The 288358-nt window shown below is 47.2% G+C and overlaps 1 protein-coding gene across 1 annotated transcript; it reads left to right on the top strand.

Annotated features, from left to right (window-relative positions):
• The first annotated feature begins 56305 nt into the window (after positions 1-56305).
• On the top strand, positions 56306-171961 carry LOC143934384 (indolethylamine N-methyltransferase-like). The gene is made up of 3 exons (XM_077457953.1): positions 56306-56456; positions 57021-57228; positions 171538-171961. Exons 1-3 carry the CDS (start codon positions 56306-56308, stop codon positions 171959-171961), a joined length of 783 nt encoding a protein of 260 aa, XP_077314079.1.
• Positions 171962-288358: the final 116397 nt, after the last annotated feature.

Here is a 288358-nt window from a genome sequence, read left to right as displayed (position 1 = left end):
ATTTTTCTGTTTCTTAAAAAAAACTTGTCACTTGCGTCTGAATTGGAAATCTACCACCTGTTACTGTCCAACTGTAAGGCATCATGCACAGTTGAACGCTGCAACTCAAAGCAACTTCTCCACCTGGCATTTGAGTGTTTTTTTTTTTTAAGTTTCCTCTGCTTGTTAACTCCCCTCCATGTTGGCCTTTAAAAAAAAAAATGTTGCCTTTTTAACTCCATGCCACAAACTTTTTGCTTAAGTAAAAAAGTAAATCACCTATGGTGTGCACATTGTACACTATAGGTGATTCAACATGCAATGCATAGGGGACACATAGCCTAATATGGAGCAGCATAGAGTTAACACTACAGGCAAACGAAAGGCTCAAAAACAGGGAGCTCAAACACCTGTAGGAGCAGCGACTTTGAACTTTATTGTGCATGTGGCCTTACTGCTGCTAAGTTCTTGGCTCCTTGGCCTTGCCATCCTGGAATGAACCTAATTTTGGTCTGTGAAAAGTGTTTTTTCACGAGTTTCATAAGAAGTTGAACTAGAAGTTAGCACTTTTTTTTGATTTAAAAAATGTTTACAAAATAATGTTAGCTTTGAGGTACTGTTCAGTTGCTCCTCCTCAGGTCTAACATTATTTAACTGTATTGAACTTGAGTTGGTTGATGTAATGACGTGAACTTGTGATGTTTGATTTATACGTGGCATCATCAACAATGATGATATTTCATGTTCTGGGTGACATTTGAGCTTTTCATTTTGAAGGCATAATGCCTGTACAATGCAGTTAAAAAATCTGCTCCTCAAGGAGTTTGAGATTTTTTCCTGCCTGTTAATGCCTCCCCTCCATGTCAGCCCATTGCACACAACCGTAGTTTCAGGAGTTTAGTGGCAGGAAAGTTTACAGGCAAAAAAAAATCCAAAGATTTCCATTTCCAATTTCTTTGAATTTGTTTTTTTCTGCCTGCTTGCCTATAAGCTGCCCTGCCACTAAACTTCTGAAACCACATAGTGTTCCTTGGTCAATGGCCATGAATGAACACATAGACTAACATGGGGGGGGGGGGGGGGGGAGAGGTAACAAGTAGAGAAAACAAAAGCTCAAAAGAGCTAAACACCTGGAGAAGCAGCTGCTTTGAGCTATGCATGAGGCCTTACTGCAGCCTACATGCCAACCTAACACACATCCTTCCTTGCCATCCTGGAATGTTCTGTCTGTGAAAGATGTTTCTCTTAGCCCCCGTACACACAGTCGGACATTCCGACAACCAAATCCGCCGGATAAATTCCGACGAATTTAGTCCGGAGGTGGTCCGGAAGTAGTGTTGCATACACATGGTCGGACTAAGTTGTCGGAATTTCCGGTTGCCAAGGACGCGGTGACGTAAGCCACATATGACGGGACTAGAAAAGGGAAGTTCAGCACCACGTCCGGCACCCTTTGGGCTCCTTCTGCTGATCTCGTGTTTATCGCGTGTTAGTAGAAGTTTGGTTAGAGACGATTCACGCTTTTCAGATTTGTGCTTCAGTTCTTTACTGCTCTTCAGTTTGTGCTTGTCGGTGCGTATCTGCTTATCAGTGCATGTAGTCAGTTAGCATTTGTTGCTCATTGTGGACTATACCTTGGTATAATATGCTTTGATTTTCATTGCTTATTGTCTGCTCGTTTTCTGATTTTCAGGTCGTTCTTTCAGGCATTGCTGTTTATCGGGGGTTTCTGTTGCCCGTTCTGACCAGCCAACCGCTTTCAAGCCATGTTTCGTATACGTACTCGTCGTAGAGTTTGTGCTGTGCAGAGGCTTAGTGTTGGGCTTTTAGCTTTGACACAAGCCCGGTCACATGAACAGGGCGAGGAGGAGTTTGTGGACCAAGAATTGGTTGCGCCAGCGTGACCAGTTCTCACACATGCCTTTGCTTCATGAGATCCGGAAGAATAATCCTGATGATTTCAGGAATTATCTCCGGATGACGGACTCAGTTTTTCACCGTCTGCTGGCTTTGCTGTCCCCTTATATCAGCAGGCAGGATACCTGCATGCAGCAAGCCATCACTCCGGAGCAGAGGCTCATCGCCACGTTGCGCTACTTGGTGACAGGGAGAAGTCTTCAGGACCTCAAGTTCTCGACAGGCATCTCCCCCCAGGCTCTGGGAATCATTACTCCAGAAACCTGTTCTGCCATCATTCGGGTCCTGCAGAAGGGCTATATGAAGGTACGTTTTCTCCTTTAACATCACATTCTATGTATTTAATGATTGCTAATGTATTGGATTTCTTTCCTCATTCCCTAATTACCATGATTGGAATATGCTCTAATTGATATGCTGTGCCCCTTTGTCATCATGCATGCTGGAAGCTTTTCAAGTTCCTTTTTTGTCCTTCATGCATATTTGCCTTCACTAACTTCCCCAGCATGCTCTTCTGGGCCCATAAACCTATAGTCTAGTCACTTAGCAATGTATGTTGTCAGCTCCATAGTATTACTTTCCCCCTAAACACCCCCTAAAATGTGTACAAATGTTATGTGTGTGCTTAAATTCATGCAGAGTGCCAGATTTTTTTTTTTTGGTTGGGCCAAACTCATTAGGAATCCCCCTCCCCCCAACTGCTAGGTCAGCTGATAGCAATCCTCTATCTGCTGACTTTGCCAAACCCAATACACACTATACCTACCTTTTTTCTGGTCAGATTTATGGATGAATTCACCAAAGCATGTAGTGCAAGGGCCTGCCTTAATACTTTCAAATGCTACAGTTTAAAGTATTTTTCTCCTATTATTATCTTGATAGGTAATAGCAGAATGTCAAAATGTGCTTCCATTTGTTCCTTTTTTTTGGTATTATGGCACTTCTTACCTGTCCGGTGGGCTGCCAATAGTGTAAGTAAGGAGGGGCTGGCCAAAGTATCACACATTATTTATGCATTCAGCTCTCAATGAAGTGGAGAGGGTTACCTGTCCAAAACACCCCCCCCCCCCCCATTTTTTGCCATGACCCATCAGATGGGGGGGTGATGACTCTGATAAGAGGACCTTATACTCTAGGCTTTAAATACTAATTTCCCAAAGTGTTATACTGATATTGTCCAAAAATTGGGGAGGGATGGGGGGGGGGGCGATGACTCTGATAAGGGGACCTTATACTTTAGGCTTTAGACTTTAGGCTTTAAATACTAATTTCCCAAAATGTTATACTGATATTGTCCAGATTGTGTCTAATCTGCTTGCAATGTTGATGTGCAAAATTACTAATTTGTTTTCTTGTTTCACTCCACAGTTTTTTCAACGCCACAGGAATGGCAGACTGTGGCCTCCCACTTTGCCAGCCATTGGGACTTTCCCAATTGTGGAGGTGCAATTGATGGGAAGCACTTCCGCATCATCCCACCCCCCAACTCGGGTCGTACTATTATAATTACAAGAGGTTTAATAGTATCGTGATGTCCTTTATGTGGACGTGGGGCAAAATGGCCAGATGTCGGATGGTGGAGTGTTCTCATGGACGGAATATTACTGGCGTCTCCAGAGTGGCAGTCTGGGCTTGCCACCTCCAGAGGAGAATGTAGAAGAACTCCCATTCGTTTTGGGTGCGGATGAGGCGTTTGCTCTGGAAAACCACCTGATGCGGCCTTTCCCGATGAGGACCCTCACCCAAGATCAGAGGATCTTTAATGTGCGGCCGGCCAGAGGAGACATGGAGAACACTTTCAGAATAATGGCCAGCCGGTTCCGCCCATTTTTGACGCCAATACACATGGCGGAATATAAACTAAATCACATTGTGCTTGCCTGCTGTGTTCTGCACAATTTTTTGAAACAACATTCATCAAACTATGTGGTCTCAGTTGGCCCAGATGCAGACTTGCTGGAAAATGACAACCTCACGGCCCTTGAAGCTGCTCGTCCTGGCTTGCCCCCCCAAAGTGCCTGCGATGTCAGAAACCAATACATGTAATACTTTGTGGGTAGGGGAGCCATTGATATGCCAGACAATGTCTGAGAGGCATTATTTTAATACATTTTTCTTTGAAACTCCAATAATCTTTGTTTTCATTTACTGCTTGGCTTTGTTTTAGGTGTCTCATAGGTATTTTTGCTGTTTTTTTGGGCTCTTTATTATCAACAGTACAAACCCAAGTTCTGAGCAAGATGAAGTGACAGTCTCCTCTTCAGATAATCGTATTATGTTGTGGGTCTGCTACACACAAACCTTGTTTTTGTTGATAATGTATGTAGTGCATTACTGACAAAAATATTGCTCATTTTCAGCCATGGCATGGCAGAAATATGTGGGGTCATGAAAATGTCGTGGTTGGGGAAATTTAAACATCACTGTGGGTGTTATTTACTAAAGACACATCCACTATGCACTACAAGTGCACTGCAAAAGTGCACAGTGAATTTGCCTTTAGTAAATAACACCCATTGCCACAGAAAACAACAACTTTACTACAAATACTGCTTTTGCACATTGAAAAAAGGAAGCCACACATTGTTGATAATTTAACTTTTTACTCAAAGCAAATTCACATGTGCGTTTAGAAAAGGGTTTTACAACAAACTAACATATTTGGTATATAGAAAACATTATTTTGGGTAACATTTTTATAACTTGGAGTTTTTGTGTAAACAGGCATGTATCAAAGCATAACATACAGAAGACAGGAACTTACAAAGTTCAACTTTGAAAAGTGAAGACAATATCAGACATGAGTATGTACAAACTGTGCTGATATTGCCTTCATCAGATGGGGTGTCACCCCTGGAAAATCCAAATTTGGAAGATGCACACAAATTGAGAATCAAAAAGTGTCCAGTTTCCTCCTGATCCCATGCCTAATGTCAACATGTGCTATCTCCCATCATGGGGTATCAATGTACATGTTTTGGGGGTGCAACCCCTTCATCTCAGCCACTTTAGTAGCAAGGAAGGGCTTGCATGTGCAAAACACGTACATTGATCCCCCATGATGGGAGATAGTACATGTTGACACACTGTGTGCATCTTCCAAATTTGGCTTTTTTTTAAATATAAAAGTGTTTTTGTAAATTTAAAAACTATGCTAGCTAGTTTGGGGTGTTTCAGACTCTCTGTCGGGTCACCTTGAGGCCAGGTGACAGATTCACACCATAGGGATTAGGAGTGCACCGCAAGGTTGTGGACCCTACGGCTGACTGCTGCGGACGGGGGTCAAGGTGATAGGAATGCAGGGCCGCCAGAACACCAAGATGGATCCCACCGAGGTTAGAGCGCAAGATTCCCTGGGGCGCGGATTCTAAGAGCCAGCAGGTGTTCACCAGAGCCTCGAGTGGTGAGGATGGACTTGGCTGCAACTGGCTCCAGGTCGCGACCCCCACGGTCCCCCAGCTCACACCCACAGTAGGCAACTGGAGGATAGGGATGGTGAGGGACAAAGCCAAGGTCGGGGCAACAAGCAGACAGGAAAAGTCGGGGACACGCCAAAAGGTCAGGATCACAGGCAAACAGGGATAGTCAAGGACACGCCAAAGTCGGTAACGGAAAACAATAGAAGAGCACACGGCAGGTAACAGCAAGCTAACACACAAAGGTTGATCAGCAGGGTTGGCTAGCAGTACACAGGTTAATATAGAGTTCTCTGATAGGAGCTAGGGTGGAGCCATGCCAGAGGATGGATTATAAAAGCAGTCAGGTGAAGATCGGCTGGTCTCTAGGAATGAACACATGGAGACAGGTAAGCAGACGAACTCTATTGCATAACCATGACACTCTCCTCAAAACATTAATGATATTCTTCATTTTTTGTTGAACATCATTGATGTTTTTCTGTATATTGTCTAAATCGCGATTGCACCCCATTATCTCCCCAATGAGGATCTGGGCACTTTCACTGGTAAAATGTGATTCTTCTTCCACATCACCTAAAAAAAAACACATCATGTATTATAAATATGCAAACATACATTGATTATTTTACCAGAAGCTGTGGTCTCTGACACTCACCTGTTGTTGTGACAATTTGGCCAACTTCAACAATCTCTCCTTCCTCCTCCTCCGCTTCTGGTGTTGGTATTTCCCCTTCTTTGGGAGGTGTGGGGTCCCTGGTGTCCTCCGCTCCCCCCCCCCCCGAGTCTTCTCTCCCCTGTGAGAATGTAAAAATTGAATACTTAGCATACAGAGGGCAGAAATAGGAATATGAAACATAGCTTGGAAGTGTCCTACAATTGTGTTTTTTGGCAGAGTTCAAAGGTGAAAACATTATTTTTGACACTTTCGAAAGCTGCAATACTTACCTGTAGTGTGAACAAATGTAGTCAAGTGCAATTTGGCAAAACATTGTTTTTGGAGTGGGCTAACGAACGATGTTTATTACGAACGATTGAACACATGAACTTGAAAGTGGCCATTTTAAACTGTACAACATTAAATCAAAGCACATGGAGCAGTATGCAAGCAATAATAATAATATGAACACACGACAACTACTTACTTTTTTGAAGAACACACTTGATCGTTCTGTACTGATCGTGCTCCCTCAGTTTCAGGTCTGACCAGCATTTTCTCAGTTGATCCTTGGATCGTCGTACCCCAAAAATTTTCTGAAGACTCTTCATAACTTTAGTCATGATCTTGGCCTTTCTGATATTTGGGTTTGGGTAAGGTCCATACTTGCCATCATAGTCGTTCCTCTTCAATATTGTCACCATCTCCAACATCTCTCCAAAAGATATATTTGAGGCCTTAAATCTTCTCCTCTAGGATCCTCGTTAGTGGAACTATTAATGCGCACCTGCTGTGTCTCCGCCATGTGCTCTCCCCACTGTGCCGAAAGAAAGAGGGCGGGGAATAGTCTAGAAAGAATGTCAGGGGCGGGTGGAGTTTCACGCATGCGCACTGTATATAAAAACGCAACATGCGTGTGTCATACGTACGATCGGTGAGCAGAGTGAGGAACTGACACACCGATCGTGCAAACGAAGGTACAATTTTTAACTTGGTACATCACTAGCCTATACTGCTTCTATATAGGCCTATGTTGGGACAAGATTAGGAGAGTTTAGCATGGCATTATTATTTGGGTTTGTCTTGTGTTGTGCCTTGCAGACAAGATGGATCTCTTCAAGGAATCAAATTTTATGGGGCTATTCATTGATCTGCTCAGGTAGGTGCCCTGCCTGTGGCAGAAGAACAACCCCTTTTATAAGGATATAAGAAAGAGGAAGGCAGCGCTGGAGAAACTGCTTGCTTTGGTGAAGATCATGGTCCCCGCGGCAGACATGACCTATGTGAAGGGCAAAGTTGGTGCCCTGAGGAGTATATATCTCAGGGAGCGAAAGAAGCACAAGAATTCCCTGAGATCAGGAGATCCAGATGACATTTATTACCCCAGCATGGTGTACTACGAGAGGCTGCATTTTCTGGCAGACCAGGGGGAACCCACGCCACCACTCTACAGTCTTCCTTCAAGGCTTCCTTCGCCCCCAGCTGAGGCTTCCGATGACCAACCTGGGCCTTCCAGGCAGCAGCATGTGGAGGGGCCCAGCTTGAGACAGGTATAGCATTGTTGAACATATTTCTTGTTGTACATTTAATGATGTTAACTAGATGTTATTATTGATCAGTAAGTTGTGATTTAACAAAGTGGTTTACATATCAATAGACAGTAGTGACCAAAAATGTTTGGGACAAGAATGAAAAATGCTGGGCTCAGAATGATAGTCTGTTCTATTTGGTAACATTCAATTTGCAACAGTCATGAGCACAAAATTGTGTGATTGATGACCAAAAAAACTAAAACGATGTCCCATTTTCATACACAGTTAGACCTCAGCCAGGAGGAGGCTGTGGCAAGTGGCAGCCGGGAGGTCGACCATCGCCCTCCTCCTCCTCCTCCTCCTACCACAACTACAGGAGCCGAGCCACAGCCTGGAAGGAAGCCTGGAAGAAAGTGCCCAAGGAAGACCAGAGAGTGATGGCCTGGGTTCAGTCTGGTCTGACAGAAGATGCACCCTGGGGACATAGATGTCATCTGCTCTTTCTGATCTCTTGGACTTCTGGACCAGACTGCTCTCCCTGAGATATGTACTCCTCAGGCCACCAATTTTGCATTTTCAAATTAGTTCATGTCTGCCCTGGGGGCCAAAGGCTTCGCCAAATTGACCAGTTTCTCCAGCGTTGCCTTCTTGTTTATTTGTTACTGACACCTAAGTAAAGGTTTTTTTTTGGTTGAAGAAATACTTGCCTTTGTGTTTTATTTGTGAGTAGGCAGGTATATTTCAAAACTACAAAGTCAAATGAATAACAAGGGGCACCAACACCAAACAACCTCCTCTAGATTAAAAAAGAAAACAGTAAATTAAAAAGATAATAATGGTGTTGTGGTAAGTTGACACACAAAACACACCAAAAAAAATGCAAAGATGAGCAAACTGTCAAAAAAGTAGATGTTGATTAAAAAATCAACCACAAAACAATAAAAAAAAAGATTGGGGAGATGTGACGAATTAAAATATTGTATTGATGAAATGAGTAAAAAGAATACAGAAATAAGTTTGGGAGAAGTGTGTGTGAATATGAGCAGCAAAACAACTTCATTCTTGTAGCATTGTAAAGAAAAAGAGAATGTGCTGCATGAAAGAATTTTTAACATTGCAGCGTGATGAATGTGCTATATCGATTACGAGCGGTAGTTTTACCTGACCGAGTGCTTCCGTCTCAGAATTTTATTGTGAGCATGCGTGGCACCTTGTCCGTCGGACTAGGCTACACACGATCGGAACTGACGTGATCGGATCATGTTGTCGGAAATTTTTTATATCCAAGCTCTCAAACTTGGTCCGTCGGATATTCTGACGGAAACAGTCCGATGGAGCCCACACACTGTCGGATTATCCAACAACACGGTCCTATCGGACATTGTCCATCGGAATTAGAGATGGACGAACTTCTGACGGGACGTTTCGCAAACGCGAACAATGAACGCGGCCGAAAGTTGGGCCCCATTGACTTCAATGGCAGGCGAACTTTAAAAACCTACAGGTCATATTTCCAGCCACAAAATAATTACTAGCTGTGCACACATAGTCCCACCACATGGCCACTGACATAACACATGTATGAAGTGAATCTGAGATCGACAACTACAAGCATTCTTTTTTTTATCTGTGAAATTTTGACAATTCAGGACTCAGGAGCGCATGAAGGCAATGGAGAAGAGGAAAGGTCAGGGTAGGCTATGAAGAGGGTGCAGGAGATGATCACCAGCACCGTGATATAGAGCACTGACACCAGCACCATGATACAGAGCACTGACACCAGCACCGTGATATAGAGCACTGACACCAGCACCGTGATAGAGAGCACTGACACCAGCACTGAGATAGAGTGCACTGACACCAGCAACGTGATATAGAGCACTGACACCAGCACCGTGATAGAGTGCACTGACACCAGCACCATGATATAGAGCACTGACACCAGCACCGTGAGAGTGCACTGACACCAGCACCGTGATATAGAGCACTGACACCTATATACTGCACACCAAATAGTACACCTATACCAGTCCTTACAAGGACCTTTGTGGACCAAGTAGCTAGTAATTTGCAGACTGTACCTCAGCCCCTACACTGATAAAGGACTGCTGTAGAATAGGGCAACAATATGCAGCAGTGCACCACAACCCTCCAAATAGTACACCTATACCAGTCCTTACAAGGACCTTTGTGGACCAAGTAGCTAGTGATTTGTAGACTGTACCTCAGTCCCTACACTGATAAAGGACTGCTGCAGAATAAGGCAGCAATCTGCAGCAGTGCACCACAACCCTCCAAATAGTACACCTATACCAGTCCTTACAAGGACCTTTGTGGACCAAGTAGCTAGTGATTTGCAGACTGTACCTCAGTCCCTACACTGATAAAGGACTGCTGCAGAATAGGGCAGCAATCTGCAGCAGTGCACCACAACCCTCCAAATAGTACACCTATACCAGTCCTTACAAGGACCTTTGTGGACCAAGTAGCTAGTGATTTGCAGACTGTACCTCAGTCCCTACACTGATAAAGGACTGCTGCAGAATAGGGCAGCAATCTGCAGCAGTGCACCACAACCCTCCAAATAGTACACCTATACCAGTCCTTACAAGGACCTTTGTGGACCAAGTAGCTACTGATTTGCAGACTGTACTTCAGTCCCTACACTGATAAAGGACTGCTGCAGAATAGGGCAGCAGTCAAGTATAAAATTCTTTCTATATTTGGAAGAAAGTATATTATACGTGTACAACCCTATATACTGTACACCTATACCAGTCCTTAAAAGGACCTTTGTGGACCTAATAGTAATAGCTAGTGATTAAACTGACTGTCCCTACTGTACACAGCGTTCTGTCCCTCCCTGCACTGACAAACGACAGGCTGCTGCATTCACCAGCACAGCAGTGTACTCAACCCTATCTACTGTACTACACCTATACCATATCAGTCCTTAAAAGGACTTTTGTGGACCTAATAGCTAGCGATTTGTGTCACTACAGTCTCTCCCTGCTCCACACAGCGTCCTGTCCCTACACTGAAATAAGACAGAATGTAAAATGGCCGCCAGATCAGGTCTATTTATAAGGTAGGGGGAATGTCCAATTGTCCATGTGCTAAATTGTCTCAATTGGCTGTCCTGTACCCCGTGATGGATGTGTCATCATGGGTCAAAGTTCTTTCACACTGTAAACACATATGTGCGCCGGGTGAACAGTGGCAATAGTCCGCCGATCGCGCGAATCGCAAACACGCAAAATTTGCCGCAAATGACCGCTGGGCGAACAGTTCGGCCATACCTAGTCGGAATATCCGACCGTGTGTACAAGGGCTAACACATGTGTAAGAAGTTGAACTGGAAACAAACACATGTTGTGTTTTTTGTTTTTTTTGGGGGTTTTTGAAATTTTAGAATGTCTTGTGTTGTGAGTTGACTGATGTACTGTTCTTGCTTCTCCTCATGTCTAAACATTGTGAACTTGTCATCAATGACATGTACATTGCATTATTTTTTTATATAACATGTTCTGTGCAATTGGCGCTTTAACAGCTTTGTGACCAGCAAATAAACATGTTTTCTTTCATGTGTCTTTTAACTGCGTTTACATTTTTCATATTATGGTGAAAATGTGTAATTTTTCATAATTTTTTTTTAAAATGGTCACATGACCAAACTCAGGTATCAGTAATTGGTATCGGCGAGTACATGATGTCAAGTATCGGTACTCTTACTCTGTGTCAAAAAAGTGGAATCGGTGCATCCCTAGGTTGAGGTCAGAACTCTATGCAGGCCAGTCAAGTTCCTCCAACCCAAACTCGCTCATCCATGTCTTTATGGACTTTGCTTTTTGCACTGGTCCAAATCCTTGGGTGGAGAGGGGATTATGGTGTGGGGTTGCTTTTCAGGGGTCGGGCTTGGCCCTTTAGTTCCAGTGAGGAGAACTCTTGAGATGTCAGCATACCAAGACATTTTGCACAATTTCATGCTCCCAACTTTGAGGGAACAGTTTGGGGGTGGTCCCTTCCTGTTCCAACATGGCCACACATCAATGCACAAAGCAAGGCTCAAAGACATGAATGAGCAAATTAGGGGTGGAAGAACTTGACTGACCTGCACAGAGTCCTGACCTCAACCCAATAGAACACATTTGGGATGAATTAGAGCAGTGATTTCGAACCAGGCCTCCTTGTCCAACATCTGTGCCTGACTTAACAAATGCACTTCTGGAAGAATGGTTAAACATTCCCATAGACACACTCCTAAACCTTGTGGACAGCCTTCCTAGAAGAGTTGAAGCTGTTATAGCTGCAAAGGGTGGGCCAACTCAATATTGAACCCTACGAACTAAGACAGGGATGCCATTAAAGTTCATGCACATGTAAAGGCAGATGTCCTGATACTTTTGCTAATATAGTGTGAATACCCAGGTACATATGCACAATTCCTTTTGCTGATATACCTTTGTGTACATTGGATGTATGTACTGTTAATAACCTTTTCTTATATAAACCTTGTATTATTTGCATACGGGTGTACATCTTTATACTTATGCAAGAGGAAAAGGAAAAAAAACATCAAGCAGGCACCATGAAGCACAATTTGTTAAAGGATAAAAAATGATATAAACATCAATGGCACTCACAAGCGGGTGTGGTGGGGGATGAGGTTTGCAGTGGATCGGAAGTCCAAATGTGAACCGGGAGCTATGGTCTTTATCCATTATAGGAAGAAGACAAGCTGTATAGAGGGAGCGAGATCAGCCTGAGATCTGTCCAGAGGGAGCCGGCATCAAGCTGCCCTGTATAGCCGGGATGTGTTCGGATAGGAGGAGGAGCTGCCATTTTGCCTGCCATGAGAACAAATGGTAATGCATTTCAGAAGCAAGCCACGCTACCTTCAACAGACTCTTTTTTTTTTCCCAAAATTTTTTATTGTGGTAAGCAGGGTAGCATACATACAAAGTCATATATATTGCAAACTGTGAATATAAACCAACGTTTCATTCCATTGTACAGAGATTCAACAAGCAACAGCATTAATAACGTATTATGATTGGTCATCATAAAGTTACACATATACAGATAAGTGTAATTTCTTAATACAATAGAGACTACGTGTGTGACATAGGCTCAATATGGATTGAGATCTTGATCTATTGACCACGTACAGAGCAGATATCTTAAAGTGAGCTTTTATCATGGCAGTGTGACATAAATCTATATTATCTTTTAGTGTAAACAAGTAGGAAAAGAAGGGTAAGGGAGAAGGCTAATTCTGCTATGTGAGTTCTAAAGTCTCCAATAATCAGGAGTTCTTTATGATATATACAGTGGTGTGAAAAAGTGTTTGCCCCCTTCCTCATTTCCTGTTCCTTTGCATGTTTGTCTCACTTAAGTGTTTCGGAACATCAAACCAATTTAAACAATAGTCAAGGACAACACAAGTAAACACAAAATGCAATTTGTAAATGAAGGTGTTTATTATTAACCACTTGGGATCCGCGCTATTGCAAAATGACGGCAATAGCGCGGACCCACATTTTCGGGACTACGTCTATTGACGTAGTCCCGGTTACGAGCGGCCTGCGCGCCCCCTGAGGGGCGCGCGCGGCGCGCTCTGTGATCGGCGAGTCCGTGAGACTCGCCTGATCACCGATCCGTGTAAGGGGTCGATCCCGACCCCTTATCACGTGATCAGCTGTCAGCCAATGACAGCTGATCATGTGATAAAACGGAGCCGGTAATCGGCTAGTATTCCTCCTCGCGCTGACAGCGCGAGGAGAAAAAAAAAAAGCCGATCGCCGGCGGCCGTGTTCGGGACATCAGTCCCGATCACGGCCAGCAATTAAAAAGGACACCTGCCCCCTGCCAGTGCCCACCTGCCACCCGCAGTGCCATCCTGAAATAAAGTAAGTGCCCCCCTGTCAGTGCCACCCAGCAGTGCCCATAGTGCCCACAGTGCCACCCAGCAGTGCCCACAGTGCCACCCAGCAGTGCCCACAGTGCCACCCACAGTGCCGCCCAGCAGTGCCACCCACAGTGCCACCCAAAATCTGCCTCAGGTGCTGCACCCCAGTGCCGCCCATCAGTGCCCAGCAGTGCCGCCCATCAGTGCCCAGCAGTGCCGCCCATCAGTGCCCAGCAGTGCCACCTATCAGAGCCACCTATCAGTGCCACCTATCAGTGCCCATCAGTCCCATCTATCTGTGGTACCTATCAGTGCCCATCCGTGCCACCCATCCGTGCCACTTATCCGTGCCACCCATCCGTGCCATCTTATCTGTGCCCATCTTTGCCCATCAGTGCCGCCTTATCTGTGCCCATCGGTGCCGCCTTATCTGTGCCTATTAGTGCCGCCTTAACTATGCCTATCAGTGCCCACCAGTGCAGCCTATCAGTGCCCACCAATGCAGCCCATCAGTGCCCACCAATGCAGCCCATCAGTGCCCACCAATGCAGCCCATCAGTGCCGCCTAATCAGCGCACTTCAATGAAGGAGAAAAATGACCCGTTTGCAAAATTTTATAACAAACTATTAAAACATGATTTTTTTTTTTTTTTTTTTGCATCTTTTTTTGTTTGTTTAGCAAAAAATAAAACTCCGAGCTGTAACTAAATACCACCAAAAGAAAGCTCTATTTGTGGGAAAAAAATGATAAAAAATTCATTTGGGTACAGTGTTGTATGACCGCGTAATTGTCACTCAAAGTGCATCAGCGCTGAAAGCTGAAAATTGGTCTGGGACTGAGGGGGGTTTAAGTGCCCAGTAAGCAAGTGGTTAAAGGTGAAAAAAAATCCAAACCATCATGGCCCTGTGTGAAGAAGTGATTGCCCCCCTTGTTAAAACATACTATAACTGTGGTTGTCCACACCTGAGTTCAATTTCTCTAGCCACACCCAGGCCTGATTATTGCCACACCTGTTCACAATCAAGGCATCACTTAAATAGAAGCTGCTTGACACAGTAAGGTCCACCAGAAGATCCTTAAAAGCTACACATCATGCCGAGACCCAAAGAAATTCAGGAACAATTGAGAAAGAAAGTAATTGAGATCTATCAGTCTGGAAAGGGTTATAAAGCTATTTCCAAAGCTTTGGGAATCCAGCGAACCACAGTGAGAGCCATTATCCACAAATGGCGAAGACATGGAACAGTGGTGAACCTTCCCAGGAGTAGCCGGCCGCCCAAAATTACCCCAAGAGCGCAGCGATGACTCATCCAAGAGGTCACAAAAGACCCCACAACAACGTCCAAGGAACTGCAGGCCTCACTTGCCTCAGTTAAGGTCAGCGTTCATGCCTCCACCATCAGGAAAAGACTGGGCAAAAATGGCCTGCATGGCAGAGTTCCAAGGAGAAAACCACTGCTGAGCAAAAAGAACATCAAAGCTCGTCTCAATTTCTCCACAACACATCTTGATGATCCCCAAGACTTTTGGGACAACATTCTGTGGACCGATGAGACAAAAGTGGAACTCTTTGGAAGGTGTGTGTCCAAGTATATCTGGCGTAGAAGGAACACTGCATTTCATAAAAAGAACATTATACCAACAGTAAAATATGGTGGTGGTAGTGTGATGGTCTGGGGCTGTTTTGCTGCTTCAGGACCTGGAAGACTTGCCGTGATAAAAGGAACTATGAATTCTGCTGTCTACCAAGAGATCCTGAAGGAGAATGTCCGACCATCTGTTACCATCTGTTCGTGTACTCAAGCTGAAACGAACTTGGGTTCTGCAGCAGGACAATGATCCTAAACACACCAGCAAGTCCACCACCGAATGGCTGAAGAAAAACAAAATGAAGACTTTGGAGTGGCCTAGCCAAAGTTCTGACCTGAATCCTATTGAGATGTTGTGGTATGACCTTAAAAAGGCCGTTCATGCTCGAAAACCCTCTAATGTAACTGAATTAGGACAAGATGAGTGGGCCAAAATTCCTCCAAGACGCTGTAAAAGCCTCATTGCATGTTATCGCAAACGCTTGGTTGCAGTTGTTGCTGCTAAGGGTGGCCCAACCAGTTATTAGGTTTAGGGGGCAATCACTTTTTCACACAGGGCCATGATGGTTTGGATTTTTTTTCACCTTTAATAATAAACCCCCTTCATTTACAAATTGCATTTTGTGTTTACTTGTGTTGTCCTTGACTATTGTTTAAATTGGTTTGATGTTCCGAAACACTTAAGTGTGACAAACATGCAAAGGAACAGGAAATGAGGAAGGGGGCAAACACTTTTTCACACCACTGTATATCTAGACAAGCTATCAAGCATCCCTCTGGGAACCCAGCGCTACTGTATCTATACAGTACGTTGGTTATAGCCATGAATAATATTAAATTTCCTTAGAAAGTACCCTTATGCATTAATCAGGTAGGGAAGGAGGGGGGAGGGATAAGGCATCAGGTAGGTTACTGAAGTGGAAAGATGAAAGGAAGGAGTGGGAGGGGAAGGAAGGTAGGGGAGGGGAGAGAAGAATAAGGAGGGAACACAAATATTATCAGTTTAAAATCGCTCAACCATTGCAGACTCTTTTTTATTATTGACATTTATTCCTATACCTCTGGGAGCTTTTTTTTTTTGGCTGTTTATTTTGATCAGTTACTTAATTATATCATATGACCATGGGATTGGCACAGAGACAGCACTGTAGCGCTGTTTATCAAGTACCAGAATTGTAGGCAGTTGTTTGTACTATTAATCTTTATCCACAGCGCTGTCCTTCTCATGCTAATATTATCACATCAATATTACCGTACATGATCTCATCATATATGCATTTGCACATTAATTACAAAATTTATGAAATTGGTATAATAATTTCATATTTCTTGTTATATCAGTTTCATTAGTTTTGTATTTAATGCACAAATGCATACAGTATATGATGAGATCATGTACAGTACTTTTGCTGTGATAATATTAGCATGAGAAGGACAGTGCTGTGGATAGAGATTTATAATGGTATATGCTGGTTGCAGTAGTTCCTCTGCTCCCAATTACTTTGTTTAGATTTCTGTATAATTTCTGAGGAAGAGAGTCCCCACTGTTCAGAGGCCCTGCCTTGGGTGGAGGCACTGCCAACTTTATTATCAAATCCACACTTCAACTTACCAACGCAATATCCTGCTTGGGATTGCTATTTCCCATACCCTCCCCCCCCCCCCCCCCAAAAAAAAAAAAGTGAACTACACTCCTTAAACTTTTAGTTGGATAAATATGAAATATTGCATACACATACTTAATATTTACCAATAATATTTCTAGCCACATATAGAGCTCTCAGCTCCTTTATATAGCTCAGTAGCTCAAGCAGAAATTTACTGCAGAACTGAATGAGTCAGGAGACAAGCATTTCCAACTTTCAAATTTGTCTGTCTATAAAGCCTGGTACACACTGTTTATTTTTGCAGGCTGAACAAAAAAATGAATAGCTTGGGAGGAGTCGCTTTCCTAACTATCTGATGTTAGTGATCTCCCCGGCTGATCTATTGTATTCTGACAGGGGTCCCTGCCAGAACTCACTGGTCAGTGCTCTCAGCCATTAGCTGAGAACACTGATGAGGTGGTGATCAGCAGATCTTTTTCAGTCATACCCCTTCAACAGAAGGTCCGATTGTCAGCCAATTTCTATTGAATCGGTCTATGCCACCTGACATGCGGTCCATGTATGTGGCCCTTAACCACTTAAGGACCGCCGTATTGCCATTATACGTCATCGCAATGGCACAGGCAGGCACAAGCACGTAGATGTACGTGCCTGCCTTCCAGCGGGTGGGGGGTCCGATCGGACCCCCTCCCGCTGGATACGGCGGTCCGTTTCCCTCCAGGAGCGATCCGTGATGAGGGGATGGCCGTTGGTTTCTGGCCACCCCCTCTGGATCGCTCCTGGCCAATGACGAGCTTCCTCCCACTGTGTATTGTTTACACAGGAAGGAGGAAGTGATGTCATTCTCCTCGGGGCGGTCTTTTTGACTGGACTACGAGGAGAAGACTAAAAGTAAGTGCACCAAAACACTACACTGACACATGGGTACACATAGGTACACAAACCCCCCCCCCCCCGATTTTTTAGGTTCACCGCCAGGTTTTTATAGCGCTAGGTATCCCGATATACTACCCAATAATGGTTTTAACCCCCTGATTGCCCGTAGTTAACCCTTTCACCCCCTTTTGCCACTGTCACTAAGCGATCATTTTTCTGATCGCTGCATTAGTGTCGCTAGTGTCGCTAGGTAGCTAGTTTTTTTTTAGGTTCACCGCCAGGTTTTTATAGCGCTAGGTACCCCAATATACTGCCCAATAATGGTTTTAACCCCCTGATTGCCCCTAGTTAACCCTTTCACCCCCTTTTGCCACTGTCACTAAGCGATCATTTTTCTGATCGCTGCATTAGTGTCGCTAGTGTCGCTAGGTAGCTAGTTTTTTTTTAGGTTCACCGCCAGGTTTTTATAGCGCTAGGTACCCCGATATACTACCCAATAATGGTTTTAACCCCCTGATTGCCCCTAGTTAACCCTTTCACCCCCTTTTGCCAGTGTCACTAAGCAATCGTTTTTCTGATCGCTGCATTAGTGTCACTAGTGTCGTTAGGTAGCTAGTTATTTTTTTAGGTTCACCGCCAGGTTTTTATAGCGTTAGGTACCCCCATATACTACCCAATAATGGTTTTAACCCCCTGATTGCCCCTAGTTAACCCTTTCACCAGCGATCACAGTATAAGTGTCACTGGTGACGCTGGTTAGCCAGTTAGTTATTTAGGTTCCCCGTCAGGTTTTTATATAGTGCCAGGGACCCCCATATACTACCTAATAAAAATTTGAACCCCCTGATTGCCCCTAGTTAACCCTTTCACCACTGATCACCGTATAAGTGTTACGGGCACCCACCATTTATTACCTAATAAAGGTTTAACCCCCTGATCACCCGGCGGGTGATATCAATTAGGTTTTAGGGTCAGGGTCTGCGTCGCCCTAGGCAGCGCTAGGTTAGTGCTAGTACCGCTAACACCCACACGCAAAGCATAAACCTCCTGTAGTGGTATAGAATCTGAACAGATCAATATCTGATCTGATCAGATCTATACTAGCGTCCCCAGCAGTTCAGGGTTCCAAAAAAACGCATTGTTAGCGGGATCAGCCCAGATACCTGCTAGCACCTGCGTTTTGCCCCTCTGCCCAGCTCACCCAAGTGCAGTATCGATCGATCACTGTCACTTACAAAACACTAAACACATAACTGCAGCGATTGTAGAGTCAGGCCTGATCCCTGCGATCGCTAACAGTTTTTTTGGTAGCATTTTATATTTAAATCCGGAAGGCAGTGCTTGGTTTTTGGGGTCCAGTACGTGGCTAGGCTCCCAAAAAGTCCCCCACATGTGGTATCCCCGTACTTGGGAGAAGCAGCAGAATTTATTTTGGGGTGTAATTTGACTTATGCCCATAGCATGTGTGAGCAATATATCATTTAGTGACAACTTTGTGCAAAAAAAAAAGAAGTTTGTAATATTCCCGCAACTTGTGGCAAAATATAAAATATTCCATGGACTCAACATGCCTCTCAGTAAATAGCTTGGGGTGTCTACTTTCCAAAATGGGGTCATTTTGGGGGGTTTTGTGCTATTTTGGCATTTTATGGCCTTCGAAACTGTGATAGGTAGTGAGATCAAAATCAAAATCAAAAATTTGCACCCTTAGAAATCCTGAAGGTGGTGATTGGTTTTCGGGGTGCCGTGCGCGACTAGACTCCCAAAAAGTCCCACACATGTGGTATCCCCATACTCGGGAGAAGTAGCGGAATATATTTTGGGGTGCAATTCCACATATAACCATGGCATGTGTGAGCAATATATCATTTAGTGACAACTTTTTGTAAAAAAAAATTTTTTTTTTCTTTTTTGTCATTATTCAATCCCTTGGGACAAAAAAAAATATTCAATGGTCTCAACATGGCCCTCAGCAAATAGCTTGGGGTATCTACTTTCCAAAATGCGGTCATTTGGGGGGGTTTTGTGCCATCTTGGCATTTTATGGCCTTCAAAACTGTGATAGGTAGTGATAGGTAGTGAGGAGTAAAATAAAAAATGTATGCCCTAAGAAATCCTGAAGGCGGTGCTTGGATTTCGGGGTCCCGTACGCGGCTAGGCTCCCAAAAAGTCCCACACATGTGGTATCCCTGTACTCAGGAGAAGCAGCAGAATGTATTTTGGGGTGTCATTTCACATTTGCCCATAGCATGTGTGAGCAATATATCATTTAGTGACAACTTTGTGCAAAAAAAAAAGTTTGTAATATTCCCGCAACTTGTGGCAAAATATAAAATATTCCATGGACTCAACATGCCTCTCAGTAAATAGCTTGGGGTGTCTACTTTCCAAAATGGGGTCATTTTGGGGGGTTTTGTGCTATTTTGGCATTTTATGGCCTTCGAAACTGTGATAGGTAGTGAGATCAAAATCAAAATCAAAAATTTATACCCTTAGAAATCCTAAAGGTGGTGATTGGTTTTCGGGGTGCCGTGCGCGACTAGACTCCCAAAAAGTCCCACACATGTGGTATCCCCATACTCGGGAGAAGTAGCGAAATATATTTTGGGGTGCAATTCCACATATAACCATGGCATGTGTGAGCAATATATCATTTAGTGACAACTTTTTGTAAAAAATTTTTTTTTTTTTTTTGTCATTATTCAATCCCTTAGGACAAAAAAAATAAATATTCAATGGGCTCAACATACCCATCAGCAATTTCCTTGGGGTGTCTACTTTCCAAAATTGGGTCATTTGGGGGGGGGGGTTTGTACTGCCCTGCCATTTTAGCACCTCAAGAAATGAGGCAGTCATAAATTAAAAGCTGTGTAAATTCCAGAAAATGTACTCTAGTTTGTAGACGCTATAACTTTTGCGCAAACCAAAAAATATACGCTTATTGACCTTTTTTTACTAAAGACATGTGGCTGAATAAATTTTGCCTTCAGTGTATGACTAAAATTTAGTTTATTCGATTTTTCTTATAACAAAAAGAAGAAAATATCTTTTTTTTTCAAAATTTTTGCTCTTTTTCCATTTATATCGCAAAAAATAAAAATCGCAGAGGCAATCAAATACCATCAAAAGAAAGCTCTACTTGTGGGAAGAAAAGGACGCAAATTTTGTTTGGGTGCAATATTGCATGACTGCGCAATTACCAGTTAAAGCAGCGCAGTGCGAAATTGGAAAAAGACCTCTGGTCCTTAAGGTGTTTATTGGTCTGGGGATGAAGTGGTTAAAGGAGTTGTAAAGTCAGAAGGTTTTTGTTATCTTAATGCATTCTTTTATTTATTTTTTTATTTTTTTTTTACAATTTAAAAGAGTTTATTAAGCCAATAAACAGATACAGTAGAAAACAAGGGTTACATCATATTACCGTATACAGCAAAATATCCAACAAGTAAAGAGTAAGTCTGAGCTTGTCTTCAAAAGAAAAGAAGAAATAAATTTGTCACCTGAGCAGCAACTCCGTTACAAGAACGGTTTCAAAACGTAATCCAGGTGTATACACAGACACATTGAAATCATGCTAATAAATCTAATTGCACATAAGGATCAGTAGTCAGGTATCTGTAGTTTTTGGCTATGAGTTCCAAAGAGGGAGATAGATATAAGGAAATAAAGAAAGGAATAAAAAGGGAAAAGAAAATGCAGGTATGAACCAAGGTAGAGAAGAGTAAGAGAGAGCCAGGCGACAACGGAGAGCGATCCCCTCTCAACGGAGGGGGTCCGTCAGCTCCTCCCCTCCGGGCCCGGAGGGGAGGGGGAAACGGAGGGCCCCAATCCACCCAATGGAAGTGAATCACAATCAAGCCTTGGTGAGTCTAGAAAAAGCATCCGAATACCTGAAAAGTACCCACGGGGACCAGGTTGTGTGAAATCTGTCAGCCGTTTCATCGGCAATAGCGAGCGTCTCCTCCATTGTATAAATAAGGTTAACCAGACCCAACCATTCTTTCACCGACGGTGTTAGTTGGGATTTCCAATATTTAGGGATCAATGATTTTGCTGCCATTAGAAGGTGTTTGGTCAGGGATCTTTTATATCGCCCCAGAGAGAGGTCAGAGATGTGAAGCAAGCAGCAGGCCGGGGAGAGAGTCATCTTGGTTTCTGTTATCTGTCTAACTAGCCCCAACACTTGATCCCAATAGCTACTTATCTTGGGGCAGTTCCACCAGATATGTAGCATATCGCCTTTAGCCTCGCCGCATCTCCAACACAAGTCTGAGGACAGTGGGTACCATCTCTTCACTTTGTCCGGGGTGGCATACCAATGAGAGAGAAGTTTATATGAATTCTCCTGCAATCTAGTGCTAATAGAGCACTTATGCGCTAGTATACAAGCATTTTGCCATTGCATGTCCGTAAACTGTGTTTGGAGAGCCGACTCCCACTGAACCCTGAATCTGGGTGCTTCCTGGTCCCCAAGGTCGTGTAAGAATGCGTATAAGACGGATGTGGTTCTCGCCACCGGTTCGCCCTTGTGACATAAGGATTCGAAGGTGGTGAGGTCCCCCAACATGGTCTGTTTTCTCGTGGGCGTCAGTATGTAGTGGCAAGCTTGTCTATAGCTCCAAAAGGGTAGCGCTCGAAGGGAAACGTCGTCCCGTAAATCGGTGTACGAACGTGCCTGACCCGCCGATATAAAGTGAGAGGTGAGAATAGGAGAAGAATCTGCAAGTAAGAAAGAACCCGGCTCTAGGCCCGGGGGGAAGTCTGGGTTTTGGGTCAAAGGGGACATAGGGCCTGGAACTGTCGCTATCCGGTGTGAGGCAGCAAGTTTATGGAAAATTTTTAGAGTGGCCTGATTAGGGGGTGTTGTGCAAAACCCACTGGGCATTTGTTTCAAGGTATCCAGGGCGAGAATTTAAGAGGCGTTCGGGAGAAACTGTCCTCTACGGAGACCCAGTCCTTTCTGTTGGCGTGGCAGTGCCAGTCGATAATGCGCGCGAGACGCGTCGCATAATAGTAGAATTTAAAATCGGGGAACCCCAGTCCTCCCTTTGTCTTAGGGCATGTTAGGGTGCGTAAACAAATACGAGGTTTCTTATCGGCCCATAGAAATTTCCGCAAAATAGATTGTAGGTGTTTAACAAAATTAGCTGGGAGTTCGACAGGTAAAGTGTGAAGTAAATACAATACCCTGGGTAGTGTCACCATTTTAATGACGGCTGCCCTGCCAAACCAGGAAAAGTATTTAAGTGACCACTTGGTAAAGTCTGTTTCTAACCGGCGTAACAAGGGCACAAAATTTTTGGCGTAAATGGCGGGGAGCTGTGGAGTGAGCTGGATCCCTAGGTAAGTCAATGAATCCGTAACCCATTTGAAGGAGCTATTCTGTTGGGCCAAATGAAGTGAAGCTGGGGGCAACGAAAGATTCATCGCCTCAGATTTAGTGTAATTAATTTTGAGATTTGATATGTAACCGAAGATAGAAAAGGCCTTAAGTAGATTGGGGATTGAGGTGTGGGGCTGTACCAGGAAAAACAATAAATCATCTGCATACGCAGCTACCTTGTAGGTCTTCGGACCAACCTGGAAGCCTTCAATGGAGGGGGAGTTATTGATGGTGCGAATAAAGGGCTCTAGGGATAGAATAAATAGGAGGGGGGATAAAGGACACCCTTGCCTCGTGCCATTGTGAAGGAGTACCCGTTCCGAAAAGGTACCGTTAATTTTGAGTTGGGCGGTGGGGTTCTGATAAAGGGAGGAGATCCAGGAAAACATGTGAGGTCTCAGGCCAATGTGGCTACAGGTCTGGAATAAGTAATCCCAGGCAACCCTGTCGAAGGCCTTCTCCGCATCCGTAGACAGGAGAAGGCCCTCGACGTTAGTGGTGCGACAATGGTGTATTAAATTTAGGGCTTTAGTCACATTGTCCCTGGATTCCCTCCCCGGCATGAACCCCCTCTGCTCAGCACCTATCAAATGTGGTAAGAAGATCCGCAGACGGTTCGCCACTATCTTCGACATCATTTTTAAGTCTAAATTTAAGAGATAAATGGGGCGATAGCTAGAGCAAGCAGCGGGATCCTTCCCGGGTTTAGGTAGTACTGTAATATGCGCGCCCAAAAAAGTGTCTGGTAGGTTACGTGGTTCATTGAGAGAATTAAAAACCTTCAAAAGAGGGTCTTCTAGAAGGTTAAAAAAGACTTTGTAGTAGTGGGCCGTGAGCCCATCCGGACCGGGGTTTTTTCCTGTTTTAAGGCCCTTGACCACTGCCAAGAGCTCCTCGGATGAGATGGGGAGTTCTAATGATTCAGCATCTTCTGGGGAAAGTGTCGGCATGCCACTCTGAGCCAGATAGTCCTTTATAATGTGGCTCCTATCCCCCAGTTGCCCCTCCGGGGTATGTTGGGAAGGGACACTATAGAGGCGGGAGTAGAACTTGTGAAAGCTCTCTGCAATTTTGTCAATTCGGTTTGTCAAAGTTCCGTCTGTTGTCCGAATGGCTAAGATGTTATTAGCTAAGGAGGCGTCTTTCAATGCCCTGGCTAGCAGTTTCCCTCCCTTGTCGCCCTTTTCATAGTAAATTAAGAAGAGGGTGCGTTTGCTCTTTGTCTCCAACAGATCCCTGAGTTCCTGACGTGTTTGCAGCAGCTCCTGAACCTGTAGGGAATCCAAAGTCGCCTTGTGACGGGATTCCAAGAACGCTATTTTATCCGTTAACATTTGAAGGCGGCCAGCCTTTTACGGGTCGCCCCTGCTCGAATGAGCTCCCCCCGCATGACACATTTATGGGCTTCCCAAATAGTCAAGGGAGAGAGGTCTTCGGAAGCATTGTCAATGAAATAGTGTCTTAAGGCGTCAGTCAACTTGGGGAGTAGTTCTGGGTCCGTCAGCAAAGCTGAATTCAACCTCCACATGCACGTCTTAGGTCTGTCCCCTGGATGGTCAAGGGAAAGGGAAATGGGAGCATGGTCCGAGAGGGTTTGTATGCCTATCTGGGCGGCCCTCAAACTCTGAAGATCTCTTTGGGTAACAAAAATGTAGTCAATACGTGAGTATTTGTCATGGGGAGCTGAATAACAGGTGAAATCCCTGCCAAGGGGGTTTAACGTGCGCCATGCATCTATCAAGGTTAAAGAGTGCAAGAGATTTTTAATGTACTTCAGGGTGCTGTAAGGAATGCTCGATCTACCTGAGGAGGTATCCTGGGACGGATCGAGGGGGAGATTAAAGTCACCTCCGAGGAGGATACAGCCAGTGGCAAAACCCTTTAGCTCCTCAATCAGGTGTCTGCAAAAAGATTTGTGTGCACTATTGGGAAAGTAGACATTAGCTAAGGTCAGCGGGATGTTGCCCCATGTCCCCTTGACGAATATATATCTGCCTTCAGGGTCTGCCAGCTGTTGTGTGACCTCAAACCCCACTGCCTTATGAATTAAAATAGCGACTCCTTTAGCCTTTGCCTGGGAGCTCGAGGCATAAAATGCCCGAGGGTAGTTTTTGTGCCAAAGTTTAGGGTGCGAGTTACTCAGGAAATGTGTCTCCTGCAGATAGACAAATAGGGGTCCTACCTTATTTAGTTCCCTGAGGACCGAGGTGTGTTTCTCCGGAATGTTCAAGCCGCGGACATTGTGGGAGACCAATGTTGGTCTAGGACCCAACGATGCGTAAGCCATAAGGTCCTGTGCGTCTGCTCTCCCCAGCCACCCGCTCTGTAGAAAGGAGAGAAAGAGAAGAGTGGAAAGGGGGCAGAGCCTCAAAGGAAAATAAAGGGAAAAGAAGCCCAGAGACCGAAGAGAGAGAAGGAAAGCCCCCCGTAGGGGAAATATCACAAATTAGCAAGGTTCGGCCTGCGCGCACTGAGGCTACAGGCAAAAATAATGTGCGGACAATACGCAAGGTGTCACCAAAACACCCTGCAGACCGCTTGTGGGGTACGTGGGAGGAACTCCACAAGAGGAATGTATATTTCAGCACGAACGTAACAAATAAATCACTGAAGGAAACTGAAATTTGAGATAACAAAATAACAGGTATTTAAGCAACCAATACGGAGACCCGGTGCCCTATGTAGCATCAACCAAGTGTGCGAAGTAAACTTTGCCAAAAAAAAAAGGGGGGGAGAGGGGGAGGGGGGGTTGACGGGGACTGTTAGGGCCAATGTCTGTGAGCCAGGCACAAGAGTAACAGGGGAACAACAAGTGTTTTCCCCCTGGGGCACGTGAACATAACAGCTACTCAACCCCATGAGGAAGCGCCATCCAGGGGGAGGGGGGATAAACAGGGAGAGACAGTATTCAGGGTGGGGACCCCCGAAACAATGCAGAGAAGTACAAAAAACACAACAGAATAAAAAGGGGGGTCAAAATTCTTCCACCATACAGTCAGTATATCTTTCAGGTGCGATCACGGTTCCTGGAATGCCTGGAGGGCTGAGGTGCGCGGGATCCCTCCCTGGAGGAACGCTGCCCAACTTTGCTCTTCTTCTGCGGTGGCTTAACCGGTGAGGACAAAGGGGTGCCAGGAGGACTGAGCTCGGGTTGGGGGAGCTTAAACTCAACGTACCATTCCGGTAAGTCCACACAAGGGATGTTGAGACCAGCACAAAAGTCCGGGAGATCTTCTGGCAACCGAAGCAAAAGTTGTCTCCCATCCAGTGTGGCTTGTAAAGCGAAGGGAAAGCGCCATTTATAAACGATGCCTTTCTCTCGAAGTGCTTCCAGTAACGGTCGTAGAGCCCGTCTATTTTGTAAGGTTATGGGCGACAAGTCTTGAAACAACGAGATCTCCGCCTCATTGAACATAATCCGGTCCTTTTTCCTGGCCTGACTTAGGATTTCCTCCTTCAGCTGAAAGCTCTGGAGGCAGCAAATAACATCCTGGGGAGGAGCTGAGTCCAGGGGCCTAGCTCTCAAAGCCCTGTGTGCTCTCACAAAGTCAATGGGAGAATCAATGGGGTTCTCCAGCAAGTTATTAAAAACTGACCGCAAAGCTGAAGTGATCTGGTCAGGGCCTACAGTCTCCGGGATCCCCCTCACCCTGATATTACACCTCCTCCCTCTATTATCAAGGTCTTCCAAGTGCCTATTGATATTGATTAAATGCACCGCGTGTGAGGCAGCTGTGGCCTCCAGTCTGCGTACGGTCCTGTCCCTCTTGCTCTCCGCTTTCTCTAAGGTGGACATCTTCTCAGTGAGAGACAGTAAGTCAGCCTTAAGGTCAGTAATTGCAGAGAAAAGCGTGTTCTTTATGTCTAATGCAATCAATGTCATATCTCCCAGCGTGAGTGGATGATTGGGGTTCCCCAGCCCGCTTACCGGGTCCTCCACTGTAGATAGGGAGCCATCGCTGAGCTCGTCTTCCTCGCCTCGTGTCAGCGCCATCTTTGAAGGGGTGCTGCCGCCTGCTCGGGCCTGTGAGGGGAAGATGTCCTGGATGCTACGGGTGTGAGGGGTCCCGGACTGACGGCGAGCCCCCGTCCCGGTGTGGTGGTGTGCTGATTTAAGCATGATGCGGCGTGAAATAAGCCGAAGGGAGAGCTGTTGGGCTGTGGGTCTCCTGGAGCTCTTGTCTCAAGCGGCCATTCCCGATGCGTGCCAAGCCACACCCCCCAATGCATTCTATACATTAATATAAAAAGCCTTCTGTGTGCAGCAGCCCCTTCAGCACCCCAAATACTTATTTGAGCCCCATCTCTGTCCAGCAATGTCCACGAGTGTCTCAGCTGTCCGAGACTCTCCCTCCTGGTTGGATGAGACTCAGCTGAGCTGCTGTCAATCAAAGTCAGTCAGCCAATCAGGAGAGAGAGAGGGGACGGAGCCTGGTCACAGTTGTGTCTGAATGGACAAAGGAATCTGTGACTTGGCTCGGGTGCCCACATAGCATGCTGCTTGCTGTGGGGGCACTCAACAGGAGGGAGGGGCCAGTAGAGCCAAAGAGGGACCTGAGAAGAGCAGGATCCGGGCTGCTCTGTGCAAATCCACTGCACAGAGGCAGTAAGTATGACATGTGTTATTTTAATAGAAAAAAAAATAGACTTAACAATCAATTCTGAATATAACTTGTGATGTTGCTGATAAATTCATTGCGGAACCAAAATTTACATTCTTCACTTGCAAAATATTGGAAACTTTCCCTGTAATGCCCATTTAATATTTTATACAGAGAGGAAATTCAGGAGAAAGAAATGCACCTAAATTAATTTATCAAGCAGGGTTTTAAATGTGATTCTAAACATGAAAACATAACCTCTCCGGAGGTGTTACCACTTGCTGACTGCATTATTAATGCACGGATACTGGATTTCATCAGGAGAAATGACAATTATTATTTCATAAATTTGATTTAAAAAATGAAGTGGCTAAAATGCCAGTGTACAAGCAAATGTGAAGCATAAATGCCTAATAAAACACGGCAACATAAAAAACGTTATGAGAACCGCACACTAGATTCAGATGGACAGTAGCTCCTCCACCGTGTGCACGTTACGTCCAGAATAGACTTTGTCAGCGGTGGGTCACCGGCATTTTAACCACTTCATTTTTTAAATAAAATACGATCCATGCAGTCTGCACTGAGATCGTTCCTTCTTTTTTATTTTTTTATTTGTATGATCGATCCCTGGTTGTCATTTTGCCAGATTGGAGCACCATCTTCACCCCATATGTGGGAACTTGTGCTTCTGACCATTTGTTCATTCAGTGGTCCAACACACCTGATAAGAGTATCCATTTCTTATGGTGGAGGACCTGTCACTGAGATGATTTAGTACAAGATTGCATTTATCACCGGGTGTTCATCTACAACATCATCCTGCATTTCAACCAGCTTATGAACTTTATTTATTGCGCTGCACCTTTCTATTGTTTTATTTTCTTTACCAAGTACTAAGTCGTATTTTGCATGGGGATCAAATAATTATTTTACTCACTGAACTGCAACTCAATTTATAGCATTTGTTTTATGTGTTTTTTTTCTGGATTTTTGGTAGATATTCTGTCTCTATCATTTAAAATACATCTGTGATAAAAAATTATAGACCCTTCATTACTTTGTAAATGGGCAAAATTTTAAAATCTGCAGGGGATCAAATAATTATTTCCCCACTGTATAATATTTGGGTGTTCTAAGTAATTTTCTAATAAAAAAATTCAGATTTTTACTTGAGAACAACAAATGTAAAAAAAAGTCTGGTCTTAACCACTTCAATACCGGGCACTTATACACCTTCCTGCCCAGACAAATTGTGAGCTTTCAGTGCTGGCGAACTTTGAATGACAATTGCGCGGTCATGCTACACCGTACCCAAGCTAAATTTTTATAATTTTGTTCCCACAAATAGAGCTTTCTTCTGGGGGTATTTTATCACCTCTGGGATTTTTATTTTCTGCTAAACAAATAAAAAAACGCTGAAAATTTTGAAAAAAACATTTTTTTTGTTTCAGTTACAAAACTTTGTAAATAAGTACGTTTTCTCCTTTACTGATGGGCACTGACGGGGCCGCAGTGACTGGCACTGATACGGCGACACTGATGGGCACCAATGATGTGGCATCAATGAAGTGGCACTGATAGGCGGCACTGATATGCGACACAGATAGACACTGATAGGTGGCACAAATAGGCACTGATAGGTGGCACGGATTGTCATGGATAGGTGGCACGGATTGGCATGGATGGGTGGCATGGACAGGTGGCATGGATGGGCATAGAAAGGTGGCACTGATGGGCATGGATGGGCACTGATAGGCAGCATGAATGGCACTGATAGGCGGCATGGATGGGCACTGATAGGCGGTATGGATGGGCACTGATAGGCGGCATAGATGGGCACTGATAGATGGCATGGATGGGCATTGTAGTGTACAGTACTGCATAGGGATGGATGCCAATCAGTGCCAAACAATAATGCATGCCAATCAGTGATGCCCATTGTGGGCACTGATTGACATCCATTATGGGCATTGATTGGCATCCATTGTGGGCACTGAATTGCATCCCTGGTGGTCTAGGGGGGCATACCTGTTGCTGGGCATCCCTGGTGGTCTGGTGGCGTCCCTGGTGGTCCAGTGAGGGCATCCTCGGGGGGGCTGTGCTGATGATCGATCAGCACAGACCCCCCTCTCAGAGGAGCAGCCGATCGGCTCTCCTCTACTCGTGTCTGACAGACGCCAGTGAGGAAAAGCCGATCACCGGCTCTTCCTATTTACACTATGATCAGCCGCGATTGGACACGGCTGATCACATGGTAAAGAGTGTCCGTCGGAGACTCTTTACTGAGATCGTAGTTGCGGGGTGTCAGACTGACACCCCGCAACAACGATTGCCGCGATGCGCGCCCCCGGGGGCGCGCAGCAGCTTAATATCCTGATCACGTCATATGACGTCCGGTCAGGATATTACAACCACTTTTACACCGTCATTTTGCTATATGGCGGGCGGCAAGTGGTTAAACCTTTGTAAACTCAGATGGCAATCATACCTCAGTCAGCACTATCCACATACTGCTTTGTAAATATATTTATGATTATATTACAATAAAATGTAACCACCTTATTTCAAAAGAATATAAATAGAACTCAAACATTAAAGCTTAACCTCCCTAGCGGTAATCCCGAGTCTGGCTCGGGTTGGGATTTTCATTACAATAGCGGTAACCCCGAGCCAGACTCGGGTTTGCACCGCTCGATGCAGGGGAGGACACAGGGATCGTTACTTACCTTGTCCCCTGGATCCAGCGATGTCCGCCGTGCTGTGTGATCGAGCTGTCCTGCGCTCGATTCACAGTGCCGAATGCCGCCGAGCTCCGTTCCCTGCGACGTTACGACGCACGGGAGCGGAGAACGGCGGCAAATTCAAAAAAGTAAAAACACGCAAAACACACACAGCACTGTAATCTTACAGATTACAGTGCTGTAGTAAAAAATACACACCCCCTTTGTCCCTAGTGGTTTGTGCAATGCCCTGCATGCACTTTTATATTATAAATACTGTTTTTTACTGCTTGGAATTTGGAGATTGTCCATAGCAACCAAAACATGTCCCTTTTTCAGTTTTTTTTGGATTTGATTACATTATTGAATAATTTTTATTATTCTTTATTATATTATAAACTTTATCATACCCGGGATGTCCGCTAGACTCTGGTTTGAAGAGATTTCAGAGCGTTATTCCTAAGAATTACAGGACTACAAAATAAAAGCCAGATTTCTATGCAAAATAATTGTACCGCTTTCAGCACCTTATTCCAGACTGAATCATACCGCCAGGGAGGTTAATTGAAAGCAGAAATAAAAGAGGTGAAGTTCATCATTGCAGGACAATGGATTCCACAACACATAACTTCTGGAATCCATTCCGTACATGATAGAGTTTATCTTCATATGTATTTCTCTAATAAGGAGGATATGGTCTTTGCAGAGGATGCTTTAAAATTTCCAATGGTGATGATTCACTATCAGTTCAGCACTGGTATGCACAGTATAGATTGATATTTTTAACAAAAAAGACTAATGTTGGTAATAAACCTAAGAGTGTCACTCACATAAGTGGCAGTCCCCATAGCTCTGACCTCACAGCTTCCTATTTCTGATAGAGGAGGAATGCTTTATTCCTTACTCAAAAATCAAGCTTTTTGTATAGAAAAATAGGATTTTTATATACAGCTTACCTGTAAAATCCTTTTCTTGAGAGTACATCACGGGACACAAGAGCTCATTACATAGTGGGTTATATAGGCACCTCTGGTGATTAGACAATGGTTAACCCCAATTAAGGAGAATTCCTCCCCTATATAACCCCTTCCATATGAGAGGCACCTCAGTTTTGTAGCAAAGCAATAGGAAACCACGTAAAAACCCAAGAGGGGCGGGAGCCCTGTGTCCCGTGATGTACTCTCAAGAAAAGGATTTTACAGGTAAGCTGTATATAAAAATCCTATTTTCTTGATCATACATCACGGGACACAGGAGCTCATTACATAGTGGTATGTCCCAAAGCAATGCTCAGATTGAGGGGAGGGAGACACAGATCATAATTATAGACCGCCATGGACCGGAGGACCTAAACTGCAGCCTGCAGTACACTGCGCCCAAAGGCGATATTCTCTTGCCCTCTGACATCCACCTGATAGAATCTGGTGAATGTGTGGACTGATGACCAAGTTGCAGCCTTACAGATCTGAGCCAGGGAGGCCTGGTGATGCACTGCCCAAGGAGCACTTACAGCCCTAGTAGAGTGGGCTTTCACTTGAAAAGGAGGGATTTTCTCTTTAACACTATAGGCCTGAGAAATAATCTGTCTAATTCACCTTGAGAGAGTGGATTTTGATGCCGCCTGGCCCTTCCTAGGGCCTTCCGGCAAAATAAATAAGCAATCAGTTTTCCTTATCTGAGCAGTTGCTTGAAAATAGATACTGATTGCCCTAACCACATCCAAAGTGTGCAAAGATTCTTCTTCTGTGGAGCTGCTAGTTCTGACACTCTTCTAGCCATGGATATGGCTACCAAGAAAACCAATTTTTTGGTCAAAAGAACTAATGAAGCCAGATGCAAAGGTTCAAAAGGTTGCCCCTGCAAAGCCGAGAGAACCGAATTCAGATCCCATGGGCATACCGGAGGTTTGACTGGCGGTCTTATCCGCATAGCCCCCTGGATGAAAGCCCGCACCAGGGAATGCGATGCAAGTGGCTTCTGAAAAAACTCTGACAAGGCCGAAATCTGCACCTTGATAGTGCTTACGGCCAAATTAATTTCTAGGCCTGACTGGAGGAAGGCCAAGATCCTGCTAATGACGTACTTTCTAGGATGCCATTCCCTGAGTTCACACCAGGAAACCTATGCCCTCCAGATTTTGTAGTAAATAAGCCTGGAGGCCGGGTTTCTGGCATTAACCAGAGTAGAAAGGACTAGCCCCGAAAGCCCACGGTCTCTCAGAATGTGGGTCTCAGCAGCCAAATCGTCAAATTCAGACTGTGTAAAGCAGGATGGTAAATTGGACCCTGTGAGAGCAGATCTGGCCAGAGAGGGAGGATCCACGGCCTGCCTACTGCCAACTTCATGATCTCTGCGTACCACAGTCACCTGGGCCAAGCCGGGCTACCAAAAGAACCGATTTGTGTCTCCCTCTTGACTCCCAGGAACCGCGACAGAAGCGGGCACGGGGGGAAGGCATAAGTCAGATTGTACTGATCCCAGGGAACTGTCAGAGCATCTGACCCCTGAGCAAGTGTATCTCTAATTCTTGACACAAATTTGTCCAGTTTTCTGTTGAACCTGGACGCAAACAGATCTACGTCTGGAGTACCCCACCTGCGACATATGTCCCAAAACACGTCGGGGTGCAGAGCCCATTCTCCTGGGCACAACTGCTGGCGGCTCAGAAAATCCGCCTGCCAATTTTCCACTCCTGGAATGAAGACTACAGAAAGGCATGGAACATGCTTTTCTGCCCAGACAAGTATGCGATTCTCCTCTTTTTGCGCAACCAGACTCCTAGTACCGCCCTGGTGATTGATATAGGCCACTGCTGTGACATTGCCGGACTGAACCAGAACAGGGAGACCCCGTAGTCTGGAAGACCAGTTTATGAGAGCCATATAAACTGCCCGGATCTCCAAGACATTTATGGGCAATAGCTTCTCGATCGCAGACCATTTCCCCTGCGAGCACGTCTCCTGTAACACTGCTCCCCAGCCTGTTAGGCTGGCATCTGTCGTAATAACCTTCCATGGAAGAGGAAGAAAAGTTTTGCCTTTCAGCAAATTCTCGGTTTGTAACCACCAGACGAGACTCTTGCGTGCCCCTGGGGATAGACGCATAGGAAGATCCAAGGATTGGGGCTTCCTGTTCCAAGCCGCAAGGATGCATCTTTGCAGAGGCCTTGAGTGGAACTGGGCGAATGGAATGGCCTCAAAGGAGGCGACCATTTTCCCTAACAGTCTCATGCACAACCGAATGGGGGAAGATCTCCTGCCCAGAATTAGGCACACCAGATCCCCAATGACCAAGGCTTTTGGCCTTGGAAGAAACACCTTGCCCTGAGCGGTGTCGATAAACATACCCAGGTATTCTAACCTGGTAGCAGGCTGTAGGGACGACTTTTCTAGGTTTATAATCCAACCTAGGCGTTCCAGGTGTTCTAGCGTTCTGGTAACACTGTGGTTCAGGAACGCTACTGTTTTCTCCATGAGAAGCAAGTCGTCTAGATAAGCCATGACGGCTATACCCTGAGCTCTTAGGTTTGCCAAGAGAGGGTCCAGAATCTTTGTGAAGACTCAAAGGGCCGTAGCGAGCCCGAACGGCAAGGCCACAAATTGAAAATGGTGCCGCTCTACCGCAAACCTTAGATACTTTTGGTGTGCAGGAAAAATTGGCACATGGAGATATGCATCCTTGATGTCTATTGATGCCATAAACTCTCCCCCTTGCAGGGAGGAGACCACAGTGCAAATTGACTGCATCCGGAAGGACCGGATGCATAAAAAATGGTTCAGATCCTTCAGATCCAGGATAGGTCTGACACTTCCATTTGGCTTCGGAACGGTGAAAAGATTAGAGTAAAACCCTGAACCCTGTTCTTTTGGGTCCACTTCTACTATCACCCCCTGGGATAGTAAGTGATCTAAGGCTAGAAATAGCGGTTTTTGCTTTACTGGGTCCCTGGGGATCCCTGACCTTAGAAAGCGAGAAGGTGGAATCTCCTGAAACTCTAGCTTGTAGCCCAGAGATACAGAAGAGATCACCCACTTGTCCCAGATCTCTTCCCGCCAGGCTTCCGCAAACTGCAGGAGCCCCTTCATAAGGAAGCTTTTGGGCTCTGCTTGGCAGGCTTTCGCCCCCAAGTCTTTTTCTGCCCCTGGGCCCGGCCCTGAGCCTCTCCTGTAGAGGAGGATTGAGAAGGCCATCACCACTGCTTAGAGCTTGATGCTACGGGAGAGAGAGAACGCCTAAATGATGGACGTTTGCTCCTTTTGACTGGAAGGAAAGTAGATTTACCCCCTGAAATTTTTTGGACGAATTTGTCTAATTCTTCTCCAAACAAACGTTCCCCTTTAAACGGGAACCTAATCAAATGCTTCTTGCATGATAGCTCAGCTGCCCAATTCTTTAGCCATAGGGCCCTTCGCATGTGTACCAACAGGAGAGACAAACGGGATGCTTGTTGGACAGAATCCAAAATCGCATCAATCATGAAACACAGAATTTGAGGTATTTCTGCATAATTCTCCACTTCCTCGCTGGGAAGGAGGCCAAGCATCCGCTTAACCTGTTCCATGAGGAACTGACACAACCCCACGGCTGCGACTGTAGGTTGCACTACAGCGCCAGTCATGGAAAAGGAGGCTTTTAATAATGTTTCCAACTTCTTATCAGTTGGATCTTTAGATACCTGAGCATTATCCAACGGACAGTTCAGGGTTTTATTCACGCAAGAAACAGCCGCATCGACAGATGGGACCCCCCATTTCTTGGTGAAACTTTCCTCCAGAGGATAATGCATAGAAAACCTTTTAGGAGGAGCAAACAGTTTATCGGAATGTCCCCAATCCTCATATAACAATTTATCCATTAATGGATGAATTGGAAAGGAAAAAGCAGTCTGTGGGACTTTCCGGACTCCCAGGAAAGAAACAGAGGACGTAGCGACTTTAGCAGCAGGCATTCTGAATGTGGTACACACCAATTCAGTATAATACTGCACCTGTTTTCTGAGCGCCTGGGAGGAGGGGACTCTCTCCTCTTCCTGATTCCTCCGACTGTCCCAAGATAGGGATCTCTCCTCATTGTCAGAAGAATCATCTGAAAGAGGAATCTCAGCAGAGGGAGGGGATCTACCCCTTTTCCTGCTATCTTTCAGGGAAGCAGAAATAAAATTCATGATTCTCCCTTCAAAACCCTCCAATGTAGCCCTAAGGGAGTCCTCAGTGACGTATACCGGGGCTGAGACATTAGGAGAGGCTGCAAAACCTGACAGGGGCACTGACTCATCCTGTGAGGCTGGCTCCAGTCTTGCAGGGGGGGGGGATGGTAACTTACAGGCATTTTTAGAACCCCTGGACCTAGGCGGTGATTTACCAGTGCCCTTGTTACCTCCCCCTGAGACCCTCTTATGAGGAGACATAGTCCTAAGCTACAAAGCAGAGGTACTAGTACAAAGTGCAATCACTGTTGTGCTTAAAGTCTCACAATAAATATATATGCTTAAACTGCACAACCTGATGCTGAGTAGGTGTCTAAGGTTTGCCTGGATCCAATCCCTTGGGATGCTTACTGCCCACAGCTCCTGTGTCTCACACTTACAGCCCCCTGACGCTCTGGGCTTTTTAAAACTGCCGCCTGGCGCCTGCACAGTACAGCGCCGTGCACACCAATGTGCACGGCTCACAACCACACTCCCCCTCCTCCATTAGCCCGGGAGCGCGCTCGACGCGCGTGCTCGAGGACCGCCAAAATCCAGGGGGGAAAGGGAATCTCCATCAGAGCTGCGTGGGACCCCCAGACTACGTGGGACCCCTGTATTACCTTTATTGTGGCAGGGATTGCAGTGGAGACGTGAGACCTCTGGAGAACCAGGCTTCACTGAGCGTGTGTACTGAAAGGCATGTAAGTATGCATCAGGCTGCTCTTACTCCCTCTAGTGGTGGAAACCAGGTAAGACATACTACTACTCAAATGAAGAAATCCATAATATAATTATATATAGGATTAACTTCCCTTACCTGTCCTCGCCGCAGGAATTGCTGAAAACAGACAGATTCCAGCCTTCACCCATCACGGCGGGCAGAGTTGTGCCAACCTTCAGGTTTTTTTGGGGTTCTTTCTCAGAAGAACCTCCTACCTGGACCTTGTAAAAGACTCTGCCAGAAACTTTCGTGCCGCTATGTAAATAGTACACCAAGTCTGGTTTTCCCAGAGCCCAGTCTTCCAATAGGAGAGGTCTTAATGCAAAACCTAGTTTCTTCGGATGATGAGGCCCGGGTACCATACCATCTTGGGAGTCAAAATATCGGCCCAAGATATGGATCCGGTTTGTTGTAGCCCTTAGGCCTCCGCAGGGACCTGCACAGAGCTTTCTTCATAGCACATGTTTTACGTGACCAACCACCATAGACACTGGCGAAAAAACTGAGGTGCCTCCCATATAAAAATATATATATACCTCACTATGGGCTCTTCCACATTTTGTTGTTTTACAAACTGCAATTGAAGTTGATTTGATTGATATTGTATAACACCGAGGTACATGAAATTCAATTTAATTTGTAAATAAATATTAAAAATCAACACAAAAAATTGGGTTTCCTCTGGAGCAACCAATCGCCGTATGATTTTGTATAATTGGTTGAATGAAGTCTACCTTTGGGTAATTAATGTTCTTGGAGTAAGCAAGTCCAGGATAAGGCTTTAGACCAGTACCAATCAAGGTTGGGTTCCAGAAATAATTTTTAGAAACTTCTCCAGTGGGTTTTAAAAAACATTTTATTGTGTAAATTAGTTTTCAGGTAAGATAACATCTGAATCTCTAATATTCCTCCAGGTCGAGCTGAGGGTACATTTTTGATTGACATCAGCCTTGGTTCCATCATTCACCATCTTTATTCCGCCTCTAAGTTTTTCAAAAAATAGTCCTATTAAGATTTCAAGAGAAATGTATCATGGAACTGAACAGATGGCTACATGACCGTACCAGAGCATATGATTGGTCGCATACATCATCAGCCGCAGCTGAGTTAGAAGGAACGATTGTCCACTTTCTGATTTTTGCATGTTAGGTTGCAGAAGATTGTTTCTTTAAAGGCAACTTCTATAGTTTTTGAGTATATTTCATTTATTAAGTTGTTTAAAATACAAACTTTTTTTCATGTTTTTAGTCAGGTAACTTTGAAAATATTGTATTTCAAAAGTTTAAATCTATGTTATCATCCAGCAGATGGAGCTCTCATCTCTTTATAATGTTTTTATTCTGGCTCTCCTTATCTACTGTGCTGAAAAAGCACATTCACATTGTTTAAAGTAGAAGTCTCCTTTATTGATGTGCGTTGATGAGGCTGCACTGGTGGGCACTGATAGGCTGCACTGATGGGCACTAATAGGTGGCACTGATGAGGCGGCACTGGCGGGCTCTAATCCGGAGGCACTGATGAGGCTGCACTGATGGCCACTGATAGGTGGCACTGAAGGGCACTGATAAGTGGCACTAATAAGTGACACTGATAGGCACTGGTAGGTGACACTGATAGGCAGCACTGATAGGTGGCACTGATGATGCAAAACCGGTGGGTACTGATTGGCAGCACTGGTGGGCACTGATGAGGCAGCAGTGCCTCTCTGTGTGAGTGACCAATGTCCTATTTACAGAAGCCAGTGTTCAGCTTTTTTTTTTTCCTCACACTGTCAACGCGAGGAAAAAAAACGTATTACTTGCTTCTGTTTACATCACGTGATCAGCTGTCATTGGCTGACAGCTGATCACATGGTAAGGGATCTGTAATCAGCTGAGTCTCATTGACTGGATGAATAAGGTGAATATTTATGTATATGAAAAAAGAAAGCTAATCATTTTCTATAACAAGATATAGTTTATATACATATTAAACCTGAATTCTAGGCGGATATAAAAGACTCAGATTAACGTAACTCTGTAATCATTTTAAATTTAAACAGTGTAAGTAACTGAATCCAACCTGTTATCCACCCCTTGCAGTCTCTGTACTACAGGACTGGAGTGTGAGAGGAAAAAGCAGCACATGTTCATGTGGTGATAGAAGGAAGGAGTAGAGTGACAGAGAGACAAGACCATCACTGTGCTGCTTCTCATATCACTGTCCAGTCACAGAGTGGGTAGGGTCCAGGACAACCTGGGCTTAGAGGAAGTGGGTTCAATGATCCCGGTCATCAGACTGAGGACATCAAGTGGCATAAAAATTGTACTTTGGGGATATATCTGGACTAAAGGTGAATATTGCATAAAAATCTGGTTGTGTTATTTAATTTTTTAACATACTAGTCATCTTCTTATTTGTATCTTGAGTTCTGTTTTTTTAAAACAAAATCCTAAAATTGTTAGATATAGTATAGAGTAGATCTAAAATAAAAGCCAGGGACCCAGCAGGGATAGTGGGGGGGGGGTGACGCTTGAGGAAGATGCTAAAGTAAGAAGATTAGTAGAGCTCTTGGGATTGATTGACAGTGAATCAAGAAGTCTAGTGAGAGAGAATGAGAGCACAATGGGCTGAGAATCTACAAAAATTGATTATATAAAAGTAAAGGAGTTTGTTGCAATCTGTGTTAGGAACTGTTTTAAGACTGTTGCCAAAGGAGACAGCGCTCCTACACATGCAGATGTGGTATCTTGCTGGATGCCTTTCCCTGCATGGCTGTCTACCTGTACAAGTCTCGGAGTCTGCCAATTGACATTGAAACTACCTAAGGGTGTCCTGGCTCTAAACTTTCTCTCCTGCCATTCTGTTCAAGAGAAAATGAATCTCCTTGTATTCAAGAAGTGTCTGAAGCCCATTAATCTACCTTACATTACACCTACTATGTCTTGCAACCCACTTTATACATAAGCATGTCAGCTGTCCCTGGCTCTGGAAGTTCTCATTAGACTAAAGGAGGCCTGGGACCTTGCTACACCAGATATGCTGGAGCAGCTAGTGGGTATTAGAGTGGTGTATTATGCTGCCCATAGGCTGAATGAAAAAAAACTGATCGGATCCCCCTATCCATACATTCAAGGTGGATGAATGAATCCTCCCTGTTGTGTCATTGTCTTCCTGCAGCACTGATCAAGCGTGGAGAATTCAACAGGGTGGTTGTACAGAAGTCAATCAGTAGATCGACTTCTGTATAACTACAGTGCCCATACAAAGTCCCTGCTGAACCGGTCTAATTTTGATCCATGTATGGCCAGCTTTAGATAGTAGATACTGAAATATAAAATATTGAAAGACACATACAAATCAGAAACTGTATACTTACCTGTGCTCATTTTCCTTTATTAACACGTACAATATGTATGGCATCATAGTGATAGTATATAACAATCTAGAAACAGGGTAAAAATGACCAATAAAGTTTAAAGAAGAAGTCCAGCCAAAGCTTGTTTGGCTGGGCTTCTCCTATGGATCACAGGAGTGCAATTTGCTTTGCACTCCTATGATCTATTTTCAGCAATGAGTGGACTGAAGTCCGCTCTCTGCTGATGTCATGGATATCAGTCCAGGCACTGTGTCATCCCGACAATGGGAGTTGGGATTCACCTGGTGCCTGGACTGATACCGTCTCAGCCTCTCAGCGAGCCGCCCCTCTACAGCTTCAATGAGCACTGAGGGAGATGACAGACAGTCTACAGCTCTCTGCTTACGGAAGTGGGGAAAAATCGGCCGTGTTCGATCGCTCTCTTTTCAGTGCAGAGGCACCAGGAGACAGATGCAGCATCAGACTGATGCTGCATCCACTGAGGTAAATATAAATCTAAAAGAAAAAATCCCTTACTTCTCTTTTAATTATTAATATTGGAAGTAGAAGAGCAAACTACAGATCTTCCAAAGTCCACCGTGGTAAGAGCAATAGGATTCACTAAAAATTAATTTATTTGCTCACAAACACAATATAATACCCAATTTTGGTAAAATATACAAAAGATGATGTTACGCCAAGTAAATAGATACCTAACATGTCACACTTTAAAATTGCGTACGCCCGTGGTATGGTGCCTAACTATGGTACTTACAATGCTCCATAGGCAACACTTTAAACACTTTTACAGGTTACCCGTTTAGAGTTACACAGATTTACCTTTTACCTGTTAACCACTTGGGCTGGGTGAGGAGTGCGTCGGCTGGACTATCTCTTCCTATTTCTGCAGTATGCTTTGGGTCTGGGTGGACTTCTCCTCAACCTGTACCCTCACTAGTGAGCAGCATCCATCTGATGGGACCTTGACAACATGAGCGGGCATTTATCATTGGTCACAGTGAGTATGTCCGGGTTCCCTACTCTTGGCTTTGGTCCATTGTGTACTTATTGAAGCTGTGCACTTTAGAGCCTGATTTATAAACAGGATCTTGCTGTTTGGTCCATTTATATTTTTTATTATTATCTTCACTGCTTATGATTTATGCCTCACCTGAAGGGAAGGCACTAATCTGGTGAATGAGTTGTCAGCTGGGGCACATCCCAGCATGTACACAGGTCTAAGCAATCTCAACATTGAGGCTAATGCCACATACATATGATCGGACTTTCTGATGGGAAATGTTGGATGTGAGCTGTTGGATGGGAAAGTCCGACCAGGTTCTTGAATTTTCCACCATCAAAACTTTGTTGTCGGACTTTCTGATTGTGTGTGCAGGAAGTGCTCGATCTTGTAAAATTAGCGTTCATAATGGAGATATCACATGACTATTGAACTTCTTTTTTTATCAGCTTATTGTACTTCTTGTATGCCACCCTGTTCCCACGTTCGTAATTGTTGGGCAACATTTGTGTGACCGTGTGTATGCAAGACCAGTTGGAGCCAACAACCTTCGAACAAAAATCCACGGTTTTGTTGTCGGAAAGTCTGGTTTTGTGTGTACGGGGCATAAGTTCTTGTCTCTGACCAGATCATATGGACTGTTGTGAACAGTTGGACAAATTACCTTTTTTGAGACTTTTTGATGGTTTATCTGCAAGTATAATAGCTCATTGGATGTCTCAATCTGACACTTTGCTGACTGTGTGAGCAGTGGCTGATTACACAGCTGGAGCACTTTTTCTTAACCCTTTAGATGCACTTTCCTGCACAATTGACCTTTGTTTAGACCCCTAAACAAATCAGATTAATTTATGTTTCATTTGTATATTCACTTTTTACTGGAGGAGAAAATGGACAGCGGGGCTGCATTAGTAAGGGAGGAACAAGGTCAGGGAACAGTCAGCTAGGTCAGTGTGTTTGGTGGTGGTGTAGCCCTTACCTGATTGGGGGCAGAGGTCAAAGTGGCAGGGTTAAGATTAGAGAGTCTTTGTGGTGAGGTAGTTCTCTCACATTCCAATGAGTCAGGAGGAATGGCAGCTGCGGTCACCCCCCTCTGCTGGAAGAGAGAGACAGAATGAGTGAAGTGGAGGCCTTGTTGGGCCAGGTCAGGGCCACAATGGAGGATCGGGGCCCACAGTGGCTGCAGCAGCAGCGGCTATCAGGCATGCTGGGGGGGTTGGGAGTGTCACAGATCAGCTGTAGACTCACCTTTACTGCTGTAGGTTTGCTGGCACCTGTTGTTCTACTAGCTGGTGTTCAGCTCTGTGCACTCTGCAGCTATGGGTGTCACCGACCCTCAACTGTTGCCTAATATATGATTCCTTCCTGCTACTTCCTGTCCAGCCCCTCATGTGCTTCTCTATTTAAATCCCTTTCAAACCAGCTACTGATTGCTTGAGCAACATTTGTTTCTGAGCTCCCTTCGTGTAACCTGTTTTACCTGACCTCTCGTCAACTGATCTCTTGTGTTCCAACCCGGCTTGTTCTGATAACATTGTCTGCAGCCCACCCTGACCTTGGCTCACTATCCGGCTCTCCTTTGCTTCATCCATCCATCCTTATCCAACAGTGTCTTCTGCTACTTCCCTAGCGAGCAGGGTGAACCCGGGGGTCCTGACCTGGGGTCAGCACGCAGCTAAGCCCAAACCCTCGTGAGGAGGTCCCTGGTGGAATATCGGCTGGCCCTTAGACTCCACACCCTGGGGGATCCCGTGTCACCTGCTCAACTGTGGGTTCACTGTAAGTAGTGCTGTGACAGGGAGGGGCTCCCCCACCTGCTACTTCCCCATCTACTTGGAAACAGGCTAGGAGGGTTCCCCCTCCTTAGTGTCTGAGTCCTTCACCTATCCCCCAGGTCCAGTATCCATGCAGGAGCCCCTGTTTCAGGGACCCTCCAGGGCCTGCTGCTGGGCTTGAAGGTAAGATGAAGGTAAGAAATGTAAAACTGATTAGTTGGGAAAGGGGGTTACTGTGTCCTTGTTTTGGGTGCTGTCACCCTCAGTTTTCCCAGTCTCCTCTGTTCAGCAGTTTGTCGAGGTGAGGGGGTTGGCACTTGGCAAGAGTCAGTGCCTTTTTTGCTGCATGAGCATGAATTGTCCTTGTTGCGATTTCAGTTTTTGGCTGTTTTTCCCCTTTGCTTGGCTGGGGCAGGCAGCAGGGTTTTTCCCAGTTCAATACTTATTCCTTTTATGTGGGGGCAGCTACGGAGGTGGCCAGGTGGGGTTTCAACCCTCAGGTTGTGAGATGCATAGGGAGGAGGGAGTCCGATCGTTTTAAGATTTATGTTTGCCCTCATTTGCTCTGAAGTTTTCAGCTGTTCTTTACATAGTGGGTTTTCGTGTGACTCTGTTTTCTTTTGTTTTCTTTCAGATTTTCCTCCTAGGCTTGTCTGGATCTTGGGGATTCCTATGTTTTTGGGGGCTGTGAGGGCTGATGCTCATCCTTCGGGAGACAACTTGGCAGTCTATGGAGTGAGAATATTCTGAAATGGCTGAGGATTTGGGGCATGATGTGGGGCTGGATTCTCCCTGCAATTTATTACTCTTCTAGAGTCAACAGGCCCCCGGATGCTTTAGTGCTGCAGGTTGGTGGTACTGAGTTTGGGGTCCAGCCTGCCAGGGACCTGATGAGGGATGTCAAATTTGACGTTTGCACTTGATGCATGATTTTGCCGGATGTGTCATTGTATGGTCAGATATGGTGGCTAAAAACATTTAGCATTTTGCTCACTCCATTGGTCATCTGAACAAGGTGAGAATTAAGTTAAACAGGGAGGTAGGTGGGTTTGTGGCCAAGCTCTGGGGCATAGCGGTTCACCACTGGGAGCTGCAGGATCAGTCTGTCTGCTGTTGGAGAGATAATGGTGTTCACCTGAATGCAGTAGGGACAGATATTTGGTCTTTGGGCCTACAGGAGGGGTTGCCGAGGGCACTGCAAGTGTGGAAACGTCCTGATGGTCTTTCCCCTCTTTAAGAATTAAAGTGATATTAGCCTCCGACATTGAAGTAGGAAGCTTGCCCACATCCAATGCCCATTTAAATGTTTCCAGAAGTTCTGGCAGGAGTACTTCCCCATAGTGCTTATAAATTTCTATTGGTAACCCGTCTGGGCCTGGGCCTGGGTGCGTCGAGGCTCGTTCTATCTTGTTCTGTTAGAGCTGGGATTGCTGTTTGATGCAAAAAATCAATTTCAATTCTGTCTCGACCCTTTATGGCTGATTTATATAGATTTTCATAGTAGTCAGCAAGTACATTCATGATCTCTGGTGGGATGGAGACAAGATCCCCGTTCGGTGCTTTTATTACCTGAATCGAACCAGGAGAATTATTTGATTGGAACAAAAAAGAGAGGGCACGTCCCACCCTCTCCCCTTTGCCAAAGTAATGTTGGCGTTGAAATATTCGCCTGTTCTCGGCCCTTTTCATAAGCATCATTTTATGCACCTGCTGACTATCTAGCCATTTCTTCTGTTTTTCGGGCGTCGGATCTTCAATGTATGCTTTTTCTGCTTGGGCAACTCCTTTTCCTATTTCCCTATCCTGTTCCCAAGATACCCTCTTAATTTTTGCCACTTGCTGGATTAATATCCCTCTGAGATAAGCCTTTAATGAGTCCCAAACCACCCCTGGTATTGCTGAGCCCCCGTTAATTTGGAGGAATTCCCTGATCCTATCTATCATAATGCTTGGGGTACCAATCAGTTCCAACCAACTAAGATTTATCCTCCATTCCCCCCAGGCAATTCCATCACCTGCTCTTACAGACGTAATCAAGGGGGAATGGTCTGAGATCCCTCTTACCCCATACTCTATATCCTGCACCAGCCCCGACACCTCTCTATTCCCCAAGACCATATCTATCATCAAGAGGGTATGGTACATACTTGAAAAACAAGAGTACTGTCTTTCCTGTGGATGTCGTATACGCCATAAATCGCTTAATCCTGTTTCTGTTAGGAATTGTTGCAGGCAACCACCCCTTTCGGCCCTGTTCCCGTCAAATATAGGGAATCTGTCCAGTTTCCTATCGAATGTTTCGTTGAAATCTCCCAGTATTATTATTGGGGTCCCTGGTTTGTCCAGGCTAAACGCAAAAAGCCTATACATCACCTCCAGCTTAACAGGAAGGGGTATATAAATATTTGCCAGGATATAGTTTTGTTTACCAATCGAGCAATACAAGAAGACAGACCTACCCTCTAGATCGATGGAGGACTCCCTACAAAAAAAAATCCGTCCCCCTTTTTACTAGGATACTCACTCCCCTTGAATACGAGGAGTGGAAAGAATGATAGTAGGTTTGAAATTTACGGCTGGTTAATTGAGAAGCTGTGCTAGGAGTCAGATGTGTCTCCTGTAAAAATAATAAGCCGGCCCCCTGCCCTCCAACTCGGCCAGGACCACGCTTCTTTTATTTAAATTACCCAGTCCCCTCAAATTCCACAAAATAATATCTACCTTATTTATTTGCATGAGTAATGCCTAAATCAAGAAAAAAACAAAAAGAAAAAAAAAGCTGGGGAGAGGGAGAGCAGCACCACCACTCATGGCGGTGTGACCCATCCCCCCACCCTCCCAGGTCCCGCCACATCCCCAACCCTCCTGGCGCGAGCAGTGTGCGCTATCTTTCCTGCCCAACCCCCCTACCCTCCCAACCCACCCAACCCTACCCAATTGGGCCTCCCTTAGGGGTCCCTGCTGTGGGCCTCTCATTCAGTACCCACCCAATTTCCAAGGCACCCAATCCTGCCCACCCTCCCCCCTTCAACTATACACCCCGCCTTCCCAGTCTATCTATTAGGCATCAAATATTCCTGGCCCTGTCCTGGCCCGCTTAGGTTTTGAGCCCTCAAGGGGGAGAAAGAGAAAAAAAAAGAAGAGGAAAGAAGGGGGGGAGCAAAAAGAGAGAAAGGCCTGGGGAAGGGGAAAGGGCCCCACCCCCACCCCCAGTGAACGTATGTATTTATAAAGTATACTTATTGTAAATAAAGTTCCTCCCATTTCAAATCCCCCCTCCCCCCACGTGATATATTTGCAATTTATAACATAACACCCTTCGCCCATCTAAATTCAATGCAATTAATGTGAGCAATATTATTAATTAATAAATTCTTCTAGACACCACATTCCTTCTCATCACGTAAAAAAGATGTATTTCTTACTCCGTGCCAATACAAGATGAAAAAAAAAATGTGGTAGGCATTATTACCCGTTGAAAAAATTCCTCGTATATGTGTCCCCCACCCCCACCCACCCCCCCGCCCTCCTCATGATCGCTATCTATCTAGCGCTAAGCACCCTTCAACTAATATATTTCACATCTACTAGTGAATCATACTACATTTACCACGTCTCATGTCTATTATTCCCTAAAAAAAAAAAAAAAAAAAAGGGAGAAAAAGGGAGAAAAAAAAAAGGGGGGGAGGGAGGTAAGAAAAAGGATTTTTAATGTCTTAATGTCTTAAACATAACAGTCTTAAAGGTCCCCTTTGTGTTCTTCCAACCACCTCTCAACCTCTATTGGAGTATTGAAGAGTAAGGTTGAGCCCAGGGCAGTCAGCCGTAGTCGAGCCGGGTACAGCAAAGCGTAAATTATCTTATGTTTTTGAAGAATACGCTTGACAGGGATAAACTTTGCCCGCTTCTTCTGTAAATCCGGTGAAAAATCCGAATAGAACGACACTCTAGTCGCCTTATAGAAAATGTCCCTCATTTCTCTAGTCTTTCGCAGCAGAATCATCCGGTCATTGTAGTTCACCAATTTAAATAGCAACGGTCTGGTGCGTTCATCTGGCTGCCGGGACCTAGCAGGGACTCTATGTGCCCTTTCTATAGCAAAGAGTGGAGAAAAAGGGGTATCCCCTAGAAGCTCTTTAAGCCAGCTTTCCAGGAAGGCTATAGGGTTAGAGCCTTCACTGCCTTCTGGCAGACCTACCAGTCGCACATTGTTACTGCGATTTCTATTGTCCATTTCGTCTATTTTAGATGCCTGCATAGATATTTGGTTCTGTAATGCCATAATTTTCTGTTGTAGCGGGGATAGCTCGTCCTCGACCGTACTTAATCTTCCTTCAAGTATGGTAGTTCTTTCTATGGTATTGCTCAGCAATTGGCTCACGTGTGTAATTCGTTCTTGATGCTACTCAACTGGTTGTTAAGACCAGAAATAGAGTCTTTAAATTCATTGATTGCCTGGAATATATCCCGTAATGTGGGTTTGCCTTTCTCAATCTCAGGGTGTTCTGCAGGATCTACTACGCTGTGAGCTGCCTTACCATCCCCTAGACCCGAGTTGCTAGCACTTTTTCTGGTACTTGGGGTAGCGGAGCTTAGTGCTAATTGACTAGTACTTCTCCTATCAGAAGTTACACCCGTCAAATTTGTTTGCCCTGCTAGCTGATGGTGGCCTCCCTTTGGTGGCAAAGTCGCATGAGCAAAGCGTTCAAGTTTTGCGGCTGCTGCCGCCGCAGAGACCAAGTTCGCTTTCTCTTTAGCAGCCCGAGTTTTCTGGCTCCCCTCACCATGCGGCATATCTTCGGTGGACCTCTTGCTTAGCATAATCGCAGAGTAGTATTGCTGGATAATAGGGCCCAAAGGAAAGATCAGCCAGCGGAGAGACTAGCTAATAGCAGGACTAATACCCAGTTCCTCAATAAAAAGAGAAGAGGAGAGGGAAAAAAGGAACACAACAACCGCCTTGTCTCCAAAATCCCAGCTTCCCATCTGTCCGCTCTACCGGTAGTGTTTAAGTTAAATATCCTTAGTCCACCAAGCTAGTTGTCCATAGAGGAGCGAGCTTTAATAGTACTGTAAGTAGGGGGGAGGGAAGGGGACAGACCACTTCACCGCTCTCAAGCCAGCTGCTACTACTGTGTTGTTAGCATCGCTATCGGCAACCCCTTTACCCTCTCTTTTTTCTCCTCTCTTTCCTTGTACTTCCCCCCTACCTCCTCTCACCCCCCCTCCGCTCACTCCTTGTTTTTGTGCCAGACCTTTACCATCAGCCTAGGCTGTTGCCACAGGCTGTTTTGAGGCTCCTTCACTCGTTCCAGTGCGGGCTCTTCAGCTAAGCGGTAGTAGGGTCAGGTCCTCCACAGCGCGTCGTTCCTCCCCAGTTGACTGTAACACACCAAGGTCCCGCGGTAACTCAGCCGGCGGCGAGACTTCCCCGACTTCTACCGAGCGGTGCGTTCCACTGTGCTGCTCGGGAATCTGCTTGGGAATCTCGCGAGAACCCGGGCAGCGGCAAGATCTCCTTCGGATCACTTCGGGAGCACGAACGCTCCTCCGAGTCGACTCACAGTACTCAGAGTCCAACTCAGCAAGGAAGGGGCAGGAAAGCACCATGAACAGCAAGTCCTATCAGGCGGTAAGCACTTCTCGTCATGCACTCAAGATTGCCATCGGGGAGAGCGACGGGAGGCAGGGACGGTGCACCTGGACTCACTCACTCACTCACACACCTCCATCCGGCCACGCCCCATCCCCCCATGAGCTAATTATCTAATCAACACTCAGACTAGTTTGACTGAAGGGATAAGACTTTTCGGCTCCTAGCTCACAATTCAATAACCATTACTATAAACATAAACTAAGGGTCAATTAGCAAAACCAACAATGTTTGGAATGTCCTTACAAGCCAGACTAGACTCATTTACACAAGAAACAGGTGGCTGGAGTTAATGACTAGTGATGGACGAACTTCCGACGGGACGTTTCGCGAACGCGGACCGCGAACACGGCCGATAGTTCGCGAACCGTAACGTTCGCGGCAGGCCCCATTGACTTCAATGGGAGGCGAACTTTGCAAACCTACAGGTCAAATTTGCAGCCACAAAATAATTACTAGCTGTGCAAACATAGTCCCACCACATGGCCAATGACATAACACATGTATGAGGTGAATCTGGGATCGACAACTACAAGCATTCTTTTTTTATATGTGAAATTGTGACAGTTCAGGACTGTGGAGCGCATGAAGGCAATGGAGGAGAGGGAAGGTCAGGGTAGGCAAAGAAGAGGGTGTAGGAGATGATCACCAGCAGCGTGACATACAGCAATGACACCAGCACTGTGATATACAGCACTGACACCAGCACCGTGATATACAGCACTGACATCAGCAGCGTGACATACAGCAATGACACCTGCACCGTGATAGAGTGATCTGACACCAGCTGCGTGATAGAGAGCACTGACATCAGCAGCGTGACATAAAGCACTGACACCAGCACCGTGATACACAGCACTGACAGCAGCACCGTCATAGAGAGCACTGACATCAGCAGCGTGACATAAAGCACTGACACCAGCACTGTGATATACAGCACTGACACCAGCACCGTGATATACAGCACTGACATCAGCAGCGTGACATACAGCAATGACACCTGCACCGTGATAGAGTGATCTGACACCAGCACCGTGATAGAGAGCACTGACATCAGCAGCGTGACATAAAGCACTGACACCAGCATCGTGATATACAGCACTGACACCAGCACCGTGATATACAGCACTGACACCTGCACCGTAAGCAGCCCCAGGAGGAAGTCAGCATAGCACAGGGATGGTGGGAGCCCCTCATAATGAGCATAGCACAGGGATGGTGGGAGTCCCTCATAATGAGCATAGCACAGGGATGTTGGGAGCCACTCATAATATGCACAGCAGAGGTACAGTCCCAGGAGTAAATCAGCACAGCACAGGGATGGTGGGAGCCCCTCATAATAAGCAGCCCCAGGAGGAAGTCAGCACAGCACAGGGATGGTGGGAGCCCCTCATAATAAGCAGCCCCAGTAGAAATATGACACCGCTCAACCTCTTCAAACAGGAAGGTACGGGCATATAGTACGGTGTGCTTTTTTTGGACAAGGAAGTGAGCCAAATGAAGAAAGAAGGTCTGTGTGCTCGATTAAAAAAATTGTTTAGAGACATATACATGGTCTACTGGTCACATGTGTTGAATTCCTCCGAGATCCATGCCTCATTCATTTTTAGAAATGTGAGGTAGTTAACACTGTCATGAGCTAGGCGAGTACGCTTATCGGTCACGATCCCCCCTGCTGCGCTGAACGTCCGTTCGGACAGGACACTGGACGAGGGGCAAGCCAACAGTTCGATTTCAAATTGGGCAAGCTCTGGCCAGAGGTCATGCCTGCCCACCCAGTAGTCCAGGGGTTCATCACTCCTCAGAGTGTCCACATCGGCCGTTAACCCGATGTAGTCGGACACCTGACGGTCTAGGCGTTCCCTGATGCTGGATCCGGATGACACCTGTCGATGGGTCGGCTGAAAGAATGACCTCATATCCGAAGTCACCAACACATCTTCAAACCGGCCTCTTCTTGCAGGCGCTGTTGGATTGGCACCCGCAACTCCTTCTCTGGGAGTGGGAATTGCTCCTCTGCCAGCGCACGCAAAAGCAGAATGCAGCATTTCTCGAAGCAAGGCCTGGAAGTGCTGCATTCTGACAGCCCTCTGTGACGGTGGTAACATTTCCGCCATTTTGTGTTTGTACCGGGGGTCTAAGTACGTTGCCACCCAGTACTGGTCCTTGACCCTTATGCTTTTTATACGGGGGTCCCTATTAAAACACTGGAGCATGAAGGCCCCCATTTGCACTAAACTGGAAGCGGTGTGGTGGCCTGGCTCCTGCTCATCATCCAGGATAATGTCGTCCTCTTCATTCTCCTCTCCCCATCCACGCACAACAACAGGGATCCCAGAAAGGTTTAAAGCATGCTCTTCTTGCTCCTCCTCATCCGCCCCGCCACCATCCTCCTCTGACTCCTCTTCAGATTCCTGTTGTTCACTTGTCTCAGATAGAGTATCCCCCCCTGGGAATTCATCCAGCATTGTGACTTCCTCATCTTCCCGCTCCTGCTCCTCCACAGCTTGATCAATGACACGACGCAATGCACGCTCCATAAAGAAGGCATAAGGTACCATGTCACTGATGGCGCCATGGCTGCGACTGACCAGTTTGGTGATCTCCTCAAATGGGCGCAGAAGTCTGCATGCGTCGCGCATGAGCAGCCACTGGCGCAGTGAAAAAAAACCCAGCTCCCCAGAACCTGTTCTGCCGCAGAGTTCATACAGGTAGACGTTAACTGCACGTTTCTGCTGGAGCAGCCTATCAAGCATATAGAAGGTTGAGTTCCATCGCGTCGGGCAATCGCAAATAAGACGTTTGACCGGCAGATTGTGTCGCCGCTGAATGTCAGCAAGGCGAGCCATGGCCGTGTAAGATCTTCTGAAATGGGCCGAGATTTTCCTTGCCTGCCGCAAGATGTCCTGGGCCCCAGGGTATTTGACAACGAATCGTTGCACGACCAAGTTTAAGACGTGTGCCATGCGTAATTTTGCCCTGTTTCAATGCGCTAAGCAGATTGGCACCGTTGTCACACACCACTTTACTAACTGTCAAATTGAGCGGTGTTAGCCACTGATCTGCCTGGGAATGCAAAGCTGAAAGGAATGCCGGGCCAGTTTGGCTCTTGGCTTCCAGGCACAACAGACGCAGCACGGCATGGCAACGTCTCACCTGGCATGTCGAATAGGTTCTGGGGAGCTTGGGCGGCGCAGCGGAAGAGGCGCTAGCAGCGGAAAAGGAGGAGTCAGCCGAGGAGGAGAGGGAGGAGGATGGAGTAGGAGGAGGAGGAGAAGAAGAGCCAGGCCTGCATGCAATCCGTGGCGGTAAAACCAAATCTACACGGGTGCCATGGGTAACATGCTTGACGGCCGTCAGAAGGTTCACTCAGTGGGCAGTAAAAGTGATATACCTTCCCTGCCCGTGTTTGCTAGACCACGTGTCTGTGGTCAGATGTATCTTGGCACCGACACTGTGGGCCAGAGATACATTCACTTGCCGCTGACCATGGCCATATAGCTCTGGGATGCCCTTCTCTGAGAAATACTTCCTTCCTGGGACCTTCCATTGTGGTGTTCCAATGGCCACAAATTTTCGAAAGGCCTCCGAGTCCACCAGTTTATTTGGCAGTAGTTGGCGGGCTATCAGTTCTGACAAGCCAGCCGTCAACCGTTGGGCAAGAAGGTTATCCGGCGTCATCATTTTTTTTACGCTCGAACATTGGGCCCACGGAAGCCTGCCTTTTTGCCGAAAAACGTGAGCTTGGCGTGATGCAAGGTGGAGTGGAGGACAATTGTGAGGAGAGAGGAGAAGGAGAAGTAGAAGACGAGGCTGGACGGTGAGAGCCTGGAGTGTGGCTTTGTGTGTTCCGTTGCTCCCACTGGGCTCGGTGATGGCTGCTCATGTGCCTTCTTAAGGCGGTCGTCCCTAGGTGAGTGTTGGGCTTACCGCGACTAATGCGTTGACTGCAAAGATTGCAGATGGCAACGCTATTGTCAGCAGCGGACACGTTAAAAAAAGGCCACACTGCGGAGCCATGTGCCGGCGTCCTGGGAGCGCCAGATGTGACCGTACATGGTTGATGACTCGCTCCTGATACATTAGCAGTCTGCTTTGTCCCTCCTGTGCAATGTAAGTTATTCCTGCTTCTCCTCCCTATCTGCTGGTCCATATCTCCCTCTGAACTTCCCTCCTCTTCCTCTCTTGTGGGCACCCACGTGACATCACTAGACACATCATCATCGACGTCACCTTCCCCACTGATATAAGTAGAGATCTCAGAGTAGGCAGCAACACCAGGGACCAACCTCCTCCTTGGGCTGATCTGGAAACTGTCGTCAGACTGCTGAGTGGCGGTTGTTACTACCTCCTCTTCCTGATCCAATACCAAGAGTGGCTGCGCATCAGAAATGTCTTGATATGGATCGGAAAATAATTCCTGTGACTCAAGAGGAAGGTATGTGGTGGTGGTGGTGGTGTTGGTGGTAGTGTCTTTGGGGGTGCACATAGCAGAGAGTGAAGAAGAGGGTGCAGATCGAGAGGATGAGGAGGGTGCAGAAGAGTAAGGCTGAGTGAGCCACTCAACCAAGTCTGGTGCGTCCTTTAAAGTAATTGAACGCACCTTCTGTAACCTCCCACTTTGGCTCAAGCCTGTTGCTCCTGCCCTACCCCTACCACCCCTGCGTAAGGGCCTGCCTCTTCCTCTGCCTGTCATTTTTTGAATGACCCTGTGACAAAACTCTCAGTCCCTATACTGATAAAGGACTGCTGCAGTATAGGGCAGCAGTCAGCAGTAGTGCACCTCAGCCCTATGTATTGTGGACCTATCCCAATCCTTAAGGAATAGCAGACTGTACCTCACTCAACCCTATGTACTGTAGTACCCTATACCTTACCAGTCCTTATAAGGACCTTTGTGGAACAAGTAGGTTGTGAATGATTAGCAGACTGTACCTCAGTCCCTATACTGATAAAGGACTGCTGCAGTATAGGGCAGCAGTCAGCAGTAGTGCACCTCAACCCTATGTATTGTGGACCTATACCAGTCCTTAAGGAATAGCAGAATGTACCTCACCCAACCCTATATACTGTAGTACCCTATACCTTACCAGTCCTTATAAGGACCTTTGTGGAACAAGTAGGTTGTGAATGATTAGCAGACTGTACCTCAGTCCCTATACTGATAAAGGACTGCTGCAGTATAGGGCAGCAGTCAGCAGTAGTGCACCTCAACCCTATGTATTGTGGACCTATACCAGTCCTTAAGGAATAGCAGACTGTACCTCTCCCAACCCTATGTACTGTAGTACCCTATACCTTACCAGTCCTTATAAGGACCTTTGTGGAACAAGTAGGTTGTGAATGATTAGCAGACTGTACCTCAGTCCCTATACTGATAAATGACTACTGCAGCAGAAGGGCAGCAGTCAGCAGTAGTGCACCTCAACCCTATGCATTGTGGACCTATACCAGTTCTTAAGGAATAGCAGACTGTACCTCACCCAACCTTATGTACTGTAGTACCCTATACCTTAACAGTCCTTATAAGGACCTTTGTGGAACTAGTAGGTTGTGAATGATTAGCAGACTGTACCTCAGTCCCTATACTCATAAAGGACCACTGCAACAGAAGGGCAGCAGTCAAGTATAATATTCTTTCTATATTTGGAAGAAAGAATATTATACGTGTACAAGCCTATTACCATACCAGTCTTGAAAAGAACCTTTGTGGACCTAATAGTAACAGCTACTGATTAAACTGACTGTCCCTCACTGCCTCACACACAGATTCCTGCCTGTCCCTATTTAAACTGACAAAACAGAGGCTGCTGGAACAATAACTTGAATAGCACTTTTGTGGACCTAATAGTAACAGCTAATGATTAAACTGACTGTCCCTGCAGCACACAGCGTCCTGTACCTTTCTCTATACTGACAAAAGACACTCAGGCTTCTGCAACAATCACTAGCACAGCACTGCCTCAAACCTATATCCTGAACTACACCTAACACCTATACCATGATACCAGTCCTTAAAAGAACTTTTGTGGACCTATAAGATAGCGATTTGGGTCACTGAAGTCTCTCCCTGCTCCACACAGCAACCTCTCCCTATAGTGACATACAAAAGAATGTAAAATGGCCGTCGGATCGGGTCTATTTATAAGTTAGGGGGAATGTCCAAGTGTCCATGTGCTGTAATGTCTCAATTGGCGGTCCTGTAGACCATGATGGATGTGTCATCATAGGTCAAAGTTCTTTTACACAGTAAACACGGAAGTCCGCAGGGCAATGGCGGCAATAGTCCGCCGATCGGGCAAACGGCGAACAGCCGAAATTCGCTGCGAAACGACCGCCGGGCGAACCGTTCGGCCATCCCTATTAATGACATTAGCATCTGACAGTGTGTGTCCCAACAGCCTGAGACAACACACATCATATATATAGCATTGAATCTGACTAGCACAGATTATAGTGGGGTTCTCATTCACCCTGTGCCCCTTAAAATCCAGGACCCATAATCGATCGGCAAGAGGCTCGCACTCAGTCCTCTCAAAAAGCCTGTGTCCCGGCTAGGTCTGTCACTAGGGATGAGCTACGAGTTTGAGTCAAACTCATGTTCGACTCGAACATTGCTTGTTCGCCTGTTCAGCGAACAGTGAACAATTTGGGCTGTTCGCAGCAAATTCGAAAAGCCGGAACACCCTGTACAAGTCTATGGGAGAAATCTAAAATGCTAATTTTAAAGGCTAATATGCAAGTTACTGTCCTAAAAAGTGTTTGGGGACCCGGGTCCTTCCCCAGGGGACATGGATCAATGCAAAAAAAAGTTTTAAAAACTGACGTTTTTTCAGGAGCAGTGATTTTAATAATGATTAAAGTGAAACAATAAAAGTATAATATTCCTTTAAATTTCGTACCTGGGGGGTGTCTATAGTATGCCTGTGAAGGGGAGCATGTTTCCCGTGCTTAGAACTGTCCCTGCACAAAGTGTCATTTTGCAAGGAAAAAAGTCTTTTAAAATCACTTTCCATTGTCGGATCCCGTAATACAGAGAACACTCAATGAGTGTTCTCTGTATTAGCCGACAATTCATTCATTGATAAAAAATATATATATTTTTTTAAAAGTGTGGGGGTTCCCCTAAATTCTATTACCAGGCCCTTCAGGTCTGGTATGGATATTAAGGGGAACCCCGCATCAAATAAAAAAAAATAATTGACGTAGGGGTCCCCCTAAAAATCCATACCAGACCCTTTATCCGAGCACGCAACCTGGCAGGCCGCAGGAAAAGAGGGGGGGACGAGAGAGCGCCCCCACTCCTGAACCGTACCAGGCCACATGCCCTCAACATTGGGAGGATGCTTTGGGGGTCTGTGACCCCTCAAAGCACCATGTCCACATGTTGATGTGGAGAAGGGCCTCATCCCCACAACCCTGGCCAGTGGTTGTGGGGGTCTGCGGGCGTGGGGCTTATCAGAATCTGGAAGCCCCCTTTAACAAGGTGACCCCCAGATCCCGCCCCCCCGTTTGAAATGGTAAGGGGGTACAAAAGTACCCCTACCATTTCACAAAGAAAGTGTAAAAATGGTTAAATAAGACAAACACATTTTTGAAAAATTCCTTTATTAAAAATAAAAAAAATAAAAAAAAGATTCCAGTGGTGGCAATCCACTCTTGCTATCCAGCGATGGATGATCATCTCTCCGGGGTCCAGCGATGGCTGATCTGATCCAGCGACGGGTGATTTTCAGTACAGGGCTGTCCATACATCCGTCTTCTGTCTCCACTGCGGAGACACTGCGGGGATCCCAGTGCTGACGTTTCTTATATTAGGAGGGCAGGGCCACCCGTCACCTGACCCCGCCCCCTCTGACGCTGATGAGGGAAGCCATGGGGTTCCCCAGTGACGTATGGGTGACCCCGCCCCCCTCTGATGTAACGCACCTGGGTATCAAATATTTATTTTACTCACTGAACTGCAACTCAATTTATAGCATTTGTTTTATGTGTTTTTTTCTGGATTTTTGGTAGATATTCTGTCTCTATCATTTAAAATACATCTATGATAAAAAAATTATAGACCCTTCATTACTTTGTAATTGGGCAAACTTTTAAAATCTGCAGGGGATCAAATAATTATTTCCCCACTGTATAATATTTGGGTGTTCTAAGTAATTTTCTAGTAAAAAATACAGATTTTTACTTGAAAACAACAAATGTAAAAATAAATCTGGTCTTAAAGTGGTTAAACCTTTGCAAACTCAGCTGGCAGTCATACCTCAGTCAGCACTATCCACATGACTGCTTTGTAAATATATTTATGATTATATTACAATAAAATGTAACCACCTTATTTTAAAAGAATATAAATAGAACTCAAACATTAAAGCTTAATTGAAAGCAGAAATAAAAGAGGTGAAGTTCATCACTGCAGGACGATGGATTCCACAACACATAAACTCTATCATGTACACGGAATGGATTCCAGAAGTTATCTTGATATGTATTTCTCTAATAAGGAAGACATGGTCTTTGCAGAGGATGCTTTAAAATTTCCAATGGTGATGATTCACTATCAGTTCAGCACCGGTATGTACAGCATAGATTGATATTTTTAACAAAAAAGACTAATGTTGGTAATAAACCTAATAGTGTCACTCACATAAGTGGCAGTCTCCAAAGCTCTGACCTCACAGCTTCCTATTTCTGGTAGAGGGAGAATGCTTTATTCCTTACTCAAAAATCAAGCTTTTTCTATAGAAAAAAAATATATACCTCACTATGGGCTCTTCCACATTTTGTTGTTATACAAACTGCAATTGAAGTTGGTTTGATTGATATTGTATAACACAGAGGTACATGAAATTCAATTTAATTTGTAAATAAATATTAAAAATCAACACAAAAAATTGGGTTTCCTCTGGAGCAACCAATCCCTGTCTGATTTAGTATAATTGGTTGAATGAAGTCTACCTTTGGGTAATTAATGTTCTTGGAGTAAGCAAGTCCAGGATAAGGCTTTAGACCAGTACCAATCAAGGTTGGGTTCTAGAATTTTTTTTTAGAAACTTCTCCAGTGGGTTTTAAAAACCATTTTATTGTGTAAATTATTTTTCGGGTAAGATAACATCTGAATCTCTAATATTCCTCCAGGTCGAACTGAGGGTACATTTTTGATTGACATCAGCCTTGGTTCCATCATTCACCATCTTTATTCCGGCTCTAAGTTTTTCAAAAAAATAGTCCTATTAAGATTCCAAGAGAAATGTATCATGGAACTGAACAGATGGCTGCATGACCGTACCGGAGCATATGATTGGTCGCATAGATCATCAGCCGCAGCTGAGTTAGAAGGAACGAGGTGACTTATCCCCTTTCTGATTTTTGCATTTTAGGTTGCAGAAGATTGTTTCTTTAAAGGCAACTTCTATAGTTTTTGAGTATATTTAATTTATTAAGTTGTTTAAAATACAAACTTTTTTTTCATGTTTTTAGTCAGGTAACTTTGAAATATTGTATTTCAAAAGTTCAAATCTATGTTTTCATCCAGCAGATGGAGCTCTCACCTCTTTATAATGTTTTTATTCTGGCTCTCCTCATCTACTGTGCTGAAAAAGCACATTCACATTGTTTAAAGTAGAAGTCTCCTTTATTAATGTGCGTTGATGAGGCTGCACTGATGGGCACTGATAGGCTGCACTGATGGGCACTGATAGGTGGCACTGATGAGGCGGCACTGGTGGGCTCTGATCTGGAGGCACTGATGAGGCTGCACTGATGGCCACTGATAGGTGGCACTGAAGGGCACTGATAAGTGGCACTAATAAGTGGCACTGATAGGCACTGGTAGGTGACACTGATAGGCAGCACTGATAGGTGGCACTGATGATGCAAAACCGGTGGGTACTGATTGGAAGCACTGGTGGGCACTGATGAGGCAGCAGTGCCTCTCTGTGTGAGTGACCAATGTCCTATTTACAGAAGCCAGTGATCAGCTTTTTTTTTCTCCTCACACTGTCAGCGTTTTCTATAACAAGATATAGTTTATATACATATTAAACCTGAATTCTAGGCAGATATTAGAGACTCATATTAACGGAACTCTGTAATCATTTTAAATGTAAATAGTGTAAGTACCTGAATCCAACCTGTTATCCGCCCCTTGCAGGCTCTGTACTACAGGACTAGAGTGTGAGAGGAAAAAGCAGCACATGTTCATGTGGTGATAGAAGGAAGGAGTAGAGTGACAGAGAGACAAGACCATCACTGGGCTGCTTCTCATATCACTGTCCAGTCACAGAGTGGGGAGGGTCCAGGACAACCTGGGCTTAGAGGAAGTGGGTTTAATGATCCCGGTCATCAGACTGAGGACATCAAGTGGCATAAAAATTGTACTTTGGGGATATCTCTGGACTGAAGGTGAATATTGCATAAAAATCTGGTTGTGTTATTTCATTTTTTAACATACTAGTCATCTTCTTATTTGTATCTTGAGTTCTGTTTTTTTTATTTCAAAGTATTTTATTGAATTTATAGAATAGCATACAGTAGCATAGATATAACAAATAGACATCAGTATGAGAAGTTACTCAAGAACAGCCCATCCCTGACTGAGCAGATGGCTAAAAAGGGAAAAGATACTAGACATGTGCATTCGTTTTCCTCCGAATGCATTTTCGTCCGAATTTCAGGTATTTTCGTTTTCGTTTTGACAAACGATAACGAAAGTGCAGATTCCGAAAAATGAAAGATCCGACATAAATAAATGCTTTTTTTCGTTTTCGTTGTTACAACAGTTCGATATAGAATAGGAGATTCGAAGTGACCGTTCGATATAGAACAGGAGATTCGACGTGACTCCATATGTCTATTGAACCTGTGGTCGAATGTGCCTAAGTTTCGTTTACCTCTATTACCTTAGGAGATTCGACGTGACTCCATATGTCTATTGAACCTGTGGTCGAATGTGCCTAAGTTTCGTTTACCTCTATTACCTTAGGAGATTCGACGTGACTCCATATGTTGTCTATTGAACCTGTGGTCGAATGTGCCTAAGTTTCGTTTACCTCTATTAGTCCTATCATATAGAAAAGCTTCGACAGAGAGTAAATATTCGACATAGAGAGAACAGAATCGACAGAGAGAAACGATACTGGAATTGGGTGGGGGAAGTAAAATAAAAAAAAAATAATGATGATGATGAATGTTATTGGCTGATTGTAACCAGAGAGGAGGAGCAGTAAACTAACAGAACACGTGTACAGCCAACTTACATTCACTTACGATTTGCTAGCAGAGAGAGACAGACACACTGAATTATTTCAGAAGACAGTCAATCTTAGCTAGTCCGTTTGTGTTCCTGAATCATTCAGCAATCAAGCATAAGCACAGCAGCAGAACAATAGTGAAGCAAGCTACAGTTGAACTTAGCTTTTTCCTAAAAATCTGATGCTATAATGTTAGTGTGAGAAGCTTAGTGATTCTAGTGTTGCTGCTATAGCCTCAGAGGCTGCCTGTGTTGTGTGGGGATCTATTAGACTTGTGTTACCTGTCTGATCATCACTGTGATCGCTATCACCAGTCCACCAGTTTCTGTTCGAACGAGTACTAGTATATAATATATATACAGAAACAGCAATGTACCGTTCTGGAAACGCGAAGGCAGGTAGAGGTAGTGGTCGTGGACGCGGTCGCGGTGGACGCCTTGCTAAAAGAAGTGGCAAGGTCTCTGCTACTAGTGTCTCTGACACTTCTGCCACCACAAACATGCTGTCCACAACAGTGGGTGCCACCACCACCAGTTCTACTATGAGTTTTCCTGCCAGACCACCATCTGCTGCAGCTTCCACTGCCAGTGCAGTGCTTCCTTCTGCTTCTACAGGTGTCATGGCTTCTTATTTTTATGGGATAGGCAAGAAACCTAGTGTAAAACAAGTGGCGTTGCCTGTACACTCACAACCACCAATCACACAGCCAGTGACACTGCCCAGCTCCCCAAACAAGCAATTGAGGAAGACAGCAGCAGAGACAGAGTGCGAGACTTTTATATCATTGTCCCAAGAGAATGATTCTGAATGTGATGCTCCTCTTTCCCCAACCACTGCAGACGTTTTATACACTCTTACCCCACAAGAGTTGCAGCATGACGTAGAGCACGTGCAAGAGGAATATTCTGTGAGGAGTAGGACAGGTAGCAGTCCACTTTTTTCATCTGCTGCTAACTCCCCTTCTCCCTCTGTTATTATAGAGGAAGAATCCTGTGATGATAACACCGACCTCCCCAGCACCCCTGCAACAGCTTCCACCACTGGTGTGCTACCTGCTGCAGCTATATCAGCCCATACTACTACTAGTGATCAGGGTAAAGGGGCTGCATCCCGCCGCAGCAATGTGTGGAAATACTTCCAAACAGTGGAAGGCGGGTTCTTTGCAAAGTGCAAGTTGTGTGGGAAGCAAGTCAGCAGGGGTAAAAAGTTGGGACATTTAACCAACGCTGGTATGAACCTGCATCTCAGAAATCACCACAGTTCTACTTTACTGCGGGCAGAGGCAGAAAAAGATGGTAGAGCAGGAAGCAGCATAACAGACTCTGACTGTACTGGTGGTACCTCCTCAGCCACACCACAGACTCAGAGCACAGCCCATAGAGAGGGTTCAATTAGGACAAACCGTCCACATGCAGTAGTTCCACTGCAGGCCCAATCAGGCTCCTCATCCTCCCAAGGACATTATCAGCCCACCCTAGATAGTTTTGTTGGCTTTAGCTCCAAGGGCATGTCAAAACAGCAGGCCAACAAGATCACCCGCCTCATTGGCCAATTCATTGCTGTTGGAGGAGCCTCTTTTCGCATGATTGAAGGGGAGCCATTTAAACAGCTGATGCATGCCGTTGCTCCACGATACGTTATTCCTGCACGAACAACTTTCAGCAGAAAGATTGTTCCAGCACTGTACCATTCGTGTGCTGCATTATTAAAGGAAAAAATGGCCAAAGCTGAGGGTCAGACAATACATTTGACCACTGATTTGTGGACAGCTCCCAGCGGTCAACATGCTTTCCTGTCTTTGACTGCACACTGGTGGCAGGCCACTGTGCCTGTTGGTGGTGGCACTACTGCAAGAGCTCAAACTTCATCAGGAAGCAGGTCTGCAGCTCAAGACCAGCAGGGTTATCAAGCTTTCCTGCTGCACACAGAAGTCCGCGATGATAGACACAGCTCTGCCAACATATTGCGGGCAATTAGAGCGATGTTGGCCAATTGGTTTGGAGAGCAGGCAGACACCAATGTTTCTGTTGGGTTCATAGTGACAGACGGAGGTTCAAACATGGTCAAAGCACTCCAAGATGGATCTTTTGTCGGTGTGCGCTGTTCTGCACACATACTGCATTTAGTGGTCAAGGGTGCAATCCCAGTGGAGAAAAACAACAAGATTGCTCACATTTTGGACCTTTGCAGGAAAATTGCAGGGCATTTCCACCGCAGTGTAGTTGCTAGTCAACTGTTGAGGGAGGAGCAAGAACAATCAGGGCTCCCCATACATCGCCTGAAACAAGATGTCAGCACCCGGTGGAACTATACCCTGGAAATGCTGGAACGCATTTTGGAGCAAAAGACAGCCATCCACAATATATCATCTCACCATAGCATTGGGATTGATTCCACACTGGGACGTGATGACTGGTGTATAATTGGCCAGCTTGTTTCTGTCTTAAAACCTTTTCGCAATGTGACGGAAAACTTGAGTCAGAGCAATGCCAGCCTAGGACAGGTCATACCCTTGTTTACCTATCTCATTGATAAGATGCGATCATTCCTAGAAAGCAGTGAGCCGGTTTGTGGCAGCTCAATTCATGCCGATGTAGCGTCTTTCATCAGAAAGCTACAAGACAATTTAAAAGATCGGCTAAATGACCGTGTCCGCAAAAGCCCTGAACTCATGCTGGCTACCCTGTGTGATCCCAGGATCAAAGGTAAACTGGCACTCAGAGACAACAGCCTTTCCTACTGGAAAGAAAAACTCATTGAAAGAGTCCATAATTTGCAGCAACAAAGAGGTATGCTGAATGAGGCCGATTTGGAACATTCACCTGCAATGACTGCTATTTCAAGGCCTGACACCATCACTCAAAAACAACTGAGTGGAGCATGTGCATGTTGGGTAGAGGCACTTGACAATCTGGTGGATGCAGGTCAAGCAGCAGGTAATCGAGAGGAGAGCAGTGCCTCTGAAATGGTCAGGGCCTACCTATATGAAGCCCCTTTGCTTCCTACAGAGGACCCTTTGACCTATTGGGATGGTAAGAAAAGTGTGTGGCCTGGTCTTTGCCTGGTTGCCCAGAAACTACTATCCTGTCCTCCAACCAGTGTGCAAAGTGAGAGAGTTTTCTTTATTACTGGGAACATCCCTAATCCACACCGTGCACAACTAACACCCCATTTGATGGAACAAATAACTTTCCTCAAATTTAACCTCCCCAAGCTGGGTTACCCTACCTTTAACTTGTGAGACCCAAATTATTGCCACCATGTGAAGAAGATACATGGGGCTCAGAGGAACCATCCAAATGTTGAGGAAAAGCATTTTTTTTTATTTTCTTACCACTTGAAGTTGACATTCACAATAGCAGTTCTCTTCGGTGTGACCCCAAGATTTAAATAGAATTTGTTTTTGTCAAGCAATCCAATTAATGAATGTGTAATTGTGTATGTGTAGAGTGACTAGAGTGTGTGTGATTGCATGAATGAATGTTGTGTGAATGGACAGTAGCAAGGGTTGAAGCCTTGACGTGGCGCTACTGCTCACGTGTTGCTGTCTTTGTACATACAAATAGCAACCTGTGCTAATTTAACCATTTTTTTGTATGATGGTCTGGAAATAAGAGACAATGATTATTATTGATGGAGCGACTGTCAACTCAAGGATCAGAATATGTTACCAACACAACATAGAACAAAGAAACATACAGCTGGAAACGTGATTCTATGCAAGATAGATTAGTTGGTCACTGCTGAGCTGCACCCAGATGCCCATGACCCCTCATATTTGCCATCTCTGACCCAGGGGACACCAGGGCCCTCTCTTATCCTCTGCCTGTAAGGTCTCCTGAGACCAGGTGACAGATGCACTCCATAGAAGTTAGAAGTGCACTGCTAGGTACAGGTAGCTGATCTTAGGACTGACTGCTGCGGATTGTACCCAGGGAGATTCAGGACACAGGTCTACAGGATCACTAACACAGATCCCAATGGGAGCTGGAGCATAGATTCCCCCTGGGCGCGGAGTCTAAGAGCCAGCAGGTGTTCACCAGAGCCTCCAGTGGTGAGGATGGACTTCGCAGCAGTCTGGCTCCAGGTCGCGGCCCCTAGGGTCTCACAGCTCACACTCTCAGTAGACTACAAGAGAAGGAAGCAGCAGGCTGGGACAACAATGATAGTAAGGGTATAAGGCAGAGTTCAGGGCAACTAGCAGACTGGAACAGAGTACACGCCAAAGGTTCCGGGTCACAGGCAGACAGGGATGGTTGTGGACATGCCAAAAAGTGAAGGGCACAAGCAGACAGGAATCGCTGAGAACACACCAATGTCAGTAACCGAGACAAACATAGAGCACACAGCAAGCAGGAACCCAACCACACCTTGGATACTTTAGTGGTTTCTAATCACTACTAGCTTGCGGTGCACAGGTTAATATAAGGTTCCCTGATAGGGCCTGGGGTGGAGCCATGCTAGAGGAGAGGTTATAAAAACCACCAGGTGGAAGTGTCTGGCCTCTTAGTCTGAACACATGAGGGGAGGTATTGGTAAGCAGACAGAGGAAGATCACTGCATAACAAATAACAATTACACCGCCTGTTTCATGACCATCTGCAATTGTCTGAAGTCACTGGTGTGAGTAATCTATCCTGCTGCCATGTTACTCAAGCCCTGGAAATTATGCCTGCCCTTTGAGCTGTTTCCCCTTGTGATTGAGCTAGCCTCAGCCTGTGAACCTCTGTCCAGTTAACTGTTGCCCTCATGATTGCAAGCCTTCAACCTATGCCCTGTAAACTGTCGAGGGCTGTATGGTTAACCCCTGCTGTAACTATCTGCTGTGTATTCTGGTGGAGGGAAAGCTGAAAGGCGTGACTGGACACCAGAGGCGTAACTAGAAACCTCAGGGCCCCGGTGCAAGAAATCAGGAAGGCCCCCCCAAAAAGCATTATTTTGATACTTTTTTTTTTTTTACAATGTATAACAAAAGTAAAACATTTCTGTTTCTGATTTAAAGTTACCATAACTGTCAAGAGGAAGCTTCTATGAACAACTTTATCCATGCCCAAAAAATGCAGCCTGCCCATGTCCCCCAATGCAGCGCGTGTCCCCCAATGCAGCGCGTGTCCCCCGTGCAGCCTGTGTCCACCAATGCAGCGTGTGTCCACCAGTGCAGCATGTGTCCCCCAATGCAGCCTGTGACACTAGTTCAGTGTGTGTCCCCCAGTGCAGCGTGTGACCCCCCATGCAGCTTGTGTCACCAGTGCAGTGTGTCCACCAGTGCAGCCTGTGTCCCCCAGTGCAGCGTGTGACACCAATGCAGCCTGTGTCCACCAATGCAGCGTGTGACACCAATGCAGCGTGTGTCCCCCAATGCAGCCTGTGACACCAGTTCAGTGTGTGTCCCCCAGTGCAGCGTGTGGACACCAGTGCAGTGTGTGACCCCCCATGCAGCTTGTGTCACCAGTGCAGTGTGTCCCCCAGTGCAGCGTGTGGACACCAGTGCAGTGTGTGTCCACCAGTGCAGCGTGCCGTGTATCCCCCAGTGCAGTGTGTGTCCCCCATGCAGCCTGTGTCCCCCGTGCAGTGTGTGTCCACCAGTGCAGTGTGTGACCCCCAATGCAGCCTGTGTCCCCCAGTGCAGCCTGTGTCCCCCAGTGCAGCGTGTGGACACTGGACACCAGTGCAGCGTGTGGACACCAGTACAGTGTGTGACCCCCCATGCAGCGTGTGGAGCCCAGTGCAGCCTGTGTCCCCCAGTGCAGCGTGTGACACCAATGCAGCCTGTGTCCCCCAGTGCAGCCTGGGACACCAATGCAGCCTGTGACACCAATGCAGCCTGTGTCCCCCAGTGCAGCCTGTGTCCACCAATGCAGCGTGTGTCCACCAGTGCAGCGTGTGACCCCCCATGCAGCCTGTGTCCCCATTGCGGCCTGTGTCCCCAATGCAGCGTGTGACACCAGTGCAGTGTGTGACCCCCCAGTGCAGCGTGTGACACCAATGCAGCCTGTGTCCCCCAGTGCAGCCTGTCTCCACCAGTGCAGTGTGTGACCCCCCCATGCAGCCTGTGTCCCCAGTGCAGCATGTATCCACCAGTGCAGTGTGTCCCCCAGTGCAGCCTGTGTCCCCCAGTGCAGCCTGTGTCCCCCAATGCAGCGTGTGGACACCAGTGCAGCGGTGGTACTGCAGGGGGGCAATGGTGGTACTGGAGGGGGACTTCTTACTGATCCCATCCCCCCACCGATCTCATCCTTAAACACTGTGCAATCGCAGAGGGGAGAGCTCCTCCGTCGCCTTCAATGAATTGGTCAGCCCAGTTTTTTAAGTGTCTGCTCCACATCCCTTACAGTATCTCTGCCTATGGATAGGCGGGGCGGAGCGCTTCTCTCTCACGGTCTCTCCCCTCACAGTTGATGAAAGCCCCCCTCCCCGCGGCATGAACCCAACAGACACAAACCCCCGACAGGCAGGTGGGCCCTTCACGCGTCGGGCGGGCGGCCAGTGGGCCCCCTGAAGTGGTGAACTACAGGGCCCTATCTCCCGGTAGAGGAAGACACCTAAGGGGCTCAAAGGTCCCCCTCTGAACCCTGAAGCTATTGAGACAAGCTCGCCTACATTTTACCTTGTTGGAGAAGATACAGGAATTGGCTAACTGAATTTAAGAGAGTATGGTGCAAAATCACCTCCCGTTGATGCCTTATACCATAAATATCTGAAGCCCTTATGCCAACCACAGGCTCCTATACATATAAAAGTGTGATGTCGATGTGAAAATCGCTCTATCTGCCTAGAGAAATACTTTCTTGTGGTTCTCCTTTTTCTTCCTGCATATTTCTCTTGGGGTGCCCCCATGAAGAAATTTAAAAAATTGATAAAGCTCCTAAGGAAGCGTTGACCAAAACACGAAACATGTAGAGCGCCAGAATATATTTAAGATCGGTTCTGTAATTAATACCCTGTCTAGCGTAATCCTTTCTTATATTGAATATTAATGTACAATTTTTCATTCTTCGGACATATACTATATATATAACTAATAGATAGATATGGTTAGGTTATTGCCTAAAATGTACTAATTTAGACAGGATATAAAGCAGTACTTGATATGCTTTTACTCTTCTATATTTTATACAAATAAATATTTTTTTCTATATTCCTTTTCTTTTCTTGTTTTTTCCCTTTTGTGTACTTAAATATAATATTATGCCTAAAAAGTCCAACATAACCAACAGTTTTTTGAGGTTTTTTGCTGTGTGGGTTTTTCTCCCCTTTCCCTGTTTTTTTCCCCCTCATTTTGCTTTATTTCAAGCTATTTAAAGGATGTGGCAATTGGATTTTTTAACTTGGAGTGTATCCACAGAAACCACCCTGTGATAGATACACACTACTTTTATTGTTAACTACAGGGCCCAGTCACGCTTGCGACTGTTGCGACTCTGATAATTTCGCCACTGCTGGACACAATATACATGGGATTACCCTCTGCACAGTGAAATAGTGTAGAGAGAAATCTCTTAAATTTTCTAAGTTCAGCCTGATGGTTAAATGTAGGAAAAGCACAATTATAAGGCCTCTACTAAGTTTATAACTATAAATGGAGTAGTTAATTTAGAGAAACAACATCACATACATATCATAATGAATCGAACTAGGAAAGCAAAACTCAAGAAAACAAGTAGTTTTAAACAACAATTTTTTTTAATGTAGCAAAATATAAAAACATACAAAAATATATACAAATAAACTAAAAAAAACTAATTACATATCCTGATCCTCCCCCAACCTGGTGAGCAGACGCTGTAGGGACATATTCATCCCAGCCATCTGCTCACCAAGGTGCCGAAGGCTCCTTCGGCACCTCTCCAGAGCCACATACTGACGGCGATTGTGGAGGCCCAAGGAACGCCCTAGCCTCCTGGAATAGGCGTACTGCCTTTCTTGGACCTCCAAAATGCGCCGCAGGTAATCTATATGTGGCTCTGGAGGGGGGGGGGGGAGGGGGGGGAAACCGCGGCTTGAGGCACGGAGGAGGAGGAGGCAGCACCCATGGCTGTATCCAGGTGGGGGGAGGATACTGGAGGATGGAAGGGCCCTGGAGAAGCTGCTGAGGAAGGACGGTCAGGCCAACCAGACGCGGGCAGGTTGGACTCATCCACGGGGTGAAGTTCAAGGATAAAGACTTCACCTGTGAGGAAAAGCAAATACATTAGATAGATAATACAATACATACATTACACATGGCTTTTGCACTCTAACCATACATAACATGGTAACATGGGGACGGTTACTTTGATTTAGTTCATCGGCGCAGAGCACTAGCCTATTGTCAGATTAGCTCAGTGTCATGAATTTTGGTGATACGCAAACAACTGTGTTAGGCTGGGTTCACACTTGTGCGATGCGGGAACCCTGCGATTCCACTACGGGTTCCTCCATCGCACCCGACTCGCACAACAGTTCACAACGACATATGCGAACTGCTGGGGAGTGTCATACAGTGTTAATGACACCCCCATTTCAGTTAGCATGTCGCACTGCAAAGTGTCAGTTTGGACATGAATCAGATCGCATGGGTGCCATGCGATCCGATTCTGGTGCGGAAACAAAAAAGGTTCCAGTGCGAGTTTAGTCCGAATGCGATACGATTTCAGTCATACTATCTGTATGGCTGAAATCTCATTGCACGGACATCGCCTGCAATTTGCACTGCAGTGCAAATCGCATGCGATTTTGCACTATGCAGCAGTGTGAACTGGCCCTGAGCCTAGGTTTCCACAAATTTGATGGATAGCAATGTTAGCTGTGAAGTTGACTCAGAATGCAGTTCACATGCACACTAACCCCGCTTTTCATTTAGGCCATTTTAATGTGACTTGAGGTCCATATACCTCCAGAATACACAGGCATGGCTTCAAGTTACGGCAGAATCGTGCAACTTTCAGGCTTTTCAGGCCAACACAGCCTGAAATTTGTACAATTCTGCCGCAATTTTGATGCGACTTTAAAGCAATGCCTGTGTATTCCAGAGGTCTATGGATCTCAAGTTGCATCAAAGTGGGACCAAAGTAGTGCAGGGACTACTTTGAAGTCGCACAGATACGAATAATACTCATTGGAAATCATAGAGTACAAAGTCGCAGGACAAGTTGCACAAGTGGAAATGGAGCCTAAATGAAAAGTGGGTTTTTGTGCATGTGAACTGCATTCTGATGGGCCAACTTTCCAGTTAACATTGCTAGCCATCAGATTTGCCCGTAGCCTTTACAGCGCATGCGCAGGAATGATGATCAGATTTTACTACCACTACCATGAGCTAGTTTCACACTTGTGCGACTTGAAAGTCAAATGCTTTTGCCATGATTTTTGCCATGACTTGAAGCAATGTTTGTGTAATCTTGATGTCTCTGCCACAAGTCGCATCAAAGTCAGACAAAAGTAGTACAAAAACTACTTTGAAGTCGCACAGATATGAACTGAACTCGTTGGTAATCATGGTGTGTGGCTTGTCATGCGACTTTGCAGTCTCAAGTCGCAGGACTAGTCGCACAAGTGTGAAAGGGCCTGAGGCTGTCCGTACCACCTGATCACTGTATTTTTTTACTGGTGGTGACTCGTGATTCTTTCAGTGTACTGGGTTCTAAAAACTGATATGACTCTTTAACTCGGTAACAACTTGTATGATTCTTTATTTAACCACTTGCCGCCCGCCCTATAGGCAATTGACGGCGGCAAAGTGGTTTCATAATCCTGACCGGACGTATTATGACGTGATCAGGATTATGAGCCGCTGCGCGCCCCCGGGGGCGCGCATCGCGGCGATCGTTGTTGCGGGGTGTCAGTCTGACACCCGGCAACTACGATCTCGGTAAAGAGTCGTAGTCGTACTCGTAGACGGAGACTCTTTACCACGTGATCAGCCGTGTCCAATCACGGCTGATCACAGTGTAAATGGGAAGAGCCGGTGATCGGCTTTCCCTCACTCGCAGCTGTCAGACGCGAGTAGAGGAGAGCCGATCGGCTGCTCCTCTGACAGGGGGGGGTCTGTGCTGATCGATTATCAGCACAGCCCCCCCGAGGATGACCACACTGGACCACCAGGGACACCACCAGACCACCAGGGAAAAGGTAATCCTCCCTAGACCACCAGGGATGCCAGTTAGCACAATGGGTGCCAATCAGTGCCCATAATGGATGCCAATCAGTGCCCACAATGGGCATCACTGATTGGCATGCATTATTGTTTGGCACTGATTGGCATCCATTACTATAGCATAACACCAATGCCGCCTATGAGTGCCCACCTGTGCCACCTATGAGTGCCCACCTGTGCCACCTATGAGTGCCCACCTGTGCCGCCTATCCATGCCCATCTGTGCCGCCTATCCATGCCCATCTGTGCCGCCTATCCATGCCGCCCATCCGTGCCGACCATCTGTGCCGCCCATCCGTGCCAATTTGTGCCACCTATCAGTGTCCGTCCGTGTCGCCCATCAGTGCCGCCTATCAGTGCCACTTCATTGGTGCCCAACAGTGCCGCCTTATCAGTGCCCATCAGTGTAGCCCCATCAGTGCCCATCAGTGAAGGAGAAAACGTACTTATTTAAAAAGTTTTGAAACTGAAACAAAAAAATATTATTTTTTTCCAAATTTTCGGTATTTTTTTATTTGTAGCGCAAAAAATAAAAACCGTAGAGGTGATCAAATACCACCAAAAGAAAGCTCTATTTGTGGGAAAAAATGATAAACATTTCATTTGGGTACAGTGTAACATGACCGCGCAAATGGTCATTCAAAGTGCGACAGCGCTGAAAGCTCAAAATTGGTCTGGGCAGGAAGGTGTTTAAAGCGGGAGTCCGCCGGGACTCCGCGTTTTTTTTTTTTTTAAAAGCCAGCAGCTACAAGGTCCTGCCGCCGCCATCTTGGGTATGGGAATCAGGAAATGGAGCCTTTCGGCTTCATTTCCAGGTTCCCTACTGCGCATGCGCGAGCCGCGCGGCGCAATCCGGACGGTCCCCGCTGCCTCTGGGAGCTGTGTGTTTCCCAGCAGGCAGCGGGGCACTTGCTGAAGGGGGCGGGCGCTTGCGGAAAGGGGCGTAACGTACGCCCCTTTCCGCAGAGAGCTAGCCCGGAAGTGGGTGCAGTTACCTGGATTATCCAGGTAACTGCACCCCCCTCCCCCCTGAAAGGTGCCGATTGTGGCGCCGGAGGGGGGGGGGATTCCGATGAGCAGAGGTCCATTTTAGGGTGGACCTCCGCTTTAAGTGCCCAGTATTGAAGTGGTTAACTCGGTGTACTGTGAACTCCTGACTCTTGTTTTAAGTTTGTATCCAGTTCCTGAGTGTCACTGTGCTTATAGTCAGCTGATCTCACTCAAGGATCATATTACCAGGCCTGCTCTGCTATGTAGTGTACTGAGTGCACAGAGTGAAGTGTTTCAAACGAATCAGTTCACTCAGATAAATCGATTCATCCAGTTCACTGAAAATAATCGATTCAAAAGAACGAATCATTCATGAACTGGACATCACTAAATCAGACATCATGAGGAAAGAGTTTTTTAACACCCTAGGGCCTAGGCGAAACCTAATTTTGCCGCCCCTTTGGCCCCACCACTGACTCCACCCCTTTTGCCCTGCCCATGTATACCCCACCTTTTTATAGATTGCTAACATTTTGGGGGTGGAGTCCGTCACTGAGCCTGGAGGTGGTGGGTGGGGGCATCGGTAAGGCACCCAGGATTGATGTGTGCTCTAGGCCAGCACCTACCTTGTCTATAGGTAGCACTGGCCCTGTACAGGGGATATGTACACAGATAATTTAAGGCACTGATAATCAGTGCAGGCCTTTCAGTACCACCTATCAGTGCCCATGGGCACTGAGTGATACCTATATGCAGTGTCACCTCCATCACTGCAGCCTATCTGTGGGAACCCGTCATAATGGGCACAACAGGTGTACAGACCTGGGAACTCAGCACAGGGATGGTGAGAACCCCTCATAATGGGCACAGCGGGTGTACAGACCTGGGAACTCAGCACAGGGATGGTGGGAACCCCTCATAATGGGCACAGCGGGTGTACAGACCTGGGAACTCAGCACAGGGATGGTGAGAACCCCTCATAATGGACACAGTGGGTGTACAGACCCGGGAACTCAGCACAGGGATGGTGAGAACCCCTCATAATGGACACAGCAGTTGTAAAGACCCCAGAAATTAGCACAGGGATGGTGGGAACCCCTCATAATGGGCACAGCGGGTGTGCAGACCTCGGGGGGGTGGGCAGCATTTTAGAAATTATTGCCTATATTTTTTTCCTGCAGCTGCTGGTGGAAGGGAGAGGAGAAAAAGACAATTTCAGATGCTGCAAGTGAGGGAAAATACAGCCCAGTTCTAGTAAATGCTGCACTAGCATCAGCAGCAGTAACCTGGAGAATCCCTATGGACTAGTAGTGGGCAGCAGCCTGGTCGCCAGCAGAAGAAAGAAACAAACAGAGCCAACACACTGACTGCCCTGCACAGCACTGATATCAGTAATAGCATTGTGTGTGTAGCTGGACACTGATCATCACTCACACACATCCTCTGCTTCCAACCTGCTGTGCAGTGATCAGGGGAGGGGGGACATTCCAGGGAGCTCAGGGGTTATCAGGAAGAGCTGAACTGAACGCTGATATCATATCATCCTGTCCTTAAAGTTGCAGACAGCGAAGGAACGATTTACTGTGCCATGTAATGGGCGGGCTGAGTGTGTACAGAGCAGTCAGTGTATGCCACCAGCATTTCATATTTAAAATACTATTTCCCTGGAAAATACTAAAAAAGTTGTACTTACTCCCTGCATCTGCCGCGTCTGGCTGGTCACCTTCCGGCGCATCCCCAGCAGCCTCTCCAGGGCAGGTCTCCTCCACCTCCTGCTCAGCAGCTGTTGATCAATTTAATATAGAAAAGACAATTACAATCTGCAGTGTACAACAATCTCACACACATTAGTACAAAAACATTGAAACATGTATGATCACTCAGCAGCAGATATACCAGCAAGATTATACTAACTTACATGTGGGTGTTGCCGCCTCAGCCTCCTCCTCCTCCTCAGTCTCCCCTTCAGACTGCACGATGACGAGACCTACTTAATAATAAAGGAGAAATGATGAACTTTACAATGTTCAAGCTTTAAAGATATTACTATAAATAAATACTGTATAAAGATAAAATTAAATAATTATCCATTAGCATGGCAATCCAAAAATAAATTACAAAAACAGTAAAAAAAACAGGGAGGCACTTACCTGTCCTGGTTCCAGCGGCGAGTGCTAGGTGCACGACACTGATCAGGCGCCTCAGTTCAGAGCGGCGACGTTCTGTCAGATTACGTAAGTTACACAAGCGCTTGCGTTACCTGACAGAACGTCGTAGAGGCTCCACCTGTCACTGCTTGAGTGAGAAGCAATGACATTGGAATCGACAATGGAAGGCTGGATAAATGGAAAAGGATCCACTGTATTAGTGTCACTACTACAGTACTACTGTACTTACTGGGTGTTGATGCAGAGGATGATGAGGACTCCTCCTCCGGCCTCGGCTTCCGGCGGCGCTCCTGGATACGATCTTTAAATAAAATCAAACACAACATGGTGAATGCCCGATGCTTGCCAATCAAAAAACCGTCCTGCACAATGTAATGCTGACACCAACCTTGATGAGCCAGGAGCTGGCTGATCTCCTCCTCCCCTATGCCCTCTAACAGCTCCGCCTCATGGGGGAGGAGAGGCACCCGCTTCCCTCTGCGACCCGACTGCCTGCGTTTACGTGCAATGGAGCTGCAAAACAAAAAGAGAAGAGAAACGGGTTCCATAATTAATCGACAATTGTAATCTGAAAATGACATCAACACAGGAACCAATTGTAGAATGAACCAGTAGTATGAAATGCAAATGGAATTTTTGGATTAGGCACTTTTTTTCATTTAGCCCAAGATTTTCAAATTTTTTTTATTAACCAAATTCATTTTAAGAAAAAGGTATGCTTTTTTGGTCCATAATAAAATATAAAAGACACGATTGGGATTGTGCCGAGTAAATAAATATTCATATAAATGTCCACTGTCCAGTCCACCTTTCTAATTAGGCACTTGTGTGAACTGTGTATGGTGTAAATTTCCTTTCTTGTGTCTTTTGCATTAACCACTTGTGGATTTGGACCCCTCCACATATGGTGGCAGGTCCGCAAGCTGGTTAAGTCCAGCCACCATAACAAAATATTTTTTTTTTTTATACTTTAGGGCCGGTTCACACTGCGGGCGATGCGAGGCGACACGACTCGCCTCGCCGCTATCTTACAAGTCGCCCCCGTTCTGTACAATGGAACCGTTCTGAGAGGAGCGACTCGAGTCGCTCCGACTCAGAAAAAAGGTTCCTGTACTACTTCTGGGCGACCTCGGGGCGACTTGCATTGACTTCTATACAGAAGTCATTTGCAAATCGCCGCTGAGGTCGCGGCAGGTCGCGGGGAGGCAAGTCGGTGTCGCCTCGCATCGCCCGCAGTGTGAACCGGCCCTAACTCTTTTTTTCAATAACAAAATATGTAAAACCCAGTGTGGTGATCTAATGCCACCAATAAAAGCTCTATATGTGGCGGGAAAAGGGCATACATTTAATTTGGGTAGTACATCGCAGGAGTGTCCAATTGTCAGTTAACCACTTCCTGACCGGCGCACGACAATGTACGTCGGCAGAATGCCACGGGCAGGCATATTGGCGTACAGGTATAGGCATTTCTATATGCCACCCTGCCATCGCGTGCGTGCCGCCAGTCGGGACCCCCATGAGTCCGGTCGGGGGTCCCGCGGGCTCCATCGCTGTGGGGATACCCGCGATCGTCTCGCTGGGCGGATGAACGGAGAGATGCCATTGTAAACAGCATCTCCCCATTCTGCCTAGCAACAAGTGACTGATCTCTGCTACATGTGATTGGAGCAGAGATCAGTGTTCAGTCACTAACACACAGCCACGCCACGCAAAGTTAAGGCCCATACACATGGTGGGACTTTTTGACAACAAACATGCAAATTAGCTGTTTTGGAGCAACATCCGACTGTGTGTACGCTCCATCGGACAAACTTTTTCTGTTTTCATCTGACTTTTGTTGGCTGTGCGAACGGACAAACTTTCTGGCAACAAAAGTCCGATGGAGCAAAGTCCGAACCGTGTGTACGCAAAAGAATAACCAATGCAAAAAAAAAAACAATGCAAAAGATCACACAACAATACAGAAGTTCACCAAAGGTAGCGCTGGAGTCACTGAACGTCCTCTTTTGAAGCAGCGTCACTACGTTGTGACATCATTACGTTCGTGTTTGTTATGAAAAAGTCCGACCGTGTGTATACAATACAAACTTGTGGACCACGCCCTTTGTATAAAAGTCCACGGAAAAGTTTGTACAAAGTCCGACCGTGTGTATGAGGCTTTAGTAACACTCCCCTAGGACAGACTTAACCCCTACACTGCCACCCCCTGGTTAACCCCTTCACTGCCAGTGTCATTTACACAGGAATCACTGCATTTATATAGCAGTGATTGCTGTATAAATGACAATGGTCCCAAAAATGTCCGATGTGTCCGCCATATTGTCGCAGTCACAATAAAAATCGCCGATCGCCTCCATTACTTGTAAAAAAAAAATAATAAAAAAAATGCCATAAAACTACACCCTATTTTGTACACGTTATAACTTTTGCGCAAACCAATCAATAATCCCTAATTGGGATTTTTTTTTTTTTTACCAAAAATATGTAGAAGAATACGTATCGGCCTAAGCTGAAGGAAAAACATTTTTATAAATAATTGTTTTTTATTGCAAAAAGACAAAAAAAATAAAAATAAGAGAGCTTTATTTGAGGGGAAAAAAAGGCCAATTTTATTTGGGAGCCACGTCGCACGACCACGCAATTTTCAGTTAAAGCGACACAGTGCAGAATCGCAAAAATTGGCACTGTAATTTGGCAGCCAAATCCTCTGGGGCTGAAGTGGTTAAAATGTAAATACATTTTTTTTAAAATAAATCAGAAACGTTACTTATCGTTTTAGGTCGCTGAATTTTTTGCGACAGGCAGTCGGGTCATGCTGGTGGTGGTACAGCTCCTCCACCTTCCGGGCAATCTCCTCCCACTTCTGCCTCTTCCACTCTGGCGTGGTCTCTCTAGAGCGGGGGGCCACACAGCTGCATCCAGCAAGGAAGAGTTTCTCTTATGAGGACCTGGGACTCTATATGAGTCCATGTGATATTCCTCTTCCTGCTGGATGCAGCCTGTTTCCCCCTCTTGCCCTGTGATCTCCTCACTGGCACTGGCACTGGCACATCTGCTGCCACAGTAGATGGCCCTGCCAGTGCTTCCTCCGATGCCTCCGAGGCCGAGCGCATGGTGTTGGTGTTGGTGTTGCTGCTGCTGCTGCTCGCCGCCATTTTCGATCTCCTCTCCAGTCTCACTCTCCACTGACTGCCTGGACGGCGGACGCTGGGGCGGAGACGCACAGAAATGAACGACGCAGATTCGACATGAGCGACGCAGTTTCGACATAGCAACTTAAAACATACACGTATAATAATATTCGACGGGATCGTTGCACGTTTATAATAATATTCGACGGGATCGTCGCAACTATACGACACTGCAATCGTACATTTCGGCAATCGAATGCTCCGCCTATAGGCTATATAGTTTAGCAGCTCCATTGAATCTTCTTTATCCATTTGACAGATACCATAAGCCTTCCAAGACAGATTCGACCGTAATTCATGTGGATTTTCGGACGAATGCAATTTTTGCACGAAAAACGAAATAAATAAAAATGAATTTCGGGAGTAACTAAATAAATAAAATTTACAGACGAAAACGAAAAAACGAAACAAAATATTCTAGTCTGCACATGTCTAAAAGATACAGGCTGAAAATCGAAGCTAACAAGGGATACATAACATTAGACCAACAAATCTGTGGTCCTTCAGGAGGACATCCCCCCATTGGGCCCCCCAACTGGGATCACACTGTGCCCAAAAGGAAGAACCCCCTCTACCCACCAAAATACTCTTATTAGCAGTATTCTGCAAAAAACCTTTCCCTATGGGAAACTACAAATCAGGAAGGCTTCCATAAATATAAGCCAACCATTTTCCCAAAAATTATGAGTAGAGTAAAAGAAGCATAGGAAGAGAAGAGGCAAGAAACAGGAAAGGGGAAAAGAGTGGGGTTGGAGTAGAATCAGGGAAAGAGAAAGAGGAGAAAGATGGTGGAACACCAACTGAAGAGAGCGGTAGAACTCAGGGAGGCATCGAGTTTGTGATCCAAGGAGTACCTACATAAATAGCCCAGGGCTCCCAGGTCGATTCAAATCTGTTTGCCATGTCTAGGAGTATGCTGGCTAGATTTTCCTGGGACATTATCCAGGAGGCTTTTCTAACGGCTGCTAGAAAGGAAATCTTGGGATTTTTCCAGGCTTTAGCAACTGTGAGTTTGGCCCCCAGAAGTATGAAACGGATCAGTCTCCTGGACACTTTGGAGATGTTTGGGATATGATCATTGAGAAGGGCTACTAAAGGGGACCTGGGGATCCGGCTGCCCACAAGCCTCTCAATCAAATTGAATACCTTTCTCCAGAAGGAGCGTATTCTGGGGCACTCCCACCAGATGTGCGACATAATTCCAGTTAGTTTACATCCCCTAAAACATAGGGGGTTAGCCCCCGAGTACATTGAGGCAAGACGTGAGGGGGTGTAGTACCATCTCGAGATGATTTTGAGGCTAGCCTCTATTAGAGTGGTGTTGAAGGAGATGAAACTTGCTTTCTGCCAGACCCCCAGATCCCAATGGAACCGGAAATCCGACTCCCATTGCAACATATGAGGAGATTTCTGAGAAGGAGAGGTAAGTGACGAGTAAACCAAAGAGACACCTCTCCTTTGGTCCATGGCTTGACCACACCATAGTTCGTATTCTGTAAATCTTGGTGGGAGAGGCTTGTCTTTCCAGAGTGTTTGAAGAAAGTGAGAGATCTGGCCGAATCTGAATTTTTCAGTGCTTGGCATATCCAGCTTCTTGGCACAAAAGGCAGGGGTGATCGGGCCAGTTGCTGTGAAAAAATGTCCGATTCGGTATAGCCCCTTATCCAACCCCCATTTAAATGCTTGGATATTTTGTCCTGGGGGAAAGTCCAGGTTGTGGAATAGATGAGTCAAAGGTTTGTATGCTGAGAGTAAGGTTGCATGTGAATGCCACTTGTCCCAGAGGGCGAACATGTGGGAGAGGGTAGGGGCTAAGATCGAGGGGCGAGTTTTAGGTTTTGACCAGAGGAGATAGTCAAGGGTGAAGTGAGGGACTGCCTGCCTTTTTATGTGGACCCAGTCCGGTTTTTCAAATCTCGAATAAATTACAGAAAGTTGTGCTATTCTAGCAGCCACGTAATATTTGTGAAGGTGGGGAAGCCCTAGACCCCCTTTCTTTCTGTGTAGGTAAAGGGTTTGTTGCGGAATCCTGTAGCCCGCCACACCCCAAGTAAACTTGAGGATTTTACTTTGGAATGACTTAATGTGAGCTAGCTTAATAGGGATTGGTAGAGATTGGAACAGGTAAAGGATTCTGGGGAGCAGCGTCATCTTTTTCTAATTGATTCTCCCAAGCCATGATAAATTGAATTTGGACCATGTGAGAAGATCCAACTCCAGTTTCCTATACATTGGAGGATAATTGCAATTGTAAAGGTTTTCGGTTTTTGCTGTGAGATTGATTTCTAGATATTTGATGAAGGAAGGGCACCAGTGCAATTTAAAATCCTTCATCAAGGTGTCAAGGGTGTCAGGAGGAAGGGAGATGTTAAGAGCTTGAGACTTAGCATAATTTACCTGTAGACCCGAAATCCTGGAAAAGGCATCAAGGGAATGACAAAGGTTAGGGAGGGAAGTAATCGGAGAGGTGAGGAAAAGGAGAATGTCATACGCAAATAGACCACATTTATGGACCTGCGACCCACATTTAACACCCTGAATACTGGGGTTCTGTCTAATGGAAATGGCGAGGGTATCGATAGCAATTGCGAATATGAGGGGGGATAAGGGACAGCCCTGCCTGGTACCTTTAGCTACGGAAATTGGTTTCGAGTAAAATCCTTGGAGTTTAATATAGGCTCTTGGATTGGAATAGAGGGAGCGCATCAGGCCCATAAACTTGGCTCCAAAACCCCATCGTTCCAAAATTGTAAAGATATATGGCCAAGAGACCGAATCAAAGGCCTTATGAAGGTCCAGAGATAGTAACATGCCTGCTTGTTTAGGGCCCCCATCCCATCCCGTTTGGAGAATGGAGACTATGTCAACTGCTCTCCTGATCTGATCAGGGCCCTGTCTGCCCGAAATGAACCCCACTTGATCCTTATGAATATATTGGTTGATGAACGAAGCCAAACCATTCGCCAGGATTTTGGTAAGGATTTTAAGGTCGCTATTGATGAGAGAGATAGGTCTGTAGTTACACACTTCTTCCGGATTTTTGTCCGGTTTCGGTATAACTGCTATAAAGGCAGTATTTAGATGAGGATCAAGTGGGGTTCCCTGTGTCATTTTGTTGAGAAATTTTGTCAGATGAGGGGAAAGTATAGCAGAGAACGTTTTATAATAGGGATTAGAAAGCCCATCTGGGCCTGGAGCTGAGTTCGACTTCAGGGCCTTTATAACATCCTGAACCTCTTCTTCAGAGAAGGGGGCTTCCAGGATATCCCTATGGTCATTGGATAGAGAGGGGATAGGGAGCGTATCAAGAAACTCAGAGATAAGCGTGGTGTCGTCGTTGTCATTTGAACTATAAAGCTTGGAATAAAAGTCATGAAAGGCCGCAAGGATTTAGGTTGGGTTAGCCGAAGTGCCTTGCCCTGGGATTCTAATTTTGGGTAAGGTGTATGAGTGAAGTTTTGGAGACAACCTATGGGCCAGCATGGAACCCAATCTATCACCCTGGGTATAGAATTTGTTTTTGCTCCGTCTAATCTGTTTTTCGGCCTTAGCCGTGAGGGCAAGATTGAGCTCCAGCCTGGTCTTGTCAAGGAGAAGTCTCAAGGATGGAGAGGGATGTCGTTTGTGCTGTGAACGCAGGGAAGAGTATTCGTCATCAAGTCTCTTAATATCAGCTTCTCTTTCCCGTTTTAATCGAGAGGTCATTTTGATAATTTCCCCTCTTATGAACGTTTTGTGCGCAGCGCACAGGGTTTCGTCTGAAATCCCCTCCGTCTTGTTAAGGGTAAAATACTCATTAAGGGATTGTTCTAACATCCGTACCCTTACCGGGTCTGATAGGATGGAATCATTTAATCTCCAGTGACCCATGCTGGGTTTCAGATATCGCCTATGCAGAGTCATAGATACCAATGAATGGTCGGATAAAACCATGTCCTGGATTCTTGATGAAATGACAAGGGGAATAAAGCGGGTCTGGACCAAAAGGTGGTCAATCCTAGCGTATAAGTTATGTGGACTGAGGCAGAGTTGGAGTCCCCCCCCCAAAGATGACTGTGCCCTCCAGGCTTGGGGAGAGGGATTCAAGCAGATGTTTGAAGAAGGTGGCCTGGCCTTTATTAGGTGCATAGTAGGAAATGAGGGAGTAAAGGTTTCCCTCGATCGTACCTTTAACCATGATGAACCTACCCTCTGGGTCCCTCACTTCCGAGACTAAGGAAAAATCACAAGATTTGGCAAAGGCAATGGCCACCCCCTTAGTCTTATTTTCAGCATTTGCTAGAAAGAAGTTGGGGAAGTGAGCATGGAGGAATTTGGGGCTATACCGAATCGGGAGGTGAGTTTCTTGCAGCATGATAATATCAAGCTTAGAGGCCTTGTAAAGGTTAAAAAGCTTCCTTCTTTTAACTGGGGAGTTCATCTCCTGGACATTGTGGGTGGCTATCTTTAAAACATTTTGACTGTGGTCAGCCATGGGGCCCAGTGAGAGGCGCTGATGAGTGTACCCCGTCACTTACCTGCAGAAGAACTTCGTCAAGAAAACTGGGGAGTGTCGTTGTCGGAGTGCGGTGTTGCAGTGTCCCTGAGATTGGGGAGCCTCTGGATGTCCTCTCTGAAAGGTAAAGAAGAGTCAGTTGATGTTCCGGGGAGGGAAGGAAAGTAGATAGAATGAGAGAAAGTAGTAGAGGGAGGCCTGACATTCTCTCCCTGGGTAGAAAGGGGCCCAGAGCAGAGAAAGCAGACCTAGAGAACCACAAGCACTTAAAAGTGCAGATGGGAAAAACAAAAAACTCCATGCCAAAAAAGGCCTGGAGGTCCTATCCCCCCGAGTCCCGAGGAGTCAAGAGGATAGGAGGAGGCGCATGAGTACCACCTCAGACCGGGGCACCCCGGGTAAAAAAAAGAACAAAACTGATGAAACCGAAGCACATTAACTTCAAAACAGTCCCGAACTGTAGAGAGCAGGTAGGCAGGGGCGAAGCAACAAAACGGCCAGAACCGGTAACAAGTGATGATAGTTGCAAGGGGACTGAGAAGCCTCTAGAGACACATATCTGTTTTAAGTCCCACTCCACACCCTGAAGGGGAAGGCTAGGGGGAAGAGCTGAAAAAGGCACCAAGGCAAATGTTCAGCCAGAGCCAACCGGAGTCAAAAAGAAAGGGCTCTGCAAAGGAACTGCTAGTGTGTCCTCCAAGATCTTGATTGAAGCTTTCCTCCTAGCAGTCTGGTTTTGATGTTCGCCTGAGGCCCACTAGTGTTTGTAAAAGTAGAGGACCCACCGGTAGAGCGGGAAACATCATCTGGGGAAAAATTACGAGGCCTGGTCAGTCCATAGAAGAAACTGTCAACTTATGTAGTCATCTAATTCCAATAAGAAGAAAGGATCAGCGAATGCTTTATGTTCAGGGAGGACCGTTTGGAGTCGATCGGCGTGTTTTGGGTTTGTTCCACAGCAGATTTTGAGGGCTAACTGGTGGCGGTCATTTGTGAGAACTTGCGGGGGGAGCCGAGGTTTCCATGTCTGCTTCCTGGGAGATGATTTTCAACTTGAGAAGCAGCTGTTCCCCCGTGGTGAACGCGGAGAAGGAATAATCCTGTCCTTTCAGAGAAAATTTCACTGCGAACGGGAAGGCCCATCTGTATTTAATGTCCTTCTGTGCAAGAGCTTGTAGGAGGGGTCTCAGGGTTCTTCTGCATTGTATAGTAGTAGGAGCAAGGTCAGCAAAGATTTGCACCGGGTGACCCTGGCATGTCACCTGAGGTGAAGCGCGTGCCTGCCGCATTATCGCTTCTTTCACTGTGTAGAAATGAGGTTTGGCAATGACATCCCTGGGTGCACCATCCTTCCTAGGGGGCCCCGGAGACCTGTGAACTCTATCCAGTTCCAGACGATGGGAAGGTATATTGGGGATCAGTGTTTTTATAAGATCTTGAGTGGCTGAGGTAACATTTTGGATAGACTCAGGTAGGCCTCTGATCCTGAAGTTATACCTTCAGGATCTGTTCTCTAAGTCGTCAATACGGGACATAGCGGTGTCCAATTGATCGTGAAGGGTGGAGATGAGATCAGAGTTTTGATGTGCGGTTGTCGCAGTCTGATCCACTTTGGTTTCAATAGCGTCCATCCTGGCCCCAATGTTCTGGAGGTCTGCCTTGATCTCCTCAGTAATTTTGGCAGCAGTGGAGGCCAGACCCCTATCAAGGAGGGTCGAAAATCTAAGGTAAAGGTCTTCCATGTTAAACGGATGATCTCTGGCAGGATTGTCATACTGTAGAGAGTCAGTGAGAGCTGCTAAAGCAGGCCCTGTGGGGGAGAAGGGCTGATCCCCAAATGAATGGTTCAGAAGCGACTCCGTGGAGGCTGGGGAGGGCATCAGCTCCTGTTGGCAGAGAGCCTGAGTCCCAGGGGCATAGAGTAGGTGAGCTGGGAATACAACTTGCCTGTGATCCGGCTGAGCCTCAGTGAGCGCATAGAATCTGCCGCGGCGGCCATCTTGGCACACCCCAGCCGGGTGGAGGCTGTGAAGGCTCGCTCCAGATTACGTCTGGGGGCCTGATTCGGCATACGGGGGTGTTCCCTATGGGATCCGGTAGCTGGATACCGCTAAAGCGCGGTGAAGTTTCGGTCCAGGCAGGTATGAAGGGTGGCGTTCGGTCTGAGGTGGCGCGGAGCTCCGTGACTAAGCCGCCATCACGGCCCCCTCGCGCATGCGCACTCCTCAAGTTCTGTTTTTTTAAAAACAAAATCCTAAAATTGTTGGATATAGTATAGAGTAGATCTAAAATGAAAGCCAGGGACCCAGCAGGGAAGTGAGGGGGGGGGGGGGGGGGGGGGTGACGCTTGAGGAAGATGCTAAAGTAAGAAGATTAGTAGAGCTCTTGGGATTGATTGGCAGTGAATCAAGAAGTCTAGTGAGAGAGAATGAGAGCACAATGGGCTGAGAATCTACAAAAATTGATTATATAAAAGTAAAGGAGTTTGTTGCAATCTGTGTTAGGAACTGTTTTAAGACTGTTGCCAAAGGAGACAGCGCTCCTACACATGCAGATGTGGTATCTTGCTGGATGCCTTTCCCTGCAGGGCTGTCTACCTGTACAAGTCTCGGAGTCTGCCAATTGACATTGAAACTACCTAAGGGTGTCCTGGTTCTAAACTCTCTCTCCTACCATTCTATTCAAGAGAAAATTAATCTCTTTGCATTCAAGAAGTGTCTGAAGCCCATTAATCTACCTTACATTACACCTACTATGTCTTGCAACCCACTCTATACAGAAGCATGTCAGCTGTCCCTGGCTCTGGAAGTTCTCATTAGACTAAAGGAGGCCTGGGACCTTGATACACCAGATATGCTGGAGCAGCTAGTGGGTATTAAAGTGGTGTATTATGCTGCCCATAGGCTGAATGAAAAAAAACTGATCAGATCCCCCTATCCACACATTCAAGGTGGATGAATGAATCCTCCCTGTTGTGTCATTGTCTTCCTGCAGCACTGATCAAGCGTGGAGAATTCAACAGGGTGGTTGTACAGAAGTCAATCAGTAGATCGACTTCTGTATAACTACAGTGCCCATACAAAGTCCCTGCTGAACCGGTCTAATTTTGATCCATGTATGGCCAGCTTTAGATAGTAGATACTGAAATATAAAATATTGAAAGTCATGGGTAAGGCTGCTCCTGTGTTTGTAGGAGGAGTCAGGCTGCTTAAAGCCTGCCCTCCTTTTCCTCTCTCCCTTCGTCGTCACTGCATCTTGTGACGTCATTTCCAGGTCTACACCGCTAGTCGGCAGCAGGCGGGGTGGCGGTTCCTCTCTCGGGCTCATGCTGGGTGTCTCCGGGGGACCGCCTGCCCACCCATCAGGTCATCGGGTACTGGGGGGCCGTCCATCCGCCTACCCGACGCTTCTCCCGATGCTGGGGGGGTGCTTTGTGGCCGCCCACCCGCCAGCTCCCCTCTCTTTTTTGTGTTGGTACTGGGTTGGTGGGCTGTCCACCCACCTCTCCCGGCGTTCGGGGGGGGGGGGGTGGGTCCGGCTGCCTGTTCTGGGTGCTCACGCTGGGTGGGGGGGTGTGCTCGGCCGCTGCCTCCTCCGATGCCGCCTGTCACCTTGGGACGTGCCGTCGGCATCTCGGGGGGGGGGGTTGGCCATGCTCACGCCGGGGGCTACAGGGGGGCCTCCATCCTCCCTCTCAAATTAGAATTCAGCTCTAGCCTGATATTTGTCACAGTTATCAACTACTTATTTAATTTTCACTTGCATAGAATTGTATATCCTCATTGGCTCTTGTGAATGAAGTCGGCTGCAATCCCTTGTGTCAGGGGAACATATTCAAGTGGACCTGTCATTTAGCATTAAATGCTCTCTTATTAAATCTACAAAGGAAAGGTTCGTGTCACTTGTGGGCTCATGTTCAATATTCTGCATTCAAATCCTCAATTTATACAGATCTGAACGCAGCAGAATTGTATGCTATGGGCCCATTCACGCTGCTCCACTTTTAGCGGCATTAACCAAAACAAGGAAATTCTGTGTCCGTGGTCTGATTTTGACAGTATTTTACGATGACTGATTGTTAAACATGCGTGCAAATATGTAAATGCGTAAATGGACCATATGTGCTATTTTAAAATGACTCAGTGGACTGTTTAGATATCCTCCATGTATTGCATTTGTCCCAGATGTGGCATCCGCTGCCATGGCGGTACCTCTGTCCACTGTTTTCAGCACAGGGGACCCACCAGAAGGATTGGGTCTGACAGTGGACCACAGTTCATTCATGTGCATAGGGAATCTTCGGTCAGTGTGAGGAGCGTATGGGGGAGGGCATTGTGGGCTGGGTTTGTTTTGTTTCGTCACTCCCAGGGGTTGTCCGGGGCAGGTTTTGGATGTGTGGTGAGCTGGGCTGGAGTCTCCTGCTGGGGCCCATTGGTGGCAGGTGTGTTTCTTTACACTCTTGGGCTGCAGTCAGTCAGCCATGGGTGTCTGGGACAGATTCCTGTTGTTCACATATGACCATGCATTTAATAGTTACTTGCAGGTTGGGGTTTGGTCAGGGAATCATTCAGAGGATACATGTGTTTGGTGTCTTGGCGCATTTTCCATGGGGGAGGGTTCCAGGTAGGTATGGTCTCATTCGGTAAAATTTCTCATGTAATTTACGCTTCCAAGGCAATTCATCATTTCTCATGCGACTTATGGTTTCTCATGCGATTTGCGGTTTCTCATTTTTTTTGTTTTTTTCGGTTTGTCATGCAATTTTTACGGTTCCTCATGCAATTTGCGGTTTCAGGCAGTTTATGGTTTCTCATGCAATTATGTTCCTTATGCTTTTGTTTCTATGCCAACTCACGTTTTCATGTTTCTCTCGTTTTTCCAGGTCCTCTTGTTGTCCCAGGGTTTTCTCTTGTGGGTCCCGGGTTTCTCTTGTGCTCTCTCTGTGCTTAGGTCTGTACTTGTAGGTCAAGCCTCGGTTGCAGATGCCGGTGGCATGCCTTCTGTTTAGTTCCAGTGTGTATGAGGCTTTTGGGTTCCCATGTTGGCGGACGCAGCTGCCTTGATTAGTTTGTTTTCATTGTGTATACCAGGTAGGCTCGCGATACTCCTTGGGTTGTTTTCCAGGATTTCCGGGCTAGGTTTTCCAAGTCTTGATGGGTCATCCAGTCCCTATTTGTTTTTGTTTTTTTGTTTTTGTTTTTTGGCCCCTTCCATATCATATCGGCCCATAGTTTTCAGGGAGCATCTGGCGGGGACTCAGCATCTTACGCTTGTTGAAGGCCTCTGTCAGGCTTTCCGTTATTTTCTATGTTCTCTTGCAGGCCATCCTCAGGTGATCCAGAAGAGTAGCCCTCCTGCCGTTCTCACCTTTGTGGGTCATTTTCTTTGTGACATTTCTTTCTTGGTCAGGTCTCCTTGAGCGTTGGTTTTCAGCCTGGAGCTCAGGCAGCAATAGCTGGTAGGGGAGTTGCTTTCTTGCCCAGGATTTTGTTTATTTCTGGTCAATCAACTGGTTTGGCCCTCCGGCCTTTTCCATTACATTTGGCATGCTCGCATGACGCAGCTGTGGGGGGTCGGCACTGTCATCGGGTTCTCGGAGCCAGGCAAGGTGGGGGCCCGACGTCAGTTTAAACCAGCTTGTCGCTACTCCTTTCGGCAAACCCTGGGATGCTCTTTTGTTGCGTTTCTTGATGTTCCCTTCTCCGCAGCCACATGCATTTTTCATTGCCGCCCCCTTGTTCGCCGTACAGGGTCTGGACTTTAAGCATATTTTGGAATATCTCATTCAGGACAGGAGTAGTTTTGTGACTTTGCACCAGGGGGCCACAGCCCTCATTATTTGGGAGTTAAGTAGGTGTGGGTCATCTTGCTTTCCCTGGGCATAGCACAGGGCCACTTTTGTGATACCGCTAGTGTTGGCAATTTTGTCAGGTCATGCGGTTATTTAATGTGTTTAAGTCTGGTTGGTAGCTTTCATCCTACTATGGTTATTTTTTGCCCCCTTTTAGGCATACTGACCACGTGACCCCGGCACACTTCAGGTCTATGTTCCTTGTTGCCCTTTGTTCCTTTCCTTCACTATCCACAGATTGACTCCGAGTACAAGTGTAAGGCTGACCGCAAGTCAGCCTGTGTTTGTAGGAGGAGTCAGGCTGCTTAAAGCCTGCCTTCCTTTTCCTCTCTCCCTTCGTCGTCAATGGATCTTGTGTCCCACCCACCCATTACCCTTTTTTCTTTCATTTCATTCATTATAGCTCATTCTTGGGTGTGCCCCCTTTTAGGCATACTGACCACGTGACCCCGGCACACTTCAGGTCTATGTTCCTTGTTGCCCTTTGTTCCTTTCCTTCACTATCCACAGATTGTGAAAAACAGTGCAGCGCTTACTATAAATAAATGTAACATGTGACTGAATACAATAAAGCAATTGATCAAAAAAATTTCAGAACTGGTGATTCCAAAAATTGAACATCAATAGTAAAAACTATATATATGTATATTGTGCAATGAACAAAAGATTAAAAATCAATTGGTTGTTAAACCAAAAAGGATGTTACTCAAAATTGGTGTGAAAGCAAAAAAATTGTTTAAACCACAACTTGTTGCTGAAAAACTCAAAAGTGAAAAATGTGAGACACAAAAATATGATTATGTGAAACAAATCAAAAAAATCAAAAAAACAAATCAGAACAAGTCCCATGCCTTGAATACGTGAAGTGATTTACAAGGCCCCAAACGCATGGAGATAAATGTTCATTAGGTAAAACATGAAAACGTTAAAGTTGATCACAGGTGTCTCTGGTGCAGGTGCTTGACCACGTAAATTCTTTCACTACAGCAACTAAAGTGAGTAATAAAGGCTTACCAGAGCAACCATTAGTGTGCGCGGATACGAACTCCCAAACGATTAGGATCGGACAAGATCGCTCCTCCGACACTCCTCATACAAACGGATGATTCGAATCGCCTTGGGGGGCGGGAAGGTAAAACCTAACCCACACCTTCGGATGTTCCTTGAACGTCGTCCGTTCCGGTCAGTTCGGAAATTTCAAATTGGCGTGTCACCGAATGGATGAAAAAGGGAAAAAAACGCCCAATCGTGTGATAAAGTCTAAAACACGTGGATTTTATTTTGCAACCAGATAAACGTTGGAAGCTACAAATGACTCGATCGAGTCGCATAAAATTGATCGTAGAAAAGAAATGCTAGCAAAAGTATATAAGTAAATAAAAACAAGCGGATAAAATAGCACGAGGTGTAGACGTATCTACCCTACGTCTACACCTCGTGCTATTTTATCCGCTTGTTTTTATTTACTTATATACTTTTGCTAGCATTTCTTTTCTACGATCAATTTTATGCGACTCGATCGAGTCATTTGTAGCTTCCAACGTTTATCTGGTTGCAAAATAAAATCCACGTGTTTTAGACTTTATCACACGATTGGGCGTTTTTTTCCCTTTTTCATCCATTCGGTGACACGCCAATTTGAAATTTCCGAACTGACCGGAACGGACGACGTTCAAGGAACATCCGAAGGTGTGGGTTAGGTTTTACCTTCCCGCCCCCCAAGGCGATTCGAATCATCCGTTTGTATGAGGAGTGTCGGAGGAGCGATCTTGTCCGATCCTAATCGTTTGGGAGTTCGTATCCGCGCACACTAATGGTTGCTCTGGTAAGCCTTTATTACTCACTTTAGTTGCTGTAGTGAAAGAATTTACGTGGTCAAGCACCTGCACCAGAGACACCTGTGATCAACTTTAACGTTTTCATGTTTTACCTAATGAACATTTATCTCCATGCGTTTGGGGCCTTGTAAATCACTTCACGTATTCAAGGCATGGGACTTGTTCTGATTTGTTTTTTTGATTTTTTTGATTTGTTTCACATAATCATATTTTTGTGTCTCACATTTTTCACTTTTGAGTTTTTCAGCAACAAGTTGTGGTTTAAAAATTTTTTTGCTTTCACACCAATTTTGAGTAACATCCTTTTTGGTTTAACAACCAATTGATTTTTAATCTTTTGTTCATTGCACAATATACATATATATAGTTTTTACTATTGATGTTCAATTTTTGGAATCACCAGTTCTGAAATTTTTTTGATTAATTGCTTTATTGTATTCAGTCACATGTTACATTTATTCATAGTAAGCGCTGCACTGTTTTTCACATTTTTGTTACTTAGACCTAGTATCTATTTTTTTGTGTTCAGCTGCTGTTTTTCTTATCAATTAATTTATCACCAAGCGCAAGTTTTACATTTTGTTTAACTATCCACAGATTGACTCAGAGTACAAATACAAATCAGAAACTGTATACTTACCTGTGCTCATTTTCCTTTATTAACACGTACAATATGTATGGCATCATAGTGATAGTATATAACAATCTAAAACCAGGGTAAAAATTACCTATAAAGTTTAAAGGAGAAGTCCAGCCAAAGCTTGTTTGGCTGGGCTTCTCCTATGGATCACAGGTGTGCAATTTGCTTTGCACTCCTATGATCCATTTTCAGCAATGAGTGGACTGAAGTCCGCTCTCTGCTGATGTCATGGATATCAGTCCAGGCACTGTGTCATCCCGACAATGGGAGTCGGGATTCACATGGTGCCTGGACTGACACCGTCTCAGCCTCTCAGCGAGCCGCCCTTCTACAGCTCAGTGCTCCAATGAGCACTGAGGGAGATGAGCAGAGAGCTGTGACAGACAGTCTACAGCTCTCTGCTTACGGAAGTGGGGAAAAATTGGCGGTGTTCGATCGCTCTCTTTTCAGTGCAGAGGCACCAGGAGACAGATGCAGCATCGGACTGATGCTGCATCCACTGAGGTAAATATAAATCTAAAAGAAAAAAATCCCTTACTTCTCTTTTAATTATTATTATTGGAAGTAGAAGAGCAAACTACAGATCTTCCAAAGTCCACCATGGTAAAAGCAATAGGATTCACTAAAAATGAATTTATTTGCACACAAACACAATATAATACCCAATTTTTGGTAAAATATAAAAAGATGATGTTACGCCAAGTAAATAGATACCTAACATGTCACACTTTAAAATTGCGTAGGCCCGTGGTATGGTGCCTAACTATGGTACTTACAATGCTCCATAGGCAACACTTTAAAAACTTTTACAGGTTACACATTTAGAGTTACACAGATTTACCTTTTACCTGTTAACCACTTGGGCTGGGTGAGGAGTGCGTCGGCTGGACTATCTCTTCCTATTTCTGCAGTATGCTTTGGGTCTGGGTGGACTTCTCCTCAACCTGTACCCTCACTAGTGAGCAGCATCCATCTGATGGGACCTTGACAACATGAGCAGGCATTTATCATTGGTCACAGTGAGTATGTCCGGGTTCCCTACTCTTGGCTTTGGTCCATTGTGTACTTATTGAAGCTGTGCACTTTAGAGCCTGATTTATAAACAGGATCTTGCTGTTTGGTCCATTTATATTTTTTATTATTATCTTCACTACTTATGATTTATGCCTCACCTGAAGGGAAGGCACTAATCTGGGGAATGAGTTGTCAGCTGGGGCACATCCCAGTATGTACACAGGTCTAAGCAATCTCAACATTGAGGCTAATGCCACATACATATGATGGGACTTTCTGATGGGAAATGTTGGATGTGAGCTTGTTGGCTGAAAGTCCGACCACGCGTATGCTCCATCGAACATTTGTTGTCAGACTTTCAGCCAACTAATGTTGGCTAGCAGGTTCTTGAATTTTCCACCATCAAAACTTTGTTGTCGGACTTTCTGATCATGTGTGCAGGAAGTGCTCGATCTTGTAAAATTAGCGTTCATAATGGAGATATCACATGACTATTGAACTTCTTTTTTTATCAGCTCGTTGTACTTCTTGTACGCCGCCCTGTTCCCACGTTCGTAATTGTTGGGCAACATTTGTGTGACCGTGTGTATGCAAGACCAGTTGGAGCCAACAACCTTCGAACAAAAATTCACGATTTTGTTGGCGGAAAGTGTGGTCTTGTGTACGGGGCATAAGTTCTTGTCTCTGACCGGATCATATGGACTGTTGTGAACAGTTGGCCAAATGACCTTTTTTGAGACTTTTTGATGGTTTATCTGCAAGTATAATAGCTCATTGGATGTCTCAATCTGACACTTTGCTGACTGTGAGCAGTGGCTGATATTATTAAGTTACACAGCTGGAGCACTTTTTTTTTTCTTTTTTTTAACCCTTAAGATGCACTTTCCTGCACAATTGACCTTTGTTTAGACCCCTAAACAAATCAGATTATTTTATGTTTCATTTGTATATTCACATTTTACTGGAGGAGAAAATGGACAGCGGGGCTGCATTGCTAAGGGAGGAACAAGGTCAGGGAACAGTCAGCTAGGTCAGTGTGTTTGGTGGGGGTGTAGCCCTTACCTGATTGGAGGCAGAGGTCAAAGGGGCAGGGTTCAGATTAGAGAGTCTTTGTGGTGAGGTAGTTCTCTCACATTCCAATGAGTCAGGAGGAATGGCAGCTGCGGTCACCCCCCTCTGCTGGAAGAGGGAGACAGAATGAGTGAAGTGGAGGCCTTGTTGGGCCAGGTCAGGGCCACAATGGAGGATCGGGACCCACAGTGGCTGCAGCAGCAGCGGCTATCAGGCATGCTGGGGGGGTTGGGAGTGTCACAGATCAGCTGCAGAGCTGATCTGTGTCTCGCCTTTACTGCTGTAAGTTAGCTGGCACCTGTTGTTCTACTAGCTGGTGTTCAGCTCTGTGCACTCTGCAGCTATGAGTGTCACCGCCCCTCACCTGTTGCCTAATATATCCTGCTACTTCCTGTCCAGCCCCTCATGTGCTTCTCTATTTAAATCCCTTTCAAACCAGCTACTGGTTGCTTGAGCAACATTTGTTTCTGAGCTCCCTTCATGTAACCTGTTTTACTTGACCTCTCGTCAACTGATCTCTTGTGTTCCAACCCGGCTTGTTCTGATAATGGTGTCTGCAGCCCACCCTGACCTTGGCTCACTATCCGGCTCTCCTTTGCTTCATCCATCCATCCTTATCTAACAGTGTCTTCTGGTACTTTCCTAGCGAGCAGGGTGAACCCGAGGGTCCTGACCTGGGGTCAGCACGCAGCTAAGCCCAAACCCTCGTGAGGAGGTCCCTGGTGGAATACCGGCTGGCCCTTAGACTCCACACTGTGGGGGATCCCGTGGCACCTGCTCGAGTGTGGGTTCACTGTAAGTAGTACTGTGACAGGGAGGGGCTCCCCCACCTGCTACTTCCCCATCTGCTCGGAAACAGGCTAGGAGGGTTCCCCCTCCTTAGTGTCTGAGTCCTTCACCTGTCCCCCAGTTCCAGTATCCATGCAGGAGCCCCTGTTTCAGGGACCCTCCAGGGCCTGCTGCTGGGCTTGAAGGTAAAATGAAGGTAAGAAATGTAAAACTGATTAGTTGGGAAAGGGGGTTACTGTGTCCTTGTTTTGGGTGCTGCCACCCTCAGTTTTCTCAGTCTCCTCTGTTCAGCAGTTTGTCGAGGTGAGGGGGTTGGCACTTGGCAAAAGAGTCAGTGCCTTTTTTGCTGCATGAGCATGAATTGTCCTTGTCGTGATTTCAGTTTTTGGCTGTTTTTCCCCTTTGTTTGGCTGGGGCAGGCAGCAGGGTTTTTCCCAGTTCAATACTCATTCCTTTTATACCTCAGGTTGTGAGATGCATAGGGAGGAGGGAGTCCGATCGTTTTAAGATTTATGTTTGCCCTCATTTGCTCTGAAGTTGTCAGCTGTCCTTTACATAGTGGGTTTTCGTGTGTGACTCTGTTTTCTTTTGTTTTCTTTCAGATCTTCCTCCTAGGCTTGTCTGGATCTTGGGGATTCCTATGTTTTTGGGGGCTGTGAGGGCTGATGCTCATCCTGCGGGAGGCAACTTGGCAGTCTATGGAGTGAGAATATTCCGAAATGGCTGAGGATTTGGGGCATGATGGGGGGCTGGATTCTCCCTGCAATTTATTACTATTCTAGAGTCAACAGGCCCCCGGATGCTTTAGTGCTGCGGGTTGGTGGTACTGAGTTTGGGGTCCAGGCTGCCAGGGACCTGATGAGGGATGTCAAATTTGACGTTTGCACTTGATGCATGATTTTGCCGGATGCGTCATTGTATGGTCAGATATGGTGGCTAAAAACGTTTGGCATTTTGCTCACTCCATTGGTCGTCTGAACAAGGTGAGAATTAAGTTAAACAGGGAGGTAGGTGGGTTTGTGGCCAAGCTCGGGGGCATGGTGTTTTAGCTGCAGGATCAGTCTGTCTGCTGTTGGAGAGATAATGGTGTTCACCTGAATGCAGTAGGGACAGATATTTGGTCTTTGGGCCTATAGGAGGGGTTGCCAAGGGCACTGCAAGTGTGGAGGGATTCACTTGAATGAGGTGTCACTCAAGCTCATGTGGTGGGTCAAGGGGTCTTTGGGAGGTCAGTAATTACATGGTTACAAAATTGCAGGGCTCATCTAAGGTATGGCACTTCCATTTCCACCAGCGAGGTCTCCAGGGGGAGGGGAAGATGGAATTATGTGTGATGTCAGAATGTCTTTGAAGCGGTTGGGAGCGCGCCTGAGGACGATTCCAGTTAAAATTGTGCCTTAAGGACACCCAAAGACCTCTTGTTGTTGGGCATTACATTGTTGAATTTGCACTTATTGGTATTTTTGAATATAATGTTATTTTATTCTTTGGTTAACAAAATTGGATGCTGTGGCTGTATGAAACCCATGTCACTTAGTCTGAGTCTTTATTCTAAACTTGTAAGGATCTAGGTTGACAAATCCTTTAGTAATGTTTTACACATTTATTTGGCAGAGGTTTCAATACTTCGGCATGCCCTTACAGGGATTATCATATTATATTTTATATACCAAACACTTAGCTTATCGTCTATGTATAGTAGTGCCACGCAATGTATAGGGAGAGAGAATAGGGGAAGGAAATAAATAGAAAAACGAGGGAGGGAGGTGAGAAGAGGGGTAACTTAGAGTAAGGAGAAAAGAGAAATTAGTGAAAATAATTGCGAATACAGTATACTAGTAACCACCTCTTCAATCCAGCATACACACTAAATATCAATATAAAATATGTGTAATTAAACAAAGTTGTGCCAAACAATGATCAAAATAAAACTAGGAGCTAGGGCAGTGGAGGCCCGTCCATAGGGGGCGCCCGGGCGCCCCCCCTCCCCCCCCCCCATGTAGTAAAAAAAAATAAAATTTTTTTTTTTTTTAAATATGTCCCTTTAAGATTTTTTTTTTTTTAAATTTCCCTCCCTATGTGCACTGGCGCCGGGCGCAGTGCGCAGTGCAATATAGGAAGCACCACGTCTATGCAATCACAAGATTGCAGATGAGGCGCTTCATTTGCCCAAAAAAAGAGCGCTCTGTGGCGCAGCCGATCGCGCCACAGCTTCCGGCGCGTAAGACTGGCCGAGCAAGTGCATAGACTTGCACTTGAGTGAGCGGTGGGCGGTGCTTCCGACGTCACTCAAGGAAGTGACGTTGGCACGGCACTTCTCTCTTCTGCCCACCTGAGATGATCAGGTAAGGGGCTGCCGAATGGCAGCTTACAGAATCTTGATCATTTATTCCTCCCAGCCGCCGGTACCCCCTCCACATCGATGTAACTTATGGTGGTCGCACTCGACAGCATACCCCAACCCCCCCCACCCCCTGCTAAACAAGATTTAAAGAAAAAGTGTTATCAGTGACCGGCAGCATACCCCCCCCCAAAAAAGCTTTAAGAAAAAAAAGGGTTATTAATAACACTTTTTTTTTTTTTTAATCTTGTCTGGGGGGGTATGCTGCCGACCACCGATAATAACCCTTTAATTTTAAAATCTTGTTTAGCGGGGTGGGGGGTTAATGCTGCCGACCACCGATATTAACCCTTTTTTTAAATCTTGTTTGGGGGGGTAGGTATGGGGGTTAATGCTGCCGACCACCAATAATAACCCTTTTTTTAAAAATCTTGTTTGGGGGGGTATGCTGCCGACCATCGATAATAACTTATTATCGGTGTTTGGCAGCATACCCCCCCAAACAAGATAAAAAAAAAGGGTTATTATTGGTGGTCGGCAGCATTAACCCCCATACCTGCCCCCCCAAACAAGATTTACAGGTTGTAGATATGTGCGATTTGCATGTTGTAGATATGTGCAATTTACAGGTTGTAGATATGTGCGAGTTGCATGTTGTAGATATGTGCGATTTGCATGTTGTAGATATGTGCAATTTACAGGTTGTAGATATATGCAATTTACAGAATGCGATTTACAGAATGCAGATATGTGCTATGTACAGGTTGTAGATATGTGCACTTTACAGAATGCAGATGTGTGATTTACAGAATGCAGATATGTGCGATTTACAGAATGCGATTTACAGAATGCAGATATGTGCGATTTGCTTTCAAAATTTTTTATTATCAGTTTACAGACAGAGTACACAGTACATTGCTAACAGGGTTTGGGTATAGCAAAATATATAAAACATTGGAACAAACAACTTGCGACATCATACACAATAATGCGGTTACAAACAAGCAAAAGGGTATGCCGCATAGGACTGCTAGGAGAGTGTTTGCTTAAGCATATAGTCAAAAAATGAGACACTCCGGTAATATCGGAGTCAAAGAATTAAGCTACTCTCAACCTCTAAATAAGTAGCGAGTAAAAGAATAATGGTACTGCGTGGACAAAATTTTTCAAATAGAGGAAAAAGAGAAGAAAGAAAGAACAGCTAGAACACAACAGAAATAAAAGCAGTAGAGTTAGAAAGAAGGGAGAGGAGAGATGGAGAATAAGAGGAAAGGAAGGAAGAAGAGTCGGTCAATCGGTCCGCACAGACCCAGGCCTTCATTAGCTGGAGACCACCCCAATTTAGTGAGTAGTTTAGGGCTCAAGTAAATAGGGGTCAAAATCCGGGGGTAAAAAGTGTTGTATCCAGGGTTGCCAAACTTTGTAGAATTGGGGCATACGGTCCAAGCGTTTCGCCTCCAATTTGGAGTGAATCATAGCCCTCGTAACCCTATTCTTCATTTCTGCCACCGGGAGCGTGGAGGTTTTCCAAGCCTTGGCTATAGTTTGCTTAGCTGCTGTGGTTAGTTGCAGAAACAGGGCCAATTGACTACGAGTGTAGTTATGGGGAGTAAAGTTGAGTAGGGCCAACGAAGGGTCCGGTGTAATAGAGTTTCCCGTAAGGGTCGATGCTATCTGAAAGGCAGTTATCCAAAAACGCTGCGCTATTGGACAAGACCACCATATGTGGATATGTGTGCCTGCAGTGCTACAGCCCCTGAAGCATGTGGCGGGATATCCCGGAACAAACTTGGCTATCCTGGCTGAGACCAAGTACCAGCGCATGAGAACCTTATAGTTAGCTTCAGAGGCGATAACATTCTGCGTTGCTTTACTGGTGTTAGTCCAGATTGTGTTCCATGCATCTACATCGAGGTCTAAATTGAGGTCTGTAGACCAGCCACTGGTATAGGATGGGAGAGATGTAGGGGGAGAGGAGAAATGGGTGTACAGTTGGGAGATAATGCCTGGAGCATGAGGGTCTGTTTCGCATATTTGTTCATAAAAAGAGTTACAGTCATGTGGACTAATAGGTTTAGGCATCGAATTGAGGAAATGGGCAATTTGTAGGTAACGAAAACACTCGCCGTTAGGTATGTGGAATTTGGCCTGGAGTGTAGGGAAAGGCCTGATGCGACCATTGTGTATTAGGGTGCAGATTCGATCAAGCCCTGCCCTAGACCAAGCCGCAAATAAGCCAGGCTCAGAAAAGGCAGGGACAAACGATGGGTGGCCGATGATGGAGAGTAAAGGTAGATGACGAGATTTAAGCCGGAAAGACTTGTGAGTCTCATCCCAGATTCTGAGGGAATGAACAGTGACTGGGTTGCTAAGTCTGTTTCTCTGCGTGGGGGAGAGCCACAGGAGATTAGATACATTTATCGGGGAGGTGTCTATAGCCTCGAGGCTGACCCATATCGGTACCTCCGTTTTAGCATGGTATAGGGTGAGTTGTGCAATCTGGGCTGCACAGTAATAATATCTAAAATTTGGTACTCCTAGTCCTCCTAGTGATTTGTGGCGGTACATGGTGGATTTAGTGACTCTAGGTCTAATAGCTCCCCAAATGTATTTGAATACTTTACCTTGAACCAGGCGATGATAATATAGTGGGACTCGAATCGGGAGGACTCGGTATAGATAAAGTAATTTAGGTAACAGTGACATTTTGACTGCCACTATTCGACCTAGCCACGATACACACAGCGGCTGCCAGGAGGAAAGGAGACCAGTCAGTTTCCTAAATAACGGGAGATAATTATATTGGAACAAATGTAACGGGTCTTTCGTAATATGGACACCAAGATATGGGATAGAGGATGAGGACCATTGGAAAGGGAAATTGCTGCGAAGAAGATTAAGCTCATCACTCGGCAGAGATACGTCTAGAGCTCTAGACTTGGCCTGATTGACCTCTAGGCCAGAAATAACAGCGAATTTCTCCAGTAACTTATATAAATTAGGTAAAGTCGTATGAGGAGTTGTGACAAACAGCAATGCATCATCTGCAAACAGGCATAACTTATGCGTTGTGTTTGCTATCTCCAATCCCCGGATGTTCGGGTCTGCCCTAATTAGTGCAGCCAAGGGTTCGATAGCTAACGCGAACAACAAGGGGGAGAGGGGACAACCTTGTCTCGTTCCTCGCTGTATAGGGAAATATTCAGACTTAAAGCCAGCGTAGCGTACATAAGCACAAGGTTGGGTGTATAGGGCTCCTATCCACTTGAGAAAGTGGGGACCAAATCCCCAATATTGAAGTATATATTGTAGATACGGCCAAGACACTGTATCAAATGCCTTGCGTATATCCAGTGAGAGCAAGTGCATGGGAATCTTACGAGTTTTAGCAATATGCTGCAGTAAAATGACCCTTCGGACATTATCACTGGCTTGTCTCTTGGGGATGAACCCAACCTGGTCCTTATGTATCAGCTTCCCTATAACTGGATTAAGTCATAGAGCTAAGACTTTGGCCAGAATTTTGATGTCAATATTAAGTAATGATATCTGCCTAAAGTTGGACCATAAAGTAGAATCAGTGTTCGGTTTAGGAATCATTGAAATAATAGCCGTTAATGCATCTCTGCCGAAGGATTGTTGCCGGAGAAGAGAGTTAAAAGATCTAGTTAGAAGGGGGGAGAGGGAGTGGGCAAATTTTTTGTAATAAGATGCCGGTAAACCGTCTGGGCCGGGCCTCTTATTGGGTTTGAGGGACTTAATAGCCGCAAGGATTTCTACATTGGATATAGGTGCTTCTATTGTAGCGCGGTCAGTATCTGAAAGGTTTGGGAGAGATATTGTATGGAGAAGGGAATTCGCCTGAGCGCTAGAGAAGGGAGTACCGGGTTCATACAATTTAGACAGTCGAGTACTAAATTCTGTTAAGATTTTAACAGGGTTATTGGTCATGCCACCTTGTGCCAGCCGAAGCTTAATAGGTTTAAAGGACCTATCAGGTTGCCGTAGGCGCAGTGCTAAGAAGGTACTTGGCTTGTTCGCCTTTGTATAAAGTGTATGCGCCGATTTGTGAATTGACTTATCCGCTTCTTCAGCAAGCACAAGATCCAGGGCCAACTTGGCTTTATCTAGAGCAAGCCTATTAGTCTCAGTGGGGTCAGACTGAAAGAGAAGAAAGGAACGCTGATGGTCATCTTCTAGCTGTTGTAGATGAGCTTGTCTAAATCTCTTAGGGTCCTTTCACACGGAGCGGATCAGTTCTGATCCGCCCGTGGATATCCGTTTGCTCAGCGGGGATCACTCCGCCGATCCCCGCTGAGCAGGGAAATGACAGCTCCGTCTCTGCACACTGCGCAGGGACGGACCTGTCACAGCGCCGCTCTCCCCTATGGGAGATCGGATGACGATGGACCGCAGTGCCCGTCGTCACCCGATCCGATCCGCAGACGGATGGAAAAATAGCTTTTTCCTCCGTTACACTTTTTCGGATCGGAGCGGGTCGGATGTCAGCGGACATGTCACCACTGACATCCGACGCTCCATAGAGCTCTATGGAGCACCCGTTCAGGTCCGCCTGAAAAACTGACAGGGGGGCCTGAACGGGACGTCAGTGTGAAAGAGGCCTTAAGGTGAGAAGATACCGAAATGCATGTACCCCGGATAACTGGTTTATGGGCTTCCCAGAGAAGGGTAGGAGATATTCCTGGGGTGTCATTGAGAGAAATATAGTCATTTAAAGCCGTTTGAATGTCTAGGCAATAAGATGGGTTGGAAAGCTGAAGTTCATTCAAAGACCATGTTCTGTCTGAGTTCTGCGGAATTATTGACGAAACTGTCGTGATCACCGCGCTATGGTCAGTCCAGGATATCGGGTGAATGCGGGAGTGCAAAAGAGTGGGTGTAGCAGCTAGCGGGATAAAGATGTGATCAATCCTCGAGAAGGATTTATGTGGGTTTGAGTAAAAAGTGTAGTTCTCCTTAAGGGGGTTGCATTCACGCCATGTATCAATGAGTGTCGCATGAGCGAGTTGCTTGCTAAGTCGTTTAGAGAGAGAAAAATTTTCCGACGTGTATGGGGACTTATCTAGGTGCGGATGTAGGACTAAGTTAGAATCGCCGCATACATACAGCGCTCCTCTAGCATGTGTCTGAATTATCTGCAATAGATGTGAGAAAAAAGGGTTAGGGTTTGTAAGGGTAGGGAGAGTCACCCTTTAAGTTTAAACTCGTCTTATTACATTTAGCTGCTTGAACAGATATTTAGTGAAACACCATGCTTTGCAAGTTACTTCTGAAGTCTGCAAGAAACAGGATGCATTTGTGGTCAGAGCTAGCTGTTAGAATTTATAGGAAGTAGGAAATATTCATAAGGTGAAATGACGCTATGTGGTTTAATTATAGATGATTTCTTAAGGTCATTTATATAAATATATGTCTGTATGTCTGGAGACCTTTGATCAGAATTCCCCTAAAAAACTCCACTTATTGTATGACGCACTAGATGTTAATGTTTCATGATTGGTCAAATGTCTTGAATGTCTTGTCTAAACCTGATTGGCTGACAATGCAATTTGAAGCACATAAAAAGTAGTATACAGGAAATAAAGAACTCGTAGTCATGATAATCCTCAACTCGTGTGATTGTCTGATTTTACCCAATCGATTGAAAGGGCTTTCCAGTGGTCACTAAAGTCCAGCTCGAGCTAATCAAGGAGAGGGGCGCTCCTTACAGATGGTACCAGAAGTGGGGTGCAGTCATTTGAACAGGTAAGATTTCTTTGAAATTACTTTTTATAAGTCTTTTTGAGAAACTTGCCTGTTTTAATGCTGTACCTAGAACACTTGATGTACTTGATTGTGGTTTTCAAAACAGTGATATAATCTGTCTCTGTCTTTGAAAAAAAGAAGCTCGCTAAGTTAAAGAGTTATAAGAGTTGAGACCCTCGCTAGGCGGGTCAGGGTCAGGAATAAGATAAAGAAAAAATCCTCGCTAGGATGGCCGGGATGAAGCATAAGAATATAGACAAATAATTGAAAATTTAAGTTTTCAATTACAAAGGACTGGTCACTGGAAACCTCTAGAATTAATGTCAGGACATTTTCCTGGGTATTTGTTGGCAGGACGCTGCCCTGAGTGTTTAACAGGCTTATTATTTGTATACAAATAATCTCAAACCTATTTGGTTGCTAGTGTTGATGATGGTTATTATCACAAGGTGGGAAAAGGGTCTTATGTTCCCTGAAGGTGCACCACGGATACAAACATTAAGGTTTAATATATATAATAATTTTGTGTTTCAAGAAGGTTTAACTGTTAAAGGTGTCAGGAGTATTATTGAATTCAGAACAAGTGAACAATTTATAGTCTGTCCAAAATCATTAAGAGTGTGTTCTGCAACTAATGTATATAAATAGAAGTCATATTATAAGTTAAAGTATAAGAATTGAACATGGGAAATCAGCTGGGTAAGGGAGGTCCAGGAGGTAAGCTGGAACAGCCTACCCCATTTGATTTCGTGTTGGGAAATTATGGAAAACATTGTACTGAACCCTTTTTGGGCAAACATACTATCCAGAGCTCATATTCTTCAAGTTTCAGGTTTAACTACTGACGGCCCTTGTTGCCAAGAGGATTGGGAGGAGGTTACTAAATTTTGTGAGCAACACAAACAGTACAATTATCCACCATTTCCCCATAATAATGATTATGTGATTGAATGCTATAAAGTATGGTCTAAAACATTGAAGGGATATAGAAAACGGTTCCCTCATCCCCTAGATGCATGCCCACTGTCCCTTACGTAATGACCCCCAATTTATCACTGAGAACTATACCGAGGGCTGCTCTATGGGAATAAATGGGACAGATGTTACAGAAATACATACATACATAGTTCTAGAAGTCGTTCTCGCTCTCTTGTCAGAGAGCAAGGAAGAAGAAATAGAGGAGTCACAAGATGATGACCTCTCTTTAAAAATGAGTCACCTTAAAATACCTCTCCAAAAGTCTGTAAATGAAACAGAATTAGTGTCAGAAGATGTAACAGGGGAAGATTTTTATTCCTTTGTGTCACAGTTGTTTAAAATTTACACATCCTGTGAAATTGGTAGCCCACTATTGTTTGTCAGTACAGCCATGAATAATGGAGACCCTAAAGTCACACAAATTATAAAATTTGTTAATTCTGATTGGGCTACACAGAGTCCTTAATATTTTATGGAGGACGTTAAAAAACGAGCATCCTCCGGGGTTTTTCATACAAAAGGGGGATTATTCACACAAACCACACTTGAAATCTCCCCTGGTATTTCTGCCATGTTTCCTACTCTCAATGACTGACCACGAGGGTCATATCCTCAGCCCTATGACAATCAAGGGTGTTTTAACTGTGGGTATTCTTCCCACTGGAAATCTGATTGTCCTCAAAGGAAGGGCTATAGACCACGGTGAGGTGTCCAAGGAGAGCTGATTTCAGAGGCAGATATCAGGGAAGGGGTCAACAACACCAACAGGGATATCCGCAAGAACAGGATCCTCCTCACATACAAAGTGAAAGTAGAACTCCCGGTCGTTCTCCAAATCAACCTAATGACAAACACCCCGTAGAACCACTTCAGGTGTCAGACTTGCAGGATAGACCCTTAATCAAGCAAAGTTTTGCCATCCTCACTGATTTCCCTTTATGTCTAATGGGACGGGACCTTATGTCCTCATTGAGGATTGCGATAGCCATTAAATTTGACTTACAAGGGGGTATGACAGCTAAAGCAGTTAACTGTGACTTAACTATGCCTAAGCAAAGGGACCTGACATTTTACTTCATGTCCATACCAGCCCCCCCCCCCCCCCCCGGAGACTCACCCAATTTGGGCGAAGTCCAAGACAGATGTAGGACATATCAAATGCACTTCATATGCCCCTACTTTCAAGCCCGGCACCTCTTGCATCTTTCAGAAACAATACACACTACACACTAAAAACTACAGAGTATACAGCCACAAATTGTATTTACAAAGGGGAATCCTTAAACCCATCATTAGTCCCTGGAATACCCCCATAAATCCTGTCAGAAAGGCCAGTGGGGAGTGGAGGATGGTGCAGGACCTGCAGGGATTAAACAAATAGTTTCAGACATTACCGGGATCTTAAAAATTTCTGCCACATCAACCACTTACACGGTACTAGACTTATCCAATGTTTTTTCTTTAGCATTGATGTACATGAGGATTTTCAGGAAATCTTCCCTTTTTACCTGGGGCCCCTGGCCAACAACTGACCTGGACACGTTGTCTCCCTCAGGGATGTGTGGACAGTCTGGCAGCCTTTTCAATGGTTTTGAAAGTCACCTTGGATGGGTATCACCCCAGGGATCTGTCCTACTACAATATGTAGATGACCTACTGTTGTGTAGTGAGAGCGGGACGCAGTGTGCAGCAGACTTTGAAAAGCCTGATGAATCACCTGTTTCTCAAGGACCACTTGGCGTCTTGGAAAAAGATCCAGTGGTGCAGGGACAAGGTGGAATACCTAGGATGTATTATCTCAGGCGGGACACAAGTGTCCCCTGAACAAGTCACAACCCTGACCTGTCTCGGTCCCCTGAAGGATAAGGCAGCGTTCTTTTCCTTCTTCAGCTTTATCATCTACTGTAGGCAATGGATCCCAGACTGTTCTTTTTATGACTCAGTGCTACGCCCTGCCACTGCATTGACTGCTCCAAAACAGGTCACATATACTGAGGAAATGACACAAGCTTTTAACTCTTTGTTTCAGTCCTTGGCCAGTGCCCCAGCACTGGGCTTGCCAGATTACAGAAAATCCTTTGTAGTCAGGGAAACTGCATTCGCTGCGGTTCTAGCGCAAATGCACGGTACTCACTACCGCCCCGTGGCCTACCTTTCAAAAAAAAAAAAAAACTACCAATTCAAGTCCAGGGCCTGCCTGCCTGTCTACAAGCTGTGGCTGCTTTGCAATGACTGTAAAGGAGGCATGTAAAATTACTCTCGGCACTGACACCACTCTGTATACCACACACACTGTAGTGCATCTTCTACAAAAACATGTCAACTCAACACATGACAGCTCAGAGATCCAGTGCAATCACTCCCACCCATGACTGTTCTAAAGAATTGACTAATACAACTTCACCAAGACTGACACTCTCAACCCTGAATTTTAAGACATTTTTGTTGACGGAAGTTGTTCCAGGCCCTCAGATAGCACGTACAAAACAGGGTATGCAGTAGTTACTTTGCCTGACCAGTTAAAGCACAACAAGCTGAGCTACATGCCTTAACTAGAGCATGTCAGTTATTTCAGGGACAGGAAGTGAACATTTACACATTTACACTGACAGCAAATACGCTTTCAACGTGGCCCATGATTATGGAATGATCTGGACTAATCGGGGGTTTAAAACTGCAGACAACAGACAAATTGCCAACTAAAAATGGGTGGAAAACCTCCTGCAAGCACTCCATTTACCATCCAAAGTTAATATTATAAGAGCCCATTCACACAGGGGCAACACGACTTGTAGGCGACTTGAGTCAGGCAACTTGGACACGACTTGAGTTAAGATCACAGCGCGACTTGGGACGACTTCAAAACGACTTGTGATGACTTCAAGCCCGACTTGGGACGACTTACAAGTCGCCCCAGGCCAGGCGACTTTTGCCGAGGCCAAGCAGAGAATGAGCTCAAGGGGGAACTCCACGGCAAATTTCTGAAAAAAATTTGGCGTGGGTTCCCCCTCCGAGAGCATACCAGGCCCTTAGGTCTGGTATGGATTCCAAGGGGAACCCCCTACGCCGAAAAAACGGCGTGGGGGTCCCCCCCAGATCCACACCAGACCCTTATCCGAGCACGCTACCCGGCCGGCCAGGAAAGGGGGTGGGGACGAGCGGGCGCCCCCCCCCCCTCCTGAGCCGTACCAGGCCGCGTGCCCTCAACATGGGGGGGTGCCTTGGGGGAGGGGGGGCGTGCGGCCCCCCCACCCCAAAGCACCTTGTCCCCATGTCGATGAGGACAAGGGCCTCTTCCCGACAACCCTGGCCGTTGGTTGTCGGGGTCTGCGGGCGGGGGGCTTATCGGAATCCGGGAGCCCCCTTTAATAAGGGGGCCCCCGGATACCGGCCCCCCACCCTATGTGAATGAGTATGGGGTACAATGTACCCCTACCCATTCACCTGTGGAAAAAAAGTACAAAAAAAAAACACAACACAGGGAAAAAATATTTTATTGCACAGCTCCGGGGGTCTTCCGTCTTCGGGGGTCTTCTCGCCGGACTCCTCCGCTATCTTCTTGTAGCTCTTTTACTAGCGGAGGAGTCCGGCTTTCTTCCTCCCCGCCGCCGGCCTCTTCTCCCGACTTCGGGGGTCTTGTCCCCCTCTTCGGTTCTTCTGCCGGGCCACCGCGCCTTCTTATAGCTCTTTTGCAGGCGGTGGCCCGGTCTTCTGTCGTCGCCGCCGCCGCCGCCGCCGCCGCCTTCCGTTCTTCTTCTTCTTCTTCTCCAGGAGATGTTGACACGACGCTCTCTCCGGCCGGAATGCCAGAGCCGCCCTGCGCTGCCACTTATATAGGGACAATGGGGCGGTGTCACATGGGTTGATGTCACATGGGTTGGTCACATGGGTTGATGTCACATGGTAAGGGGGCGGGGTCACCATGTGACATCAACCCATGTGACCAACCCATGTGACATCAACCCATGTGACACCGCCCCATTGTCCCTATATAAGTGGCAGCGCAGGGCGGCTCTGGCATTCCGGCCGGAGAGAGCGTCGTGTCAACATCTCCTGGAGAAGAAGAAGAAGAAGAACGGAAGGCGGCGGCGGCGGCGACGACAGAAGACCGGGCCACCGCCTGCAAAAGAGCTATAAGAAGGCGCGGTGGCCCGGCAGAAGAACCGAAGAGGGGGACAAGACCCCCGAAGTCGGGAGAAGAGGCCGGCGGCGGGGAGGAAGAAAGCCGGACTCCTCCGCTAGTAAAAGAGCTACAAGAAGATAGCGGAGGAGTCCGGCGAGAAGACCCCCGAAGACGGAAGACCCCCGGAGCTGTGCAATAAAATATTTTTTCCCTGTGTTGTGTTTTTTTTTTGTACTTTTTTTCCACAGGTGAATGGGTAGGGGTACATTGTACCCCATACTCATTCACATAGGGTGGGGGGCCGGTATCCGGGGGCCCCCTTATTAAAGGGGGCTCCCGGATTCCGATAAGCCCCCCGCCCGCAGACCCCGACAACCAACGGCCAGGGTTGTCGGGAAGAGGCCCTTGTCCTCATCGACATGGGGACAAGGTGCTTTGGGGTGGGGGGGCCGCACGCCCCCCCTCCCCCAAGGCACCCCCCCATGTTGAGGGCACGCGGCCTGGTACGGCTCAGGAGGGGGGGGGGGGCCCGCTCGTCCCCACCCCCTTTCCTGGCCGGCCGGGTAGCGTGCTCGGATAAGGGTCTGGTGTGGATCTGGGGGGGACCCCCACGCCGTTTTTTCGGCGTAGGAGGTTCCCCTTGGAATCCATACCAGACCTAAGGGCCTGGTATGCTCTCGGAGGGGGAACCCACGCCAAATTTTTTTCAGAAATTTGCCGTGGAGTTCCCTCTTGAGAGCTAATAATTCTGTCAAAGTCGCCTCCGTATAAACGGAGATCCGACTTGGAGGCGATCTCCATTGAAATCAATGGGTACCAGTCGCCTACAAGTCGGATAGAAGTAGTACAGGAACCTTTTCTGAAGTCGGAGCGACTTCAGTAGTGTGCATTAAGACGGCTCTCATTCACTTACATTGCTTTTTAAATGTTGTCCGACCTGAGGCGACCTGAGGCGACTAGGGGCGACCTGAAGTCGGATCAGGAGTTGCCCCTGTGTGAATGGGCTCTAAGAGTGAAAGGCAATTCTTTTGACAAAACAGAAACTACTAAAGGTAACAATTTAGCTGACAGAGCAGCCAACAAGATACCTTGTACAAAGAAAAGCACAACCCAAAGACATGGATTGCTGGGTTCATGCAGGTTTGACACGCAATCCGGATGGATTGTGGTCAAACAAGGAGGGAGTCATAGGGATCCCAGAAGATCATTGGATCAGTAGGTTTGGTTTACCTGCTACCATATACTCTGACCAGGGGCCCGCTTTCACAGCAAAACTCACCCAACAGTTAGTGAAATTTTGGGGATATGGAAGTTCCACATTCCTTACCATTCACAGAGTGCAGGAGTAGTGGAAAGGATGAACAGGAACATTAAGGACAAGCTAAGGAAGGCCACACAGGGTACTATGAAGAACTGGCTTCATTTCTTGCCAGGGGTACTCTTCCAGATAAGGACCACCCCTCATGCCAGGACAGGTCTCTCTCCCTTTGAAAACCTAATGGGTAGGCCAGCACAAAAGCCCTAAAATAGGTGAGGAGTCTAACTTATTTTCCTTACAGGAAGAGCACGTGAAACATTTGGTAGGTAGCCTTACTGAAAACTATGATAAGGTTGCTGGCACTTTCTCTCCTCTTTTCACAGAGCTCAAGCATCCCTTCATACCAGGAGACAAAGTGTTGATCAAACAACTTGCAGTCCGCAAGCAACCGGGTCCTGTCTTCCAAGGTCCATTTGAAGTCCTCAAGGTCTCCAGGACAGCAATTATGACCGAGCAAAGCCCGCAATGGATCCACGCATCAAGGATAAAGAAAGTGCCACAGCAGCAAGAACCAGAGATGGACCCAAAGCCAGGACCAAACGGATCCGAAGAGACTTTGACACAACCACTCCCTGCCACCCCCCCCCCTCCATTCGGATCCGAAGAGACTCTGATCCCATCACTCCCTGCCCCTCTCCCCTCCAGCTCCACAGACCCCCTTTGTCCCACAGCCAAGCTGCCTTCCTTCTAGGGTCCCCCAAGCCCCAATTCACAAAGCCCAGAAGGTGCAATGTTTATCTTATTTTGTCAATTGCATTAACCATGAAGGTATTCTTATTAACTGTTTTTGGGTGTTGGCTTACATCTTCATGCGGAATGAGTAGGAATAACAGTATAGGGGTCAGGGGTAGGGCAACATTTACAGGAATGAGTTATAATTATCCCTGCTGTATACAGACAGGAGATATAATGTCAAAAGCACAAATTGCAGCAACAACTGAGTATCACATCCAGAGGAGGGATGGGACATGTAATATAACAGCAATCATATTGTTAGCAACATATAAAGGGACACAATGATGAAAGGGCGAAATTGCAGGACCGAATGAGACGTCTGGGAGACTCCTGGAATCCATTCTCTGGTGTGGGAGGTTGGTTTGGTTCATTCTGGGATAGTATCATGAATTTCTTTAAGAAAGTAGGAATGATCCTCATCATCATACTTATCCTGGGAATTGCAATTTATGCCACCATTAAGATTGTATTTTGTCTAAATGGGTAGAATTGCCAAAATCAAACCTTCCACTTCAGACTCAGACACAGCCATGGCTAGATTCTACACAGAACATAGGTGGTTCTGAGAATGATCAAGAAAGGACTTCGTCCTTCATGATCAAAGGAGGGATTGTAAGGGTAGGGAGAGTCACCCTTTAAGTTTAAACTCGTCTTATTACATTTAGCTGCTTGAACAGATATTTAGTGAAACACCATGCTTTGCAAGTTACTTCTGAAGTCTGCAAGAAACAGGATGCATTTGTGGTCAGAGCTAGCTGTTAGAATTTATAGGAAGTAGGAAATATTCATAAGGTGAAATGACGCTATGTGGTTTAATTATAGATGATTTCTTAAGGTCATTTATATAAATATATGTCTGTATGTCTGGAGACCTTTGATCAGAATTCCCCTAAAAAACTCCACTTATTGTATGACGCACTAGATGTTAATGTTTCATGATTGGTCAAATGTCTTGAATGTCTTGTCTAAACCTGATTGGCTGACAATGCAATTTGAAGCACATAAAAAGTAGTATACAGGAAATAAAGAACTCGTAGTCATGATAATCCTCAACTCGTGTGATTGTCTGATTTTACCCAATCGATTGAAAGGGCTTTCCAGTGGTCACTAAAGTCCAGCTCGAGCTAATCAAGGAGAGGGGCGCTCCTTACAGGGTTAGTGTTGGGGGCGTAATACGACACAAAGGTAACTTCCGTGTCTTGTATATGCCCCAAGACTAATAGGTAGCGGCCTTCTGGATCTCTTACTTCAGACGAGAAAGAGAATAGAAGGGAATGATGAAAGGCTAAAAGGACTCCTCTGTGCTTCGTGGAGGAGGAAGCTGTGTAAACTTGGGGAAATTTGGCGTTGAAAAACTTAGGTGTGGTATGGGCCGCAAAATGCGTTTCTTGAAGAGCGACTACTTGGGCTTTCAAGGAGATAAAGGTTCTGAAGGCCTTAACTCGTTTATTGGGGGAATTGAGTCCCTTCACACTAAGTGATAAAATATTCAAGGGGGCCATGAGATTTGGTAGAAAGAGGCGAACGTTAGCCTACCCAGGGCTGCACGGACCGATCGACCATAGGAGTGAAGAGGAAACGATAGAAAAAGATATGGGAGAACAAGGGATAGAATAGAAAATAGAGGATAGAAAAAGTGAAAAGAGAAAAAGAGCGTTGCATGGAACGGTACCAACCGAACCAAACAACTAGGGGGAACGACAATCAACCCGCCGACTCGCCAGTCAACAGGGGGTCGCACCATCAAGTGGGGGAGCAGTGACAATTCACCGCTGCGAACCGGTAAAATAAACACATACATTTGCAATTAGAAAACATTGTCAATAACAGAATACGATTCAAACATAAAGTAGGCGGATACATCCAGGGAAACGAACAGTGAAACATGGAGGTTATCAAGTAGTATTGTACATTTTAACCTTATTATTGATATGTTAAGTTTTGAGGGGTAGTAATAGCTCAAATAATAAGGAGGGAAGGAGGGGATGGGGAACAGAAACAGAGAAATGGGCGGAGAGAAAGGAGGAAAAGGGAGACGGAATGAGATTAAGGGTGGAATCCAGGAGGATATGTGTAAGCATAGACAATAGAAGCATCGTGTGACACTTCCATTCTGAAAATAGTTAAAAATAATTAACTCACGAGGAGACGACCAGGCCTACGAGTCAATGACTCGCCAATCCTGGCCAGATCATCGGCACGCGAGAAAGTATCTAGGATGGTCAGAGGGTATGTTTACCTCCGGTCTAGCTAGGCTGCTATCTGTCATATAGAACAAGTATGAAGCATTACAAATTTAGCGTATATTGTGGCAGAACAATATGAAAGGAAAGGTTATGGGCATCAAAACAAGAAGGTCATGTAAGGTACATCTTAGCAAACAGCGTTAACAAATGAGTCCTGGCAGGGAAGAAAAAAAAAAAAAAAAAAAAAGGGGGGGGGGGGGGGGGGACAAACGGTTTGAGAGGTAAAAATGTGGTTAAAGTACTTTGAAGAAAGTGGAAGCGTCTTGGAAGGGATAACCTCGGCCTCCAGCCGGGACCATTAAATGCGTGCAAGCCTGTGTTCAGTCAACGTGGATCTTGCGATAAATTCAGGTTACGGCATTAAAAATAGGGGGAACAAAAAACAAGTAACTAAATAAAAGGGATCAGCGAGGTACGAATACCTTTGGGCTAGGAAAGCCCAATCCAGATGAGCGCTTGGGAGTGCCTCGCCGAGGCACAGATAAGCCAGAGAGATCCTGCTGATTCCTCCTCGGGGTAGCCATGTAAGGATGGGGTGCAGATCGTGCCGGGGTTCGAGGCACCGCATCTCCCGCTGGAAGAGGTGGGGCTGACGGAGCCAGTTGGAGGCTCTCTAAGAGGGTTTGAAGAATCGCTGGCGTGGAACAGGTATGTTGTTGCCCCTGATATGAGAAGTAGAGAGCAAATGGGAACCGCCAGGCATATTTAATTTGATGCTGTTGGAGGATTAGCAACTGTGGCTTCATAGCACGTCTTTTCGCAATTGTCAACGGGGCTAAATCTGTGAATAACTGGTAGGAATGGCCCTGGAATTGAAGGTTATTCTTTTCACGAGCAATAGACATAAGTTGCTCCTTCGTTCGGAAGTAATGCAATTTAACGATGATATCCCGAGGTGGGCCATCCGCTTGACGTCTAGTGAGTGCTCTATGAATACGATCGAATTCCAATTGTTCGATCGGAATAGAGGGGGATAACTCTTGAAACAAAGCCGTCGTAAAGGACTGGAGATCATCCACTGATTCGGGTATACCTCTCAAACGAAGGTTCGACCTGCGCGAATGATTCTCAGCGTCTTCCAGTCGGGATAGCAGAGCGGCGTTTTCCTCTCGGAGAGCCTCCTGTTCTTGTGCCAGTTCACGTAAATTGAGCTCGGTGTCATCAGCCCTGGTTTCCAAGTCCGCCGTGCGTTGGCCCAGCTCACAAATTTCTCTGGAAAGTCTGTCTGTTATCTGATCCGACGTTGTTTTCAGCGCTTTCTTGAGCATTAGGTCCATGTGTGCCAGAAAATCGGCCTGAGACATGCCGGAAACTGGTAGCGTTGGGGAGGCCGGTGGTTCAGGTCTCTCACCTTCCTCCTCGCTACTGCTATCGTGGTCTCGGGGGAGGCTTTGTTGCTGCGCGGCAGCGAGGGCCTTCGCCGCCATTTTAGTGGAAGCGCGCGCCAAGGCCTCTTTAATGGGTTTCTGCTTCTGTTTCCCTCTTTGACCCGTGAGAACCATCCCGGGTGAGGCGCAGCGGGGTGACCGAGGATCGGAGCAGGTTCGGGAATCGATTGCGGCGGAATAAAGCTTTATATGTCCCGGTTCAGCAGCGGTGAGTGCGGAGCTCTAACGGCTTGCATCCGCCATGGTGAGCTCCGCGCATGCGCCCCCAGATATGTGCGATTTACATGTTGCAGAATGCAGATATGGGCAACATAGTTTGCAGAATGCAGATATGTGCGATTTACAGGTTGCAGATATGTGCGATTTACAGAATGCGATTTACAGAATGCAGATATGTGCTATTTACAGGTTGTAGATATGTGCAATTTACAGAATGCAGATGTGTGATTTACAGAATGCAGATATGTGCGATTTACAAAATGCGATTTACAGAATGCAGATATGTGCGATTTACATGTTGCAGAATGCAGATATGGGCAACATAGTTTGCAGAATGCAGATATGTGCGATTTACAGGTTGCAGATATGTGTGATTTACAGAATGCGATTTACAGAATGCAGATATGTGCTATTCACAGGTTGTAGATATATGTGATTTGCAGGTTGTAGATATGTGCGATTTGCATGTTGTAGATATGTGCAATTTACAGGTTGTAGATATGTGCGATTTACAGGTTGTAGATATGTGCAATTTACAGGTTGTAGATATGTGCCATTTGCATGTTGTAGATATGTGCAATTTACAGGTTGTAGATATGTGCGATTTGCATGTTATAGATATGTGCAATTTACAGGTTGTAGATATGTGCAATTTACAGGTTGTAGATATGTGCCATTTGCATGTTATAGATATGTGCAATTTACAGGTTGTAGATATGTGCAATTTGCATGTTATAGATATGTGCAATTTACAGGTTGTAGATATGTGCGATTTGCATGTTGTAGATATGTGCGATTTGCATGTTGTAGATATGTGCAATTTACATGTTTTAGATATGTGCGATTTGCATGTTGTAGATATGTGCAATTTACAGGTTGTAGATATGTGCAATTTGCATGTTGTAGATATGTGCGATTTGCATGTTGTAGATATGTGCGATTTACAGGTTGTAGATATGTGCGAGTTGCATGTTGTAGATATGTGCGATTTGCATGTTGTAGATATGTGCAATTTACAGGTTGTAGATGTATGCAATTTACAGAATGCGATTTACAGAATGCAGATATGTGCTATTTACAGGTTGTAGATATGTGCAATTTACAGAATGCAGATGTGTGATTTACAGAATGCAGATATGTGCGATTTACAGAATGCGATTTACAGAATGCAGATATGTGCGATTTACATGTTGCAGAATGCAGATATGGGCAACATAGTTTGCAGAATGCAGATATGTGCGTTTTACAGGTTGCAGATATGTGCGATTTACAGAATGCGATTTACAGAATGCAGATATGTGCTATTTACAGGTTGTAGATATGTGCAATTTACAGAATGCGATTTACAGAATGCAGATATGTGCTATTTACAGGTTGTAGATATATACGATTTGCAGGCTGTAGATATGTGCGATTTACAGAATGTGATTTACAGAATGCAAATATGTGCTATTTACAGGTTGTAGATATATACGATTTGCAGGCTGTAGATATGTGCGATTTACAGAATGTGATTTACAGAATGCAGATATGTGCTATTTACAGGTTGTAGATATGTGCAATTTACAGGTTGTAGATATGTGCGATTTGCATGTTGTAGATATGTGCAATTTACAGAATGCAGATGTGTGATCTACAGAATGCAGATATGTGTGATTTACAGGTTGCAGATATGTGCGATTTACAGGTTGTAGATATGTGCAATTTACAGAATGCAGATATGTGCTATTCACATGTTGTAGATATATGCGATTTGCAGGTTGTAGATATGTGCGATTTGCATGTTGTAGATATGTGCGATTTGCATGTTGTAGATATGTGCAATTTACAGGTTGTAGATATGTGCGATTTGCATGTTGTAGATATGTGCAATTTACAGAATGCGATTTACAGAATGCAGATATGTGCTATTCACAGGTTGTAGATATATGCGATTTGCAGGTTGTAGATATGTGCGATTTGCATGTTGTAAATATGTGCGATTTATAGGTTGTAGATATGTGCCATTTGCATGTTGTAGATATGTGCAATTTACAGTTTGTATATATGTGCAATTTACAGGTTGTAGATATGTGCGATTTGCATGTTGTAGATATGTGTGATTTGCATGTTGTAGATATGTGCAATTTACAGGTTGTAGATATGTGCAATTTACAGAATGCGATTTACAGAATGCAGATATGTATGATTTACATGTTGCAGAATGCAGGTTGTAGATATGTGCGATTTGCATGTTGTAGATATGTGCAATTTACAGAATGCGATTTACAGAATGCAGATATGTGCTATTTACAGGTTGTAGATATATACGATTTGCAGGCTGTAGATGTGTGCGATTTACAGAATGTGATTTACAGAATGTAGATATGTGCAATTTACAGGTTGTAGATATGTGCGATTTGCATGTTGTAGATATGTGCAATTTACAGAATGCAGATGTGTGATCTACAGAATGCAGATATGTGCGATTTACAGAATGTAGATATGTGCGATTTACATGTTGCAGAATGCAGATATGGGCAATATACAGTTTGCAGAATGCAGATATGTGCGATTTACAGGTTGTAGATATGTGCTATTTACAGGTTGCAGATATGTGCGATTTACAGGTTGTAGATATGTGCAATTTACAGAATGCGATTTACAGAATGCAGATATGTGCTATTCACAGGTTGTAGATATATGCGATTTGCATGTTGTAGATATGTGCAATTTACAGAGTGTAGATATGTGGGAATTGCATGTTGTAGATATGTGCGATTTACAGGTTGTAGATATGTGCGATTTGCAGGTTGTAGATATGTGCGATTTGCAGGTTGTAGATATGTGCAATTTACAGAATGCGATTTACAGAATGCAGATATGTGCTATTTACAGGTTGTAGATATATACGATTTGCAGGCTGTAGATGTGTGCGATTTACAGAATGTGATTTACAGAATGTAGATATGTGCAATTTACAGGTTGTAGATATGTGCGATTTGCATGTTGTAGATATGTGCAATTTACAGAATGCAGATGTGTGATCTACAGAATGCAGATATGTGCGATTTACAGAATGTAGATATGTGTGATTTACATGTTGTAGATATGTGCGATTTGCATGTTGTAGATATGTGCGATTTATAGGTTGTAGATATGTGCAATTTACAGGTTGTAGATATGTGCAATTTGCATGTTGTAGATATGTGCGATTTACAGGTTGCAGATATGTGCAATTTACAGTTTGTATATATGTGCGATTTGCATGTTGTAGATTTGTGCAATTTACAGGTTGTAGATATGTGCGATTTGCATGTTGTAGATATGTGTGATTTGCATGTTGTAGATATGTGCAATTTACAGAATGCGATTTACAGAATGCAGATATGTGCTATTTACAGGTTGTAGATATATACAATTTGCAGGCTGTAGATATGTGCGATTTACAGAATGCAGATATGTGCTATTTACAGGTTGTAGATATGTGCAATTTACAGGTTGTAGATATGTGCGATTTGCATGATGTAGATATGTGCAATTTACAGAATGCAGATGTGTGATCTACAGAATGTAGATATGTGCGATTTACAGAATGTAGATATGTGCGATTTACATGTTGCAGAATGCAGATATGGGCAATATACAGTTTGCAGAATGCAGATATGTGCGATTTACAGGTTGTAGATATGTGCTATTTACAGGTTGCAGATATGTGCGATTTACAGGTTGTAGATATGTGCAATTTACAGAATGCGATTTACAGAATGCAGATATGTGCTATTCACAGGTTGTAGATATGTGCGATTTGCAGGTTGTAGATATGTGCGATTTGCATGTTGTAGATATGTGCAATTTACAGGTTGTAGATATGTGCGATTTGCATGTTGTAGATATGTGCAATTTACAGGTTGTAGATATGTGCAATTTACAGGTTGTAGATATGTGCTATTTACAGGTTGTAGATATGTGCAATTTACAGGTTGTAGATATGTGCGATTTGCATGTTGTATATATGTGCAATTTACAGAATGCAGATGTGTGATTTACAGAATGCAGATATGTGCGATTTACAGAATGTGATTTATAGAATGTAGATATGTGCGATTAACATGTTGCAGAATGCAGATATGGGCAATATACAGTTTTCAGAATGCAGATATGTGCGATTTACAGGTTGTAGATATGTGCTATTTACAGGTTGCAGATATGTGCGATTTACAGAATGCGATTTACAGAATGCAGATATGTGCTATTTACAGGTTGTAGATATGTGCGATCTGCATGTTGTAGATATGTGCAATTTACAGAATGCAGATGTGTGATTTACAGAATGCAGATATGTGCGATATACAGAATGCAGATGTGTGATTTGCAGAATGCAGATATGTGCGATTTACAGAATGCAGATGTGTGATTTACAGAATGCAGATATGTGCGATTTATAGAATGCGATTTACAGAATGCAGATATGTATGATTTACATGTTGCAGAATGCAGATATGTGCAATTTACAGGTTGCAGAATGCAGATATGTGCAATTTACAGGTTGCAGAATGCAGTTATGTGCGATTTACAGAATGCAGATATGTGTGATTTACAGGTTGCAGAAAAGGTGCCTGATGTGGTTATACACAAGATAGGCTTGATTCATCTGCTTTAGTAGAGCCTTGTGTATAATGTGTAGCCTGGTATATGATGTGCAGAGCCCAGTGTATAATGTGCAGCCTGGTATATGATGTTGATTCGATAAGGGGTGTGGCTTGTGAGAAGTGGGAGGGGGCAAATCTGAGGGGGCGTCCTAAAACTTCACCAGCCGCCACTGAGCTAGGGACATGTGTACCATTAAAAGCTTATTAGCATGTGCAGTGCAAAATTGTGTGATGCTCCAGAAATGCAATGAAAGTGCCAAGTGCCAAAACTTACTTGTGCAAATGTTGCAAGGAACATATAAATATATATATAGCAGCCAATGTATCAAGCAAAAATTGGTTAACTGTGCAATCCATATAATTCATTGTGAAAACAACATAGAACCACTAGAGTATCCTAAGGTAAAGTGCCAGTGCTCTATTGTTCATAGGGTTAAAGAGTCCATGAAGATGGGTCTACAAATGCTGTCAGTGCAACCATCAAGAACAAATAATTCCAAGATTAGGTGCCAGTGATTTATGGATCATGCAAACATAGGGGTGCAGCAATCCTTTCTTTCCCTCCATTCAGTGGATGGATGGCTGTCCCCTTACCTTACAGCTATAGGTTACAGCATGATCCCACAAATTAAAAGGGTCTCCTTGCGTCCCCAAACGGGATGTCCCAGGGCAAATATACCTCACAAGGCGTAATAGGAGAGTACTTGATAGTGTAGTAGTTTTGTACTCAAACTTATTTATTTAATAACAATGTACTCACATTTAGGAGCAAAAACAAACAGCAGTATATACATAAAACGAGCGGTGGGCTTAAACGTCACTTCCGGTGTCTCTCTCTCTTTCCTTATCGCTTCCACTTAGACTTTTCTCAGTGGACACTCTGATTGGTATGCATGGTTTATTATGCTTTTTTTGTAGTGCTGTCACAAAGTAATATAAAGCGATGTTGAGACGTATGAGCATTTTGTGTCAGCAAACCCCCCAACAAAATTGAGCACTAATCTGTTTGCTTACCCCCAAGTACAAATCTGTCCCCCTGCTGAAATCTCCTCTCCAAGCATAAATCTTTGTCCCCATCCCCTAAATCCCCCCAACACAAATATCCCTCCCAAAAAAAGTCATGCTTCGCTACCACAAATCCTCTACCTTTCAAAATTCCCTCAAAGTACACATTATTATTATTATTCTTATACACGATTTCTATAGCGCCAACAGTTTACGCAGCGCTTTACAATGTATAAGGGGGACAACACAATTACAGTACAATACAAAAGGTACAGGAGGGCCCTGCTCGTAGAGCTTACATTCTAAAGGGAGGGGGTGGTGGTACAAAATGTAATAGCTGCAGAGAATGATTTGATGGGGGTGGCTCGGGGACAGTTAGGTGGGTGTGGGATAGGCTTCCCTGAATAAATGAGTTTTCGGGGATCTCCTAAAGGTGGACAGGGTAGGGGCTAATCAGACAGACTGGGGCAGGGAGTTCCAGAGGATGGGAGAGGCTCTGGAGAAGTCTTGAAGGTAAGCATGGGAGGTAACAAGAGAGCTAGAAAGCAGGAGGTCCTGGGAGGAGTGGGGGGACGATTTAGGCGATATCTGCAGATGAGGTTGGTGATATAGATGGGGGTGATGTTGTGGATAGCTTTGTATGTTATGGTTAGCATTTTGAATTTTACATGGTGGGGTAGGGGAAGCCAGTGAAGGGATTGGCAGAGAGGGGCAACAGTCATGGATCGATTAGTGAGGTGTATTAGTCTATCAGCAGCATTCATAATAGACTGAGGGGGGGGATAGCCTGCTTAAGGGTAGGCCATTAAGGAGAGAGTTGCGGTGTCATTAGTAAGGAAGGGTCAAATTCTGGAGATATTCCGGAGGTGAAGATGGCAGGATTTAGCCAGTGATTGGATATGGGGGCTGAAGGAGAGGTCAGAGTCAAGGATTACACCCAGGACCCTGGCATGTGTGGAGGGACCAATGGCTGTGCTGTTGATATTAATGGTGAAGTCACAGGGGGTCGATCGTGAAGGAGGAAATATAACAAGCTCAGTTTAAGAAAGATCGAGTTTGAGGTAGTGGTGTGACATCCATACTGATATGTCATTCAGTAAGTTTGAGATCTGTGAGGAGATCGAGGGGGTGAATTGAGGAGTGAAGAGATAGAACTGGGTGTCGTCGGCATAGAGGTGGCTTTGGAAACCATGGGAGGTTATCAACTGGCCCAGGGAAGAGGTATAGAGCGAGAATAGGAGGGGCCCAAGGACAGAACCTTGGGGTACCCCAACAGAAAGAGGAAGGGGAGTGGAGGAGATGGAGTTGTAAGTGACACTGAAAGTGTGTTGAGATAGGTAGGAGGAAAACCAGGACAAAGCAGAATCGAGGCCAAGGGAGTGTAGTTTGCTGAGGAGGAGCAGGTGGTCAACTGTGTCAAAGGCAGCAGAGAGGTCTAAAAGTATCAGTATGGAGTAGTGCCCATTGGTTTTAGCAGTTAGTAGGTCATTGGTGAGTTTTATTAGGGCAGATTCAGTAGAATGTTGTGGGCATAACCCAGACTGTAGGGGGTTGAGAAGGTTGTTGTCCATGAGGTATGGTCGTTTCACTCATTTGGTCGTGGACAAGGCATTCAATGAGCTTGGAGGCAAACGGGAGAAGGGAGATGGGTCTAAAGTTGTTCAAACAGGTGGGGTCTAGTGAGGGTTTTTGGAGTATGGGGGTAACCAGTGCATGTTTGAGCAGGGAAGGAAAGGTGCCGGAGGAGAGGGAGAGGTTGAAGATGTGGGTTAGGGAGTTAAGGATAGAGTGGGAAGGTGGTAGCAGTAATTGTGAGGGGACAGGGTCCAGAGAACAGGTAGTGAGGTGGGCCATGGAGAGGAGTTTATTAACTTCATCTGTGGTAACTGGGCAAAAAGAGGAGAGTATTGAGCGTGGTGTTGGGCCTGTTGTGTTGGGTAGGGGAGGAAATTGAATGCTGGATATCTCCTTGCGAATTGTGTCAATTTTCCTTTGAAATGGTTGGCAATCTGTTGAGCGGTAAGCAAGTTGGTGGGTGGGGGCAGTAGGGGGTGAAGTAAGGAATTAAGGGTAGAAAAGAGTTGAGGTTTGGATGAGAGAGTTTTCATGAGAGTGTTGTAATAGGTCTGTTTAGCAGTGAGGAGCCAGGAGTTGTATTTGAGTAGGACAGATTTGTAGAGGGTAAAATCTTGCAGGGACTTAGATTTACGCCATGCTTGCTCAAGAGCACGGCAGTGTCTCTTGAGACTTCTGGTGTCGTCGGTTTACCAGGGTTGTGGCAGACGGGGCCTTGTTCTGCTTGTAGAAAGAGTAGCAAGTACATCTAGGGAGGATGACAGCATGTTGTTGTACCCTCACCCTCAGCCTCCCATACCCTCCCCCTCAGCCTCCTCGCAGTGCCCCCCACCTCACATGAACCCACAGTGCCCAGTGCAGCCACCTGTTCTGCCCACCCCTTGTCCTGGACCTGCTTTTTTACACATAAACTTCTCCAGCAGTGTAGCACATTGAGAGGGTGGTCTTGTATTTACACTAGTAATATTTGCATATTTGAGCCATTTTGAAATTTTTTTTGGATTATAGTCTATTCTACTATTAAGTATCATACGCATTTAATCAGATCAGGATTTAAAAGATTTCTACCATGAGGGCTCGTTCACACCATACGTGCATGAAAACTGATGGGAACTGACGGGAAAACTATGCAAATTTCACTTGCAGAGACATCAGTTTCACATGTGTTTTCATGTATGTTGAAATCAGTTTTCATGTATGTCAGTTGTGTGCCCTTTTAACACCAATATTGATGCCATGTCAGTTTTTTTCTCGTGCAGAGAACTGTATACATGTTGCAGATTCCTGAACAGAAAAAAAGCTGCATGTTGATGTGTGAACAGGGCACAAGGCCATTCTGCAAGGGCACAAAAAAATAATGGTTCTCTATGTGCCCTGTTCACAACACTGGTGGATTTTTTCTGTGCAGAAATCTAAAGTGTGTATGCGTGCTGTGGCCGGCGATAGCTAGGCACTGGGGGATGCTGCCAGGGCTGCGGCCGCTGATGTCATGAAAACGTATCACATCAGGAGACCCTGCCCACCTAGGCAGATTACATCCATTCAAAAAAAATTCAAAAATAAAAAAAGGATAAAGACTACTCTGCTGATAGGATGACATCATTGGAGGGTGGGAGAGCCAGTAGAGGACACATAGGCTGCTCAGTCTAAATTGCCTAGGCATATTTTTTTTCCCAGTCCGAGCCTTCATGATAAACAAGCAAACTAAATCCCAATCGTAAAACCCAATCAAAAGTTACAAGAAAAGGTCCAAGATTCATAGAAGGAAAAAGGGATAATACACAAATATCTATATTGTGTAAAATAGGGGGCAAAACTACCATAATCTAAGCAAGCTGATAAAGTAACCTATAGGGACTAGTGATGGACGAACTTCCGACGGGATGTGAACGCGGCCTATAGTTCGCGAACCGTAACGTTTGCGGCGGGCCCCATTGACTTCAATGGGAGGCGAACTTTGCAAACCTACAGGTCAAATTTGCAGCCACAAAATAATTAATAGCTGTGCCAACATAGTCCCACCACATGGCCAATGACATAACACATGTATGAGGTTAATCTGGGATCGACAACTACAAGCATTCTTTTTTTATATGTGAAATTGTTGTGACAATTGAGGACTGTGGAGCGCATGAAGGCAATGGAGGAGAGGGAAGGTCAGGGTAGGCAAAGAAGAGGGTGCAGGAGATGATCACCAGCAGCGTGACATACAGCAATCACACCTGCACCGTGATAGAGTCATCTGACACCAGCACCGTGATAGAGAGCACTGACATCAGCAGCGTGGCATACAGCAATGACACCTGCACCGTGATAGAGTGATCTGACACCAGCACTGTGATAGAGAGCACTGACATCAGCAGCGTGACATACAGCAATGACACCTGCACCGTGATAGAGTAATCTGACACCAGCACCGTGATGGAGAGCACTGGCATCAGCAGCGTGACATAAAGCACTGACACCAGCACTGTGATATACAGCACTGACACCAGCACTGTGATATACAGCACTGACACCAGCACCGTGATATACAGCACTGACACCAGCACCGTGATATACAGCACTGACACCAGCACCGTGATATACAGCACTGACACCAGCACCGTGATATATAGCACTGACATCAGCAGCGTGACATACAGCAATGACACCTGCACCGTGATAGAGAGCACTGACATCAGCAGCGTGACATAAAGCACTGACACCAGCACCGTGATATACAGCACTGACACCAGCGCCGTGATAGAGAGCACTGACATCAGCAGCGTGACATAAAGCACACACACCAGCACCGTGATATACAGCACTCACACCAGCACCGTGATATACAGCACTGACACCTGCACCGTAAGCAGCCCCAGGAGGAAGTCAGCATAGCACAGGGATGGTGGGAGCCCCTCATAATGAGCATAGCACAGGAATGGTGGGAGCCCCTCATAATATGCACAGCAGAGGTACAGCCCCAGGAGGAAGTCAGCACAGCACAGGGATGGTGGGAGCCCCTCATAATAAGCAACCCCAGGAGGATGTCAGCATAGCACAGGGATGGTGGGAGCCCCTCATAATAAGCAGCCCCAGGAGGAAGTCAGCACAACACAGGGATGGTGGGAGCCCCTCATAATGAGCATAGCACAGGGATGGTGGGAGCCCCTCATAATATACACAGCAGAGGTACAGCCCCAGGAGGAAGTCAGCACAGCACAGGGATGGTGGGAGCCTCTCATAATAAGCAGCCCCAGTAGAAATATGACACCGCTCAACCTCTTCAAACAGGAGGGTACGGGCATATAGTATGGTGTGCTTTTTTTGGACAAGGAAGTGAGCTAAATGAAGAAAGAAGGTCTGTGTGCTTGATTAAAAAATCGTTTATAGACATATACATAGTCTACTCGTCACATGTGTTGAATTCCTCCGAGATCCATGCCTCATTCATTTTTAGAAATGTGAGGTAGTTAACACTGTCGTGAGCTAGGCGAGTACGCTTATCGGTCACGATCCCCCCTGCTGCGCTGAACGTCCTTTCGGACAGGACACTGGACGAGGGGCAAGCCAACAGTTCGATTGCAAATTGGGCAAGCTCTGGCCAGAGGTCAAGCCTACCCACCCAGTAGTCCAGGGGTTCATTACTCCTCAGAGCGTCCACATCGGCTGTTAACCCGATGTAGTCGGACACCTGACGGTCTAGGCGTTCCCTGATGCTGGATCCGGATGACACCTGTCGATGAGTCGGCTGAAAGAATGACCTCATATCCAAAGTCACCAACACATCTTCAAACCGGCCTCTTCTTGCAGGCGCTGTTGGATTGGTACCCGCAACTCCTTCTCTGGGAGTGGGAATTGCTCCTCTGCCAGAAAAGCAAAAGCAGAATGCAGCATTTCTCGAAGCAAGGCCTGGAAGTGCTCCATTCTGAAAGCCCTCTGCGACGGCGGTAACTTTTACCGCCATTTTGTATTTGTATCGGGGGTCTAAGTACGTTGCCACCCAGTACTGGTCCTTGACCCATATGCTTTTTATACGGGGGTCCCTATTAAAACACTGGAGCATAAAGGCCCCCATTTGCACTAAACTGGAAGCGGTGTGGTGGCCTGGCTCCTGCTCATCATCCAGGATAATGTCGTCCTCTTCATTCTCCTCTCCCCATCCACGCACAACAACAGGGATCCCAGAAAGGTTTAAAGCATGCTCTTCTTGCTCCTCCTCATCCGCCCCGGCACCATCCTCCTCTGACTCCTCTTCAGACTCCTGTTGTTGACTTGTCTCAGATAGAGTAGCCCCCCCTGGGAATTCATCCAGCATTGTGACTTCCTCACCTTCCCGCTCCTGCTCCTCCACAGCTTGATCAATGACACGACGCAATGCATGCTCCCTAAAGAAGGCATAAGGTACCATGTCACTGATGGCGCCATGGCTGCGACTGACCAGTTTGGTGATCTCCTCAAATGACCGCAGAAGTCTGCATGCGCATGAGCAGCCACTGGCGCGGTGAAAAAAAAACAGCTTCCCAGAACCTGTTCTGCCGCAGAGTTCATACAGGTAGACGTTAACTGCACGTTTCTGCTGGAGCAGCCTATCAAGCATATAGAAGGTTGAGTTCCATCGTGTCGGGCAATCGCAAATAAGACGTCTGACCGGCAGATTGTGTTGCCGCTGAATGTCAGCAAGGTGAGCCATGGCCGTGTAAGATCTGAAATGGGCCGAGATTTTCCTTGCCTGCCGCAAGATGTCCTGGACCCCAGGGTATTTGACAACGAATCACTGCACGACCAAGTTTAAGACGTGTGCCATGCATGGCACGTGCATAATTTTGCCCTGTTTCAATGCGCTAAGCATATTGGCACCGTTGTCACACACCACTTTACCAACTGTCAAATTGAGCGGTGTCCTGTAAACGCAAAGCTGAAAAGAGTGCAGGGCCAGTGTGGCTCTTGGCTTCCAGGCACAACAGACGCAGCACGGCATGGCAACGTCTCACCTGGCATGTCGAATAGGTTCTGGGGAGCTTAGGCGGCGCAGCGGAAGAGACGCTAGCAGCGGAAAAGGAGAGGTCAGTCGAGGAGGAGAGGGAGGAGGATGGAGTAGGAGGAGGAGAAGAAGAAGAGCCAGGCCTACATGCAATCCGTGGCTGTAAAACCAAATCTACATGGGTGCCACGGGTTACATGGTTGACGGCCGTCAGAAGGTTCACCCAGTGGGCAGTAAAAGTGATATACCTTCCCTGCCCGTGTTTGCTAGACCACGTGTCTGTGGTCAGATGTATCTTGGCACCGACACTGTGTGCCAGAGATACATTCACTTGCCACTGAACATGACCATATGGCTCTGGGATGCCCTTCTGTGAGAAATACTTCCTTCCTGGGACCTTCCATTATGGTGTTCCAATGGCCACAAATTTTTGAAAGGCCTCCGAGTCCACCAGTTTATATGGCAGTAGTTGGCGGGCTATCAGTTCTGACAAGCCATCCGTCAACCATTGGGCAAGAGGGTTATCCAGCGTCATCATTTTTTTACGCTCGAACATTAGGCCCATGGAAGCCTGCCTTTTTGCAGAAAAACGTGAGCTTGGCGTGATGGAAGGTGGAGTGGAGGACAATTGTGAGGAGAGAGGAGAAGGAGAAGTAGAAGACGAGGCTGGACGGTGAGAGCCTGGAGTGTGGCTTTGTGTATTCAGTTGCTCCCACTGGGCTCGGTGATGGCTGCTCATGTGCCTTCTTAAGGCGGTCGTCCCTAGGTGAGTGTTGGGCTTACCACGACTAATGCTTTGACTGCAAAGATTGCAGATGGCAACGCTATTGTCAGCAGCGGACACGTTAAAAAAAGCCCACACTGCGGAGCCATGTGCCGGCATCCTGGGAGCGCCAGATGTGACCGTACATGGTTGATGACTCGCTCCTGATACATTAGCAGTCTGCTTTGTCCCTCCTGTGCAATGTAAATTGTTCCTGCTTCTCCTCCCTATCTGCTGGTCCATATCTCCCTCTGAACTCCCCTCCTCTTCCTCTCTTGTGGGCACCCACGTGACATCACTAGACACGTCATCATCGACGTCACCTTCCCCACCGCTATAAGTAGAGATCTCGGAGTTGGCAGCAACACCGGGGACCAACCTCCTCCTTGGGCTGATCTGGGTACTGTCGTCAGACTGCTGAGTGGCGGTTGTTGCTACCTCCTCTTCCTGATCCAATGCCAAGAGTGGCTGCGCATCAGAAATGTCTTGATATGGATCGGAAATAAAAATTTCTGTGACTCAAGCGGAACGTATGTGGTGGTGGTGGTGGTGGTGGTGTTGGTGGTAGTGTCTTTGGGGGTGCACATAGCAGAGAGTGAAGAAGAGGGTGCAGATCGAGAGGATGAGGAGGGTGCAGAAGAGTAAGGCTGAGTGAGCCACTCAACCAAGTCTGGTGCATCCTTTAATGTAATTGAACGCACCTTCTGCAACTTCCCACTTTGGCTCAAGCCTGTTGCTCCTGCCCTACCCCTACCACCCCTGCGGAAGGGCCTGCCTCTTCCTCTGCCTGTCATTTTTTTATATGACCCTGTGACAAAACTCTCAGTCCCTATACTGATAAAGGACTGCTGTAGTATAGGGCAGCAGTAGTAGTGCACCTCAACCCTATATATTGTGGACCTATACCAGTCCTTAAGGAATAGCAGACTGTACCCCACTCAACCCTATGTACTGTAGTACCCTATACCTTAGCAGTCCTTATAAGGACCTTTGTGGAGCTAGTAGGTTGTGAATGATTAGCAGACTATACCTCAGTCCCTATACTGATAAAGGACTACTGCAGCAGTCAGCAGCAGTGCACCTCAACCCTATATATTGTGGACCTATACCAGTCCTTAAGGAATAGCAGACTGTACCTCACTCAACCCTATTTACTGTAGTACCATATACCTTACCAGTCCTTATAAGGACCTTTGTGGAACTAGTAGGCTGTGAATGATTAGCAGACTGTACCTCAGCCCCTATACTGATAAAGGACTGCTGCAGTATAGGGCAGCAGTCAGCAGTAGTGCACCTCAACCCTATATATTGTGGACCTATACCAGTCCTTAAGGAATAGCAGACTGTACCTCACTCAACCCTATGTACTGTAGTACCCTATACCTTACCAGTCCTTATAAGGACCTTTGTGGAACTAGTAGGTTGTGAATGATTAGCAGACTGTACCTCAGTCCCTATACTGATAAAGGACTACTGCAGCAGAAGGGCAGCAGTCAGCAGTAGTGCACCTCAACCCTATATATTGTGGACCTATACCAGTCCTTAAGGAATAGCAGACTGTACCTCACTCAACCCTATGTACTGTAGTACCCTATACCTTACCAGTCCTTATAAGGACCTTGTCAGGTCACCTTGAGGCGAGGTGACAGGTGCACACCGTAGGGATCAGGAGTGCACCACAAGGTTGTGGACCCTACGGCTGACTGCTGCAGACGGGGGACAGATCCCACTGGGGTTAGAGCGTAAGATTCCCTGGGGCGCGGAGTCAAAGAGCCAGCAGGTGTTCACCAGCACCTCTAGTGGTGAGGATGGACTTGGCTGCAACTGGCTCCAGGTCGCGACCCCCAGGGTCCCCCAGCTCACACCCACAGTAGGCAACAGGAGGATAGGGATGGTGAGGGACAAAGCCAAGGTCGGGGCAACAAGCAGACAAGAATAGTCGGGGACACGCCAAAAGGTCAGGATCACAGGCAAACGGGGATAGTCAAAGACACGCCAAAGTCGGTAATGGAAAACAGTAGCAGAGCACACGGCAGGAAACAGGAAGCTAACACGCAAAGGTTGATCAGCAGGGCTGGCCTGCAGTGCACAGGTTAATATAGAGATCTCTGATAGGAACTAGGGTGGAGCCATGCCAGAGGATGGATTATAAAAGCAGTCAGGTGAGGGTCAGCTGGTCTCTAGAAATGAACACATGGAGACAGGTAAGCAGACGAACTCTATTGCATAACCATGACAGTACCCCCCCTCTTACGAGGCCTCCCCCTTCCCCGCCTGGGACCAGGTTTAGAGGGGAACTTCAAATTAAACTTCCTCAACAGACGAGGTGCAAAGACCTCGGAAGCCAAAATCCACGACCTCTCCTCAGGACCAAAACCTTTCCAGTGCCGGGAATCCAAAATTTGGCTAACCTCGTACTCCTGATTATCCTCAGAGACCGGTGCTACGATAGAGAGAGGACGAGAGAACTTATTGAGGACTAAAGGCGTCAGAAGGGCAACATGGAAGGACTTAGAGATTTTGAGGCTTTTGGGAATCTGAAGCTTGAAACAAACTGGATTCAGTTTAGAAATTATGGTGTACGGACCAATGAATCTTGGAGCAAATTTGAGAGAAGGAACCCGGAGTTTGATGTTCCTGGTGGAGAGCCAGACTTTGTCTCCTGGCTTTAGAGAAGGTGGCTTACGCCTGCGACGGTCATCAAAACTCTTGAATTTGTTGGCAGCTTTCTGGAGGGAATCATGAACGTCAGCCCACATGGAATTAAATGATTCCTGAACAGTAGCCAAAGCTGGAATGTCAGAAGAACAAGTAATAGGAAGAGGAAGCTGAGGATGTCTTCCATAAACAGTGACAAAGGGTGTTTTCTGAGAACTGACGTTGACATGATTATTGTGGGAGAACTTAGCCCACGGTAATAGTGATGCCCAATCATCATGATGGGCAGAAACCAAGGTACGGAGAAAGACCTCCAACTCCTGATTAACTCTCTCAGTCTGGCCATTGGATTGGGGATGATAAGAAGAGGTAAAATCCAAGGTAATGTCGAGGGATTTGCAAAAGGCTCTCCAAAAATGAGAAGTAAACTGCACACCCCTGTCCGAAACGACATGAGAAGGAACACCATGAAGGCGGAAAATCTCTCGTACAAAAATGGGAACCAAGGCAGGGGCAGAAGGGAGACCAGGAAGAGGAACAAAATGAGCCATCTTGGAGAACCTATCGATTACTACCCAAATGGCCGTATTATTCTCCGACAGTGGAAGATCAGTGATAAAATCCATGGCGATATGAGACCAGGGCTCCTTAGTAATGGGCATGGGCATGAGAAGACCAGCAGGGGCTTGAGTGGAAGATTTAGACTGAGCACAGACGTGACAAGCCTTAACATAGTCTTTAACATCCGAGCGGAGATTAGGCCACCAGTAGTGACGACTGATGAGCAGGAAGGATCGGAGGAACCCAGCATGACCTGCCACATTGAAATCATGTCCCCAACGAAGGATCTTAGTTCTTAGCTCCATGGGAACAAAGGTCTTACCAGGAGGAATTTTAGATTCCAGGGTGGTAGAATGTCAACAATGCATGAGGTAGGAATGATCGGCTCAGGATCAGGGTTGGACTCTTCATTCAAAGTGTCAAATGACCTAGAGAGTGCATCAGCTCGACCGTTGCAGGAACCAGGTTTGTACGTAATCGTGAATTTAAAACGGGAAAAGAAGAGACTCCACCTGGCCTGTCTGGGGTTCAGACGTTTAGCATTCTGTATGTACTGTAGATTCTTATGATCAGTAAAGATCGTTATGGAGTGAGGGGAACCTTCCAAGAGATGACGCCACTCATTTAACGCCAATTTAATTGCGAGAAGTTCCCGATCACCAATGGCATAATTTCTTTCTGCCTGAGAATTTTTTTTGGAGAAGAACGCACATGGTTGACATTTCTTCTCAAAGTCCTGAAGAAGCATAGCTCCCACCCCCATTGAAGAAGCGTCTACTTCAATAAAAAATGGGTCCTCAGGATCTGGTCTCCTCAAGAGAGGTCCAGAGACAAAGGCCTGTTTCAGATCGTGAAACGCAGAGACAGCCTCGGGAGGCCAGTCTTTGGCATTCTTACCCTTCTTGGTCAAAGCGATAATGGGCGCGGCAATGGAAGAATAATTCCTTATGAACTGCCTATAAATTTGTGAAGCCAAGAAAATGCTGTGTGGCCTTGAGGCTAGCGGGAAGGGGCCAGTTGGTAATGGCAGAGACCTTCCCGGGATCCATGCGAAGACCCGCACTAGAAACAAAACATCCCAGAAACAGGACCTCGGAACATTCAAAGGAACATTTCTCCATCTTGGCATAGAGATTGTTCTCTCTAAGATGCTGAAGTACGGTGCGTACATGGTTTCTGTGAGCAGGCAGATCTTCGGAAAAGATGAGAATATCATCCAGATAGATGACAACAAACTGGTACAGTAGGTCCCTGAATATTTCATTGACGAAGTTCTGGAACACAGCTGGAGCATTACACAAACCAAAAGGCATAACCAGGTATTCGTAATGCCCATCCCTAGTGTTAAACGCAGTCTTCCATTCGTCACCTTTCCGTGTTCGAATGAGATTGTATGCACCTCTGAGATCCAACTTAGTGAAAATGGAAGCTCCCTTCAACCTGTCGAATAGCTCAGATATTAGAGGTAAGGGGTATCGGTTTTTAATAGTCACTGCATTTAAACCTCTATAGTCGATGCAGGGTCTGAGGGTACCATCCTTTTTGGCAACGAAAAAGAACCCTGCTCCTGCAGGCGATGAGGATTTCCGGATGAAACCTCTCTCCAGATTCTTGGTGACATACTCAGACATGGCCTGGGTCTCTGGAATGGACAGAGGGTAGGTACGACCCCTGGGCAGGCTTGCTCCAGGGACAAGGTCAATAGCACAGTCAAAAGATCTATGGGGAGGAAGCACCTCAGCAGACTTCTTACAGAACACATCCCGGAAATTGCTGTATGCCGCGGGAAGATCAGACGATACGGATGTGGTAGCAATGGGAAGTTTCCCCTTGGGGCTCACCTTGAGAAGACAGGATGAGAAACACGAAGGGCCCCAAGCCAGGATCTGCCCAGAGACCCAGTCCACATGTGGCGAGTGGAGCTATAGCCAAGGAAGACCCAATACAATGGGGGTAGAGGCCTTGGGAAGGATGAGGAAGGAGATCCACTCCTGGTGGAATATCCCTACCTACATCCTAATAGGTAGCGTCTGGAAACAGATAGGACCCCCTGGGAGCACAGTGCCATCAATTGCCGAGACTACCAGTGGCGTAGCGAGGGGAGAAAGGGTAAGCTTCATAGAAGAAGCAGTTCTCCAGTCCATAAAATTGCCGGAAGCCCCGGAGTCCAGATATGCTAGGACCGATTGGGGAGAAGTGCCTACATGTAGGAACACCAGAAAAAGAAAACGAGAAGGTGATGTTTCTGGGTCCAATACTCCACCTTCCAAATGTATTACCCGAGCGTTTCCCGGACAAAGCGAGCAGCAGTCACGAAAATGACCCTTGCCCCCACAATAAAGACACAAGCCCAGAGTTTTGCGTTTAGCACGTTCCTCGGGGGTTAGTCTGGTCCGGCCAAGCTGCATGGGTTCCTCAGCAGACAGAGGATGCTCCACAGGGCGACGGGAAAAAAGTTCAGACTGACTAGGACCTAGGGGGTGCTGGCGTCTTTTTTTTCTAAGGACCTCTCCTGGAAACGAATGTCAATCTGATTGCATAAGGAAATTACATAGTCCAGACCGGCGGGAATAGCTCTTCCTGCTAATTCGTCCTTCACTCGGTCAGAGAGACCATGTAAACATGTTGCAACCAGGGCCTCATTGTTCCAGCTCAATTCAGCTGTGAGGATACGAAACTGAAGTGCATATCGTCCCACAGAACAAGATTCTTGACAAAGGCGTAAAAGGGCACTAGCCGCAGAAGAAACCCGAGCTGGCTCCTCGAAGATATTGCGAAAGAGCTTCAAGAAGTTGGACAGGCTGGAAACCACCGGGTCATTTTTCTCCCACAGGGGAGCAGCTTAGGCTAAAGCTTCACCAGAGAGGAGGGAAATGATATAGGCCACCTTTGCCCGATCCGAATGAATGGTGCATTGGCTGAGGAAGCCCCTGCAGGCCTTGGAGTCCCCAGAGAAACGGGACGGAGCTGGCAGTAATAATGAATGCGTGAATGCGACTGGTGCGATAGGTGCAGTCGCAGACTGTACTTGAGGCTGCAGGTTCGGGGTTCTCAAGGAAGCCTGTAGCTGCTCAAAATGGGAAGCCAGATCTTGACGGAATCGCATCACCTGAGTTTGATTAGATTCCTGGGTCTCGAGTCTCCGCACTATGCCCTGCAACGGATCGACTGCAGGGAGCGGCACGTCTGCCGGGTCCATGGCTGATCAAACTGTCAGGTCACCTTGAGGCAAGGTGACAGGTGCACACCGTAGGGATCAGGAGTGCAGCACAAGGTTGTGGACCCTACGGCTGACTGCTGCAGACGGGGGACAGATCCCACTGGGGTTAGAGCGTAAGATTCCCTGGATCGCGGAGTCGAAGAGCCAGCGGGTGTTCACCAGCACCTCTAGTGGTGAGGATGGACTTGGCTGCAACTGGCTCCAGGTCGCGACCCCCAGGGTCCCCCAGCTCACACCCACAGTAGGTAACAGGAGGATAGGGATGGTGAGGGACAAAGCCAAGGTCGGGGCAACAAGCAGACAAGAATAGTCGGGGACACGCCAAAAGGTCAGGATCACAGGTAAACAGGGATAGTCAAAGACACGCCAAAGTCAGTAACGGAAAACAGTAGCAGAGCACACGGAAGGAAACAGGAAGCTAACACACAAAGGTTGATCAGCAGGGCTGGCCTGCAGTGCACAGGTAAATATAGAGCTCTCTGATAGGAACTAGGGTGGAGCCATGCCAGAGGATGGATTATAAAAGCAGTCAGGTGAGGGTCAGCTGGTCTCTAGAAATGAACACATGGAGACAAGTAAGCAGACGAACTTTGCATAACCATGACAGACCTTTGTGGAACTAGTAGGTTGTGAATGATTAGCAGACTGTACCTCAGTCCCTATACTCATAAAGGACTGCTGCAGTATAGGGCAGCAGTCAGCAGTAGTGCACCTCAACCCTATATATTGTGGACCTATACCAGTCCTTAAGGAATAGCAGACTGTACCTCACTCAACCCTATGTACTGTAGTACCCTATACCTTACCAGTCCTTATAAGGACCTTTGTGGAACTAGTAGGTTGTGAATGATTAGAAGACTGTACCTCAGTCCCTATACTGATAAAGGACTACTGCAGCAAAAGGGCAGCAGTCAAGTATAATATTCTTTCTATATTTGGAAGAAAGAATATTATACGTGTACAAGCCTATTACCATACCAGTCCTGAAAAGAACCTTTGTGGACCTAATAGTAACAGCTACTGATTAAACTGACTGTCCCTCACTGCCACACACAGCTTCCTGCCTGTCCCTATTTAAACTGATAAAACACAGGCTGCTGGAACAATAACTTGAATAGCACTCAAAACTATATCCTGTATTACCATACCAGTCCTGAAAAGGACTTTTGTGGACCTAATAGTAAGAGCTGATGATTAAACTGACTGTCCCTGCTGCACACAGTGTCCTGTCCCTCTCTCTACACTGACAAAAGACAGGCTGCTGCAACAATCACTAGCACAGCAGTGCCTCAAACCTATATCCTGAACTACACCTAACACCTATACCAGTCCTGAAAAGAACTTTTGTGGACCTAATAGCTAGCGATTTGGGTCACTGCAGTCTCTCCCTGCTCCACACAGCAACCTCTCCCTATAGTGTCAAATACGAAAGAATGTAAAATGGCCGCCGTATCGGGTCTATTTATAAGTTAGGGGGAATGTCCAAGTGTCCATGTGCTGTAATGTCTCAATTGGCTGTCCTGTACCCCATGATGGATGTGTCATTATAGGTCAAAGTTCTTTTACACAGTAAACACGGAAGTCCGCCGGGCGAATGGCAGCAATAGTCCGCCGATCGGGCGGACGGTAAATTCGCCGCGAAAGACCGCCGGGCGAACCGTTCGGCCATCCCTAATAGGGACACAATAAACTGGGATGAGTCTATTTACAAGATTCACTTGAGTGAATAGATGATCTCCAACTGAGAAAAAAAGGGAATAATATGAATAGAAGGTTAATGAGATATCATGGAATCAGCCAAAGATGATGAATATGTAAATGTAAAATAAGTTCACAGGAATAAGTTAAGTGCTGAACTCAGAGGTAAATATGTGTGATTAAATATCACAAGACTATGCTGTAGCCCACAGAAAAAAGTAACCTTGAGACAAGATTAAAGGCTTGTACATACCATACATGCGTGAAAAATGATGGGAACTGAAGGGAATGCAGAATTTACTTGCAGAAACATCAGTTTTACATCAGTTTCCATAAATTTTCATGCGTGTCAGTTCTGTGCTCTGTTCACACCAATGATGATATCATGTCAGGTTTTTTTCTGTGTGGAAAACTGCATACTACACATTTTCGATTTCTGCACAGAAAAAATCCAGCAGTGTTGTGAACAGGGCCCACCGGGTAAATTCTTGGTGTGCCCTATGGCCAGTCCTGGCCTGTTATCATGGCACAATCTCAACGCCACCTACATTTTTCTCCTGTCTTTTAAGAATGTAATCCCTAAACTACACTTGTTCAATCATATTTTTGAAGCCTCCACATATAGACAAATTGGATAATCTTAGATTTCATACCCTCCTCTGCCACACTCAAATGCAGATGTCACCCAGTTCTCTCAGTGTCATTCGGCCTATGGGGTTCACCATTGTCACATGACCGCATTAACCTCCCTGGCGGTATGATTCAGTCTGGAATAAGGTGCTGAAAGCGGTACAATTATTTTGCATGGAAATCTGGCTTTTATTTTGTAGTCCTGTAATTCTTAGGAATAACGCTCTGAAATCTCTTCAAACCAGAGTCTAGCGGACATCCCGGGTATGATAAAGTTTATAATATAATAAAGAATAATAAAAATTATTCAATAATGTAATCAAATCCAAAAAAAACTGAAAAAAGGGACATGTTTTGGTTGCTATGGACAATCTCCAAATTCCAAGCAGTAAAAAACAGTATTTATAATATAAAAGTGCATGCAGGGCATTGCACAAACCACTAGGGACAAAGGGGGTGTGTATTTTTTACTACAGCACTGTAATCTGTAAGATTACAGTGCTGTGTGTGTTTTGTGTTTTTTTACTTTTTTGAATTTGCCGCCGTTCTCCGCTCCCGTGCGTCGTAACGTCGCAGGGAACAGAGCTCGGCGGCATTCGGCACTGTGAATCGAGCGCAGGACGGCTCGATCACACAGCGCGGCGGACATCGCTGGATCCAGGGGACAAGGTAAGTAACGATCCCTGTGTCCTCCCCTGCATCGAGCGGTGCAAACCCGAGTCTGGCTCGGGGTTACCGCTATTGTAATGAAAATCCCAACCCGAGCCAGACTCGGGATTACCGCTAGGGAGGTTAACCTACTGTACCATTATGAAAGGATAGGGATGGTCCAAACACCCCCCTGTTCGGTTCACACCAGAGCAGGAAATGTTCTAACCCGAACGGTGAACCCCATTAAAGTCTATGAGAGCCAAACAGAAAAAAATCAAAAGTGCCCATTTTGAAGGCTTATATGCCAGAAATTGGCCATAAAAGGGGCATGGGGGTCTGGGTACTGCCCTGAGGGACATTAATCAATAACAGTTTTCTTTTTAAAAACTATTGTTTTTTTAGGAGCAGTGATTTTAATTATGCTTAAAGTGCAACAATAAAATGTAAAAATCCTTTATAGTTACATTGTTACATGTTAATTCCTTTACATACAGTGCCTGGGGGGTCCCCTTAATGTGCCTGTAAAGTGGCACATCTGTAGCATGCATAAAACAAATAGATTTCTAAAGAATAAAACTAAAACGACTTGCAGTTACAATTGCCGAAACCAGCTATTGAAAAAAAAAAATGGTAAGGAGCCCCTCCTAGTCCATAGCAGGCCCATACCACGCCAACATTTTTAATGAAATGACATGGAGCCCCCCAAAATCCATACCAGACTCTTATTTGAGCATGTAGCCAGTCAGGGGAAAGGGGAGAGGACATGGGAGCCCCCCTTCTGAACCATACCAGGCCACATGCCTTCGACATGGGAGGGTGGGAGCTCTGCCCCCCGCCCAAAAACACCTTGTCCCCATGTTTATGGGGACAAGGGCCTCTTCCCAACAACTCTATTTGTCGGGGTATGCTATTCAGGCGGTACCCCTCGACATGCTTCAGAATCAGAACTTACCTCAGGCACATGTTATCATCTGCTATGGGTTTGTCATATTATTCAGAAGTTCTTGGCACAGGAGGTAACATTTGTGCATGATACCATGGGCTCCCCACTGACCCTAGAACCTGAGTCGTGTCTGCTTCAACATTATCCTAAGCCCGATATGGATAAGTTCACTAAAATTATTCAATTTGAAACCCTATTCTTAGCTAGAAAAGGAATTACAAGAAGTTGGATGAGTGATTATCCCCTACACTCAACCCCAGGATTTGTGAAACTAATAATACATTGCCTTATAAGAAGTTTACCTATGCCCATAGATGCTGCCTGTCCAAATACAAAAAAATGTGGGATAGATGGTTGCAGTCATAAGCAACATGTGGGTGACTTTGGAATATGTGCAGGGCTCGAGTCCTGCGGGAACGCGTGGGAACGGCGTCCCTGCACTTTTTTCACAGCAGGAACGCCGTTCCCTTTGTAGGACCAGAGCCGCCCGAGGCTCTAGCACAGACTGCTAGCTGTTGTCTTCACAGAGCTGACATCGGAAGAGCAGCACAGTGATACACGGAGGGCAGGGGCTGGCTCAGTTAACTGATTGGTTAATAGAACTGCTCTGCATTCTATCAACCAATCAGTTAACTGGGGCAGGTCCCGCCCTCTGTCCATCCCTTTGCTGCACTTCCGATGTCATCTGCTGTGCTGTGTCCTGTGTAAGGTAAGACAGGGAAGAGGGCACTGTTATGAAGGAGGGAGGGGGAAAGTATCAGAAACTGAAAGGAATGAGGAGGGGTGATATAAAAGGGAGGCAGGGCAGGAATGTGAAGGGGGGTTCTACAAAGGGGGTGAGGACAGGAATGTAAAGGAGGTGCCATAAAGGGGCTGAGGACAGGTTTAAATTTTAAAACTGGCTACTTGGTCATCTTCCGTACTATGTCGCATTCACAGTCTGGTCATCTCCTATAGTCGCATTCGCAGTCTGGTCATCTGTAGTCGCATTCGCAGTCTGATCATCTCCTGTAGTCGCATTTGCAGTCTGATCATCTCCTGTACTATGTCGCATTCGCAGTCTGGTCATCTCCTGTAGTCGCATTCGCAGTCTGATCATCTCCTGTAGTCGCATTCACAGTCTGATCATCTCCTGTAGTCGCATTCGCAGTCTGATCATCTCCTGTAGTCGCATTTGCAGTCTGATCATCTCCTGTACTATGTCGCATTCGCAGTCTGGTCATCTCCTGTAGTCACATTCGCAGTCTGGTCATCTCCTGTAGTCGCATTCGCAGTCTGATCATCTCCTGTACTATGTCGCATTCGCAGTCTAATCATCTCCTGTAGTCGCATTCGCAGTCTGGTCATCTCCTGTAGTCGCATTCGCAGCTGGTCAACTCCTGTAGTCGCATTCGCAGCTGGTCATCTCCTATAGTTGCATTCGCAGTCTGGTCATCTCCTGTAGTATGTCGCATTCACAGTCTGATCATCTCCTGTAGTCACATTCACAGTCTGGTCATCTCCTGTAGTCGCATTCGCAGTCTGGTCATCTCCTGTAGTCGCATTCGCAGTCTGGTCATCTCCTGTAGTCGCATTCGCAGTCTGGTCATCTCCTGTAGTCGCATTCGCAGCTGGTCATCTCCTGTAGTCGCATTCGCAGCTGGTCATCTCCTGTAGTCGCATTCGCAGTCTGGTCATCTCCTGTAGTCGCATTCGCAGTCTGGTCATCTCCTGTAGTCGCATTCGCAGCTGGTCATCTCCTGTAGTCGCATTCGCAGTCTGGTCATCTCCTGTAGTATGTCGCATTCACAGTCTGATCATCTCCTGTAGTCACATTCACAGTCTGGTCATCTCCTGTAGTCGCATTCGCAGTCTGGTCATCTCCTGTAGTCGCAGTCTGATCATCTCCTGTAGTCACATTCGCAGTCTAGTCATCTCCTGTACTATGTCACATTCGCAGTCTGGTCATCTCCTGTAGTCGCATTCGCAGTCTGGTCATCTCCTGTAGTATGTCGCATTCGCAGTCTGGTCATCTCCTGTAGTCACATTCGCAGTCTGGTCATCTCCTGTAGTCGCATTCGCAGTCTGGTCATCTCCTGTAGTCGCATTCGCAGTCTGGTCATCTCCTGTAGTATGTCGCATTCGCAGTCTGGTCATCTCCTGTAGTCACATTCACAGTCTGGTCATCTCCTGTAGTCGCATTCGCAGTCTGGTCATCTCCTGTAGTCGCATTCGCAGTCTGGTCATCTCCTGTAGTCGCAGTCTGATCATCTCCTGTAGTCGCATTCGCAGTCTGATCATCTCCTGTACTATGTCACATTCGCAGTCTGGTCATCTCCTGTAGTCACATTCGCAGTCTGGTCATCTCTTGTAGCATGTCGCATTTGCAGTCACTGTATTTTATGTGAAATATATATATATGCATATGAGTGTATCTTTTTTTTTTTTTTTGGTGGGGGAGTGGATCTTGGGTGGGAGTTCCCACACTTTTTTCCCCAGGACTTGACCCCTGAATATGTGTGTCTATGCCACATGAAGAATAATGGACCAACTTCTGCTTTGCCCCAAGTTATGGTTGCCCAACAAAAGGGTCCTTTATTAATGGGCTACATGCCTTCTATTAGTAAAATTCCATTGACCTTATCAGACCTATGCTCCACTTCCACTAACTGTTATTTGTACTCGGTTGACATGGATACTTTGTTTAGGAGTCAACTTCTTTGTTAGTGATTGCAATATTGTACTACACCGTCTATTGTACTATATAGTGTTGTACTATTGGGAGATTCTTGTGTAGCGCCGGTACTCCTAATGAGTATGCGCTATGTGTTAACATTTAGTTTTTTGCCCAAAACTGTAGTGAGTTTTGGGGTTAATTGTGTTAAGTTGCACTTTGGCATCAGTTTGGCTGGACTGCATAAGAGTTCTGCCTTGTCATAGGTGGGGTTGTACACCTGTGGGAGGCATTAGAATGCAGTCTGGTTGGACGTATTAGGTACCAATCCTTATCTCGGAACCAATCAGTGGGCGCGTTTGTCTCATTGCGTAGTCTGGGATGGGGTACTTAAGGTGCTGAAGTCACGACGTGGTTCTGGGTTCCGGTCCAGAAGTTGTTTCTGACTCATGGCCTGGGGTGCGGATCCATCTGATTCCGAGCCTCGGAACTGGCTAGTTCGAGGCGCAGTAACTGGAAGGAGGATTCTAAGGTGTTCCGGTGCCATCTCAGGTTTGGAGAGGCCCAGCAACTCTACACGTGACCAAGGGAGGACTCTTCAGTAGGAGAGCCATGCACAAGGCTGGCTGCTCGGTAAGAGCCTGGAAGCAGAGCTGCCATGGACATTGATTGAATCCACAGCTCTTACGGTATCGCCGGACCGGCTGAAAGATTCTGGTACAGTAAGAAACATTCCTATTTCTACCCTTCTAGTTGTAACTAAGTTTCCAACCAGGTCTATGAGAGAGACTTTGAAAAGCTAAAATTACCTGTTGGCTGCTAAACCCAAAACTTAAGGATTTATCCAACAGTTAAAGGATCCAGTTGTGAGCGCCTGGATTGTGTACATAGAAAGAGACTTTATTTGAAGTCAGCAGTTCAAGCACCTGAGCAAAACTTTATCCTGACATCCTCTATTCCCAACTTAGAGACTGAGTTTGTTCATTCGTTTCATGCAAAATAAAAATCCTAACAAGGAACTCAAGTGTCGGTCTCTACAGTTACTGGGTTATCAGCCCTGGGAACCCCTAGACAAGAACAACAAGTACGAGCTGAAGAAGGTAATCGGTAAGCCCATCAAAATTCGGGCAGCTTCTTCGAGGGTTAGTGCTACACTTCCTTCGCAAGTACTTGTATTTGTATCTTGTAAACAGTATGTTATATATAATCTTCCATGTGTGATGATTTAATAAAGATCACATTTATCAACAACAAAAAAATAGGCAAAGCCCTTTTATGGCCTAACGCCTGTGCTGCAGAAACTCTGAGACTAATCTTTATAGCCATGAAAGATGCTGTTTTCGGGGGTTAAGCTCCAAGTGTTGTGCAGACCCCAAACCAGTCTCACTGTTTGTCCCAGGTTATATTACTTACTGGATGCATAGCAGCCAGGCACAATGCAGTTTTCAGTCTCACTGTGCAATAACCAGGCAGAAAGTAACTTTTTTTTTAGGATTTATTGCCTAAATAACATAAATAGGGTATAGGATAGGCATTGGGATACTCCAAATCTAGTGTGCACTTTAACAGATGACAACCTGTAGTAGGTAATTTCTTCACGATTAGGAATGAGCCGAACACCCCCCGGTTCGGTTCGCACCAGAACTTTCGAATGGACCCCAAATTCGTACGAACGTTAGAACCCCATTGAAGTCTATGGGACTCGAACGTTTGAAATTAAGTGCTCATTTTAACAGCTAATATGCAAGATGCTGTCCTAAAAAGGGTTTGGCGACCTGGCTCCTGCCCCAGGGGACATGGGTCAATGCCTAAAATGTTTTTAAAAATGTCCGTTTTGGCGGGAGCACTGATTTTAATGACGATTAAAGTGGAAAAAAAGTGAAATATTCCTTTAAATATTGTGCCTGGGGGGTGTCTGTAGTATGCCTGTGAAGTGACACGTGTTTCCCGTGTTTAGAACAGTCCCTGCACAAAATGACATTTAACAGAAATAACGTCATTTCAAACTGCTTGCGGTTTTAATGTTATATCTGGTTCCTGCAATATGGTTAAAAATCATTGAGAAAAATGGCATGGGTTGCCCTCCCTGCCCATTACCAGCCCCTTTGGGTCTTGTACGCATATTAAGGAGAACCCCGTACCCATATTAAAAAAAGGAAATATGTGTGGCCCCCAGGCCCTATATACTCAGAACAGCAGTATACAGGCGGTGCAAACAAGACAGGGACTGGGTAGGTTTGTTGTGTTAAGTTGAATCTGTTTGTCATTTTTAACTGGTACATTTTTAAAGTGTAGCTCCAGTCAAAAAAACTATTTTTAAGCTTTTTGGAAAACATAGGGAAGGGTTATCACCCTTGTATAATTTGTTTTGCCATCCGTCTTTTTTCATCTCACTTGCTGTTGTCTCCTTCCGTTTGCAAGTAGATGTTTGTAAGTTGGATGTTTGAAAGTAGGGGCCTGCCCTATATGCTCTGCAGAAATGGCGGAAAAAGGTGTTGGTTTTGCCACAACATTGTAAGCCCTCAAAGTGACTCTTGGTGGGCACTGGAGCGCCCTGCTGTGAACGATTATATCAAGAATTGTAATTACATGCCATTGTTGAACAGTGGTAGAAAAATTTACCTTTGGTGGTTGTGGTGCTGATGCCACAACACTATAAGTCCTCACAGTTACTCTGGGTGGGCACAGGAACGGGCCCTCCTGTGAAATATTATATCAAGAATTGTAATTACATGTCCCTGTTAAACAGGGGCAGAAAAATTGGGCCTTAGGCACTGGTGCTAGTGCCACCACACTGCAACCTCTCCCATATACTCTAGTTTTAGTGCAGGAATTAGCCCTGCTGCAAAGCATTGCATCAAAAATTGTAATTAAACGCCCCTGTTAAACAGGGGCAGAAAAATTGGGCCTTAGGCACTGGTGCTAGTGCCACGACACTGCAACCTCTCCCATATACTCTAGTTTTAGTGCAGGAATTAGCCCTGCTGCAAAGCATTGCATCAAAAATTGTAATTAAACGCCCCTGTTAAACAGGGGCAGAAACATTGGGCCTTAGGCACTGGTGCTAGTGCCACCACACTGCAACCTCTCCCATATACTCTAGTTTTAGTGCAGGAATTAGCCCTGCTGCAAAGCATTGCATCAAAAATTGTAATTAAACGCCCCTGTTAAACAGGGGCAGAAAAATTGGGCCTTAGGCACTGGTGCTAGTGCCACGACACTGCAACCTCTCCCATATACTCTAGTTGTAGTGCAGGAATTAGCCCTGCTGCAAAGCATTGCTTCAAAAATTGTAATTAAACGCCCCTGTTAAACAGGGGCAGAAAAATTGGGCTGATGGCATCACCCAGAACCAGAAATGTTCTTCCAACATATCAGCGGAGGAGGAAGAGGATAGACAATCAACATAACAGGACAGTCACTCAGCATCAGCATAGGCAGTCTTGAAGGGATGTGATATTTCAAAAAAAATGATTCGGTTACATCAGCTTCAGGTGCTTGGTAGCTGTGGGTGATCCAAGACTGATTCATCTTGATGAAGGTCAGTCGATCAACTGATTCGGTGGACAGGCGCACCCTGTGATCGGTAACAAAGCCACCAGCAGCACTGAAGGTGCGTTCCGAAAGAACGCTGGATGCAGGACAGGCCAGTAGCTCAATTGCATACTGTGCAAGCTCTGGCCAGTGATCCATCCTCAAGACCCAGTAAGCCAGAGGATTTTCGGTGAGAAAGGTGTCCAAGTCTGACCTTGCCCCTAGGTATTCCTGCACCATGTAAATCAGACGCTGGCGATGGTTGCTGGAACCGATCTGTCAGGAATCCGCCCGTTCTGCACGATCGGGTGTCCGTTCGCGCACGCGCGTTCGTCCCGCGGGTCGTCGTGGGCACGCGCGTCCCCAAGCACGAGCGTGTGCACGTCGTTCGGATGTGCGCGCGGCATACGCACGCACGAGTGCGCGTTAGCGCTATTGGCGCCAGTGGCCCTTTTTAAAGGAGCAGCTGCAGTCATTCTGTGCTGTTCGTCTGCAGCTTGTGCCTGAAGAAACCTGTTGATTCATCTGCTACCTACCTGATACCTGACCTGGCTCCGTCTGACTCTGCTGACCTCTCCTGCTCTGACCCCGGCTTGTTTGACCTCTCTTGGACTGTCTACCTGCTGCCGAACCCCTGCCTGTACCTGACACCTCTGCCAGTTCCTGCTTGTTCCTGCATCTGTACCTTGCATCCAGAAGAGCCCGCCATCCTGCCTGCAGTCTCCTCCCAGCGGCCTGCCTGCCACTGCCAGTTCCTGCTCCTGAGGATTCTCTCCTATCCGGTACCTGCTGCTGCTGCACCTGGCTGGACTCTCCTACCCCGCTGTGCTCCGGTCTCCCTGTTCCCATTCCAGAGAGACCAGAACCAGAGCCGTAAGAGCGGTCCCCTTCCACTAAGTCAGACTCACCACCTGAGGATCTTAACAGTACGAACAGCCATAATGTCTGAGTCTGCGGATGGGGCCTCCGCCATGAAGGAGATCTGCTCGCATCTTGCGGCCCTGACTCAAGCAGTGAAGTCCCTTCAGGATGGTTACTCCAGGCTGGAGGAACGTGTGCAACAGCTATCTACCTCCGGTCCTCCTATCACCGCTCCTCAGCCTCCTCCTGTTCAGCCTGCCATTCCACCAACCGTGATGACGCTTCCACCTGAACCTAGGGTCCCCATTCCTGAGAGGTTTTCTGGGGATCGCTCCAAGTTCCGGGCCTTCCGTAACGCCTGTCAACTTTACTTTGCTCTACAGCCTAGGACTTTTTCTCTGGAGGCTACTAAAGTGGGATTCGTTATCTCCCTTCTGCAAGGAGAGCCCCAGTCCTGGGCCCATCACCTCCTGGAGAATGACAGTCCTCTCACCCAGACCCTTGCTACCTTTCTTGAGGGAATGGCCCAGCTCTACGAGGACCCCCAGCGGTCCGCTACCGCAGAATCTGCATTAACTGCGCTCCAGCAGGGCCGGAGGTCGGCAGAGGACTATGTATCAGACTTTAGACGCTGGAGCGCAGATACCCAGTGGAACGAGTCGGCCCTGAGACACCAATTCCGCTTGGGCCTGTCCGAGGGCCTTAAAGATGAGTTGGCCCGTGTTGGAACCCCGGATTCCTTGGAGGATTTAATCACTTCGGCCATTCGGATTGATAGGAGGCTCCGTGAGCGTAGGGCAGAATGCTCCACCCAATCCCAAAGACCAGCTTGGATGTCCGCCAGGACCCCTTCTTCAGCACCCTTCTTCATACCATCCTCTCAAGGGAGACCTGCCAGTGCCGCCCAAGCATCTGAAGAACCCATGCAGCTCGGGCTACTCCGGCCTACTCTGTCACCTGAAGAGCGAGCCCGCCGCCGGCAGATGAACTTATGCCTATACTGCGGTGGCCTAGGACATTACGTGATCAACTGCCCTGTTAAGACACGTAAGTGCCTTTCTTCTGTATCTCACAACCCTGTAACCCTGCCTTCCAACTCGTTCCATGTCGCTCTTCTGCTCTCATTCCAGCTGCAGGGAAGAATGATTCACGTCAGCGCTATCCTTGATTCAGGGGCCTGCGGCTGCTTCATCGACGCTGCATTTACCAGTCTGCACTCCATCCCCCTTCGGAAGAAACCCCATGAACTTTCCATCTTCCTGGCTGATGGTTCGCAAATTAAGTCTGGCCGAGTTACCCAGGAGACTCTTCCGCTACCCACTACCACTTCCTGCCAACATACTGAACTACTAACCCTGGACGTTATCTCATCACCACTTTTTCCTGTGATCTTGGGAATTCCGTGGCTTCAGGCACATAACCCCTCCATCGACTGGTCCTCCGGGGAAGTGAGGTTCCTCTCCTCTTACTGCCAGGATCACTGTTTGCCCGGAGCTCCGGTACAACCCAGAACACTCCTCTGTCTGGATCCAGACCAGGACTTGTGTCAGTTAGTCCCAGAACCCTACCAAGAGTTTCTGGATGTTTTCAGTAAACGGGGGGCTGATTCTCTTCCCCCACATCGCCCCTACGATTGTCCCATCGAGCTCCTTCCTGGGGCAGAGATCCCATTCGGACGTGTCTTCCCCTTGTCCGAGAAAGAGCAGGAGGCCCTGAAGGTCTACATCACCGAAAACCTTAAGAAGGGGTTCATCCGTCATTCCACATCTCCTGCCGGTGCCGGAATATTCTTTGTTACAAAAAAAGATCAGACCCTTCGGCCCTGTGTGGACTACCGGGAGTTAAATCGGATCACGATTAAGAACCGTTACCCCTTACCACTAATTCCGGAGCTTTTTCAAAAATTAAGATCAGCCTGTATTTTTACCAAGTTGGACTTGCGGGGAGCTTACAATCTGGTCAGAATACGAGCAGGCGACGAGTGGAAAACTGCGTTTCGGACTCGTTTTGGGCATTACGAGTACTTAGTAATGCCCTTTGGACTTTGCAATGCCCCGGCCACTTTCCAGCACCTGATTAATGATGTTTTCCGAGACTTTCTGGACATCTTCGTCATTGTGTACCTGGACGATATTCTCATCTTTTCCGGGTCCCTAGAACAACATCGTGGGCATGTCAGCAGAGTGTTGCTCCGGCTCCGGCAACACGGACTTTACGCTAAGGCCGAGAAATGTAAATTTGAGCAGCAGTGTATCCAATTTCTCGGCCTAGAAATCTCTCCAGCAGGCATCAAAATGGACCCGCAAAAGGTCTCTGCTGTGCTCGAATGGCCAGCTCCCACTAATAAGAAGGGAATCCAGCGCTTTGTGGGTTTCGCTAATTTTTATAGGAGATTCATAAAGGGGTTCTCGGCCATCATCGCTCCCATCACTCAGCTCACCAAACAGAATACACGCTTTCATTGGGGACCCGAAGCGCAGGCCGCCTTCCAGAGACTCAAGAGTCTGTTCACCTCTGCTCCCGTTCTCAGGCACCCGGATCCGTCAAGACCCTTTATCCTGGAGGTGGATGCTTCTGAGGTAGCAGTAGGGGCGGTGGTATCCCAACGTCAAGGTAAAGATGACCTGATGTACCCCGTGGGGTTCTTTTCCCGTAAACTTTCTCCGGCAGAGAGAAATTATGATGTGGGGGACCGAGAGCTACTCGCCATCAAATCTGCATTGGAGGAGTGGAGATACCTACTGGAAGGGGCGGTACACCCCATACTTATCTACACAGACCATAAGAACCTTGAGTATCTCCGTACCGCCAAACGTCTGAAACCTCGGCAGGCCCGTTGGGCCCTCTTCTTCTCCCGGTTCAGCTTTCATCTTACCTACCGCCCCGGGTCAAGAAACGTAAAGCCAGATGCGCTTTCCCGCATGTTCGATAGTCCCAAGGACATCGCACCCCCTGATACCATCCTCCCAGCCAACACCTTTCTGCTCGTCCAGCCAGACCTCCTGTCTCTGTTAAAGAGAGCTTCCCTCGAGTCCTCCAGTCCTCCAGGAGCTACGCTTATTTCCAGAGAAGGTCTGCTTTGGAAGGACAATCTAATCTTTGTCCCGGAGGACGTCCGAATAAAGGTCTTGAGTCTCCTCCACGATCACCCCCTCGCCGGGCATTTCGGTGTCCGCAAGACTCTGGAGCTGGTACAGCGCTCCTTCTGGTGGCCTGGCATGAGGGAGTACTGCAAAAAATATGTGAATTCCTGCCCTGTGTGCAGCCGGAACAAGGTCCCCAGGAACCGGGCCTGGGGTCTGCTGAAACCACTTCCCGTGCCCGACCGCCCCTGGCGGATGATCACGATGGACTTCATTGTGGAACTTCCCCCTTCTGAGAACTGTACAGCCATCTTTGTGATCTGTGACCGTTTGTCTAAAATGGCCCATTTCCTACCCTTGAAAGGAACACCCACCGCATCGGAGACGGCTCATATCTTCATCAAGGAGATAGTCAGGCTTCACGGGGTACCCTCCAATATTGTTTCCGATAGAGGGGTGCAATTCACCTCTCGTTTCTGGAGAGCCTTATGTGAAGCCCTAAGAATAGAATTGGCCCTGTCCTCCGCCTACCACCCGCAGACCAACGGACAGACGGAACACACCAATCAAACCCTTGAACAATACATTAGGTGCTTTTCATCCTTTGTCCAGGACGATTGGGTCTCCCTCTTACCTTTGGCGGAGTTCGCCTATAACAATGCCAGCCATGCTACCACCGGCCAATCCCCGTTTTTCGCTAATTTTGGTTTTAACCTGTCCTTTCTCCCTGATATTCTTTCAGAATCCCACGTTCCAGCGGTACAGGACACCGTATCCTTTCTGCAGCGGAACAACCAAATCCTCCAAGAGACCATAGCCAAGGCTCAGGCGGATAGCAAGAGGAATTTCGATCGAGGAAGAAGGGGAGAACTGATTCTTCAAGTCGGGGACCAGGTATGGCTTTCTACTTCTAATTTAAAATTAGCCTGCCCTTCTAAAAAGTTGGCACCCAAATTTCTGGGTCCGTTTCCAGTTAAAAGGAGGATCAATGAAGTTTCCTATGAACTGTCTTTGCCTGTTTCCATGAAAATTCATCCGGTCTTCCATGTAGCTCTGCTTAAGCCGGCCGTACCTGATCCTTTTCCCGGTAGAGGAACAGGTCCTCCTGACCCAGTGTTGATCGACGGCAATGAGGAATACGAGGTGGAGGCCATTCTGGATTTTAGAAGACGTCATGGACAAGGTCAGTTTTTAATTAAATGGAAGGGTTATGGTCCAGAGAATAACTCCTGGGAACCTGCTGCCAACTTACATGCAGATAGATTAATTCAGGCCTTTTTTACTGCACACCCTGAGAAGAGAGTCGTTACGGGCACCCGGAGGTTGCCCCTTGTGGGGGGGCAATGTCAGGAATCCGCCCGTTCTGCACGATCGGGTGTCCGTTCGCGCACGCGCGTTCGTCCCGCGGGTCGTCGTGGGCACGCGCGTCCCCAAGCACGAGCGTGTGCACGTCGTTCGGATGTGCGCGCGGCATACGCACGCACGAGTGCGCGTTAGCGCTATTGGCGCCAGTGGCCCTTTTTAAAGGAGCAGCTGCAGTCATTCTGTGCTGTTCGTCTGCAGCTTGTGCCTGAAGAAACCTGTTGATTCATCTGCTACCTACCTGATACCTGACCTGGCTCCGTCTGACTCTGCTGACCTCTCCTGCTCTGACCCCGGCTTGTTTGACCTCTCTTGGACTGTCTACCTGCTGCCGAACCCCTGCCTGTACCTGACACCTCTGCCAGTTCCTGCTTGTTCCTGCATCTGTACCTTGCATCCAGAAGAGCCCGCCATCCTGCCTGCAGTCTCCTCCCAGCGGCCTGCCTGCCACTGCCAGTTCCTGCTCCTGAGGATTCTCTCCTATCCGGTACCTGCTGCTGCTGCACCTGGCTGGACTCTCCTACCCCGCTGTGCTCCGGTCTCCCTGTTCCCATTCCAGAGAGACCAGAACCAGAGCCGTAAGAGCGGTCCCCTTCCACTAAGTCAGACTCACCACCTGAGGATCTTAACACGATCATACCTTGGGGCTGCGGACTAAAAAATTGTCTGAAAGCATCGGTCAGACGGCCACCTTCTCCACCGCTCCTTCTGACCGATGCCTCAGCAACACGTTGTCCAGGACCAGGAGTTTGTAACCTCCCAGTCTCTGGGAACGCATTGCACAGACCTTTCTGCAAGGCCTTTCCGGAGATGTCTCATCCTCTGCTCCCTCTGCGATGGCAAGATAAGGTCGGCAACATTACCCTTGTACCGTGGATCAAGGAGAGTGGCCAGCCAGTAATGGTCCCTCTCCTTGATCCGAAGAATACGAGGATCCTTCCGCAGGCTTTGCAGGATCAGGGAGGCCATGCAGCGTAGGTTAGCTGAGGCATTCAGTCCGGAGTCCTCTGGGTCACTAAGGACAACATGATCCGCAGCTACCTCCTCCCAGCCACGTACAAGTCCATGGGTTTCTTGGGACTGTAAATCATCCCTACAAGACTGCTGCTGCTGCTGCTGCTGCTGCTGCTGCTGCTGATGCTGAGTGCCAGCCTCCACCTCCATGCTGACACAATCATCCTCCTCCTCCTGCTCCTCCTCCTCCTCTTCCTGTGTGATGGGTGGCACAGCAGGAACACTGTCTGGATAAAGGGGGCCTTGAGAGGCAAGGAAGTCCTCCTCTTCCTGCCTCTGTTCTGCCTCAAGTGCCCTGTCCATTATTCCACGCAGCATATGCTCAAAGAGGTGGACAAGAGGTACAGTGTCACTGATGCATGCACTGTCACTGCTCACCATCCTTGTGGCCTCCTCAAACGGTGACAGGACAGTGCATGCATCCCTGATCATGCCCCACTGGTGTGGTGAGAAAAAACCGAGCTCCCCTGACCCTGTCCTGGTGCCGTAGTCGCACAGGTACTCATTGATGGCCCTCTGCTGCATGTGCAGCCGCTGCAGCATGGCCAACGTTGAGTTCCACCTGGTGGGCATGTCACATATAAGGCGGTTCTTGGGCAGGTTCAACTCCTTTTGGAGCTCAGCCAGCCGAGCACAGGCATTAAATGATTGGCAGAAATGCATACAGACTTTCCTGGCCTGCTTCAGGACATCCTGTAAGCCCGGGTACCTGCCCAAGAACTGCTACACCACCAGGTTAAGGACGTGAGCCACACAGGGCACATGGGTGAGTTGTCCCTGTCGGAGGGCGGAGAGGAGGTTGGTGCCATTGTCGCAAACCACCATTCCTGGCTTAAGCTGGAGTGGCGTCAACCACCTCTCGGCGTGCCCCTGCAGAGCTGACAAAACATCCGCCCCAGTGTGGCTCCTGTCCCCCAAACAAACCAGCGCAAGCACGGCATGGCATCGTTTTGCCTGCGTACTTGCGTAGCCCCTGGAACGCCTACGGAGCATCGCTGGTTCTGAGGACAGAGCACTGGAAGAGGCCATGGAGGAAGAAGAAGAGGAGGGGGTGGAGGAGAGAGGTGTGTCACAACCAATAGTAGCATTTTGGAGGCGTGGTGGCGGAACAACCTCCAACACTACTGCACCTTGTCCTGCATCCTTCCCAGCTGCCAGAAGAGTGACCCAATGGGCCATGAAAGACAGGTAACGTCCCTGTCCATGCCTGCTGGACCATGAGTCAGCGGTAATATGCACCTTACTGCTGACCGCCCTGTCCAGCGAGGAAAGGACATTACCTTCCACATTTGCCTGCTATAATCGTACGTGGGTGTACTGCTAGCAGAGTGCCCGGAAGCACTTGGCTGTGACACACCTAATTCTACACCTTCATTCCTCTCAGAGCAGGTTTCAGAGAGGACTGAAGGTCTAGTGGGGTTGGAGATCCCAGCTGATGAGGAGCAAGGAGAGGTCCGCTTTGTTCTTTGGTGTGGGTCTTTGAGGTACGCTTGCCAACGAGCTGCATGGCAGGTCAACATATGTCTGGCCAAGCATGTGGTGCCCAAGCGGCTGATGTTTTGGCCATGCGAGATACGCTTGAGACATATGTTGCAAATAGCAGCGGTGTGATCTGATGCACTCATCTCAAAAAAGGCCCACACCAAAGAACTTTTAAAATAACGCGCAGAGGCAGCGCCCTGCACAGGCGGAGCTCTGCGGTGTGGTTCAGTCGGTGTGCTGCCCCTAAGCTGGCCCCTGAAGGGCATCCTGCCTCGTTGGATATGTGCCTCCTCCTCCTCTCTCCTACCAGGCACCCACGTGGAGTCAGTGCCCTCATCATCCCCTCCCTCTTCAGCGCTGCAGCAAACCTGGCAGTATGCTGCAGCTTGTGGAACATGACTGCCAGATTGCTGTCCTTCTTGAGCATCCCCTCTCTCTGCATTCACGCTACTGCCTTCCTCTAGCTGAGTATCATCATCAGAGCCTACAAAACACTGGGCATCCTCCTGGAGCATGTACCCAACACTGTGCTCAAAGAGTTCAGGAGACTCCTCAGGAGGACGTGGTGGGTCTAGGGAAGGAGTCACTGATGATGACATTGAGAGGAGGGAAGACGATGCGTTGGCAGCTGCTTTGCTAGTACCCTGAGCCTGGGTGAGAGAGGATGAGGAGGATGAGGAGGGCTTGCTCATCCACTCTACCAAGTCGTTGGCATGTTGCGGCTCAACATGCCGAAATGAAGGACAAGCGTGTCCCATGGCCACGTGCTGATGATGACGATGCACCGCGTCCACGACCAGCACTGTTGTCTCTAGACACAGAGCCCGCTTGCCCTCTTTTATTGGCTCACACCTGTCTGCCTCTCCTTGCTGGCTTTCCAGACATGGTAATGGCCTGAATGGAGTTGGAAAAACCAGCAAATGGGTAGTGTATATTGTGCTGGAGGCACACACAACTTCCACTAACTCCTGCAAATGGCAGATGGCTCAAATAGAGAAGAGCTATGTAGGTGGATATAGCAGTGTATACTGGGTTCAGAGCACGCACAATCTCCTAACGCTGACTGCAAGCTCTATTTAAAACGAGCAATATAGTTAGCTATATAGGTGGATATAGCGGTGTATACTGGGTTCAGAGCCCCTTGGCTCTTTGACAGAGGAGATCTCTGTGGCCGAAGTTGAACAGGCCATAGATTCTTTGTCTCTAAAGAAGTCGCCGGGACCCGATGGGTTCACGACGGAGTTCTACAGGACCTTTAAGGGCCTCTTGGCTCCTTGTCTGAGGGAGGTGTTCAGCGAGTGTTTGGCATCTGGCCTGCTTCCTCCCTCGATGAGAAGGTTGGCCTTGATCCTTCTGTCAAAGGGGAAAGATCCGTCCCTGGTGGAGAATTGGCACCCTATCGCCCTTCTCTCCACGGATAGAAAGATCCTGGCGAAGATACTGTTTGTGCGTATGTCTGCAGTCGCGGGCAAGCTACTGTCTGTTTCCCAGCACTGCATGGTTCCTGGCCGCAGCACCTTTAGTGCTGTCCTCAACGTCCGGGAGGCTGTGGAAAGGTGCAGGGCAACGGGTGACGGGCGGTATCTGTTGGCATTAGACCAGGCGAAAGCTTTTGACTGGGTGAAACATGAGTATCTCTGACTTCTCCTGGGGAGATATGGTCTGCCTGATCAATTCCCACTCACCGCGTCACCACAGCTCTTGTAGGGGTCTGGGTTGGTGAACTTCCCGTAATCCCTCTCAAGGACCAGGGAGGCGAGACGGTCATACTGACACTCCTTCATCTGAAGCTTTAGACCTGAAATCTGGTCCTGAGGGCCACCATCAGAAACCAAGTGGTCAAGCCGCCTGCGCAACTTCTGGTAGGCCTGGTACCGGGAAGCTGCCCAACGACCAGAGACTTCACGGAAGAAGCCTTCCGACCTCTTCTTCACTACTTCCCACCATTCCTGGCGAGAGCAGCCGCTCTCAAGGAGCGAAGCTTGTTCCATAAAGAAGTCTTCATAGGCCGACCTGACTTCAGGGTCCTCAAGTAGCGATCCATTTAGTCACCACAGGCCCCTACCCTTCTGAGGGGTGTCTGCCACATTCAGAGTGACCGACACCATACAGTGATCGGAAAACTCGACCGCATGCAGCACAGGAGCCGCAAAGGACGAGTCCCCCTTCAAAAAAAAAAAACTATCTAGTCTACTCTTACTACTACCTCTGGAGTATGTGAAACCAGTGAGGTTGGGGAAGTGGTGAACGTGCACATCCACCAACCCGGCCTCCCTCACTATGCGATTCAAAAAGATACTATCATATCCCAGAGGGCCTGAGGTGCCTGCCCGGTCCTTTTGACCTGGTGACTAGGTTAAAGTCACCACCAAAGACCACCTGCTTGGATGTAAACGGGTATGGTTTCAGCAGCGCAAGAAGGTCCTTCCTTCCTCTCCTTGACTGGGGACCATAGAAATTTATGAGGCGGAGAAATTCCCCTCTCACGACTGCATCCACAATCAAACACCTACCGATTTCTAATTCAATCACTCGTTGACAAGCCACTGAACCGGTCTTAAAAAGGACCGCAACACCACTGCAGGGCTCAGCCGCAAGAGACCAGAGGGAGGGCCCATGTCTCCACTCCCTCTTTGCTAGGTGCATCTCTGCCACAGATGCCAGCCAGGTCTCTTGCAAAAAAAAAATGTCGGCTTCACGCGGCCAAGAAAATCAAAGGCTGAAAACCTAGCCGCCGCAGAACGCACACTTGCAACATTAATCGTCGCAAGGCGTATTGGAGCGGGTACCGTCATCCTTAGTGATTAAAGTTTACGTTCCTCTCTATATTACAAACCTAAGTTAATCCTCCTCGGAATCAGACGATAGGACCCCAAAACGGTTCCAGAGGGCGAGCGAGGATCCCCCACCCGCCCCCAGACTGGTGCTGGGCTGAGGGTCCTCGCCACCCTCCTTCCCCAGGCCCCTCCTCTTCCGTTTTTTTGTCTTTTTCTTAACCCAGCCCGACTTGGGGGGCTCTCTCCCACTCTCACTGTCCGACCTCCCACTAGACACCTCCTTGGGGCGCTTATTCACCCCCTTACCCACCTCAGAGGTGTCCATTGGGATACCACCCTCCAGGCCAACCTGCCGACCACCCACCACCTCCGTGGAGGTGGGAGGAGGCATGAGAAGGGCCGCTGGATCCGGAGGCGGACATGGTACATCGGGGGGGGGAGGCGGACAGGGAAGGAGAAGAGGGAAAGGGAAGGTGGCGAGGGACGGGAAGGGGAGGCAGAGAGAGGGGAAACAAGGGGGGGAAGGGGGGGAACTGGGGGAGGGGGGGAGGATGCTTCTTAACAGAGGGCTTTTTTGGTTTAGCCTGAACCTCTGCTGGATTTTCTACCGTCGCCCCATCGGGCACAGAACCGGCAGGGTCGGGGAACCTGCTGACATACCCACCCTTGCAGTACCCGCCCCCTGCTCACGCCTGGGGGGTCTGACCCTTTGAGGGAGGGGGCGCCCTCATTCTGTGACCCAGAAGGATTGGGGCCCCCACTGTGTCTAGGGACCCGCCCACCCTCCGGGCCTGGAGAACTCTCCTCAGCCTGGCACCCCCTAAAAGCTTTGGGGCAATGGCTGAAGGGGTGCCCCATTTCCCCACAGAGGTTGCAGACTTATCTGCAACCCTCAGGTGAGTGGCCGAAACCATTACACCTCACACAGCGAGGCATAGTGCAGTCCGCGCTAAGGTGCGTGGGACTGCCACATTTGAAACAGCGACGGGGCTGGCCAGGGTAGAAGACCAGGATCCGGTCTCTCCCTATAAACGCACTCCCGGGTACATGCGCCACGGTGTTGTTGTGGCGCTTGAGCTGCCCATACCGCGCCAGCCAGGTTGCGATGTCCTCAGGAGGAAGGGACTCGTTTCTAACCAAGACGGTCACGTTCTTTATCTCCTCCTGCCTCGAGAGAGGTACTACACGGAAACCTTTCCACGGATCTGACTTCCTGACGATCTCGTACAGAGTCAGGAAAAGTTCCATAGAGACCACGGAGACGAAGCTCACATCGAACTCCTTGCTGTTCGCAGGATGTATGACCACGAACAAGTCAGAAACCTTGAAGCGTAATCCCAGCAGGTAGTCAATTACTTGACCCCTACTGGGACACGCGGCTGTCCCCTCCCACCTGAGCTGCATCACATTCCGCCTGCGCCTCTCTGGACCCTCCGTACCCCTTGACCCCGCCTGTGCCCCCTGGAGCTGTTCCTCGGGGGGCCCTGAAGTTCTGGGCACCAAACTGGCCATACAGGGGGCCCAGAGGAACCTGCCACCTGGGCAAATGAGCACCCAGCTTTCAGGGCACCTAAGAGGTTTGCCTCTTCCTGCGTGCCCAAGATGGGATTCGGGACTGTGGGGGAAGGGTCAGACCCCCGCTGAGACGAGCCCATGGGCTCTGATGGAGCAGCACACACCCCCCCACTCCCACCCTCTATCCCCCCCAACAGGTGACTTGTTCTCAAACACCTCCATGGATAGGGACATAGCCACACCCCCCACAGCAGCGGGGGCTTGAGAGGAACCCACTTTCATCCCCTGTGCCATATTCTGCTCCTGTTGTTGGGACCCCTCCAGCTCCCTGATGCAGTCCAGGGCTGGGCATTCCCCCCTTAGTTCCCCCATAGGGGACTCCCCCCAACTTGTCTGTCCACCGGGTAAAGCTCCACCGGAGGATTCCGGGGTACCCAAGGCAGTAGCCACCAGAGGAGCCCCCAAGACCCCCAAAGCCCCTACCTGACCCAGAGGAGCAGGAGACTTGGTCACCGAGGCCCGGGGTGTCCCCACCTCCTCAGTACATTTTTTCACAACCTCCGGGGTCACCACAAGTGGTACTTCTGGTTCACGGAGGTCACTTCCGGCTGCACCCCCGGAAACAGGAAGTGACACATCCATCTCCTCGCCCCCACCCTCCCTGGTGTCTGCAGAGGATGTTTGTCCAAGATGTTTTTCCCGAACATAGTCCAAGCTTGCCGGCACCTCCCCCTCACCACATGCGGCCGCGGTGGGGGCCGCCATTACGGCCGACACCCCTCGCACTGTCCCGGATGCTGCGGGCTCGACCGGGGCCACTGGGGGGGCCCACACAGTCCACCAACCTCCGGCCTTCACAGGTGCCTCCGGGTGGCCCTTAGCGAGGACCACCACCAGCTTCCTTCCATGCTGTTCCATCCAACTTGCCTCTCCCCCGGAGCCTCCCTGTGCATCATGGGGTACCCTACCCGGATCTATCTGCTCCACAGCCTCTGGCTGAGTAGGTAAGACAACAGGGATCCGGGGACCCTCTGCACTTACGGCTTCGGGGGCCACGCTCACCCGGCTGGTCTCTACCTCGGGGCGCTGGTCTTCCTCACCCATTGAGGCTACTTCCTCCACTGGGGTTCGCAGCTTTTCCTCTGATTCCAGCAATAATTTCTGGGAACAGCCCTTTCTCCTGGCCCCCTGGGATCCCTCCTGGCTCGCCCTCAGGAGTTCTTTTTTAACTTCGGAGAGGAAGCCTCTCTCACTGATACTGTGTTCGCAGAGACTGCCCAGCAACCGCCACATGTCTCTGCATTCATGTTTCAGGCCCTCAATGGCCTCCCGGTATTCCCCTCTTCTGCTACTGGCTGAGCGGTCTCTGCGATTCCGCAGGTCCACTAGTCTCTCGGACTTCAGCACATAGGCCAACGTGGCCTTCTGTATAAGGACTTTCACCCTTGTCCGGCGCTTCTGCATCCTTCCCGGGTCCTCTCCCGGCTGGGCCCGGGTCCAATCCAGCAGCTCAAACTGCGTTTGCAGGAACAATCTCTCCTCCCTGGAGAGGTCTTTCACTCCAGGGGGATGAACCGAGGGCCCAGGCCAGGAAAAGGGCCCCGGGACCTGGGCTGGCCGACGCCATCAGCTCCCTCTCCTCCTCCACCTTCCTCTGGAAGCTCTCACAGACACAGGACAGGTCAGAGCACGCAGACAGCACGCACAATCTCCTACCGCTGACTGCAAGCTCTATTTAAAACGAGCAAGATAGTTAGCTATATAGGTGGATATAGCGGTGTATACTGGGTTCAGAGCACGCAGACAGCACGCACAATCTCCTAATGCTGACTGTAAGCTCTATTTAAAACGAGCAAGATAGTTAGCTATATAGGTGGATATAGCGGTGTATACTGTGTTCAGAGCACGCAGACAGCACGCACAATCTCCTAACACTGACTGACAGCTCTATTTAAATGAGCAAGATAGTTAGCTGTATAGGTGGAAATTTTTTTTTATTCCAAACTGCTACCATAAATTACAAAAAAGAACTTTACATAAAACAAATTATACCATAATCAAACTATACACATGCCTTATTACACATAAAAAGAAAACTAACCATCTACATTCTCAGGTACTCTACAATCTTTCTTCTTTTTCTTCTTCTTTTTTACAACTACAACTTCACTATTACCTCCAGGGACCGAATCTCCCTCTACATTAACACATTCCTTACCTACTTTACCACCTTGCACCTCTACCTCAACTCTCTCCCCACCCTCACATTCTTCTTCCGACATTGCAGAATCAGAGGACTCTATTCCTGTACCTGTTAAGCCTCGCTGTGAAGAAAGCGAAGCTGACCTCGACCTTAAAGGGCTTCTGCTATGGGAGTTGCTAGTACGCCTTAACCTCCTACTTCTTCTTGGCCTCCTCTCCCACCTCTCACCCACCGAACCCGACCCCTTCCGGGACACCTCCCCATCACCAGGACCCTCTTTCCCAACACCAGAAGGGATCCCAGAGGACCCCACCACCTTAGGAATTGTCGACGAGTTGTTACCACCGGAACCATGCACCTCTTCTCCTGCATGAAGGGTCTCATCAACAGAAGTGGTCCCAGCAGCACCAGCCGTACTGTCCTCCGCCCTACCCTCTTCATTCTGCCTAGACCCAGATGAGGCATTATTTGGCTGTCTCTCAGGTACAGGTCCCCCTCTAAAGGCTTTAGGACACCTGCTAAAGGGGTGACCCATCTGTCCACACAGGTTACAGCATATCAGACCGCATGTTTCACCCGAATGCCCGAACTTATTACACTTGATACACTTAACCACCGTACAATCAGCACTCAGATGTGTTGGGCATCCACACCTGAAACATCGTCTTGGCTGTCCTGGATAGAACACCAGGATCCGGTCACGCCCCAAGAACGCACTGCCAGGGACATGTGCGACAGTACTATCAACTCTACGCAACCGGATCCTGGTGCTCCATGCCCCAGTCCAGATCCCCCTTTCATCTAAATTTTTACTTAGAGGACATTGCAACTGACCGAAACGACCCAGCCATGTCGCAATGTCCTCTGGAGGCAGGCTTTCATTTCTTACAAGAATAGTGAGATTCTTAATATCATCCTGCCTACTCAACGGAATAATCCTAAAATTTCTCCAGGGGTCTGTCCCATTAATCAGCCCGAAGGATGTAATAAAGATCTCCATGATGACCACATTGGTGAAACTTAAGTCAAAGTCACGAGATGATGGGGGATGTATTACCGCAAAAATCTCGCTAACTTTTATCCCCAATGACAGCATCATGTCAATCACCTGCCCTCTACTGGGGCACTGTCCCTCCCCCTCCCATCTCAACTGCACTGCATTGCGCCGCCTGCGCTCTGGGCCACCCGTACCCCGGGACCAAGAATTGGCCCCTGAGAATTGATCTGCCGGGGGGACCTGAAAATTCCCAGCCCCGAATTGATCATATAGGTGACCCAGAGGCACAGACGACCCAACCACATTAGCATAGGAACGCTTCTCTTTTAATGCATTCAACAGTCTTGCTTCTGGTGTGCCCCTCAAGACAGGACCAGGGCGGGGAGGCTCCTCCCCAGAATCAATAGGGGGAGCAGTCCCCACCTCCACCCGCCCACCACTCTCCATCTCCATACCTTCCTGCAGGACTGCATGAGAACCCTCACTCAAACCAGCCAACTGCTGATCACTTATGGAGGCGCCCATGCCCTCTGAACCCACCTCCCCACATAAATCCACCACACCACGCCCTAAATCACCCTGAGAACCCTCCAGGCATTTAATATAATTCATTACTAAACTGTCTTTCCCCACAGACTCCACCGGGCAATTTCCCCACTCTGATACTTGCCCTGGCTGTAAGCTGCTGGATGTATCCATATCTGTTTCAACATTGCTTTCTGTTTCCCGATGTTTAGTCCCGGAAACACCCGAAGCCGATACCCGGAAGTGACCCGCACCACCAACTTCCGTTTCCGGGCGCGACGTCACTTCCGGCGCGACTCCAGTCCTCCCGCCAGTATTCCCGCCCACTAAATTCGTGCCAAGCTTTCCCGCCAAGCCAACACAACCCTTCCCGCGGGAAGACGGCGTTTCACCTCCTGCTGCCGCCATCTTTCCACTCTCGCTAGTCCCGCTACTGGCCACCACTGTAGTCCGCACAGTAGTAGCTCGACTATGCCCACTCACACTGTCCTTGTGTCCGTTCCCCTCATCCCGAGGTCGGCTTGCGGCAATGGCGGCCGACAGTACCTCTGACGGCACGCCTTGCTTGGAAGTACCGGCCGGATTCACCGGGGATTGAGATGATAAGTCCTTGTTTTTCTTTTCTTTTGCTGTCAGTCTTTTCAGTTGCACAACCGGGACCTGTTTTGCCTTCTGACTTAGGTTTGTAGCCACTTCACTGGAGTCTACCATAGCCGTTGGGGCCACAGCCCTGCTTGCAGGCTGGGCACCCTTCTGCTTACTAAGACCCTCTGTGGCGTCATGCAAACCAACAGTCATACGGCTAGAGTCTATACCACCAGTCCCTGCAACAACTTGCTTGGTAGCTGAAGTTTTCAACTCTGTCCTTTCTCTTGCTGACACCTCTTCCACTGGTGTCTCCGCCATCTCACCTTCATCCACCGCTGTTTCTGCCATACTCTGCTCTCTACGGCGTGTCACCACTTGAGAACCTTCTTCATGTGCCACTCTCATCACTCTATCCACTTCATCTAGGAATTCTCTTTCAAGGGAGCCATTATCAATGAGTGCCGTCATCAGCACACCAATATGATTGCACTGTCTTTTCATAACATCAATTGCTGCCTTAAGTTCAGGTCTTCTGTTACTGCTCACCTTGTCTCTTCTTATCCTCAGCTCAGCCAAAATCTTCATCTTTATGCAAAAAATCTTTGACAACTTGGTCATCACAATCTTCACCTTATTCCTTCTTTCCAAAGCCTTATCTCTGTCTTCTCCAGGCTGATTCAAGGCCCAGTCAGGAAGCCCTGCCTGGTCCTCCAGAAATAGTTTCTCTTCCTCAGACAACTCCTGGAACCAAGGGGCTCCTCGCACTCCATCCGGCCCACCAGGGAGCCCAGAACCTGGGCTGGAAGAGGTCATGCCTCCCCTCCTCCTCTGGATGTCTGGATCGTCTGCTCAACACCTCCTCACACTGCGGGTTCAGAGCACGCAGACAGCACGCACAATCTCCTAACACTGACTGCAAGCACTATTATAAAAGATATATCGCTAGCTATATAGGTGAATATAGAGGTGTATATTGCGGTCAGGGCACGCAGACAACAACCACTACAGAAGAGCAAGAACAAAAAATCGGCCGATAACGATCGGTGGATACTGTGTTGAAGGTACACAGAACACCCACTAACTGCTACAGACGCCAACACACTACACAAGGCCGCCGCGCTGGCGGCCTTATGTAGTGTGGGGCGTGTACTACACAGCCTGAGCTATGATTGGCCACAGGCATCCTGCCTGTGGCCAATCATGGCTCTCCTCGCTGCCGGCGCTGTGATTGGCCAAGCATGCAGGGTCACAGTGCATGCTTGGAAAATCATGAGCCAGCAATGCACTGTGCCATCGCAGTGCATTGTGGGCCGTGAGCGCCACACGAATTTGGCGCAAACGGCCCATAACATTCGGTATTCGCCGAACGGGCGAACAGCCGATGTTCGAGTCGAACGTATGTTCGACTCGAACACGAAGCTCATCCCTATTCACGATAGACCTCTAGTCTACCTCTGACCAGGGATTGGTTGAGGCTGCATGAATATTATGCCCAGGGAGAGTCTGCCTCTTCCAAACCACTATGTTCCAGAACTTTCCAGAATACAGGGAGTGAGCCTGCAACCAGCAGAACCTAGAACAACCAAAATACAATCCTGCTCCACTCTACAGAGGAGCCAAAAACGAAATTTACCTAAACCTATTAGCAACCTAACTAGGAGGGTGCTATAGTCGGTATCTTAAAGAACAACATTCAAATCCCACAATGTTCCAAAGCTCTTTGATTAAGGTCTACTCATCATATAGGCATAAGGCCGCGTACACACGCGCGGACTGTTGGCCCAACTTTGTCCGTCCAACAGTTTGAGCGAACAGTCCGCTCAAACTTAGCATGGACGGACATGGCCACACACGACGAACGAACAGTTTGCTGAAACCGTGCGCGATGACGTGAACGGCACGTACGACGGGACGCAAAATACGACGTCCTATACACTGCATTATAACTTTCGGCTTGAAAATCCTTTCTGAGCATGCGCGGAACTTAGTTTGACGAACAAGCCTACACACGGGCGGACTGTTCGTTGAAACAAGGTTTCAGCGGACAGTTTTACGGAATTTCCGTAAAACCTTGTCCGTCCAACTGTCCGCTGAAACTGTCCGCTGAAAGCCCACACACGAGCGGACTGTCCGCCCAAACACTGTTCAGCGGACAAGGTTGGGCCAACAGTCTGCGCGTGTGTACGCGGCCTTAGACTTACAATTGTATGAAGAGCCTATCCGGTTGCTGAGAATGCTGACACTGCCAAAATATGAACTCTCAAAGTATTGTCCCCTAGATTTATATCCAGGCCACTTTGAAGAAAACTTAAAATTTGCTTTTGAGTTTTTGTTTTCATATATGGTCTATGAATGTGCCCCAGACTCTGGAATAAATACTTATCTGCCCTAATAGAGTTATCCCCTGAAGGACAATTACATTTACAAATCTATATTTCAAAAATATACAAATCTTTATTCACATTTCTCTTAACACAAACTAGATGACATACAGTGTTGGTCATCTTACTTTAAAAAAGTAATTAGTTAAGTTACAAATTACTTCTCCCAAAAAGTAACTACGTTAGTAACTCGGTTACTACATTGGAAAAGTAATTAGTTGAGGGGTGGCAGCGGTGGTACTTGGGGGATGGCAGTGGTAGTGGTGTGCAGTTCTTGGGGGGGTGGCAGCGGTGGTACTTGGGTGGTGGCAGTGGTGGTGTACTTGGGGGGCTGGCAGGCAGCGGTAGTACTCGGGGGGATGGCGGCAGTGGTGGTGCCATCCTCTCCCACCACCACCTCTGCCTCTTACTGATCCTATCCCCCACCACCACTGATCTCATCCCTACCATATCCCCCCCATCACCTCTGTTGTAGAAGTGATGGTGGGTGGGTAGGGATGGGATCAGTAAGAAGCAGAGGTGGTGGAGGACTTGGGATGGATCGATTGCACTGCAATTCGAATCATCAGACAGTCACTTACTTGAATGCCTCCAGGCATGCCTTTCCTCATGGGGAGAGAGAAACCCTCCCCTTCACTCGATTGGTGTCAGCTGGTCAGCTGACTTCATTTTTCAGTGTCCGCCCCGCCTCCCCACATTTTCTCTCTTTGGATAGGTGGGGCAGGGTGGGGCGGTCCAGACAGTCTCTCTGAGTCTCAGCCTCTTCTCAGCTCAGTGGGTGAAAGCCCCCCTTCCCACGGTGGAATGAACGGCCAGGCAGCACGGCCACGGCGGGCCTCCCGGGCGGTAGATGTAATTGCTGTAACGCCGCCCAAGTAATGGGAAAAAAAAATAAAAATCCTTTAAATATAGTGCCGGGGGGGGGGGGGGGGGTGCCCTAAATGTGCCTGTAAAGTGGCCCTTCAGATCTGGTATGGATTTGGATGAGAACCTCACAAAGAAATGGTTTGGGTTCCCCCCAAAATCCATACCAGGCCCTTATCCGGGCATGCAGCCTGGCAGATCAGGAAAAGGGGGGAGGAATGAGTAAGTGGCCCCCCTCCTGAAAGATACCAGGCCACATTCCCTCAACATGGGGGGTGGTTGCTTTGGGCAGGGGGGGCTCTTACCTATATAAAAAAATTCAAAGTGCAGAGCAGGCATTCAGCGGGAGGCCATTCCAGGAGGCATAGCGATTTCAATTTATTTTTATTTTTTGGGGTCGGCGGTGCAGCAGGTAGTGTGATTGACGATGGATTTACATCAAGGGACATACATTTTTTATTTTTTAATAAGGGATCTGTCAAAAAGGTTTTTATTACATTTTTACACTTTTTTGGTGAATGGGTAGTGTTACTATGTACCCAATACCCATTCACATTCCAGCTTCTTATAAGCCCCCTGTCTGCAGACCCCCACAACCAATGGCCACAGTTGTGGGGATGAGGCCCTTGTCCCCATCAACATGGGGACAAGGTGCTTTGGGGTGGCCCCAAGACACCTACCCTCCATTTGAGGGCATGTGGCCTGGTATGGTTGAGGGGCGCTCACTCGCCCCCCCTTTCCTGACCTGTCTGGCTGCATGCATGAATAAGGGTCTGGTATGGATTTTGGGGGGACCTCATGCCATTTTTTTTTATTATTTGGTGCGGGGTTCCCCTCCAAACCCATACCAGACCACGCCGTTTTTTTCTTTCTGTTTTACCTGGCACTTTGCTCAGCTGTCAGCGGAGGAAACCCCTTAACAGCTGATGACTCATCCATTGATAAGGATGCTGCGCCCGGCTTCCCAGCCCTGCTCCTTAACACTGCGCCATGATTGAGCAAAGCTTTGCCCAATTAGGGTGCAAAATGCAGAGCTCATTGGCTTGGCCCCCTTCAGGATGGTATTGCATTTCATTCTCCCTCGCTTCGGAAAATTGGACACTACCATCTAGTTGTTTATTTGAATTAGAGTTTTCTTCCTCTTGATTAGAGAAAGCAAGAAGAACAATGTGTGTCATGCTGCTCAAAGTTCCAGAATATTGAAGACTGTTATTATTTCTGACCTTGGCGATTTGCCCTGGACTAGAATATCTGAGTGCTGACATCTGACATATTGTGATCCAAGTTACCATGTCCAGCTGCTTTTGCAGATTCAATACCTAGAGCCATTTTTTTAAAATAATCTTTATATGAAAGACAGGGCAGTACAATTCAGTTAACCATTGCCTATGAAAGAGGCTTTGAGTAATGCACGAGTCATTTCATTTTTGTTTTTTCTTATAACAGTATGAGAAAATTAGTGACAAACATTCAACTCAATTGGGAATATGAAAGTCAAAAATCATGTATACTGGGTTCAGAGCACACAGACAGCACGCACAATCTGCTACAACTGACTGCAAGCTCTATTTAAAAAGAGCAAGATAGTTAGCTATATAGGTGGATATAGCGGTGTATACTGGGTTCAGAGCACGCAGACAGCACACACAATCTCCTACAACTGACTGCAAGCTCTATTTAAAACGAGCAAGATAGCTAGCTATATAGATGGATATTTTTTTTAATAGTTTTCTGCTACCAAACATACAAGAAAATCAAAACTTTACAAAAACAACATCAGTTAATATTCACATTACACTTATAACAAAATCATATCACTTGGAACCACAACATCTGTGGAACTACATAACTATACTTTACATATCTTGAACACACTCATCCCCAGAGGAGAAATCTATAAGTTTAGTCTCTCCCCTACTGCTAGGCCCTGGTGAGGACCTAGATTCTACCTCAGGTAGTGGGACCTTTTTCTTCTTTTTTTTACTATGCTTCTTTTTAACCGTTACCCAGGTTACTTCACCTTCCTCATCCGATACCTCTTTAGGACGCTTTTGAGCGCCCTTTACTGACACCTCCATCTCCTCCTCCCCGGTCTGGCTCTCACCCGCTGAGGAATCAGACGAGGAGATGGCAACTAAGCGACCACCAGATCGATGCCACCGAGGAAGAGGAGGGGGATCAGAAACTGGGGGACAAGATCCCTGCGCCACACCCCCAGAAGGGAGAGACATGGGAGGCACCACGGACCCAACCTCACTTGTAGAAGCCTGAACTATACTATCAGGAGCCCAGGCTACATTAGCCGACCGAACCCCTTTCTCTTTTTGTGGCACCTTACATACCTTTTGAGCCTGGGGTTTCTCCTGCCCCCCTGGCCCAAAAACTTCACCCTGCCCCTCCCTTCCAGATCTCTGCCCTGTTGGGGGCGGAGCAGCATTACCACCTGATCTACTGCCCGCTGCTGCCACTCCCCTGTACGCCCTGGGGCATCTACTAAATGGATGCCCCATTTGACCACAAAGATTGCAGCAGATCAGACCACAAGTCTCCCCTGAGTGTCCAAATTTATTGCACTTGCTGCACCGCACCACCGTGCAGTCTGCGCTCAAGTGGGTTGGGCACCCACACCTAAAACAACGACGGGGCTGGCCTGGATAGAACACCAGGATCCTATCCCTTCCCTGGAAGGCACTACCCGGAACATGTGCAACTGTATTGCCAGCCCTTTTTAACTTGATCCTGGTGCTCCATGCCCCAGTCCACACCCCGCGTTCATCCAAACATTTATTTAGGGGACACTGCAATTGGCCATGTCTCCCCAACCAAGTTGCAATGTCCTCTGGGGCAGACTCTCATTTCTGACTAAAACTGTTACATTTTTGATATTCTCCTGCCTACTCAAGGGAATCATGCGGAACCCCTTCCACGGATCGGTCCCCCTGATCAAGCCAAACGAAGTAATGAAAAGTTCCATGATTACCACATTCGTGAAGCTTATGTCAAAATCGGGGGAACCCGATGGGTGGATCACTGCAAAAATTTCCCCCACCTTGATCCCCAATGATAGGATCATATCCACAACCTGGCCCCTTGTAGGGCATTGGCCACTCCCCTCCCACCTTAACTGTACAACATTCCTGCGCTTGCGCTCAGGACCACCTGTCCCCCTAGACCACAAATTTTCCCCGGAGGACTGATCAGCCGGGGGCACCCGGAAGTTACCAGCCCCAAACTGATGGTACAGGTGGTCCAGCGCAACACTTGACCCTACCACATTAGCATAGGAACGTCTTTCTCCTAAGGCTGTTAACAGCCTCACTTCTGGTGTACCCCTCAGAATAGACTCAGGGAGAGGAGCCTCCGTTACAGGAACAGGGGGAGCAACCGGGGGCAGAACAGCAACCCCCTCAGCCTGGGGACACCTACTCACCTCTCCACCCTTACTAGACTGTTCCATTGGAGGAGCCTCCTCCTCTGAACTATAGAAGAGGGTGTTCCATTTCTCTTGCCAAGCTACTTCTGCATAGGCCCCACATGAATCTACTGGGACCTGTCCCTGTTCCTGTTGGGACCCCTTCAAACCCCGGATATAATCCATAGCAGGGCTGTCATCACCTAGCCTCCCCATGGGACAATCCCCCCAGGCAGAAACCTGACTCGGCTCTAAACCATTGGATATCTCCATATTATTATCAGTCCCGCCGGCATTCTCTTGACAAGATGGAGTACCAAGTCACCCGGAGTTTTGCCGCTAGCCTTCACTGTATCTTCAACCACAGTGACGGCCAAGCTGTCCTTACTCATCCCACTCCCTCCACACCCTTTGACCCCCTTCCCCTTACCCTGGGTCTGGCTTGCAGCAGCGGCAGCCGACAACTCAGCTGACAGTGTGCCCTGCATGCAATCGCCAGGATCATGGGGGACCGTTTTGGTAAGTCCGGATCTTCTACCAGTCTTGCTAGCCGTACCACAGGAACCCTCTCGTTTTTCTTTAAAGTCTTTCTTCACCTTGCTATCCTTCTGATGTTGCCTCCTCCTGCATCACTGGGACCCAAACTGCCACCCGGGGTCACAGCCATACACACAGGCTGGTTCCCCTTAGGCTTACCTGGCCCCTCCGCAGTACCACCGGGAACATCATTCTTTGCCTTGGGGTTTCTTCTCCCATCTCCATTCTCCTCCACACTTCCTTTTACCGGGGATGTCTCACTCCTGGCCGGGGTTGCAACCACAGCTTCATTCACGTCTGGGGCCTCCACCAATGTTGGGGTTACCAGCTTCTTTTCCTCTGCATCTGTCTCTCCATGGGTGTCCTCCATAGAGGGACCCTCCATCTCTCCTTCTGGCGTTGCGGCTGGGGTTAAACGCTGTTTGCGGCGTCTTACCGCTTGAGAGCCTTCATCACACGCCACTCTCATGACCTTTTCTATGCCCAATAAAAAGTCTTTCTCGCTTGAAGCACTCTCAATTAGATTTGACAGAAGCTCACCAAGCATGTTACACTGCTTTTTCAGTCCATCTATGGCAGCTTTAAATTTTGGTCTCTTCCTGATACCTGATCTGTCGCGTCTATTCCTCAGCTCGGCTAAAACTTTCATTTTTTCACAGTAACACCGAGAAGCCTTTACCATTAAGCTCTTGGCTTTTCTTTTCCTCTCCGCAGATTTCTCTACGTCCTCTCCTGGCTGTCTCAGAGACCAGTCAACCAAGTCAAGCTGGTTTTCTAAGTACAGCCTCTCCTCCTTAACGAACTCCTGGAGTTTTAGGGCACCACGCCTTTCCTCAGGCTGAGAAACAGGCCCCTGGCCTGGGCTGACTGAAGCCATCAGCTCCCTCTCCTCCTCCACCACTCTGGAAGCTCTCACAGGTCAGAGCACGCAGCCAGCACACACAAGCTCCTAAAACTGACTGCAAGCTCTATTTAAAAAGAGCAAGATAGTTAGCTATATAGGTGGATATAGCGGTGTATACTGGGTTCAGAGCACGCAGACAGCACGCACAATCTCCTACAACTGACTGCAAGCTCTATTTAAAAAGAGCAAGATAGTTAGCTATATAGGTGGATATATCAGTGTATACTGGGTTCAGAGCACGCAGACAGCACGCACAATCTACTACAACTGACTGCAAGCTCTATTTAAAAAGAGCAAGATAGTTAGCTATATATGTGGATATAGCGGTGTATACTGGGTTCAGGGCACGCAGATAGCACGCACAATCTCCTACAACTGACTGCAAGCTCTATTTAAAACGAGCAAGATAGTTAGCTATATAGGTGGGTATAGCGGTGTATACTGGGTTCAGAGCACGCAGACAGCACGCACAATCTCCTACAACTGACTGCAAGCTCTATTAAAAAAGAGAAATATAGCTAGCTATATAGGTGGATATAGCGGTGTATACTGCGGTCAGGGCACGCAAACAACAACCACTACAGAAGAGCAAGAACGCAAAATCAGCCGATAACGATCGGTGTATACTGTGTTGAAGGTACACAGAACACCCACTAACTCCTACAGACGCAAACACACTACACAAGGCCGCCGCCCTGGTGGCCTTTTATAGTGTGGGGCGTGTACTACACAGCCTGAGCTATGATTGGCCACAGGCATCCTGCCTGTGGCCAATCATGGCTCTCCTCGCTGCTGGCGCTGTGATTGGCCAAGCATGCGGGGTCACAGTGCATGCTTGGCCAATCATGAGCCAGCAATGCACTGCGATGGCACAGTGCATTGTGGGCCGTGAGCGATACACCAATTTGGCGCGAACGGTCCATAACGTTTGGAATTCGCCGAACGGGCGAACAGCCGATGTTCGAGTCGAATGTATGTTCGACTCGAATACGAAGCTCATCCCTACTGTACACCTATACCAGTCCTTAAAAGGACTTTTGTGGACCTAATAGTAATAGCTATTGATAGACTGACTGTCCCTGCTCCACACAGCATCCTTTCCCTACACTGACAAAAGACAGAATGTAAAATGGCCACAAGATCAGGTCTATTTATAAAGGTAGGGGGTATGTCCAATTGTCCATGTGCTGAAATGTCTCAATTGGCTGTCCTGTACTCCATGATGGATGTGTTATGGGTCAAAGTTCTTCACAATGTAAACAAATATGGCCGCCTCGAACAGCGGCAGAAGTCCTCCGTTTTGGCGAACGAGCAAAATTCGCCTCGAACCGACCGCCGGGAGAACCGCAAGGCCATCTCTAGTGGTAGAGCTCAGAAATCATATGTAGGATCGGTTCCTCAGCTAGCAAAAGGCATTCAAAGGGTGTAAGGGCAGCTATATCAAGTATGGAGTTTCCCTGTGTCTTAAAAAAATTGCGGAGTTGCCTATATTGCCAAAAATCCATAGGAAATCTCGCAGTCCGGTCTGGGAGAGTTTTGAAGGGTATTAACTTGCCATTCTGCATGAGCTTACCACAACTGACACTACCATCGTCCACCCAGGGGCCCAAAAAGGCGGGAACCACAGATATCCTCCAAGTGGGGCCAGTGGGGACACAGGGGGCGCCAATGTCAGGTTGGCGTTGAGGCGATCCCAAGCCTACAGTGCCTGGATCGTCAGTTGGGAAACAGTATCAAATAGCCCTCTGTGTCCCCAGGCCAGCCACGGGGCATTGGACAGGTTTATGCCCGCCATATATTTCTCTAGGGAGACCCACATTTTGGATTCTGTGTGGAAGTGCCAATTAAGTATCCTCTGAAGGGCAATAGCCCTATAGTACACTTGGATGTCTGGGAGGTGCAGGCCTCCTGCTTCTATGGGGCAGCTCAGTAGTCTAAGTGCTATTCTTGGTCTCCTGTTATTCCAGACAAAGGTTGATATCAAACTTGACAATTGTGTGTAAAAACTCTTAGGTAATGACATGGACACCATCTGTATATAAAACAATACGCGTGGGAGAATATTAATTTTGATGATGTTTAGCCTTCCCATCCAAGTGAAAGCTGTCTTGGTCCACAGGGTCAGGTCTTTTTTCACAGTTGGTTAGTTGAAGTTAGTTGTATATAGGATGTCATCCCTGTCCATCAGTCATATACATAGGTATTTTAGGGACAATTTAGCCCAGGTGAATGGAAAGTTAATTTGTAGCCTGTCGGCCAGAGAGGGTGGTAGTTGGATGGGCAGTATCTCTGACTTTGCGTAGTTGATTTTGAAATTAGAAAGTGTCCCAAACTGTTCTAGTTCTCGCAACAGATTAGGCAGGGAGATCAGGGGTTCCATTAGGTGGAAGAGCACATTGTCTGCATACGCAGAAATCTTGTGCTCTGTGTGGCCCACCGTCAATCCTTTGATGTCTGTGTTAACCCGAACAGTGCGTAGGAATGGTTCCAGCACCAGGGCAAACAAAATAGGTGAAAGAGGACACCCCTGTCTTGTGCCGTTTCTGATTGAGAATCTCGGGGAGAGGAAGCCATTGATCTTGATCTGAGCGCTCGGGTCCGAGTACAGGGCCATGATCCAAGCTAGCATGTGTGTCCAGTCCACACGATCGAAGGCTTTCTCTGCATCGGTGGACAGGATCAAGTAGTGGGGGGGGGTCAGGAGAGGTACGTGCCCAGTGGATGAGGAGAATTGCCCTAATGGAGTTGTCCTTAGCCTCTTGGCCCATGACAAACTGTCTGGTCTGGGTGAACTATGAGCGAGATCAGGTGTTTTAATCTGGTTGCAAGGATCTTAGCTAGAATTTTTATGTCTGCATTAAGAAGGGATATGGGTCTGTAGCTTTAGGGCATTGTGGGGTCCTTCCCTTCTTTGTGGATTACAGTAATAGGGGCCAGCAGTGCCTCACTAGGGATTGTATAGCCATCTGCTATAGAGTTGAAGTAACTACACATTGACGCAGATAACAAAGTTAGGAATAATTTTAGTATGCCTTGGTAAACCCGTCAGGGCCAGGGCTCTTCCTGTTAGGCAAGGATTTCACTGTCGATTCGAGTTTTATAGGGGTAATGGGCGCTTCCAAGACGGAACACTGTTCATCTGTTAGCGCAGGAAGGTCGGATACAACCAGATAAGCTCAGATGTTGTACAGTCTCGTAGTCTGGGCCTCTGGGGTCTGCGTTGAGCTCCGGTTATAAAGGGTGGTGTAGTAGTCCCAGAACTAAGAGGACCTTACCGTGAGTTCACCCGAAGAGAGGTATAGCTTATGTACATACATGAGCGTGGGTTTCTTCCTGAGAGCTATGGCCAACCTGCGGCCACATTTATTGCCGTGCTCATAATATTTATGTGACAGGTAGGGCAGTTGCTTATTGCGCTTTCTGGTCTAGTAAGCATAAAAATAATTTTCTCAATTCTGTCAGTGTCCTCAGAGCCTCTGGATCACCGTCCTGCTTGTGCCTAAGTTCAGCTTGCTGGATTGCCTGGAGTACCCTATTAAAGTCTGCTTGTCGGGCCTTCTTAAGTCTGGATCCCTGGAAGATCAGTTCGCCTCTCACCACTGCCTTGTGGACCTTCCAAATGGTCCCTTTGCACATCCCTTCTGTGTTATTTTCTTTGAAGTAGTGGGACAGAACCTCTGAGACTCTGGAGACCGCTGCCTCATCATCCAACGGGGATTAATTTAGTTACCACGACCAGGCCTTATGGTTGCCCTGTGGCAGAACCAGTGTGGCCTCTAGGCGAGTTGATTGGAGTTAGGGTCATAAATCGTAGCGACTGTAAGTGTCTGACCTGCTATAGCTCCCTTTAGGAATACATACCACCCCTGAGGATCCACCCTACTCTGTGACCTGGAGGGGGCAAGATTTATGTATGGCAATAGCCGTACATCTGGACTTCGCAACCTGCAAATTACTCAGGAACCACTGATTGTAAATGTGGGTGGGCAATTTAGCTAGTGACTGAGGGTTAAAGTGTGTCTCCTGCAAAAGAATTACATGAGCTCCTGACTGCTTCAGTTCCCACCACAGCTTACTTCATTTACATGGGGAGCAAAGACCACATACATTGTACAAAATTACCTTAAGTGACTCCATTGGGAGTCTGAGCAGTGGGTAAGTGTCATGGCACAACTGCAGGCACGGAGCGGGAGGCGGAGCTGGAGGTAGTTCCAGGTACAGTGAGAGACAGCAAGACATACATGTAACACAATGTGCATCCTTGGTAACATTGCCACAACATGGAATACCTGGGCGGTAGGACATGGGTCCAGCCCCATAGGAGAGAAGCCCCATTTCCAAAAAAAAGGAAATATACCGAATACAGTATGGCCTACTTGGGGAACGTGGACCAACATGAGAGCGTAGTGTGCGGGGGTCAGCCCCCGCCCACCACTGTCTCCTGGTTAGTAGGCAATATACAAGAGGGGAGAACTTTTTGGTAAAAAACTAAAGAACAGGGTTCAAACTTGAAAAATTTAAAAAACAAATAAAGAAACAGGTTATCTTAGAACAGGGCTTGATGAGCCAGGCCCGGAGCTGTAGCTTCAGATTGTCTCTCCAGGACAACAATCGGGGGCCATTTTTAGGTTTAGGCAGTAAAGGCACTTGGTCCAATGGGGGACATCATTGTGGAGTATTTTTCAGCTAAGTCCGTGTCCTAGCTCCAGGCAGTCTGTGATCTCAAAGGGCCGGGGCCTCCTGCAAAGTGCGAGGAAGATACCCGGAACTTAAACTGAAGAAAAATGTTCTTTACGTGAGGGCAGAGAGCAAGTCAGAGAGAGGGAGCTTTTGTTTAGTGTCATGGAGACACAGGACCTGAGGGTGAGGCAGAAGTGGGGCATCTAAGATCCCCAGTCCGGGAAGTCAAATGGCCCAAGCCCCAGGGTATCCAAGAAGTGCAGGAGGTCATCCTTGGTGCGTAAGTAGAAGGGGAATCCCCAGCGATAAGACAGTCCTGCTTTTTGGACAGCTTTCAGCAGTGGTCTGAGGGCTCTGCGCTGCATGAGGATGCACCTGGAGATGTCCTGATAAAAGTAAAGATGGGCCCCGTCAAAATAAAAAGTATTGCTTCCCAAGCTTTTTTTGCATGCTCTAGTCTTTTAAAGTATATTTGTGGAGCTTACAGATGACGTCTCTCTGGGGTTATCCGCATCTTGGGAGGGTGGTCTAAAGGCTCTGTTTCGATGGGTGCTGTAGCCGGCAGACCTAGAATCTCTCTAAATATGTCCTCCAGGGTGGGAACAATATCTTTAGGAGCTGTAGCTTCTGGCAGGCCGCATATGCAAATGTTTGCTCACCTGCTGCGGTTTTCAAAGTAGTCTAACTGACACAGTAAAGACTCAATGTTCTGGTCCAGGGAGCTGCATCTGTCCTGCAGAATGGTGATGGCAAGCAGGGCCTCATCAAGTCTCTGTTCCGCAGCTTACATTCTAGCCCCAAAGTGATTTGTGTCGGCCTTAAGCTGAGCTATGTCCTCCCTGAAAGCCTTTTCCACCCTGGCAGTAAATTATTCAAGGTCATCCCGGCTGGGGAGGGACCAAATATGTAGTTTTATATCCCCATCCCCTAGGAAATCAACCATGTCAGGGCACTGGTCATGAGAGACAGAGGATCCCGGGGAGAGTGGAGGGACTGTGTCACTCACTATCTGCGGAGAGGGGATCTGGGAATCCAGTAACTGTTGCTATTGGGTCAGCTCTCTGTGCAGCTTTAGCTGCCTTTGCTGTTTTCAGCATCAGCGCCATCTTGGAGACCTCATGCCCCGGTCCGCGAGTCCCACTGAAAAAAGCATCCATCTGCTCCTGACGGGTCCCGTCTGCTCTTGATTGTTGGGAGAGCGCTCGCCTTCCTTGGGATATGGTCGGCGGTGCTTCAGAGGTGATATCTCCCCTCTGTAAGGCTGTATTAGCAGCGGTGGAGGAGGAGCTGAGGAGACACGTCCTCACTCTTCCATTGCTTAGCCACCCCCCCCCCCCCGAGCCAATTTGACTTATCTGAAGTAATGATCTCAATATGCACTGGGTCAGGAAGCCTGTTTGACATTACTCTGTTACCTGCTTACTGGACATTACCCCCACAACCACCAGAATAGGGTTCCTCATGAGGGACCCCTTTAGCACTTGTGGTATGAGGACTACAAACTGCTTGGGAAGGACTAAAGAAAGCAGTCAGGTAAGGGTAAAAATAGTACAAAAATGAATTTCATTATTACCGTATTTATTGGTGTATAACACGCACTGGCGTATAACAAGCACCCCAATTTAAGAGGGAAGTTTCAGGAAAATAAATAAATCACTTTGAAGCAAAATAATGGTTAATGAGCATCACTGCAGCCTGATTAGTGCCCATGTGCAGCCTCAATGCAGCCTAATCTGTGCCCATCTGCAGCTTCAGTGCAGCCTGATCTGTGCCCATCTGCAGCCTGATTTGTGTCCATCTTCCCCATCAATGCAGCTCACCTTCTCATGTCACGCAGGAAATCACTGAGCCGTCATTTCCTGTTTACTCGACTCTCAGTTGGCAGTCACATACACAGTCTCGCCTCTGCCATCGGCATTGGACCAGCTCCTGCGATAAACAGAACACTGGTCCAATGCCGGAGGCAGAAGCGGGACTGTGTTTATGATGTGAGAGCCGCTTTTACGTCAAGTGGAGTGCTCGGTGATTTCTGGCAGCACTCATCCCCCTCCAATGTGGCCCTGCAGTAATCTTGCATTACATCATATCTGCCAACTGTTTGGGACATTCATGCTTTTTACTAAACTGTCCCGATATGGTCGTGTCCTGGGAAGCATCCTAGAACCTATACTATGAAATAACAAAAACACAATCCAAAGGTCTGATCACTTTGTCTGGCTACAAGAAAGAAATGCTGTGTGACTGGCTGTGCAGTAGTGGGGAACCCTGCCATTAGTAACTCCTACGGGGGGTAGAGCTACACTAGTATGACAATTTTATTTTAACTTGTCAAATTACAGTCTAACTGAATTTTAGCAGAATTGCTTATCACACCATATCACTGTATATTGAAATATATCCTGTAATGTCCATATTATGTTTTTTTTTCTTTCAGAAATCAACTTCAGGAGAAAGAAATGCGCCTCAGGTCATCCATCAAGCAGATTTTGAAATGTGATTTTGAACAGGAAAATATAACTTCCCCGGTGCTACTTCCACTTGCTGATTGTATTATTAGTGCGGGGATACTGGAAATGATCAGTAAAAATGAAGATGAATACATAAAGAATCTGGAGAAGACAATAAAGCTGCTAAAACCCGGAGGTCAACTGTTACTTATTTCGCTAGTAGATGCAACTTACTGGTTTGTTGGAGCAGAACAGTTCCATTGTTTTAAATGTAATGAGGAGTTTGTGAAAAACGCCTTTGGTAAGGTGGGTTTAGCCATTGATTACTATGCAGTGCAGAGGAGACGCAATGTCAGTGATATTGCTGATTATAAAGCTGTTCTATTCATTGTAGGATGCAAAGGGGAGTAGATGATTGGAGCCCAATAGAGCCAAATAGAATTATCGAATGACCTACTAATGGCAGTCGGAAATCACAGCAGTTGCACTAAAGTCCACAATGTTTTTCTGCATCAATGTGTGTTAAATTGTGTTAACAAATATCGTTTTTTTGTTTGTTTTTTTATTATTTATTAAATTTTTTCCACAACATATTTCATAATATAGAAAAACATATATAAAACAAACTGCACAACACAGTTCTTTTAATCAATTCATTATATCCCCTCCCTTTAGGGGCGTAACTATAGGGGGTGCAGCAGTTGCGACCGCAACCGGGCCCTGTGATGCAGGGGGCCCATGCAGCCCTCTCTACATATGGCCGGCAGCATAGGCAGCTAGGGGTACCAGTGCACCATGCACACGGGTGGCTGGAGGTGGAGGGTGACTAGCAGAGCTCCATGCTCGACTATCGCACTGGCTGCTCTTTAGTTGTGCATTCCCCGCATGACCTGTGTCCTCGGCCGGCTCCTCAGAGTACCCCTCTCCTGCTCCATGCATTGCCACTCAGTCCGATGTCTGTTCTCCCCAGCCAGAATCCCGCCCCCCCTGAGTCCGGCCCACACTGCACTGTATACTTCTCCCGGGTAAACAAACTTTAAGCAGACAGATGCAGTGCAGCCCCCCGGAGGACACTGCAGGCTTGTCTGCTAGCCCCCCTCCTCCCCCGTCATACACAGATGATGAAAGGTCTTTCTGGGAGATATGCTGATCGCCCGTCCAGCACGCTGGATGGAGCCCAGGCCAACATGGATGAGTGCGTGGCCTACAGCTTGGTCATGGTGATTGAGAGGACCCCATCCCCCACACACCATTACATACCCCCTCCATCTCCTCCTGGGGACAGGGACTCCTTCTCACGTGGGGACAGGGACCCCCACCTCCCCTGGGGACAGGAACCCCTTCTCATGTGGGGACAGGGACCCCCACCTCCCCTGGGGACAGGGACCCCTTTTCACCTGGGGGCAGTAACTTCATCTGCCCTGGAGAAAATGACCTCATCTCTTCTGGGGACGGGGACCCCATCCTGCCTAGGGACAGTCCCCCAATGGGGCACCTAAAAATAAAAAATAAATAAAAAACTACTGATACCAGTGGTGGAACTACAGGGCTCACAAAGGTCATACCTGTGACCACGCCCTGGAGTTCCACCGCCGGACTCGGAGGAAAGGGCCCTGGCTGGGGTTCAGGGGGGCCCTTCATGGTTTCTTGCATCGGGGCCCTGAAGGTTCTAGTTACGCCACTGCCTCCCTTCCCCGTCCCTCCCACCTCTCATCTCGATAAGTCCTATTTATCTTTCCTCTTTAACAGCTTATTCCATCTACTCTCTACAAGTCATAACCTCAACATACCTCCACGTCTTTTTAAACTCCCGCCAACACCCCCACTTATCCATCAATCCCTCTTTTCCTTCTTCCCCGCTAGATCTCAAGCTCTCCAGATTGTATGTTCCTTCAATGGCAAAGACCCAGTCAGTCATTTTAGGGCTTCCTTCCTCTTGCCATCTTTTTGGTATAAGACTTTTCGCTGCATTCAACAAATAGGGTACTAATGATTCCCTGTATTGTTTCACTGAGCCCTCTGTTCCGTGGAATAAACATATCCATGGATCTTTGGGTAAGATTTCCCCAGTAATTTCCTTAACTAATTGTAAGATTTCTTTCTAATATTTTTTGATTTTTGAACAGTTCCACCACAGGTGGGCCATCGTTACTACCTCCTTACAGCCTCTCCAGCACTCCTGAGATTTCTCTGGTTGGTATTTACTTAATTTATCTGGTATTGCATATCACCTTGTCAGGCACTTATAATTAATTTCAGCCATTCTAGTATCAATGGCTGAACTGTGTGTTAGTTTAAAAATTTTCCTTATTGTATGCTTATATTCAAGTGACCCCAATTCTTTACCCCATTTTTTAAAGAATGGCAGGACCTTCATTTCTTCATTTGACAATAGTATTTTGTATAACTGAGAAATAATGGGATTTTTATATACAGCTTACCTGTAAAATCCTTTTCTTGAGAGTACATCACGGGACACAGGAGCTTCATTACATAGTGGGTTATATAGGCACCTCTGGTGATTGGACACTGGTTGACCCCAATTAAGGAGAATTCCTCCCCTATATAACCCCTCCCATATGGGAGGCACCTCAGTTTTGTAGCAAAGCAATAAGAAACCACGTAAAACCCAAGAGGGGCGGGAGCCCTGTGTCCCGTGATGTACTCTCAAGAAAAGGATTTTACAGGTAAGCTGTATATAAAAATCCCATTTTCTTGATCATACATCACGGGACACAGGAGCTTCATTACATAGTGGGATGTCCCAAAGCAATGCTCAGATTGAGGGGAGGGAGACACAGATCATAATTATAGACCGCCAGGGACCGGAGGACCTAAACTGCAGCCTGCAGTACACTGCGCCCGAAGGCGATATCCTCTTGCCCTCTGACATCCACCTGATAGAATCTGGTGAATGTGTGGACTGATGACCAAGTTGCAGCCTTACAGATCTGAACCAGGGGGGCCTGGTGATGCACTGCCCAAGAAGCACTTACAGCCCTCGTTGAGTGCGCTTTCACTTGAAAAGGAGGAATCTTCCCCTTTACACTATAGGCCTGAGAAATAACCTGTCTAATCCACCTTGAGAGAGTGGATTTTGACGCCGCCTGGACCTTCCTAGGGCCTTCTGGCAAAATAAACAAGCAATCAGTTTTTCTTATCTGAGCAGTTGCTTGAAGATATATACTGATTGCTCTAACCACATCCAAAGTGTGCAAAGATTCTTCTTCTGCGGACTGTGGGTCAGAAAAAAAGGATGGTAGGATTACGTATTGATTCAAATGGAATCCTGAAACCACCTTAGGTAGAAAGGACCTGTTGGGACGCATGACCACCCGATCCTTATGAATAATTAGATACGGCTCCTTGCTGGAAAGAGCTGCTAGCTCTGATACTCTTCTAGCCGTAGATATGGCTACCAAGAAGACCAATTTTTTAGTCAGGAGAACTAATGAAGCCAGATGCAAAGGTTTAAATGGTTGCCCCTGCAAAGCCGAGAGAACCAAATTCAGATCCCATGGGCATACTGGAGGTTTGACTGGCGGTCTTATCCGCATGGCCCCCTGGATGAAAGCCCGCACCAGGGAATGTGATGCAAGTGGCTTCTGAAAAAACACTGACAAGGCTGAAATCTGCACCTTGATAGTGCTTATGGCCAAATTCATTTCTAGGCCTGACTGGAGAAAGGCCAAGATCCTGCTAATGACATACTTTCTAGGATGCCATTTCCTGAGTTCACACCAGGAAACATATGCCCTCCAGATTTTGTAATAAATAAGCCTGGAGGCCGGCTTTCTGGCATTGACCAGAGTAGAAAGGACAGGCCCCGAAAGGCCGCGGTCTCTCAGAATGTGCGTCTCAGTAGCCAAACCGTCTAATTCAGACTGCATAAAGCAGGATGGTAGATTGGACCCTGTGAGAGCAGATCTGTTTGGAGAGGGAGGATCCATGGCCTGCCTACTGCCAACTTCATGATCTCTGCTTACTATGGTCGCCTGGGCCAAGCCGGGGCCACCAAAAGGACCGACTTTGTCTCCCTCTTGACTCTTCCCAGGAACCGCGACAGAAGCTGGCTCGGGGGGGAAGGCATAGATCAGATTGTACTGATCCCAGGGAACTGTCAGAGCATCTGACCCCTGAGCAAATGCATCTCTTGTCCTTGACACAAAATTGTCCAGTTTCCTGTTGAAGCTGGATGCAAACAGATCTACGTCTGGAGTACCCCACCTGTGACATATGTTCCGAAACACGTCGGGGTGCAGAGCCCATTCTCCTGGGCACAACTGCTGGCGGCTCAGACAATCCGCCTGCCAATTTTCCACTCCTGGAATGAAGACTGCAGAAAGACACGGAACATGCTTTTCTGCCCAGACAAGTATGCGATTCACCTCTTTTTGGGCCACCAGACTCCTGGTACCGCCCTGGTGATTGATATAAGCCACTGCTGTGGCATTGTCGGACTGAACCCGAACAGGGAGACCTCGTAGTCTGTAAGACCACTTTATGAGAGCCATATAAACTGCCCGAATCTCCAAGATATTTATGGGCAATAGCTTCTCGATCGCAGACCATTTCCCCTGCGAGCACGTCTCCTCCAACACTGCTCCCCAGCCTGTCAGGCTGGCATCTGTCGTGATAATCTTCCATGGAAGAGGAAGAAAAGTTTTGCCCTTCAGCAAATTCTTGGTTTGTAACCACCAGATGAGACTCCTGCGTGCCCCTGGGGATAGACGCATAGGAAGATCCAAGGATTGGGGCTTCCTGTTCCAAGCCGCAAGGATGCATCTTTGCAGAGGCCTTGAGTGGAACTGGGCAAATGGGATGGCCTCGAAGGAGGCGACCATTTTCCCTAACAGTCTCATGCACAATCGAATGGGGGAAGATCTTCTGCCCAGAATTAGGCGCACCAGATCCCCAATGGCCAAGGCCTTGGAAGAAACACCTTGCCCTGAGCGGTGTCGATGATCATACCCAGGTATTCCAACCTGGTGGCAGGCTGTGGGGACGACTTTTCTAGGTTTATGATCCAACCTAGGCATTCCAGGTGTTCTAGCGTTCTGGTGACGCTGTGATTCAGGAACACTGCTGTTTTCTCCATGAGAAGCAAATCGTCTAGATAAGCCATGATGGCTATACCCTGAGCTCTTAGGTTTGCCAAGAGAGGGTCCAGAATCTTTGTGAAGACTCGAGGGGCCGTAGCAAGCCCGAACGGCAAGACCACAAATTGAAAATGGCACCGCTCTACCGCGAACCTTAGACATTTTTGGTGTGCGGGAAAAATTGGCACATGGAGATATGCATCCTTGATGTCTATTGATGCCATAAACTCTCTCCCTTGCAGGGAGGAGACCACAGTGCGGATTGACTGCATTCGGAAGGACCGGATGCGTAAAACCCGGTTCAGATCCTTCAGATCTAGGATAGGTCTGACACTTCCATTTGGCTTTGGAACAGTGAAGAGATTTGAGTAAAACCCTGAACCCTGTTCTTTTGGGTCCACTTCTACTATCACCCCCTGGGATAGTAAGTGATCTAAGGCCAGAAATAGCGTTTTTTGCTTTACTGGATCCCTGGGGATCCTTGACCTTAGAAAGCGAGAAGGTGGAATCTCCTGAAACTCTAGCCTGTAGCCCAGAGATATCGAAGGGATCACCCACTTGTCCCAGATCTCTTCCCGCCAGGCTCCTGCAAACTGCAGGAGCCTTCCCCCCACTTGGCCGAGCAGGGGCGCCCCTTCACAAGGAAGCTTTTGGGCTCTGCTTGGCAGGCTTTCGCCTCCAAGTCTTTTTCTGTCCCTGGGCTCGGCCTTGAGCCTTTCCTGTAGAGGAGGGTTGAGAAGGCCATCGCCACTGCTTAGAGCTTGATGCTCCGGGAGAGAGAGCACGCCTGAATGAAGGATGCTTGCTCCTTTTGACTGGAAGGAGAGTAGATTTACCCCTTGAAATTTTTTGGACGAATTTGTCAAATTCTTCTCCAAATAAACGGGAACCCAATCAAATGCTTCTTGCATGACAGCTCAGCTGCCCAATTCTTTAGCCATAGGGCCCTTCGCATGTGTACCAACATGAGGGACAAACGTGATGCTTGTTGGACAGAATCCAAAATCGCATCTATCATGAAACACAGAATATGAGGCATTTCTGCATACTTCTCTACTTCCTCGCTGGGAAGGAGCCCAAGCATTTGCTTAACCTGTTCCTTGAGGAACTGGCACAACCCCACGGCTGCGACTGTAGGTTGCACTACAGCGCTAGTCATGGAAAAGGAGGCTTTTAATAAGGTTTCCAGCTTCTCATCAGTTGGATCTTTAAATACCTGCGCATTATCCAAGGGACAAGTCAGGTTTTTATTCACGCAAAAAACAGCCGCATCAACAGATGGGACCCCCCACTTCTTGGTGAAACTCTCCTCCAGAGGATAATGCATAGAAAACCTTTTAGGAGGAGCAAACAGTTTATCGGGATGTCCCCAATCCTCATACAACAATTCATCCATTAAGGGATGAATTGGAAAGAAATAGGCAGTCTGTGGGGCTTTCCTGACTCCCAGGGAAGAAACAGAGGATGTAGCGACTTCAGCAGCAGGCATTCTGAATGTGGTATGCACCAATTCAGTATAATACTGCACCTGTTTTCTGAGCGCCTGGGAGGAGGGGACTCTCTCCTCTTCCTCTGATTCATCCGACTGCTCATGATCCCTGTCCCAAGACAGGGATCTCTCCTCATTTTCAGAAGAATCATCTGAGAGAGGAATTTCAGCAGAGGGAGGGGATCTACCACTTTTCCTGCTATCTTTCAGGGAAGCAGAAATAAAATTCATTATTCTCCCTTTAAAACCCTCCAATGTAGCCCTAAGGGAGTCCTCAGTGACATAAACCGGGGCTGGGACATTAGGAGAGGCTGCAAAACCTGACAGGGGCACTGACTCGTCTTGAGAGGCTGGCTCCAGTCTTGCAGGGGGGGGATGGTAACTTGCAGGCACCTTTAGAACCCCTGGACCTAGGCGGTGATTTACCAGTGCCTTTGCTACCTCTCCCTGAGACCCTCTTATGAGGAGACATAGTCCTAAGCTACAAAGCAGAGGTACTAGTACAAGTGCAATCACTGTTGTGCTTAAAGTCTCACAATAAATATATATGCTTAAACTGCACAACCTGATGCTGAGTAGGTGTCTAAGGTTTGCCTGGATCCAATCCCCACGGATGCTCACTGCCCACAGCTCCTGTGTCTCCACTTACAGCCCCCTGACGCTCTGGGCTTTTTAAATCTGCCACCTGGCGCCTGCGCAGTACAGCGCCGTGCACACTGACGTGCACGGCTCACAACCACACTCCCCCCTCCTCCATTAGGCCGGGAACGCCCCCCACGCGTGTGCACGAGGACCGCGGGATCCAGGGGGGGGAAAGGAGAACTCCACCGGAGCTGCCTGGGACCCCCAGACTACGTGGGGCCCCTGTGTTACCTTGTTGTGGCAGGGACTGCAGTGGAGACGTGAGACAGCTGGAGAACCAGGCTTCACTGAGCGTGTGTACTGAAAGGCATGTAAGTATGCATTAGGCTGCTCTTACTCCCTCTAGTGGTGGAAACCAGGTAAGACATACAACTACTCACAATGAAGAAATCCATCATATAATTATATATATAGGATTAACTTCCGATACCTGTCCTCGCCGCAGGAATTGCTGAAACAGACAAATTCCAGCCTTCACCCATCACGGCGGGCAGTGTTAGCCAACTTTCAGGTTTATCTGGGGCTCTTTCTCGGAAGAGCCTCCTACCTGGACCATGTAAAAGACTCTGCGCTCTGTATAAACAGTACGCCAAGTCTGGTTTTCCCAGAGCCCAGTCTTCCAATAGGAGAGGACTTACAGGCCAAACCTCGTTTCTTCGGCTGATGAGGCCCGGGTACCATACCATCTTGGGAGTCAAATATCGGCCCGAGGTATGGATCCAGTTTGTTGTAGCCCTTTAGCTCTGTGCAGGTCCCTGCGGGGGCCTAAGTTTTACGTGACCAACCACCATAGACACTGGCGAAAAAACTGAGGTGCCTCCCATATGGGAGGGGTTATATACGGGAGGAATTCTCCTTAATTGGGGTCAACCAGTGTCCAATCACCAGAGGTGCCTATATAACCCACTATGTAATGAAGCTCCTGTGTCCCGTGATGTATGATCAAGATATCATTTGGTGTTAGTTTGTTCTCTGTTCTTATTGCTTGAGGTAAGTTCTCAATGAAATGCTTCAACTGGAGGTAGCGCCATTCGTTTATCATTATTAAATCTGTGTTTTGTTGTAACTCAAAAAGTGTATTTATTTTCCCTTTATTAATTATATCTCTTAGTTGTGTGCTATCCCTTTTTACCCAATTCCCTCTTATAGCCTTTTTTCCAGCTACAAAATAATCGTTGTCTTTCAAAAAAAATTAGAGGTGAATTATACTTCCACTTACATTGTTTGTGAACCAAATCCCATATTTTAAGTGCATATCCTATCAACTAGTGTATTTTCCCCTAATTCCCTGTATTGTGAAGGGTTCCATACTATCCTATTCAACCTTGCTCCACTTATGTTATTTTCTTCAGAGAGGTCGCCAACTTTACTCCTAGGTATTTTAATCCCTCCTTCCTCCAGGGGAACTGGAATTCCTTTTGAATACTCTGCTCATCTTGTTTATTTATATTTATATTTAGGATCTCTGATTTATTAAGATTGATTTTAAAGTTTGATAGTTCTCCATAATGTTTTAAGGTTTTAAGTAGGTTTGGCATTGTTATCTTAGGGTTGGATATGTAAAACAACAAGTCATCGGCAAAGGCCGCTACTTTATGCTCTTCATCTCCAATCTTAATACCACCTATATCAGGGTTGGACCGGATCGTTGCAAGTCGTGGTTCGAGGGACAATATGAAAAGTAACGGGAAGAGGGGACACCCCTGTTTCATCCCGTTTTTCATTTTAAAGGAGGGGGATAACTCCCCATTAATTTTTATAACTGTGGTCAGTTGTTTATATAATGCTTTGATCCAATGGATCATTCTTGGGCCCGAGCCCATGAAGTCCAGTGTTTTTATCATGAGTCCCCAGTCTACCCTGTCGAATGCTTTTTCGGCATCAATCGACAGGAATAGACCTGGGGACCCAACATTTTAAATTTTCGGGAGGAGGAGCAATGTTCTCACTCCATTGTCCCTCCCCTCCCTCCCAGGGATAAACCCGACCTGATCAGGGTGAACTATATCTTTCATCAGGTCTTTCATCCTGTTTACTAAGACTTTTGCATATAATTTGTGTCAGCGTTAAGCAAGAATATTGGTCTGTAATTTGAACAACACATTCTGTCCTTCCCCTCCTTCGATATAACTGTTATTGATGCTGTCTGGGCCTCTCTGCTCATTTCGTATTCCACCTCAATCCATTCATTTATTGACATAGCCTTGGTACCAAGATCTCCTTGTATTTCTTTAGGTAAAAGGTCGAGAACCTGTTGGGTCTGGGACTTTTCCCGGGGGCTGTTTCTTGTAGAGCCTTGTGAATTTCCTCCTGAGTTTTGGGTTTATCCAGCATATGCCTTTCACTCTCAGATACTTGGGGGAGTCCCGCTCTTTCTAAGAACTCATTTATTTTACTTGCTCTATGTTTGTCCTGTTGCCCCTTATTTACTGCCTACAATGCCCCATAGTAGCTCTTAAACATCTCAGCTATCTCCTTTGTCTTATACACCATTTCCCATGTTTATTTTGGATCTTTTCTATGTAATTTGTTGATTTTTTTCTTTTTTAACATCCTAGCGAGATGCTTACTCAGTTTGTTTCCCCAAAGATATCTATCTTTTAATATTCTGTTAAATATCTTTTTTGTATCTTGTGTCATGAGGTCTTTTAATTCATCCCTTTTTATTACCAATAGATGAAATGACTCCTGATGTTGTCCTTTATATTTTTTATGGACTTACTACTAATAAAGATCATTCAGAATATAAATGTGTATTGACTTGTCTTGGCGCAATACTGTAAACCTTTTATGTATGTAATATATCTTTTCTATTGATAACCAATGCATTTCAGGACATTTACTGTGTGCCTTTCATCAGAATATGGATAACGATTACCGTATATACTCGAGTATAAGCCGAGATTTTCAGCCTCTTTTTTGAGGCTGAAAGTGCCCCCCTCGGCTTATACTCGAGTCATCGCTGTCTGCCTGCTCGATCAGCGTGTCGAGCAGACAGACAGCGGCCATTCTATAATTCAAAAGCCGCGCCTCCGGCTCCGCCTTCGCCTGTGATAGGCGGAACACTGAATTTCCCAGCAGCCTGTGTTCCGCCTATCACGGACATCGTCTCATCCTCGTACTACGGACGAGGATGAGACGATGTCCGTGATAGGCGGAACACAGGCTGCTGGGAAATTCAGTGTTCCGCCTATCACAGGCGAAGGCGGAGGCGCGGCTTTTGAATTTTACAATGGCCGCCGAGGCGCCGACGAAGAGCGGCGATCCTGGCAAGGCACGGGACGGAGGCAAGGCAAGGCACGGCACGGGACGGGACGGAGGCAAGGCACGACACGGGACGGAGGCAAGGCACGGCACGGGACGGAGGCAAGGAGGCAAGGCACGGGACGGAGGCTCGGGACACAGGCTCGGGACACAGGTAGGCTGGACACACACACACACACACACACACACACACACACACATGGACACACACACACAGGGATGGATGGATGGAGACACACACACACAGGGATGGATGGATACACACACACAGGGATGGATGGATGGATGGAGACACACACACACAGGGATGGATGGATGGAGACACACACACACAGGGATGGATGGATGGATGGAGACACACACACACAGGGATGGATGGATGGATGGACACACACACACACAGGGATGGATGGATGGATGGACACACACACACACAGGGATGGATGGATGGATGGACACACACACACACAGGGATGGATGGACGGACACACAGGGATGGACGGACACACAGGGATGGACGGACACACAGGGATGGACGGACACACACACAGGGATGGACAGGCATGTCTCACCCTCGGCTTATACACGAGTCAATAAGTTTGCCAGTTTTTTTGGGGGTAAATTGGGGGCCTCGGCTTATATTCGGGTCGGCCTATACTCGAGTATATACGGTATATAAAAATACAATATCGGATACAGTGTATGGACAATATATTAGAAAACATAAAAAAAAAAACATCAGGTACAACACCTAAACAGTATTAAAAGTTTGCGAGGAGAAAAAATATAGAAGAGATTAAATTGATAAGTAGTGTACAGGATGGCAGGGATGGGTCCTGGATGGCAGCTATATTTCCCCACTATTTGGGTTATTTTAACTTCAATAATTTTTATTGGTATAAAATGGAGTCATACAATAGACATTTCAGAATACAAAATAGTGAACGTTCAAGTGTTGCATAGTGGTTCGTGCACATCATATATAGAACAACATATAATGTATAAACAAGTAATTAAGAGCATAAAAATGTGCAGAAAAAAAAAGGAACAGTAATGCCTTGCTTAAAGGCTTACATAGACTAAGCATAACTTTTAGCAAGAGCTATATCTCTTAAAAAGCACGATTTTTTTTTTAATATTTTGTTATAAAATTTTGCAAACAGGTAATTTTTCTCCTTCATTGATGTACACTGATGAGGCTTCACTAATGGGCACCGATGGGCTGCACTGATGGACACCGATGGGCTACACTGATGGACACCAATGGGCTGCACTGATGGACACCGATGGGCTGCACTGATGGACACCGATGGGCTGCACTGATGGACACCAATGGGCTGCACTGATGGACACCAATGGGCTGCACGGATGGACACCAATGGGCTGCACGGATGGACACCAATGGGCTGCACGGATGGACACTGATAAGGTGGTACTGGTGTGCAATGAGAGGTGACACTGAGAGGTGGCACTAATGGGTGGCACTGATGGGCATTGATAGGTGGCACTGATGGGCATTGATAGGTGGCACTGAGAAGTGGCACTAATAGGTGGCACTGATAGCTGGCAGTGATGGGCACTGATGGGTGGCAATAATGGGCACTGATGGGTGGCAATTATGGGCACTGATGGGTGGCAATTATGGGCACTGATTGGCACTGGTAGGTTACACTGATAGGCAGCACTGCTAGGTGGCACTGACGAGGCACTGATTGGCACCACTGGTGGGCATTGATAGGTGGAACTTGTGGGCATCGATAGGTGGCACTGGTGGGCATTGATAGGTGGCACTGGTGGGCACTGGCAGGCAACAATGACAGGTGGCACTGGCAGTGGGTACTGACTTGCACAGATGAGGCAAATGTGCCTCCTTTCTCTTCAGGACCGATGTCCTTTGCACATAAGCCGGTGATCAGCTTTTTTTTCTGCTCACGCTGTCAGCGTGAAGAGGAAAAAAAATGATTTCCGAGCTTTGGTTTACACACATGATCAGCTGTCATTGGCTGACAGCTGCTCGCTTAATAAGGGGCCAGGACTGGCCCCATACTCTGATCTGTGATCACCCAAGTCTCGGTGACTCAGTGATCACAGCGCGTGCCGCAAGCGTCCTGCAGGGGGCGCAAAGGGGAGGCCGTCATATGATGGCCTGTTGGAAGTTCAGGTCCGCGCTGTGGCCGTCATTCAGCCAGGGCCGTCTTTAAGGCAGGGCAAAAAGGGCAGCTGCCCTGGGCTCTGTCATTGTTGTGGGGCCCAAAGCAGCTACCTCATACTTGCCAACTATCCCAGTGTAAATTCCCTTGTCCCTTAAAGTTTTAGTCCTGTGCTGTGTCCTGATATCTCAGTGTGAAGTGATGGTACTAATGCTGCCCAGCTCTGCCTTATTGTTGTCTACAGATGTCTCACCTGCAGACCCTGTGTTTACATGTAAATAACCGGCATTCATATGTAAATATTGGCAGCATTACTAAGTAAATAGATGCGGCTGGCAGCATTGATATGTAAATAAAGGTGGCATTCATATGTGTATCATGCTCCCCTGCAGTGAGGAGATGATGTGCTATAACCTCTAGAAACCAGTGAGCAGTATTACTTAACAGTAATCTCTAGCAACCAATTAACAAGCAGAAATCATTTGCTGTAACCTCTAGCAAACTAATTAGTGAGCCGTAATGTGTGCTGTAACCTCTAGCAACCAGTCATTAAGCAGTAATGATATGCTGTAACCACTGGCAACCAATCGCAATTGCTGCCTAATCTGATACAGTAAAATGATTTTAAGTCTAGCTGCTATTTGTATGTCTCAGAGCAGGTGGGGAGCAAAACTGCATGGGGGCCCAATAAAATGTATGCCCAGGGTCCAATCAATATTAAAGACGGCCCTGTATTCAGCTATAGCAAAGTGAGTGAGTGACTTGTATAGCGCTACCTATGCAAACTGAATTGCGTCAGGGCACTTTCTTGCCACCAGAGTCCATCTGTGGCTTTGTGTGGTCCTTTACCCCGTAAGGTCCCGACACTCTTACAAACACATAAAACTTTGACATACACATACACATAAGGCCAATTTTTTAGATAAGGTCTAATTAACCTACCAGCAAAGACGCCAAGTAGTTAAGAGCATATTAAATAAGGGGATTAGCCAACGCATCCCATTGGGTAATAAATGTAAAAGAGCGAACAAAAGTCCTGGATGGTTTAACTTCAATGTAAAAATGCATATAAAATTCAGACATTATAAACAATGCAACAAGAAATGTAAGGTACAGTTCAATCTCTGTATTTGCGGACAATACTAAGCTAAGCAGAGCAATAACTTCTCAGCAGGATGTGGAAACCTTGCAAAAAGATCTGAACAAATTAATGGGGTGGGCAAGTACATGGCAAATGAGGTTCAATATAGAAACATGTAAAATAATGCATTTGAGTGGCAAAAATATGAATGCAATCTATACACTGGGGGAGGGGGGGGAAGAACCTCTGGGGGAATCTAGGATGGAAAAGGACCTGGGGGTTCTAGTAGATGATAGGCTCAGCAATGGTATGCAATACCAACTTGCTGCTAACAAAGCAAACAGAATATTGGCATGCATTAAAAGGGGGATCAACTCCAGAGATAAAACAATTCTCTCGCTCTACAAGAATCTGGTCCGGCCGCACCTGGAGTATGCTGTCCAGTTCTGGGCACCGGTCCTCAGGAAGGATGTACTGGAAATGGAGCGAGTACAAAGAAGGGCAACGTAGATAATAAAGGGTCTTGAGGATATTAGTTATGAGGAAAGGTTGCAAGCACTGAATTGCTTCTCTCTGGAGAAGAGATGCTTGAGAGGAGATACGATTTCAATATACAAATACCATACTGGTGACCCCACAATAGGATTACATTTTTTTCCAGAAGGGAGTTTAACAAGACTTGTGGCTACTCATTAAAATTAGAAGAAAAGAGGTTTAACCTTAAACTATGTACAGGGTTCTTTACTGTAAGAGCGGCAAGGATGTGGAATTCCCTTCCACAGGCTGTGGTCTCAGCAGGGTGCATTGATAGTTTCAAGAAACTATTAGATAAGCACCTGAACGACCACAACATACAGGGATATACAATGTAATACTGACATATAATCACACACATAGAAATAAATAAATAAGATTGCGCTATGGACAGATAATACAGTACCTATTCACTGCACGGGTGAAAAGAAAAAATATAAAATCAAGTGAAATCAAGTAAAAACGAATGAGAATTCTATTATATAAAATGAGCTAAAGTGAAAAAATAGGCTCAAAAAGATTAAAGCTGCCTGTGCTTAGAACCTGCCCCTAAATTTAGGAGTAGGTCAGAAATGTAAAGTGTAAATTAAGCTTTGGCGCTGAAACCTTTTCTAATGTGCACTATGAGTGCCAGAAAATATATGTGTGTGTGTGGTGATCTATTATCCCAACTGATAATAAAAAATAGTGTGAACTAGTGGTTACTAAATAAGTGATGTCTGCCAAATGCGTGTTGATGTATATAAATAGATATGAATTGCAAATGAAACTTGAAATAAAATTAAAAGGAAGCCTGTTGGCTTGCAACTAAAAAATGCACATGTGTTGCAATAACATGGTGAACAAATCACATAACACTAAATGAAACAAACCAAAAAGGAAAAAAAAAAAAAAAATTTTTTTTTTGTGCATGTATGCTTAGTGAAAGAAATCGTATGTAACCCACAAACCAGTAAAAGTGATCTGTAAATTATGCTATATATTATAAATCCCAAGAGTAACAGTCCAAAAATACTTGTGAAGGTAACAAGAAAAAATACCAAAAGAGATTCTTTCAATGTCCAACCAAAGTTTTCTTAAAATCGCATCACTCAATTACTGAAAAACGCATGGAGTCTTCTCAGGTAAGAGGGATAGAGCAAGGTGACTAGTGCAGAAGGGTTAAAATCATTCCTCTCCGGTGTGCCACTCTGTGTCAGGAAAAAAATATATATGCGCTCACCAGACCGAAAACCCTCAATGGGTTAGCCGAGCAGTCACAGTATGAGCCACTGTGCAGCTTTCCTTGGGCTCTGCTCCTGTTCTGCTGGGGGAATGTTTACTCTTTTCCTTCCACAATAGTCCGTTTAGTAAGTACATATAAGAGGGAACAGAAGTACAGCCATAGTGCAATACTGTTTTTTGAACGGTTTATTTGCTTAAAAGTCAAAACTACTCACAATATCAATAAAAACCAGATCGCCTTAATGATAGCTGCGCTGGCGTTGCTGCTTGTATGCCAGTATGAGGTGCACGTCCTAGGCCACGCCCTACGCGTTTCGTCAGAACGACGTCATCTGGAGCGGCCATGTTGGTGCACTCTCACGTTTATGTAGGGTGCAGCGCTCCTTTGCGCTTGCACAATAGATCCGCGCCATTTTAACTATGGGAATGCCCTCACCCTACTGTTGTGTGTCTGTTACGTGCTGTATGTTCCCTTATTGCAGCACGAATATGGGAAAAAAACATTTTTATTACTGCGGACACAGGGGATGGTGAATTATTAGGCTATAGAGCGCTGCAACCCACATCTTTAATTTAGGCATGCAGGATCAAGGCAGGCAATAAAAAACTAATATCAAATATACATAAATATGATTAATAAAATATATATATAAAACAATGTATATAGAAAATATAATATATATGAAAACGGTAATCCACTGGCAGACTACCCCATGCATAGAACCCTCCTAAAGTACAGGGTTCTATCTGTATTTTTATTTTTAAATGCAAATGGAATCAATCCACACAATCACTTCCCTAGTAAGTGAATGTGCTCTGCAAAAAAAAAAAAAAAAAAAAAAAACAGGAGAAATGGATGAAACGAACTGGAAACATAAATGCATGTATATGCATCTATGTCAGCAATGGTGGAGAACGATTTGAAGAATTTAGAAATAAAAAGAACCAAAGGAAAAAACATATGGGAAACCATTAAACGGATAGAGAAGCAGAAAGGTATAGTCATCAGACCAGCTGATAAGGGGGGGGGGGTCTGGTGATTTTAAATAAACAAGATTATGAGAAAGAAATGGAGAATTTACTTAACATTCCTAACACCTATAAGAAACTGAAGAAAAATCCCAAAGCCGAGTATGGAAAGAAACTCAAAAAATATGTAGACAAGGGGAAAACCCTCGGTATCCTAAACAGAAAGGAATCCAGATATTTGATACAAAAGGCACCTAAAACTCCGATTATATATTACGTCCCGAAAATCCATAAGAATCAAAATAACCCACCAGGGCGACCAATTATAAGTGGGATCGATTCTCTGTTCTCCAGACTAGGGGCCTATATTGATGGTTTCTTACAACCATTAGTAACAAAAGGAAAATATTATCTACGTGACAGCAAACAACTGATAGGTGAATTAAGAAATCTGACGATTGAAGAGAATGACCTATTGGTCACTATTGATGTGGAATCATTATATACCAACATTGAACAGGATGACAGGCTCAATAGCGTTGAGTGGGCATTGCAGCAGAAGTCTGACCTAAAGCAAGAGCAGATAAAATACCTGATGGAAGGTTTAAAAATGGCAATGCACGGGGGGGCGTGGCCAACGAGTGGAGCGGATGGACGTGTGAGTGAGAAGCTCCGTTGTACCCTGAGCTAAAAAGGCGAATAACAGCGTTCCCAGCCCTCGTTTTCGGCCGAAATTGGTGCCAGTACCTGCGGGCAACCTCCCTGATGCCATCGAGAAAAAGAAAAGGACATACCAAACCGAGCAAAATGCTGGATTTCTTTGTCCAGCAGAGGCAGAGGCCCGTCCAAGATGGCGGCGGCGCACGAGGCCAGCAGTCACAGCGGGAATGGACGGCCCGTCACACAGAACATGGCGTTCAACAAGCAGTGATACAGGCTTTACACTCTGCCTCCTCCTCTGCATCCACCAGCCCGGCGAAAAGCAAGCAGAGAACAGAGGAGCGCTTGAATGACACAGGGGAGGTGAGTGCTCTTAATTCTTCCTTGGAGGATACCAGAGAGTTACAGGACTCTATTACTGAATTTCCCACATTAAATCAACCTGTGCTGGATACTACTCTAAAGGACATGTTAGTTTCACTAAGGTCCACCTTGCATGCGGATATAATGGCTATCACTCAGCAGTTTAAATCTGAAGTGCATGCAGTAACTAGCAGAGTGTCCCATGTTGAAACGAAAATGGGGGAATTTGCCCAAACCTTTAATGAGCTTGTGGATGCCCACAATGATAGAGAAGAGGACATGGCGGCCATTAAGGCTAAATTAGCGGACCTCGAGGACCGCTCACGGCGCAATAATATCAGAATCCGTGGGATACCGGAAACTGTGCAGCTTCAGGAGTTGCGGGAGTTTTTTATCAATTTAATGAAAGCTGCGCTTCCAGACATTCCTGTGGAAGAATTAGTGGTGGACCGCATTCATAGGTTGCCCAGACCTAAGAGCATTCCCTCGCACCTGCCCAGAGATACGATAGTGAGGATTCACTTCTATCATATCAAAGAGAATTTCGTCCGAGTGACAAGAAAACGGGAGGAACTACCTCCGGAATTCAAAGAACTGTCTTTTTTCGCCGACTTTTCGGCGTACACTATGCAACGGCGTAAACAACTGGTCACCATAACGAAACCTCTAAATAACCATCGAATCCCATACAGATGGATATATCCGGCCAAGCTGCTAATCACATTTGAAGGGAAGTCGCATGTCGTGGCCAAGGTCGCAGAGGGCATCCGCCTCCTGGAAGAGTGGCAACTTCTATCACCACAAACCGCTGGTCCACCGAGAACGGAATCGCCTCTCTCTACTCGAACAAGTTCAGATGCTGAAACCGGCTGAAAGCATACTTTGACGGTAATACTTCATTCGCCTTTACGCTCAGGAATTGTTCTAAAGAGTTTAAACTTTGTTTTGTTGTTTTTTTGGCTGTTCGTTTTTTTTTTTTTTTGAAGAGTGTTATCTCTCCACCGATCGGTTGTCGTCACAGACATCCTCCTTTACCCCCAAGATCTAGCGGCTTTTCGCCAGCACAGATTCCATAGGGAATCGCTACTTTTTATTTTCTTTCTTTTCTATTCCTTTTTTGCATTTTTTTCTTTTTTTCTTTTTTCTTATTCAGTGCCTAACCTTTTCCAGAATACTGCTGAAGGTATTATTTGCGCATATCATCGAAGGCAAAGTTCTGATCTGATTTGCTTACCTTTTTTTTTACTTTCCTTGAAGAGACGTGGCCTAACCTACTTACAGGAGCAATTACGCTGATCCATTAGGTGTTGGAGTCTGGTCCTGATCCCATTCAATATGGCTTTTACCATTTCTTCGCTTAATGTTAAAGGGCTTAATAGCCCCTTCAAACGCCAAATGGCGTGGAAGGAGGCGGACAAACTGCACAGTGACATAATTTGTTTTCAGGAATCTCATTTCAAGACAGGAAACCACCCCTCATTTTCTAATCGCAAGTTTCCACAGGTGTTCTTAGCGAATGGCCCCAAGAAGAAAGCTGGAGTGATCATAGCAGTTAAGAACACTATTCCTTTTCGTCTTATGGACTCTCACCTGGATGGGTCGGGTCGCTTCATTATTCTTATTTGCGTGATTGCCCGAGTGACTTACACTCTAGTAAATGTATATCTCCCGAATTCCAACCAGGGGGGATTCCTACAAAAAATTTTGAAAAAAGTATCAACCATGAAAAAAGGTCATGTAATTATGTGTGGGGATTTTAATGCTGTTATGCACAGTGAAATGGATGTTTCTAACCCGCACATCCGCAAATCACGCAGGCCAACTCTCTCAAATACTTTTTCATCTGGGGATCTCTTTGACGTGTGGCGGTGCCAACACGCGTCCGAAAAGGACTATACGTTTTTTTCAAGTGTACACCATTCATATTCACGTATTGACAGGTTTCATGTTGACAAATTCTTACTGCAAAAAGTTGTTAAATCTGAGATACATACAATAACTTGGTCAGACCATGCGCCAATTTCAATTAGGGTGGGGGAACGTGGCGTCACGACGAGAGCTAACAGGTGGCGAAATGAGGTATCTGTCATTTCCCAACCTGAGAATGCAAACTACTTAAAGATGGCATTGGCAGAATTTTTCCAGATAAATGCTCCGTCGGTGTCGGATCCCTTTTCCCTTTGGAATACGCACAAGGTGTATATGAGGGGACTATTGATTCAGTTGAGTGCTAAGGTTAGGAGGCAGCGGACAGAAAGGCTTGATGGTCTACTAGAGAAAATAGAGGCTTTGGAGACTTTAAACAAACAAACCTTAACACCAAAACTTAGGGAAGAACTGTTTGCGGTGCGACAAGAATTGCGTGCATTGCTGGTCTCGCAGCAGGAGAACCGCCTTTGTTTTTTCAAAGCTCATAGCTACAGATATGGCAACAAGGCGGGGAAACTGCTAGCGAACCAGCTTCGAGAAAGGTTAGTACAGCAAAAAATCGGCTGCATGGTTAACCCCGTTACGAAGCGTACAGTGCACAACCCTAAGGAAATCGCGGACGCTTTTAGCAACTATTATGAATCTCTTTATAATCTTAAGGATGACCCGGATACGTTCCAGCCATCCGAGCGATCGATTTCGGATTTTCTGAGTTCACTAAATTTACCCAAGATCTCTCAAAGTGATTTAGAGGCGTTGAACGCGCCTTGTACGATTACAGAAATTCAAAAAATCATTGGGAGTATGCCACACAATAAAGCGCCGGGCCCGGATGGTTACTCGGCTGAGTACTATCAACTATTCCAAGGTGAATTATCTCCATATATGCAACAGATCTTTGGGGCCGCAATGTCCGCTGCCTCATTTCCGAGCGAGATGCTTACAGCTTCCATTATTACGTTACCAAAAGAAGGTAAGGATCCCACACTTCCACAAAGTTACAGACCGATATCTTTATTAAACGTAGATATCAAAATCTATGCGAAGCTCATTGCTGGTAGGTTGGCGAGATTACTACCGGGTCTTGTCAACCATGATCAGGTAGGCTTTGTGCTAGGCCGACAGGCTAATGACGCAACTAGAAGATTGATAAATCGAATTTATTTGGCTGAAAAGTCGGGAAGGCCTTCTCTGCTCCTCTCCTTGGATGCAGAGAAGGCCTTCGATAGAATACATTGGGGTTATCTAGCTGAAGTTCTGAAAAAGTTTGGATTGACGGGAAACATTCACCAGGCCATACTAGCTTTATACTCATCCCCATCTGCCTATGTGTACACTGAAGGTATGTTTTCCAAAAAATTCATTATCTCAAACGGCACTAGGCAAGGTTGCCCGTTATCCCCCATTATTTTTGCTTTAGTAATGGAACCCTTTGCCGAAACCATTAGGAAACAGATGGCAGTGCAGGGCATTATCTCCCAGACAACTCACCACAAACTTTCATTGTTTGCGGATTACGTCATTTTGACTCTATCCGATCCCCTTAACTCTATCACGGCAGCGCATAACATTATCGTACAGTTTGGGGAGGCCTCATATTATAAAATAAACGAAAACAAGTCCTGCATTTTAGGCATTGGTGTAGATGATCACGTGAAATCTCAAATTCAAGCAGCCCTCCCATACCCATGGGCCTCCAATTCCATTAAGTACCTGGGCACAAATCTTACTCCTTCAACCAAACAGCTATTTCAAGCTAATTTTCCCCCCTTATTTGAATCACTGCAAATGGATATGAATAGAATTAAGAAACATTATATTACATGGCATGGAAGACTAGCGGCTTACAAAATGTTGCTCCTCCCAAAATTGACATATTTATTTAGGGCTCTTCCTATCCTCATACCTGACCAATTTTTTAAAGCTTTACAAAAACAAATGTTAACATTTATTTGGGCGGGGAAGAGAGCTAGATTTTCTACCACGGTACAGGGCAAGAAGAAATGGGCTGGGGGCCTGGGTGTACCCATATTAAAGGACTACGCTACGGCGGCGGTTCTAGATCAGCTCCGGGGGTGGTTCTCCTCCCGGGAGCTGAAGCCCTGGTGCCAATTGGAACAGGCAGAGATTCGTTATGGGTCACTCCGCTCCCTCCTAATAGCATATAACATTGAACAATTTCACGTTAATAGTGATCTCCCAACTGTGCAGGCTTCCCTTGGGGCTTGGAGGACCCTCCTTGCATCGTACCAAGCCACAAACACATTTACACGGGCTCCTATTCCCGTGGAGTCACTTCTGTGGTTGATCCCGAACTTATCACTGGTCGGGTGGCGACAGAGTGGGATCTCTACGGTTCAGGATCTTATGGTAAATAACCGCCCCATGGACTTCCCGACACTTCAAACCAAGTTTCGGCTACCTCGGAATGCATTTCTGCCGTATTGCCAAGTTGTGTCTTGGCTACAAAATAAGAAAACCTCAGGTACTCAATTTATTACGGAAGTGTGGGATTTCTTGACCTCGCCTTTTTCAAAAAATAAGGGTATTTCATTAATGTATGATTTATTAGGTGCGAAATCTCACTTTTTCAGATTCGGTCACCTGGAGAAATGGGAAAAAGACCTAGGTCAGAAATTTACTGAGCTACAATGGTTGCAGGCTTTTAGGACTAATGTTAGTTTTTCGAGATGTGCAAACTATGAGGAACTGGCTGCGAAGATTACGGCAAGATGGCACCTTACCCCTTATATCATAGCCAAATTTTCAGGTGACAGGTCTAGCGAGTGTTGGAGGGGATGTGGCCAGGTGGGGACATTACTACACATGTGGTGGAGATGTCCGCACCTGCGGAGCTTCTGGAATGAGGTATTTAAACTGATTGCCCGTATCACCAGCGTTCTAATTAAGCCCTCCCCAGAAAAAGCCCTACTCAGTATTGGTATGTCGTCTTATCCAGTCCACAAGAGAACAATAGCAATGCATGTTATCTTCGCGGCCAGAACACTGATAGTATATAACTGGAAAACGAAAGACACCCCTAACATATCAGAATTGATTAGGAAAGTGAACATCATCTCAGAATTCGAGAAAATTTTAGCGTATAGAGATGGGTCAATTAAGAAATATCTAAATAACTGGTTTGCTTGGAATGCCTATGCTAAGAATAGGGCTATGTAAAAGTCTAATATAAGCTGGGCCGTCTCTCAGTATCCTAGATTCTCTTCTCCTTTTGTCTTTACTATTCTATTCTATTCTCTATTATTCTTTTTTCTGCTTTATTCCCATTCTGATTAACTCTTGCCTACAGTGGTCAGTAATAATAATGTACATGCCTAGGCTGGAGAGTAGTAGATTGTATGAGGCATACTATGCATGTAAGTGATAGATGGGCAGTGGAGACTCTTGTATAGCTCCGTACATATGTATGATATGCCTTGGATACTTGTATATATATTGTTACTATATCTGATGTGTTGTTATATACTGTTGCCTGGTGTGGGCATGTACTTAATTTTGTTCTGCTTTTTCTTTCTTACAAAATTCTAATAAAAATCATTTAAATAAAAAATGGCAATGCACCACAACTACTTTTGGTACAAAGGAACATATTACAACCAGACCAAAGGCGTAGCCATGGGGGCTAAGTACGCCCCAAGTGTAGCGAATTTATTTCTCAATGGTTGGGAGGAAGAGCAACTCTATGGTGTACACAGGGAGAACCTAAAAATGTACCGGCGATATATAGATGACATCGTTATTGTATGGGGAGGCACAACGGAACAACTACAAGAATTCTTTAATGAGATCAACACTAATATTTATAACATAAAATTCACTGGTAATTACAATAACTGCAGTGTAGACTATTTGGACTTACAAATATATAAGGAAGGCAACAGGTTGGGCACACGCACTTTTTTCAAACCGACGGACCGCAATGGCTACATCCCCACAAATAGCTGCCATCATGCTAAGTGGCTGGGGAATATACCTAAGGGCCAGCTGATGCGATTATATAGAAATTGCAGCAACAGCATTGATTACGAACAACAGGCGGAAATAATTATTGAAAGATTCAAAAACAAGGGGTATGACGAAAAGGGTTTACGCAAGTTGAAAAATGAAATAAAACAAATGGAACGGAACAAATTATTGGAAGATAAAAGACGAGATAAGGTTAATAATCTACCAATTGCCTTCCTTACAGGATACAATAGGTAACATAGGGATGTGGAATCCATTATTAAAAAACACTGGCCTATCCTGAAAGCTGACTGTACACTCAAAGATATTCTACCAAAAAAAACACTGTTTATTTACAGAAGGGCCCCCACACTGAGAAACAAACTAGTCAAAAATACCATCGATCCCCCAAGACAAATAATAATAGCGGGCAATTTAAAAGGTTTCTTCAAATGTGGCAAATGCCTCCCCTGTAGAAATAGCAAAAGAACGGAAAAGAAGAGAACCACTTTTCAGTCATCTTCAAATAAAAGAGAATACAGAATAAATGAGCTCATTACGTGTAAAAGCACTCATGTCACCTATATTATAGAGTGCCCCTGTTCTAAGCAATATGTAGGGCGAACTACGAGAGAACTCCAAATTAGAATCGGAGAACATATCAGGAACATCAAAAAAGGGTATCCCAAACACAGTGTCTCCAGACACTTTAGAGATTTCCATAACCGTGACCCAGGGCAGATGGTGTTTTATGGAATTGACAAAATAAGGGCCCACTGGAGAGGAGAGGACAAAACAATTAAAATATCCAAAAACGAGACCAAATGGATATATAACTTAGATACCCTCCAACCACAGGGAATGAATGTGGAGCTGGATTTGAATTGTTTTCTGACCAATTTTTAACCTAACTCCCTTACTTTTAGAATATTTATCATTTAAGGTAGGACCGTTCATATCCATGAAATCAAAGCATAACATTCGACCCATAATTAAACTAGGTAGGTTCCTTCTAATAAGTTGTGGCATCACAGTAAAAAGACCCACTAAAAAGCTCTGGTCCCGAATAGGAGAGGGTGCACATATATGATGTGGCCCGAATAAAAGGTTATACATATATGCCCCCAAGTGGGGGCAGTACACATATACATGAACTAAACTTGAGCCCATTACTATGCACCACCTCCCAACGAGGGACGTACATGTATATACTATTCTTCATTTCTTGTTTCTTAGATTTTATTTATTATTTTTTATGTTTATTCTTTCTACTCTCCCACTTTTAGGAGTGAGTATCCCCCAAAATGGAAACATACCGGCACCCCTCCACAACATGCTTCCTTTGTAAAAATTAATCTCACCTGTAGCTACCCTCTACATCCATAGATCCCAGTTAATTGATTGATGTATAGGTGTGCTGACATAGATGCATATACATGCATTTATGTTTCCAGTTCGTTTCATCCATTTCTCCTGTTTTTTTTTTTTTTGTTTTTTTTTTTTTTGCAGAGCACATTCACTTACTAGGGAAGTGATTGTGTGGATTGATTCCATTTGCATTTAAAAATAAAAATACAGATAGAACCCTGTACTTTAGGAGGGTTCTATGCATGGGGTAGTCTGCCAGTGGATTACCGTTTTCATATATATTATATTTTCTATATACATTGTTTTATATATATATTTTATTAATCATATTTATGTATATTTGATATTAGTTTTTTATTGCCTGCCTTGATCCTGCATGCCTAAATTAAAGATGTGGGTTGCAGCGCTCTATAGCCTAATAATTCACCATCCCCTGTGTCCGCAGTAATAAAAATGTTTTTTTCCCATATTCGTGCTGCAATAAGGGAACATACAGCACGTAACAGACACACAACAGTAGGGTGAGGGCATTCCCATAGTTAAAATGGCGCGGATCTATTGCGCAAGCGCAGAGGAGCGCTGCACCCTACATAAACGTGAGGGTGCACCAACATGGCCGCTCCAGATGACGTCGTTCTGACGAAACGCGTAGGGCGTGGCCTAGGACGTGCACCTCATACTGGCATACAAGCAGCAACGCCGGCGCAGCTATCATTAAGGCGATCTGGTTTTTATTGATATTGTGAGTAGTTTTGACTTTTAAGCAAATAAACCGTTCAAAAAACAGTATTGCCCTATGGCTGTACTTCTGTTCCCTCTTATATGTACTTACTAAACGGACTATTGTGGAAGGAAAAGAGTAAACATTCCCCCAGCAGAACAGGAGCAGAGCCCAAGGAAAGCTGCACAGTGGCTCATACTGTGACTGCTCGGCTAACCCATTGAGGGTTTTCGGTCTGGTGAGCGCATATATATTTTTTTCCTGACACAGAGTGGCGCACCGGAGAGGAATGATTTTAACCCTTCTGCACTAGTCACCTTGCTCTATCCCTCTTACCTGAGAAGACTCCATGCGTTTTTCAGTAATTGAGTGATGCGATTTTAAGAAAACTTTGGTTGGACATTGAAAGAATCTCTTTTGTTATTTTTTCTTGTTACCTTCACAAGTATTTTTGGACTGTTACTCTTGGGATTTATAATATATAGCATAATTTACAGATCACTTTTACTGGTTTGTGGGTTACATACGATTTCTTTCACTAAGCATACATGCACAAAAAAAAAAATTATTTTTTTTTTTTCCTTTTTGGTTTGTTTCATTTAGTGTTATGTGATTTGTTCACCATGTTATTGCAACACATGTGCATTTTTTAGTTGCAAGCCAACAGGCTTCCTTTTAATTTTATTTCAAGTTTCATTTGCAATTCATATCTATTTATATACATCAACACGCATTTGGCAGACATCACTTATTTAGTAACCACTAGTTCACACTATTTTTTATTATCAGTTGGGATAATAGATCACCACACACACACATATATTTTCTGGCACTCATAGTGCACATTAGAAAAGGTTTCAGCGCCAAAGCTTAATTTACACTTTACATTTATAAATCACACACATAGAATGGACTTGTGTCTTTTTCAACTTCACAACTATGTAACTATGTAAGATGATGAAGTAAAATTTGAAAAAATATATACATAAAACTATTTTTCAGAAATAAAAGACTGATAATTGTCACGTGCGTATGTATTCACCCCCTTTGTTCTGAAGCCAATAAAAAGCTCTGGTGCAACCAATTACCTTCAGAAGTTACATAATTAGTGAAATAATGTCCACCTGTGTGCAATCTAAGTGTTACATGATCTTTCATTACATATACACACCTTTTTGAAAGGCCCCAGAGGCTGCAACAGCTAAGCAAGAGGCACCACTAATCAAACACTGTCATGAGACCAAGGAACTCTCCAAAGAAGTAAGGGACAATGTTGTTGAGAAGTACAAGTCAGGGTTAGGTTATAAAAAAATACCCAAATCTTTGATGATCCCTAGGAGCACCATCAAATCTATCATAACCAAATGGAAAGAACATGGCATAACAGTAAACCTGCCAAGAGAGCCGCACACCAAAACTCATGGACAGGGCAAGAAGGGCATTAATCAGAGAGGCAGTACAGAGACCTAATATACCCCTGGAGGAGCTGCAGAGTTCCACAGCAGAGACTGGAGTATCTGTACATAGGACAACAATAAGCCGTACGCTCCAAAGAGTTAGGCTTTATGGCAGAGTGGCCAGAAGAAAACCATTACTTTCAGCAAAAAACAAAATGACACGTTTTAAGTTTGTGAAAAAGCATGTGGGAGACTCCCAAAATGTATGGAGGAAGGTGCTCTTGTCTGAGGGGACTAAAAGTGAACTTTTTGGCCATCAAAGAAAATGCTGTCTGGTGCAAACCCAACACATCACATCTCCAAAGAACACCATGTAAACACAGTGAAACATGGTGGTGGCAGCATCATGCTGTGGGGATGTTTTTCAGCAGTACTGGGAAACTGGTCAGAGTTGAGGGAAAGAGGAATGGTGCTAAATATAGGGATATTCTTGAGAAACCTGTACCACTCTGTGTGTGATTTGAGGCTAGGACGGAGGTTCACCTTCCAGCAGGACAATGACCCCAAACACACTGCTAAAGCAACACTTGAGTGGTTTAATGGGAAACATGTAAATGTGTTGGAATTGCCTAGACCTAAATTCAATAGAAAATCTGTGGTCAGACTTAAAGATTGCTGTTCACAAGTGCAAACCATCCAACTTGGAGGAGCTGGAGCAGTTTTGCAAGGAGGAATGGGCAAAAATCCCAGTGGTAAGATGTGGCAAGCTCATAGAGACTTATCCAAAGTGACTTGGAGCTGTGATAGCCGGAAAAGGTGGCTCTACAAAGTATTGACCTTAAGGGGGTGAATAGTTATGCACATTGACTTTTTCTGTTATTTTATCCTATTTGTTGTCTGCTTCACAATAAAAAAAATCTTCAAAGTTGTCGACATGTTCTGTAAATTAAATGATGCAAATCTTCAAACAATCCATGTTAATTCCAGGTTGTGAGGCAACAAAACACAAAAAAAGGCAAAGGGGGGTGAGTACTTTAGCAAGGCACTGTATATGTAGTAATAACCAATCATTTGTTATTACTATAGTTAGCTAAAGCTTTAGGTTAGTGTTTTTCTTTTTAAACCAGCACCAGGGAAAGTACTAACATAAATTACTTTTTCAAAGTACCTGCAAAAGGGCATCTGCAGGTCTTCAGGCAGAAGCTGCATAGTAGCCAATTACAAGATGTGCTGACCAGGATATTTGAGGCCACATAAATGGAGCCATATACCGTACGTGCCGGCATATAACACGCACCCCAATTTTAGGAGGGAATATTAAGGAAAAAAACTTACGTTTAAATGCTTATCAATGCAGCCTTATCAGTGTCCATCTGCAGCCTTGTCTATCATTGCAGCCTTGTCTATCATTGCAGCCTTGTCCAGTGTCCATCTGCAGTAAGGATGAGCCGAATACCTCCCTGTTCGGTTTGCCCCAGAACCTGCGAACAGACCTAAACTTCGTGTTAACTTTAGAACCCTATTAAAGTCTATGGGACTCGAACGTTCAAAATCTAAAGTGCTAATTTTAAAGGCTAATATGCAAGTTACTGTCCTAAAAAGTGTTTGGGGACCTGGGTCCTGCCCCAGGGGACATGGATCAATGCAAAAAATGTTTTAAAAACTGATGTTTTTTCGGGAGCAGTGATTTTAATAATGATTAAAGTGAAACAATAAAAGTGTAATATTCCTTTAAATTTCGTACCTGGGGGGTGTCTATAGTATGCCTGTGAAGGGGCGCACGTTTCCTGTGCTTAGAACTGTCCCTGCACAAAGTGTAATTTCTGCAGAAAATAAAGTCCTTTAAAATCACTCGTGGCTATAATGAAATGTTGATGGGGACAAGGGCCTCATCCCCACAACCCTGGCCGGTGGTTGTGGGGGTCTGCGGGCGGGAAGCTTATCATAATCTGGAAGCCCCCTTTAACAAGGGGACCCCCAGATCCCGGCCCCCCCTTTTTGAAATGGTAAGGGGGTACAAAAGTACCCCTACCATTTCACAAAGAAAGCATAAAAAATTGTTAAATAAGACAAACATACTTTTGAAAAATTCCTTTATTAAAAATAAAAAAAGATTCCAGCAGTGGTAATCCATTCTTGCTATCCAGCTACAGATGATCATCTCTCCGGGGACCAGCGATGGCTGATCTGATCCAGTGCAGTCCATCCATGGATCCATCTTCTGTCTCCACTGTCGAAGACACTGCGGGATGCCGGCGCCTGACGTTTCTTATATTAGGAGGGCGGGGCCACCCGTCACCTGACCTCACCCCCTCTGACGCTAGTGAGGGAAGCCGGGGTTCCCCAATGACGTATGGGTGACCCCGCTCCCCTCTGATGTAACGCAGGTTTCCGTTACATCAGAGGGGGGCGGGGTCACCCATACGTCATTTCCTATGGTGATGAGGAAAACCTCTTGGCGCCAGTGCCTCCTGGCCCTTTAAGGGGTTTCAGATGCCAGGAGGCAGGATGGGATTTATGATCATGTGACCATCATGATTGTCTGTCACAGCAGTCACATAATTGCAAAGCGTTCTGTTAGTTGCCGGTAACTGTGCTGGGAGCGCACAGGGCACGCGCTCTCGGTACAGCTGTGTTTACAAAATGATATGCAAATCTGCGGCCACTCGGAAATGCACCACTATGCACACAGTGTGGCCAAAGGAGCTGAGCAGTGAATACTCCAAGTGTGAGGTCTGTTACACAGGCTGGTGTGGGTGGTCATCAGAGGCGGCTCTAGGCTTTTTTGTGGCCCTAGGCGAAATTTGGACAGGAGGCCCCACTCACGCCCTTTGCAGGGGTTAAGGAAGAATGCAGCTGCTGCTAGATAAAGTGCTAAAACTTTCAGAAAATGGTAAACTTGTGACAAACAGCGCTGGCAAATGTAAAAAAATATATACATATAAATATGTGACAAATCGCGTGCCCATAAACACAATATCTGGCAATAATAAAATGAGTCCAACGTGAAAAAGTGGGAAGCCCGCTGACAACTGATGACTCATCGGTTGTTAAGGATGCGGCGGCCGGCTTCCTGGCCCCCTCCTTAGCAGCAAACTATATACAATGTAAAAAAAAATGCAAAACACAAATAGCAGCAAAACTGCAGTAAAAACGCATGTCCAAGAACGTGACAAGCACTGCAAAAAGCACAGCAGAATTGCTCAAAAGCAACCTGCATAGATGTGCATCGAGCCTTATAGAAAAAAAAAATAGAATTTACAATCAATTCTGCATATAACTTGTAGATGTTGCTGATAAATTCATTGCGGAACCAAAATTTACGTTCTTCATTTGCAGAATATTGGAAGCTTTCCCTCTAATGCCCATTTAGTCTTTTATTCAGAGAGGAAATTCAGGAGAAAGAAATGCACCTAAATTTGTTGATCAAGCAGGGTTTTAAATGTGATTCTGAACAGGAAAACATAACCTCTCCGGAGGTGTTACCACTTTCTGACTGCATTTTTAATGCACAGATACTGGATTTCATCAGAAAAAATTTAAATGAATGCATTTTAATCTCTGACCAACTCTGTACCATGTGCACATCCTCAGACCACCTGTGTATCATTCATGTCCCCATCCTCTGACCACCTCTGTATCATTCATGTCCACCACCTCTGACAATGTCTGTATCATGTCTGTAATGTTTGACCACCTCTGTACCATGTATGCAGTTGGGATGAGCCGAAACACCCCCCGATTTGGTTCGCACCAGAACATGTGAACAAGCAAAAAATGTGTGCGAGCACCATTAAAGTCTATGGGACATGAACATGAATAATCAAAAGTGCTCATTTAAAGGCTTATATGCGTGCATTGGAATTGTGTATACACACTCGGAATGTTCGATGGAAAATTTGAGAACCTGCTCTCAAACATTTGTTGGCGGAAATTCTGACAAATGTTCTATGGAGCATACACACAGTCTGACTTTCCGAAAACAAGCTCACATCTAACATTTGTTGTCGGAAAATCCTATCATGTGTACAGGGCATAAGAGTGTCACTCACATAAGTGACAGTCCCCATAGCTCTGACCTCACAGCTTCTTATTGCTGGTAGAGGGGGAATGCTTTATTTCGTACTCAAAAATCAAGCTGTTTCTATAGAAAAAAATTGTTGTGTCACAACCTGCAATTGAAATTGATTTGATTGATATTTTATAACACTGAAGTACATGCAATTAGATCAATTGATGCAATTAGATGCAATACATGCAATTACATGCAATTAGATCAATACAAAAAATTGGGTTTCTTTTGGAGCAACCAACCGCCCTCTGATTTAGTATAATTGGTTAAATAAAATCTACTTTTGAGCAGGGATGAGCTTTATGTTCGAGTCAAACTCATGTTCGTCTCGAACCTTGGCTGTGCCAATTCGCAGAACAGCGAACAATTTTGGGTGTTTGCGGCAAATTCAAAAGCCGCGGAACATCCTTTAAAAGTCTATGGGAGAAATCAAAAGTGCTAGTTTTAAAGGCTTATAGGCATGATATTGTCATAAAAAGTGTTTGGGGACCTGGGTCCTGTCCCAGGGGACATGTATTAATGCAAAAAAAAAGTTTTAAAAATTGCAATTTTTCGGGAGCAGTGATTTTAATAATGCTTAAAGTGAAACAATAAAAGTGAAATATTCCTTTAAATTTCATACCTGGGGGTATAGTATGCCTGTAAAGTGGCACATGTTTCCCGTGTTTAGAACAGTCCGAGTGCAAAATTACATTTCTAATGGAAAAAAAGTAATTTGAAAATACTCGTGGCTATAATAAATTGTCAGTCCCAGCAATACAGATAAAAGAAGTCATAAATACATGGCATGGAATCCCCCCAGTCCATTACCAGTCCCTTTGGGTCTGTTACGAAAACTAAGGAGAACCCCAAACCAAAATTAAAATAAAAAAATGTGTGGGGGTCCCCCAAAATTCCATACCAGGCCCTCCAGGTCTGGTATGCATATTAAGTGGAACCCCCCTCAAAATCTATAACAGACCCTTCAGGTTTGGTATGGGTTTTAAGGGGAACCCTGTGCCATTTGTTTTTTTAAATGGCGTGGGGGTCCCTCCACAAATCCATACCAGACCCTTATCTGAGCACACAACCTGGCAGACCATAGAAAAAGAGGGGGGACAAGAGACCTTTCCCCCCTCCTTAACCGTACTGGGCCACATGCCCTCAACATGGGGAGGGTGCTTTGGGGTAGCCATCAGGCAAGGGTTGTGGGGGTCTGCAGGTGGGGGGCTTATCGGAATCTGGAAAAGGGACCCCCAGATCCCAGCCTCCTCCCTGTGCGAAATGATAGTGGAGTACCCCTACCAATTCACAAAAAAGTGTGAAAATGGTAAAAATGACATGACACGGCTTGGAACAAGTCCTTCATTAAAAAATAAAAAATAAAAATGTCTTCTTCTCTTGCTCCGCCAATGGACCGAAAAAGAAAAAAAAGCGACCGATCTGCCTCCCGCTGTATGACACGCCTTCGCTTTGACAGTTCTTTTATAACTAACTGAGGGCGGGGCCACAAAGTGATGATTTCGAGTGACCCCGTCCCCCTCTGACACATGGGGACTTCCTATGGCTTTCCCGGGCGGTCAGAGGGGATGGGGCCACCCATTTACGTAACTGGGTGGCGCCACCCCCCTCTGACGCTACAGGGAAGCCATAGGGAAGACAGTCAGACCTAGTTTGCCAGAAAGTCCAGTTGTGTGTATGCAGCGTTAGATGTCTTTTTCACAAGACAGAATATACAAGGCTAACGGCATTGTTAGAGACTATATATCACACTATATAGGTTTAACTGGATGTATTTTTTTAACGTTATAAACTGCATAACTATGTAAAGGAACAGAAATTAGAGTGAATACAAGATGCAATAGGCCAGGCCTAGTCTTATCTATAACTGTTTGCCAGTGTTGTGTCTTAGACCAATAGAATTGGAAAAACAAACTATCAAAGTATTCTCTACCTCATGGAGTTGGTGATGTTTGAGGTTCTGCATTCAGCACCTTCTTAAAAGATAGCACTGAAATTGGCAACTACAGTCCTCATTTTCTATGACCTATGGTGATGAGGAAAACCACTTGACACCAGTGCCTCCTGGCCCTTTAAGGGGTTTCATATGCCAGGAGGCAGGGTGGGATTTATGATCATGTGACCATCATGATTGTCTGTCACAGCAGTCACATAATTGGAAAGCTTTCTGTTAGTTACCGGTAACTGTGAAGGGGGCGCACAGGGCGCATGCTCTCAGTCAGGGCTCGAGTCCTGCGGGAACGCATGGGAACGGCGTTCCCGTACTATTTCCACAACGGGAACGCCGTTCCCATTAGCAGCCCGAGTAGCCCGCCGCTCCTCTGCCGCCCGAGTCAGTGACTGGTTGCTAGGCTAGGGCTGCTCCGCGTCTAGCAACCAGTCACATGACATCGGCCGTACACGTGGGCACGCACGGAGTCAGTGGGCAGTGCGCATGCGGCCTCCAGCGCAGCCAGCGGCAGTCACACGCCGCTGGCATACGGACTGTCTCCTACCTCCCCTCTACCCAGTTCTCTCCCGAGCGAGAAGTAAACCAGGTTAGTCACTAGCACTCTGCATTACCCTGCCAATACTCTGCATTACTCAATACTCTGCAATACCCCGCCAATACTCTGCATTACTCCACCAATACTCTGCATTACCCCGCAAATACTCTGCATTACCCCGCAAATACTCTGCATTACCCCGCCAATACTCTGCATTACCCCGCCAATACTCTGCATTACCCCTCCGCCAATACTCTGCATTACCCCGCAAATACTCTGCATTACCCCGCCAATACTCTGCATTACCCCTCCGCCAATACTCTGCATTACCCCTCCGCCAATACTCTGCATTACCCCTCCGCCAATACTCTGCATTACCCCTCCGCCAATACTCTGAATTACTCTGCCAATACTCTGAATTACTCTGCCAATACTCTGAATTACTCTGCCAATACTCTGAATTACTCTGCCAATACTCTGAATTACTCTGCCAATACTCTGAATTACTCTGCCAATACTCTGAATTACTCTGCCAATACTCTGAATTACTCCGCCAATACTCTGCATTACTCAATACTCTGTAATACCCCGCCAATACTCTGCATTACTCCACCAATACTCTGCATTACCCCGCAAATACTCTGCATTACCCCGCCAATACTCTGCATTACCCCTCCGCCAATACTCTGCATTACTCTGCCAATACTCTGCATTACTCTGCCAATACTCTGCATTACTCTGCCAATACTCTGCATTACTCTGCCAATACTCTGCATTACTCTGCCAATACTCTGCATTACCCCTCCACCAATACTCTGAATTACTCTGCCAATACTCTGAATTACTCTGCCAATACTCTGAATTACTCTGCCAATACTCTGAATTACTCTGCCAATACTCTGCATTACTCCACCAATACTCTGCATTACCCCGCCAATACTCTGCATTACCCCTCCGCCAATACTCTGAATTACTCTGCATTACTCTGCCAATACTCTGCATTACTCCACCCATACTCTGCATTACTCCACCCATACTCTGCATTACTCCACCCATACTCTGCATTACTCCACCCATACTCTGCATTACTCCACCCATACTCTGCATTACTCCACCCATACTCTGCATTACTCCACCCATACTCTGCATTACTCCACCAATACTCTGCATTACTCCACCAATACTCTGCATTACTCCACCAATACTCTGCATTACTCCACCAATACTCTGCATTACTCCACCAATACTCTGCATTACTCCACCAATACTCTGCATTACTCCGCATTACTCCGCCAATACTCTGCATTACTCCACCAATACTCTGCATTACTCCACCAATACTCTGCATTACTCCACCAATACTCCGCCAATACTCTGCATTACTCCACCAATACTCCGCCAATACTCTGCATTACTCCACCAATACTCTGCATTACTCCACCAATACTCTGCATTACTCCACCAATACTCTGCTATACCCTGCCAATACTCTGCAATACATACCCTGCCAATACTTACTCTGCAATACTTATCCTGCCAAGACTCTGCAATACTTACCCTGCAATGCCCTGCCAATAATCTGCAATACCCTGCCAATACTCTGCAATACCCTGCCAATACTTATCCTGCCAATATTCTGCAATACCCTGCCAATACTTACCCTGCCAATACATATTCTGCTAATACCCAGCCATACCCATCCATGCTCAGCCAAAATATTATTGGGGGAGATGACGTGGATATTACAGTAGGGGAGATGTATATTGCAGTGGGGACTATATGGTAGTGACATTTTTCACAGATTTTTGCAAATTCAATTATTATTTGCTGATCCGAAAAAAGATCCGATCTGTGACTCAGATCCAAGGAATGATCCGATCCGTGAGTTTTTTGATCCGTTGCCGATAATCTTGCACAGCAAGGGCAACGTTATTCCAGTTTGTGTGATATTTTCTAATTTGCTGTATTTGAATTTGGAACAGGGTGTATTTGTGTTATAAATTCCCTGCGAGGGAAAGATCATCACCCATTGTGTTGATTATTCTGTTTGACAAGTTAACTTATTTTGTATTTGTAAACTGGCACTTTACAATAAATGTACTGTATTTTCTGTGAAATATATATGCATATGAGCGTACCTTTATTTATTTTTATTTTTTTTGGTGGGGGAGTGGATCTTGGGTGAGAGTTCCCACACTTTTTTCCCCAGCACTTGACCCCTGCTCTCAGTACAGCTGTGTTTACAAAATGATATGCAAATCTGTGGCCGCTTGGAAATGCACCACTATGCAAACAGTGTGGCCAAAGGAGCTGATTGTGAAACCCTACTCATGCCCTCTGCACGGGTTAAGGAAGAACCCCAAGGCGGAACATCTTATTACTGCTGCTGCTTGTGTGGGTGGGATGTGTACTGTGTCAATCATATGGGATGAATAGGAGAGGAGGGTCAGCAGGGACTGGCACAGTACACATCCCACCCACACAAGCAGCAGCAGTAATAAGATGTTCTGCCTTGGGGTTCTTCCCTAACTCCTGAAAAATGGGGGTGGGGATGGGGAATGGGAGTGGGAACCATGGGGTAGGGGAGAAAGGGGAGTGGGTAGGAGATGAGGGACAGTTAGAGGAGAACTGGAGTGAAACTGGGGGATCCTGGTCTGTATATGGATGGAGGGATGAAGAGAGAAGGAAGGAGGGAGAGACAGAGATGGAGAAAGAAATAAAGAGAGAAATAAAGGAAAGCAGGATTGAAGGAGAAAAAAAGAAAAAAGAGAGAAGGATAGAAGGAGGGAGAAGGAAAGAAAGAAGGATGGAGGAATAAAGAAAGAAAGAAGGATGGAGGAATAAAGAAAGAAAGAAGGATGGAGGAATAAAGAAAGAAAGAAGGATGGAGGGAGAAAGAAAGAAAGAGAGAAAGAGAGAAAGAGAGAAAGAAAGAGGAATGGAGGGAGAAAGAAAGAAAGAGACATGGAAGGAGAAAGAAAAAAAGAAAGAAATAAAATGGAAGCAAAGAGGGAAGAAAAAAAGAGAACAAAAGAGGGAGGAAGAGAAAAGGGAATAGAAGAAGTAAGAGAGAAGGTAAAAGGGATGGAGGGAGGAAGAAAGAAAGAGGAATGGAGGGAGGAAGAAAGAAAGAGGAATGGAGAGAGGATGAAAGAAAGAAAGAGAAAGAAATAAAGAAAGAAAGAGAAAGAAATAAATAAAGAAAGAAAGAAAGAAAGAGAAAGAAAGAAAGAAAGAAAGAAAGAAAGAAAGAAAGAAAGAAAGAAAGAAAGAAAGAAAGAAAGAAAGAAAGAGGGATGGCGGGAGAAATAAATAAAGAGAGGGGGTGCAGAGTGAAACAAAGAAATACAGAGAAAAAGAAAAAAAAGGGATACAGAGAAAGAGAGCAGAGTTGAGATGCATGCTATGTACAGAAGAAGAAGTTCAAAACTGCACACCATATATACCGGTAAAACAAAAAACTGGCTCTGGAGTGATATGGTGAAATAAAAATATGCAAAATAAATAAATGTCCAATATTGCAGCTGCTGCTAGATAAAGTGCTAAAACTATCAGAAAATGGTAAACTTGTGACAGCGCTGGCAAATGTAAAAAAAAAATTACACATAAATATGTGACAACTCGTGCCCATAAACACAATATCTGGCAATAATAAAATGAGTCCAACGTGAAAAAAATAAAATAATAAAATATAGTCCAACGTGAATAAAGTGCATACAATAAATCCCCCTTCTGAGACTACACTCACCAGGCAACCAAACCTTCCAGTCCAGAAACAGTGAATGATCTGATGGTACAAAAAGTTCCAAATAGAGACTCTGAGTGCACACTGGATCACAGAAGAAATACCACACTCCACTGGTAAAAGAGAAAAATATTGTATGGTGAAGCACTGTGAGGCTTAATCAATATTGCACGCCAAGCGCTACTTACAGGATGAATGGAGAAAAGAAAACTTCCGTGATCGCCGCTCATACAGCGTGCACTCCACGGAGGCAGGAAATGGCGTCACTGTTTATGCCGTAGGCCGGAAATTACGTGGGAGCATTTCGCCCTTTCTCCAGGGCGTCATCATAACTTCCGGCCAATGGAAGATGAAATTTATACTAATTTTTGGAAAGAGACTTTACCCAACAAGGCAGAGCCATAAATCCAATCATGGTCAGAGGGCAAAGACTTACTCTAAATCCTGCATTATCATCATTTCAATTTGCATAGATAAAAACTTTATTGACAAAAAGAGCAAAAGGACAAAACAAGCACCCTTCCTCTTATAAAACATGAAATATTGTTAAAAATGAATATAAAATGTAAAAATTAATATATATATATATATATATATATATATATATATATATATATATATATATATATATAATCAATAAATATAAAAACAATAATAAAAACAATAATGATTAATGGAATTACATTACAGAAATAACAGAAATATTAAATAGATGAAAATAAATGAAAAAAATAAAAAGAATTAAATCAATTAATACATAAAATAAAATAAAAATAAAATTAAAATAAAAATAAAATTAAAATATGAATGAAAAATAAAAACAATAAAAATTAATATGAAAATAGAAATAAAAATAAAATTAAAATAAATAAAATAAAAATATAGATAAAATAAAATAAAAATAAAAATAAACATACCAAAATGATGGATGGATAAAGTATTTTACCAATTGGAAAAAAAGCAATTTATATCCAAATCAATGTTGATACCATGGGTTTGCTTGCCTGGTGAGTGCAGTCTCAGAAGGGGGATTTATTGTATGTACTTTATTCATGTTAGACTATAATTTATTATTTTATTTTTTTCACGTTGGACTCATTTTATTATTGCCAGATATTGTGTTTATGGGCACGAGTTATATTTATTTATATGTATATTTTTTTTACATTTGCCAGCGCTGTTTGTCACAAGTTTACCATGCATTTCACACCAGCCACTTTAAATAAAAACTGACTCCACCAAATCCTCATCCTATACAGGATCGCCATTCCTCCTCCAGCAAAAGTCCCCCCTTCCCTAATCATCTTCACCTCTCATAAATCCTTTTCTTTCTCCTCCCCCCATAAATGTCCCAACACAGACCTTATGTATGGTATGGGCTCGGGCTCTATGTGCAGATGGGAGATGTTCTTTCTCCTAGACCTCCTTGTGTGGTCTGCCATGAACCAGGAAGGAGCCTAGGAAAAGTATCCTTGGCTGTTACTCTGGGTGGCAACTGGCATGGGGGATGTTGCGGGAACCAACAAGTACAACATCAAGATGGATGCCTGAGCAGCCTGACACTTGCAACGTCAGACTCCTCCCCGCTTCCTGTACATAAACCAGCTGCATCCAGGGAGGGTTCAGTGCAGCCGCCCGAAAAAGAAAAAAAGCGACGATCTGCCTCCCGCTGTATGACACGCCTTCGCTTTGACAGTTCTTTTATAACTGAGGGCGGGGCCACAAAGTGATGATTCTGAGTGACCCGGTCCCCCTCTGACGCATGCAGACTTCCTATGGCTTTCCCGTGGGGGTCAGAGGGGATGGGGCCACCCGTTTACCTAACTAGGTGGCGCCGCCCTCCTCTGACGCTACAGGGAAGCCATAGGGATATCCCCGTGTGTCAGAGGGAGCGGGGTCATCCAGGAACCTCACCGTGCAGCCCTACCCTCTGTTACAAAAGAACTGTCACCTGCGAGGACGGTCATTACTGCGAGAGCCTCCCATGGTCATATTTTTTATTTATTTTTTGGGCCGTCAGCGGAGCAAGAGAAGAAGAAGACTTTGTGGGACATTTTTATTTTTTTTATGTTTTAATAAAGGATTTGTCCCAAGCAGTGTCATGTAATTTTTACCATTTTCACACTTTTTGTGAAATGGTAGGGGTACAATTGTACCCCGTTACCATTTCAGACAGGGTGGGAGGCCGGGATCTGGGGGTCCCCTTGTTAAAGGGGGCTTCCAGATTTTGATAAACCCCCCACCCGCAGACCCCCACAACCACCGGACAACTACCCCAGAGCACCCTCCCCATGTTGAGGGCATGTAGCCTGGTACGGTTCACGAGAGGGGCCGCTCTTTCATTACCCCATCTTTTCCTGCAGCCTGCCAAGTTGCACGCTCAGATAAGGGTCTGGTATGGGTTTTTGGGGGGCTCCCACACCATTTTTTTTATTTTGGCAGGGGGTTCCCCTTAAAATCCATACCAGACCCAAAGGGACTGGTAATGGACTGGGGGGATCCCATGCTGTTTTTTCCAATGCCTTCTTTTATCTGTATTGCCGGGACCGACAATTTATTATAGCTGCGAGTAGTTTTAAATAACTTTTTTTTCCTTTCATTTTGCTCTCGGACTGTTCTAAACACGGGAAACATGCGCCACTTTACTATAGACACCCCCCCAGGTACGAAATTTAAAGGAATATTTCACTTTTATTGCATCACTTTAAGCATTATTAAAATCACTGCTCCCAAAAAAACAGCCGTTTTTAAAACATATTTTGCATTGCTACATGTCCCCTGGGGCAGGACCCGGATCCTCAAACACTTTTTATGACAATGCCATTATTATTATACAGGATTTATATAGCGCCAACAGTTTACGCAGTGCTTTACAATATTAGGACAGACAGTACAATTACAATACAATTCAATACAGAGGGGAATCAGGGGGCCCTGCTCGTTAGATCTTACAATCTAGGAGGGAGGGTCAAGTTATACAAAATACCATGCATATAAGCCTTAAAAATTAGCACTTTTGATTTCTCCCATAGATTTTTAAAGGGTGTTCCGTGGCTTTCGAATTTGCTGCGAACACCCCAAATTGTTCATTAATCGGCGAACAGGTGAACACCCGATATTCAAGTCGAATTTCCTTTCAACTCGAACTTTGGGCTCATACCTAGTTTGCCGCCTCTGACAATCCTCTGTACCATGTCTACTGCTGCTAACCATCTCCTGTATCGTGTCTGCAGCCTCTGACCATCTCATGTCTTGTATCATATCTGCAGTCTCTGAGGGGGAGCCTGGAGAGGCATTGAAAGTTAGAATGTCGCTGGGATGGGGATCAGGGGAGGAGTCAGATGTGTGTGGACTGTGGAGAAGAGACTATAGGATAAAACCAGAGCCACCAAGTTGGAGCCGACTGATTGAGCCCTGCACGGTGCACCTGAGAGGAGGTCAGTGACAGTGCCATCAGGCCTGTCTGGGGGTCACCGGTATAAGGGGGAGTGAATACAATAATGTAAGGGGGCACTGATGTAAATGTTCCCCCTTATATCAGTAATACCCCCCTTACGTTAGTGTATTCACTCTGCAGAAGGTGGACTCTGGTCTCCAGAGTGCCCCCACATCAGAGTTCTAGGTGTTCCCTTTACATCAGTCTGCAGGGGGAATTCTGAAGAATCTGATGCAAAGGGGAGCTCTGATGTAAAAAGCAATGGTGCAGACCCTAATGTAAGTGGGAACTCTAATGTAAAGGAGAATGCATTGGACTCGGCTAAAAGGTGGTCTCTGGTGATCAGAGTCCCCCCTTTACATCAGAGTTCCACCTTAGATCATGATCTGCAGAATTCTCCTTTATGTCAGAATTCCCTTGCACTGTAAGGGAGAATCCCATATATTCTAATGTAAGGAGGAACTCTGTGTTTTTGACATTTGTTTAACTTAACCACTTAACCCCCGGACCATGTGGCTGGCAAAAGACCAGAGTGTTTTTTTGTGATTCGGCACCGTGTCGCTTTAACTGACAATTGCGCAGTCATACGACATGGCTCCCAAACAAAATTGACGTCCTTTTTTTCCCACAAATAGAGTTTTTTTGGTGGTATTAATCCCCTCTGCAAAAACATAGCGACAATTTTGAAAAAAAAAAACACTTTTTTTTTACTTTTTGCTATAATAAATATCCCCCCAAAAAATATAACATTTTCTTTCCTCAGTTTCAGCCGATATGTATTCTTCTACATATTATTGGTAAAAAAATATAGCAATAAGCATTTGTTGATTGGTTTTCGCAAAAGTTATAGCGTTTACAAAATAGGGCACAGTTTTATGGCATTTTTATTAATATTTTTTTTTTATTAGTAATTGTGGCGATCAGCTATTTTTATCCTGACTGTGACATTATGGTGGACAGATCAGACACTTTTGGACCATTCACATTTATACAGCGATCAGTGCAATTAACCCCCTCTTAGCCCTTGTACACGCGGTCGGAGAATCCGTCGGAATGTGTCCTATCGGACCGTGTTGTCGGATAATCCGACTGTGTGTGGTATGCATCGGACTGATTCCGTCTGAATATCCATCGGACCCAATTTTCCAACTTGTTGGAAATATTTTCCGACCAACTGGTTCGATCGGATATACTCCGATCATGTGTAGAGAATTTTGATCGGACCAAGTGCCACGCATGCTCAGATCAAATTCCTACATCAAAGCTATTGGCTACTAGCCTGAACGTAGTCCCATCGTAACGAAATTACGTCATCACGTTCTGAATGATCGGATTTTTCGACAACTTAGTCCGACCGTGTGTATGCAACAGTTTCGGACAAGATCCGACGGGCAAAATCCGACGGACAAAATCCGACGGATTTGGTTGTCGAAATCTCCGACCGTGTGTACAGGGGCTTACAGTGCCCTTACACCCCCTTCCTGTCCAGACCAATTTTCAGCTTTCAGCACTCTCACAGTTTGAATGACAATTACTCAGTCATGCAACACTGTACCCATATGAAACTTGCGTCCTTTTTTCCACATCTGATCAGGCCTTCAGTACATCAGTTGTATTTAATTTCCTGAGATACTAACAAGTCAGGAAAGTACAAATACCCCCCAAATGACACCTTTTTAGAAAGTAGACATTCCAAGGTATTAAGTAAGTAGCATGGTGAGTTTTTTAAGTTGTCTTTTTTCCCACAATTCTTTGCAAAATTAAGATTTTTTTTTTTTTTTTTTTACAAAATGGTCATATTATCAGGTTATTTCTCACACACAACATATGCATACAACAAATTACACCCCAAAATACATTCTGCTACTCTTCCCGAGTATGGCGATACCACATATGTGAAACTTTTACACAGCCTGGCCACATACAGAGCACCAACATTGAAGTAGCACCATCAGGTGTTCTACGAGTATAAATGACACATCTAATTTCTGAACCACTTATTACATTTTTGAAGGCCCTGGAGCACCAGGACAATTGAATTGCCCACAAAATTAATCCATTTTGGAAAGCAAACACCCCAGCGTATAATCTATGAGCCAGAATGAGTCTTTTGAATGGTTCATTTTTTTACAGAAGTTTTTGGAAAATGTAGGAAAAAATGAAAACGCATTTTTTTTTTACACAAAGTTGTCAATTTATAAGATATTTCTAACACATAGCATGTATATAGCAAAAATTACACCACAAAACACATTCTGCTATTCTTCCCGAGTATGGCAATACCACATGTGTGAGACTTTTACACAGCCTGACCACATTCAGAGGCCCAACATTGAAGTAGTACCTTCAGGCGTTCTAAGCATACATTACACATCTCAATTTCATTCCTACCTATCATGCTTTTGAAGGTCCAGGAGAACCAGGACAGTGGAATTGCCCAAAAAATTACCCCATTTTGGAAAGCAAACACCCCAAGGTATATTCCATGAGGCATGGGCTGCAAATAGGTACTCGAGTACTCTGATTAGCTGCAGATAGGTACTCGGGTACTCTGATGGGCTGGTGAAAGGTACTCAGGTACTCTGATGGCCTGGTGACAGGTACTCGGGTACTCTGATGGCCTGGTGACAGGTACCCTGATGGTATGGTGACTGGTATTCGGGTACTCTGAAGGGTGGTGATAGGTACTCAGGTACTCATATGGACTGTGACAGGTACTCGGGTACTCAGATGGCCTGGGACAGGTACTCGGGTACTCTGATGGCCTGGTGACAGGTACTCTGATGGCCTGCTGACTGGTATTCGGGTACTCTGAAGGGCGGGGATAGGTACTCTGGTACTCAGATGGCCTGTGACAGGTACTCGGGTACTCTGATGGACTGTGACAGGTACTTGGGTACTCTGATGGACTGTGACAGGTACTCGGGTACTCTGATGGACTGTAACGGGTACTCGGGTACTCATATGGAGTGTGACAGGTACTCAGATGGACTGTGACAGGTACTCGGGTACTCTGATGGACTGTGACAGGTACTCAGGTACTCTGATGGACTGTGACAGGTACTCTGATGGACTGTGACAGGTACTCGGGTACTCTGATGAGCTGTGACAGGTACTCGGGTACTCTGATGGACCGTGACAGGTACTTGGGTACTCTGATGGACTGTGACAGGTACTCGGGTACTCTGATGGACTGTGACAGGTACTCTGATGGACTGTGAGTGACAGGTACTCTGATTGACTGTGAGTGACAGGTACTATGATGGGTGGTGACAGGTCCCCTTTATTGGGGGGGACAATCAGTGTGATTGGTGTGTACAGTAGGCGGTATCGAGATGTTACCTCAATCTCCTTCTCACACATGATCGGTGTGTGAGAAGGAGAGCCTGGTAACATCTCGTTACCGTGGCTTGTTTACATTTAGTGATTGGCTGAAAGGATCACAGCCGATCACGTGGGTAAACAGCCGGCCAATGGCTATTTACCAGTGTCGTGATGAGCAGTGTTCCTGGGAACACGCCACCACCAACACGCACGCACAGCGTGTTCGCGATCGCGCACATGTGCTGTGCACAGTGGGGGTGGAATTGTCTGTGATCGGCTGTGACTTCCTCACGGCTGATCACATGGTAAACAGCCATACCCAATGGCTGTTCACCCCCCTCGGTGGCGAGCAGTGTCTCTGTGACATGCCGCCACCGAAGGAACAGGGATGAGCATGCACAATTGCGTGCATTCCCTGTTTAAATGTGAGGACATCATATGAAGCCCTCCCGCCACAAGAGCCATGCCGGCTGGCCGTCCTTTGACGGCCGGCGGTCGGCAACCAGTTAAAAATGCATTGATTACTGTATAAATGTGACTGGCAATGAAGGGGTTAACCAATAGGTGGCACTGCAGGGGTTAAATGTGTCCTAGGGAGTGATTCTATCTATGAGGGGGGGGACTGTGTGTGACACAACACTGATCACTGCTCCCGATTACAGGGAGTTGTGATCAGTGTCAGTGTCACTAGGCAGAATGGGGAAATGCTTGTTTACATTAGAATTTCCCTGTTCTTCCTCTCCATGAGACAATTGTGGGTGTCCCTGCGGACATCGATCGCGCTCACGAAGCTCTCGATGGGCGTGCCCACAGACCGCCTCTTAAAGAGCAATGTACAGTTCCGTGATTCTGCCTGTACGTGCCCTTCTGCCACAATATATCTGTGTTAGGTGGTGGGGAAGCAGTTAAAGACATTACTAATAGCACTAGCTACATGTTTATAGTGTAAATATTGATCTTTGCATTGTTGAGCACTGAAAATTGTCATTTTAGGTACTTTTTCAGTGTCATTAAAAAATTTGGCTTTGTCAGTATATTTCATCATTTTTGTCAGTAAAAAAAATGGTGCTGTTTGTAAATTTTGGCATCCTGCCAGTAAGGCTCGGTTCACACAGGGGCGACACAACTTCAGTACGACTTTGTGAGGCAACTTGGAGACGATTTGGACACGACTCTTAGACACGGCCAGGCGACCTTTGCCGTGGCCAATCAGAGAATGAGCTCTGAAGGGGGAACTCCACGCCAAATTTTTTTTCAGAAATTTGGCGTGGAGTTCCCCCTTCAGAGCTCATTCTCTGATTGGCCACGGCAAAAGTTGCCTGGCCGTGTCTAAGAGTCGTGTCCAAGTCGTCTCCAAGTTGCCTCACAAAGTCGTTTAATAAGGGGGCCCCCGGATACCGGCCCCCCACCCTATGTGAATGAGTATGGGGTACAATGTACCCCTACCCATTCACCTGTGAAAAAAAGTACAAAAAAAAACACAACACAGGGTTAAAATATTTTATTGCACAGCTCCGGGGGTCTTCCGTCTTCGGGGGTCTTCTCGCCGGACTCCTCCGCTATCTTCTTGTAGCTCTTTTGCTAGCGGAGGAGCCCGGCTTTCTTCCTCGCCGCCGGCCTCTTCTTCCGACTTCGGGGGTCTTGTCCCGCTCTTCGGTTCTTCTGCCGGGCCACCGCGCCTTCTTATAGCTCTTTTACAGGCGGTGGCCCGGTCTTCTGTCGCCGCCGCCGCCTTCTTTCTTCTTCTTCTCCTGGAGATCTTGACTCGACGATCTCTCCGGCCGCAATGCCAGGGACGCGCTGCGCTGCCACTTATATAGGGACAATGGGGCAGTGTCACATGGGTTGATGTCACATGGGTTGGTCACATGGGTTGATGTCACATGGCGACAGTCCCAGCATCCTTCGGGACTGTGACATCGTAAGGGGGCGGGGTCACCATGTGACATCAACCCATGTGACCAACCCATGTGACATCAACCCAGAAGAACCGAAGAGGGGGACAAGACCCCCGAAGTCGGAAGAAGAGGCCCGCGGCGAGGAAGAAAGCCGGGCTCCTCCGCTAGCAAAGGAGCTACAAGAAGATAGCGGAGGAGTCCGGCGAGAAGACCCCCGAAGACACCCGAAGACGATAGACCCCCGGAGCTGTGCAATAAAATATTTTAACCCTGTGTTGTGTTTTTTTTGTACTTTTTTTCACAGGTGAATGGGTAGGGGTACATTGTACCCCATACTCATTCACATAGGGTGGGGGGCCGGTATCCGGGGGCTCCCTTATTAAAGGGGGCTCCCGGATTCCGATAAGCCCCCCGCCCACAGACCCCGACAACCAATGGCCAGAGTTGTCGGGAAGAGGCCCTTGTCCTCATCAACATGGGGACAAGGTGCTTTGGGGTGGGGGGGCCGCACGCCCCCCCTCCCCCAAGGCACCCCCCCATGTTGAGGGCACGCGGCCTGGTACGGCTCAGGAGGGGGGGCGCCCGCTCGTCCCCACCCCCTTTCCTGGCCGGCTGGGTAGCGTGCTCGGATAAGGGTCTGGTGTGGATCTGGGGGGCACCCCCACGCCGTTTTTTCGGCGTAGGGGGTTCCCCTTGGAATCCATACCAGACCTAAGGGCCTGGTATGCTCTCGGAGGGGGAACCCACGCCAATTTTTTTTTAAAAATTTGGCGTGGAGTTCTCCCTTCAGAGCTAATAATTCTGTCAAAGTCTCCTCCGTATAGACAGAGATCCGACTTGGAGGCGACCTCCATTGAAATCAATGGGTACAAGTCGCCTACAAGTCGGATTGAAGTAGTGCAGGAACTTCTTTTGAAGTCGGAGGCGACTTCAGTAGCGTGCATTAAGACGGCTCTCATTCACTTACATTGATTTTTAAATGTTGTCCGACCTGAGGCGACTAGGGGCGACCTGAAGTCGGATCGCAGTCGCCCCTGTGTGAACCGAGCCTAAATTGCACTTCGGGGTTGGCAACACTGAATCCTGGTAACCAACTACAAGAAAGGACTTACCTCTGTGCTTGCCAACAAGGTTTTATCCACCAAGTACTAAGTTGTATTTTGAATGGGGAAAACAACAAATGTAAAAAAATCCTGGACCTAAAGTGGTTAAACCTTTGCAAACTCAAATGGCAATCATACCTCAGTCAGCACTATCCACATGACTGCTTTATAAATATATTTATGATTATATTACAATAAAATGTAATCACCTTATTTAAAAAAAGTATAGATAGAACTCAAACATTAAAGCTTAGTTGAAAGCAGAAAATAAAGAGGTGAAGTTTATCATTGCAGGACGATGGATTGCACAACACATAAACTCTATCATGTACACGGAATGAATTCCAGAAGTTATCTTGATATGTATTTCTCTAATAAGGAAGACATGGTCTTTGCAGAGGATGCTTTAAAATTTCCAATGGCGATGATTCACTATCAGCTCAGCACCGGAATGTACAGCATATATTGATAATTTCAACAAAAAAGACTAATGTTTATAATAAATCGAATGCCCTGTACACATGATAGAATTTTCTGCCAACAAAACCGTGGATTTTTTTCCAAAGGATGTTGGCTCAAACTTGTGTTGCATGGACACGGTCACACAAATATTGTCGGAAATTCCAAACGTCAAGAACGTGGTGACGTACAACACCTACTACGAGCCGACAAAAAAATGAAGTTCAATAGCCAGTGCGGATCTTCTGCTTGATTCCGAGCATGTGTGGACCTTTGTGCTTCGGAATTGTGTATACACACTCTGAATTTCTGACGGAAAATTTGAGAACCTGCTCTCAAATATTTGTTGGCGTAAATTCTGACAATAAATGTTCTATGGAGCATACACACGGTCTGACTTTCTGACAACAAGCTCACATCCAACATTTATTGTCGTAAAATCCTATTGTGTATACAGGGCATAAGAGTATCACTCACATAAGTCGCAGTCCCCATAGCTCTGACCTCACAGCTTCCTACAGGGGTCAAGTGCTGGGGAAAAAAGTGTGGGAACTCTCACCCAAGATCCACTCCCCCACCAAAAAAAATAAAAATAAATAAAGGTACGCTCATATGCATATATATTTCACAGAAAATACAGTACATTTATTGTAAAGTGCCAGTTTACAAATACAAAATAAGTTAACTTGTCAAACAGAATAATCAACACAATGGGTGATGATCTTTCCCTCGCAGGGAATTTCTAACACAAATACACCCTGTTCCAAATTCAAATACAGCAAATTAGAAAATATCACACAAACTGGAATAACGTTGCCCTTGCCGTGCAAGATTATCGGCAACGGATCAAAAAACTCACGGATCGGATCATTCCTTGGATCTGAGTCACAGATCGGATCTTTTTTCGGATCAGCAAATAATAATTGAATTTGCAAAAACCTGTGAAAAATGTCACCACCATATAGTCCCCACTGCAATATACATCTCCCCTACTGTAATATCCACGTCATCTCCCCCAATAATATTTTGGCTGAGCATGGATGGGTATGGCTGGGTATTAGCAGAATATGTATTGGCAGGGTAAGTATTGGCAGGGTATTGCAGAATATTGGCAGGATAAGTATTGGCAGGGTATTGCAGAGTATTGGCAGGGTATTGCAGATTATTGGCAGGGCATTGCAGGGTAAGTATTGCAGAGTCTTGGCAGGGTACGTATTGCAGAGTAAGTATCGGCAGGGTATGTATTGCAGAGTATTGGCAGGGTATAGCAGAGTATTGGTGGAGTAATGCAGAGTATTGGCGGAGTATTGGTGGAGTAATGCAGAGTATTGGTGGAGTAATGCAGAGTATTGGTGTAGTAATGCAGAGTATTGGTGGAGTAATGCAGAGTATTGGCGGAGTATTGGCGGAGTAATGCAGAGTATTGGCGGAGTATTGGTGGAGTAATGCAGAGTATTGGTGGAGTAATGCGGAGTATTGGTGGAGTAATGCAGAGTATTGGCGGAGTAATGCGGAGTAATGCAGAGTATTGGTGGAGTAATGCAGAGTATTGGTGGAGTAATGCAGAGTATTGGTAGACTAATGCAGAGTATTGGTGGAGTAATGCAGAGTATTGGTAGAGTAATGCAGAGTATTGGTGGAGTAATGCAGAGTATTGGTGGAGTAATGCAGAGTATTGGTGGAGTAATGCAGAGTATGGGTGGAGTAATGCAGAGTATGGGTGGAGTAATGCAGAGTATGGGCGGAGTAATGCAGAGTATGGGCGGAGTAATGCAGAGTATTGGCAGAGTAATGCAGAGTATTGGCAGAGTAATTCAGAGTATTGGCGGAGGGGTAATGCAGAGTATTGGCGGGGTAATGCAGAGTATTGGCGGGGTAATGCAGAGTATTGGTGGAGTAATGCAGAGTATTGGTGGAGTAATGCAGAGTATTGGTAGAGTAATGCAGAGTATTGGTGGAGTAATGCAGAGTATTGGTGGAGTAATGCAGAGTATGGGCGGAGTAATGCAGAGTATGGGCGGAGTAATGCAGAGTATTGGCAGAGTAATGCAGAGTATTGGCAGAGTAATTCAGAGTATTGGCAGAGTAATTCAGAGTATTGGCGGAGGGGTAATGCAGAGTATTGGCGGAGGGGTAATGCAGAGTATTGGCGGAGGGGGTAATGCAGAGTATTGGCGGGGTAATGCAGAGTATTTGCGGGGTAATGCAGAGTATTGGTGGGGTAATGCAGAGTATTGGTGGGGTATTGCAGAGTATTGAGTAATGCAGAGTATTGGTGGAGTAATGCAGAGTATTGGCAGAGTAATGCAGAGTATTGTTGGAGTAATGCAGAGTATTGGTAGAGTAATGCAGAGTATTGGTGGAGTAATGCAGAGTATTGGTGGAGTAATGCAGAGTATTGGTGGAGTAATGCAGAGTATGGGCGGAGTAATGCAGAGTATTGGCGGAGTAATGCAGAGTATTGGCAGAGTAATGCAGAGTATTGGCAGAGTAATTCAGAGTATTGGCGGAGGGGTAATGCAGAGTATTGGCGGGGTAATGCAGAGTATTTGCGGGGTAATGCAGAGTATTGGTGGAGTAATGCAAAGTATTGGCGGGGTATTGCAGAGTATTGAGTAATGCAGAGTATTGGTGGAGTAATGCAGAGTATTGGCGGAGTAATGCAGAGTATTGGTGGAGTAATGCAGAGTATTCGCGGGGTATTGCAGAGTATTGAGTAATGCAGAGTATTGGTGGAGTAATGCAGAGTATTGGCAGAGTAATGCAGAGTATTGGCGGAGTAATGCAGAGTATTTGCGGGGTAATGCAGAGTATTTGCGGGGTAATGCAGAGTATTGGTGGAGTAATGCACAGTATTGGCGGGGTATTGCAGAGTATTGAGTAATGCAGAGTATTGGTGGAGTAATGCAGAGTATTGGCGGAGTAATGCAGAGTATTGGCGGAGTAATGCAGAGTATTGGCAGAGAAATGCAGAGTATTGGTGGAGTAATGCAGAGTATTGGTGGAGTAATGCAGAGTATTGGTGGAGTAATGCAGAGTATGGGCGGAGTAATGCAGAGTATTGGCGGAGTAATGCAGATTATTGGCAGAGTAATGCAGAGTATTGGCAGAGTAATGCAGAGTATTGGCAGAGTAATTCAGAGTATTGGCAGAGTAATTCAGAGTATTGGCGGAGGGGTAATGCAGAGTATTGGCAGAGTAATGCAGAGTATTGGCAGAGTAATTCAGAGTATTGGCAGAGTAATTCAGAGTATTGGCGGAGGGGTAATGCAGAGTATTGGCGGGGTAATGCAGAGTATTGGCGGGGTAATGCAGAGTATTTGCGGGGTAATGCAGAGTATTGGTGGAGTAATGCAGAGTATTGGCGGGGTATTGCAGAGTATTGAGTAATGCAGAGTATTGGTGGAGTAATGCAGAGTATTGGCAGAGTAATGCAGAGTATTGGCGGAGTAATGCAGAGTATTGGCGGAGTAATGCAGAGTATTGGTGGAGTAATGCAGAGTATTGGCGGGGTATTGCAGAGTATTGAGTAATGCAGAGTATTGCTGGAGTAATGCAGAGTGTTGGCGGAGTAATGCAGAGTATTGGCGGAGTAATGCAGAGTATTGGCGGAGTAATGCAGAGTATTGGCGGAGTAATGCAGAGTATTGGCAGAGTAATTCAGAGTATTGGCAGAGTGATTCAGAGTATTGGCAGAGTAATTCAGAGTATTGGCAGAGTAATTCAGAGTATTGGCGGAGGGGTAATGCAGAGTATTGGCGGGGTAATGCAGAGTATTGGCAGGTAATGCAGAGTATTGGTGGGGTAATGCAGAGTATTGGCGGGGTATTGCAGAGTATTGAGTAATGCAGAGTATTGGTGGAGTAATGCAGAGTATTGGCAGAGTAATGCAGAGTATTGGCGGAGTAATGCAGAGTATTGGTGGAGTAATGCAGAGTATTGGTGGAGTAATGCAGAGTATTGGCGGAATAATGCAGAGTATTGGTAGAGTAATGCAGAGTATTGGTGGAGTAATGCAGAGTATTGGTGGAGTAATGCAGAGTATGGGCGGAGTAATGCAGAGTATTGGCGGAGTAATGCAGAGTATTGGCAGAGTAATGCAGAGTATTGGCAGAGTAAATCAGAGTATTGGCAGAGTAATTCAGAGTATTGGCGGAGGGGTAATGCAGAGTATTGGCGGGGTAATGCAGAGTATTTGCGGGGTAATGCAGAGTATTGGTGGAGTAATGCAGAGTATTGGCGGGGTATTGCAGAGTATTGAGTAATGCAGAGTATTGGTGGAGTAATGCAGAGTATTGGCGGAGTAATGCAGAGTATTGGCGGAGTAATGCAGAGTATTGGCGGAGTAATGCAGAGTATTGGTGGAGTCATGCAGAGTATTGGCGGGTATTGCAGAGTATTGAGTAATGCAGAGTATTGGTGGAGTAATGCAGAGTATTGGCAGAGTAATGCAGAGTATTGGCGGAGTAATGCAGAGTATTTGCGGGGTAATGCAGAGTATTTGCGGGGTAATGCAGAGTATTGGCGGAGTAATGCAGAGTATTGGCGGAATAATGCAGAGTATTGGTGGAGTAATGCAGAGTATTGGTGGAGTAATGCAGAGTATTGGTGGAGTAATGCAGAGTATGGGCGGAGTAATGCAGAGTATTGGCGGAGTAATGCAGAGTATTGGCAGAGTAATGCAGAGTATTGGCAGAGTAATTCAGAGTATTGGCAGAGTATTGGCGGAGGGGTAATGCAGAGTATTGGCAGAGTAATGCAGAGTATTGGCAGAGTAATTCAGAGTATTGGCAGAGTAATCAAGAGTATTGGCGGAGGGGTAATGCAGAGTATTGGCGGGGTAATGCAGAGTATTGGCGGGGTAATGCAGAGTATTTGCGGGGTAATGCAGAGTATTGGTGGAGTAATGCAGAGTATTGGCGGGGTATTGCAGAGTATTGAGTAATGCAGAGTATTGGTGGAGTAATGCAGAGTATTGGCAGAGTAATGCAGAGTATTGGCGGAGTAATGCAGAGTATTGGCGGAGTAATGCAGAGTATTGGCGGAGTAATGCAGAGTATTGGTGGAGTAATGCAGAGTATTGGCGGGGTATTGCAGAGTATTGAGTAATGCAGAGTATTGCTGGAGTAATGCAGAGTATTGGCGGAGTAATGCAGAGTATTGGCGGAGTAATGCAGAGTATTGGCGGAGTAATGCAGAGTATTGGCGGAGTAATGCAGAGTATTGGCGGAGTAATGCAGAGTATTGGCAGAGTAATTCAGAGTATTGGCAGAGTAATTCAGAGTATTGGCGGAGGGGTATTGCAGAGTATTGGCGGGGTAATGCAGAGTATTTGCGGGGTAATGCAGAGTATTGGTGGAGTAATGCAGAGTATTGGCGGGGTATTGCAGAGTATTGAGTAATGCAGAGTATTGGCGGGGTAATGCAGAGTGCTAGTGACTAACCTGGTTTACTTCTCGCTCGGGAGAGAACTGGGTAGAGGGGAGGTAGGAGACAGTCCGTATGCCAGCGGCGTGTGTCTGCCGCTGGCTGCGCTGGAGGCCGCATGCGCACTGCCCACTGACTCCGTGCGTGCCCACGTGTACAGCCGATGTCATGTGACCGGTTGCTAGACGTGGAGCGGCCCTAGCCTAGCAACCAGTCACTGACTCGGGCGGCAGAGGAGCGGCGGGCTACTCGGGCTGCTAATGGGAACGGCGTTCCCGTTGTGGAAATAGTACAGGAGCGCCGTTCCCAAGCGTTCCCGCAGGACTCGAGCCCTGCTCACATCACATGTCTCTACCCTCAAGGAGACCACAATCCAAGGTCCCCACTCATATACTAGGGCCAAATTTTGGACAGAAGCCAATTAACCTACCTGCATGTCTTTGGATTGTGGAAGGAAACACACACAGGCACAGGAAGAGCATGCAAATGCCAGGCAAGTAGTATCATGGTTGGGATTTGAACCAGTGACCCTTCTTACTGCTAGGCAGGAGTGCTAACCACTACACCACGGTGCCGCCCGTGTTGTCTATGGCAAAATGTTTTCTTATATAGGGTGGCTGACACTCTTTCCCGTTTTCAGTTGGACAGGTTCCGGAAGTTGGCGCCAGGTGCGGAGCAGCACAGAACCCCTTGTCCTCCTCATCTATGGCGGGTTGCGTTGGAATCGCCTCAAGTCTGATTTTAAACTCTTTGAGTGAGACGGCATGGTCGTTCTATGCTAAGGTGTGGAGGGAATGAAAATCTTTAGCACAGTGGTCAGGCTATGAGGGTGATAGTGGGGATATTAGTCAGTTAGCTATCTATTTTATATGTATGTGTTTTGCGGAAGGGGTATCCATTTCGGCCAATGCAAAGAAAATTGGCTGGCCTGGCCTTTTGGTTCAAAATACGAGGCATGTCCGATATTACCAAAGAATTTTTGGTAAAACAGGCATTGAGAGGTTATCGAAAGGGATGGCTGCCGGCCTATGACTTTTGATATTTTGCAATCATTGTTCTTGCAGACGGCCACAGTTTGTTCATCTGGGTTTGAGACGTTGCTATTCCAGGCGGCATTTGCGTTGGCATTTTATGGAGCCCTTAGGATGGTGGAACTGGCCAGCCCTTCCAAGGTGGTGCACACGGGCTTAACAGTGGACAATGCCCACTGTGAAGGCTCGGTGGTCAGGCTGTTCATCTGACGTTCAAAGACAGATCAAGCCAGCAGGGTGGCTCACATTGATTTGTGCCAAATCCAGGGCTCATGCCCGATGAAGTCAGTATGGGAATACTTAAGGCTTTGGCCAGCAGTGGCTGGTTCTTTTCTGGTTCACTCGGATGGTTTGGCTTTATCTAAGTTTCAATTTGTATTGGTGTTTCGGCATTGCCTCTCAGTGGCAGGTATTGAGGCCAGTAATTTTTCATCACATTCTTTTAGGATTGGGGCAGCCACTGAGGCAGCCCGGATGGGTTTGGACAGCACTGTGGTTAAGCATATTGGCAGGTGGGAATCTGATAGATTCAAAATTTATGTCTGCCCCATTTGATTTAATATGGGTGGATTTTTTGACAAAAAATAAAGTTACAGGGGGGGCGTTCTGTGTCTTGTTGTTTGTGTGTCATTTTTCCATGATTTGTTGAGTAGTAATGGTGGTAAGATGATGATAGGTGTGTGTGCTATCTTTCAATTTTTCTTTCAGATCATACTTGTCTCGTTATGGAGCAGGGTGGTTCCAGAGGTTAACAGAATCTTCAGATGGGATAAGCCCCTGGATATGTTTGTCATACATGCAGGTGGTAATGACCTGGGGGTTAGATCTACTAGGCACCTGGTACGGGACATTAAATTTGATGTGCTGCAACTGCAAGTGGCATTCCTGTACACAGTAGTGGAATGGTCAGAGATGGTGGCCCGCACCACCTGGCCAAGCTCAACAGGACCAGGGTTAAGGCCAATAAAGTGGTTTGGAGGTTTATTGCAAGGAATGGGGGTCTGGCAGTCAAGCATAAAGAGCTTGAGTTTGAGATGTGGAGATATCTTTGTGGGGATTGAGTTCACCTGAATAAGGTGGGTGTGGACCTTTGGTCCTTAGGTTTACAGGATGGGATACAGCGAGCAGTACGTGGTTTGTGGGGCACAAATGCGTGAGGCTTCACACTTTGCACTGTGGCGGTTGGTTCTTTTGAGGCATTTGGAAGTAAACTGCTGGAATTAAAGGATTGGGACTGAGGTATGGGTCCCCCCGGTGAATGCCAGTTATGTGGTTAACTGGGAGTGTATGGTGTATCTGGTGAAGATGGTTCATCCTCGAATCGGTGCAATGCGACAGGGACTATAAAATGGTTTAAGCAGATTAAAAGGTAATCAGTGGATACGTTGTGCCTCCAAGGATACGCAACCAAAAGTTTATGCTTTGTTTTTGTTAATATTGTTAATTATTTTACTTTAATAAAGGGGCTGGTAAATGGCCAGTTTTATCCCAACCTTTTGTGTCAGACTATTTGTAGTAGCAATAATAAGGGGCTACAATATGGGGATGAAAAATAGGTACGTCAGAGGTTAAATATGGGACAGTATACATAGCGGTTACCTTTTCATGTACAATTGAGGGAAAATAGCACTATCTGGTGTGCCATTTTCCCTCAATTGTACATTGTGGAGTGTCTATTCGGAATATTTCTAAATGAAGGTGATTTTATCAGGTGTGTGGCCGACCAGACCCTTTTTCTCTACTGTGAAGCCAATAATGAACAGGGCCGGTACCTGGTAGTATGTAGGAAAGATGGTACAGGTGGAGAAAAACCTAGAGCAGTGATTATGCGTAACCTATAGGCTTACTATAGGGCATCCTCAGTCAGTTGTTCCTCCAATACACTGAAGCCGACTCTGGGAGCCGATGATGTGACGAAGCAGACCATTTTACTCTACTGTGAAGCCTATGTGTGATGTCACAACCCAGGCACTGCAGCCGTTTTTGGCAATCTCTCCTCTCCAAGGAAACAGGCTGCTGAGAAGACCATGTGACCGGACCAGAGCACCTTCAGAATAGGTACTCTGGTACCTACTTTCTTTACAGGGTAGTTGATATAGGGCTTGGGATAAAGGTGGGAGCAGGTTGAAGTTTAGAGAGTATTTGATTCGACTTCTACTTCAATAGCTCAAGCTGTAACTTTTATATAGAACTTAGATCAGCTTGGGTGTCCACAATGCAGATAAAGGTTTTTAACTGTGTTGAAGTCAATAGGGGTACATTTTTTGATGAAATAGTAAAATAAAGAATGAGGTGCTATACATGTTCATCAAAAATGGCACAAAGAAAACACTGCATCAAACTTAAATGTGCACATTAATGAAAAAAATTATGAAAAAAAATAAGTAAGCATAAAGTCCATAAGTGAATAAATCCCAATACCAAAATGGAAAACTCTGAGATAAAACTTCTAGATCTTCCACTATGGGTACTCAGTATGAAGATGGCCACTCACCAGAGCTGTTTGTCCCCTTTTTACAGGACGGTCAAAAAACAATTTGGGAACACCATATTGGACTTCTAATTCAATATCTCAATCTGTAACTTATATATAGAACTTAGATTAGTGATGCCTTGGTTTTGAGAAGTCCCAGCTCTCTCCAGTTTTCTGATAGACATCAGCTTGGGTGTCCCCAATGCAGACTAAGGATTTCAACTGTGTTGAAGTCAATAGGGGTACATTTTTTGATGGTCACTGTTGGCCCTTTGATAAGGGAGGTGTATTAAAAAATCTCAGCAGGCTTGTGTTTTATAAGCAGCTGGTATTGGCCCATTAACATGTAGAAAAGAAAAGTACAGAGATCTTGCACTTACTGTAATTGCTCATTAACCACTTGCATACCTACCAACTGTCCCTGATTTGGAGCAATGTCCCTCTGTCCCTCTTTCCTCTTCCTTTGTCCCTCATTTTGGTCTGATCTATATAGCTGTATATAAAATGCACTTTTTATCTTTCAAAAAGGGTTTCCCAGTGCTAAACTGTTCATCCAAATTCAAAATTTCTGCATTTGTACATTCTAAAAGCTAATATAAGGGAATATTAGTGGTAAAAAAGCACTTGTATTTAATTGACCTTTTTTTGGGGTTAATTCTCCTTAAGGGGGTGTGGCAGGGGGCGTGTCCTATGCCTACATACATTTGCTAGTAGGTGTCCTTCATTTCAATCTCAAAATGTTGGGAGGTATGCACTTGCTTACTGGGCGTTTAAACCCCCTTCTTGCCCAGGCCAACTCTCAGCTTTAAGCGCTGTTGCACTTTGAATGACAATTGCATGGTCATGCAACACTGTACCCATATAACATTTTTATTACTTTTTTCACACAAAAATAGCTTTCTTTTGGTAGTATTTTATTTACTGGGGTTTTTATTTTTTGCTAAATGAATAAAAAAGACCAAACAAAAAAAAGAAAACTGTTTCATAGTTTGTTCTAAAATTTTGCAAGGCAATGCAAAGGTAATTTTTCTCCTTTATTGATTTGTTCTGATGAGGCTGCACTGATGGGCACTGATAGGTGGCACTGATGAGGCATACGATGAGGCGGCACTGGTGGGCACTGATCAGGAGGCACTGATAAGGCTGCACTGATAGGTGTGAGGGACCAATGTCCTGTTTACAGAAGCCAGTGATCGTTTTTTTTTTTCTCCTCACATTGTCAGCACGAGGAAAAAAAAGTTTACTTGCTTCTGTTTAAATCACCTGATCAGCTGTCATTGGCTGACAGCTGATCACGTGGTAAGGGATCTGTGATCAGCCGAGTCTCATTGACTGGATAAATAAGGTGAATATTTATGCATATAAAAAGAGAAAGGTAATCATTTTCTATAACGAGATGTATTTTATATATATATTAAAATTGATGTATAGGCAGATATAAAAGACTCAGATTAACGGAGCTCTGTAATAATTTTTAATGCAAACAGTGTAAATACCTAAATCCAACCTGTTATCCGCCTCTTGCAGTCTCTGTACTACAGGACTGGAGTGTGAGAGGAAAAAGCAGCACATGTTCATGTGGTGATAGATGGAAGGAGCAGAGTGACAGAGAGACAAGACCTTCACTGGGCTGCTTCTCATATCACTGTCCAGTCACAGAGTGGGGAGGGTCCAGGACAATCTGGGCTAAGAGGAAGTAGGTTAAATGATCTCGGCCATTAGACCGAGAACTTCAAGTGGCAGAAAAATGGTACTATGGGAGATATCTCTGGACTGAATGTGAATATTGCAGAAAAATCTGGTTGTATTATTTTATCTTTTAACATGCTATTCATCTTGTTATTTGTATCTTGAGTTCTATTTTTGTTTTTAAATCCTAAAATTGATAGCTATAGTATAGAGTAGATATATCATATTTATTTGTATTTGATCAGAAATTAGTGGATGTATTTTCCAGTGTAGCACCCTAATGTCTAGGCAGGGTTGCTCCTAAATTTACCTGCCAGGCGTATTGTCCAATTGTTAGGAATCAATTGAGTTCACCCTAATGGCGTGTACACACGGCTGGACTTTCCGTCAGAAAAAGTCAGACGGAATCATTTAATCAGATATTTCGATTGTGTGTGGGCTTTTTTCGAAAATTATGATGGACCTAGAAATAGAACATGTTTTAAATCTTTCTGACAGAATCAATTCCTATTGGGAAAACCGTTCATCTGTATGCTGTTTCGACGGACCAAAAATGATGCAAGGGCAGCTGTTGGCTACTGGCTATTGAACTTCCTTTTTCAAGTCCCATCGTACGTCACTGCATTCTCAATGATTGGACTTTGGTGTGATCGTGTGTAGGCAAGTCTGTTTCAGTGGAATGCTGTCAGAACTCTGTCGGAAAGACCGTCAGAGTTAATTCTAATGGAAAAACTGGTGGGGTATATGTGGCATTAGTCTGGAATTGCTGCACTTCTGTCACTAGATGGCCGGGTATTTGATGACATAAGATAACACAAGGGCATTGCAAGGGTGGATTAGGAATGGAAAAGGTGTCTCAGCCAATGGGCAGGGATCTTCTTGGGTCCATTGGCCTGCTGGGAGAGCCTATTTATTTGGATGTGGTCAGGTGATCAGGGTTTCGGTGCCACCTGGATGGCTTTCTGGGTGAACATGTGTTGTGCTGCCTGGGCTGCTAGGCCAGAGTTTGGGCCAATCCTGGGCACATCTGGCTGCTAGGCTGTCTGAGGGCCTATCCAGAAGCAAGAAAGCAGCGTAGGGTTGTGATTGCGGCTTGCAGTCCAACCAGAAGTGACAATTCTGCTGGCCGGGGGGAACCTGTCATGGTCAGAGGTAGAGGGGAAGATGTCGCCACTAAGGGACCAGCCACCTTGTTTCCAGGGACCACAGTGAGTAGCTGAAGCAAGTGCCGGAGTAGTATTCTCACCAACCAGAGACGATGAAGAATTGGGAAACTTCAGCAGGTGCCAAGCTAGGGACCCAGCCAGTGGGGTGATGATTGAGGAGTATCTGCAGTGCCAAGCCAGGGACCCAGCAAGGAAGCAGAGGTGACGCTTGAAGAAGATACTAAAGTAAGAAGATTAGAAGAGCTCAGATTCAGTGGCAGTGAATCAGCAAGTCTAGTGAGAGAGACTGGGAGCTCAGTGGGCTGAGAATGTACAAGAAGTGATTGTATAAAAGTAACAGAGTTTGTTACAATTTGTGTTAGGAACTGTTCTAAGACTGTTGCCAAAGGAGACAGCGCTCCTTCACATGCAGATGTGATGTCTTGCTGGATGCCTTTCCCTGCATGGCTGTCTACCTGTAGAAGTCTCAGGCCGCGTACACACGCGCGGACTGTTCGCCCAACTTTGTCCGTCCAACAGTTTCGGCAAACAGTCCGCTCAAACTTAGCATGGACGGACATGGCCACACACGACGGACGAACAGTTTGCTGAAACCGTGCGCGATGACGTGAACGGCACGTACGACGGGACGAAAAATACGACGTCCTATACACTGCATTATAGCTTTCGGCGTGAAAATCCTTTCTGAGCATGCGCGCAACTTTGTTTGACGAACAAGCCTACACACGAGCGGACTGTTCGCTGAAACAAGGTTTCAGCGGACAGTTTTACGGAACTTCCGAAAAACCTTGTCCGTCCAACTGTCCGCTGAAACTGTCCGCTGAAAGCCCACACACGAGCGGACTGTCCGCCCAAACACTGTTCAGCGGACAAAGTTGGACGAACAGTCCGCCCGTGTGTACGCGGCCTCAGAGTCTGCCAATTAACATTGCAACTACCTAAGGGTGTCCTGGCTCTAAACTCTCTCTCCTACCGTTCTGTTCAAGAGAAAATAAATCTCTTTGCATTCAAGAAGTATCAGGCGCCCATAAATCTAACTTACATTATACCCACTATGCCTTGCAACCCACTCTATACAGAAGGATATCAGCTGTCCCTGGCTCTGGAGGTTCTCAGACTAAGGGTCCTTTCACACTGACGTTCCGTATGTCCGTTTTTCATCCTTCCGTTTTCGGAAGAAAAACGGACATACATGTATCTCTATGGAATCGCGGATGTCAGCGGATGAATGTCCGCTGACATCCGCTGACATCCGTCACCGCTATGTTCCGTTTATTATAACGGAGGGAAAACCTATTTTTTCATCCGTATGAAAAATGGAACGAACGTAAAACGGATCTCAGCGTACGATCCGATTTACATCCGATCCGCGGACGTCCGTTTTTTACCAAAAATATGTGTTTTATTAATATTTCAATAAGAAGATAACCTATGACCCAGGTAGTGGTCTAACCAGGAAGTCACATGCAGCCCAGTGTGTGGAGAGAGAGAAGAGAGAGAAGAGAAGAAGAGAGAGAGAGAAGAGAAGAAGAGAGAGAGAGAAGAGAAGAAGAGAGAGAGAGAAGAGAAGAGAATAGAAGAGAAGAGAGACATGGCTAAAGATGTGTCCCATGAGCGCCTTATCAACCTGGTGCATGCCAGGCCAGCTATCTGGGACAAGAAATGCAGTGAATAATACAGTGACCGTATTACCAAATCCATCATCTGGGAAGAAATATTCAAAGAGGTCACACCAAATTGGACCACAATGAATCAAAAGCAGCGCAAGATACGAGGTAAGCAGTTTGGGGTGGCTTGTGAGACTTGTAGCACATCCATATGTCACCCATCTGTCATCAGTGTCACCTGTCAGTGTCATGTGCCATCTGTCATCAGTGCCACCTGTCAGTGTACATTCCAGTGTCATCAGTGCCACGTCTTAGTGCCACGTTTTTGTGCCACATATTAGTGCCATGTGCCACGTATTGATGCCATGTGCCAACGTGGCACATGGCACTAATACGTGGCACCAAAACGTGGCACATGGCACAAAAATGTGGCACCAAAACGTGGCATGTGGCACTAATACGTGGCACAAAAACGTAAAACGTCTTTGTGTCACGTGCCACGTTTTTGTGCCACGTATTAGTGCCACATGCCACGTTTTTGTGCCACGTATTAGTGCCACATGCCGCATTTTGGTGCCACATATTAGTGCCATGTGCCACATGCCACGTTTTTGTGCCACGTATTAGTGCCACATGCCACGTTTTGGTGCCACGTATTAGTGCTACATGCCACGTTTTTGTGCCACGTATTAGTGCCACATGCCACGTTTTTGTGCCACGTATTAGTGCCACATGCCGCATTTTGGTGCCACGTATTAGTGCCACATGCCACGTATTAGTGCCATGTGCCACATGCCACGTTTTTGTGCCACGTATTAGTGCCACATGCCACGTTTTTGTGCCACGTATTAGTGCCACATGCCACGTTTTTGTGCCACATATTAGTGCCACATGCTGCATTTTGGTGCCACGTATTAGTGCCACATGCCACGTATTAGTGCCATGTGCCACATGCCACGTTTTTGTGCCACATATTAGTGCCACATGCCACGTTTTTGTGCCACGTATTATTGCCACATGCCACGTTTTTGTGCCACGTATTAGTGCCACATGCCACGTTTTTGTGCCACGTATTAGTGCCACATGCCACGTTTTGGTGCCACGTATTAGTGCCACATGCCACGTTTTGGATGCTGCATGCATGTGTTTTACAGATAACTAATAATTAATTTTCTGTTAATTTTGTCTACTTTTCATATGCAGGGAAAAAAATTGTGACACGTTGGACATCAATCAGGGACCGTTTTCGACGTGAATTAAATGATGAAGCAGAACAAAATAGAAGTGGTGCAGGAACGCAACAAAAAAGAAGAAGCCCCTTCTATGAAATGTTGGGGTTTTTAAGAACAGTTATGGACTTAAGAAAGCAAGTACTAATTCCATACCTTTTTGCTCTCCAAAATTACATAAAAACATCGTGACTACCGGGAGTTTCCCAGTGGGCCGATGGCTCAGTGGCCCTGGTTCGGCCGCCTCCTATTGCCTATGAGGTCCGTATTGATCTACCCATCATTTGCCGACAGCTTGTACCTGACAGGTAGATCAAGATTTAGCCAGCATGCAGAGTAGCGCAAGAAGCGTCTGTGTGTAGTAAGTTCTCTCTCACGTCACGCAGCGCTGCTTGTTTCCTGGCAGCCCCTCCTCTGTTCTCGTCTATCCCAGATGATGTCACAAGCCAATGGGGATACACAAGAAGAGAGGAGGGGCTGCCAGGGAGCGAGCGTGACATGAGAGAGAACTTACTACACACAGACGCTTCCTGCGCTACTCTGAATGCTGGCCAGGCTAGAAAACAAACACATAATGTGCCCTGATGATGTGCCCATGCCCTGATGTGCTGTATTCTGATGTGTTGTGCCCTGGGCTGGTTTGGATGAATTCCAGGGCCACATTTTTTGTCCCAGTCCAGCTCTGCATGGATTATGTATTGTAATAAATCGTCTGTGCTGTCCTGTAATCCATTGATCAACATATCTTTTTACAGTACAAGCACCAACATTTCAGCAACGGAAGAGGAGGGGGATTCGGACTCTGCTAATATATCCCAAGCCACAGAGATTGGAGCCGAAGAGATACCAGCTGAGCATGGTGCCGAACAACCCGGGTCATCCGAACCCTCTACAATTTCTGCATCATCAAGAGCAATCGCCCAGGAAAGACGTGTGCCTGTAAGAATCCCATACAAAATGACCCATTGTAAAATGTTTACATTGATAAATGTTCTAAAAACGTTCTCCCTCAACAGAATCGTTCTGTTCGTGTCACAAGGACAAGACAACGCGGAGGACAAAACAGGCCAGATTTGGAAGGAGCAATGCTTCAATTCATGGAAGACATGAAGGAAAGGAGGAGGGCTGACCCAAGGGATCCTTTTGCAGACCCCTCAGATCAAGATGCAGTTTTCCTAAGGAGCCTGTACCACCAATTGGCACAGGTCCCCGTGCATTGAAAACTGGAGGTGCAAATGTCGATTTTTAGTTACACAGGTGCGTGTGTAAGGTCTGCAATTGCTAATGACCCCATGCTACCACTCATAAATGAGCAACAACGCCCCTACCAGGGTTATACATTGGACCCTGCTCCAGCTACCTTTTCTCATCAGATGTATCATTACCCTCAAAGTATTACCCCCCATCACCAAAATCAACCAACCACCGGTGTCCGCAATGTACTGACCCAACCTCAAGTGGCACCTCTTAGTAGTAATCCCCATCAGCAACATCAAGCAACCACCAGTGTCCACAATGTATTGACCCCACCTACCCAGCCTATCTCTAGTTCATATGAGGCATCAAGGTCTCAGATGCACTCCTTTCCTAGTTCCTCCCAATCGACCAATATATACTCTAATTCCCCCAAAGAGCCTTTTTACCAGGATCTTTAAAGTCATTGCAGTAGTGTGACCCGGCACGTAAGGTCTGGAGACTGATTAGGTCAATCTTAGATCGTCTTGAGCAACTTTTTTGTTGGCTTAAAATGTGAGTTTCAGCTGTGAGATGACCTGAGTTTGAGGATGCACCACAGATGATCAATATTGTTTAGGTTTGAAGACATGCTTGGCCAATCTATCACCTTTTTAACCTCAGCTTCTTTAGCAAGGTAGTGGTTGTCTTGGAGGTATGTTTGGGGTTATCATGTTGGAATAATGCCCTGCGGCCAAGTCTCTGAAGGGGAGGGATCATGCTGTGCTGCTTCAGTATGTCACAGTACATGTTGGAATTCATGGTTCCCTCAATGATCTGTAGCCCCCCAGTGCCGGCAGCACTCATGCAGCCCCAGACCATGACACCCCCACCACCATGCCTGACTGTAGGCAAGACACACTTGTCTTTCTACTCCTCACCTGGTTGCCACCACACACACTTGAACCAAATATGTTGATCTTGGTCACATCAGACAACAGGACATGGTTGCAGTTATCCATGTCCCTAGTTTTTTGGTTTTTATAAAATGTGAGGGGTTTACTCACTTTTTTGTTCGCAAAATATGTTTATATACATGTTATTTTTTATGGTTACACAATACATGTTTGCATATAATATATTTTGAGATATATACTGTGGTCACTTATTTTATATGACATGAATAAAAAATATTTGACTGCATGGAAAACTGCATTTTATTTTTGTACTCTCAATACACTAGATAAAAATTTTAAGACAAAGTAGATGATGGATTACATAGGCAATGCATAGCAATGTTAACACTACTTAAACATGAGCATACTGCCATGGAACCTCTCCATCAGGGGACATAAAATGGTCTGCAAACTGGTCACGCAGAGCAAGGATAGAATAGCTTGGGCGCAGTCCACAAAGATTGACAGAGGGCAAATGGATTTCATCTTCATCTTCCATGCTGATGCCTTCCTTCTCACGAATTAAGTTGTGCAGCACACAGCATGCTTGAATAACACCTTCAGCATTGGCCAGTTTCAGTTGCAAGGCTCTGTGGAATATGCGCCATTTGCTACTGAGTATGCCAAATGTGCTTTCGATGTACCTCCTTGCTCTACTGAGTCGGTAGTTGAAGATTCTTAAAATGTGCCTTGAGAGCGCAAAAGCCTCATCAGCCACGAGGACATGAGGCATATCAGGTCCAGATGTTCCAGGAAGTGGTTTGTCAGACGGTAAGTTCATCCTGCCCTCTAGAAGCCTTCTCCCCATCCTGGATGCCCTAAACACTCGGGAGTCAGCAGTGCTGCCATACGCGCCAATATCCACTGCGACAAATTTATAGTTGCTATCACAGATTGCCATCAGAACCACTGAAAAATATTTTTTGTAGTTGTAATAGCTGGAGCCAGATCCAGGAGGCATTGTAATCCGAATGTGTTTGCCATCCAAGGCTCCAAAGCAGTTTGGAAATTGTGTGTTCTTCAGGAATCCATCTGCGATTTCCGACCACATTTGTACATCAGGAACTGGCATTACAAGCGGTCTTAACTCCTCCCATATAGCCTTGCAGGTGTCATGTACAATTTCTGATATTGTTGATATACCCAGCAGAAAATAGTGGCTTAAACTGGTGAAAGTTTGTCCCGTGGCAAGAAACCTAAGATGAATATAAATGAATGTTACTAGACTATAAACGATAGTATATGTGCATAAGCTCTATACATCCAATACCAGAGGAGGGGGAGAGGAGCGAGGTGTCAGGCGGATGCTTCGCTGGACCATGGGACAGGTAAGTGGCTGTTTATTAAAAGTCAGCAGCTACACTTTTTTGTAGCCAATTACTTTTAATAGGGTGGAAGTCCGCTTTAAGTGGGTTTTAGGTGGCAGTTGAGAGGGGTCTAGGTGAGTGGCGGGGAGAGGGAGTTATGTACATGCCTTGGCAAATATCAAGGGCTTTGACTATTGGCTCAGGGAAGTAGGGGGCTCATAATCTAAAATAAACAACAGCAAGGCTGGTGTACCTGAGAGTAAGTATGAGGCGATCTTCGGGGGGCACACAACGTCTCATGTTTGTGTCCAAACGCTGCAGACGTGGTTGAAGTTTTTAAAAGACGAAATCAAATGTGGGGATAGTCAACCTGGTAAAATTGTAGAATTTTGTTGGGTATCTTCGCAAATCGCCATAATGCAGAGAAATGAAACCCTCATAGGGCCTCTTCAGCAGCATGGGATGTGTCCAATAGGTACGACATTTTTGCTGCAATCTTCCCCTCCTCCGACTCTCCACTCTCCTCACATACTCCATAAGGACAACACATGTCACGTCGTCCCAAAATCGGGTAGAAATCATAGCTAAAAATACTACAAACGCACAGAGACAGGTAACAGGACAAAAAAAAAATGTCTGCACACAATCACTGGGACCACAAAGCAGCATGGGAAACACAATGCATGCTGGGGAAGAGCAAAATCTCATGGGAGATTATATAAAAAAAAGGATGTAAAACGGATGAGAAACTGAAGAAAAAGCAATGAAAAACAGATGTCAATTTAAAAAACGGATGTAAAACGGATGTAAAACGGATGTAGACGGATGTAAAACGGACGTTTACGGATGTAAAAACGGGTGTCAAAACTTACATCTGCATCCGTTTTTCAACCCCCCAAAAAAAAACTGAACTGAACTGAACGGACTGAAAAAAGGAACGTCAGTGTGAAAGGACCCTAAAGGAGGAATGGGATCTTGCTACACCAGATATGTTGGAGTAGGTAGTGGGTATTAGAGTGGTGTATTATGCTACCCATAGATGAGTGGGCTGAATAAAAAAAAATGATCAGATCCCCCTATCCACACATTCAAGGTGGATGAATGAATCCTCCCTGCTGTGTCATTGTCTTACTGCAGCACTGATCGAGCATGGAGAATTCAACAGGGTGGTTGTACAGAAGTCAATCAATAAATCGATTTCTGTACAACTACAGTGCCCATAGATCGAAATTTAGTCAGTCCCTGCTGAACCGGTCTAAATACAATCTATGTATGGCTAGCTTTATATAGTAGATACTGAAATATAAAATATTGAAAGACACATACATACAGGATCTTGCTGCTTGGTCCATATATACCCTGTTTCCCCTCAAATAAGACCTAGTGTGATTGTCGGTGATGGCTGCAATATAAGCCCTACCGCCCAAATAAGCCCTACCCTGTTTCCCCGAAAATAAGCCCTACCCTGAAAATAAGACCTACAAGGACTTTAACTAGGGCTTATTTGAGGGGTAGGGCTTATATCGCATCCATCACCGACAATCACGCTACGTCTTATTTTAGGGGAAACAGGGTATTTATATTTATTCTTATCTTCATTGCTTATGATTTATGCCACACCTGAAGGCACGACTCTGGTGAATGAGTTGTCAGCTGGGGCACATCCCAGCATGTACACAGGTCTAAACAATCTCAACAATGAGGCTAAGTTCTTGTCTGTGACTGGATCATATGGACTGTTGTGAACAGTTGGACAAATTACCTTTTTTGAGACTTTTTGATGGTTTATCTGCAAGTATAATGGCTCCTTGGATGTCTCAATCTGACACTTTGCTGAATGTGTGAGACATGGCCAGGGATGAGCTGAGTGTTCGAGTGGAACCCATGTTCCACTCGAACACCAGCTGTTCGCCCGTTTGGCGCAATCCGAACATTATCGGCTGTTCGCTCCAAATTAGAGTGGCGCTCACGGCCCATAATGCACTGCGGCATCACAGTGCATTGCTGGCTGATGATTGACCAAGCATGCACTATTACCCACATGCTTGGCCAATCACAGCGCTGTCAGCGAAGAGAGCCATAATTGGCCACAGGTGTGGCCAATTATGGCTCAGGGGGTTTAGTACATGCCCCACACTATATAAGGCCACCTGCGCAGCTGCTCATAGAGAGAAATAGATGGAGACACAGTGTTTTAATTTCCTTTGAAGCTATTGCAATTACAGTCGGTGTATTGTGCCACCTGCACAGTGTACACCTGAAGATACCCCAGTTGCTGGTGTTGTTCTGGTCCTATACCACAGGCAGCTTTAGCAGTTAGTCTGTGTATTGTGCCACCTGCACAGTGTACACCTGAAGCTACCCCAATTGCTGGTGTTCTTCAGATCCTATACCACAGGAAGGCAGCTGCAGTAATTACAGTCAGTGTACTGTGTCATCTGCACAGTGTGCACCTAAAGCTACCCCAATTGCTGGTGTTCTTCAGATCCTATACCGCAGGCAACTGCAGTAATTACAGTCAGTGTACTGTGTCATCTGCACAGTGTGCACCTAAAGCTACCCCAATTTCTGGTGTTCGGCTGATCCTATACCAACCGTAGGCAGCTCCGGTAATTACAGGTGATGTAGTGTGTCAGCTGCACAGTGTGCACCTAAAGCTACCCCAATTGCTGGTATTCTTCAGATCCTATACCACAGCAGGCAGTTGCAGTAATTACAGTCGATGTACTGTGTCATCTGCACAGTGTGCAGAGCTGAAAGGTGATGTCACGTGGGAAGGTCCAGAAGCAATGGTAGCAAGTCCGTAAAGCAAAGGCAGAATCCAGGAGGCAGGCCAGGGGTCAAACACAGTCCAGATCAGAAGACAACAAGTACCAGGAACGCTGAGACAGAAGGATAATCCAAAGACAAGCCAGGGGTCGAACACAGGAGATAGCAGGTAAGTCCAGATGCAGGCTGAGGGTCAAACACAGTCCAGAAAGCGGGAGTCCAAGGTCAAGCCAGAGGTCGGGTCAGGAGAAGATCAGCGAGGTCGATGAGGCAATCCGGGTCACAACGGGTAATACAAATCACAGAAACAGACGTGGGAATCACAGGAAGCTGAAGATGAACCAGCAGTGTGTTTGGATGACCTCACTTCCTTTATAGGTCAGCGAGGGGTCACACCCTGTGAGTGTGTGCTTGTGTGCTTTAGCTTATTCCTATTGCACACAGCTGTGCGCCAGAGCGCTTTACCCATGCGTATCTTATGACACTACCCCAATTGCTGGTGTTCTTCAGATCCTATACCACAGCAGGCAGTTGCAGTAACTACAGTCAGAGTACTGTGTCATCTGCACAGTGGGCACCTAAAGCTACCCCAATTGCTGGTGTTTTTCAGATCCTATACCACAGGCAGGCAGCTGCAGTAATTACAGTTGGTGTACTGTGTCATCTGCATAGTGTGCACCGAAAGCTACCCCAATTGCTGGTGTTTTTCAGATCCTATACCACAGGCAGGCAGCTGCAGTAATTATAGTCAGAGTACTGTGTCATCTGCACAGTGTGCACCTAAAGCTACCCCAATTGCTGGTGTTCTGCTGATCCTATACCGCAGGCAGCTGCAGTAATTGCAGTGGGTGTACTGTGTCATCGGCTCAGTGTGCACCTAAAGCTACCCCAATTGTTGGTGTTCTCATCTCCCTGTAGGCCATTAGTATGTCTGGAAGGCCAACAAGGAGAGGCAGACAGTCACGAGCCAATAAAAGAGGGCAAGCAGGCTCTGTGTCTAGAAGCAACAGTGCTGATCATGGACGCGGCGCATCCTCATCAGCACGTGGCCATGGGACACGCTTGTCCTTATTTTCGGCAGCTGGATGTGTTGAGCCGCAAAATGCCGAAGACTGGGTAGAGTGGATGACCAAGCCCTCCTCATCCTCCTCGTCCTGCCAATGCGGCCTCTTCCCTCGTCTCAATGGCATCAGTCACTTGTTCCCTAGACCCACCATGTCCTCCTGAGGAGTCCCCCGAACTGTTTGAGCACAGTGTTGGGTACATGCTCCAGGAGGATGCCCAGTGTTTTGAAGGCTCTGATGATGATACCCAGCTAGAAGAGGGCAGTAGCGTGAGCCCAGAGAGAGGGGAGGCCCAAGAAGGACAGCAATCTGGTAGTCATGTTCCACCAGCTGCACCATACTGCCAGGTTTGCTCCAGTGATGAGCAGGGAGGGGATGATGAAGTCACTGACTCCATGTGGGTTCCTGATAGGAGAGAGGAGGAGAAGGCACATCTCCAATGAGGCAGGATGCCCTCTAGGGGCCAGCTTAAGGGCAGCACATCGACTGAATCATTCCACGGAGATCCGGCTGTGCAGGGTGCTGCCTCTGCACGTTATTCCAAAAGTTCCAAAATTCTCTGGGTTACTGGGTCTTGAGGATGGATCACTGGCCAGAGCATGCACAGTATGCAATTGAGCTACTGGCCTATCCTGCATCCAGCGTTCTTTTGGAACGTACATTCAGTGCTGCTGGAGGCCTTGTAACCGATCACAGGGTGCGTCTGTCCACCGACCCTGTTTATCGACTGATCTTCATAAAGATGAATCAGTCTTGGATCACCACCAGCTACCAAGCACCTGAAGCTGATGTAACCGAATACATTTTTTTAAATGTCACATCCCTTCAAGACTGCCTATGCTGATGCTGAGTAGGGATGAGCTTCATGGCAAATTCCGAATGTTATGGGCCGTTCACGGCAAATTCGTGTGGCGCTCGCGGCCCACAATGCACTGCGATGGCGCAGTGCATTGCTGGCTCATGATTGGCCAAGCATGCACTGTGACCCCGCATGCTTGGCCAATCACAGCGCCGGCAGCGAGGAAAGCCATGATTGGCCACAGGCAGGATGCCTGTGGCCAATCATAGCTCAGGCTGTGTAGTACACGCCCCACACTGTATAAGGCCGCCAGCGCGGCGGCCTTGTGTAGTGTGTTGGCGTCTGTAGCAGTTAGTGGGTGTTCTGTGTACCTTCAACACAGTATACACCGATCGTTATCGGCCGATTTTTCGTTCTTGCTCTTCTGTAGTGGTTGTTGTCTGCGTGCCCTGACCGCAGTATACACCGATATATTCACCTATATAGCTAGCGATATATCTATCTTTTATAATAGAGCTTGCAGTCAGTGTTAGGAGCTTGTGCGTGCTGTCTGCGTGCTCTGAACCCAGTATACACCGCTATATCCACCTATATAGCAAACTATCTTGCTCGTTTTAAATAGAGCTTGCCGTCAGCGGTAGGAGATTGTGCGTGCTGTCTGCGTGCTCTGAACCCAGTATACACTGCTATATCCACCTATATAGCAAACTATCTTGCTCGTTTTAAATAGAGCTTGCAGTCAGCGGTAGGAGCTTGTGCGTGCTGTCTGCGTGCTCTGAACCCAGTATACACCGCTATATCCACCTATATAGCAAACTATCTTGCTCGTTTTAAATAGAGCTTGCAGTCAGCGGTAGGAGCTTGTGTGTGCTGGCTGCGTGCTCTGATCTCTGAGGACTTCCAGAGTGGTGGAGAAAGAGAGGGAGCTGATGACTTCAGTCAGCCCAGGCCAGGTGCCTGTTTCTCAGCCTAATGAAGGACGTGGAGCCCCTAAGCTCCTGGAGCTCGTCAAGGAGGAGAGGTTGTTTTTGGAGAACCAGCTGGATCTTGCAGATTGGTCTCTGAGACAGCCAGGAGAGGATGTGGAGAAATCTGCAGACAGAAGAAAGAAAGCTAAAAGCTTAATTGTAAAGGCTTCCCGCAGCTACTGCGAGAAAATGAAGGTCCTTGCGGAGCTAAGGAACCGGAGAGACAGATCAGGCGTTGTAAAGAGACAGGAGTATAAGACGGTGATAGACGGATTGAAGAAGCAGTGCAACATATTGGGTGAGCTGTTATCCAACCTGATTGACAGTGCTTCTGGTGAGAAAGACTTTCTATCTAACGTGGACAAAGCGATGAGAATTGCGTGTGATGAGGGGACCCAGGCAGGGAGACGCCGTAGACTGTATCCAGCCCCGAACACAACGCAGGAGGAGGAAATGGCGGGTCCCTCTGTGGAAGCCAGCCATGAAGAAAAGGAAAGTGCGGTGGAAAGAAAGGTGGCCAGTGACAAACCAGAGGGAAAGACTGTGGTGGAAAGAAAGCCAGGGGTGTGTAAAGAAACAGTTTTGGAGAGAGAGAGTGCTGTGAAGGCTGAAAATGTGAAGAGCATTCCTGGTGAAAAGACTGCTAGCCCTGCTAACTCCACTAATCCTGCAGAGGGGTCAGGTAAGCCTAAGGGTTGCCAGCCTATGAATGAGGCTGTGTCCCCAGAGGGCAGGTTAGACCCCGGTGAAGTGGGAAGGAGGCAGCAAAAGGACATTAAAGACAGGAGTGTTGTTAAGAAGATACCAGTGGTGCAGCTTGCTAGGATAGTAAGCAAAGGAAAAATGGACTTACCTGTACAGTCCCCAGTGATCCCAGCCGGTGGTTGCAAGCAGGGCACGCCGTCAGTTGCGTTGTCGGCTGCCACTGCTGCAAGCCGGTCTCAGGGTAAGGGGACTAGGGTATATGAGAGTCAAGCCAGCTTGGCTGCCGCTGTGGGCAGCGGTGCAGTGTCGGCCGGCGGCATGGCATCTGACAGTTCGGGAATGGCGGCCGTGAATAAGAGAACGCCGTCTTCCCGCGGGAGGAGGGGTGGTGCTACTGACCGCGAGGCCAATAGTAGCGCGGGAAGGGGTGATGACGCACTTCCGGTGCGCGAGCTGGTTCATGGCGAGAATAGCCCGCGGCCGGAAGTGACGGTGGCGGGTCCGGAAGTTGACCCCGAGGGTCGTTTTCAAAGGACTTCCGGTCTGCTTTCTGGTCAAGAGAGTGTAAACAGTAACAGTAACAGTAATGTTGAAATGTCTAATTGTATAGTGCCAGAACAAGCTACGGCCTGGGGTGACTGCCCAATGGGCGAGCTTGATGGTGAGAACCCTGCAATGACGTTCATTCGCGGCTTGGAGGGTTCTCAATCAGGGCCGAGCCAAGTGTCAGTGGATTCCTGCGGGGCCCATATGGAGGTGGAGTGGCAGGAAGCCTGGGAGGCTTTGCTTTATAGCTCTGAGGATGAGACCTATCCTAAAGTTCAGGCTGGGGTAAACGATGTGGGGAGTGTGACTTCCCATGCCGTGAGTGGGGGGGCTGCTTCTCATGTTGTACCCCCAGTGTCTGTGGCAGAGGCTCCTCCTCCGGGACCCATACTAAGGGGGACACCGGAGGTAAAGTTGCTGACGGCACTTGGTGAAAGGCGTTCCTACGCCAATGTGGCTGGGTCCAGTGTGCCTCTGGACCACCTGTACCACCAGTTTGGGGCCAGTAACTTTCGGGTACCCCCGGCTGGTCAGACCCCTGGGGCCAGTACTTGGTCTAGGGGGACAGGTGGTCCGGAGCGCAAGCGTAGGAATGTGGTCCAGCTGAGATGGGAGGGTGAAGGTCAGTGCCCCACGAGGGGCCAAGTGGTTGACATGGTCCTGGCGTTGGGGTTCAGGGTGGCTGAGCTATTTGCTGTGATCCACCCAGCTGGCACCCCTGACTTTGATGTCAGTTTCACCAATGCTGTGACTATGGAGCGTTTTATAACCGCTTTTGGGTTGGTTAAAGGGGCTGATCCCTGGAAAGGGTTCCGCCTGATTCCTTTGAGTAGGCAGGAGGAGATTAAAAACCTGACGGTGTTAGTAAGGAACGAGAGCCTGCCCCCGGAGGACATAGCAACTTGGCTGGGGAGACACGGCCAGTTGCAGTGTCCTCTAAATAAATGCTTAGACGAGCGTGGGGTATGGACTGGAGCATGGAACACCAGGATTCGTTTGAGAAGATCTGGCAACACGGTTGCACATGTCCCAGGAAGTGCTTTCCTGGGACGAGATAGAATCCTGGTGTTCTACCCAGGCCAGCCCCGTAGGTGTTTCAGGTGTGGGTGTCCAACCCACATGAGTGCAGATTGCACAGTTGTGCGCTGCACTAAGTGCAATAAGTTTGGACACTCAGGTGACACGTGTGGGTTGATCTGCTGCAACCTTTGCGGTCAAATGGGGCATCCCTTTAGCAGATGCCCCAGAGCCTACAGGGGTGAAGCTGCAGCAGGTGGTGGGCCAGGAGGGGATAGTGCACCTCCTCCTGCTGGGCAGAGTTCTGGAGGGGAAAGGCAGGGAAGCGCTCCTACGGCGGAGCCACAGGGTGCACCTCGAACCCAAAAGGCAAGTAGGGTCCCTCAAAGAGAAAAGGGGGTACGGCCTGCAGATGTTGCCCAGGCCCCTGTCACTGAAGTTCAGGTGCCCGGTCCAGATATTGGTCAGGTGGAGGTAGTTGGGCCTCCCTTTTTGGATAAGGGGGGGGCACAGGGTTCTGTTTCCCAGGTTACTGCTCCCACTCCCCTTCCTCGGAGATGTAGGCCGGGCAGACGTCTGGTCACTGTCTCCTCATCCGATTCTTCGGCTGGGGATGACAGGTCTGGGGAGGAGGAGATGGAAGTCTCGGTTAAGGGGGCTCAGAAACGCCCAAAAGAAGTATCGGATGAGGAGGGTGAAGTGGCTTGGGTCACGATTAGGAAAAAGCAGGGGAAGAAGAAGAAAAAAAGGGCCCCGTTACCTGAGGTGGATCCTGGGCCACCAGAAGGGCCTAGCAGTAGGGGTGATGCTCTACTTATAAATTTTTCTTCTGGGGAGGAGGAGGGGGAAGATGACATGTAAGTTGTTTTTTCCCTTTTGTTTGTATAGTTTATTATCTGTTAAATTGCAAAGTGTATGTTAACTGATATTTGATTTGTAATGAAAAATTTGTATGTTCGGTAGCAGATAACCATTAAAAAAAAATATCCACCTATATAGCAAACTATCTTGCTCGTTTTAAATAGAGCTTACAGTCAGCGGTAGGAGCTTGTGCGTGCTGCCTGCGTGCTCTGAACCCAGCACACAGGAGAGGCTTCCCAGGAGAGCAGACGTACGTGGAAGAGCTCTGTGGAGAACTGCAGCTGTCTTGGACATCAGGCCTTATGGCGTCGGCCAGCCCAGGCTCTGGGCCTCTTTCCCGGCCTGGGTCTCAGACTACCCCCCCTGGGGTGAGAGACCTCTCCAGGTTGGAGAAATTGTTCTTGGTCACACAGTCTGAGTTAATGGACTGGACCTGGGCCCAGCCGGGAGAGGGCCCAAGCAAGCTCCAGAAAAGGAGAGAGAGGGTAAAAACCCTTATACAGAAGGTCGTGGCGACTTATGCACAGCGCTCAGAGTGACTGGCCGACCTACGAAATCGCAGGGACCGCTCAGCCAGCAGCAAGCGTGGTGAATATAGGGAGACCATAGACGGCCTGAAGCTTGAATGCAGGGACCTCTGGCGGCTGCTGGGCGGTCTCTGCGAGCGTGGAAAGGGTGAGCGAAGTTTTTTGGCAGAGGTGAAGAAAGAACTTCTAAAGACCAGCCAGGAAGGAACCCAGGTGGTGAGACGAGGAAATGCCCCCCTGAAGTCCCCCCTGAAACTCTCACCTGATGTAGCAGTACAACAGACCCCAGTGGAAGCAATGTTTTTCGGAGGTGACCAATCCATGGCCGGTCAGGAATGTATGACCCCCGGAGCTGTCAGTGCGGAGTGTCCCCGGATTCCTGTGTTAACACCTGCCATGCCTATGGCCACAGTCCAGGAGGATCCGGGTAGGGTACCCGATGAAGCACGTAAAAGCTCCGGTGGAATCGCAAGTCACAAGAAACTGATGGTGGTCCTCACCAGAGAGCTGTCGGAGGGGCCATTGAAGGCCAATGATCAGAAGTCCCCAGTGGACAGTGCAGTCCGACCCCCCCCGGGGCCCCATCGGTGACCCCGACGACTCCCGCCAGACCCATAGCGGTGCATGGAGAGAGGGGGAGGTGCTGATGGGAACGGACACATGTGCGGTCTCAGATAGACAATGTGGACAAGCATCTTCTGCTGACACTGGGAGGAGTGGTGGGATGGGGGCGGGTGCATCACTTCCTGTTCTGGGTGACGAGACAGGAAGTGACCTCATCGACTTCGATGTCAGCGGTGACCCCGGAAGTCACGGGAGGGCCTAAAACGGAAGTGGGGACACCGGAATTTCAGCTAGGGGGGCGGTTGGTGTCGCTCGTTGGGGGAGAGGAGGCGGTGGTGTTGGAGACCTCCCTGGAGATAACAGCTTTAGCGTCCTCTGGGGATTTTCTTCCAGCAGGACAAGTATGCTGGGGTGAGTCCCCGATGGGGGATTTGAGGAGCGAGTGCTCGGCCCTGGATTTCATACGGGGTTTGGAGGGGTCACAGGAGCGGGGTCCTGAAGAAATGGAGGTGGCTCCCCCCCAGGATCATATAGCTGTAGGGGGTACTGCTCCTTCCCCCGCGGTAAGGAGTGAGATGCCGGTTGGTGGGGATGCGGTGGGTAGAGGTACTGAGCCAGGGAGTCCGGTCCATCAGGGGTCTGGCCCTTCCCCCACAGACCCAGTTTTCATCTTGGGCACACAGGAGGAGGCAAACCTCTTAGGTGCCCTGAAGGCTGGGTGCTCGTTTGCACAGGTGGCAGGTTCCTCTGTCCCCCTGTGTCCCCTGTACGGCCAGTTTGGCGCCCAGAATTTCCGGGCTCCCCCTGGGGATCAGCCCCAGGGTGCGCAGGCCTGGACAAGGGGTACGGGGGGCCCTGAGAGGCACAGACGGAATGTGGTGCAGCTCAGGTGGGAAGGGACGTCTGCATGTCCCAGCAGGGGTCAGGTCATCGACTATCTGCTGGGGCTGCGCCTTAAAGTTTCGGACTTATTTGCAGTCATACACCCCACAAACTCGAAGGAGTTTGATGTAAGTTTCGTCTCCTTGGTCTCCATGGAGCTTTTCCTGACACTGTACGAGCTCGTCAGGAAGTCAGATCCGTGGAAAAGTTTCCGGGTGATACCTCTTTTGAGGCAGGAGGAGGTAAAGAATGTGACTGTACTGGTCAGGAACGAGTCCCTCCCACCTGAGGACATCGCGACCTGGCTGGCGTGGTACGGGCAGCTCCAGACAGGGCTGAGGAAAAGTTTGGATGAGCGCGGGGTCTGGACAGGTGCGTGGTTGGTCAGGATCCGGCTCAAGCGCCACAATAATACCGTGGCGCATGTACCTGGCAGCGCCTTTATAGGTAGAGACCGGATCTTGGTCTTCTACCCTGAACAGCCCCATCGCTGTTTCAAATGCGGCAGTCCCGCGCACCTCAGTGTGGACTGCACAATGCCCCGCTGTGTGAGGTGCAATGGTTTCGGTCATTCACCTGAGGGTTGCAGGTTTATTGCCTGCAACCTCTGTGGGGAAATGGGACACCCCTTTAGTCGGTGCCCCAAGGCGTTCAGGGGGTGTCAGGCTGAGGGGGGTGCCGCAGGCCCGGAGGGTGAGGGAGTCCCTAGACGAAGTGGGGATCCCAACCCCTCAGGATCACAGAGGGAGGGTTCCCCCCTCCCTCAAAGGGTCAGACCCCCCAGGCGCGGATCAAGGACAGGAACTGGCGTAGTGAGGGAGCCGGCGAGCTCTCCGGCCCCGTCTGACCCTGTGTCAGATGGGGCAACGGCAACAAAAACACCTGGGAAGCCGGCCAAGGCGAAAAAGCCCTCACCCAAAAATCACCCTCCCCCCCCCTGTTTCCCCCCCGTCCTCCACCCTTTCTCCCGCCCCCCCTTCCCCTCTCCCCCCCGGTCTCCCCCCTCCCAGTTTCCCCTTCTTCTCCTTTGCCCCCTTCCCCCCCTCCCTTCAGTAATTAAATCTACGGGTAAGCTGCACCCACCCCTGGATCAGGCGGCTCTACTAATGCCCCCTCTGGCCTCTTCGGTGGTCGTGAGTGGTCGGCAAGCTGGTACAGGGGAGGTGGCCCGATGGACATCTCAGGGGCGGGTAAGGGGGTTAATAAGAGGATTAAGGAGATCTCCAGTGGGAGGTCCGATGAAGAGAGTGGGAGGGAACCTCCCAAAGTGGAATGGGAGAAGAAAACCAAAAAGAAGAGGAAGAGGAAGGTTTCGGGGAAGGAGGGTGGTGAGGACCCCCAGCCCAGTACGAGTTCAGGGGCAGGGGGGGGCTCTTCACTGGCCCTATGGAACAGATACGGGATCCTTTCCTCCTCGGACTCCGAGGAGGATTGATTCTTTTAGAAATGTAAAATAGAGAGGAACGTAAACTTCAATCACTAAGGATGGCGGTACCCGCTCCAATACGCCTTGCGACCATTAATGTCGCAAGTGTGCGTTCTGCGGAGGCTAGATTTTCAGCCTTTGATTTTCTCGGCCGGGTTGAAGCCGACATTTTGTTTTTGCAAGAGACCTGGCTGGCATCTGTGGCAGAGATGCACCTAGCGAAGAGGGAGTGGAGACATGGGCCCTCCCTCTGGTCTCTTGCGGCTGAGCCCTGCAGTGGTGTTGCGGTCCTTTTTAAGACTGGTTCGGTGGCTTGTCAACGAGTGATTGAATTATAAATCGGTAGGTGTTTGATTGTGGATGCAGTCGTGAGAGGGGAATCCCTCCGCCTTATCAATTTTTATGGACCTCAGTCCCAGAGGGGGAGGAAGGACCTTCTTACGCTGCTGAAACCATACCTGTTTACATCCCAGCAGGTAGTCTTTGGTGGTGACTTTAACATGGTCACCAGGTCAAGGGACCGGGCAGGCACCTCAGGCCCTCTGGGATATGATAGTATCTTTTTGAATAGATTAGTGAGGGAAGCTGGGTTGGTGGATGTGCACGTTCGCCACTTCCCCAACCTCACTGGTTTCACATATTCCAGAGGTAGTTGTAGGAGTAGGTTAGAAAGGTTTTTTTTGAAGGGGGACTCGTCCTTTGCAGCTCCTGCGCTGCATGCGGTTGAGTTCTCTGATCACCTTATGGTGTCGGTCACTCTGAATGTGGCGGACACCCCTCAGAAAGGAAGGGGCCTGTCGCTACTTGAGGACCCTGAAATCAGATCGGCCTATGAGGACTTCTTTTTAGAACAAGCCTCGCTCCTTGAGAGCGGCTGCTCCCGCCAGGAATGGTGGGAAGTGGTGAAGAAGAGGTCTGAGGGCTTCTTCCGGGAAGTCTCGGGCCGTCGGGCAGCATCCCGGTATCAGGCCTACCAGAAGTTACGCAGGCAGCTAGATCGCTTGGTTTCTGATGGTGGCCCTCAGGACCAGATCTCGGATCTGAAGCTCCAGATGAAGGAGTGTCAGTATGACCGTCTCGCCTCCCTGGTGCTGGAGAGGGATTACGGGAAGTTCACCAACCCGGATCCCTACAAAAGATGTGAGGGACGCGGTGAGTGGGAAGGTCATACATGGACTGAGAGATCCCTCGGGTTCCCTGGTAAGGTCCAAGCCAGGCATCCTGGGGATCATCAGAGCCCATTTTTCAGACATCCTTCGGAAGAAGCCGTTGGATCTGAGGAGAGCCAAGGAATTTCTTGACGGGACTCCACTTGAGGTGGGGTCTGACCCCCTAGACTCCTTGGTGGAAGAGATCTCAGTGGCCAAAATTGAGCAGGCTATTGACTCGTTGTCTCTAAAGAAGTCGCTGGGGCCTGATGGGTTCACGGCAGAATTTTATAAAACCTTTAAGAGCCTTTTGGCTCCTCGTCTGAGGGAGGTGTTCAGTGAGTGTTTGGCATCTGGCCTGCTCCCTCCCTCGATGAGAAGGTCGGCCTTGATCCTTCTGTCCAAGGGGAAGGATCCGTCCGTGGTTGAGAATTGGCGTCCTATCGCCCTTCTCTCCACAGATAGAAAGATTCTGGCAAAGATTTTGTTTACGCGTATGTCTGCTGTTGCGGGCAAGCTGCTGTCTGCCTCCCAGCACTGCACAGTTCCCGGCCGTAGCACCTTTAGTGCAGTCCTTAACGTCCGGGAGGCTGTGGAGAGGTGCAGGGCAACGGGTGATGGGCGGTATCTGCTGACGTTAGATCAGGCGAAAGCTTTTGATCGGGTAGACCACGAGTACCTCTGGCTTCTCCTGGGTAGATACGGCCTGCCTGATCGATTTATTGATTGGCTCAGGACTTTGTACAGAGGGGCCGAGAGCTTCCCTCTGGTCAATGGTTGGGTGGGTCCTACCTTTCCGGTGGACTCTGGTGTTAGGCAGGGCTGTCCGCTGAGTCCCCTGCTCTATGTCTTTGCAGTCGACCCCTTCGTAAGAAGGCTAGACTGTGGGCAGCTGAGGGGGGTCCTGATGGAGCCCGGCAGAGGCCCGGATAAGGCGGTGAAGGTGGTGGCCTACGCGGACGACGTCTCGGTGGTGGTGGCTAGCCGAGAGGAGGCCCATTTTGTGGAAACACAGATTGGAGGCTACTCCGAGGCGTCTGGTTCGTTGGTCAACTGGGACAAGAGTGAAGCTCTCTGGTTGGGAAGGGAGGGTGAGCAGTTCGCCCTCCCGGACGTTTTTCCCCCGCCCCGACCAGAAGTTAAGATCTTAGGCATTTATTTCGGCCAGGGTGATTATCCCAAGCTAAATTGGGAGCGCAGGTTGGTAAGTGCCACCCAGAAAGTCAACGCCTGGAAAGGCTGGAAGCTGTCGTTGAGGGAAAGGGTGAGCCTGGTTAAAACCTATTTGCTTCCCGAGTTCCTCTATGTCAGCTACGCATGTCTGTTGCCAGAGTCACTCTATGCGCGGGTCTGCGGTCTGTTTTTTCTGCTTTTGTGGGGAAACAGACTGAACCTGATAAAAAGGGAGGTCACGTATCGACGGAGAGGGGAGGGCGGTTTGGACATGATCAACCCCACGGTTTTCTTTACTGTGGTGTTCCTGAAGTTCAATCTGCAATCCATTTTTGTGGACGAGCCCTCTCTGTGGGAACGTTCGTGTAAGAATTGGTTCCTGGTGTTCCTGAGCAGGTGGGAGGGGGGCAGCCACCCGGGTGACCTTCGGAGGTCCCATGGGTACCTCCCCGCCTATGTCCCAACCGCCCTGAAGGTACTAAGGCGGTGGAGGATAACGGCCTTAGAGGTAGGCTCCCTGGGCCGGCGAGAGCTGTACCAGAGGGTCATGGCCTCGGACGTTTTGAGACCACTGGCCTTAAGGGACTGTCCAGACAGGGTTCTCAGGAAGGGACTAGCCCTCCTGAATTCTAAGAGAATTCCTGCCAAGTTCTGGGATCTCGCATGGTGGGCGTTCCATGGACGACTCTATGTGAGATCGAACTTGAAGTACCGGAGCCCAGAGGACAGAGGCTGTCCTCGCCCTGAGTGTGGTGGGGTACTAGAGACCATGGACCACTTTTTGGTCGAGTGCCCTTTCAACTTGGGGGTTCTGGGGGAGGTTGGAGATGCAATTGGCTATCCCCGTCTCCGGGCCCTTGCCTATTCCGAGAGGGTGTACGGTGACTTCAGAGCCCGGAGGGGTTTTGTGTTATCATCACTGTTTTTAGTTAGTGTCATATGCCTTTACTACACTTGGCACGCTCGGTGTTTAGTGTCCACTAGAGGCAAGTTCCTGCCCATGCATGAGGTGGTGGGCGATATCATTCGGGAATTGAGAAAGGTGAGGTTTCTTGAGGGGGAAAGAATGGGTAGGGAAAGGTGTGCTAGGTTGTGGAGAGGGTTCTCTTTCCGGCCACCTTGATGATCTCCCCCTTCTTTTCCTTAGGTGGGGGTCTGTCTGTCCTTTCACCCCCTTTTTTTTTTAGCTTTTGGGCAACTTAATTTTAAAAACATGGTATGCACCGTCAGTTTCGTTACGTTCCTGCCTATAGGGGGTATGTAATATAAATGTATATAGTTTGAATAATGATTAGGAATTTTATTTTTTATTTTTTCTTCCCAGATGATCATGGGATTAAGGATCGTCTGATATGGGCAGTTTGAATAGATCCTGTCTGTCCAAAAGCATTTATGCAAGTTGTTCTTTAGTTCTTTTTTGCTCAAGTATGAGTTTTTCTTAAGCTCTTGATTATGTAAATCAGTAGCAGTTTTATTTTAATAAAAATTTCCACCTATATAGCAAACTATCTTGCTCGTTTTAAATAGAGCTTGCAGTCAGCGGTAGGAGCTTGTGCGTGCTGTCTGCATGCCTATATAGCAAACTATCTTGCTCGTTTTAAATAGAGCTTGCAGTCAGCGGTAGGAGCTTGTGCGTGCTGTCTGCATGCCTATATAGCAAACTATCTTGCTCGTTTTAAATAGAGCTTTCAGTCAGTGTTAGGAGCTTGTGTGTGCTGGCTGCGTGCCCTGAACGCAGTACACACCAGGAGAGGCTTTCCAGGAGAGCAGACGTGTGTGGAGGAGCTCTGTAGAGAACCACGGCTGTTTCTGGACAGCCGGCCTTATGGCGTCAGCTAGCCCGGGCTCGGGGGCCCTCTTCCCGGCCTGGGTCTCAGACAACCCCCCCTGGGGTGAGAGACCTCTCCAGGGAGGAGAAGCTATTCCTGATCACGCAGTCTGAGTTGATGGACTGGACCTGGGCCCAGCCGGAAGAGGGCCCAAGCAATCTCCAGAAAAGGAGGGAAAGGGTAAAGGCACTGATACAGAAGGCCACGGCGGCCTATGTGCAACGTTCAGAGCGACTGGCCGACCTACGAAATCGCAGGGACTGCTCAGCCAGCAGCAAACGTGGTGAATATAGAGAGACCATAGATGGCCTAAAGCGAGAATGCAGGGACCTCTGGCAGCTGCTGGGCGGTCTCTGCGAGCAAGGGAAAGGTGAGAGAAGTTTTCTGGCAGAAATAAAGAGGGAACTTCTGAAAGCCAGCCAAGAAGGATCCCAGGCGGTGAGGCGAGGAAGTGCCCCCCTGAAATCCCCCCTGAAGCCCTCACCTGATGCAACGGTGCAACAGACTCCAGTGGAGGTAACGACAGTCCATGGCCTGTCGGGAGAGTGTGCCCCCCGGAGCCGTCACTGCAAAGGGTCCCTGGATCCCTGTGTTAACATCTGCCATGCCTGTGGCTGCACCCCAGGAGGATCCGGGTAGGGTACCAGATGAGGCACGTGAAGGCTCCGGTGGAGATGCAAGTCGCAGTAAACAGAACAGGAAATTGATGGTGGTTCTCACCAGAGAACGGTCGGAAGGGCCAGTGAAGGCCAGTGGTCAGAGGTCCCCGGCGGACAGTGCAGCTCGACCCCCCTCCGGGACCCCCCCAGTGACCTCGACGGCTCCCGCCAGGCCCGTAGCGGTGTGGGGTAAACCGGCCATAATGGCGGCCCCCGCCGCGGCCGCATGGAGAGAGGGGGAGGTGCTGATGGGAACAGGTGCAGTTTCGGATGGACAGTACGGACAAACGTCCTCTGCTGACACTGGGAGGAGTGGCGGGATGGGAGCGGGTGCGTCACTTCCGGTGCCGGGAGGCGTGGCCGGAAGTGACCTAGGTGACCTCATCGACTTCCGGGAACCGGAAGTGATGTCCGCGGCGGCCCCGGAAGTCCCGGGAGGGCCCAAAACAGAAGTGGGGACACCTGAGGTTCAGCTGGAGGGGCTTTTGGTGTCGCTTGTTGGGGGAGGGGAGGCGGTAATGTCGGAAGCCTCCCTGGAGGTAGCAACTTTAGCGTCCTCCGGGGGATCTCTTCCAGCGGGACAGGTTTGCTGGGGTGAGTCCCCGATGGGGGAATTGAGGAATGAATGTTCGGCCCTGGAATTTATACGGGAGTTAGAGGGGTCACAAGAGCGGGGTCCTGAGGAAATGGAGGTAACTCCCCCTCAGGATCATGTAGCTGTGGGGGATGCTACTCCTTCCCCCGCAGTAAGGAGTAAGATGCCGGTTGGTGGGGATACGGTGGGTAGAGGTGCTGAGCCAGAGAGTCCGGTCCGTTGGGGGTCTGGCCCTTCCCCCGCAGGCCCAGTTTCCATCTTGCTCACACAGGAGGAGGCAAACCTCTTAGGTGCCCTGAAGGCTGGACGCTCGTTTGCACAGGTGGCAGGTTCCTCTGTCCCCCTGGGTTCCCTGTACGGCCAGTTTGGCACCCAGAATTTCCGGGCCCCCCCTGGGGATCAGCCCCAGGGTGCGCAGGCCTGGACGAGGGGTACGGGGGGGCCCTGAGAGGCGCAGGCGGAATGTGGTGCAGCTCAGGTGGGAAGGGACGTCTGCATGTCCCAGCAGGGGTCAGGTCATCGACTATCTGCTGGGGCTGCGCTTTAAAGTTTCGGACTTATTTGCAGTCATACATCCCACAAACTCGAAGGAGTTTGACGTAAGTTTTGTCTCCTTGGTCTCCATGGAGCTTTTCCTGACATTGTATGGGCTCGTCAGGAAGTCAGATACGTGGAAAAGTTTCCGGGTGATAACTCTTTCGAGGCAGGAGGAGGTAAAAAATGTGACTGTACTGGTCAGGAATGAGTCCCTCCCCCCTGAGGACATCGCGACCTGGCTGGCGTGGTACGGGCAGCTCCAGACAGGGCTGAGGAAAAGTTTGGACGAGCGCGGGGTTTGGACAGGTGCGTGGTTGGTCAGGATCCGGCTCAAGCGCCACAATAATACCGTGGCGCATGTACCTGGCAGCGCCTTTATAGGTAGAGACCGGATCCTGGTCTTCTACCCTGGACAGCCCCGTCGCTGTTTCAAATGTGGCAGTCCCGCGCACCTCAGTGCGGACTGCACAATGCCCCGCTGTGTGAGGTGCAATGGCTTCGGCCATTCACCTGAGGGTTGCAGGCTTATTGTCTGCAACCTCTGTGGGGAAATGGGACACCCCTTTAGTCGATGCCCCAAGGCGTTCAGGGGGTGCCAGGCTGAAGGGAGTGCCCCAGGCCCGGATGGTGAGGGGATCCCTAGACGGAGTGGGGATCCCAGCCCCTCAGGGTCACAGAGGGAGGGTTCCCCCCTCCCTCAAAGGGTTAGAACCCCCAGGCGCGGATCAAGGGCAGGAACTGGTATAGTGAAGGAGCTGGCAAGTTCTGCAGACCCGTCTGATCCTGTGTCAGATGGGGCAATGGCAACAAAACCACCTGGGAAGCCGGCCAAGGTGAAAAAGCCCTCACCCAAAAATCACCCTCCCCCTCCCCCTGTTTCCCCCCCGTCCTCCTCCCTTTCCCCCGCCCCCCCTTCCCCTCTCCCCCCCCGGTCTCCCCCCTCCCAGTTTCCCCTTCTTCTCCTTTGCCCCCTTCCCCCCCCCTCCCTTCAGTAATTAAATCTACGGGTAAGCTGCACCCACCCCTGGATCAGGCGGCTCTACTAATGCCCCCTCTGGCCTCTTCGGTGGTCGTGAGTGGTCGGCAAGCTGGTACAGGGGAGGTGGCCCCGATGGACATCTCAGGGGCGGGTAAGGGGGTTAATAAGAGGATTAAGGAGATCTCCAGTGGGAGGTCCGACGAGGAGAGTGGGAGGGAACCTCCCAAAGTGGGATGGGAGAAAAAAAACAAAAAAAAGAGGAAGAGGAAGAGTTCGGGGAAGGAGGGTGGTGAGGACTCCCAGCCCAGTACTAGTTCAGGGGCAGGGGGGGTTCCTCACTGGCCCTATGGAACAGATTCGGAATCCTTTCCTCCTTGGACTCCGAGGATTGATTCTTTTAGAAATGTAATATAGAGAGGAACGTAAACTTCAATCACTAAGGATGGCGGTACCCGCTCCAATACGCCTTGCGACCATTAATGTCACAAGTGTACGTTCTGCGGCGGCTAGATTTTCAGCCTTTGATTTTCTCGGCCGGGTTGAAGCCGACATTTTGTTTTTGCAAGAGACCTGGCTGGCATCTGTGGCAGAGATGCATCTAGCAAAGAGGGAGTGGAGACATGGACCCTCCCTCTGGTCTCTTGCAGCTGAGCCCTGCAGTGGTGTTGCGGTCCTTTTTAAGACTGGTTCGGTGGCTTGTCGACGAGTGATTGAATTATAAATCGGTAGGTGTTTGATTGTGGACGCAGTCGTGAGAGGGGAATCCCTCCGCCTCATCAATTTTTATGGACCTCAGTCCCAGAGGGGGAGGAAGGACCTTCTTACGCTGCTGAAACCATACCTGTTTACATCCCAGCAGGTGGTCTTTGGTGGTGACTTTAACATGGTCACCAGCTCAAAGGACCGGGCAGGCACCTCAGGCCCTCTGGGATATGATAGTATCTTTTTGAATAGAATAGTGAGGGAAGCTGGGTTGGTGGATGTGCACGTTCGCCACTTCCCCAACCTCACTGGTTTCACATATTCCAGAGGTAGTTGTAGGAGCAGGTTAGATAGGTTTTTTTGAAGGAGGACTCGTCCTTTGCGGCTCCTGCGCTGCATGCGGTTGAGTTCTCTGATCACCGTATGGTGTCGGTCACTCTGAATGTGGCGGACACCCCTCAGAAAGGAAGGGGCCTGTGGCGACTAAACGGATCGCTACTTGAGGACCCTGAAATTTAGATCGGCCTATGAGGACTTCTTTTTAGAACAAGCCTCGCTCCTTGAGAGCGGCTGCTCCCGCCAGGAATGGTGGGAGGTGGTGAAGAAGAGGTCGGAGGGCTTCTTCCGGGAAGTCTCGGGCCGTCGGGCAGCATCCCGGTATCAGGCCTACCAGAAGTTACGCAGGCAGCTAGATCGCTTGGTTTCTGATGGTGGCCCTCAGGACCAGATCTCGGATCTGAAGCTCCAGATGAAGGAGTGTCAGTATGACCGTCTCGCCTCCCTGGTGCTGGAGAGGGATTACGGGAAGTTCACCAACCCAGATCCCTACAAAAGCTGTGGGGACGCGGTGAGTGGGAAGGTCATACATGGACTGAGAGATCCCTCGGGTTCCCTGGTAAGGTCCAAGCCAGGCATCCTGGGGATCATCAGAGCCCATTTTTCAGACATCCTTCTGAAGAAGCCGTTGGATCTGAGGAGAGCCAAGGAATTTCTTGACGGGACTCCACTTGAGGTGGGGTCTGACCCCCTGGACTCCTTGGTGGAAGAGATCTCAGTGGCCGAAATTGAGCAGGCTATTGACTCGTTGTCTCTAAAGAAGTCGCCGGGGCCTTAAGGGTTCACGGCAGAATTTTATAAAACCTTTAAGAGCCTTTTGGCTCCTCGTCTGAGGGAGGTGTTCAGTGAGTGTTTGGCATCTGGCCTGCTCCCTCCCTCGATGAGAAGGTCGGCTTTGATCCTTCTGTCCAAGGGGAGGGATCCGTCCATGGTAGAGAATTGGCGCCCTATCGCCCTTCTCTCCACGGATAGAAAGATTCTGGCAAAGATTTTGTTTACGTGTATGTCTGCTGTTGCAGGCGAGCTACTGTCTGCCTCCCAGCACTGCCCAGTTCCCAGCCGTAGCACCTTTAGTGCAGTCCTTAACGTCCGGGAGGCTGTGGAGAGGTGCAGGGCAACGGGTGACGGGCGGTATCTGCTGGCGTTAGATCAGGCGAAAGCTTTTGATCGGGTAGACCACGAGTACCTCTGGCTTCTCCTGGGTAGATACGGCCTGCCTGATCAATTTATTGATTGGCTCAGGACTTTGTACAGAGGGGCCGAGAGCTTCCCTCTGGTTAATGGTTGGGTGGGTCCTACCTTTCCGGTGGACTCTGGTGTTAGGCAGGGCTGTCCGCTGAGTCCCCTGCTCTATGTCTTCGCAGTCGACCCCTTCGTAAGAAGGCTAGACTGTGGGCAGCTGAGGGGGGTCCTGATGGAGCCCGGCAGTGGCCCGGATAAGGCGGTGAAGGTGGTGGCCTACGCGGACAACGTCTCGGTGGTAGTGGCTAGCCGAGAGGAGGCCCAGTTTGTGGAAACACAGATTGGAGGCTACTCCGAGGCGTCTGGTTCATTGGTCAACTGGGACAAGAGTGAAGCTCTCTGGTTGGGAAGGGAGGGTGAGCAGTTTTCCCTCCCGGACGTTTTTCCCCCGCCCCGACCAGAGGTTAAAATCTTAGGCATTTATTTCGGCCAGGGTGATTATCCCAAGCTAAATTGGGAGCGCAGGCTGGTAAGTGCCACCCAGAAAGTTAACGCCTGAAGAGGCTGGAAGCTGTAGTTGAGGGAAAGGGTGAGCCTGGTTAAAACCTATTTGCTTCCCGAGTTCCTCTATGTCAGCTACGCATGTATGTTGCCAGAGTCACTCTATGCGCGGGTCTGCGGTCTGTTTTTCCTGCTTCTGTGGGGAAACAGACTGAACCTGATAAAAAGGGAGGTCACGTATCGACGGAGAGGGGAGGGTGGGTTGGACATCAACCCCACGGTTTTCTTTACTGTGGTGTTCCTGAAGTTCAATCTGCAATCCATTTTTGTGGACGAACCCTCTCTGTGGGAACGTTCGTGCAAGAATTGATTCCTGGTGTTCCTGAGCAGGTGGGAGGGGGGCGGCCACCCGGGTGACCTTCGAAGGTCCCATGGGTACCTCCCCGCCTATGTCCCAACCGCCCTGAAGGTACTAAGGTGGTGGAGGATAACAGCCTTTGAGGTAGGCTCCCTGGGCCGGCGAGAGCTGTACCAGAGGGTCATGGCCTCGGACGTTTTGAGACCACTGGCCTTGAGGGACTGTCCAGACAGGGTTCTCAGGGAGGGACTAGCCCTCCTGAATTCCAAGAGAATTCCTGCCAAGTTCTGGGATCTTGCATGGAGGGCGTTCCATGGACGACTCTATGTGAGATCGAACTTGAAGTACCGGAGCCTAGAGGACAGAGGTTGTCCTCGCCCTGAGTGTGGTGGGGTGCTAGAGACCATGGACCACTTTTTGGTCGAGTGCCCTTTCAATTTGGGGGTTCTGGGGGAGGTTGGAGATGCCATCGGCTATCCCCGTCTCCAGGCCCTTGCCTATCCTGAGATGGTGTACGGTGACTTCAGAGCCCGGAGGGGTTTTGTGTTATCATGACTGTCATATGCCTTTACTACACTTGGCACGCTCTGTGTTTAGTGTCCACTAGGGGCAAGTTCCTGCCCATGCATGAGGTGGCAGGTGATATTGTTCGGGAACTGGGTAAGGTGAGGTTTCTTGAGGGGGAAAGAATGGGTAGGGAAAGGTGTGCTAGGTTGTGGAGAGGGTTCTCTTTCCGGCCACCTTTATGATCTTCCCCTTCTTTTCCTTATGTGGAGGTCTGTCTGTCCTTTCACCCCCTTTTTTTTAGCTTTTGGGCAACTTAATTTTAAAAACATGGTATGCACCGTCAGTTTTGTTACGTTCCTGCCTATAGGGGATATGTAATAAAATGTACATAGTTAGAATAATGTTGGAAATTGTTTGGATAGGCTTCTGTTTTTCTTATAAGTAGTCCAGATGATCATGGGGCTAGGGGTCGTCCGATATGGGCCCTCTTTTTTTTTTCCCTTTTTTCTGAAATGGACTTTACCTTCACTATGAAGGGGCAGTTTGGATAGATTCTGTCTGTCTAAAAACATTTGTACGAGTTGTTCTCTTCTTTTTTTGCTCAAGTATGAGTCTTTCTTAAGTTCTTGATTATGTAAATCGGTAGCAGTTTTATTTTAATAAAAATCTCCAACTATATAGCAAACTATCTTGCTCATTTTAAATAGAGCTTGCAGTCAGCGGTAGGAGATTGTGCGTGCTGTCTGTGTGCTCTGAACCCAGTATACTTTGCTATATCCACCTATATAGCAAACTATCTTGCTCGTTTTAAATAGAGCTTGCAGTCAGCGGTAGGAGCTTGTGCGTGCTGTCTGCATGCTCTGAACCCAGTATACACCGCTATATCCACCTATATAGCAAACTATCTTGCTCGTTTTAAATAGAGCTTGCATTCAGTGGTAGGAGCTTGTGCGTGCTGTCTGCATGCCTATATAGCAAACTATCTTGCTCGTTTTAAATAGAGCTTGCAGTCAGTGGTAGGAGCTTGTGCATGCTGTCTGCATGCCTATATAGCAAACTATCTTGCTCGTTTTAAATAGAGCTTTCAGTCAGTGTTAGGAGCTTGTGTGTGCTGGCTGCGTGCTCTGACCTGTCCTGTGACTGTGAGAGCTTCCAGAGTGGTGGAGGAGGAGAGGGAGCTTATGGCGTCGGCCAGCCCAGGTCCGGGGCCCTCTTCCCGGCCTGGGCCCTCGGTTCATCCCCCTGGAGTGAAAGACCTCTCCAGGGAGGAGAGATTGTTCCTGCAGACACAGTTTGAACTACTGGACTGGACCCGGGCCCAGCCGGGAGAGGACCCGGGGAGGATGCAGAAGCCCCGGACTAGGATTAAAGTCCTTATACAGAAGGCCACGTTGGCCTACGTGCTGAAATCCGAGAGACTAGCGGACCTGCGGAATCGCAGAGACCGCTCAGCCAGTAGCAGAAGGGGGGAATACCGGGAGGCCATTGAAGGCCTGAAGCATGAATGCAGAGACCTATGGCGGTTGCTGGGCGGTTTCTGCGAACGCGGTGTCGGTGAGAGGGGTTTCCTCTCTGAGGTAAAGAAAGAACTCCTGAGGGCAAGCCAGGAAGGATCCCAGGCAGCCAGGAGAAAGAGCTCTTCCCAGAAAGTGTTGTCGGGATCGGAGGAGAAGCTACAAACCCCGGTGGAGGAAGCAGCCTCAATGGGTGAGGAAGACCAGCGCCCCGAGGTGGAGACCAGCCGGGTGAGCGTGGCCCCCAGAGCCGTAAGTGCGGAGGGTCCCCGGATCCCTGTTGTCTCACCTTCTCAGCCAGAGGCTGTGGAGCAGATAGATCCGGGTAGGGTACCCCATGATGCACAGGGAAGCTCCGGGGGAGAGACAAGTCGGGTGGAACAGCATGGAAGGAAGCTGGTGGTGGTCCTTGCTAGAGGCCACCCGGAGGGACCTGTGAAGACCGGCGGCCGGAGGTTGGTGGACGGTGATGCTGTGCGGGCCCGCCCAGTGGCCCCGCTCGAGCCCGCAGCATCTGGGACAGTGCGAGGGGTGCCAGCCGTAATGGCGGCCCCCGCCACAGCCGCATGTGGTGAGGGGGAGGTGCTGGCAAGCACGGACCATGTTCGTGAAAAACATCTTGGACAAACATCCTCTGCAGACACCAGGGAGGGAGGGGGCGGGGAGATGGATGTGTCACTCCCTGTTTCCGGGGGTGCGGCCTGAAGTGACCTCCGTGAACTGGAAGTACCACTTTTGGTGACCCCGGAAGTTGTGAAAAAATGTACTGAGGAGGTGGGGACACCCCGGGCTTCGGTGACCAAGTCTCCTGCTCCTCTGGGTCAGGTAGGGGCTTTGGGGGTCTCAGAGGCTCCTCTGGTGGCCACTGCCATGGGTACCCCTGAATCCTCCAATGGAGCTTTACCCGGTGGACAGACAAGTTGGGGGGAGTCCCCTATGGGGGAACTAAGGGGGGAGTGCCCAGCCCTGGATTTCATCAGGGAGCTGGAGGGGTCCCAACAGCAGGAGCTGGATATGGCACAGGGGATGGAAGTGGGTTCCTCTCAAGCCCCCGCTGCTGTGGGGGGTGTGGCTTCGTCCCCATCTACGGTGGGAGTTGAGAACAAGTCACCTGTTGGGGGGGGATAGAGTGTGGGAGTGGGGGGGGGGTGTGTTCTGCTCCGTCAGAGCCCATGGGCTCGTCTCAGCGGGGGTCTGGCCCTTCCCCCACAGTCCCGAATCCCATCTTGGGCACGCAGGAAGAGGCAAACCTCTTAGGTGCCCTGAAAGCTGGGCACTCATTTGCCCAGGTGGCAGGTTCCTCTGTTCCTCTGGGCCCCCTGTATGGCCAGTTTGGTGCCCAGAACTTCAGGGCCCCCCCTGAGGAACAGCTCCAGGGGGCACAGGCGTGGTCAAGGGGTACGGGGGGTCCGGAGAGGCGCAGGCGGAATGTGGTGCAGCTCAGGTGGGAGGGGACGGCCGCGTGTCCCAGTAGGGGTCAAGTAATTGACTACCTGCTGGGATTACGCTTCAAGGTTTCTGACTTGTTCGCGGTCATACATCCTGCGAACAGCAAGGAGTTCGATGTGAGCTTCGTCTCCGTGGTCTCTATGGAACTTTTCCTGACCCTGTACGTGATCGTCAGGAAGTCAGATCCGTGGAAAGGTTTCCGTGTAGTACCTCTCTCGAGGCAGGAGGAGATAAAGAATGTGACCGTCTTGGTTAGAAACGAGTCCCTTCCTCCTGAGGACATCGCAACCTGGCTGGCGTGGTATGGGCAGCTCCAGACAGGGTTGAGGAAGAATTTGGATGAGCGCGGGGTCTGGACAGGTGCTTGGTTGGTCAGGATCCGGCTCAAGTACCCGGGAGTGCGTTTATAGGGAGAGACCGGATCCTGGTCTTCTACCCTGGCCAGCCCCGTCGCTATTTCAAATGTGGCAGTCCCACGCACCTTAGCACGGACTGCACTATGCCTCGCTGAGTGAGGTGTAATGGTTTCGGCCACTCACCTGAGGATTGCAGACTTATAGTCTGCAACCTCTGTGGGGAAATGGGGCACCCCTTCAGCCGTTGCCCCAAAGCTTTTAGGGGGTGCCAGACTGAGGAGAGTGCTCCAGGCCCGAAGGGTGGGCGGGTCCCTAGACAAAGTGGGGGCCCCAATCCTTCTGGGTCACAGAATGAGGGCGCCCCCCTCCCTCAAAGGGTCAGACCCCCCAGGCGTGAGCAGGGGGTGGGTACTGCAGGGGTGGGTATGTCAGCAGGTTCCCCGGCCCCGTCCGGTACTGTGCCCGATGGGGCGACCGTAGGGAATCCAGCAGAGGTTCAGGCTAAACCAAAAAAGCCCTCTGTTAAGAAAAATCCTCCCCCCTCCACCAGTTCCCCAGCCCCCCCTTCCCCTCCCCCCCCCTTGTTTCCCCTCTCCCTGCCTCCCCTTCCCGTCCCCCGCCACCTTCCCTTTCCCCCCCTTCTTCTCCTTCCCTGTCCGCCTCTCCCCCCCAGATGTACCATGTCTGCCTCCGGATCCGGCGGCCCTTCTCATGCCTCCTCCCGCCTCCACGGAGGTGGTGGGTGGTCGGCGGGTTGGCCTGGAGGGTGGTATCCCAATGGACACCTCTGAGGTGGGTAAGGGGGTGAATAAGCGCCCCAAGGAGGTGTCTAGTGGGAGGTCGGACGGTGAGAGTGGGAGAGAGCCCCCCAAGTTGGGCTGGGTTAAGAAAAAGACAAAAAAACGGAAGAGGAAGGGCCTGGGGAAGGAGGGTGGCGAGGACCTCAGCCCAGCACCAGTCTGGGGGCGGGTGGGGGATCCTCGCTCACCCTCTGGAACCGTTTTGGGGTTCTATCCTCCGATTCCGAGGAGGATTAACTTGGGTTTGTAATATAGAGAGGAACGTAAACTTTAATCACTAAGGATGACGGTACCCGCTCCAATACGCCTTGCGACGATTAATGTTGCAAGTGTGCGTTCTGCGGCGGCTAGGTTTTCAGCCTTTGATTTTCTCGGCCGCGTTGAAACCGACATTTTGTTTTTGCAAGAGACCTGGCTGGCATCTGTGGCAGAGATGCACCTAGCAAAGAGGGAGTGGAGACATGGGCCCTCCCTCTGGTCTCTTGCGGCTGAGCCCTGCAGTGGTGTTGCGGTCCTTTTTAAGACCGGTTCGGTGGCTTGTCGACGAGTGATTGAATTATAAATCGGTAGGTGTTTGATTGTGGATGCAGTCATGTGAGGGGAATTTCTCTGCCTCATAAATTTCTATGGTCCCCAGTCAAGGAGAGGGAGGGAGGAAGGACCTTCTTGCGCTGCTGAAACCATACCTGTTTACATCCCAGCAGGTGGTCTTTGGTGGTCAAAGAACCGGGCAGGCACCTCAGGCCCTCTGGGATATGATAGTATCTTTTTGAATTGCATAGTGAGGGAGGCCGGGTTGGTGGATGTGCACGTTCACCACTTCCCCAACCTCACTGGTTTCACATACTCCAGAGGTAGTAGTAAGAGTAGACTAGATCGTTTTTTTTTGAAGGGGGACTCTGTGCTGTGCTGCATGCAGGCGAGTTTTCCGATCACTGTATGGTGTCGGTCACTCTGAATGTGGCGGACACCCCTCAGAAGGGTAGGGGCCTGTGGCGACTAAATGGGTCGCTACTTGAGGACCCTGAAGTCAGGTCGGCCTATGGCCTATGAAGACTTCTTTATGGAACAAGCTTCGCTCCTTGAGAGCGGCTGCTCTCGCCAGGAATGGTGGGAAGTAGTGAAGAAGAGGTTGGAAGGCTTCTTCCGTGAAGTCTCTGGTCATCGGGCAGCTTCCCAGGCCTACCAGAAGTTGTGCAGGCGGCTTGACCGCTTGGTTTCTGATGGTGGCCCTCAGGACCAGATTTCAGGTCTGAAGCTTCAGATGAAGGAGTGTCAGTATGACCGTCTCGCCTCCCTGGTTCTTGAGAGGGATTACGGGAAGTTCACCAACCCGGACCCCTATAAGAGCTGTGGTGACGCGGTGAGTGGGAAGGTCATACACGGACTGAGGGATCCCTCGGGTTCTTTGGCGAGGTCCAGGCCGGGAATCCTGGGGATCGTCAGAGCCCATTTTTCGGACCTCCTGAAGAAGAAGCCCTTGGACCTGGGAAAAGCCAAGAAATTTCTTGATGAGACTCCACTTGAGGTGGGGTCTGACCCCCTTGGCTCTTTGACAGAGGAGATCTCTGTGGCCGAAGTTGAACAGGCCATAGACTCTTTGTCTCTAAAGAAGTCGCCGGGACCCGATGGGTTCACGGCGGAGTTCTACAGGACCTTTAAGGGCCTCTTGGCTCCTTGTCTGAGGGAGGTGTTCAGTGAGTGTTTGGCATCTGGCCTGCTTCCTCCCTCGATGAGAAGGTCGGCCTTGATCCTTCTGTCAAAGGGGAAAGATCCGTCCCTGGTAGAGAATTGGCGCCCTATCGCCCTTCTCTCCACGGATAGAAAGATCCTGGCGAATATACTGTTTGTGCGTATGTCTGCAGTCGCGGGCAAGCTACTGTCTGTTTCCCAGCACTGTGCGGTTCCTGGCCGCAGCACCTTTAGTGCTGTTCTCAACGTCCGGGAGGCTGTGGAAAGGTGCAGGGCAACGGGTGACGGGCGGTATCTGTTGGCATTAGACCAGGCGAAAGCTTTTGACCGGGTGAACCATAAGTATCTCTGGCTTCTCTTGGGGAGATACGGTCTGCCTGATCAATTCATCGATTGGCTCAGAGTTTTGTACAGGGGGGCTGAAAGCTTTCCTCTTGTCAATGGTTGGGTGGGTCCTACCTTTCCGGTGGACTCTGGTGTTAGGCAGGGCTGCCCGCTGAGTCCCCTGCTCTACGTCTTTGCGGTTGACCCCTTCATAAGGAGGCTAGACTGCGGACACCTGAGGGGGGTCCAGGCGGAGCCCTGCAGTGGCACGGATAAGGCGGTAAGGGTGGTGGCCTATGCGGACGACGTCTCGGTAGTAGTGGCTAGCCGAAAGGAGGCCCAGTTTGTGGAAACACAGATTGGAGATTACTCTGAGGCGTCCGGTTCGCTGGTCAACTGGACTAAGAGTGAAGTTCTCTGGTTGGGGAGGGAGGGTGAGCAGTTTGCCCTCCCGGACGTGTTCCCCACGCCCTGGCCAGAAATTAGAATTCTGGGCATCCTTTTTGGCCAGGGTGACTATCCCAAACTAAATTGGGAGCGCAGGCTGGTGAGTGCCACCCAAAAGGTTAATGCCTGGAAAGGCTGGAAGCTGTCACTGAGGGAAAGGGTGAGTCTGGTCAAAACCTATTTGCTTCCCGAATTCCTCTTTGTCAGCTACGTTTGTCTTCTGCCAAGATCGCTCTATGCGCGGATCTGCGGTCTGTTCTTTCTGCTTTTGTGGGGAAACAGGCTGAATCTGACAAAGAGGGAGGTCACGTACCGACAGAGGAGGCAGGGTGGGTTGGACATGATTAATCCCACGGTTTTCTTTACCGTGGTGTTTCTTAAGTTCAACCTACAATCCATTTTTCAGGACGAACCCTCCCTGTGGGAACGCTCATGTAAGAACTGGTTTCTGGTTTTCCTGAGTGGGTGGGAGGGGGGCGGTCGCCCCGGTGATCTACGGAGATCCCATGGGTACCTCCCCACCTATGTTCCAACACCCTAAGGGTACTGAGGCGGTGGAGGATAACAGCCCTGGAGGTGGGCTCGTTGGGTCGGCGCGAGCTGTACCAGCAGGTCATGACCTCGGACTTTTTGAGACCACTAGCCTTAAGGGATTGTCCAGACAGGGTTCTCAGGGAGGGATTAGCCCTTCTGAATTCTAAGAGAATACCGGCCAAGTTTTGGGATCTTGCATGGAGGGCGTTCCATGGACGGCTCTATGTGAGGTCGAACTTAAAGTACCGGAGTCTTGAGGACAGGGGCTGTCCTCGTCCCGAGTGTGGAGGGGCACTGGAGACCATGGACCACTTTTTGGTTGAGTGCCCTTTCAACTTGGAGGTTCTGGGGGAGGTTGGGGATGCCATTGGCTATCCCCGTCTCCGGGCCCTTACCTATTCTGAGAGGGTGTACGGCGACTTCAGGGTCCGGAGGGGTCATGAGTTATCGTCACTGTTTTTAGTTAGTACAGTTTGCCTTTATTACACCTGGCACACGCGGTGCTTAGTGTCCACTTGGGGCAAGTTCCTGCCCGTGCATGAGGTGGCGGGTGATATCTTTCGGGAATTGGTGAAGGTGAGGTATCTTGAGGGAGAAAGAACGGGCAGGGAAAGGTGTGCCAGATTGTGGAGAGGCTTTTCTTTCCGGCCACCTTGATGATCCTCCCCCTTCTTTTTCCCTAGGTGGTGGGTCTGTCTGTCCTGTCCCTCACGTTTAGTTTTTTTGGGCAATCTAATTTTAAAAGCATGGTAGGCACTGATGGTTTAATTACGTTCCTGTCTATAAAGGGTGTGTAGTGTATATAGATAGGTTGTTATTGTAGATAAACTGATCTAATCGGAGTGACTTTTCTTTTAAGCTGGTGAAGAAAGCATGTTTTCTTTTCTATTTTATTAAGTCTGTTTCGGTTGGTTTTCCTTTCTTCTTTTCAAGAATGAGTATTTATGTCTTTGTTTTGTAAATACAACTGGCAGCAGTTTTTTTTAAAATAAAAACCTCCACCTATATAGCAAACTATCTTACTTGTTTTAAATAGAGCTTGCAGTCAGCGGTAGGAGCTTGTGTGTGCTGTCCGCGTGCTCTGAACCCAGTATACACTGCTATATCCACCTATATAGCAAACTATCTTGCTCGTTTTAAATAGAGCTTGCATTCAGCGGTAGGAGCTTGTGCGTGCTTTCTGCATGCTCTGAACCCAGTATACACCGCTATATCCACTTATATAGCAAACTATCTTGCTCGTTTTAAATAGAGCTTGCAGTCAGCGGTAGGAGATTGTGCGTGCTGTCTGCGTGCTCTGAACCCAGTATACACCGCTATATCCACCTACATAGCTCTTCTCTATTTGAGCCATCTGCCATCTGCAGAAGTTAGTGGAAGTTGTGTATGCCTCCAGCACAATATACACTACCCAAATGCTGGTTTTCCCAACTCCCTTCAGGCCATTGCCATGTCTGGAAGGCCAGCAAGGAGAGGCAGACAGGTGCGAGCCGATAAAAGAGGGCAAGTAGGCTCTGTGTCTAGAGACAACAGTGCTGGTCATGGACGCGGTGCATCGTCATCATCAGCACGTGGCCATGGGACACACTTGTCCTTCTTTTCGACAGCTGGACATGTTGAGCCGCAACATGCCAACGACTTGGTAGAGTGGATGACCAAGCCCTCTTCATCCTCCTCATCCTCTCTCACCCAGTCTCAGGGTACTAGCAAAGCAGCTGCCAACGCATCGTCTTCCCTCCTCTCAATGTTATCATCAGTGACTCCTTCCCTAGACCCACCACGTCCTCCTGAGGAGTCTCCTGAACTCTTTGAGCACAGTGTTGGGTACATGGTCCAGGAGGATGCCCAGTGTTTTGTAGGCTCTGATGATGATACTCAGCTAGAGGAAGGCAGTAGCATGAATGCAGAGAGAGGGGATGCTCAAGAAGGACAGCAATCTGGCAGTCATGTTCCACAAGCTGCAGCATACTGCCAGGTTTGCTCCAGCGATGAAGAGGAAGGGGGTTGATGAGGGCACTGACTCCACCTGGGTGCCTGGTAGGAGAGAGGAGGAGGAGGAGGAGGAGGAGGCACATGTCCAACGAGGCAGGATGCCCTCCAGGGGCCATCTTAGGGGCAGCACACCGACTGAATCACACCGCAGAGCTACGCCTGTGCAGGGAGCTGCCTCTGCGCGTTATTCTAAAAGTTCTTTGGTGTGGGCCTTTTTTGAGACGAGTGCATCAGATCGCACCGCTGCTATTTGCAACATATGTCTCAAGTGTATCACGCGTGGCCAAAATATCAGCCACTTGGGCACCACATGCTTGACCAGACATATGTTGACCTGCCATGCAGCTCGTTGGCAAGCGTACCTCAAAGACCCACACCAAAGAACAAAGCGGATCTCTCCTTGCTCCTCATCAGCTGGGATCTCCAACTCCACTAGACCTTCAGTCCTCTCTGAAACCTGCTCTGAGAGGAAAGAAGGTGTAGAATTAGGTGTGTCACAGCCAAGTGCTTCCGGGCACTCTGCTAGCAGTACACCCACGTCTGATTATAGCAGGCAAATGTCCCTGCCCCAGTTGCTGGACCGGCGAAAGAAGTTCACTCCCAGCCATCCACATGCCTAGCAGTTGAATGCTAGCTTGGCTAAATTGCTAGCACTTTAACTGCTGCCTTTTCAGTTGGTAGACTCGGCCCCCTTCCGTGAGTTTGTACAATGTGCGGTTCCTCAGTGGCAGGTCCCCAAACGCCACTTTTTCTCACGGAAGGCGATTCCGGCTCTCTACCGGCATGTGGAAGGCAATGTCCTTGCCTCGCTGGACAGGGCGGCCAGCGGTAAGGCCGCGTACACACGGGCGGACTGTCTGTCCAACTTAGTCCGCTGAAACACATTTCAGCGGACAGTCCGCTCGTGTGTGGGCTTCAGCGGACTTTTTCAGCGGACAGTCTGGCGGACTAAGTCTTTTGGAATGTTGGAAAGACTGTCCGCTGGACTCGCATTTCGGCGGACAATCCGCCCGTGTGTGTGCCAGTCCGCCCTACTTTTGAAATGAGCGGACTTTTCCCGCCCGGAGACAAGTCCGCTCATTTCGAGCGGGTATCCAGGTAGGTGGGGCCCGCCGACGGAGACGTCACTGACCCCGCCGCCTGGTATGGACTTAAAGGGGAACCCCAACACTGAAAAAAATCAGCGTGGGGGTTCCCCCCAAGTCCACAACAGACCCTTGTCCGAGCACGCTACCCGGCCAGCCAGGAAAGGGGGGCGAGCGAGCGCCCCCCCCCTCCTGAGCCGTACCAGGCCGCGTGCCCTCAACACCCCAAAGCACCTTGTCCCCATGTTGATGAGGACAAGGGCCTCTTCCCGACAACCCTGGCTGTTGGTTGTCGGGGTCTGCGGGCGGGGGGCTTATCGGAATCCGGGAGCCCCCTTTAATAAGGGGGCCCCCGGATACCGGCTCCCCACCCTATGTGAATGAGTATGGGGTACAATGTACCCCTACCCATTCACCTGTAAAATAAAAGTACCAAAAAAAAAACACAACACACGAGATAAAATATTTTATTGCACAGCTCCGGGGGTCTTCCGTCTTCGGGGGTCTTCTCGCCGGACTCCTCCGCTATCTTCTTGTAGCTCTTTTGCTAGCGGAGGAGTCCGGCTTTCTTCCTCGCCGCCGGCCTCTTCTCCCGACTTCGGGGGTCTTGTCCCCCTCTTCGGTTCTTCTGCCGGGCCACCGCGCCTTCTTATAGCTCTTTTGCAGGCGGTGGCCCGGTCTTCTGTCTTCTGATCTCTCCGGCCACAATGCCAGAGCCGCGCTGCGTGGCCACTTATATAGGGACGATGGGGCGGTGTCACATGGCTTTATGTCACATGGGTTGGTCACATGGTGACCCCGCCCCCTTACGATGTCATAGTCCCCATGTGACATCAACCCATGTGACCAACCCATGTGACATAAAGCCATGTGACACCGCCCCATTGTCCCTATATAAGTGGACGCGCAGCGCATCCCTGGCATTGTGGCCGGAGAGAGCGTCGAGGCAACATCTCCTGGAGAAGAAGAAGAGGAAGAAGAAGAAGAACGGAAGGCGGCGGCGACAGCGGCGACAGAAGACCGGGCCACCACCTGCAAAAGAGCTATAAGAAGGCGCGGTGGCCCGGCAGAAGTACCCCATACTCATTCACATAGGGTGGGGGGCCGGTATCTAGGGGCCCCCTTATTAAAGGGGGCTCCTGGATTCCGATAAGCCCCCCGCCCGCAGACCCCGACAACCAACGGCCAGGGTTGTCGGGAAGAGGCCCTTGTCCTCATCGACATGGGGACAAGGTGCTTTGGGGTGGGGGGGCCGCGCGGCCCCCCCTTCCCCAAGGCACCCCCCCATGTTGAGGGCACGTGGCCTGGTACGGCTCAGGAGGGGGGGCGCTCGCTCGCCCCCCTTTCCTGGCCGGCCGGGTAGCATGCTCGTACAAGGGTCTGTTGTGGACTTTGGGGGGACCCCCACGCCGATTTTTTTCGGCGTTGGGGTTCCCCTTTAAGTCCATACCAGGCGGCGGGGCCAGCGACATCCCCGTCGCGGGCCCCGCCTACCTGGATACGCGCTCGAAATGAGCGGACTTTCCTCCACGTGTCTGGGCGAGTCCGTTCATTTCAAAAGTAGGGCGGATAGTATGGCGGACTTAGTCTGCCGTATTAGTCCGCTCAAAAAGTGCCGTGTGTGGGCAAGTCCGTTCATTCGAAAGTATGACGGACTGTCCGTCGGATTGTCTGACGGACTAAGTTGGCCAGACAGTCCGCCACGTGTGTACGCGGCCCAAAGTGCATATTTCCGCTGACTCATGGTCCAGCAGGCATGGACAGGGACGTTACCTGTCTTTCACGGCCCATTGGTCACTCTTCTGGCAGCTGGGAAGGATGCAGGACAAGGTGCAGTAGTGTTGGAGGTTGTTCCGCCACCACGCCTCCAAAATGCTACTATTGGTTGTGACACACCTCTCACCTCCACCCCCTCCTCTTCTTCTTCCTCCATGGCCTCTTCCAGTGCTCTGTCTTCAGAACCAGCGATGCTCCATCGGCGTTCCAGGGGCTACGCAATTACGCAGGCAAAACGTGCTTGCGCTGGTTTGTTTGGGGGACAGGAGCCACACTGGGGCAGATGTTTTATCAGCTCTGCAGAGGCAGGCCGAGAGGTGGTTGACGCCATGCCAGCTTAAGCCAGGAATGGTGGTTTGCGACAATGGCACCAACCTCCTCTCCGCCCTCCGACAGGGACAACTGACCCATGTGCCCTGTGTAGCTCACGTCCTTAACCTGGTGGTACAGCGGTTCTTGGGCAGGTACCCGGGCTTACAGGATGTCCTGAAGCAGGCCAGGAAAGTCTGTGTGCATTTCTGCCGATCATTTAATGCCTGTGCTCGGCTGGCTGAGCTCCAAAAGGAGTTGAACCTGCCAAGAACCGCCTTATATGTGACAAGCCCACCAGGTGGAACTCAACGTTGGCCATGCTGCAGCGGCTGCACACGCAGCAGAGGGCCATCAATGAGTACCTGTGCGACTACGGCACCAGGACAGGGTCAGGGGAGCTTGGTTTTTTCTCACCACGCCAGTGGGGCATGATCAGGGATGCATGCACTGTCCTGTCACCATTTGAGGAGATCACAAGGATGGGGAGCAGTGACAGTGCATGCATCAGTGACACTGTACCTCTTGTCCACCTCTTGGAGCATACGCTGCGTGGAATAATGGACAGGGCACTTGAGGCAGAACAGAGGCAGGAAGAGGAGGACTTCCTTGCCTCTCAAGGCCCCCTTTATCCAGACAGTGTTCCTGCTGTGCCATCTATCACACAGGAAGAGGATGAGGAGGAGGAGGAGGAGGAGGATGATTGTGTCAGCATGGAGGTGGAGGCTGGCACTCAGCAACAGCAGCAGCAGCAGCAGTCTTGTAGGGATGATTTACAGTCCAAAGAAACCCGCGGACTTGTACGTGGCTGAGAGGAGGTAGCTGCATATCATGTTGTCCTTAGTGACCCAGAGGACTCCGGACCAAATGCCTCAGTTAACCTACGCTGCATGGCCTCCCAGATCCTGCAAAGCCTGCGGAAGGATCCTCGTATTCTTCGGATCAAGGAGAGGGACCATTACTGGCTGGCTACTCTCCTTGATCCACGGTACAAGGGTAAGGTTGCCAACCTTATCTTGCCATCGCAGAGAGAGCAGAGGATGAGACATCTCCGGGAGGCCTTGCAGAAAGGTCTGTGCAACGCGTTCCCAGAGACTGGGAGGTTACAAACTCCTGGTCCTGGACAACGTGTTGCTGAGGCATCGGTCAGAAGGAGCGGTGGAGAAGGTGGCCGTCTGACCAATGCTTTCAGACAATTTTTTAGTCCGCAGCCCCAAGGTATGATCGGTTCCAGCAACCATCGCCAGCGTCTGATTTACATGGTGCAGGAATACCTAGGGGCAAGGTCAGACTTGGACACCTTTCTCACCGAAAATCCTCTGGCTTACTGGGTCTTGAGGATGGATCACTGGCCAGAGCTTGCACAGTATGCAATTGAGCTACTGGCCTGTCCTGCATCCAGCGTTCTTTCGGAACGCACCTTCAGTGCTGCTGGTGGCTTTGTTACCGATCACAGGCTGCGCCTGTCCACCGAATCAGTTGATCGACTGACCTTCATCAAGATGAATCAGTCTTGGATCACCCAAAAAAGATGGACGACAAAACAAATTATACAGGGGTGATAACCCTTCCCTATGTTTTCCAAAAAGCTTAAAAATTGTTTTTTTGACTGGAGCTTCACTTTAAAAATGTACCAGTTGAAAATTACAAACAGATTCAACTTAACACAACAAACCTACACAGTCCCTGTCTTGTTTGCGCCGCCTGTATACTGCTGTTCTGAGTATATAGGGCCTGGGGGCCACACGCATTTCCTTTTTTTAATATGGGTATGGGGTTCCCCTTAATATGCGTACAAGACCCAAAGGGGCTGGTAATGGGCAGGGAGGGCTACCCATGCCATTTTTCTCAATGATTTTCAACCATATTGCAGGAACCAGATATAACATTAAAACCGCAAGCAGTTTTAAATGATGTTATTTCCGTTAAATGTCATTTTGTGAAGGGACTGTTCTAAACACGGGAAACACGTAGCACTTCACAGGCATACTACAGACACCCCCCAGGCACAATATTTAAAGGAATATTTCACTTTTTTTTCACTTTAATCGTCATTAAAATCAGTGCTCCTGCCAAAACGGCCATTTTTAAAAACATTTTAGGCATTGACCCATGTCCCCTGGGGCAGGAGCTAGGTCCCCAAACCCTTTTTAGGACAGCATCTTGCATATTAGCCGTTAAAATTAGCACTTTTAATTTCGAACGTTCGAGTCCCATAGATTTCAGTGGGGTTCTAAAGTTCGTACGAATTTGGGGTCCGTTCGAAAGTTCTGGTGCGAACCGAACCGGGGGGTGTTCGGCTCATCCCTAATGCTGAGTGACTATCCTGTTATGCTGACTGGCTATCCTCTTCCTCCTTAATGAACCTGCTGATAGCTTGGAAGAACATTTTTGGTTCTGGGTGCCGCCACTAGACATGTGCATTCGTTTTCGTCCGAATTTCAGCTATTTTAGTTTTTGTTTTGACAAACGATAACGAAAGCACAGAATCCAAAAAAACGAAAGATCCAACATAAATAAATGCTTTATTTCCATTTTCATTGTTACAACAGTTCGATATAGAATAGGAGATTCGACATGACTCTGACAATAACAATCTGTGTCTGTAGAACCTGTGGTCGAATGTGCCTAACCTTACCTCTATTAGTCCAAGATTATATAGAGAAAATATTCGACAGAGAAAAAAGATTTGACAGAGAGAAAAGATTCTGCAAGTTACTGTCCTAAAAAGTGTTTGGGGACCCGGGTCCTGCCCCAGGGGACATGTATCAATGAAAAAAAAGTTTTAAAAACTGCAGTTTTTTCAGGAGCAGTGATTTTAATAATGATTAAAATGAAACAATAAAAGTGTAATATTCCTTTAAATTTCGTAGGGGGGGGGGGGGTGTCTATAGTATGCCTGTGAAGGGGCTCATGTTTCTGGTGCTCAGAACTGTCCCTGCACAAAGTGTCATTTATGCAGGAAAAAAAGTCCTTTAAAATCAATCACAGCTATTATGAATTGTCGGCTCCGTAATACAGAGAGCACTCATTGAAAGTCATTGATAGAAAAACTAAAAAGAAATAAAAAAAAAGCGTGGGGGTCCCCCAAATTCAATTACCAGGCCCTTCAGGTCTGGTATGGATATTAAGGGGAACCCTGCATCAAATTGAAAAAAAAATGTGACGTGGGGTTCCCCCTAAATATCCATACCAGACCCTTTATCCGAGCACGCAACCTGGCACGCCTCAGGAAAAGAGGGGGGGGCGAGAGAGTGGCCCCCCTCCCTCCTGAACCATACCAGGCCACATGCCCTCAACATTGGGAGGATGCTTTGGGGGGCTGTGACCCCTCAAAGCACCATGTCCCCATGTTGATGGGGACAAGGGCCTCATCCCACAACCCTGGCCAGCGGTTGTGGGGGTCTGCAGGCGGGGGGCTTATCAGAATCTGGAAGCCCCCTTTAACAAGGGGACCCCCAAATCCCGCCCCCCACCCTGTTTGAAATGGTAAGGGGGTACAAAAGTACCCCTACATTTTCACAAAAAAAGTGTAAAAAAATAGTTAAATAAGACAAACACACTTTTGAAAAATTCTTTATTAAAAATAAAAAAAATAAAAAAAAAGATTCCAGCGGTGGTAATCCACTCTTGCTATCCAGCGACGGACGATCATCTCTCCGGGGTCCAGCGATGGCTCATCTGAATCAGCTCAGCGAATCCATCCATCTTCTGTCTCCACGGAGGAGACACTGCGGGGATTCTGGCAGCCTGGCGTTTGTTATATGCAGAGGGCAGGGCCACCCGTCACCTGACCCCGCCCCCTCTAACGCAAGGGGAAACCCGGGGTTCCCCATGACGTATGGGGGACCCCGCACCCCTCTGATGTAACACAGGCAGGTTTCCATTACATCAGAGGGGTGCGGGGTCACCCATACGTCACAGGGAACCCTGGGTTTCCCCATCAAAGGGGGGCGGGGTCAGGTGATGGGTGGCCCTGCCCTCCGCATATAACAAACGCCAGGCCGCCACAATCCTCGCAGTGTCTCCTCCGTGGAGACAGAAGATGGACGGATTCACTGCGGACGAAAACGAAATTCCGAAACAAAATATTTTACTCTGCACATGTCTAGCCGCCACCAGTTGCTAAGGCCCAATTTTTCAGCCCCTGTTTAACAGGGGCATGTAATTACAATTTTTGATGCAATACTTTGCAGCAGGGCTTATTCCTGCATTCCAAATAGAGTATCTGTGAGAGGTTGCAGTGTCATGGCACCAGCACCATTGCCTAAGGCCCCAATTTTCAGCCCCTGTTTAACAGGGGCGTGTAATTACAATTTTTGATGCAATACTTTGCAGCAGGGCTCATTCCTGCTCTCCAACTAGAGTTTCTGTGAGGTGTTGCAGTGTTGTGGAACCAGTGCCTAAGGCCCAATTTTTCAGCCCCTGTTTAACAGGTGTATGTAATTACAGTTGTTGATATAATATTTCACAGCAGGGCCCGTTCCAGCGCCCACCGAGAGTAACTGTAAGGAGACAACAGGAAGTGAGATGAAATCTACCCCTAGGAAGGGAAATTCTCTCCTGTGAGAGTTGATATGGGAAAAAAATGTGTCTCCTCTCCACTGATGCTTTATCCCAATCCTTGTTTTACTAAAAAAAACAAATTTTCAAAAAACATTGGTCATTGGAACAGAAAGTGAGATGAAATCTTCTGAAGAGGGGCACAGATGGAAAAAAAATGTTACAGGGGTGATAACCCTTCCCTATGTTTTCCAAAAAGCTTAAAAATTGATTTTTGGACTAGAGCTACACTTTAAAAATGTACCATTTCAAAATTACAAACAGATGCTACTTAACCACCTCGCGCCCGCTCTATAGCCGAATGACGGCCGTAGAGCAGGCGCGTTCGTCCGGGAGGCCGTCCCTGGACGTCCTAATGTTTACTTCCGCAATGCGCGCCGCCACGGGCACGCATCGCAGAAGTTCTGTGTTCGTCATGTCCCCCGGGGACAGGCAAACACAGATCGCTGTAAACGGCCAATCACAGCGGCCGTTTACAGCGTGATCGGCGTATCCAATGGGAGATGATCTCATATGTAAACATATGAGATCATCTCTCAGCGCCGCTCTCCCTCCTCACACAGACAGTGTGAGAGGGGAGAGATGAACGGCTGCAGCGGCAGCCGTTCTGCCTTGAGCTGAAAAAAAAAAAAGTTAAAAAAGTAAAGTAAAAAGTGCAATCCTCCCCCAGCAGTGCCATCCCCCCCCAGCAGTGCCATCTGCCCCAGTGCCATCCGCCCCAGTGCCATCCACCCCAGTGCCATCCACCCCAGTGCTACCTGCCCCCAGTGCCATCCATCCCAGTGCTACCTGCCCCAGTGCTACCTGCCCCCAGTGCTACCTGCCCCCAGTGCCACCTGCCCCCAGTGCCATTTGTCCCCAGTGCTATCTGTCATCAGTGCCACGTATAAGTGCCATCTGTCATCAGTGCCACGTGTCATCAGTGCCACATAGTGCCATCTGTCATCAGTTCCACGTATTAGTGCCATCTGTCATCAGTGCCACGTATCAGTGCCATTAGTCTTCAGTTCCACCTGTCAGTGTCACGTGCCATCTGTTGTCAGTGTCACGTGTCATCAATGCCACTTATCAGTGCCATCTGTCATCAGTGTCACACGTCATCGGTGCCATGTATTAGTGCCATCTGTCATCGGTGGCACGTATTATTGCCACGTATTAGTGCCATCTGTCATCAGTACCACGTATTAGTGACACGTGTCTTCAGTGCCACGTATTAGTGCCACGTGTCATCAGTGCCACGTATAAGTGCCACGTGTCATCAGTGCCACATATTAGTGCCATCTGTCATCAGTGCCACGTGTCATCAGTGCCACGTATAAGTGTCATCATTGCCACGTATCAGTGCTATCTGTCATCAGTGTCACGTGTGATTGTCCTGGTGCTTCTAAAGCGTAATAAATAGTCAACAAGTTAGATGTCTAATTTATGTTCCTAGAACACATGATGGCGCTACCTGCATGTTGGGCCTCTCTATGTGGCCAGGCTGTGAAAAAGTCCCACACATGTGGTATTGTAATACTCAGGAGGAGTAGCAGAATTTTTTTGGGGGTGTCATTTGTGGTATACACATGCCACGTGAGAGAAATAACCTATTACAATGACAATTTTGTGGAGGAAAAAAAATATGAAAAATCTTAATTTTGCAAAGAATTGTGGGAAAAAAATGACAACATCAAAAAGCTCACCATGCCTCTTACTAAATACCTTGGAATGTCTACTTTCCAAAAAGGGGTCATTTGGGGGGTATTTGTACTTTCCTGACTTGTTCGGGTCACAAGAAGCGAGATAGTCCACCAGTGCATCAGATGTGATCAATTTTGTGCGATTCGCACCACAGCTTGTAGACTCTCTAACTTTCACAAAGACCAAATAATATCCACTAATTTGGGTTATTTTTACCAAAGATATGTAGCAGTATAAATTGTGGCCAAAATTTATGAAGAAAAATTAATGATTTGCATAATTCTGTCACAGAAACAAAGAAATATGTGTTTTTTTTCAAAATTTTCGGTCTTTTTTCATTTATAGCGCAAAAAATAAAAACCACAGAGGTGATCAAATACCACCAAAAGAAAGCTCTATTTGTGGGGAAAAAAAGGACAAAAAATTCATTTGGGTACAGTGTTGCATGACTGAGTAATTGCCATTCAAAGTGTGAGAGCACCGAAAGCTGAAAATTGGTCTGGGCAGGAAGGGTGTTTAAGTGCCCAGTAAGCAAGTGGTTAACAACAAACCTACACAGTCCCTGTCTTGTTTGCATCACCTGTATACTGCTGTTCTGAGTATATAGTGCAGGGTTTCTCTGCTGGGTTCCTTCAGACGTTGCTAGGGGTTCCTTGAGCAATGAGCAATTTCTGCCTCTTCGATAAATTACCACTGATCTTTTTAGCCATATTTAAGGGGGTAACTCTTCCCAATGACCACCAATGACCACAAGTGTAAACAGCATTCTTCCCACTGACCATCACAGTAATTTATCACGAGTTGTAGATTTATTCATTTTTATCAGGGGTTCCCTGAGACCGAAAAGTTAATTTAAGGGTTCCTCTTGTTGAAAAGGTTGAGAAAACCTGATATAGGGCCTGGGGGCCCCACGCCTTTCCTTTTTTTAATTTTGGTAGGGGTTCCCCTTAATAACCGTACAAGACCCAAAGGGGCTGGTAATGGGCAGGGGTGGTACCCATGCCATTTTTCTCAATGATTTTCATCCATATTGCCAGAACCAGACATTACATTAAAGCCACAAGCAGTTTTAAATGACTTTCTTTCCGTTAGAAATGTCATTTTGTTTAGGGACTGTTGTAAACATGGGAAACACGCGCCACTCCACAGGCATACTATAGACAGCCCCCAGGCACGATATTTAAAGGAATATTTCACTTTTTTTCACTTTAAGCGTCATTAAAAATCAGTGCTCCCGAAAAAACTGCAGTTTTTAAAACTTTGTTTTGCATTGATACCTGTCCCCTGGGGCAGGAGCCAGGTTCCCAAACCCTTTTTAGGACAATAACTTGCATATTAGCCTTTAAAATTAGCACTTTTGATTTCGAACGTTCGAGTCCCATAGACTTTAGTGGAGTTCTAAAGTTTGCACAAATTTTCGGTCCGTTCGTAGGTTCTGGTGCGAACCGAAACGGGGGGGGGGGGGGGGGGGTCTGGCTCATCCTTAGTCATGGCTGATATTATTAAGTTAAACAGCTGATTCACTTGTTCTTAACCCTTTAGATGTAATTTCCTGCACAATTGACCTATGTTTAGCCACTTCAATACCAGGCACTTAGACATCTTCCTGCCCAAGCCAATTTTCAGCTTTCGGTGCTGTAGCAATTTAAATGACAATTGTGTGGCTATTCAGCACTGTACTCAAACAAATTTTTTATCATTTTGGTCCCACAAATAGAGCTTTCTTTTGGTGGAATTTGATCACCTCTGCGATTTTTATTTTTTGCGCAACAAATAAAAAAAGACCTAACATTTTGAGAAAAAAATTAATTTTCTTGGTTTCTGTTAACTTTTTTGTAAATAAGTACATTTCCTTCTTCAATGATGGGCACTGATAAGGCTGCACTGATGGCCACTGATGAGGTGGCACTGATGATGGGCACTGATAGGTGGCACTGATGGGCACTGATAGGTGGCACTGATAGGTGGCACTGGTATGCAGCACTGCTGGGCACTCATTGGTGGCACTGATGGGCACTCATAGGCGGCATTGATGGGCAATCATAGAGTACTTATGGGTGACATTGATAGGTGGAACGGATGGGCACTGATGGGCACTGATAGGTGGGCACTGATGGGCAAGCATGGGCACTGATAGGTGGCTCTGCTGCAAACTGATCAGTAACACTGATGAGTGGCATTGCTGGGCATCATTTTATTTGGTACATAATGGTGCCAGTCAGTGCCCATTTGTGGGCACTGATTGGCACAGACTGGGCTGACATTTGCACATGTGGATGGCCATAGGTTACATGCATGGCCATCCACATGTTGCCCACTTCCCTGGTGGTCCAGGGGGCTTCCCTGGTTGTCTAGTGTGGGCATCCAAGGGGGGGGCTGCGCTGATAAACAATCATCGCAGACCTCCCTGTCAGGAGAGCCACCGATTGGCTCTCCTCTTCTCGATCACTACTATCAGACATGAGTGAGGAAAAGCGATCAACGGCTTTTCCTGTTTACATAGTGATCAGCCATATTTGGACACAGCTGATCGCTGCGATGCACGCCCCCATGGGCACACGGTGGCTGTCATCCTGAAGGACATCATATGATGCCCAGTCAGGATAACTGAACCATTTCCTGGACGTCAGTCTGCTATTGACCGGGTGGAAAGTGGTTAAGGGTCTAAACTTATCAGATTATTTTATCTTTCATTTGTATATTCACTTTTTAGTGATCACGTATAATGTGAGACCTGGAGGAGAAAATGGATGGAAGGGCTGCATGACTAAGGGAGGAACAAGGTCAAGGAATGGTCAGCTAGGTCATTGTGTTTGGTGGGAATGTAGCCCTTACCTGATTGAAGGCAGAGGTTGAAGGGGCAGGGTTCAGAGAAGAGGGTCTTTGTGGTGAGGTAGTTCTCTCACATCCCAAGGAATCAGGAAGAGTGGCAGCTTCAGTCCCCCCCTTGCTGGAAGAGAGAGACAGAATGAGTGAAGTGGAGGCCTTGTTGGGCCAGCTCAGAGCCGCAGCAGAGCATCAAGGCCCACAGTGGCTGCAGCAGCAGCTACCAGACATGCTGGGGGTATAGGAGCAGCTCACTCACCTGCTACTTCCCAGCTGCCTAGAAACGAGCTAGGAGGGTTCCTCCTCCTGAGCGCCTGTGTTACGTACCTAAAGGGAGAGCCAGAATTGCAGAGAATGGCCTAACTTATGCCTCCGACTCAAGGCCCCTGGTAGTGAAGACAGAGGTGCAGCAGTGAGGAGTGGTATGAGTGCCTGGCAGCATCAACAGCAGATGGATCAGATGGCCAGCACAGCAGACAAGATGGTTTAGTAGACAGGTACAGCAGACTGGACAGCTCAGCAGACAGGACCAGTAGACTGGATGACTCAGCAGACAGGTGAGCAGACTGGATGGCTCAGCAGACAAGTCCAGTAGACTGGATGGCTCAGCAGACAGGTAAGCAGACTGGATGGATCAGCAGACAGGTGAGCAGACTGCATGGCTGAACAGACAGGTAGGCAGACCAGATGGCTCAGCAGACAGGTAAGGCAAACCGGGACTGGAGCTGGATGGCTTCAGTAGGTAAGTATAGCAGAGTGGAGGAGAGTCTTGGAATGTCAGGCAGGCCGGGTTGGTAATGAGGCTGGCAGCAGAGGTACAAGAGGAGCAGGCAGAGAAATTGTCAAATAAGCCAAAGGTCAGATGCAAGCGGATAACAGGAACAGTCTCAAAACAAGGGATCAGATATCAGATTTTCAGGGAACACATACACAGAAAACACCTATGTCAGACAGGTTTAAATAACCTACCAGATGCTAACGGATGCACATGCACCAATCGGTCTAACTTGCCTGTTACTGGCAGGATCTTCATCTGTCCCCCAGGTTCAGCCTCCACCTAGGAGCCCCTGTCTCAGTGACCATTGAGGGCCTGCTGCTGGGCTTGCTGCTCCAAGTCCCAGTGGTGGCCCCAGGAGGAATCCTCATAGCTGGTGGGACCCAAGGGGAGTGGGGCATCCTGCTCTTAATCCCCCTCCTCCCTCTTTTCAAACGCCGGAGTTTGTGGCTGCCCCCCTTCTGAGCTGCTGAGTGGGGGGGGCAGCTCAGCATGGGAGAAGATTGGGAACACACAGTGGGGGCTGTCATGGCCCCTCAGCTGCTCCCGGTGGGAGACAATATGCCCTGGATGCTGGAGGAAAATCGCACAGAGGGGGATCCACTTTACTTCCCTGCCCGCCACTGCCACGGGAATCCAGAATGCTCTTTCTGTGGCTTCAGTGCAGAGGAGATCTGCCAGCAATTAGATCAGCTATGGGCAGCAGGAGGGTTTGGGTGCCCTCTCCTGGCCCTCCAGCACTGCTGCAGCCTGGTAATGCCAGTGGAAGGAGGCCAGAGACTCGAGCTGGGGAATCCACCCCTTAAAGAGACAGCATGTCCCTGCTGCAGCTGAGGGTTCTAAGGTACTCCACAGCTCATCATCCTTGCAAGATACAGCTGGGGCAGATGAGGATGCTTCCTGGAGCCCTGAGCCAGAGTCACCAGAATGCCGGGAGCAAGGGATGCCAATGCAGTGGGAATCTTCTGCAGCATCCGGTGAGGTCACCAGCAAAGATGATAACGGGCGGTCAACTGAGAGGCACCCTATCTTGCTGAGCCGGCTGGGATCCAGACAAACGGCTGAGGCAATTGTGTCCTCCATTTTCAGTGTTATGTCTGCATTACTGGGAGAGCAGGACCCCTCAAGGCAAAGGAGCCACAGAGGATAGGGGCGGTAGGCAGATACGTCAAAGTGCAAGATTTACATGTGCTTTGAGGGCCCGCTGGGGGTCCATCTTAAGCAGGATGTCAGGGACAAAAGGGAATGTATTGAACTATTCTCCCTCTTGCCTTTGGAGAAATTGAATATAGAGAAGGGTAAGGCAGATGAAAGCAAGAAAGGAGGAGGCAAAGCTCTGCTGGTGGCTTATCCCCTGCATGTTTTCTAATTGGCTTCAGGTGTTTACCATTTTGGCCAGCGTCATTGGCGAAAAGGCACAGGAAAATTGTTCTCCACTTTTTGCTTGATGACATTGGGGAAGTGCATAGAGTTTATGGGGTGCTGCTTGGCTGTGTTATGATGAGCAGTTCTACCCTACAGCCTGCTTGTGCTGCAATTATAAGGACATTGCGCTTTGGATGCTTTGGATGAAGCTTATGGCTCAGGCAAGGGCTCCAGGGCAGCCCTTTCTAAGGGGGGCTGGTGGTGTGGTTGCTGCTGGACAGTTGTCCAACCTTAAAAAGGAGTTTGGCAGTTCAACGAGGGGTCATGCCATCTTGACATGGCCTGTTGTTTCTGCCATGAGTGCTCAGGCTGTGGGGGTCACCCAGTTATGCCAATTGTTTTAAGAGAGGGAAGTCCCAACCCAAGGATGCTGCTTCAAAAGGGAGGGCACTGGTAAGCCTTCCCACAATGGTGCCATATCTAGGTAGATATCCACAGAGGGAGGTGGCAAATTTCCTGGCTGATGGTTTTGGTCATGGTTTTCATGTTCTGTGTTCTGTGCTTGTGGCTCTATCTTCACTTTAAAAGATGTGGGTTCAGTCAATGCAAAATAATAACCTTAAACAAAAAATACAAAGCAGCTGAACACTAAAGGCTAATAATAACAAAACCTCAAGGAAATACTAGATACATAACAGTGCAGTTCTAATAATTAACCCTCTAAATATTCAAAGTCCTTTACAGAGTAGAAAACATAGAGAGCTAGATAAAAACAATATATAGAGACAGTTGATTGGGATGTTCTCCTCCGTGGTGGTAAAAGTGCATGCAGATATCCTTATATATCCTTATAGTGCAGGCTAAATCTGTGATTCCACCACCAGTTAGCCAAACCGCTCACCTCAGATCGTAGACCCCCGAGCTAATAGATAGGTCAAATGCACATTTCTCCACTAACAGTGGTCATAACCATAGGTCTGGGTAGATAGATGGGTAGAATGAGACTTCTTGTCACTTTACACAGCCTCCAGTTGTTGCTCTCGCTTTCCAACCATGGTGCCATAAAATACAGTAAAGAATATATAGTGCACACTGTATGGCTAATTTGCTAAAACAACGGGTACTCACATACATAGCACTATGACCCTAGTGCTGGGGTAAAAGGCATATAGTCTTTCTAGACTATATATTTCAAGAAGGTGGCTGCAGTGACGTTCCAGGGTCCTCCCCCGCTCTTCACTGTCTCAGTATTTGAAATCCACAAGCCATTTTCCTCAGGTTGTTTCTGACAAATTGGCAAAAGAGGTGGAACTTGGGAGCAATGGCTGGACCATTCGACTTTCCACCCAGTCCGTCTTTGCAGGTGTCTCCATTGACGGTGGTCCCCATAAGGGAACCCAACAAAAAATTTGGTTAATATAGTATCTGAAGGGAGCATCGGTGAACAATGCAATTTCTCTGGACTAGGCTTCAGTGTCATATACAACGTTCGATGCCACAGTGGGTTGGATGCAATGTTACAGCCTGGAATCATTGTTGGCTAAGACAGATATTGAATCTGCTTTTCACCTGCTGACAGTTCACCCTGGGAGGCGGTATTTGCTGGGTTGTTTTGGGATGGGCAGTTCTTTCTGCTGTCTCCTGATGGGCTGTTCCATTTCTTATGCATCGTTTGAGGTTTTTTGCACCTTCATTATTTGGGTGGTACGGGAGGAGACGCAGGTAAGATTGGTGATACACTATCTCAATGATTTCCTTTGCATTGGCTCCTAGACTCCTTGGTTTGTTCTGTTTTATTACGCACTTTGGAATCTATTGCAACATGGTTTGGGATTCCTCTGGTGCCTGAAATCAGAGGGTTCTGCCATGGTCATACAATTCTGGGGTATTGTCATTGACACACGAATGATGGAATGTCGCTTGCTGATTGACAAATTGGAAGATCTGCATCAAATGGTTGATGAGGTCTAGACAGCGAAGAGGGTTAGGCTTGAACAATTGCAGTCCTTATTGGGTATGCTTAATTTTGCCTGCCACATTATGCCTGTGGCTCTAAGTTTCTGGATCGTCAAATTTGTTTTCATTGCGACAACATGGGGGTGGTGGAAGTTGTATCCAGCCTGTCTTCCTTGTCGCTGCCGGTGGTGCGCTTACTGCGTCACCTTGTCTTGTGGTGTTTAAGTTTGATTTATTTTGTGCAAGCTGTTCATGTTCCAGGTATTCTGAATGCCATTGCTGATTCATTGTCTCAATTCCAGTGGGAGAGGTTCCGAAGGCTAGAACTAGCCACAAAGCAGCGGAGGATTCCTTGTCCCAAGCAGCTGTGGACATTGGCGTTGGAGTAGCAGGGGAACTGTTATGTCGATTTATGAGGGTAGGTACGTGGGCTGGATATTTGTCAATTTGGGATGAGTGGTCTGCTTTGGTAAGTTTGGTGGGTGGTTGATTTTTCCACTCGGATCAATTGTCTTTGCTTTTGGATTTTTTTTTGTTGGGATAGAATTTGCCAGGGGCACATCAGTTTTACAAATGAACAGGGGCTTGGCCGCTTTAGCTTTCCTCTTTCGGATGCATGGCTTGAGTGATGTTACCCAGGACTTTATGGTGAGACAGACCATGAAGGGTTGCACAGGAGGGTTAAGCTAGATACCAGGCCCCTGTCTCATTTGATTTAGGAATTAGTGGAGGAGTTGCCCGGGGTCTGCACCTCTGCTTATGAGGTGAAACTGTTTACTGTTGGTTTTGCAGTGGCTTTTTTTGGGGCATTCCAGATAGGGTAACTGGTTATCAAGAACAGGTGTTGTGTGGGTGGGCTGCAAACCTTGTATATGACAGTGGCTGACAACTGCATCCAGATTTTTATTGGGAAATCTAAAACTGATTAGTTGGGAAAGGGGGTTACTGCATCCTTTTTCAGGTGCTGCCAGCCTCGGTTTGCCAAGTCTCTTCTGTTCAGCGGTTTGTCGAGGTGAGGGGGTCGGTGTAAAAATACTCGAATGTCTTATATATATATGTATATCTCTTATATATATCTGTTGAGACCGATTGAGATTGTGAGACGAATTTCCTTAATTAGTTCTGAGTCAGCGTAATTCAAAAATGTGTATTTATTGTACACATTTAAATAGAAAAGAATACTTACAAAAATAGTACAATGATAATCATTAGTATCTTTAAAAATGTTTCTTATGGAAGATTTCAGGTTATTCCATGTGGCCTATTGTCTAAAATGGTGGAATAACCCTTTGTATGCTGAAAAATCCGTGTGCATGCTGAGATGTTTCTTCTAGGGCTGCAGAAGTTCAAGAGACTGCCCGAATTTCCGTCTTTTGATTATATCAACCAAGCTTCTGATTTTGCGCCGAAAGATAGCTCCTCATTTACAAAAGTGTGGGCTAATGAGTGGTTACTATAGCAATCTAACATATGTTAACGCTTATGAGTTTGGGGAAGACTCATGAGTTGGGGGAAGTGAAACCTTAAACAACATCTCAATTACATAGACATAGATTTCTAAAAGCATATATATAATGAGGTGGCAGGAAGTGGGGGGGAAGGGAAAGCCCAAACCTTAAACATCTCAGTTACATAGGGATACATTTCTAAAAGCATATATATAATGAGCTGGGGAAGTAAAACCTAAACAATGTATCACCTTACATAGCCCTTAAAAGCATATATAATATACAATATTCCTCAAAATCCTGACAGGTTTTAAATGTTTACTTTTTCAATTATCGCAAGTCATAACATAGAATTAATTGATTCAAAGTTTTCTTTCACACAGTATGGAGAGATTATATTCTGAATAAAGTATAATAAAGCCAATTAAAATTTAGATATTAAGAATATAACAGTCTGCAATTGGCAAAAGAGTCGGTGCCTTTTTTGATACACGAGGATGGATTGTCCTTGTTGCAATTTAAGTTTTTGGCTGTTTTTTTGCTGTTGTTTGGCTGAAGCAGGCAGCGGGGTTATTCCCAGCACAATACTCATTCCTTTCATGTGAGGGCTGCTACGGAGGTGAGGGGGGAGTCCGATTGTTTTAAGATTTATTTTTTCCCTCATTTGCTCTGAAGTTGTCAGCTGTTCTTTATATTGTAGGTTTTCAGGTGTCTCTCTGTTTTCTTTTGTTTTCTTTCAGATCTTCCTCCTGGGCATATCTGGATCTTGGGGATTCCTAAGTTTTTGGGGGCTGTGAGCGCTTATGCTCATCCTGAGGGGAGGTATCTTGGCAGTCTACGGAGTGAGGCTATTCTGAAATGGCTGGGGAGTCAGGGCATGATGTGGGGCCAAGTTCTCCCTGTATTTCATTACTATTCTAAAGTCGACAGGGCCCGGATATTTTTGTGCTGTGGATTGGGGGTACTAAGTTGGGGGTCCGGGCCGCCAGGGACCAGGTGAGGGATGCATCATTATATGGTCAGATATCGTGGCTAAAATGGTTTGGCGTTTTGCTCACTCCATTGGTCATCTGAACAGGGCGAGAATTAAGTTAAACAGGGAGGTAGGCGGGTTTGTGGCTAAGCTCCGGGGCATGGTGGTTCGCCACCGAGAGCTGGAGGATCAGTCTGTCTGCTATTGAAGGGATGATGGTGTTCACCTGAATGCAGTAGGGGCAAATATTTGGTCTTTGGGGCTACAGGAGGGGGTGCTAAATGCACTGCAGGTGTGGAGGGATTCGCTTGGGGTCTTTGGGTGGTCAGTAATTACATGGTTGCAAAATTGTGGGGCCCATCTAAGGTATGGCGCTTCCACTTGGTTAGCGGTGGTTCTCCCAGGGGCGAGGTCTCCTGGGAGAGGGGGATATGGAATTATGTGTAATGTCGGAATGTCTTTGAGATGGTTGGGGTGCAGCTGAGGATATGGACTGTTCCATTTAAAATTGTGCTTTAAGGACACCCAAAGATCTCGTGTTGTTGAATTTGCACTTATTGGTATTTTTTAATATTATGATATTTTATTCTTTGGTTAATAAAATTGGCTGCTGTAGCCATACAAAACCCATGTTACTCAGTCTGTGTCTTTATTCTAAGTTTGTAAGGACCTAGGTTGACAAATCCATTAGTCATGTTTTACACATTATTTCACTACAGGATTCAGTTCTTCGGCATGCCCCTACAGGGTTTATCATATTATATTTTATATACCAAACACTTAGCTTATTGCTTCCACTTAGACTTTTCTCTGCTTAGTATGCATGGTTTATTATGCTTTTTTCAGTGCCATAACAAAGTAATCTAGAGC

Source organism: Lithobates pipiens, unplaced genomic scaffold, assembly GCF_037356315.1.
Source record: "Lithobates pipiens isolate NorthernLeopardFrog02 unplaced genomic scaffold, aLitPip1_a1.2 Scaffold_27, whole genome shotgun sequence".
Classification (NCBI taxonomy): Eukaryota; Metazoa; Chordata; class Amphibia; order Anura; family Ranidae; genus Lithobates; species Lithobates pipiens.
The sequence above is the reverse complement of the archived record's forward strand: the minus strand, read 5'-3'. Positions and strand labels throughout refer to the sequence as shown.

Bases quoted from the DNA above. Each gene is read 5' to 3' on its own strand.
- LOC143934384 (XM_077457953.1), top strand. From the start codon at position 56,306: ATGGATTCCACAACACATAAACTCTATCATGTACACGGAATGGATTCC. The intron at 56,457-57,020 runs GTATGTACAGCA...ATATTCCTCCAG, and splicing joins TCACTATCAGTTCAGCACCG to GTCGAACTGAGGGTACATTT. The intron at 57,229-171,537 runs GTGACTTATCCC...TTTTTCTTTCAG, and splicing joins GCTGAGTTAGAAGGAACGAG to AAATCAACTTCAGGAGAAAG.